At 47.2% G+C, this 231,883-nt stretch overlaps 6 protein-coding genes across 7 annotated transcripts; 3 read left to right on the top strand and 3 right to left on the bottom strand.

Moving 5' to 3' along the window:
* The first annotated feature begins 27,554 nt into the window (after nucleotides 1–27,554).
* Nucleotides 27,555–44,337, top strand: MRS2 (magnesium transporter MRS2). Its single transcript, XM_056132518.1, has 11 exons — nucleotides 27,555–27,789; nucleotides 30,530–30,603; nucleotides 32,025–32,061; nucleotides 32,783–32,895; nucleotides 34,073–34,246; nucleotides 36,247–36,377; nucleotides 36,533–36,649; nucleotides 38,064–38,216; nucleotides 38,722–38,839; nucleotides 41,192–41,305; nucleotides 41,959–44,337. The coding sequence occupies exons 1-11, from the start codon at nucleotides 27,627–27,629 to the stop codon at nucleotides 42,067–42,069; spliced, it is 1,305 nt and encodes a 434-aa protein (XP_055988493.1). The 5' UTR covers nucleotides 27,555–27,626; the 3' UTR covers nucleotides 42,070–44,337.
* Nucleotides 44,045–106,199, bottom strand: GPLD1 (glycosylphosphatidylinositol specific phospholipase D1). 2 transcript variants are annotated; one of them, XM_056132515.1, is made up of 26 exons: nucleotides 106,089–106,199; nucleotides 105,426–105,508; nucleotides 104,078–104,133; nucleotides 98,455–98,533; nucleotides 95,146–95,243; nucleotides 94,113–94,223; nucleotides 92,742–92,790; nucleotides 91,604–91,658; nucleotides 85,741–85,848; nucleotides 85,317–85,344; nucleotides 85,084–85,223; nucleotides 77,641–77,706; nucleotides 75,497–75,620; nucleotides 71,969–72,108; nucleotides 65,160–65,346; nucleotides 59,800–59,910; nucleotides 58,640–58,714; nucleotides 58,392–58,548; nucleotides 56,287–56,428; nucleotides 55,147–55,252; nucleotides 54,962–55,055; nucleotides 52,438–52,614; nucleotides 51,974–52,134; nucleotides 49,664–49,690; nucleotides 49,307–49,357; nucleotides 44,045–46,846 (listed from the first exon to the last, which is right to left on the bottom strand). In XM_056132515.1, exons 1-26 carry the CDS (start codon nucleotides 106,118–106,120, stop codon nucleotides 46,766–46,768), a joined length of 2,538 nt encoding a protein of 845 aa, XP_055988490.1. In that variant the 5' UTR covers nucleotides 106,121–106,199; the 3' UTR covers nucleotides 44,045–46,765. The 2 variants fall into 2 exon arrangements, with proteins under 2 accessions (XP_055988490.1, XP_055988491.1); XM_056132516.1 differs by having other exon boundaries at nucleotides 75,497–75,617.
* Nucleotides 106,200–109,636: 3,437 nt separating this feature from the next.
* Nucleotides 109,637–127,962, top strand: ALDH5A1 (aldehyde dehydrogenase 5 family member A1). Its single transcript, XM_056132133.1, has 10 exons — nucleotides 109,637–109,963; nucleotides 112,558–112,641; nucleotides 113,255–113,425; nucleotides 115,614–115,730; nucleotides 118,797–118,940; nucleotides 119,810–119,953; nucleotides 122,326–122,484; nucleotides 125,183–125,352; nucleotides 126,036–126,094; nucleotides 127,569–127,962. Exons 1-10 carry the CDS (start codon nucleotides 109,637–109,639, stop codon nucleotides 127,772–127,774), a joined length of 1,581 nt encoding a protein of 526 aa, XP_055988108.1. The 3' UTR covers nucleotides 127,775–127,962.
* Nucleotides 127,963–137,416: 9,454 nt separating this feature from the next.
* TDP2 (tyrosyl-DNA phosphodiesterase 2) lies at nucleotides 137,417–156,104 on the bottom strand. The gene is made up of 7 exons (XM_056132519.1): nucleotides 155,927–156,104; nucleotides 155,754–155,836; nucleotides 151,476–151,652; nucleotides 150,393–150,484; nucleotides 144,424–144,542; nucleotides 142,310–142,480; nucleotides 137,417–137,890 (listed from the first exon to the last, which is right to left on the bottom strand). The coding sequence occupies exons 1-7, from the start codon at nucleotides 156,089–156,091 to the stop codon at nucleotides 137,609–137,611; spliced, it is 1,089 nt and encodes a 362-aa protein (XP_055988494.1). The 5' UTR covers nucleotides 156,092–156,104; the 3' UTR covers nucleotides 137,417–137,608.
* Nucleotides 156,105–156,446: 342 nt separating this feature from the next.
* On the top strand, nucleotides 156,447–167,212 carry ACOT13 (acyl-CoA thioesterase 13). Its single transcript, XM_056132521.1, has 3 exons — nucleotides 156,447–156,628; nucleotides 165,500–165,684; nucleotides 166,491–167,212. The coding sequence occupies exons 1-3, from the start codon at nucleotides 156,515–156,517 to the stop codon at nucleotides 166,645–166,647; spliced, it is 456 nt and encodes a 151-aa protein (XP_055988496.1). The 5' UTR covers nucleotides 156,447–156,514; the 3' UTR covers nucleotides 166,648–167,212.
* Nucleotides 167,213–170,342: 3,130 nt separating this feature from the next.
* Nucleotides 170,343–179,952, bottom strand: CUNH6orf62 (chromosome unknown C6orf62 homolog). The gene is made up of 5 exons (XM_056132520.1): nucleotides 179,345–179,952; nucleotides 177,724–177,900; nucleotides 175,887–176,009; nucleotides 173,638–173,772; nucleotides 170,343–171,697 (listed from the first exon to the last, which is right to left on the bottom strand). Exons 1-5 carry the CDS (start codon nucleotides 179,471–179,473, stop codon nucleotides 171,572–171,574), a joined length of 690 nt encoding a protein of 229 aa, XP_055988495.1. The 5' UTR covers nucleotides 179,474–179,952; the 3' UTR covers nucleotides 170,343–171,571.
* Nucleotides 179,953–231,883: the final 51,931 nt, after the last annotated feature.

Below are 231,883 nucleotides of genomic sequence, written 5' to 3'. Positions count from 1 at the left end.
GTTTAAGTCTCGGTCATACAATGATCAAACACCTTTCCCTTCACCAGTACTCATTCTTCACCACCAAAAACCCCAGTATACCCCCCCTCCCATCCTTCCAAATGCCTGTGAGGCAGATGATTTCTACTTAACTCTTCTCTGCATTGATTACATTCATAATTTCAACAAAAGATGCACCATTATTGTTTAGAATTTCCCCCAAAATAATCAGAATTGCTGAAAAGGCATTGTGAGATATTTTGTTTTCTATAGCTGGTTATGAGAATCATATAATGTCACGTGGCCTCGATATTGGATTTCTGCAAAGAGCCAGATAATTACGAGATTGTAAACCTACAATTTTTAAAGAACCAATCATGAGACCAGCTTGAAGCTGAGAGAAGAGTCTTTCAGGGTCTCAAGAAGGGTAAATGGGGACATTTAGATTTTCTGTGATCAAACGCTCAATTCATACTACTTATGTTCATTGGAAAAGGAATGAGAGAGAGAGACAGAGAGAGAGAGAGAGAGAGAGTCAATTTACCTGTTGAACCAACTTTTGTTGTGTTGAACTCCTCTAAAGTTTACTCTTGTTTTCATTTATTTCTTTTGGGGGGGGGGCGAGGGGGCACATCCACCTGGGAATTCTCAGGGCTTACTCCTGGCTCTGTGTTCAAGAATTACACCTGATGGGGATCTGGGGACCATATGAGTTGCCATGGATGGAACTGGGGTCCAGCCATGCATGCAAAGCAAGAGCCTTGCCCTCTGCACTACCTCTCCAGGCAATATTCTTTCTTTTGTCATTTATTTCTTCTTCTTTCATGGGGCAGGGGACTATAGCTCAGTGGTAAAACCCACCTGAGTGTATGAGCCTGAGTTTGAGCCCCAATACCATTCCACATCATTGAGTGTATTCCCTGGGGCCACAACGATTGCATGCTCTGGAGGACCAGAGCCAATATGATGGTTATCAACCCATGTCACCCCAAGGTATAAAAACAAGAAAGAAGAAAGGGGGGAACTACTTTTCCTCCCATTCTTTGAGTTTCTTTCGCTATTGGATACACAACTTCTTTAGATAAATTTTTAAGCTTTCCTTTATCTCTGATCAGAGGCCAAGGTCTTCTTATTGTTCAATACTGTATATTCTTTTCTCTACATATCACATGTATTAAGACCATCCAATATTAATCCTCCTCCCTAAGTTACTTTGCTTAACATAATACTCTCCACTTCCACCCAAGTTGTAGCAAAGCACACGATTTCATCTTTTCCTACAGCTGCATAGGACCCTGTTGTGTGTATATATCACACTTTATCCATTCATGTGCCTTTGGACATTTGGGTTGTTTCCATATCCTGTCTATTGTGCTAAGTGCTTAGAAAGACATCTGAACAAGCATTTAACAAAGGAAGAAGCCTAAGTGACCAACAAGCAAATGAAATGAGTGATATTTGGTATCATAAAGTCAGAGAAAATCAAACTAAAATCGCTCAGATTTTTCCACCAAACTGGCAAAAATTAAGGTAGGACAAACTTTAGCTAGGTCATAAAGGATGAAGAGCTGCAGGGTCACATGCGCCACTGTTGAGACTATGGACTAGCCCAACCGCTATGGAAATCAGCTGCATTTTCTATAAATAACTAATAAATCATGGTTTCAGGATCCAAAGTTATATAAAGAAAATATAAGAGGTATAAAGAAAGAGGATAAAATGGCAATTAGGATGACGATGACAATAATAGTTAGAAATAATCACTCTGGACAAGAATTGAGTATTGAAAGTAGGTAAAGGGATATACATATATGTATATATATATATATGATAACATTTCTGTGTCTATATTGCAAAGCACAAGGCCTAAAGAGAGAGGGGGGGGTACCTGCCGTTGAGCTAGGTGGATGGTAGGAGGGTGAGGGGAGACTGGGGTCATTGGTGGTGGGAAACATATGTACACTGGTGAAGGAATGGGTTTTGGAACATTATATGACTAAGATCCAATCATGAACAACTTTAGAAAGAAAGAAAGAAAGAAAGAAAGAAAGAAAGAAAGGAAGGAAGGAAGAGAAAGAGGGAAGAGAAAGAGGGAAGAGAAAGAGGACAGAGCCCTCAGATAGCAGTTACCCATTAGGTGGGGTGGGGACAATATAAAAGGGCCTGGAATCTGACATGACCACCCTGAAATACAGAAGGAAAGTGGTACTGTCTCTAGTCTTTGGAAGGAATAATACAGCTTTGTGTTATTACTGTTTAATGCCTCTTACATAAATTATATATTTGTACCTCTAAATTATAATAAAACCTTTTTTCAAAAAGATTTTGGATAGGTAATTGAATTCTCACTAGAAAAAAAAGGAAGAAGGAAAGGAAGAGAGAGAAAGAAAAGAAGAGCAAGAAAGAGATAAGGGATGAAAGAGGTGAGTGACGAGACAGGAAGAGGGAAGAGAGGAACTCCTGAGAGCTTGTGAGGGAGAGCCAAGGCGCTTCCGGAACTTCAGCGAAGAGATTAATGGGAGCCTGAGTCAGCTGAGAGAACCATCCCAAGGAAGCAAGTCCTGAGGTGGCCTCAAAGAACTGATTAGCCCCAGCAAGTCAAGAGCAGGAGAAGATGAGCAAGGAAAATGGGCAAAATCCCAGGACACCCAGCTGTCTGGGTAGGCACGGCTGCAGTGCCAGGGAGAAGGCCTGTATCTGTGGTGGAGCAGAGAGGCCTTGAAAAGGAGCCCTGAAGGACAGGAAGCACCAGTGAGGCAGCTGACAGGAAGCCCCTAGTCCCCTCTGAAGCACAGAAAGGAAGACTCAGCCCTGACATGAGAATTGGAGGGTGGGGGTAGGGGGGCGCTGTGCCCTTTATCCATCTTGGGGCATCCTGGTTCTAACCTCCAGCTCTATCAGAGATGCCTCCCCCAGGAGAATGGGACCACAACCTGCTCTTTATCTCCTAGCGCTTAATTAGGTGGACTCTGGGGTTCCCTGAGAAAGGGGGGACCAGGTCCCCACTGCCATCCCCTTGCTAAGATTCTGCGTCTGGGCTGGGATTTCCCTGAAGCTCCCCTCCCAGAGGAACAAGGTGAGAAACCCTGAAAACCATATGCCCTGAGGCCCCATTAGAGTGTGTGGTGGGTTGGGAACATGACTGGGCCCCATGAGGGAGCTATGGAAGATCCCACAGCAGAGGGCCTGGGAGCTGGGCCACTCATATAGCGCCCTCTCCGGACAGGCACCTCTAGACAGCGGGAGGAACTAAGGGAGCATCCCAGTTCTGTCTCCCTCACTCACACACTCCCTTCCTCTCTTCCCCCTCACTCCCTTCCTCCCTTCCTTCCTTCCTCCCTCCCTACCTCCCTCACTTCCTCCCTCACTCCCTATCTTCTCCCTCCCTCCCTCCCTCCCTCCCACCCTCCCTTTCTTCCTCCATCCTTCTTCCATCTTTTCTTCTGCACTGCTCCCCACCTTCCTTCTCTGTATCTAAATAATTCTGCCAGAGCATTTCTGCTCCACCAGGAATGAGCTTGTGTGAGAGGCTGGAGTAAAGCACAGGGTAGTGAGAGATACAAACTGGGTCCCTGGAACAGGTCAGAAAGGAGGGAGAGAGGGGCCATCTTAAGGTGAACATTTCATGTGCCCCTTTACTCATGGTGCAGAATTAGACTTGGTGATCAGTCAAGCTGATAGATGGTTTCACCACCCTCTAAGGTGACACACATACACATGGCCCGTATTCTATGCTGCATGTGAAAGTATGAGGAAGAGGGGGGAGGGCTGCCTCCTTCCCTCACCCACCCCAGGTCTCTGATATGGCCTTCTGATGGGGAAGGGGGGTACCACGCAGAAGGCCGGGTGACCTGAGAGGGAGCGGACACCAGGCCTTCTTAGCACTGAAAGCAGCTGCATCAGAGATAGGGGTCCTGCCCAGACTGAGGAGCCTCTCCCTGGGAGCACTGAGAGTCACCCAGGGAGGAGGAGGGGAGGGGGGGAAAGGTATGCACATAGACTCTTCAGCAGAAGTTATGTTGTGTCTGATTCAATGATACCCCCTGCCTGACACAGCTTGGAAAATACAGGGTTTCAAGCCATGAGCAAGAGGGAGAGAGGTATAATGGGAAGGAAGGAAAGAAAGAAGGAAGGAGGGAGGGAGGAAGAGAGGGAGGGAGGGAGTACAACCTAGTCGAGTTGGAAAAACCACTCTGCACTACAGTTCCATTCAGAGAGACCTCATATCTCACATCCTTTGCCCCATTTCTTCACAAACAGCCTCCTGTGGAGATGGCAAGTGAACGGGTGCGATTAATGAGATCCTTTGACCAATAAGGAAGGCCTCTGATCAACTAGAGAAAATCTCAGAGGGATTCATCAATGTCCCGTGCCTTCTGGAGGCATTTAACTAGCTACCCAGAGGATTGCACCATCTCCCGACAATTATTTCACAGCAAGGAAGAAAAAAGTTGCCTGAGGTTTGCAATGACCATCAAATTCACTGGCGTTGATAAACACCTCAGATGGTACATGAAGCTCACCTGCCTGGCCCTGGAATGTTGGCTCTTTCCTCCCATGAAAAAGCATGTAGATGGGACTCAAAAATCTCCTCTTCCAGGCGACAGCAAATCTCACCTTTGAAACTGACTCACTCAATAGTCACTGGTAATGATCAACTTCTATGAGCTGAGAAAAATGAATAGAATTGCTGAGCAGGAAGATTTTGCATTCTCAATTACATATGCAATGCTCTGCAATCATCGAAGTATTTCCATCTCTTAACCTGGTAAAGACTGACCCCTGTTCCACTGGGATGGCCTCAAAATTGATATGACTTTGCTTCCCTAAAAATGGAACTTCCCTTCAAAGGAGCTTGGTTGTGTGGTCTTGGTTATACAAGATATTGGTGATCTGGCTTTGACTCCTGGCCGAGTCCTGTAATAGCTGTGTTACCATGGGTCTGTTACTTTGCTCTTCTAAGTCCTAGTTCCCTCACTGACAAAATGAGTAACAAAACCCTATCGAGAGAGGAGTAAGAGAGAATGCACAGTGCTTAGAGAAGTGTCTGGCTCATCACAGGTGCCCAATAAATATTGTTTCTGACTGTTAAAAAGTCTTTTTTAAGGCAGTTCAGATAGAGAAGGGAGCACCAAATAAAGGGTGTTGGGAGGTTCCCTCTGAGGTTGGGAAATGTGTGATGAGGGTGGACTATAGTCCGAACAAGATTGCCACTTAATGTCTATTTTGCAAACCACAGCACTCAAAAGGAGAGAGATAATCGAGGGGAATTCCCTGCCACAGTGGTAGAGTGGGATGGGGGGAAGGGGGGTGGGAGGGATGCTGGGACTGGTGGTGGTGGGAAATGGGCACTGGTGGAGGGATGGGTATTCAATCATTGTATAACTGAAACCCAAGCACAAAAATTTGTAAGTCTACAACTGCACCTCATGGTGTTTCACTAATAAAAATTTTAAAAAAAAGAAAACATATAAGCCTTGAACATTAGAATGAAATATTTATAAATAAGCAATATTTGAAATATATAAAATTATAAAAACAAAGTTAATTTATAATCGTTTTAATTTATATCATTATGTATGTAGATATATATATTTCCTTCCATTTCCTTGGAAAATAAAGATTAGATAGGTTCGATTTTATAACAGAATTAAGAATCCCTATTTATATTGCTGGTTTATAATGTGAAACCAAGCCAACTGAGATACTAACTTCTTGTTATTGTCCCCAACCACTAACCTCAGGAATCTAGAAAAATCTCTAAGGAAATGTAAGAAAAATATATGTTTTGCTATCATTTTAAAATAAATACAATAAAATTTAGAAGTAGACTATAAAAAAAACTTTTTTATTGTCCTGTGCAGGTGAATAGGACTTGCTCCAAACACTACTTAATCACTTAACTTTCTATTACTCATCGATTTGCTTGAGTGTGCGCCACTAACGTCTCCATTCATCCCTGTCATGTGCTAGTGTAGCCCAATGGAGTCTGTTCAGTCTAAGAACACAAAGAGCCTCAAACCGATCATTCAGGGTCTTGACAAAGAATTCTGACCATCGTGTAGGTGGGCGGCCACGCAGTCTTTTGACATCCCGTGAAATCCAGTCAGCAATGGCTCTAGTCCAGCGGTCATCTCCAAATCTCTTTATGTGACCAGCCCATCTGATTTTCGACACCTTGGCAAACGAGACAGCATCGCTGATTCTTAACCATCAATGAAGGTCGGAACTCCAGATTCTTTCTCTCATTTGAGTGAAACGTGATACTCCAAGCGTAGCTCTTTCGATTCCTCTTTGGATTCCTCTTTGGGAGAACCAAATAGCGTTCTCATCCTGTTTTCTTAGGGCCCAGGTCTCTGAGGCATATGTTAATGCAGGAAGAACAGTGGAATCGAAGAGATGTGCCCAGATGTGGAGGTTCTTCATCCTCTTAGCTATTTCTTCAACGCTCTTGAAGGCATTTCAAGCTGCTCTCTTCCTCCTGTGCAACTGGGGTGCCAGGTCATTCATCATGTTGACTTCTCGACCTAGGTACACAAAACTGTTGCATTCGGAGATGTTCGTTCCATTGAGAGAGAATGGAATGTCAGGAACAAGACTGTTTCTCATAAACACTGTCTTCGTGAGATTCAGCTGGAGTCCGACCTTTCCACACTCGCGGTCTAAATCAGCCAGCATTTGTGCTGTTTGGCTAATGTTTGGTGTGATTAGAATGATGTCATCAGCAAAGCGGACATGGTGTAGTTGCCGACCATCTATCTTCACTCCCATTCCTTCCCATTCCAGTCATCACATGATGTTCTCCAGGGTGGCACTGAAGAGTTTCGGTGAAATGATATCACCCTGTCGAACTCCTCCCTTGACATCGATGATCACTTCTTTGTAGAATGGTGAGATCCTGGTAGTGAATCTGTAATACAGCTCACGGAGAATCCTGATGTATTGAGTTTGAATGCCCTGACTGGCTAGGGCTTCGTAACCACTTATATCTCAACAGAATCAAAGGCCTTCTTTAAATAAATGAACGTTCGACAGAGTGGCATCTTGAACTCCCAAGAAACCTCAATGAGCTTGGTTATTGTGTGGATATGGTCGATCATGCTGAATCCTTTGTGGAACCTGGCTTGCTCTCATGGTTGTCCTTCATCTAGTGTTCTGCCAATCCTATTCAGGATGACTCGAGGGAACAGCCTGTAGACGACAGACAATAGGCAGATTGGTGATAGCTGCCAATGTCATGGGTGTCTCTCTTCTTGTACAGTAGTACAGTCCTGCTGTTTTTCCATTGGGATGGAACCTTGCATTCAGACAGGTAGCGTGTGAAGATCCGAGCGAGTGTACTGATAAGTACTGATGGCAGGTTCTTCAGGTGTTCAGGTCTGACCTTGTCTGAGCCGGGTGCTGTTTGTTTCGTTACCGACAAAATGGTGTGTTGGATTTTGGAAGAGAGAACGTTGGGAACGACATATCCAGCCTGTGGAATTTGGTATGTGGGCAGGTGGACGTGGCTATCAAAGAGATCTGAGTAGAAGTCATGGATAATCTTCTCCATTGCCCTTCTGGAAGATGTGATAGATCCATCAGGACATCAGAGGGCAGTCATCTTGGTCTTGTGGTTGGCGAAGGACGGCGGGCATTGTGAATGTTTTTCCCGGCTTCTGCAGCATCTATCAGCACTGCTGCTCTTCTCTCTTTGAGATCTTTCTTTATTGCATCTGTGCACTGCTTTGCTAGCTCAGATATTCGCTTGTGGTTGCCTGAGGCATGGGCCAAGCCATGTTGGCGAATAAGCTCAAGAGTTTTTGAAGACAGGCAGTTTTTTTGTAGCTATTGCTCTCTTGGCATTCCTCGCATAATCATGGAGGTGTTGAACCAATCGATCATATTCCTCATCAATGTTTCCAAACACTACATATTCAGTAACTGGTCAGATTCAATAGAATGCAGCGAAACAGAGAGAAAACACCTGCTTCGGACTTAGTCTTAAAGCTGGTTGTGTGTGTATGATCGAAGTAAAAAAGCAATATGCACAGATATATATATGTGTGTGTGTGTGTGTGTGTGTGTATACATACATGACAGTAATGTTCTGAGCACTAATACATTTAGCCCACAGATAAATAAAACACTATGCATGCATTCTCTGAAAACAGCAAAAAGCTCGGTTTTTATAAAAAGAAAAGACTTTATTGTTTGCATGCTTGTTCATTTTTGTGATGCAGAACCCAAGACAAGTGCTCTACAGATAAACTACAACCCAGTCCTAAAGTAAGAAGACTTTCAGGAACCTATGGAGAAGACATTCCCCTCGTACAGAGTATTTCTTTTTTTGTTTGTTTGGGGTTTTTTGTTTGTTTGTTTTTTAGTGAAACACCATGAGGTACAGTTGTAGCCTTACAAATTTTTGTGCTTAGGTTTCAGTTATACAATGATCAAGTACCCATCCCTCCACCAGTGCCCATTTTCTACCACCACAGGTCCCAGTATCCCTCCCACCCCCCATCCCACCCTGCCTCTGTGGCAGGGCATTCCCTTTTGTTCTCTCTCTCTCCTTTTGGGTCCTGTGGTTTGCAAGAGAGGCATTGAGTGGCAATCATGTTTGGTCTATAGTCTACTTTCAGCATGCTTCTCCCATCCTGGGAGGCATACAGAGTATTTTTATGCCCTTGGCATTCATTTGCAAAGGCTGTCATAAGGAAGGATGATGGATTGGCAGCTGAAATCAGTGGTTCTCACACTTCTCATGGTCCCTTCCTGACCACATTTCCTTCTATGGTCCCTAACCTAACAGCTGACCCCCTAGTCTCATGTTTTGCTCCCTTCCATTTATGCAATTTTTACTTGTGACCCCTTGAAATATCTTTGTCTCTGGCCAAGAAACAATTGCTTAAAACATAAAAATATATGACCTAACAGTGCCTGGGGTAAACATCCTCCATCAAGGTGTGGTTCTGGCACATTTGTTCAGTGAATTCTCTTGTTGCCTGTTCTTTGTCTTCCCTCTGAACGTGGCAACGTCCTAATTTCTTCATAAAGTGACACCAGTCACTCCCACTGAAAGAGAGCCCACCCTGATGAGCTCAATGTAACTTAACAACCTCTTTTTTTTTTTTCTGGCTTTTTGGATCACCTCCGGCGATGCACAGGGGTTACTCCTGGTTCATGCACTCAGGAATTATTCCTGGAGGTGCTCAGGGGGCCATATGAGATGCTGGAAATCACATATGGGATGCTGGGAATCGAACCTGGGTCGACCGCGTGCAAGGCAAACGCCCTACCCACTGTGCTATCACTCCAGCCCCAACAACCTCTTTAAAGAACTGTCTCCAGATGCAATCATGGGGGCAGAGCACTTCAACATATGGATTCTGAAAAGCCCAGGAGACTGATGGTTTGCAATTTCACAAGTGCTAATTCTAGCGAATTACCACCACCTCACAGTTTTATGTATTATTCCAAAGAGTATCTCCCTTGCATTTATTACTCCTGCCCATCTACCACCTTTCTGGGAAAGTAGACAGCACTACAGTGTGTAATCACCAGAGGACTAGGGAATCCCGCGGCTCTCTCTCACCACCTCTGTTCGGTGGTCTCACAACACTCCCCCACCTGGGACGGCCAATGCCATGGGCAGAAGGAGGACATGAGGGCCCAACTGGTTGGTGATCAATTGCCGTTTATTTCATTCTCCCCCCCCCCCCACGCACCTGTTCCAGTCTTAACTAAGCCCCTCACTCCCATTTCCTCCTGTCTCTCCACACTCTGACTTGCTGCCTTGGTCTCTTTCTAGTCTCTCTCCAACTCCCTGCATTGGGGTAGCGTTATCAACATATCAGAGCCCTTCCTGATCGCCAATCAGGCTCAAGGGCAAGATGCCAATTGGGGGGTTTTCTCCTTTCCTTAATCCAATAAGTTAATTAACATCTTAATTAACATCTTAATTCTACTTAATGTTAGTTATTTTGTATGGACACAGGAAGAGATATATTAAACTTGTAGTAGGGTAGCTCTCCTTGGGACATCTCTCTATAGATCTCAGACTACAGTGCTCAGGCCAGACTAATCTTTCCTAACCCTAGCAGGGTCCTAATCTAGTTGTTACTTTTTGGATCATGACAGAATTTGTCCATGACCATGCTCTTAACTTATAGTTAAGTATTATGGCACTTGGCCTGGCCCATTTTGATGCCAGGGTAGCTCACAGCTTGCCCTGGGTCCATCCAGTCCCTCATCGGGACCCTGCTTTTAGGATGCTAGGAAGTAAGGGCAACTGAGGCTTAAGTCGAGAGAACAGATGCCCAGGAGTGAATATCATTCGGAGTCAATTAACTCCCAAGTTACAAAAGCACAGCATTAACTGTCTTCTTGTGTCTATATAAAAAGGACATTGCTCTAAAGTAGCTATGCAAAGGTGACCGTGAAGTAATCAATCTAGTCACACAATTAATTCATTCATTCTCAGAGTTGTTCCAGTATATCTGTTAACCACATACATCATTTCTATTATGAGTGCAAAGGACTTAAGAAGAGAAAAGCAATATTTACAAGTTAACAGAGTCTGATTAGGAGATAAAGGTGATTGACTGGTTGGGGAAGCAGAGCACAAAGAAAGAGGTTACAGATACGCACAGAGGAATGGAAGCACTGTGATGGGAGTAACCCAATAAATCTAAGCTCCCTGTGGCAAAGCAGAAAAGACAAACCAATATTATCCTACACTACAGGACTCGGAGTCTGCTAAAACTGAATTTACTTGAATATTTCAGTTGTCTTGTGTTTTAGATAATGGGGTTCCAATATAACATTCATGAGTTTTGTGTAGAGTTACCACACCTACATCATCACCAATATGCCAAAGAGCCTTCGCCACTGCTCTAATCAGAGAGCTGGGGAGTAGCTCAAAGGGATAGAATGAATGTCTTGCTCGATGCCCAGCTGTATACCTGGTGGCCCCTAAGCATTGGTGGGCCATAAAAATATTCCTCCATTGCCATGGCCCCCAGACCCTGTAAACACCTCCAGGAAGATTTTCCCTCAAAAAAAAATTAAATTGGTGAAGAGAGACACTAACCATCAAACTTTCTGAGGAGTCTTTAAATGACAGATGCATGAGGTGCCAGATTAGGCTGCACTGGGGTCGAGTAACCATGAAATAATCAATCTAGTCACACCATTCATTCATTCTCAGAGTTGTTCCAGTATATCTGTTAACCGCATACATCATTTCTATCATCTTTCACAATTCATATCCCATCTTGGTACTGTTTCATTATATCTGCTGACCATATACATCATCGATATCATCTATTTTCTCTACCCCTAGATGCTCTAGTTTGGGGAAACCAAAGAATAAAATACCACTCTGTTCTAGAAAACTAGTCCACGCTCCTCACCCGCCATGAGAATGTCAGTTCTGACCGTTAGAACTCAAACAGAAAGGCTGGCTTTTTTAATGATCTCTGAAAATCTAAGAAGCTGCTGAGCTGACTTGATGCCTGCAGGACATCTGTTGAGGTGATACTGAAACTTGTCTGTGAATGGTTCCACCAACAGCACAATTTCCTGTCACGGGAGTTTGTCATGATACTTTGATTCTTAGACCAGAAAAACTATTGAAACAAAGTGTCCCCTGCATGTGATTAAAAGTCCAGCTGTGGAGAGATTTAAAAAAAAAAACTTTCAGGAAACTAGGCAACCTCAGCTCAAAATCCTTTCAACATTTCAGACATTCCCCTGCACTTATAATTAGGTTATTTGTGTCGCTTTCAATAGGGAAAAAAAACTTTAGAGGCCAAGGTAATAAACTTGATCATTTTTTTCTAGACTGACCTAACAAAGTGGCAATTTAGAAATAAATTGCTTTCTTATGCCAAACTAAGTTTTATGGCTCTATCATTCAGTTCTTAATTGTTCGGTTGTTAAGGAAAAAAGTAGGGCTAGATTTATATGAGTTCATGGTGATGTTTTTTAAAGCCAAAACTTGGTCACCAGTTAATGTGTTCCCTATTAAGTCCTCACTTAACATCACCTGTCACGTCCGGCAAAGTTCATCGACAAACCAGATAACCCAGTAGGAAAAGAGGTCTTCTAAATAATATCCTGGAGTTCAAGGCCAGACTGGACTGGTTTGCTTTGTTTTTCTTCTTTCTCAACATGATGCTGATGTTGGACAGAACTAGCCATTGTTTATAAGTCCTTTAATCAAAGAGTTGCTGTCTTCTCAAGGACTTAGCTGGCTGTTTCTTCAGGTTACTAACAGATTTCTTCCAAGGGAACACGCTGAGGGTTTCTCTTGTATGTTCACTCTTGCAACAGGTGACATTTCTCCACAAACCTTACTTCTATACAACCTCCAAATAAAATTGTCTTGTCTTGTCCTGTCCTTTTATAACTCTGAAATGAAACCACAAACCCTTAATATCAACAAGGATGCTTAAATGATCCCATTGTGGGTCCATCTTGGGATCCATCATCTAAAAGGTTGCCGCCAAGGTCATCTTAGCTGTCCAGTTTGGACTATCATTTTTCTACTAAGTGTCTTAAAGGGTTTTCCCTTGTTCCCAGACCATCTCTGAGGAGAAACTGTGCTGAGAGCAGAACCTGGGAGATTTTCTGCTTTGTTTTGCTTTAGGGTCAAATGTCTGAAGCCATAGTGAATTAAAATAAACAGAAGACTTCGATGAAAGAAAACTACCCCCTGCTGTGAACAACGGAGAGACAAGTTAACCATTACAAAATAGGCATTTTGCAGGAAACTGTCACAGATACAGAAGTTATTGGTTAACTGCAGTTTAGTGCCCAGATTAATAGAGAAAAAGGCTTTAGTAAACTAGGATAGTCGGATAGCATTCAAAGCTCCAAAAAGCTCATTATAAAAAAAAAAATGTCTATAATACCACTGTCTAGCCCTGGAGGCTGTACTGTTAAAACTGAATACCCAAAGATTTTCTACTCACACATATAGATTTCTAACACAATTATAAATTAACTACAGTCATTTCAGATATTGCTCAACATAGCATTTTCAAACTCTCTGTTTTATGACCTCTTTGATCATTTCCCAAAGACTTTCTCAAACAGGGTATAGCTTTAAATCACCGTTTTTAAAGAAAATTTTTAAGTATTTAGGTTCAGAGATGGTCCACCGTGGAATCACTCACATCTCATCCCAACTTTGGGTGTGTCATTCCATCCCTATATGTCCATGAGTTTACCCCCTTGTATCTTATGCTGCCTAAGGAAGATTGTTTTACTTCAAAAAATTAATATTTAAGTTTAAAAATGCAGAAAACCACACATACTGAGTATCTAGGATACCCTGAACCTTGCCCAACTGATTTTTCCATAACTTGCTAAATTTCTAGCTGAAAAAGACAAATGACAAAACAGAGATAGAATGAATCAACTCTCAGCTAGAGGAGCTGAGGACAAGAAGCAGCAAATCAAGGCCTTCCATTTACTCCAATATGGACCCTTTTATCATATCCTTAAGTCTCAGAAAACTGATGTGCTTTACCATCAAAGTCTTACACTTGCCTATGACCAAAGGACATACTTGCATGAACTAGTATCCAGCCGGCTCTGCCAACATCGCGACCACTTGAATTACCATATGGGTATGCAGAGGGTGCAGTGCCCACCTGGGCCCATGGGGTGAGTGCATCAGCAACATGGTGGTGCCTTCAGGCTTCCTGATACCCCCAAATTGCTGCTGCACCCCTGGCTGGACGTCAACAACTCAGAACCTAGATTCCCAAGAAATTCATGAATCACGGATCACGACCATCCTGTTATTCGTAGATTGCCTCGAGCAGGCCCCAGTAACATCTCCTTCATCCTAGCCCTGAGATTTTTAAGAAAGTGCTATATTCAAGGCTCTTTAGGAGAATGAGACCCATCATTGTTACTGGTATTTGGCATATTGGGTACGCCACAGGGAGTTTGCCAGACTCTGCCACATGGGCAGGTTACATTCGGTAGCCTGCCAGGTTGTCCAAAGTAGGAATGAGATAATAAGATGTCGGGAGTTGGGTTTTATAGTCTCTGAGTCTTGACTATTGATGGGATTACACGGCACCAGGGGGCCAGTTGGTGGGTGTGACCCCCGCCTACTGGAATTTGGAGGATCTGGGTGGAGGATGCTCAGCCCCGATCCGAGTAGGCTTGGAGATCTCAGCCCTGGGACCCGCATGCCTTTGTTCCTCTGCCGGTACCTTCATGTGTGCAGAGAGTGGTCTCAGCATGGTGGTGACTGGTTCTGGAGGTCTTCGGCTGCCGAAGCCCTGGTTGGGGCGGGGAGGCAATCTACGAATAACAGGACCCCTCCAAGGGGTCCCGGTGAGGACAGCCAGGCACAGGGGCAGGAGACTCTGCGCTGTTCTCTTCCAGAAGCTCGGTTTTATAGTCTCTGAGTCTTGACCATTGATGGGATTAAACAGTGCCAGGGGGCCAGTTGGTGGGTGTGACCCTCGCCTACTGGAATTTGGAGGATTTGGGTGGAGGATGCTCAGCCCCGATCCAAGTAGGCTTGGAGATCTCAGCCCCAGGACCCGCATGCCTTTGTTCCTCTGCCGGTACCTTCATGTGTGCGGAGAGTGGTCTCAGCATGGTGAACCAGCCACCATCCCAAGAAATTAAATGGTCAAATGTTAGGTACGTGGGCATCATGCCCACAAATCATCTCTAGCTCAGTTCAACCTCATTAATTGGCCTTGCTCCAGAGACCCATAAGTAAATCTCAAAAAAAGATCAAAAGCCGCAGTTAATCTCAAACCCACACATAGCTGAACATATAGGGATAAATCGGAGGGGGGCAGGTTAGCCTGGTGCCCGCCCAAGCAGAGCCCCTGGTAGCCACTTGTTCCCACAATTCAAAATCACCGCCATGTCCCCAGCCAGACTCCACCATCATGGGACAGATATAATCTGCTGAAGATATAATCTGCTGAAAATTTGATTATGAGGGGTTTGTGACTGAAATCTCCAGGCTTTCTCGGGGGTCACAATGGACCACCATCCTCAACCTGCCTGTACTTGAGGAAGACTCGACAATCACATCCACACCCCAAAGCTGCCGCCCAGTTAAAAAAGCTACTCCAGCCTTACCTTCCCAATAAAAATTCTGAATGACCTGAACAAACACAATGACCTCTTAGTATCTGTACTGCAAACCATAATTTCTCCAAAAGGAGAAATAGGGAAAAAAGGAACCCAACCATAAGCAGCTTTGTAATGGCCTATCTCACAGATATTGAATAAAAACTGTGAATTTTAAAAAACTATATATATGCTAAGGCCTTGTATGCTAAGCTTGACTAAAATAAATTTTTAAAATAAATTATGAACAAAAAAATTTTAATGCCTTTTCCGATATTTTGCTTGTATGATTCCATTTATGTACAAGAATGTTATGTGATAAAAAATAAAAAGTGTCTAAGTAAGTGAAGGCTAGGACTCTCTAATATGTTCAGGCTAGGCCTCCCCAAGATCACCTGGCATATTTATTATTTCCAGTGGAAGTCAACCAAAAACCCTACAGTCTCATAAGAAATGTATCACTTTTGGGCCAAAATGATAGTACAGCTAGCAGGTAGGGCACTTACCTTGCACGTGCACTTTGCACATATACCACTTGCCTTGCATCAAAAGTGGTCCCAAAGTATAGAGCCAGGAGTCAACCCTGAGCATCTCCATGTGTGCGCCCTCCCCCCTCCCTCCGGAAAGAAAAGAAAAGAAGGAAGGAAAAGAAAGGAAGGAAGGGATTGAGAAAGAAAGAAAGTGAGAGAGAAAGAAAGGAGGGAGGGAGGGAGGGAGGAAGGAAGGAGGAAGGAAGGAAGGAAGGAAGGAAGGAAGGAAGGAAGGAAGGAAGGAAGGAAGGAAGGGATTGAGAAAGAAAGAAAGCGAGAGAGAAAGAAAGGAGGGAGGGAGGGAGGAAGGAAGGAAGGAAGGAAGGAAGGAAGGAAGGAAGGAAGGAAGGGAGGGATTGAGAAAGAAAGAAAGAAAGAAAGAAAGAAAGAAAGAAAGAAAGAAAGAAAGAGAGAGAGAAAGAAGGGAGGGAGGGAGGGAGGGAAGGAGGGAGGGAGGGAGGGAAGAAGGAAGGAAGGAAGGAAGGAAGGAAGGAAGGAAGGAAGGAAGGAAGGAAGGAAATATGCCACACCTTTAACTACCTAGAATGAAAACTGGGTATCTTCCCCAGATTTAGGGTTATAATCAGAAACACCCTTTTTCTAGGAGAGCAACCTTTCCTTACATAGAAAAAACATCTAATTACAGAGCATCTGCTCCCCACCCCATCCCTCTCTCCTCCCCAGAAGCACCCTCCTCACTCTCTGAAGCACGGAGTCCCCAATCTATTCCGTAACTCAGGTTAGAGTTATATTTTGTGGTTCATATTTTGCCTATGTAGATTCACCAGATGTATGCAATTATATTTTATTTTATTCTCCTTTCATTATCTAAATCTTCACTCTAGACTTTAATTTTCTACTTGCTATTCTATCCACCCCCTTACAGAAAGTTAAAGATTTGTCTTTCTTTTTCTGGAATACCCAGAGCTTCCCACAGATCTTGGCAGAGGATAGATATTTAACACAAGTATATTAAGTTTTAATGGGAGAAGGGTGGTTTGTTTTTTTGTTTTCTTAAGAATCTGTTTTTTTTTTAAGAATCTGTTTTTTAAGAAAGCATAACATCATCGGATATTTTGAATAGTTTCCTTATTAGGCCAACCTAAAATAAAGGTGCACTTTGTAATCACCGATAGCTTAGATTGAAAGAAGTAGTACCATTCCAGGCTGGAGTGTTTGCACCCATAAATCTCTGTCAGCTCTACATGTGCGGTTGGAATTCCCCTGTGGCCTTCCCTGATGAGTCTATACCCTCATTGTCATCATCATTTTATCCACCCCCATGCAGAGCAAAGACTTTCCCACTAAAGAGAACAAGTCAAGCAGTTGTTTCATCTGGATCCAGACATCCTCTTTCACTCTCATGGGCCAAAATGTGATTGTAAAATATTTGGGGAAACAAAAGTAAGTGTGCCTGGTGTAAGGCCCACTGCTAGGATATTAATTGTAGAAAATTATAGTCAGGACCCATATTGCCAAAGATTTACTATTACATAAAAAAATCACATTATTTAGAAACGTCCCCAGTAGGAAGGTTTAAAACAAAAGTGGGTGTGAGTGCCCCAAGGAAACCCTGGAGCCTGGTCCCTGCAGTTCTCATCAGCCTACTGATCCCATTCTGCTTGATCCTTTCACTCTCAAGGAGACTTTTCCTTCGATATTGTACTTCATACTGTGCTCTATGTTTTATACCAAAACATACAGATGTATGTATCTCAGCAGTGTCATTCCATGTCCAATAATTTGATGATGGTCTAGAATTATTTCTACCCTTCCTGCAAATGTAAAGCTAAATTCTCAAACCTTCTTGTCTCACCATGGTTTCATACTATATTGGCAAAAAAAAAAGAATTAAAATTACAATAACATATCTTATGACACACTAGATTTTTTTTGCTTTTTCTTTGTGGGGGAAGGGTGTTTGGGACCACACCAGAAGGTGCTCAGGGACTACTCCTACTTCTGTGCTCAGGAGTGACTCTTAGAGGTGCCTAGGGGACCAAAAGTGGAGTTGGGGATTAAACCCATATGCAAGGCAAGTGCCTTATTCTTGTACTCTCTTTCTGGCACCTAACCACCTAGATTTTATAAAGACTAAAGATGGTAGAAATTTAATTTAATAAATGGCATAATATTTTACAGTATTTAATTCTATGTCTCCCCAATTTAAATTAATTTTCCATCTCATTTGCTATGTTATTCTTGCCTATTATCTAGAAACAATTCAAGCATGGCAGCACAGATCTGTACACATACATTAATTTTGTTCAGGGTACAAATGTACAATCGTTAAGACTTACTATCTTTACAAAGAAAAATATTCTTGTTTGTTTTGTTGGGGGGGGCACATCGGGCAGTACTTACGGCTTACTCTTAGCTCTGCAACTCAGTGAGCACTCCTAGTGGAGTTCTGGGGACCAGATGAGATGCTGGGGATCAAACCTGGGTCAGCCACAACAGGGCAAACACACTACCTGCTATGCTATCTCTCCAGTCACAAAAAGAAAAATCTTAAGCATTTTGATAGAAGCTAATCTTCATTTTTAAAAATGACACTTATGTTTAACACCTTCTCTATTCCTCTGCAAATAGTTTATCAAAGTGCAATCTATACCAATTAACAGATTTTTTCCCATTTAATACATGTTTTCATCTAAGTGAAGAACATTAGCTTTAACTCTTTTCTTTTCTTTTTGGGTCACACCCGGCTATGCACAGGGGTTACTCCTGGCTCTGCACTCAGGAATTCCTCCTGGCGGTGCTCAGGGATCATATGGGACACTGGGAATTGAACCCAGGTTGGCCACATGTAAGGCAAATGCCCTACCTGCTGTGCTATTGCTCCAGCACCAGCTTTAACACTTATCCTGAGAACTTCTTTTATATCATTGTGTGGTACAGCAATCTACAGATGTTCTTAAATTGTGATTTGTAAAAATTACAACTGAGTGAAGTTATAATTTTTAATTATATTATTATAATGAGACCCATTGTATTTACTCCACATCGGGACCCATGGACTTGGATGGAACGAACAGGGTGAGAGACTATCTGAGTTCATCATGTCGACCAAGACCATCCATGGTAACTCACAGTTCCAGAAAGCTGAATCTAAACATTGGACATGGGAGTCTCCCGGTGGACAGTTCCACAATGAAATTGACCACATCATATTCAATCAATGGTTTTGCCTGACTGGTGTCACTGTTGTCCCAAAATTCCAAATAGGATTGGACCACCGTCTCCTTCGTGCAAAATTCTACCTCATGGAGCGGGGAGAAAGGGCTGCAAAGTTTAAGAAGAGAACTCCCAGAACGACTATCAACTGGGAGCTCTTTAGCACTATTGCGGCAACATGGGAAGATTCTGTCACTGACAACATTGACGAAGAATACGATCGACTGGTTCAGCACCTCCATGATTGTGCGAGGAATGTCGAGAGAGATAGACACAAAAAGATGCCTGTCTTTGAAAATTCTTGAGCTCATTCACCAACGTGGCTTGGCACAAGCCTCAGGCACCTGCAAGCGAATGTCCGAGCTCACAAAGCAGCGCAGAGACACAATAAAGGAAGACCTCAAAGAGAGAAGAGCAGCAGTGCTGGCAGATGTGGTAGAAGCCTGGAAAAGCATTTGCAACGCCCACCTGTCCTTCGCCAACTACAAGACCAAGACGACTGCCCTCCAACATCCTGACAGATCTATCACACCTTCCAGAAGGGCAATGGAGAAGATTATCCATGACTTCTACTCAGATCTGTTTGATAGCCATGTCCACCTGCCCACATACCAAATTCCGCAGGATGGATGTCATTCCCAACATTCTCCCTTCCGAAATCCGACATGCCATCTCATCAGTAAAGAAGCAAACAGCACCCGGCCCAGACAAGGTCAGACCCAAACACCTGAAGAACCTGCCAGCAGTACTCATCAATACACTGGCTCGGCTCTTCACATGCTACCTGTCTGAATGCAAGGTTTTGTCCCAGTGGAAAACCAGAAGGACTGTACTACTGTATAAGAAGGGACACATCTATGACATTGGCAACTATCGCCCCATCTGCCTGTTGTCTGTCGTCTACAAGCTGTTCACTCAAGTCATCTTGAATAGGATTGGCAGAACACTAGATAAAGGACAACCATGCGAGCAATCCAAGTTCTGAAAAGGATTCAGCATGATTGAACACATCCACACAACAACCAAGCTCGGGAGTGCAAGATGCCACTCTGTATAATGTTCATTGATTTAAAGAAGGCCTTTGATTCTGTTGAGATGGAAGCGGTCATTGAAGCCCTAGCCAATCAGGGCATTCAAGCTCAATACATCAAGATCCTCCATGAGCTGTATTGCAGATTCACTACCAGGATCTCACCATTCTACAAAGAATTGATCATCGATGTCAAGAGAGGGGTTTGGCAGGGTGATACCATTTCACTGAAACTCTTCAGTGCCACCCTCAAGAACATCATGCGATGACTGGAATGGGAAGGAATGGGAGTGAAGATAGATGATTGGCAACTACACCACCTCCACTTCACTGATGACATCGTTCTAATAACACCAAACATCAACCAAGCGGCACAAATGCTGGCCGACTTCAACCGTGAGTGTGGAAAGGTCGGACTACAGCTGAATCTCATGAAGACAATGTTTATGAGAGACGGTCTCGTTCCTGATGTTCCATTTGCTCTCAACGGAATTAACATCTCCGAATGCAACAGTTATGTGTACCTAGGTCGAGAAGTCAACATGACGAATTACCTGGCACCTGAGTTGCACAGGAGGAAGAGAACGGCTTGAAACACCTTGAAGAGCATCAAAGAAATAGCTAAGAGGATGAATAACCTCCAGCTCTGGGCACATCTCTTTGATTACACTGTTCTTCCTGTATTAACATACGCCTCAGGACCTGGGCCTTATGAAAACAGGATAAGAACGCTATTCGGGTCTCCCAAAGAGGAATCGAAAGAGCTATTCTTGGAGTATCAAGCTTCACTTAAGTGAGAAAAAGAATCCAGAGTTTCGACCTCCATTGACGATCAAGAATCGGGGATGCTGTCTCATTTGCCAAGGCGTCGAAAATCAGATGGGCTGGACACATAATGAGATTTGGAGACAACTGCTGGACTAGAGCCGTTACAGACTTCTTCATCAAGACCCTGAATGATCGGTTTAAAGCTCTCCATGTTCCTAGAACAAGCAGACGCCATGGGCTACACTAGCACATGACAGGGACAAATGGAGACGTTACTGGTGCCAGCTCGAGCAACTCGATGAGTAACAGGATGTCAAGTGATCAAGTGATGTTATTATAATATCAATTATTTATAACAACATATTTTTCTAATAATTTATATAACATAAGTTATTGTAAATTAGAATTGAGTGAAGGACAGTGGCAGGTAGGTATGTACCTGAATGCTAAGAACAAACTTGGCTAGATTCTCCATGTATCATCTACTCGATCACTTCATCACTTGATATCTACTTATGGTGGTTAATGTTAATTTGACTGTTCTACAAAGGGCCCACTTTAAAGATAATTTCTGGGTGCTCCTAGAAAAAGTAGCCTTTGAATCTGTGGATTCAGTCAAGCGGCTAATTATCTGTGAGTGAGCATCATCTAAACCATTCCCTGGAAATCTACCTGCTCTACGCAAACAAATAGAAAGCAGCCCCGACAACTGCATCCAAGGCCACAGTCTCCTGGATCACTCCAGCATCCTGGGGGGATGATGGCACCCACGTTGGGAAACAATTCATGGAGGGCCTGATTCCAATAAAAGGCAGAGGAGTTCCCACTTGTTTTCTGCCACTTTGCATGACAGGGAGTAGCTCATCTCATCTCATCTTCAGCCTGTCTTTGGACTGCTCCTGCCTGCCCCTGACACACACACACACACACACACACACACACACACACTCACACACCTCACATTGGTGGTCCAGGTTCTCCAGTCTCCAACTTAGACTACACTGCACACCGGTTTCCTAATTATCCCATTTGCAGATAGCAAAGCGTGAACTTAACTTCCATAACTTCCAATCATCTGGGCCAATTCTAATCCATTTCTCATCCTGTCGGTGCCGTGCTCTTGAGAAGCCTGGCAAATACAGGGGTTGAGTGTCTGGTTGCTGAGTTAGGGTTTTACTACACCATTTAACTCTGCCTGTCCAACAGATTGTATTAAAATTGTTACCAAATAAATAAGCATAGGAATAGTGCTCCCTCCTGTGGCCAAACTCTTTGAAAATTCTCAAGTATGGTCAAATTCTCACTTGCAACAGGTGAGTAAATCACCCTCCAGGGCTCAGGGAAAACCACCTACATAAACCTTAGGTACTGCATGTACGTGGGATCAGAATTTTTAAAAGGTGGACTTCTGCTTAGAATGATGACCATAACTATATCAAGATATGCTTTGATTTCGGGGCCCACACCTGGTGGTATTTGATGGACCATGTAGTGCTAAGGATCGAAACTGAGGGTTTCTACATGCAAAGTATGTTCTCCAGTCTTCTGAATTATCTTCCCAATCCCTAAGTCTGCATTTTAATGACTGTCATGTGTTAAGGAAACACACTGTCACTGTCCTCCCATTGTTCATCGATTTGCTCAAGCGGGCCCAGGAACGTCTCCATTGTGAGACTTGTTGTTACTGTGTTTGGCATATCAAATAGCCACGGTGAGCATGCCAGGCTCTGCCGTGCGGGCAAGATACTCTCGATAGCTTGCCAGGCTCTCCAAGAGGGGCGGAGGAATCAAACCTGGGTAAGCCCAGTGGGTTGCATGCAAGGCAAACGTCCTACCCGGTGTGCTATCACTCCAGCCCAAGAAAACACAAATCAACATATAAAGGGGTCAATGGGATCTATCTTATAAGGGGGCATGGAGAGAAATGGCCTTGAGACCTTGATAGGAAATGCAGTGGTTCTCATTCGAGAACTATTTTGGTCTCCAGGAGAGTGGCCAGGTCTGGAACTAGTATTGGTTGTGAGACCTCAGGGAAGGGATGCTGCAGGGACCTAATAAGTAGAGTAAGGCATTCAGGAGAGGACACGGGCTTCTCCAAGGGAGAGAGTTGAGGGTATATCATAAAGTAAAAAAGAAAGAAAGAAAGAAAGAAAGAAAGAAAGAAAGAAAGAAAGAAATAAATCACACATCCCAAGTTGAGATGCAGGCAATGCCCAGAATGGGGAAGCATGCCACTTGTTTGTTGAGGGAAACAGTTCTAACCTAAAGCAACCCAAAGGTATAGGGAACTCTGACACAAAGGACCCATCTCAGGAGCCCAGAAAAACCACTGAAATGCATAATTCCAGGTGCAAGTAGGGGTGGGTCTCTGAGAGGAGAGACAGCAGGAATGCATGGAAAGCTGCAGTAGGAACTCAGAAATGGAACACCAAAGTTCAACGGTTTTCCCCAGGAAAACCTCATCAACTCCGACTTGCGTGAAAAATTTGAGTCAAAGGCATCTAGAAAAAATATCCATACTTAACCTTCCTCAGAACTCAGCTTTGGGCTCTCTGCAGTCTGGAGAAGTCCATGTTCTCTCTTGAGAGTATTTTTTTTCTTTAAACTTGAGGGCCATTAGAGCAGCCTGAAGTGAGCTCACACACAAAATAAAGCCCCCCCCCAATCTGTCTGGCAAGAAGATAAAAGGGACAACTGTAGGGTGAAGGACAGAATCGGACTTCTAGAGCTGAACTTATGTAGTTATATATACAAGTTGATTTCAACAACATACACCTGGAATTACGTGCTGTTATAATGCGATATCACTTGATTTAAATAAAGAGAAAGAAATGTGCCCTGCTGTAGAGCTCGTGATGCCTTCTTCCAAAATGTTTTTTCCAGTCCATGCTCTCTCTTGAACACGTATCTCTCTCTTACTCTCCTTTGCTTTTCCCCTCTAGAGACTCTGGAGACACCTTAGATCTCTCTCTCTCTCTCTCTCTCTCTCTCTCTCTCTCTCTCTCTCTCTCTCTCTCTCCTTCCCTCTTCTCAAAACTCTAATAAATCAAGAAAGCAAGTTTTCAATTTCCATAACAGCCAGGCCCTTATGCACTGCACTTCACCTATTAGCGACCCACTCCCCCCACAAAAAAATACTCCTCTCCTTTCCCTTTCCACAATGTCTTTCTCCTATTGATCTGTCTGATACTGATTTGATTACTTAACTAGCCCAGAAAGCACAGAAGAGATGTAGGAGAAATTTTCCTTCCTCCTGAAGATAGCCAACTTTAGCCTTCTCGTTAGCATCTGACGTAACTGATCATGTCACTGTTGAAGCACTGTTTTTAATTTGACTTCTCGGATCATACCCGCTCTGATATGACTCCTTCCTAACCACTCCTTAGCATGTTCCTCTGCTAGATCCCCTCCTCTTCATGAGCTTCAAATGCTGGAGGATCCAGAGCTCTGCCATCACACCTTTCCCTCTACTGTTTAACTTCCTAGGAGATCTTACCCAACAGTATATTTTACTATATTGGGGGTGGCTTGGGGTTACTACTGGCTTTATGCTCAGGGATCACTCTTGGCAGTGCTCACAGAACTCTATGCAGTGCCAAGAATTGAATCAGGGTTAGACACAAGCAAGGTTTAAGCTCTGAGCTCTCTCTCTCTCTCTCTCTCTCTCTCTCTCTCTCTCTCTCTCTCTCTCTCTCTCTCTCTCTCTCTCTCCCCCAGTGTACATGTTAAATTCTTCCTTATAGTCCTAAGTATATACATCAAGTTCTAAAGTTCTAACGTCTGCTCCATACTCTAGGCTGCTTACTTGACACCATCCTAAGATATAGAATAGATATCGAGTAGAGCTACCAGACACCATCCTAAGATATCGAGTAGAGCTACCAGATTTAGCATAAACATTTAGCACCAACTGCCAAGCAATAAGCTTTTTTCATCTAAACTTGCTCTTCCCCAAAATTCCTTGTTTCAGAAAGGGCACCAATCATTGCACAGATGTTTAATACAAAAATGGTGCAACATATGGCGCTGGAGCAATAACACAGTGGGTAGGGCATTTGCCATGGGCAGCCAAGCCAGGTTTGATTCCCCCGCATCCCCTGTGGTCCCCGAGCACCACCAGAAGAAATACCTGGTGATTAATATAAATGTTTGTATACATTTAATATAATTTTATTATATTAAAATAAATAACTTTAACAAAATTTTAATATAAATATTTATTAATAGAAAAATTAATAAGTAAAAGGAACTAGTGATCCTTTTTTTAAAAATGGTGCAATACAATTGAAGAACTGATTCCCAAGTTGGTAGGGGTAGGAAGTTGAGGTGGAGATTAAAAAGGAAGGGCATTAGGGATCTAGGAGGAGAGAGGTGGATACATGCATGATGAAATCATGTGCATGTGAAACCATCATTAACAGAATTGTAAATCACAGAACAGAATCTTAATCAATTTTTTAAAAACAGGTTTTTTAATGGTGTCATCTATTCCTATGCCTCTTTCTTAAATTCCTTCCACAAATACTGTCAACAGAGTTTCGTTATACAGCACCAAGCCAAATCTGCCGCCTCTTTTCCACCAACTCCTCAGTCCAAAGCATCACCACCATCTGTTGATTCTCTAGAACCTCTTCCCCACAAAAGAGTGATCTATTTAGACATAAATAAGAGAGGGAGCTCTTGGCTCTTATCTCCTGCTCAAAGTTCTCCAACAGCTCCCATCTTTTTCAATCAAACTCAAAGTCCTGGTTATGAATTTAAGTCCAAGTCTCAGCATGTGTAGAAAACTTTGTGAGGGTCATCCTGAGCAGACTCGTCTCATTGTTTGGAAGGTTGGGGGTCAACTTACAAAAAATTATTTCCCATAGACTCCCTCAAAGAAATATCTCTGAAGGGATGTACTATTTTTTAAAGATGTATTTGGCCTTTGAAGCCTCTAGTAAAGAAAAAAACCTACCAATCATAGTCTCTATGCCCGGGACTCCTCCCAGATTCCAAGCATCCAGGAAGCAATGTTGGAAGTCTTTCCTATTTCTTAGTGCTGACGGAAGTCATTCTCTCCTTTGAAGCCTTCAATCTACCACCTCCAATCCACTACCAATCCCAAGTACCCTACAGGAAAACAAAACAAACAAAATGGCTTTCTTATAGCTCTTTGTTCACACATGATCGGAAATCTGTGAAATCTTTTGGACCCCATATTATTAGTATAAAAAGACGTGTTTACTGAGAAAGAGACAGAGAGAGAGAGAGAGAGAGAGAGAGAGAGAGAAGTTAAGTGTCTGCCACAGAGGCAGGCTGGTGGGGGGGAGTTGTGAAGGAAACTGGGGACATTAGGGTGGGAAATGTACACTGATGAAGGAACCAGTATTGGAACTGAAACCCAATCATGAATAACTTTGTAACTGTATCACACCATCAATGCACATCGCATGTAGATCCAATAAAAAGATAATTTTTTAACTTCCAAAATTAATATTCCTACATGGGGGGGGGCTGGAAAGACAGTACAGCGGGTGAGGAAAGTGCTTGCCTTGCACTCAGAAGACCTGGGTTTTATCCCTAGCATCCCATATGTTACCTCAGCACCGCCAGAAGTCATTCCTAAATGCAAAGCCTGGAATAACTCCTGAGCAATATAGGATGTGGCACCCCCCAAAAAAACACACAAAAAGCCTGTATTTTGTCAATTTTAAGACCTTTTCATTTTTAAAATCACTGAACCTGCCTGGCACCATAAAGAGAGTACAGCAGATCCTCTAGGCTTATTATTAAAATATCAGAAATCCAAATTCATGTGGCTGTTATTGTGGCCACACGACATCATATGCTCTTCATAGTCAGCAATAGAAAACAAATTATCTAATGATGTCTTTTTGGCAGGTCTGAATGTTGGGGAAAATTCCAAATAATAATGTTGGTTTTTTGGTCAAAATATTGAATGTGATCAACGTAGAGAGAGTGAAGTGGAAATAGGCCATACAGGCGGGGGGTGGGGGGTTGGAGTCGGGTATACTGGGGTTCTTGGTGGTGGAAAATGTGCACTGGTGAAGGGATGGGTGCTTGATCATTGTATGACCAACCGAGACTTAAACTGAAAGGCTTTGTGACTGTTCTCACAGTGATCCAATAAATAATTGGATCACCACCAGAAGTGATTAAGAGAGAGAGAGAGAGAGAGAGAGAGAGAGAGAGAGAGAGAGAGAGAGTACAGCAGGTAGGACACTTGGGTTCAATCTCGGGAAAACCCCATATGGTCCCCTGAGCTGTGATGCCTGAACACAGGGGCAGGAGACAACCTTGAGCTCTGCTAGGGTGGCCCCAAAACATAAAGCAAAATAATAAAAAAAAAAAAACACTGAAACTGGGATGAATCTTCCGATATAATCAGAAAGCACATTTTGTCCACATTTTTTTTCTTGACACGAAAAATAACGGTACCTCGAAACACGCACTTACATTTGAGCACTGCGAAGGATAAACTAGGCATTCGTCACTAGCAAAAAAGTACATCATTCTTCCTGAGTCTATCTTTGCATCCTTGGGCTTGAACACAAACTGAGGTAAGGAAGGGGCACAACTATCCTCATCTTCCAAGAGATCGTTTTAGGAAAACGTTTCCAGAAACTGCAGAACGACAGACTCGTAGGTTGGGCCTCTTTTTTTTTTTTTTTTGACATTGAACTGGTTGGTTCACTGGGCCCTTGGCGGCTCGCCTACTGCAAGCTCCCAAGAGTCGAGTCTCGAGTGAACACACCCACCCCACGCACGGGCACCACCCGCTACCCGAGCGACCGCCGGGCACCTACGCCGGCCACCGGCTGCGACTGGCAGAGTGCGAGAACAGCGCGCCCCGGCGAGAGGCGGCGTCCGCGCATGCGCCGGCGGCACCGCGCCTGCGCGGTCCGCGCTCGCGCCTGCGCAGTCCGCCGCGAGCGCCCCGCCCCCCGCCCCTAGTGCCTCCGCGCCGGCTCGCGTAGCGCCGGTCGCCCTGTCACCGTCCGGCATGAGGCGCCGGGCCCGCGCTGCTGCCTCACCCGAGCGCCATGGAGTGCCTGCGGCGCCTCAGCCGCCCTCTGCCCCGCGCCGCGGCGCTCTCCCGCCGCACTCTCTTTGCCCTGTCCCTGACCTCCGGGGCTCGCCTTCCGGTCGCCGGCGGCCGCGCGGCCGAGCTCCTCAGGCGCGGGCCCCTCAGCCTGCGCGCGGCAGGTACGTCCCGGACGCCCGGGCGCCCCGTCGCCCCGAACCGAACCATGTCGAACCCTGGCCCTGATGGGGGGACTCCCCGGCCCCACATTGGATCCCCTCGCGCGCGTGCTCTCTCCAGAGTGCTCGTCTCTCGCCTCGCGCCTCACCGGGGTCGAGACGCTGGGGACCCCCCCGAGGTGCACCCAGTGGGCGGCGAGTGGGGACTGGGGGTCCGTCACCGGGGCGTGTGGGTTTGTATCCCACCTCCACTCCCGTCCCAAGGGGTAAGGAGGGTGAACGCGTGGCCTGGGCACCCAGGCGACCGCGTCGGGACGAGCAGGGCCCCCACCCTGGCGCCTCACTGGCGCCGCGCTGTCGTCCTCGCGCGAGCGGCCCCGAGCCCGACCCTGTCCGTCAGCGCCTGCTTGTCCCACTCCCGGCTGGAGGACCCATGTGGAGGGTCACAATCTCTCCCCCGAGTGGCGCCTGGGCTTGTCGCCGGCTGGGAAAGGCGCTGCCTTCCCTGACTCTAGATGGTTTGTTTTTTTTCCACCGTTGACACGAGTGTGTGCGTGTATTTGTGTGTGCGCGCTGGCTTCCGTGGCTCTAAATGTTTTTCTTTCAGCGTTGACACGTGTGTGTGTATTTGTGTGTGTGTGTGTGTGTGTGTGTGTGTGTGTGTGCTGTCTTCCGTGGCTCTGGATGTTTTTCTTTCAGCATTGACACGTGTGTATTTGTGTGTGTGCGCTGGCTTCTGTGGCTCTAGATGTTTTCTGTTCAGCGTTGACATGTGTGTGTACTGGCTTCCGTGGCTCTAGATGTTTTCCTTTCAGCGTTGACACCTGTGTGTGTGTGTATTTGTGTGTGTGCTGGCTTCCGTGGCTCAAGATGTTTTCCTTTCAGTGTTGACACGTGTGTGTATTTGTGTGTGTGTGTGTGTGTGCGCGCTGGCTTCCGTGGCTCTGGATGTTTTTCTTTCAGCATTGACACGTGTGTATTTGTGTGTGCGCTGGCTTCTGTGTCTCTAGATGTTTTCTGTTCAGCATTGATACGTGTGTGTATGTATGTGTGTGTGCTGGCTTCCTGGCTCTAGATGTTTTCCTTTCAACATTGACACGTGTGTGTGTGTGTGTGTGTATATTTGTGTGTGTGCTGGCTTCCGTGGCTCTAGATGTTTTCCTTTCAGCATTGACACGTGTGTGTGTATTTGTGTGTGTGCTGGCTTCCGTGGCTCTAGATATTTTCTGTTCAGCGTTGACACGTGTGTGTGCCCAACTTCAGAGGCTGATAAAAAGAATCATTAAAATGAGTGTGTATGCCCCCTCTCCCCCCAAGAAAAAGATCAGAAATGAGATAGATCTACACGTCTGTGGATTGGGGTGGTTTGCTTTGGAAGCAGACGGGAATTGCTGAGTTTTTTTTCCCCCCTTTCTTTGCCATGCCCTTAGCCAATGTTGCTTGTATTTTGGACAGCGTCCTTCATCGGTCCCGAAATCTACTTGCTTATACTTCCTCAGAGGTCTCTTCAACCCCATCTGTTGTTTTCAGCAGTTATTTTCAGAGAAGGATTTGAAAATCTTTATTCCAGGTCATTGTGTGCTGCATCCCAGTGTCGTGGGCTTTTTGAATCAGTCATCACTATAAAGTGTTATCTGGAAGAGATGCTAATACATAGAAAAGTAAAATCTGTAGCTTCACAATTTATGGTTCGGTCAGATCATATTGAAATGCTTGAAGGTCAAGTGGTACCTGGAATCTGGCTTCTAAAATGTGCCCACCAGTATCATTTGCATAAAAGCCTTGTGTTTATTTTCTTTTGGGGCCATACCCAGCAGTGCCCAAGGCTTTCTCCTGGCCCTGCACTCAGAGGTCACTCCTAGCAGGCTCAAGGACCATATCTGGTACCAGGAACCCAACCCAGGTTGACCTTGTGCAAGGCAAGCACTCCACCCACTATACTATTGCTCCATCCCTGAGGAGCCTTTTTAAATGATGCCTGGAAAATGGACATTTTCCTTAAATCTCAGAACATTGTGTTGTACTTTTTTCTTTTTGGGTCACACCCAGCGATGCACAGGGGTTACTCCTGGTTCATGCACTCAGGAATTACTCCCGGCCATGCTCAGGGGATCATATGGGATGCTGGGAATCGAACCCGGGTCGGGCCGCGTGCAGGCAAATGCCCTATCCACTGTACTATCACTCTAGCCCCAGATTGTGTTGTACATTAATTGTAACTCTGAGATACAAAAGTTGATCGGAAAAAGGGTGATTGGAATCTTTATTCGAATACCTCGTCACCTTCTTTTAAAGAAATCTTCTCCTGCCAAACCTATTCTTTGCAACTCTGAGATAAAAATTGATCAGAATATAAGTGATTGGAATTTTTAAATTATTTGAATGCCTCACGACCTTTTTTAAAGAAATCATTTCCTGCCAAACCTAACAATCATCTACTACTAACAATAGAAATTTTAGTTCTTGGGACCAAAGAGATGGTTTAAAGAGCTGGTATACATGTTTTGTTTGGGGAAGGCCTAGATTCAAATCAGTCCAGTGCATCATATGGTCTCCAATGCGAAGAGTGACCCTCAGCACCATAGGGTGTGCCCTCCTCAAAAAATAAAAGAGTTGTTTCTTTTTCCTTTAGGAATAAAGTTCAAAAATAATAAAACAGCTGAATGACCATTTGCTAAGAGAGTTGTCTTTGACCTTTGCATGAAAATGGCTTGGCTGGTAATTCTCTTAATTTCTTCTCCAGGTGAAGTGTACCGGTTTAGAACTGCTGATGTCTCTCAAGCCACTTTAGCCAGTGTGTCCCCAGTGTTTACCGTGGTGAGTGTGTGTGGTATATTTATAACTAATAGTATCTATTATGTCGACTGAATCGCACCATAGACCATGATATTACTTGGGTTTTTTTGTTTTTTACAAAAAATCATACTTACACATCATATCTGTATTACCTGTGTGCAGCCAAACCCAGTTCTGTCTTCTGAGTACTGAGAGCTAGGAGTAGCCCTCGGTGTGGCCACACACACCCCTAAAATCATAGTTTATATGATCTTTTTTGTTTATTCAGGGCCGTGCCTGGCAGTGCTAGGAGCTACTCTTAGCTTGGTGCTTGGGGGTCACCAAGCAGTGCTGGAATCAAATCCAAGCATCCTGAATGCAGAATAGACACTCCAGCCATTGCACTCTCTCCAGCCCTGATCTTATTTTTTTAAATAGAAAATTTCAGTAAATCAAAAGTGATTCAGATAAATACTAACCCCACCCCCAAAGAATCAGTGTATGTTGTAGAAAGTAGAGGAGCATCTACAAAGAAATATATGTAGTATGAGTAGTAAGTATGTGTTCTGTAAAATATTGGCATGATTTTCTCTAAAATTTGTTTTCTTTGAAATTTACTGCAAATTTTCTTTAATGTGTGGAATAAAGCTGGTATTGATAAAAATTTCCCTTTAACAGTGATGTTTTATGGAATATTTTATATAATCATCTTGAGCTTATGAGAAGCAAGCCAAAATGTATATTATTGGGGTTGTCATGTTATTAACATAAATTTTCATCTATAATTGTCTTACTCTTTCTGCGAATGCATAATCTATTGTAACTAGTATAGCCCAACTAAATGATTCATTAAATATTACTTGATCATCTTCATGCTTAGCTGTGAACAAATACTACAGAAAAATGTTCCCTCTGCTTAAAGAAATATATAAAGCATCAAATCTTCACTTGAAACTGTCATAAAAGACCTTTTCTCTGGCTTCAAGCCAGAGATTTGCGATTTCAGCATTATTTTCCTCTGCGCCCACCAGAGAGACTTCTTAGGATCAAGTAAAGACTTAACATTCCATTTGACTTAGAATTTCCAGCCCCCTCCAGCATCAGCAAATCCTCTGGATGCCAGGCTCCCAGTTAGTGAGAGCTACCACATTTAGGAAAATGCAGAGCTGCAGTTTGAATTGAGTATCTCATTCATCTCATTCACTCTTCTCAGTCCCTTGCCCACCATGAGGAGCACTTGTACCATCAGAGTGTTGCTCACTCACAAGACTTATACCTCTGTCAGATTTCCAGGGGAACAAAAGAAAATGTTCATTTTTCTCAGTTTTGCCCAAGCAACAGGAAAGGGATTTTTATTTTAACTCAAACTGAATTCAGTCTAAGGAAGACCTTATACCAGTGCCATCAATTTTGTATGCTAATTTGGGGACAATTAATATTTTGTTTTTATTATCTTACTTCAGACAAAATTTGACGAAGCGGGAAACGTTACTTCTTTTGGTGAGTATCTCATTTTCTCCAAAATCCCATCTTCCTGAATTGTTGAGTGAGTGGATCTGATGAAAGTTGAGTGATGGTGTTTTGTGAATTTCTTTGTGCAATATTTTTTGCATAGTTGGGTGTGCAAAAGGAAAGCTTCACATTTGCTCATCTATCCTAATTGAATAGACGTTGTCTGAACTAGACATATTCCCCCAGAACTGTATTCAGTTTGTCTTTTTTAAAAAAGACGACCTGTCTCTAAAGCTACCACAATTTTAAATGATGAAAAGCTGTGGTTTTCATATAGGTCCCAACAGCCTTCTTAGCCCAAAGGAATTTTATGAAATATGAATAAGACTAGAAAAGAATCAAGGGGCTGAAGAGGTCGTAAAGCAGGTAGGGTACTGCAGTGTGGCTCCCAAAAAAACCCAAAAGCTTGTTTTTGATAGTAATAGAAAATTATCTTGATGGTGGTAGTCGAGGTTCACTAAAAGTACAAGTTTATTTTATTGTGGGGTGGGGGAGCGGCCTCACCCAGCAGTGCTCCAGGCTTACTCCTTGCCCTGAGCTTAGGGATCACTCCTTGGGGGGCTCAGGGACCCCAATGGGATGCCAGGGATAGAAGCAGGTCTGCACATGCAAGACAAGCAAGATATGCCCACTATACTATCACTCCAGGACAAAAGTACAAGTTTCTTGACCATTCAATCCAATTGTAATTGACTCTGTTTCTTTCTAGAAAGGAAGAAAACTGATTTATATCAAGAGTTAGGGCTTCAAGCCAGAGATTTGAGATTTCAGCATTTAATGAGCATTACGACAAGGAACAATAGAATTATCATGAGAATGGAGGTAAAGTATTTTATTCCAGCTACATTTCTCCACTGCAGTCTCAGTAGCACATGACTCAGTAGCCACCTTGGTCAGTGTCTAGATCAGCTAGCCTGGTGGTGCTCAGGAGCTACTCCTGGCAGTGCTCCAGCGACCTTATGGTGCTGGGCATTGAGCCCAGGGCCTCCAGCATGCAAAGCATGTGCTTAGGAGTCGTCTCCTGGCCACTCCTCCCTGTTACTGTTAACATAAGTGATGCTAGTCTGGGACTATGGGTGAAGTTTAGTGACACAGCACTGGACTTAAGAAAGGAAAGCTGCAGGTTCAGTCCCCAGCACAGAGAAAAACAATAGTGACAAAAGATGCAAGGCTTTAGAATGCTGACGATTTCTTAGTGGTGTTAAGTACAGCCCTAGGCTATTTTTAGCTTCATAATCTCAAATTAGTTTAATACATGTTGGTGATACTTTAAAAAGAAAACTGTCCTATTTGAGCCAAACTAGTTGTGATTAAAACTAAAATTGTTTCCTGAAAGTTTATCCAAGGACTTTCAAGGCTTACTTTCTTTGTCCCGTTTATTTTATGCTCTTTTCCTTTGATCACCCTGGAAGTTCTTTGTGGGTTGTTGGGGGTTTTTTGGGGGGAGGTTGGTCCTACAGTGGGGTAGGGGTCCACTGGGGCTGCACCAGAGGTGCTCAGGGTGCTTTGCAGTGTCAGGATCAAACCCAGGGCCCTTTGTGTGTAAGTGTGAGGTGTCTCCTTCACCCTGGAAGTCTTGGAGGGCAGGGGTGGTATTTGGGCTATACCTGTCTGTGCTCAGGGCTTACTCCTGGCTCTGTACTTTGGGATTACTCAGGACAAGGAAACTGAAGGGATCAAGCCAGGGTCAGGCACGTGCCAGACTTGCACCTTAATCCCTGTGCTGTGTCTCTGGCCTCACCCTGGAAACCTTAAGGAATCAGTTTTCAGTTTCTTACTCTGTGAGAATGAGGAAGAAGTGTCAAGACTTACAGACATTTCAGTCTTCTTTTAATAAAGTCTTTGTTTTTGAAAAACCGTGACTTGGTAAGGGAGTAACCCAAAACTAGTAAGAGTATTAAACCATATGATGAGTGTTATTTTTTTCTACAGCCCTACAGCTTGCATGCATGTATACATGTGCACGGACATGCACTGACAATATGTTTGTTTCTTACAGTATTTGAAAGCTGTGATAACTCCAGAGTGTCTTCTGGTGTTAGATTATCGGAATTTAAATTTAGAGCAGTGGCTATTCCGAGAACTACCCTCACAGCTGGCTGGAGAGGGCCAGCTCGTCACATACCCTTTGCCCTTTGAGTTTAGAGCTATAGAAGCGCTCCTGCAGTACCGGGTAAGCCTCTGCCATTAACTCTGCTAGAATCTGCCCTGCTGTCCAAATGCTGCTAAGTAGAAAGATGAGTTTGTTGCCATATCTCAAGCCACACACACTACCCACACACAGACCTTTTAGAGTTTTATATGGAAAAAGTACTTGATTTTAAACCAAATCAAGTAGTCCCGAAGTTCCTTGGGACAGTATCAAGAAGTTGTAAAGACATCCAAGGAAGCACTCTTTGTGTTTGTTTTTTTTTGCACAAGTCTTAAATGTTTATGGGTGGTGATTCAATATCCTAAATATGATCCAGCGGAATATTTTTCCTTAAAAAGTCTTAAATGTTTACCACATTTGTTTCTAAATTAAATTATATGTGTATATGTATAGTTAAGCTACTTGCATGTGATAAAAATAACACACATCTTTCTAGTTTCTAATCCTCTGCATACAGGCCTTACAGTGAGGCAGATAAATGCTGCCTCTGTTTGAGACCAAAGGGGACATAGGGATTCTTCTAAGGACTTCCCGTAACATTAAAACCTTTCATGAGTCTCTGCAGATCCTCTCAGGCCCTTTGCAAGAATAGCTGTTGCTTCTTGGTGCTGCAAATACTTTATTATTTTCTCTTAATCCTGTGAGTCAGGATAGGCCCATTCAGGAACTGGTTGAGACTAAGGCATACAATGCTGAGTGGGAGGAGAAGAGGGGGGGTGAAGGGAACCTGAGGGCCTGCAGTCCCGCTCCCTTCCCATCTTGCACTACTGCAGTGGCAGCACAAGATCCCTCCCCTGATGGCACAGTTTAGACTAACCAGTGACTAGTAGGAGCATCATCACTGTCTGGGGGGAAGCAAGAGAGGGAGAGAAAGGAAAGTCATCAACTGTCAGGAGCAAGTTGCACTGACTGGGTAGGTTCTCGGGACCAAAGGGGACATATGCCGAAATAAACGTTGGGCTTGATATCAGTAATTAATTTTGCTGATTAGTTAGTGCTTTTTACCAGCTAGTGTAGAAGCATTTCAGCATTCTAGCTACTGGAATAGCGATCCTAGTGCATAATAGCTGACTGCCTGCCATGCTTATGCGAACCTTAGACAGCTTACCGTGCTACACAGGTAATTACTTTTTTAATGAGATACACATTTCCAGAGTTGTTCATGATTAGGTTTCAGTCATAAAATGTTTCACACCTGTCCCCTCCCCAGTGTATATTTCCCAACACCAATGTTCCCAGTTTCCTTCCCCTCCTCTCCATCCCCCCCCCCCCACCTCCCTCTATGACAGGCACTCTCCCACCCCCCTTTCTTTCTGCCTTTAGTTTGCAATACAGTTACTGAAAGGTTATCAGGTATATCTCTTTACCTACTTTGAATGTTCAGTTCCTGTCCAAAGTGATCCTGGGCCAGGAGGACTGGTCAGTATTTGCCACAGAGGGTGGGGGGTGGGGGACGTCAGGGGGCGGGTGAAGGGCACTTAGGATCAAGAAGGGACCGGTATAACCATAATAGTTGGAAATGATCATTTTGGATAATTGCGTTTTTATAAAACCCTCCACCAGCAAAAGATTTGCAAAGAGTTAAAGGCTCAACTGATAGTTAACCTTCTCAACAGTGACTTTTTTAATAAGATGTTATATTAGTCAATTGGTTTTTGTGATTTTTGCACACATATTTAACTATAGTCAAGCCCAAATATAACTTCATGTTCACTGGGAACCAAAAAGGTTGTGTCATTCCCCCACTGTAATCCTCACTTGTATGATGTTTTTAGGGGAAGACTCCTAGGAAAGAGCTCATTTGCTGTAGAGCCGGTAAGATTAGTAATAACTGTCGACATGATTATGGTGGAACCCAGAGCTCTAGTTTGAGACTCATATGGACTAGGCATCTCAACAGTGCCTGTTCTGAAAGTACTCGTAGCTGTTACAGGTTTCTGTGTTTAATCAGAGGATTCAATGACCCTGAGTATTCTAAAAAGATTGTTTTGATTCTTATGAAAGGTCATGTTGTTGTCTAGATCAACACCCTTCAGGGGAAACTTAACACTCTGCAGCCACTGATCCTTGAGACATTGGAAGCTTTAGTGGATCCCAAACATTCTTCTGTAGACAGAAGCAAACTGCACATCTTACTACAAAATGGGAAAAGGTAAGCATGGGTATTTTCTCCAAGAATTGATCCTTTGTGTGCGTGGTAAATTTGGAAGTATGTTTTCACGGGTTAGTGTTTTATCAACAACACTGTTCTTATTTTTTTTAATTTTCTATTTATATTAATCATGTTTATATAAAATATTATTGCAGCTTATCAGAATTAGAAACAGATATTAAGATTTTTAAAGAATCCATCTTGGAGATCTTAGATGAAGAAGAGTTGCTGGAAGAACTCTGTCTGACGAAGTGGAGCGATCCGCAAGTCTTGTGAGTGGATGATGCTTTGTTATTCCCTGGGTATCAGTCTCCTGACATCACCAGAATTCTCATAGATTCTATAATAAAAAGATTGACATTTTATATTCCTAGTGGCTTCACTATTTTCCTGGGCTGTGTTGATGTAACTCGGATTAATGAGGCCATATTGAGGTCATATTTTGCACACAATACAGCTGAACTGTGATGAGTCTAGCAACATTCCATTATCTGTCTTTGCAAAAAACCAACTGCCCAGATGTCACATATGCACACAGATCACTGGGAATATGGTATGTGGGGGGGGGGGGGGGGGGGGGGGCAGGGGAGGGTGGAACAGGAGTTCTCATGGATGAGGAAAAGGGGTGAAAGTACATGAGAAACAGGTCACCATAAGATCTGAAAGTTTTGGCTAACATAAAAATGCTCATCATACAAATATTTTGTTTCTTCAGAGTTTCAGTATTCAGGGATAGAGAGAGCTCTGTAGGCTGACCGAGTAAATCACATGGGGGGCTTCAGTCTGCTTCCCGGCATAGACCCAGGAATAACCCGAGCACTGCCAGGCGTGGCCCCAAAACAACAAATTGTTGAGACATTTACTGTTGTCCACACTCAAGTTGTATGTTTATTGAAAACGTTCCATTTTTCTAATTGGTACACAGTATCAGAAATTTATAGACACTTTGTTGTGTTTATAGTTTTAGTCTATATAGATTTTTTAAGCATTTTTCAAACATTAGTTATCTGTGGGCCAGAGCCATAGCATAGCGGGTAGGGCATCTGCCTTGCACGTGGCCAACCCGAGTTTGACTCCTCTGCCCCTCTCGGAGAGCCCGGCAAGCTACTGAGAGTATCCCGCCCACATGGCAAAGCCTGACAAGCTGCCCATGACATATTCAATATGCCAAAAACATTAACAACAAGTCTCACAATAGAGACGTTACTGGTGCCCACTCGAGCAAATCGATGAACAATAGGAGAACAGTGCTACAGTGCAGTGCAGTTATCTGTATTCAAATAAGCACAAAAATAAAACTATGATAGATATAGAAACAGAAAATTAAACACACTAAACTGGGTTTTTTGCCTTGCTTACATCTTCTTTTTAGTATCAACAATGTCCTCAGTTAGTCCCTAACTAACTAAAGAATAGATGCTTGTTAAGGACTAATTGAGGACATTGTTGGTACTAAAAAGAAGATGTACATACTGGGGACATGTTAATTTTGTCTTGATTTTTGGGTCATGCGTGGCCCTGCTCAGGAGCTTCAACTGGCTCTGCTCAGGGGTCATTCACAGCAGTGCTCAGGAACCCATGTAATTCTTGGATCAAACCCAGCCCTCCACCATGCAAAGTGTGCACCCAGCCCATTGAGTTACCTCTCCAACCCCAGATTAATTATTTTAGTGACTCTCATTGCAGTGAAAAGAGTAGCGCTGGAATTGACCATGCTGAGGAGATGGAATTGCTTTTGGAAAACTACTACCGATTAGCTGAGGATCTTTCCAATGCAACTCGGGAACTTAGGGCACTCATTGATGATTCACAAAGCATTATATTCATCAACCTGGACAGGTGAGAAAGAACTGTATTAAACAAGTATTTCCTTTGCAAAGGAATTACAAAATAACAAAGTTTCTAAGGAAGTATTGTGGGGGACTGGGAAGATAGTTTAGCAGTTAGGGGTACATGCTGATCATGAACTTTGACCCACATTTGAACCTCAGCATACCCTGACCCCCTAAACAACTGGCCCTGGCAGTCCCCAGCACCACAGAGCCCAGGCAGCCCCACATCCCGAGGCCCTAGCTTTGAGTCACTCCGCCTATTCAGCTGAGTATCTCTGGGATGGCGCAGATCCCCAATACACAAATGCACATACACATATGCGTATTTTTAACTACAAAAAAAAAAAAACCTCACTGTAGAGGTAAAGGAATTATACTATTCTTAGCATTTGTCATGCAGTGTGCCCTTTTTATTGTAAGGTATATACGTGGCCTTCCTTAGAGCATTTACTCTTGTGTGTGGGGTGTGATTAGAGGGCCCTTGGGATCTAAGCATATGCTCTTCTCTCCAGCCACCGGAATGTGATGATGAGGTTGAACCTGCAGTTGACCATGGGCACCTTCTCACTTTCACTCTTCGGACTCATGGGAGTTGCTTTTGGAATGAATTTGCAATCATCCCTTGAAGAGGTAAGAATGTATGATTTCAGCTATCTTGGAATCACCTTACTGTTTTGAAGATCCGTTTTTCAGTGGCATTTAAAAAGTCTTAACATACACACTCACACAAGGAAGTTAGATCTGTGTATCAAAATAGGCACGGTTTACCCTTATAAAATAGCCATGAGTGTAGCCTGGGGTCCCACAGGTTTTCCAAACCTGTGACTGACATGGTAAGGGTGCGATGAGCAGTCACACGCTCTGAGATGGTCTTACTGAAGTTTGCTTGTTTGTAATGTGGCAAGCAGTGTTTCTGGCAGTTGGCCTCGTTTTGGGCTCAACTCTGAAAATGGGTCTATTATACTTACTCTATGCGTAAGAAAATAGACCCCTCTGCTTTGGAGCAGGCATTAGGGTTCTGATGGAAATATCAAAAATACGGTGGTGGAAAGGTATGATGGTGGTGGGATTAGTGTTCGAGAATTAAATGTAATCAAATATTGTGAACTACTTTGTAAAAATTTTAAAAAAGAAAGAAAAAATAGACCCCTAAAAGTTTTAAATAACACCCAAGGACCTAGGGCTAGGAAAAAAGTTAGGATGCAGACCTACCAACTTAGACTTTGCATTTTACCATACTGTTTGTCTCTGTTAACACTGATGTCTCAGAGATTGTCTCATCATTCTGGCCCTGCATTTCTTACTGTAAGCTTCTAGAAATGCAGCTGAATATATGTTCAGTTCCAGTGGCCTCCATGCTGTGTCCCAGTTCACCCAACAGATCTGGTCTGTCTCTGGCTGTCACCTTCGTCTTTTCCACATCATCTCTGATCCACACCACTCTGTACTGCTCTAATTTTTAACTATGTCCAGTGATGCTTGGGCTACTCCCAGCTCTTCTCAGGACACCAGGTGGTGCTAGCGATCAAACCCTGGCCTCCTACCTGCAGAGCATACGCTCAGCCTGTTAAACAAGCATGCCCACAAGGTGCTCAGCTTTTGAAAAGCAGATTTTAAAACAAGCCAATCCGGGGTCACTGCTCACTGCCCTAAGATAAGACCCCAAGGGCCTTGGCCTTCCTGGCTGTCCTGGTATGTTGCCCCTTCCCTGTCCCTCCTCCAGCCTCTGTGCCCACCCTGTCAGTGGTTCCATCCGTATTTCCCTCCTGCTCTTCCCCTTTCTCCTTAAAGTCTCTTGTCTCCCCCTCTGAGTGCTACTTCTTTTGAGTGTGCCTCTGTCAGCAGGAATCTGTCACTGGGATGGGAACCTTCAACCCTGCTTTGTGCATTGTACTGGCTGCTGACCAGAGACACCTACATGGCTGCACATGTTTTTTGTTGTATTCCCATATTCGAGGTAGTAATTTTCCCAAGCCAGTAAATTTATTCATCATAGGTCAAAGAAGCTCACTCCTCATTAGTATAGTTGTAAGTATCCCTGCCTGCCACATGGTAGACCGGGGTTTGATACCCCGATGGGGAGGTCTGTCAACATTTATTTTCTTGGGCCAGAGCAATAGTGCAGTGGACATTTGCCTTGCACGCAGCAGACCTATGTTCGATCCCCAGCATCCTTTATCAGTTCCCTAAGCACTGCCAGGATTGATTCCTGACTGCAAAGCCAGGATTAACCCCTGAGCATTGCCAAGTGTGACCCAAAAAGAAAAAAAAAAAAATTCAAAAAGTCATAGGTCAAAGAGGATCTATAATGATCTATGGTTTCCCTAGGAAAAATTGTAAAAATTGTCCTTTTTTAAACTTAAGTGGAGGGGGGGGGAGCAGGCAGAGCAGTAATACAGCAGATCGGGTGCTTGCCTTGCATTCAGCTGACCCAAGTTCAGTCCCTGGCCGAGCTTGAGATAGAGCTGGGTTGGCTGCGGGCGAAGCAGGTGCCTCAGCCCCTGTCTTGTCTCAAGCCCACGGACATGTTCTGGGCTACCATATATACTGAGCACTGCTTCTAGGTGATCTGTGCCCTTTCAGATCTGTTACAATGGAGGAAGGACTTGAAGTAGCCAGTGTGTGATGAGTGCAGACATGGCTGTGGGTACCTCTTTGCATTGCTGAAATCTGTACCTGCAGCACCCCCATAAATCACACTTGGCAGTGAGGGGCTGCAGATGCTCTGCCCTGAGATACATCTCTAGCCCCTGTCCCTTCTTAGCATCAAACCCCATTGGAGATAGGATGTTGGTCTGTCCTATTCAATATGATGAATTTGGTCATTTACTTACCACCTTTCAACTTCCTTTTATAAAGGTCAGGTTTCTTGAACACACAATTCCCATACTATGATTGTCCCAGTTATGAAAAATCCTGCATCTGAATTACATGTTTTGTTTTGTTTTTTTCTAAAGAAATCTGTGTTACTTTTTCTTCCAGGACCACCGAGTGTTTTGGCTGATTACAGGGATCATGTTCATGGGTAGTGGCCTCATCTGGAGGCGTTTGCTGTCCTTTCTTGGGCGCCAGCTGGAAGCTCCTCTGCCCCCCATGGTAAGAAGGGCTCCGTTCACAGCCGATCAGTAGTAGAGGTCCTGGGGTCTATTTGTCACAGGCTTTGTTGCCCTGAGCAAACTGTTTGATTTCTGTAAATCTTCCTTAGTTTCCTGTCAACTTAGTATCATGTGAGTCTTGGTGGTAATGGGAAAATTAGACAGTACATGTTCAGGTGACTGGCAAAGAGAGAAATGCATTTTGGGGAGACTTTTTTTTTTGTTTTTGCCTGGCACCAGCAAAATCGAACCTGGGTCTGCTGCTGCAGGTTTACTCCTGGCCCTGCACTCAGGAATTACTCCTGAGGGACTAGAGGACCACGTGGGGTATCGGGGATTGTACCCAGGTTCTCCACATGCAAGACAACACCCTACCTGCTGTACTATTGCACCAGCCCCTAAACAGATATAATTCAGATGCAGGATTTTTCATAACTGAAATTGAAATAGAGAAAAAAAGAGTATAATGTTTTGACCATGATAAAAGCTTACCTCCTTTTCTTTACCATTCTATTGGTAGTTTGCACCACTGGAATAAGTACTTAGGACACTTTATTTCACCTCAGTCCTTCTGTCATTTAGAATATGAGTCATCATTTTGCTAGTTCTTTTAGGAAAGACGTAAACTAAAGTTCATTTCCCTGCTTTATCTAGATGGCCTCTTTACCTAAAAGACCCCGGCAGGCAGATCGAAGGACGGAACTGAAACACAGTTTAAGGCCAGATGGACTTGGATCAAACAGGAATGTCCTAACAAACCGTTAGGAACAGCCTAGCGAAACTCTTTTATGTTTTTTTGTGGTATTTGCAGGGAAGTTCAGTGCTCTCTTACGGTTTTCTCATATAGATGGAGACTTGAGAAAAGTCGGGTTATTTAAATTATGATGTCTGCTAAAAAATATTTTGAGTCACAGAACTTCATCGCAAAGTTCTTGCTCTCTAAAAGGCCAAGATTCTATATCCTACGGATGTACAAACATAAGAATTTTTATAAATGTGATGTGAGCCATGGAGAGATTGATGCAAGAATAGTTTTATATATTTTATATAATTTGTGCATATAAAGAAAAGTGCAATTTCCTGTCTAAAATCCTGGAAACTTGATGAGCCCACAGTTTTGAGATGATGTTCTTCAGCTCTTTTTCTTGCAAATAACTCAGGTTACTGAAAAGCTAGCAAAACATGAAACTTAAACCCCGGAGGTTTGTGTTTGAAATTAATTCTTAGCAAAGTTGTATTGTATTGTATGTCCCCACCCTCCTTTTATGGTGAAAAAAAAATGACCACTCCACTCCCAACTTGATAAGGCTTCTGGTTAATCAAGATGGCATTTTTTTCATCCCTGATTCTTTGCTCCGCTGTAGTGAAGGCCATTGGAAGCAAAGCAGAAAGGAAGTCTTTCCATTTTGTCTCTGTTTATAGCATCTCAGTCATTCCTGGTTTTGTGTCGCCCCAACCGCCCACACACAAGGAAAAGCTGTTCAGCACCTCGCTGCTCTGTGTACTCACACCTCAGAGGAAACAGATGGATTCCAGATTGGGGGTACAAGACAAGCTTTCGGCCGTGGGTGCCTTTTTGTTTTCATTGTCAGATTTGGGCCTAAGACAGATGCTATTTCTGAGACACATCATGACTGTTCTCCATGACATACCCACTCCTACCTTTTTAATATGTGTATTTTGGAGCTGAATGCAGCCGGGCAGTAGAATGTAGAGTCCTTTCTGCCTAGTGCCAGAAGAGCAGGGGAAGGTATGGCCCTCCCAGCACTCTGGGGCCCTCACTGAGCCTGCAAGGTTGATGGGACTCTCACTTCATCCATTTTTTTTTTAATTATTGTGATGGTTTTCTAAATACTCTGATAATACTGAGATTTCACAGGGCACTCTGCCATGCTCCAAGCGACTTTGCTGTTTTTGATCTTACATTATGATTATAAACTAGGTGTTATCTGTGATCTTGCTAGGCCTTGGGAGCCTAGCAAGATAATCTTTGCCAAGCTAATCAGGCCTAGCATAGAACAGGCTCATTTTTCCTTGTACTGTTTCTACTTAGTTTATGAGCTTGGGTGAAATAAATTTTTGTTTAAATGTCATGGCTCATCACTAAAAGAAATTCAGCTACCTCATTAAGTCAGATAAAGGGAAATTACCAATGATTCATAAAATCTTTGCAGGTGGTTGGATCCAGTGTGATTTTTAAGTGGCAGTTCTGCTTTGATGGTTTCAGGGAAGCTTCTTAAAGTTCTTTTAGTAACACAGCTTATACCAAAATATTTTACAAAGTTCATTAGTTTTAAAGTTTGAGTTAAGATATTAGGCTGAGCACATAAACTCTCTGACTCACAGTCAACAGAATATTAAATTCCCAGTTATGCAAGCAAGCAAATAATCGTATCACCTGTTTAACATGCACAACTGCCAAATATAATGTAGCTACTTTTCCCTGCAGTGCTCAGGGGTCATTATCTGTGAAGCATGCAGGATGTGGTTCCGCAAAGGCCCAGAATGCTTTGGTTGCCATTCAAGCCACTGGCAGTGGTGCCCAGGGTGCTGTGGAGCTGGGCTGCGTCTCCATCCCCAGCACTGTCTTCCCAGAGCAAGGTCTGATGCTCTTTTGTAACACTCCTTTGTCTGTAGGCCACTAAATGAATGTGGCAGAACAGATCTTTTTTAGGATGCTATTAACACTCATTTCATTCTCGATAAATAAACTGTGATAATTAACCATTGTACACTCTCATATTTAAAAGCTATTTATTCTTGGTGAGTTACTCCAGTATTGTTCACAGCTTTACTTGGAATTACAATGTTCAACTCACACTTTACAATTACTTAGTAATATCTACGGGGGGTGTACGGACAGTGGAATTCAGAGACCTGAGTTTATTTCATAGTCTCTTCCATCATTGAGACAAAGGCAGAAAACAGTTCTGGTCTTCAAACCTTGAAGAAAGTTGTTACATAGAGACAAGAAAAACTTCAAATGTTTTAATGTCTTCTGAGTTCTTGGAATAAAGCTAATTTTGAGTTACACTGTTGTATGCATTTGATTTGTGTTGAGATTAGAACCCTACAAAGTATTTCATTTCTCATTCAATGTTTTAGAATTATAAATAATGTTTTAGAGCTGTGAAAATTTACTTTTTAGTACAAATCATTTTTTAATGGTTTGTACTAAAAAGTTTAAATAAAACCCAGCTCCTGGAAGCACGCGGATGCGGCCGTGTGACATCTTATTATCTCATTCTTGCTTTGGACAACCTGGCAGGCTACTGAATGTAACCTGCCCACACGGCAGAGTCTGGCAAACTCCCCATAGCGTACCCAGTATGCCAAATACCAGTAACAATGATGGGTCTCATTCTCCTAACCCTGAAAGAGCCTTGAATGTGGCACTTTTTAGAATCTCAGGGCTAGGACGAAGGAGACGTTACTGGTGCCTGCTCAAGGCAATCAACGAACAACAGGATGATCGTGATCATACAAACCATCATACTAGTGATTCCCATCCAAGGTCCATATTACCCTCTTGGGACATCCAGAATATTTCAAGGTGAAAATTGCTTAAAAGGAGAGATTTGGCAGGACATTGGGAGTCCAGCTGGTAAGAGAGGACTGCAGGAAGAACACAGGGTCACCAGAAGGAAACCACGATCAGAAAAGGTTAGAGAAACATTGCATTAGTATATTAGGTATTTTTCTATATGCCAGGTTTTTACATATTTTATATATCTGCCATAGCAGGTTGATCCTTAGCAGGCCCTTACATCATTTCTAACTATGGAACAAGCATGATTAAATATCCAATATAAAATCCAATGTGAAGTTTCAAAGAGTTAACCTTTTCCAACATGGTGCTTAATACCCAGTCTTCTTAGGCATTGAGAGAAATATAGATTCTCTGATAAAAACAGGCCTGTCCTTTAGCGGTCGTTTCCAAAATGAAGGTTTACAAAGTGCAGCCTTCTAGTGCAAGACTCAGATGAGAAACACTTCCACTGAGTGCACTGTCATCAGTTTGTGCTTCACTTAGACATCTCATCTGGTAAGTGAACACAACTAATAATTCCTGCCCTTCTAAAAGCACGTTTCCTTTTATTAAAGCCATTCTTCATCTGCTGCATTTCCTATACACAGTTTATCATAGGTTCTTAGCTGGGTGCTTTTTGTAGTTCCATAAGAAACCCTGTGGCTAGCAGAACTCTTTGCCTTCCTGGTGCCTGGGGGCTATGCCTGTCTCTGTGCTCCAGGGTCACTCCTGGTAATGCTGGTGGGGGGGGGGGGGGGGGCGGGGGAGAACCAGGGTGAGCCACATGCAAAGCAAGTGTCTTATTTGCTTATTCTCAGGCCCTAGCAAAGCTCTTTAAATGGAGGCAGCTGTGGGATCCAGACCTTTCCAGGTTTGTGCCTGTTCAGCTTTCCAGCGCAGACTCAATTTACATCTAGTAGCTTTTCTGTGATTTCTAACTGAACTTGACCCTCCAGCTGGACTCCTGCCTTCCTTGACCGTGTCTATCTACCCCTGGAGAAGCCGAGCCAAGGACTCTCTGCCTGTGTTGTTTCCCCTAAGCATCAGAAGAAACAGGTTCTTCCTTGATGCAGAATCAACTCATTACTACATGTACAGGTGATGCCCATAAATTTTCTGCACAGGAGACCCTGTGGTCCGTGCATTTCTTTCCTTTTAATATGCCAGACCGGCAGACAAAACTTCTCACTGAAACCAGTCTGGGCAGAAGTGAAGCCAAGGTCTGCGTCTCCTTAGCAGAGGAAGAACCCTCTCGGGGTGCTGAAAACAACAAGCAACAAGTCTCTAGGTCCATCAGCTGCTAGAGCAGGGTCTCTATGAACGCATGTGAGCGCGGGCAGGTGGCAAGGTTTCAGTTCTGCCACTTCCCCTTCACCTCAGGAAATGCTGATAACACAGTAAAAAGCATTAAGAAACAGCGAGTTCAGTGATTCTGCGATCACCAGGTTTTTCTCCTGGCGCTACCATTTCTGTTCCTCTTCCAGTTTTCCTCTCTATACATGATGCTATTTCCCTTTCATCAGAATGGGTCAATTTTTTAAAAAGAACTTTAGGAGAAAGATTTCTATACAAAGATCTTAACCACGGGAAGGCCTGCTCAAGCTATCAGACCTAGACATACATTTACAGAGATCTCAGGCAGGTTATACAATAGATGGAAACATGGGCTGTAAGTTAGGAAAGGTTTACTTGGAAGGGCAGCAAGGTAAACCCTGAAAGGGAACGTGAGTAATGGCGATAAAATCACCATTTCCTGTATCACATTCCAGATGACCTGGCTGTCTTGTCCCAGGACCCCTGCCTCTCTGTCTAGGAGAACCTACTCATCACTCAATGTTCCACTTTGTCCACCAGAACACCCTCACCCAGGAGGTGACTGGCATGAGAGAGGGGAAAACCAGATGAGGAAAGCAGAGAGTGGAATCTCCCCATCTAAGCGAGGCTGTAGACGTGAAGTGCTCCAGAGAGCCGCGCTCCAAACGAACTCCTTCCCGAAGCAATGACAATCTGATTCTGTAGACGACAGAAAAGAGCAAGTTATTCATTCAAAAGCATCTGTGAGGTCAGTGTTAAGAGTCCAGGCACAGAGGATGATAAGACACTGACCACGTCCCGTGGCCTTTGTAATTACATCATTTTACCCTGGAAGAAGTACAGAGAGCTAGTACTGGAGACAAGGCTTTGCATCCCATTGACCCTGACACAAAACAGGGTCCTCCGAGTGCCCCCAGAGCTCACTCCTGAGCTTCGCTGAGTGTAGCCCAAAACCCCAAATTAAGGCCACTTTCCCATAGGTCAGTTTGGAAACCACAGCTGAGGAAGTTCACTCCCTCTCTGTACATAGTGTATGTTAATCCCGAATTTAGTTGTGCTATGATTTAGGTGGCAAATTAGAGATGAAAACAACCTTCCAAATGATCTGACATTGTAGCTCCTCCTGCCTCTAAAACATGTTCCAAGACACTCAGAAACTCCTTTCGGAGCCTACCACGGTCTGTACTGGTGGCCAAGATACTTATTTTGAAGTTGGATTTGTTCCTTGAACCCAAGGCTAGGAAGTGAGGTGCAAGGGATCTGACTGGCTGAGTCTTTTGGTCCAAACAGGGTGTGACCAAACCTTCCATAGGAACAGTTTTTCATAAATTTAATTTTTCAAAGAACAAATGGAATTCGGATATAATAATGGCCAAGTATCTTAAGAACCCGCACCTTGGGCCAGCAATATCACGCCTCGCTGGCTGCTTGCATTATCTGGCTTTTGCTATTTGGCACAATGGCTTCAGACTCACTCCAGTGTGTGTGATGCTCTCAGGCCGCCTCCTGGGAATCTTTTCCAGGGAACTTCCTCTTGGTGCCCAGGCCCAGGTCTGCACAACGATCTTTGACTTATATCTAGTTGGTGTTTCAATGAGCCCAACCTCGTGTGTGTGTTGAGATAGAGAACTGACTTTAACATTAACTCGTGAATGATAATGAAGAAAGTGAATTTACAGAATCATAACTAAAGGAATCATAATTTTGTGGATGATCTTTGTCATTTCAGTTGGTGTAAGTTTTTCTGTATTACATAGGTTCTTGATAAAAGTCTAATAGTAGGTAAAATGAATAAAATTCAAAGTATAGAGTCTTCCTATGATCAGACCTTTTGAGACTGTCCCATAAAGTTAAAACCTGTCCTTTTTTTTTTAAGGTTAAGCCTAAATTTGTTGCTATCAGCCTTACCTCTAAGTAAACATGTTAAAGCACACGCGACTAGAATTTTGGCCACTAGAGGACAGTGTCACCCCAGTTTTCTTAAACCAAGCCAACAGCTGCTCGGGGTAAAAGCAGTTTGCAGTCTGGAATCTGTGAGGGTTTCCCATCTCCTTCTCCCACAAGTCAATACACTCACCACCCCTGATGATGTTGTTTGTTTTGGGGTCACACCCAGCAGGAAGCTGGGGATTAAATTACCCTTTCAGGCATTTAAATCTATACTGATTGCATTTTTTGTTTTTGGTGGTAGGGCGGGCACACCTGAAGGTACTCAGGGCTTCCTCCTGGCAGTGCCCAGGGATACCAGGGATCAATCCTGGCTAGACCATGTGTAAGGCAAGATCCCTTCCCACTGTACTAGGAAGATACTTTAGACTTCGAAGGACATAAGTCTCTTAAGCAGCTGGCCGCTCTACCACTGTAACATAACAGCAACCATAAATGAATAAGCAGAGCTCTTTACAAGTTATTATTTCTGGGGCCGGAGCAATAGCACAGAGGGGAGAGCATTTGCCTTGCACCCAGCAGACCTGGGTTCGATCCTCAGGATCCCATATGGTCCCCCAAGTATACCACCAGAAGTGATTCCTGAGCACAGAGCCAGGAGTGACCCCTGACCATTTCTGGGTATGGCCCCAAAACTTATATATATATATATATATAATTTCTTTTTTTTTTCATCTCTACTGCCCCAATTTTGTTTTTAAACAGTGTCAGGAATTGATCCCCGGGCCTCACACATACAAGAGAAGTTTTCTGGGGCTGGAGCAATAGCGCAGCGCGTAGGGCATTTGTCTTGCACACAGCTGACCCAGGCTTGATTCCCAGCATCCCATATGGTCCCCCAAGCACCGCCAGGAGTGATACCTGAGTGTATGAACCAGGAGTCACTCCTGTGCATTGCTGGGTGTGACCCAAAACAAGCCAAAAAAAAAAAAAAATGAGAAGTTTTCAAACACTGAGCTACATCCCTGTCCCTTTGCAAACACTTCAAGCTGTAATAATCATTTTTAGTTCCCAGATGGGATGTAAAAAGGTGACCAGGTAGAGCTGGGCTGTAGGCCAAAATCTGAGGATGAAGATAAGGAAATTGATGAAATTCCTTGGGAACGTCCCTCTGCTCTTTTGTGTTTCCCTCAAACTAGAGACACAATGAGATCATTGCCAAGCCCCCGCCTCATCACAGATATATCCGGGATACAGGATGCTGGTACTCACCTTGCCTTTGGAGCGTACCGTGATCAGGGAGCTCCCGAATCTGGAGCTGGCCTGTAAAATACATTCTGTTACGGGCCTCTTAGAACACTCAGTGATTGTTTTCGGTTTGAAATAAGGGGAAAGCTGCTGGAGTGATAGCACAGCGGGTAGGGTGTTTGCCTTGCATGTGGCTGACCCGGGTTCGATTCCCAACATCCCTTATGGTCCCCCAAGCACCGCCGGGAGTAATTCCTGAGTGCAGAGCCAGGAGTAGCCCTTGTGCATTGCCGGGTGTGACCCAAAAATTTAAAAAAAAAAAAAAAAAAGGAGGGGGGAGGACATCTGTCGTTTTTCTTCATTGTTTTAGGAGGCACTTACTTCAGGAGAAATCAGGACATACTGGGCCTGAAAAACAAAATGACAAGAAAGAGAATTGATTAATGTTATGTATTTTATGGTGGGTTTGAAGTGAAGCTTAATTAGACTTGCATTCACATTTGTTTTCTTTTTTTCCTTTTTGGGTCACACCCAGCAATGCTCAGGGGTTACTTCTGACTCTGCACTCAGGAATTACTCCTGGCGGTGCTCGGGGCCCTTATGGGATACCAGGGATCGAACCTGAGTGGACCACGTGAAGACAAGCGCCCAACCCGCTGTGCTACCACTCCTGCCCACATTCACATTTCTATGTGTCTAGAGTAATCTCTAAACTATGCATGTTCCTGGGCTGGAGAGATAGTACAGCAGGGAGGGCGCTTGTCTTGCATGCTGTCGACTCAGGTTCCATCTCCCGCATCCCATATGGTCCCCCAAGCCTGCCTGCCAGGAGTGATTTTTGAATGCAGAACCAGGAATAACCCCTGAGCATCGCTGGGCGCTACCCAAAAAGAAAAAGGAAAAAAGTGTTTGATGATACATAACAAAAACAACAGGAATTATCTCAGTTGAATCATGATTTTTTTTTCAATTTCTCACGTAACTTGTTTTCAATGAGCGAATTCATTTTGAAATTTTCAAAAGAATTTTTTTAGGGGCCGTGTGGTCCAAGGAAACAGCCTGAACAAAAGAAAGAAAACAGGGGCAGGGGCCACGGCCCTTGAGTGGGCAGGTGGTGTAGAGAAGAGGTGTCGCTCTATCTCCAAACCACGGAGTCCACAACACTGAAGACCTGAGCTGCAGACCACAACCTGCAAACCTAAAGACGGGCCTTCTGAGGCAGCGGCTGGGGCGCAGAAGGGACTCTGGGGACGCAGCTGGAGGGATCGGAACATTGTATGTCTAAACCTCAGCTTTGTAAATCAGGGACTTTGTAAATCAGGGCTCTTTTATAATTTTTTTTTTTAACCACAACTCTCCTTTCAAAAACATGAATAAAATGGAGCCAGAAAAACGGAAATTAAAGCTGAAAGGCCAGCAGCTGTGGCCTGTCTGCTGATGTGGGCAGAGACCAAGGTGACATCGAATTCACCTGGACTTTAGCTCCAGGGTCAAATGCGGTAACGCTGCCTGCACAATTCTTGGCCTCCTAATCCTGGGCCTTTGCACTGAGACCAAACAGTCTAAGTTTAACCATGGACGTGCTGGAACACAGACTCAGGAAGTGGCCATTCTTTCTCTGAACAGTCCAGCATTTTTGGGGGGAGGAGGGTTTGGGGGGGCCACACCCGGCAGTGCTTAGAGTTTACTCCTGGACTCAGGGGGACCATATGGGATACTGGGAATTGAACCTGGGTCGGCCATGTGCGAGGCAAGCGCCCTCCCCACTGTGCTATCACTCCTGCCCCAAGTAGTTTCTTCGTTTTTTTGTTTGTTTGGGGCCATCCCATCAACGGTCGTGTAATCCAAGACCCAGAGACTATAAAACCCAGCTCCCGGAAGAGAACAGCGCAGAGTCTCCTGCCCCCACGCCTGGCTGTCCTCGCCAGGGCCTTGAAGGGGGGCGGGTTGAGTTTCCCTCCCCACCCCGAACAGAGCTCCGGCAGCCGAAGACCTCCAGAACCAGCCATCACCATGCTGAGACCACTCTCCACATGCATGAAGGTACCGGCAGAGGAACAAAGGCATGCGGGTCCCGGGGCTGAGATCTCCAAGCCTGCTCAGATCGGGGCTGAGCATCCTCCACCCAGATCCTTCATCTTCCAGTAGGCCAGGGTCACACCCACCAACTGGCCCCCTGCGCCGTGAATCCCATCAATGGCCAAAACCCAGAGACTATAAAACTCAGTTCCCAGAAGCGCGCGACATCTTATTATCTCATTCTTACTTTGGACAACCTGGCAATTTACCGAATGTTACCTGCCCACATGGCAGAGTCTGGCAAACTGCCCGTGGCGTATTCAATATGCCAAATACCAGTAACAATGATGGGTCTCATTCTCCTAACCCTGAAAGAGCCTTGAACATGGCACTTTTTAAAATCTTAGGGCTAGGACGAAGGAGACAATACTGGTGCCTGCTCGAGGCAATCGACGAACAATGGGATGATTGTGATCGTGACTGGGGCCATCCCCAGCTTGCTCCTGGGTCTGCACTCAGAGTATCCTCCTGGCAGTGCCGGTATCCTCCTGACAGACCATCTGAGGTGCTGGGGATCCAACCTGGGTGAACCTCATGCCCAGCAAGCACCCTAACCGACAATACTATCACTCCGGCCCCCCAAGTCCAGCGTTTTGTCCGTGAATGCTTTACCTTCTCTTCGGGACATGGGGAGGTCCAGGACTTGCATTTGCCCGTCATGTCCCCTAAGGTGGTCTGTCTGCCATTGTAGATGTAGACCCGGCCGTCTTCTCCGCCCATCAGGCCAGTGGTCACATCTGCTATCCTCAGCGGGGCGCCCAGGATGATTTCATCTGTCAACAGGGAAACGCACCAGGAGGAAGTGGCCCAGCTGTTCTCCTTCCCTCATCCCACTCCTGGGTCCTCCCCCAGTTCACAGCCACCTGGGACTCATCTGACTGTTTTCCCAGGCTGATTTCCCGCCTCAGCAATAACAACAGACGGACATGGTGACTCATGTTAACACCTTGGAGAAACACCACTCACTCCTGGTCATGGGCCTTATCTGCCTCCATCCGCCCCCCGCCCCCAAGGGCTGGCCTAGGATCCACTTAGGGGACTGGTGGGTTGCACAGAGGTCCCCGCTTCTTCCTCACCTAAGCCGTCATTATCCAGGTCACTCAGGTGCAGGACGCCCCCGAAGCGGCAGAAGCGGCGGTCCCCGCTGAAGGTGCTGAGCAGAGCGGGCTGAGAGTCCGGGCTCAGGGCGTACATCCGAGTGGTGCCCCCTTGATGCAAGGTCATGGTCAGGAAGACCACTTTAGACACGTCATCTGAAAGCAACCGCACCGTGTCAGCCAGCGTCCTGTAGGATACTCGGGTTTGAAATAGACTCCTAGGGGCTGGAGCGATAGTACAGTGGATGGGGCAATTGCCTTGCATGTGGCTGACCCGGGTTCAGTCCCTGGCATCCCATATGGTCCCTCGAGCACCGCCAGGAGTAATTCCTGAGTGCAAAGCCAGGAGGAACCCCTGAGCACTGCCGGATGTGACCCAAAAAGCCAAAAAAAAAAAAAGAAAAGTAATAGAATCCTATCCTTCTATCTTATCTTTGCAGAGGGAGCACCCAGAGGTGCTCAGGGCTCTGTGTGCTGTCAGAGATGGCTCCCGGCAGGGCTCAGAGAACCATGTGCAGTGCTGGGGATCGAACCCGGAACAAGCCATATGCAAGGTGCGCACCTTACCCACTGGACTATCTCTCTGGCCCCTAGAATCATACTCTTACTTCATGTGTCTACACAGCAGCACCCCTGGCTGAGTCATCTGGGGGCGTTTTGTTTAGTGTAGTCAACTCTGGGAGGAAGAGACTGAGATGCAGGCATGTGTCTCAGGTGCCCCCCGGACTTCAGAATCGGACTTCAGACTCGCCCTCCCGGGCCACTTCTCTACACACCTTCACTTCCTTCCCATCAAGCCGCCCCAGTCTCTGCACTCAGAGCCCTTTCCAGCACAGTTCAAAGTCTTCACCAAGTGGGTTGAGAGATGGTACAGGGGTACGGTGGACGCAGCCCACCCCAGTGGCTTCCCCAACACCACATATAGCTCCCTGATGACCGCCAGGGCGGATTCCTGATCAGAGTCAGGAATGACCCAACACCTCCTGCCCCCAACATACACGCCCCTCAAAAAAAAGGCTGTCAGGGGGCTGGAGCAATAGCACAGTGGGTAGGGCATTTGCCTTGCACATGGCCGACCCGGGTTCAATTCCCAGCATCCCATATGGTCCCCTGAGCACCACCAGGGGTAATTCCTGAGTGCAGAACCAGGAGTAGCCCCTGTGCATTGCCAGGTGTGACCCCCCCCCCCAAAAAAAAAAGGCTGTCAGGGTCCAGAGCGATAGTACAGTGAGATGGTACAGTTTGCCTTGAACAAGGCCAACCCAAGTTTAATTCCCGGCATCCCATACAGTCCCTGGAGCACCACCAGGAGTGACTCCTGAGGATGTAACCGGGAGTAACCTTTGAGCATCACCAGGTATGAGTCCCCCAAAAAAGCCAAAAGTAAAAGCTGTCTCAGTAGGATCTAAATCCTTCATCTGACAGCAATTTTAATCCATAAAAAATGCGATGTTAGGCTCAGAGAGACATACAGCAGGGTAAGGCTGAAACAGCCAACCCCAGTTCAATCTCCCGCATCCCAAAGGGTCCCAAATCACCTCTAGGAGTGACACCTGAGTGCAGAGCCAGGAGGAAAGCCCTGAGCACCGCCCCATCACAAAGCAAAGACGTCACAGGACCTAACAGATTCTGACTCCTACTTACAGTTCTATGATTGTGTGTGTGTGTGTGTGTGTGTGTGTGTGTGTGTTTTAAGAAAGACACTTAATTTTTTTACATTATATATGTGTGTGTGTGTTGTTGTTGTTGTTTGTTTGTTTGTTTTTTGGGTCACACCCAGCAATGCTCAGGGGTTACTCCTGGCTCTGCACTCAGGAATTACTCCTGGCAGTGCTTGGGGGAACCATATGGGATGCTGAGGATTGAACCCAGGTCGGCCTTATGCAAGGCAAACGCCCTCCCTACTTGCTGTACTATCACTCCAGCCCTGGGTTCTGTGTTCTTGGGGGCGGGGGAGGGCTTCCCCCTCTTCACCCCACACTTCATCTCTAACCTCAGCCCTGCCCATTAGATTCCCAAGCCCAGTTCTTTGCGAATCACAGTGCCGGCCTGAATTCTCTGTCCCTCCACCACCCCGCGACAGCTCTCCGGGGCTCCTCGGGTAAAAGGTGTCCTGGGGTCCCCCATGCGGCAGGGAAGCTGTTCCCTACTGCTGTGGTGGGTACTCACCCCCTACCCGCCACAGCACGCTCTTCCTGCTCCCTACGGGCTGGTGAACTGGTGCAGAGCCCTGCATGAGGGCCCAGCGTGAGGTCACCTTAGCTGAAGAGATTTTGCACCAACTCAAAGCAACCCCGGATTTGTGCCCCTGAGCAATGTTAGATCCCAGCTGGTTCAGAAACAAGGACCCTCCCCAGGGGGTAGGACCGCTGTGGGTGGGGGCAGATCTTGTCATCGTCATGCAGGTGACAGGTTCCAGGAGGTGCAGGAACTGCCCCCCCAGGCCTCCCAACTTGCCATAAGGAGGCCAGAAAGATCCTAAGCCCCAGCCCCGTGGACTGACCATTGGTGGGGGCCCCGACCAGCAGCACTTGTCTCCGGGTGCCGTTCAGCATCACGTGGCCGCTGGACAGCGCGGTCCCCAGCTTCCCCATTGCCTGTGGGACGCAGAAGCCCAGTGGAGGCTGGAGCGTGGTGTGGAGGCCGCGAGAGCCCCGGGGGCCGGTGGGGGTGTCGGGATGGTCCTACCTTGTCTCCGGAAATGGTGAAGCGGCTTTGGCCACCGGGCAGGAGGTAGCCGTCCACCCGGCCCACGCTCTGCTTCTCATCGCGAGGACGGAACAGCATGCCCAGGCTGCGGGGACACAGGCAGGGCAGAGCTGGCCAGGCCTGGGCCCAGGAAAGACCCGCGGGTCCGAGCCAGGGGACAGGACAGGAAGGGGGGGGGGGGAAGAGGGGAGAGAGGATGGGAGGGAAAGGGAAGAGGAGAGGGGAGGGGAGGGGAGGGGGTGGGGAAGAAGAGAGGAAAGGAGAGAAGAAGGGGGTGGGAGGGAGGAAGAGAGGAGTGGGAAGGGGGGAGGAAGAGGGGGAGAGGAAGGGAGGGGGAAAAGAGAAGGGAGGAGGAGAGGAGAGGGGAAGGGAAAGGAGGAGGGAGGAGGAGAGGGAAGGGGAGGGACGCAGGTGGCAGTACCTGGGCTCTGATTTCCCGCCTGCAGAGTCAGGAAACATGGGGACATTCCCTCCCCCTGTGCTGCCCCCCTCCCCCCAACACACACACACACACACACACACACACACACACACACACACACACACACACACACACCTAGTCCAGTCTGCAGCTTTGAGGTCTTACCTCCCAGTCTGAGGTGCAGCATACAGCACACACACACACACACACACACACACACACACACACACACACACACCTAGTCCAGTCTGCAGCTTTGAGGTCTTACCTCCCAGTCTGAGGTGCAGCATACAGCACACACACACACACACACACACACACACACACACACACACACTGCACACATGCACACTCACACCTCGTCCAGTCTGCAGCTCTGTGATCTTTCCTGCTGGCCACACACACACACACACACACACACACACACACACACAATGCACACATGCACACTCACACCTCGTCCAGTCTGCAGCTGTGATCTTTCCTGCCGTCCTGACATGCAGCATACAGCTCACACACATGCACACTCTCTCTCTCTCTCTCTCTCTCAAACACACACACACACACACACACACACACTAATCTACAGCCTTGTGGTCTTTCTCGCCAGCCTGAGCCACAGCAGACAGCTGCCTGAGCTTTGCTGGCGGCTGCGACCCTCCCCATCCCCTTCTCTGGGACCCCCGACCCGCGCTCACCTACTGGCGTTCTTCCAGGTGGGGCTCCCGACCAGCAGCAGCGTGGCGTTGCCCACGCGGGTCCCGTGCAGGGAGTAGCCGTGCCAGGCGAAGTCCTCCTCGCCCCGAGCCATCCAGTCGGCCTCCTCCACCGCCAGCTTGTCTGTGGGAGGCCACAGCCTGTCATGGGGACGCTGAGGGACCCAGGTCAGCCCCGCTCTGGGGCCCACCGGAAATGGGCGCACGGTGCTCAGCTTCTGCAGAACTCCTGCACCTTGTGGGGTGCCCCCGGTACCCCCTGGGCCTCGGACCCTCCTCTTCAGTTAGGAAGCTCATTTCCAAAGCTTGCAAGAAGATGCTGAAGGGCCAGCGGAGAAAGAGCCCCTGGGGACGCCTCTGTGACTCAGAGAAACAGGGTGAGGTGCAGGAGACAGAACCCAGGGCGTCACACACAAGGCAAGCAATAGGCCCGGAGGGGGGCAAATGAAGTGAGGAGGCCGAGGGAGGGGGTGGGGGGGGAGTGGAGGTAACAGAAGGTGGGTGAAGGGTTCTGGGCACTTTGGCGATGGTGGGGTGAAGGAGCTGTGTACCTCAAAACCAAAGGCTGCAACACTACAGTGAACACAAGACCCAAACTATAAAATTAATTGGGGTAGTGGGAGGAGGGCAGAGCAACAGCACAGTCAGTCGCTAGGACAACCTGGCTAAGATCCCTGGCACCCCATGTGGTCCTGAGCCCCGCCAGGAGTAAGTGCTGAGCACTGCTGGGTATGACCAACAAGCCAAATGATAATAATAATTTCGATTTATTTTTAAAAGCTTACCAAAGGGGGAGGGGCTTGGGCAATAGCACAGCGGGTAGGGTGTTTGCCTTGCATGCAGCCGACCCAGGTTTGATTCCCAGCATCCCATATGGTCCCCCGAGCACTGACAGGAATAATTCCTGAGTGCAGAGCCAGGAGTAACCCCTGAGCATCTCTGGGTGTGACCCAAAAAGCAAAAAAAAAAAAAAAAAAGTTGACCAAAGGGGAGTTGATGTGTGTGTGTGTGTGTGTGTGTGTGTGTGTGTGTGTGTGTGTGCAGTGCTGGGAACTGGACCCTGGCCTCTCACACACAAGGCTAGCCACAGGCCTGATGCAGTGGCATCGGATTGTTCACTGTTCCGAAGGGTTGGGAAGAAAGCATCAAGAGCTTGCGAGCACGCCCTCCACACACGAGGCCCCGGGTTTGACCCCAGCCTTGTATGTCCTCACCAAGCACTGCCAAGGTCATCTCAGTGACCTAGCCCTGCCTGAGCAGCCCGGCCAGAGCACCAAACCTTCAGACTGGGTTGGGGGAGTTTTGTGGGGAGCAGCTCCCCCCCCCCCAGTGCCCCCTTCAGAGTCCCCCGCAAAAGAAATGTCTTATCAATAGGAAAATTTCCTAAATCTTAGTGAGCCCAGCCCAGGAGAGCTGGGACGCCTCAGGGATGTCTTTGGAATGTGGCCCCAAGAAGAATAGCCCATGGACCCCCTGATTTCTCCACGAGAACTTGGCTCCTTTGTCCTGGATGTTCAGGGACTGTCCGTAACACTGGCCAGGACTTATGCACATACAAGAGACTATTAAAGATTGCCAGTGGGGACAGACAGCTGGCTCAAGCGGCTGACTGCATGCTTTGCTTGTGGGACATTATCACCAGAACCACAGGGTCCCCCAAGCACAGCCAGGAACAAACCCACCACACACACACAAACACACACACACACACACACACACACAACCACAGAGATATCCTGAATACACCTCGGGGTGCCCGCTCCAAAAACAGAAAAAAAGAAAAAAGAAAAAAAGCAGAAAGAAATCTTTTTTTTCTTTTGCTTTTTTGGGGTCACACCCAGGGATGCACAGGGATTACTCCTGGCTCACGCACTCAGGAGTTACTCCTGGCGGTGCTCAAGGGACCATATGGGATGCTGGGAATCGATCCCGGGTTGGCTGCGTGCAAGGTAAACGCTCTCCTCCATTGTGCTAACATTCCAGCCCCCAGAAAGCAATTTTAGATGCAACAAGGTTCAAAGGGCAGATGGCAGAGAGAGGTGTCCCGGGCAGGGGACAGGTCCCTGCACAGGCCCGGGGAGCCTTACCTCCGTGGCGGCGACGGGGCGCAGAGTGGAAGGCGGCCACGAGGCCCCGCTGCTTGCCCCCGGCAGGTGCAAACGGGGAGCCCATCACCAGGTCGGGCCGGCCATCTCCACTCACGTCGGCTGCCAGGAGCGTCCAGCCCAGGTTGCAGTAGACGTCCTGGGAGGGGAGCAGCAGGGACTGGGGTTTGCTCCTGGGGGGCGGCCAGCCGGGGTCCCTGAGCCCCCGCCCACTGAAGGTGGCACCCTACCTGACAGGAGATGGTGATGTCGGGCGTGGAGGGCAGCCCCTGCTTCCTGGACCCCAGGTACACATAGACGGCACCCTGGGCGAGACGGGAAGGCGGGAGGCACCCACGGTCAGCAAGCAGGATGGGACAGCGGACAGCGGAGCAGGTGGTGCCACCCCCGTGGGCCTCCAGATGCCCCGCCTGCCCCTCACTTCACTGCTGTGTCTCGCTCTGGGACCCGCTGGCCACGGTGGCCGGGATATCAGGTCCCGTCCGGTGTGTTTCTGGCTCTTCTAGGAAGCCGTGATTGATTGTTCTGTGGCCCACCCGAGCACCCCAGGGGCGGTCAAGCCCTCCTGGATGCTGGCCCGGTTCCTGTCTCAGGACCCGCCTGACTCCAGCCCTCTCCCGAGTGTCACACTCGCACACCATCGTGTCCCAGCAGACATCCCCCTGTCCCCCCTCGTACAGAGCTGGTGAGGCCACGTGGTGACACCAGGGTGCACGAGGTGCCAAGGAAAGGCTGCCCAGGGCTGGAGAGATAGCACAGCGGGTAGGGAGCGGGTAGGGCATTTGCCTTGCAGGCGGCAGACCCAGGTTCAATTCCCAGCATCTCATATGGTCCCCTGAGTACCGCCAGGGGTAATTTCTGAGTGCAGAGCCAGGAGTAACCCCTGTGCATTGCTGGGTGTGACCCAAAAAAATCAAAAAAAAAAAGAAGAAAGAAGAAAGGCTGCCCTGTGCAGACCACAATGCCCTCTAGAACCCTCTAGAAGGTTCTGCCGGGAGAGTTTCTAGAGGAGACCAGGGAGGGACGGTAGATGGGGTTAAGGCCCTAAAGCCCTTCACTGTTGCCAGAAGTCCCCGGGGACCATAGGGGCCACAGGAAGGGTCCTGCTTCAGGTGGGAAGTAGACCGGGGGGCCAGACAATTTCCCCCTGCTGTGAGGACCACACTGCCCGGGTGCACGGGCCTCACTGACTCCCCCCGGACAGCAAGCACCACAGCCGGGAACGCAGCAGTTGAGTCTCCCTGATGAAGTAGGGAAACTGAGGCATAGCAAGGGTCCAAGAGACAGGAGCAGGCACTGCCCAGCAGCCCCAGGAAACGTCAGGGGCTTGAACGGGGCCCAGCATCATCCACTGACAAATGCCCTCCCGGCCCCACCCCCACAATCTTACGTTATACGTGAGCTTCTCGGAGCCCACTGAGGGGGCCCCCACGGCCAGGTCAGGCACGCCATCCACGTTGAAGTCCACCACGGCCACGGCTGAGCCAAACCGACCTGAGGGCTGAGGAGATGCCAGTTACTTTCCCTAGTCTGAGCCGCCTCCCTCTGGAAGCCCTCCTGACTTCCAAGGATGGACAGGCCCAGTATCCCCAGCAGGGGCATGAGAACTGAGGAACAAAAGTACAGCAATACTGGAACACAGCCGAGATGCCGGGATTGGGGCTATCCATTTTTGGACAAGTCAGTGTGTGTGTGTGTGTGTGTGTGTGTGTGTGTGTGTGTGTGTGTCTATGTCTGTCTGTCTGTCTGTCTGGGGGCAGAGAAGTTGCTCGGTTCTCACAAGGTCTGGGTTTTTGAAAGAGTCTGGTGCCAATGACTCCCCACATCAAAGACAAAACTCCTCTTCGCAGAAGACCCCAAATCATTATCAAATAACAGTAGCCACCACAGCTTACCTCTGTGGACTCAGAAGGTTCTAGAACCAGCCTACCAGAGGGAGTGGCCACTAGCTAAATGTGGCTACTTTCTATAGACGGTAAATCACATCAAGCAAACAAAACAAATTCCGAAACTCCATGCTTGGGAGCATGTTTCAAATACCCCTAAGCCAGCGTGTAGTGGATAAGGTCCGTGCCTCACACCTCGTGGACCTCATTCAATCCCAGTACTGGGCACCAGAGCAGGGAGGGAGGTTGCATGCAGCCGACCCTTATTTGAGCCCCCCGGCATCCCAGGAGGCCCCCTGAGCACTTCCAGGAGTAATTCCTGAGGGAAGATCCAGGAGTACCCCTGAGCATCAGCGCACGTGGTACCAAAATAAACAAACAAAAAGCAAGCCCCTTATGGTCCTCCTCAGCCCCCCTCAGGGGTCACCCCTGAGCAGAGAACCAGGAGCAGCCCCTGAGTAGCGCCAGATGTGGCCCCAACTCTTCCCCCACACGGCCTCCGGAAAGCCAACGTGCTTATAGCCCATACTGGCCCCAGACCATTTGCACACCCACAGAAAGCTCCTCTGGTCCACACTGCCATGGACACTGTGGGCCCCATTTCAGATTCCACACGTGGAAAAAAACAAAGCCATTCAGGGGCCAATTTTCTTCGTCCCAAGTGGGGGTTCATGTTCCACCTTCTAGAGTCAGCCCTGACCTAAAAGTCACACTTTGGGTGCTCTTATTCTTTCACAACCCGTAGGAAGTGAAGAGTCTTGCACAAGGGGATCTTTGGCTGCACGGCACACATCCCACGCCAACCATTTCTTGCTCCACCTCTGAGCAATGGCATCTCTGGACTCTGCCCCTTTCTCCCAGGCAGGAACTTGATCGGCGAGAGAACATGCTGGGGAACACCAGCAGGGAGGGGTCCAGCTGCAGGGAAAATGCTGCCAATGGTTTATTTCATCACCACCAACCAACTACACGGTCGGGTCGCGCCTCTGGCAGGTGAACCGGTCGTTCCAGGCAAAGCACCGAATCTAAAGCAGCAAATGCCTGAGCGAGCCATGCCCTTGCCCCGTAGTTTGCAGACAAGAAAGGTTCATGGCCTTCCAGAGGATACAGCACACAGAGGCCTGTTTAATTTGTCCTCTTCCACATGATCGAAAGCCACTGCAGGGGACAGAGAGGTAGCCCAGAGGTGAAGGGGCTCATCCTGCATGCGGCTGAGCCCAGTTTGATCCCTGGCTTCACCAGAGGCCACAGCACCATCCCAAGGGGCACCAAGCACAGAGCCAAGAGTAGCCCCCTGAGCAACATTGAGAGTGCCCCCCAAATCTAACCCTCTCAAAAGAGTCACTGCACAATAGCTGGAAATGATCACTCTGGACATGAATTGAGTGTTGAAAGTAGGGAAAGGGCTATAAATGATAACCCTTCTGCATCTGTACCAAAACCATAATGCCTAAAAGGAGAGGGGTGTGTGTGTGGGGAGAGAGAGACAGAGAGAGAGAGAGAGAGAGAGAGAGAGAGAGAGAGAGAGAGAGTTGCCTGCCACAGAGGCAGGATGGAGTTGGGGGGAACTAGGGATTGTTGGAGGGGAACTGGGGATATCGATGCTAGGCAATTACACTGGTAGAGAGATGGGTGTTGGAACACTGTCTGACTGAAACCCAATCATGAACAACTTTGTAATAGTCTATCTCACAGTGACTCAATAAAATAAAAGAAAAAAAAGAAACAGAAGAAGAAAGGTGGGAGGGAGGGAGGGAAGGAAGGAAAGAAGGAAGAAAAAAGAAAAAAGAAAAGAAGAAAAGAAAAGAAAATCACAATGATTTACCCCAGTTTTGGTGACCATGTGGAGTAATCATCTCAATCACCTATTAGTGTGTAAATTAAAAATGGTAGCACTGTAGCACTGCCCTCCCATTTTTCATCGATTTGCTCGAGCGGGCACCAGTAACATCTCACAACAAATTGTGAGACTTGTTGTTACTGTGTTTGGCATATCAAATACGTCACAGGTAGTTTGCCAGGCTCTGCCGTGCGGGCGAGATGCTCTCGGTAGCTTGCCTGGCTCTCCGAGAGGGGCGGAGGAATCGAACTCGGGTCGGCCATGTTGGCTGCGTGCAAGGCAAACGCCCTACCGCTGTGCTATCGCTTCAGCCCTCAAAAAATAAATTAATAAAAATGAAAAGAGTCACTGCAAGGAGGCTTGGGGGAGTGTGGAACCACCACCTTCTTCATGCCAAGGGACTTTGAGAGTTTTTATTGTCCACAGGAAGCAGCTGCCTCTCTTAGATCACCTGCATGACCCCAAATGTTGTCTAACAGGGCAATGACTTTGGGAAGAAGGAACAAGGAAGGAGCAGAGATGGGGGAGGAGGATGATCTGGTACTTTCCAGAGGATCTAGAAAACACTTCCTCTAGAACCCATGGCCTCATGGACAGGCCCATAACTTGTTTTCCCTCTGAGGTTCAGACGGGGATCAAATTGAAGATACGAACTTTCCATTTTTCATGTACTACATACTTTCCTCTCTTTTATTATTTTTATTTTTGTTTTTGTTTGGAGGCCACACCCTGCTCTGCTCAGGGGTCACTCCTGGCTCCGCACTCAGGAATCACTCCTGGTGGACTCAGGAAACCATATGGGATGCCAGAGATCAAACCCAGTGTGAGGCCCCTCATCCTTTCCATTTTTAAGTACATTTTAAGCTACCTCTTTCAGAAGGCGGGAGTTGGGAGCCTTTCCTGGTGGCAGTGCTCAGGGCTTGCTCATGGGCCTGTGCTCAGGGCTTACTGACTCCTGGCTCTGCACCCAGGACCTCTCCTGGAGGTGCTCGGAGACCATAGGCGGTGCCAGGATTGAACCAGGAATGTGCCACATGCCCGGCCAGTGCTCTACCACAGGACTACCCCTCAGGCCCCAGGCAGACCTTTTCTCTTGTCTTCAGAGTCTTTGCTCTATAATCAAAGCTTCAGTGGCTTGCCCAGGGCAGACACGGCCACCCAACTGCAAGGCCAGAACTCTGTCCCCTAGTCACGTGTAACTGGAGCTCACAGACCACGTTCCCTATGCTGGAACCTCAACCCCTGAGCCTTGGGGCCAACACAAAGTCCAAGGGTGCTATGCTGTCCTGGATCCCGCAGACAGGAACCACTGGGACAAGTCCAAATTTCTTACCCAGTGAAAGATTTATAAGTCTGTGCACATTCTCCTGAAAATTATAGAGTACAGTAAGCCAATGGTAAAAGGAAAGTTCCATTTGGATAGTTAAAATTTTTTGTTTTCTTTCTACTGAGGGCCACGCCTTATGGTCTGGGGGACAGGGAGCAGGGGTCACTCCTAGAGGCCTTAGGGATTGAACCCAGGCCTCCCGCATGCAAAGTAGGCATTCGGCCCATTCAGCTATTTCTCCAATCCCTAAATTTAAAAAAAAAATTGTTTATATATGTGCCATACGCATAGCTTAGGGGACCATATGGCCTGCCAGGGATCAAACCCAGGTATCCTACCTGCTGTACTATTGCTACGTGCACCCTAAACAAACAGTTTAAAGGGAGCTTTTGTATTATTAAGAAATCACCACACAGCAGTGAAGCGTCCCAGGGGGCACCACAACACTGGAGAATTCTCTGGGCCCCATATCAAGCCAATATGGAAGTCCCAGATGGGGCAGGTACAGTCTCCGGGCCTTCTCCAGATCGAATCCAGGAGACCATGAGCTTCTACAAGCATGACCCCGATATGTGGCTATCAGGGCTATTCCTCTGAAGGACGCGGTCACTTATTCAGTGGCACGACCTTTCCTGATATGCAAAGTGAGCAATAGAAAATAAATGGTCTAGCATCTGCCCTTGGAAGGCAGGCTCGAGTGGTGGTGGGAATATCTGAACAAAATATAATCCGCAAAACTAGAGAGTATCTGAGCAACTGTCTGCCATAGAGGCAGGGTAAGGACTGGGATGGAAGTGGAGGGGATACTTGGTGGTGGAAAGTTTGTACCGGGGAGGGACGGGTGATCGATCATTGTATGGCTGAATATCAAACATGAAAGCTTTGTAACTGTATCTCACGGTGGCTCAATAAAAAATAAAAATAAATAAATAAATAAAAAAGAAAAGAAAAGAAATCACCTCCACACTGGCGACTCGACGCTGTTCTGAATAATAAGTGTCAGGTCAGAGAGACCCTTCAAAGGGCTGATGCACACTTTGCAGGCAGAAGACCCAAGTTCAATTCCCAGGGAGGAACAATCTGCTCCACTCACACCTTCAAACACCATGGGGAGTGACCCTTGAGCACAGAGCTGGGGGCAGCCTTGGGGGTCCACTGGTGGGGGGGGGGGGGGTCCAGCAACGCCCTCATTCATTACCTAAAGTGCTTTAAGTAACTGCCAGGTTCAACCCTCAAAAGGTAATAACAGAATGACTTAAATGAGACTAATGCTGGGCCTGGCCTATTCCTTCAAAGGAACAAGCAAATGCCACAAAAAATGTCACTGTGAATGCAAGAAAAGAATGCCACAAAAAAAGGTCACTGTGAATGCCACAAAAAAATTCACTGTCAAGATTCTTGCTCATAGTTCTTTGTGGTGGAGAATTTGCATAACACAAGGACACAGAGTTAGTGATTAGATGGTGTCTCCTTTTTTGTTGTTTGTTGGATTTTGAGTCATACCTGGCAGTGATGCTCAGGGGTTACTCCTGGCCCCCCCACACCCCTAAACCCCCATCCCCACCCCACACTCAGGAACCACTCCTGGTGTTGTTCGGGGGAACACAGGGGATGCTGGGGATCAAACTGGGTGGGCCACACGCCAGGCAAACGCCCTCCCCGCTGTCCTACCTCTTGGGCCCCTAGGGGTGCCTCACCTGGGAGCCCTCCAGGATGGTGTGGGCCTCCTTGTCTAGGTCCAGGTCAACGGGCGGCAGGCCCAGGCTGTTCCCATAGATGACATACACGCGCCCAATCTGGAGGTGGCCGGGGCGGCTGTACCCGGGGGCGCCCACCACCAGGTCCCCGTAGCCATCCAGGTTGAGGTCCGCTGAGGCGAGTGCCCTGCGGGGAGAGAGCACATCTCCAGATTTCGGAAATACAGTTGGAAAAAGAGTTTTTGGAGCATCCAGGCTGGTGATGGCCTCCGGTCAGTCCCTCAGTCTCTCTGCTTCCTGGTTCCAAGAAAGACGGTCCCGCTACCTCCGAGCAGTAGGTGGCTCTTCAGAAGCAGAGAGATTCACACCAAAGTTACAGATATCCAGGGAGATGCAGATCAAAACAACAATGAGATATCATTTCACACCACAGAGACTGGCCCACATCCAAAAGAACAAAAGCAACCAGTGCTGGCGCGGATGTGGTGAGAAAGGGACCCTCCTTCACTGCTGGTGGGAATGCCGGCTGGTTCAGCCCTTTTGGAAAACAGTATGGATGATTCTCAAAGAATTAGAAATTGAGCTCCCATTTGACCCAGCAATACCACTCCTGGGAATATATCCCAAAGAAGCAAAAAAATATAGTCAAAGTGACATCTGCAGTTGTTTGTTCATTGCAGCACTCTTTACAATAGCCAGAATCTGGAAAAAAACTGAGTGCCCGAGAACAGATGACTGGTTAAAGAAACTTGGGTACATTTACACAATGGAGTATTATGTAGTGGTTAGAAAAGATGAAGTCATGAAATTTACATACAAGTGGTACTACATGGAAAGTATCATGTTAAGTATCATGTATCTGATTCATCTGAAATGAATCAGAAAGAGAGGGATAGACATAGAAAGATTGCATTCATCTGGGGAACATAAAGTAACAAAATAGGAGACTAACACCCAAGAATGGCCGAGATTAGAACCAGGAGTTTTGCTCCGTGGCCTGGAGGCCAGCCACACATGCTAGGGGAAAAGGCAGCTCAGATAGAGAAGGGAGCACCAAATAAAGGGTGTTGGGAAGATCCGCCCGGGATGGGAGATGCATGCTGAAAGTAGACTATAGACCAAACATGATTGTCACCCATTGCCTCTTTTGCAAACCACAACACCCAATAAGAGAGAGAGAACAAAAGGGAATGCCCGGCCACAGAGGGGCAGGGTGGGATGGGGGGGTGGGAGGGATACTGGGATCCGTGGTGGTGGGAAATGGGCACTGGTGGGTACTCTATCATTGTATAACTGAAATCCAAGCACAAAAATTTGTAAGTCTACAAATGCACCTCATGGTGTTTCACTAATAAAAATTTTTAAAAATTACAGATATCAGCACCAAAATGCAAAGCACAAAAAACAAATGGAAAAGCTTCTATCTTGGCCCAAAAACACTTCTGCACACATTCCTGCCGAACGGGAGCTAATAGCTGCAAATCCTATATCTGATGAGAGGTAAGGATCCAATATACATTTTTAAAAATCCTTCAATGGGGCTGGAGCCATAGCACAGTGGGGAGGGCAGTTGTCTGCACGCAGCCAACCTGGGTTCAATTCCCAGCATCCCATATGGTCCCCCGAGCACTGCCAGGAGCGTGCAGAGCCAGGAGTAACCCCTGTGCATCACTGATGTGACCCAAAAAGCAAATAATGATGATGATGATGATGATGATAATAATAATAAATCCTTCAACAGGAAAGTGCCTGCCACAGGGGCGGGAGGTAGGATGGGGAGCTGGTGGCAGGAGGGATATTGAGGATATTGGTGGTTGGAAATCACAGAGGGATGAGTGTTGAATGATTCATCGTATGATTGAAACTCAATCAGGAAAGCTTTGTAACTATCTCACAGTGCTTCAATTAAAAAATTAAATTTAAAAAAACCCTTTAGCTCAGAACAATGATGATTGAAGCAGGCAGAAGAGAAGAGATACAAGACAGATGCATTCCACCTCACTCATCACCAGGGGAGCACCAAGCCAAGCCGTCACACACCTTCCGCCTGTTCTAACAGCGATTATGAAAGAGACGAGAAATAACATGTGGGTGAGGATGTGGAGAAGAGAGAAGCTTTCTGCCCTGTTGGTGGGAATAGAAGTCGGTACAACCACACTGCTAAGGAGGCACCTCAAAATGCTAAAAGCAGCACTTCTGAGGCTGAAGCAATAGCATAGCAGGGAGGGCGCTTGCCTTGCACGCAGCCAACCCGGGTTGAATTCCCAACATCCCATAGGGTCCCCTGAGCACCGCCAGGAGCAATTCCTAAGTGCAGAGCCAGGAGTAACCCTTGTGCATCGCCTGGTGTGACCCTCCCCGCCAAAAAAATAAAAAGAAGCAGAACTTCTATACATCTCAGCAATTTGCTTCTGGGTATTAATCCACAGAAACACCAGCCCCCAAAGACAACTGCATCCCTGTTCAATATAGCATTGTTTGTGATACAGCATTGTTTCCCAAGACAGGGAAGTAACTTAGAGCCCACTGATGGATGGTGAATGGATAAAGAAAATCTGGGATCTGCACACGGCCATGGGTCACTGGACAATGTGCCCATCAATGTCAGGCACACAGTGGCAGTCCTAGGAGCCAGAGCCTCCAGCCTTGGTCCAGCATGCGACCCCTTCAGCTCTGTGCAGTTCAGCTCCACGGCACCCACACAGCTGTGTAACAGCATCACACAGCTCTCAGCACACCTCATTTACAGAGAAAGGAAAACCCTGCCAGTTCCAGCAACACGGGTGGAACCCGAGAGCATGGGAATGAATGAAATAAGTCAAAGGAAAAATCAATCCCTTATGACTTCACCTAGATGTCAAGTCTGAAAAACTGAAACAACACTATACTGGTAATGCAGAGAAGAGACTGAACACTGGCAGAGCCAAAGCTGGTCAAGGTCACCATGTCTGAACATCCATTTAGAAGTCAGAATGCCCAGCCTGGGACTGTCGTAAATAATCCTGTGTTGCCTAGTGGAAAACGGCCAAGACGTCAGATCTTAAATGTCCTCATCAAATGGAAACACAAAAATGTCACTCAGTATGAAAGGATGTTAGCTAGACATAAATTGATCCTTTCAAAACAAATCTAGATAGGGTTTCATGTTAAGCGAATAAAGACAGAAAGAGAAGAACGAATGCTGGATGATCTCATTCATCTATGGACCACAGAGAAATAAAACAAGGAGATAGAACTGAACGGTGACAGATCAACAGTTTTGCCTTGGATCGCAAAACTCAGATTACCAAACAGTGGGGGAGGGTGGGGGAATGGAAGAGGCAGATTTCTTCATTAGAGGGGACACAGAGGCAGTGGTGGAGGGTCGTGGGCCTTTTGGTGGTGATGAGGTGTGGGAACTATACATCAAGATCATAAACTTGATTTTCACTGTCACAAGATCCTAAACATTATCCCTACTGTAAATATGTTACCTTAACTACAAAAGATATTAAAAAGTTAATAACAAATAAATTTAAAATAACCTCATAGAAGGTATTATATGACTGAAACTAATATAATATTTTCTATAAATTATATCTCAATTTGTGAAAAAAAAACAGGATTTGCTCCTTCTAGAAAGCTTCTGTATAGCAAAGAAAATATCAAAAATGAAAAAGACAAAAATATTTTTCAGGGAAGAAAACATTTGCAAACCATGTGTCTGGTATGGAGTTAATGTTGAAAATACACAGCAACTCATGGAGCTCAAGAAATCAAGGACGATAACCCAATTAAAAACTAGCCAAAGGGCCCAAATGGATAATTCCCTAAAGGAAACATACGAATGGCCAAGAGGGACACGAAAAGCTACTAAAGGTCGTTAATCATAAGGGGAAATGTCAATTAGAACCACAACAAGATATCATCAAGACCACCAGGGGTCCCTCCTGAGCACAGAGCCATGAACACCTCTGAGTGAGCCCCAAAACCCCCTCCAAAAAAAGATAAGACAAGTTGGTGAGGATGAAGGAAAAAGAAAGCCTTTGAGTGAGCAGAAACGCAAATTGGAGTAACCACTACCGAAAACAGCATAGAAATACCTCAGAGAATCAAAAAACAGGACTATCCAATAACCCAGCAAGTTCATCTCTAGTATCTCAGCAAAGGAACGGATGTTGAAAAGAAGCTCACACTCATTCAGTATTACTGACATTAGCCAATATAGGGAAAATGAACACCCGCGGAAGAATGCATTTGAAAATTGTCTATATATGCAACGGAATATTATTCAGTCTTTAAAAAGAGAGATCCTACCATCTGTAGCAACAAGGGTGGTTCAGGAGAGATTAGACAGAGTGAGATAAGCCAGGCTTGGACAGACAGATCTGGAATGATCTCACCAACATGTGGAATCGTGAGTAGCTCAACAATAAGTAGCAGAGAAGAGACTAACAGTTGCGGAGGCCAAGGGAAGTGACAGTTAAGAGAACTGGAGACCTACTCTAGACGGCTCGACGCTAGCAGCTAACCCGACTTCATTCTGCACTTGACGCACCCCAAGAGGGCAGCTATCAACATACACAGCAGATGACAACACCGACTCAAGGGGGTGTGAAGAGATATCAGGAGGCAATGGCCACATGACCCCACTGGGACGATGGACTCCTAGGGTGCACGGATTTCCCACCCCAGCAAGCTGTTCATGATGAATATTTACAGGCCGATCAACCATCCAAGAAGTAGCAAAGTGGGTAGTGCAATAGCACAGCAGGTAGGGCATTTGCCTTGCACATGGTCGACCCAGGTTCGATTCCCAGCATCCCATATGGTCCCCAGGAGTAATTCCTGAGTGCATGAGCCAGGAGTAAACCCTGTGCATCCCCAGGTGTGACACAAAAAGAAAAAAAAGAAGAAGAAAGAAGAAGGAGGAGGAGGAGGAAGAGGAAGGAGGAAGAGGAAGGAGGAGGAGGAGGAGGAGGAGGAGGAGGAGGAGGAGGAGGAGGAGGAGGAGGAGGAGGAGGAGGAGGACGCGGAGGCGGAGGCGGAGGAGGAGGCGGAGGCGGAGACGGAGGAGGAGGCGGAGGAGGAGGCAGAGGAGGAGGCAGAGGCAGAGGCAGAGGCAGAGGCAGAGGCAGAGGCAGAGGCAGAAGAGAAAACCGGAAAAAATAATAGACATTTCACCAAAACCCCCAGAAATTAGTCATTGGTGGACTAAAAGTCAACCTATTCCTTGGGCTCGATGTTAATTGTGGAGCAGCACTATCACCCTATTAAAATTTTTAGAATTCCAGGTCTGATAGCACAGCACGTGGGAAGTTTGCAGGTCTGATAGCACAGCACGTGGGAAGTTTGCCTTGCATGCAGCCAACCCAGGTTTGATTCCCAGCATCCCATATGGTCTCCTGAGCACCGCCAGGAGTGATTCCTGAGTGCAAAGCCAGGAGTAACCCCTGAGCATTGCTGGGTGTGACCCAAAAAGAAAAAAAAAATTAGAATTCCTGGAGAGTAGCCGCATTTGCAGTCACATGACACCTCATGCTCTACGTCACTGATATACCAAGAGGAGCACACCACATCTGAGGGGGTGTAAAGCAAAAGGCAACCAATCTTGACCAAATACTTAGCATACTATAGATAGATAGGTAAGATATTAGCACACAAGGCTTAACCTGTAACAACATGTTAGCAATCTCTCATACTTAATGGCTCCAAGGTGAGATACAACAATTTTCACACACTTTCCTCTAAGGAGAACTTTTTGGGGTCATTTTTAGTGACTTAGTCATAACAAGCCATACAAAATAAATTATTTAGGATCTGCCTTTTGGACAGGCTTGGGTGGAAAATTCAAAATTATAGAGGTGGGAAGGTGTCGTGGGGGGGTCGGATCAGTGTTGGAATATTGAATGTAATAAATTATTGTGAACGACTTTATAAAAACAAAATTTAAAATAAATTAGTAAAAGCATAAGAGTGCTCAGCATTGCCTTGCTAAGTCCCCATGCTGCGCTAGGCTTCTGTCATGGGAAAGTACTGCTCTAGGGACCTAGCCAGAGTGTCAGTCCTGGTGCTTCGAGGACCATGTGGTGGCAGGGATAGAACCCAGGCCTCCAGCAAGCACAGCACACATGCCAGCCTCAAGACTTGCCCTTTCCCAACACCCACGGCTGTAATGCTTCGGTGGGGTTACTTAGAAAGGTTGAAACTCCTTGTGTTCCAACAAAGATGTTTGGATCCATTTTAAAGAGAGAGTTTTTTCTTTACAATTATGCAGACCACTGAACTGATGAGAAGCTGACAGAAAAATGAGGTGCCATGGGCTGCTACTCTATTCATTTGAGAAGGACTTAGTATGTTTATCACTGCCCGCTTCCAGCAGGTGACATCTTGAGAAGGACTGAAATAAGGCTGAGGAGAGTGTTGATGAACGTAGAGAGAAGGTGATGGATGGATAGAGAAGGCAATAGATGGAGAGACAAGTCAATGATGGATAGACAAGGGGATGAAGGGATAGAGAAGGCAATGGATGAATAGAGAAGGGAATAAATGGATAAAGAAGCCGATGAGTGGAGAGGGAAGTCAATGATGCATAGAGAAGAAGATGAATGGATAGAGAAAGCAATGAATGGAGAGATAAGCTAATGACGGATAGAGAAGGGGATGAATGGATACAGAGGGCAATGGATGGATGGATGGATGGATGGATGGATGGATGAAGGACGGATGGGTGGATGGATGGACGGACGGATGGACAGATGGATGGATAGACAGATGGAGAGAGAAGGCAATGCATGAACAGAGAAGGCAACGAATGAGTAGATACCTACCAACCCAGCCTGGCATAGGGACTTGACAGGAAGTAAGAGGCTGAGGGGCTGGAAATGTGCTTCAGCGACTTCTGGGGGCTGCCTGTGAACACCGAGTAGAAATTCCTTTCCAAGGCTTGATACACAAAGGCGAGAGAATCCTGGAATAGGAAAACCATTATAGACCAGCCAAGGCAAAACACTTCATCAGGGAAAGAAAGTTTTTCTCAGGAATGAGGCATACCAGCACAGTGCCTATTACGGATACACCCTGAGGATGGCAATGAGAAGTTAGTCACCTCTCATCAGGTGCTAGGGATGCCCAGGGGTCGGGCCAACTTGGAAAGAGAATGAACTAGAACTCAGCTCAAACCCAAGTCAAAATATCTCATCTCCACCTTCAGAATGTAACGCAGCAAAGGGATTTCTATGGGCTAGGTAGGGAGAAAGCTAAACTCATTCAATCTAGGACTATACCTTTGTTTTGACGTTAAGTATGCTTTTCTATGTGCATGTGTGACTTTTAGGCCACAGCCGGCCATGCTTGGGGTTTACTCCTGGCTCTGTGCTCGGGAATCACTTCTAGAGGGGCTCGGAGGACCGTAGTAGTGACAGGGACTAAACCCAGGTGAGCCCTGTTTGAGGCCAGAGCCCTCCCCCACTGTACTATCTCTCCAGTCCCTCAACTTTATTTTTCAAACAAATAAGATAGCTCCAGATACCCGCCTGACCAGAGACAGCTGGCGATCCTGAGTTCAAGGAAGCCGCAATGTGAGAAGTTGTGGGCAGAAACACTTGGGCCGTGAAGCCCAATGCCAACTAACCCCACTCGATCCTGGCACCAGAGACCTCCAGATCGAGGGAGGCACAACTCTAAAGGCACCCAGCTGATGTGGGACCCCACAAGAGAGCCCAGGGCAGTCCCAGAACAGAGTAAAATGGCCCCAGAGTCCAGGGAGAAGGAGATGGTCTCACCTGGCCCCTTGGACTCCAGAAAAGCACCAGTTCTATAAACTGCTCGTGCAGACGAATGGGGCCATGTGCCCACACTCTCCCCCGTGTCCCCCCTCCCCCAGGGCCTAGTCCCGCCAGCTCTCTGGTCCAGGAGGCATTTCATCAGCTGCCACAGGCTTGGGGCTATTGGTCAACTCCTCCAACAAGACTCGTCCACAAGCCTCATCCACTGTGAAGCAGGCAGACGCACCAAGGAGACAGACCCGCTGATGGACATCTGCCCTGAGGCAGGTTCCAGGGCAAGGCCAGTTACAAAACCAATTTGCAGGGGCTGAAGCCAAACAAAAATGTGGAGGCTCTTGTGAAAGAGTTATGTGGTGTGAAGGCAAGGCAACTAAACATGAAGTCACGTGTGGGACCCTTGCCCAGGTGTGCACGGGACCTGGGGGGGGGGGGGTGATGCCCAGTGATGAGAGGCTCCTCCAAGTTCATGCTCAGGGCCACCCTCTGGTAGTGCACGGGGACCAGGCGGTGAAAGGGGCATGGAAGCCAAGTCTCCATCACACACAGCCTACCCATGAGCCCTTGCAGCTGTGCCCCACAGGCAGCTCAGGGCCACCCCCAGGAAACAGGCTGCCCATCCCCCTCGTGGGGTAAGAAACCCCCACAGCCCAATGTCCTCTTCTGTCATCTCCCCTAGTGCCTTCTCACCCCCAAGCTGTCCCCACCCACTAGCAGAAGTGCATGCTCATACAGCAGAAACGCTGACCACGGAAGGCCCCACTCCAACACCCCCTCCTCCAGGCAGCCTTCCCTGAGGGCCTTCACGGTCAAAATTAACCCTGCTAGCTTGAAGGGCTTGCTCGGGATGGGAGATGCGAGCTGAAAGTAGACTGTAGACCAAACATGATGGCCACTCAATACCTATATTGCAAACCACAACAGCCAAAAGGAGAGAGAGAGAGAGAGAGCAAAAGGGAATGCCCTGCCACAGAGGCAGGGTGAGGGTGGTGGAAGGGATACTGGGATCATTGGTGGTGGAGAATGGGCACTGGTGGAGGGATGGGTACTCGATCATTGTATGACTAAAATGTAAGCACAAAAGTTTGTAAGTCTGTAACTATACCTCACGGTGATTCATTTAAAAATAAAAATAAAAAATATTTTAAAAATAAATTTTCCTACTTTGGACAAACTTGCAGGCTATCAAATGTAGCCTGCCCACAGGGCAGAGTCTGGCAAACTCCCCGTGGCGTACCAAATATGCCAAATACCAGTAACAATGATGGGTCTCATTCTCCTAAAGAGCCTTGAATATAATCTCAGGGCTAGGATGAAAGAGACGTTACTGGGGCCTGCTCGAGGCAATCGACGAATAACAGGATGATGAAATGAAATGAAAATGAAAAAATAAATAAATTACAAAGCACTGTCCTCCATTGTTCATTGATTTGCTTGAGTGGGCCCAGTAACGTCTTCATTGTGAGACTTGTTGTTACTGTGTTTGGCATATCGAATATGTCACGGGGACCTTGCCAGGCCTTGCTGTGTGGGCGAGATACTCTTGGTAGCTTGCTGGGCTCTCTGAGTGGGGCGGAGGAATTGAACTCTGGTTGGCCTGGTCAGCTGCATACAAGGCAAATGCCCTACCCATTACAAAAAAATAAAAAATGAACCCTGCTGTCAAATTATTCCCCTCTGCTGCCAGAGTGTTTGATTTCTACTGCAACGTGGTTATCTTTGTGTTTCTCATCCCTGCAAGATGGGAATTTTCTAAAGATTCGTATGATGTCTATCAATAAAGCACCTGACACCTGAAGGATGTTATGGATGAATTTCATCTGCACGGTGGACCCTTGGCCGGAGCCACATGTGAACCCAATCTTGTCTATGCTTTGGCCAAGGACTGCCCTGGGGGAGACTGCCCCCAGGGCCACTGAGTTTCTCCCAGTTGGGAAGGGGAGGGCAGGGAGAGGGTGTCTCAAGCAATGCCCAGAAGTACCATGGTGACTGGAGCGATAATACAGCAGATAGGGCATTTGCCTTGCATGCAGCCAACCTGGGTTCGATCCCCAGCATCCCATATGGTCCTCCAGAGCACCACCAGGATTGATCCCTGAGTGCAAAGCCAGGAGTAACCCCTGAGCATCGCCACATGTGACCCAAAAAGAAAAAAAAAAGAGGGGCCACAGACTGCTCTCCGGTGGCACTTGGGTCAACAGGGATGGATAGTTCAATGATAGGACTCGGCAACATGGCACCATTCAGGCCCAGCAGTATTGGGGACCACCAGGACCACACCGAGCAATGCACAGGGGGCCATGCAATGCCGGGGTTAGAACTCGGGGACTTGAGCATGCACGTCATGTGCCCAACACCCGACCCATCTCCCGGCCCTCGGGTCTTGTCAAAGGCAACTGAGGTCCAGACTGAAGTTTCAGGAAGCGTCTGAACAAAACAAAATTAGAGGACAAGGCTCACAGCAGGCCTGGCCGAGGCCCAGAGCACTTGGCACGGATAAGGCAGCAGCCAGTGGGTGTTCAGGGCAAGAGCATAAGGAGCCGCAGCTGCGTGTCCCGTCAGCGCCGCGCTCACCGTGTCCCAGGAGTCCACACTGAAGACCACGCCTCGTTCCGTGTGCTTGATCAGGTTCCCGAGGTCTTTTGATCTGGATGCTGTCACGTTCCTGTGGAAACCGTTTTTCTGTTCTTTGAGGCTGCTGAAAAGAGAAGAGAGAGGAAGGAAGGAAGGAAGAAGGAAGGAAGGAAGGAAGGAAGGAAGGAAGGAAGGAAGGAAGGAAGGAAGGAAAACAGTGATGATCCTGAACAACTGAGCTGAAGAATAAAAAGTCCATTCAATTTTAATATCTGAAAATTGAAGGAACAGCATTTAAAAACAATTCTTTGGATAATTCAATTCTCTCTTGCCTGGGGTATTTCCTGGCTGTGTTCTCTTTTGGAGCCTCATCTTACTCGCCGCCCAGGCCTGTGATCAATGTTTCCCCCCCCTCCGCCCCCCAAGTACCTGTTTGAGTTCAATGAACTGCCCGCCGCCCCCTCCACAAACACAGAAACTACTTTGTTCACCCCAACGTCTCCAATGCACCTAAGAAAGGGAAAAAACCGGGACCGAAGTGATAGCACAGTGGGTAGGGCGTTTTCCGTGCACATAGCCAACCTGGGTTCGATTCCCAGCATCCCATATGGTTCCCCCGAGCACCTCCAGGAGTAATTCCTGAGTGCATGAGCCAGGAGTAACCACTGTGCATCGCCAGGTGTGACCCAAAAAGCAAAAAAAAAAAAAGGGGGGTAACTATTTTATTACATGTGCTACTGTATGAATAATTAGTACTGAAATATTAACTTAGTCATCAATGGTTTGTGCCTGATCACGTCTTACCATACACATGAGACCTCTGTCCCCCATCTCCAGAAATGACCAGGGAAGTCTTCACTCCCCCACAGTCCCGCTGATAAGCATACTCTCGGGGTGAAATTAGGGTAAAGTTTATGGGAAATAACAATAATAACGACCATAATCCTACCCTCCAGCATTTCCCATTTGGTGAGCAGTTCACTAAGGTGCTGCCTGATTCACACATAATCCAGGCCACAATTTCGAGTGCAGACATGTGTTTTTCACCTCATTTTGTCAAAGGAGGAAGTACAACAAAATCAAGCAACTTGTTTAAAAAAAAAATCTTATGTCTGAGGCTGGAGAGACAGTACTGAAGCGAAGGTACTGGCCCTGCACAAGGACAATTCTAGTTTGTGCACTGCACAATTCTAGTCGAGCACTGCAGGAATGACCCCTGAGTCAGGAGTAATTCCTGAGCATTGTTGTCACCAAGACCAATTTTTTTTTTTTGGCTTTTTAGGTCACACCCAGTGATGCTCAGGGGTTACTCCTCGCTCTGCACTCAGGAATTACTCCTGGTGCTCAGAGGACCATGTGAGATGCTGGGGATCAAACCCAGGTTGATGATATGCAAGGCAAATGCCCTACCTGCTGTACTATCTCTCTGCTCTGCCCCCTAATTTTTTTAATTAAAAAAAAATTTAACATACTTGCTTGTATTCAGGGCTGGAACGATAGCACAGAGGTAGGGCGTTTGCCTTGCGCACAGCCAGCCCAGTCGAGCTGGGTTTGATTCCTCTGCCCCTCTTGGAGAGCCCGGCAAGCTACCGAGAGTATCTCGCCCGCATGGCAAAGCCTGGCAAGCTACCCATGACGTATTCAATATGCCAAACAAGTCTCAAAAATGGAGATGTTACTGGGCCCGCTCAAGCAAATCAATGAACAACGGGAGGACAGTAGACAGTGGACAGTGCTTTTATTCTCTTATATACATTTTCCTTCCCTCTTGGAGAGCCTGGCAAGCTCCCGGTGGCATATTCGATATGCCAAAAACAGTAACGATAATGGGTCTCATTCCTCTGATACTGAAAAAGCCTTCAATACGGCACTGTTGGGAAGGACAAGTAAAGAGAGGCTGCTAAAATCTCAGGGCTGGGATGAATGTAGACATTACTGGAGCCCACTAGAACAAATCAATGAACAATGGAATGACAGTGATAGAGTGACACAGTGAAAAAAAAATTAAATCATACCACCTGCCATGAACGGCAGAGACAGACTCCAAACTGTCTGGCAATCCATCCCGTATGACTGAAATTGCTGAATCTGCTGCGGCTGAGAAGTCCTTCTGAAATGTGCTTCTAATTCCAGGATCCACTTACCTTGGGGGAGTGGCTTGCTTGGTGTCACATGCAATGAACAGGGGGTTCTCAGGGAGACTGCAGCCACTAGAGAAACAGTGAAATGAGGGAGGCATCTTTTGACCATCTTTTCCAACAGAAATTTCATAAAGACACAGTAACATGCCTTAAGCACTTCCCAAAGTCGTAGCCTTGAAATGTTCGGCACTTAGCCAGACGGACTGAGTAGAAGGTGTGAGTCCCTGGAGAGGGGAAAATGAATGACTACAGACACATCCCCGGGAGCCCCAGGAAGTCACAGGAAGGGCATCAGCTTTCCTTTTCCCTCCAAACTCCACTTGCTAACGCGACCATCTCAGCGTCTGAGACGCAAAGGAAGTTGGTTTCTGACTCTGCTTCCTTCAGTCCTGTCCACACTCTAATGCTAGATTCTGTCTCAAATTCTCAGTCGTGTACTTTCAGAAGGAGAAGTGCCTCAACTCAATCATGAAATGGATAGTGGAGTATTTACCAAAGGGGAGGGCAGTTGATAGAATGGCAGACCTGCGCTTTCCCCGTAACTGGACAGAAGCATTCAAGGACTGGGCACCCCATTACAAAAGAAAAAACAAAAATAAAAAACTGATCTCAGGGGTTGGAGAGATAGCACAGCAAGTAGGGCGTTTGCCTTGCACGCAGCTGACCCAGGTTCAATTCCCAGCATCCCATATGGTCCCCTGAGCACCGCCAGGAGTAACTCCTGAGTGAAGAGCCAGGAGTAACCCCTGTGCATCGCCAGGTGTGACCCAAAAAGAAAAAAAAACTGATCTCAGAGGCAGAGTCACGCTTTCCTGTGGAGGGAGAACGATTGATGATGCTATTAATGTATAGGTGCTGGGCAGGTAGTGCTACCACGCACACCCACCAGCCACTGCTGGTCCAAGATGCCTCGGAGAATCTTATCAGGAGACAATCACGGTGAGCAAGAAAGGTGCAACGGGGCTGGAGTGGTAGCATAGTGGGTAGGGCATTTGCCTTGCACGTGGTTGACCCAAGTTCGATTCCCAGCATCCCATATGGTTCCCTGAGCACCGCCAGGAGTAATTTCTGAGTGCAGAGCCAGGAGTAAGCCCTGTGCATTGCTGGTGTGACCCAAAAAGCAAAAGATAAATAAAGAAAAAAGAAAAAAAAGGAAAGGTGCGAGGGCAGGTGGGGAAATGGGAGTCTATGGCAAGGAGAAACCGTGGCCAGAAAAGGAATTCAAAACAGCTGGAGAGAGCACAGCGGGTAGAGCATTTGTCTTGTACATGGCCAACCCGGGCTCAATCCCCAGCACCCAATGTAGTGCTCTGAGAACAGCCAGGAGTGATTCCTGAGTGCAGAGCCAGGAGGAATCTCTGAGCATCATGAGGTGTGGCCCAAAAAAAGAAAACAAGACTTCTTTTTTTTTTTTTTTTAAAAAAAAAGGAAATCAGGAGCTGGAGCAATAGCACAGCGGGTAGGGCGTTTGCCTTGCTGGGGACCAACTTTAACAGCAATTTTTTAAATTAGTTTTTGTTGTTTTGGGACCGCATGTTCCCTGAGCACCGCCAGGAGTAATTCCTGAGTGCAGAACCAGTAATTCCTCAGTGCAGAGTACACAGAGTTTACTCCTGGCTCTGTGCTCAGGAATCACTTCTAGCGATGTCTGTGGGGCCTTACTGGGTGCCCACGATGGAACTGAGGTGGGCTACGTGCAAGGCAAGTACCTTACCCCTGTCCTATTTTTCCAGTGCCAATATTTTCTATCAAAGCCTTTCCTCAGGCCAGCGTGAAGTCAAGGAAAGGATTTTTCTGTTCTCCACCAGCAGACTCACAGGCATCTTTACAGCATTAGTATAACACAAAGAAATACTTCAGGGGTTAGGAACTTAATTAGCCGGCCAGAGAGATAGCTCAGGCTTTGCGTGCTGGAGGTCTCGGCTGCATCCTCAGTATCACAGAGCAAGACTGGAGAAAACCCTGAGCACTGAGCAGAGAGCACCTCTGAACACCATCTGGTTTTAGAAAAAAAAAATGCAACTCTCAGGCTGGGGTTTAGCTCAAGGCTGTGTAGCTTAGCACCCAAAAGAAAACTTTAAAAGTAGGTCTGAGGGGCTGGAGCAATAGCACAGCGGGTAGGGAGTTTGCCTTGCACACGGCCGACCCAAGTTTGATTCCCAGTATCCCATATGATCTCCTGAGCACCGCCAGGGGTAATTCCTGAGTGCAGAGCCAGGAGTAGCCCCTGCGCATTGCCAGGTATAACCCAAAAATATTTTTAAAAAATTAAAAAATTTTAAAAAGTAGGTCTGAGAGATAATGGAGTTTGCATTCAGCCAAGGATAAAAGCTGAACACCACGTGACGTGGCCCCAAAAAAGACAAAAATACCTTAGGTTTCAAGTACTACAAAATTTCCTTGGATAATGACCTACTATGAGTGAGTTGGGAAATGCCCATGATGCAAATATATTTCTATTTTTCTCTGTGTCATAAAGTTGTCATCTTTCTTTAGGGCATTCTCCGAAGCTCCCATAAATTTTCATACATTCTGATGAGTCTTTCTTGGAGTACGTATACAAAGATGCAATCAGCTCATGGAATTTTCTGCCTTGATCAATTAAGACAGAGATCAAGAAACAGGCCACCTAATGCTTCCTAATTGCTCTTCCCAGTGAAAGAATGAGGCCCAGCTACATATCTTGCCTTACCTATTTGGATAACCTGATTAAAATAAAGTTCAATGGGCCAGAGAGATAGTAAAGTGGGTAGGGCACTCGCCTTGCATGTCGCCAACCCAGGTTCAATTCCTGGCATCCCATGCCAGGAGTAATCCCTGAGTGCAGAGCCAGGAGTAAACCGAGCACAGCCAGGTGTGGCCCCAAAACAGGAACAATAAGTCAGGACTTTTTTTTTCCAGCTTAAGGATTAATTACGCAGACTTTATAAAACAGATAAATGCAGATCATCCACTCTAACAATGCCATGAGTAATGACTCCAATCTAAGCCTAATGTCTTTCTAATAATAAATTCTAGTATTTAGTAAGTGCTGACTACAGACAGACACAACCTCTGAAGTGAGTGATCTCTTTTCCTCACAACCACCCGATGGTAAAGATAAAAATTATTGTTGGTCTCTACTTATGAGTGAGCAATATTTATTTCTCACAACAACCCAATAATCACGATAAAAATTAGCATTGTAAAAAAAAATTAGTGTTGTCTCCATTTTACAGATGGGAAACAAGGCCTGAAGGGGGTTTAGTGACTTGCTTGCAATGACTCAGGAGCGCTGGGTCTCCTCATTCCAAAGCTGTTTTGCTCCACAACTCCTCTGCACAGGAAATCCTCCTGTCACAGCTTAGAGATTTTGCTGCAGGCTTTGTAAACCAAATTGTTCCCTACTGCGGCTTGCAAACCAGTGTCACCAGTGTCGCATTTACTGAGCTCAGGTAAACTTCGTCATCAAAGGGAACTTTGTTTTGAACCAACACAACAAGTAATTGTGGCCAATAGGATTGCAGTATCAGGAAGTGTTTCGAAGGGCAAAGGATTAGCCAATGTGGGGTGTTTCAGAGAGCACCTATCTAGCCACTGAACCAACCCTGCTCGGATTATTTCCTAGAAAAACCACCTGAGCATGCAACGCCAGAGAATTCTTTTTCCCCATTCTGTTCTTTTGGTTTGTTTATTTGTTTGTTTTGAGGGAGAGATCTTCTAAGCAGTGCTCGTGATGTAGGCAGGCAGACAGATAGGGAAGGTCCCTCCCTCATGGCAATGGCAATGAATTTCCTGGGAAATAATATCAATAGCAGCTAGAGAAATAGTACAGTGGGTAGGGTGTTTGCCTTGCACACGGCCAACCCAAGTTTGATCCCCAAGCATCCCATGTGGTCCCCCGAGCACCGCCAGGAGTAATTCCTGAGCGCAGAGCCAGGAGTAACCCCTGAGCATCGCCAGGTGTGACCCAAAAAGCAAAATAATAATAATAATAATAATAATAATAATATCAATAGCCCAGAAGTTGCAAAAAGCCAACTTTGCAGAAATCAGGAACTAAGGTTCGAAGAGACTTTTACCTGGGACCATCAGCAGATCCAGAGAAGGCTGGACCCGCCTCCGACAGAAGCTCCAGCACAAACAAAAGGCCAGAAAAGGAATTTCAAAGAAGACCATTGACTCCTCCTAGCCTGAAGTCCCTAGCAAGGACTTTCACCTAGGTAGAAGCCCCATGTGGGAAAGGTTAAAAAACTCCATAAAGGCCACCTTAAACAAAGGAAGGGCGTGTATATGCTGCCCAAGCCCATGTGCTGCTTGTGCCCACGTGGCCTAGCACATGTACTGCCTAAGCACATGTATTGCCCCATCACAAGTGTTGGAGTACAAGGAGCTTAGGTTTATCTGGTTACACCCACCACAGTGCTCCTGAGGCACTTCCATTCCATTGTGTTTATCTGTAAACAGTCTTCCCTATGCTCACCTCCCCACCCAGTTAATCAGCTTTCCCCCTAATCAGACTCTGTTAATTTGTAAGGTTAGATTTCTCAGAAATCTATGATTTTATATGTATGAGTGAAATATTGCCTTCCTCCTCTCCCTATGCCTTATGAACAGTTTACCTTAAAGCAATATCCTTTTGTACAGATACAGGAAGACCGTTAACATTATGCTTTGTAACTTAGGATTTGATTGGCTTTGAATATTATTCACTCCCAGGCATCTGCTTTCTCGACTTAAGCCTCAGTTGCCCTTAGTTCCTAACACCCCAAAAGCAGGGTCCCGATGAGGGACTGAATGGACCCAGAGCAAGCGGTGAGCTACCCTGGCATCGAAATGGGCCAGGCCAAAGTGCCACGATTCTTAACTATAAGTTAAGAGTTTGATCATAGATAAATGCTGTCATGATCCAAAGGTAATGACGAGACTAGGATCCTGCTAGGGGTGGGAAAGACTATCTGGCCTGACCACTGTAGTCTGAGATCGAGATGGCCCTAGGAGAGCAATTCTATAAGTTTAAGATATTTCTTACTGTATCCATACAAAATGATTTATGTTATATATGCTTATATGCTTGTCGGACAAGGAGAGGAGAGACACACCCATGGGATCCCTCCCTAGGATGGGTTGTCCTGCTGTGAAAGGATCTGTCCTAGGAATGGCTTTCCCTGAGGCTAAGAGTTCTACCCCTATTGATTGTGACCACACCTATGTGTAATTATTACCCCAACCCCTCATGCTTTGGGATTTAACTAGACTATATATATATATATATATATATATATATATATATATATATATGAGTGGGCTAGGGGTTCAGAAGGAAGAAGCAGAGGTCAGAAGGAAGGAGAAGGGGATCAGAAGGAAGAGAAGGAGGATGAAGTAGCATGGGGGAGGAAGAAGGGGAGCAGAGGCAGAGAAGGGAGACTGGTGTGGATGGAGAGAGGATTGGAATAAACTGCAACTAAGACCAACCAGTCTGGCCTCGTTTCTTCCTTTGCCTGCCCATCGTCATCGACCTCCCCGGGGTGGGAGAAGGATGAGACTACCAAATGCGGGCGGCGGGAGAGATAGAGCCACTGCAGCAGTGTGCTGTGCCTCCTTTTGTATGAGATTACACAGCAAGTGTTGCCCACTTCTCCCCTTTTGAGATGGGGACTTTCTGGGATGCTGGGATGTTTGTAGGGACTCTTAGAGATTCTTTTTTCTCTCTCTCTCTTTTTTTTTTTCTTTTTGGGTTATACGCAGCGATGCACAGAGGTTACTCCTGGCTCATGCACTCAGGAATAACTCCTGGCAGTGCTCTGGGGGGACCATATGGGATGCTGGGAATCGAACCCAGGTTGGCCGCATGCAAGGCAAACACCCTACCTGCTATGCTATTGCTCCAACCCTCCCATTCTCTCTTGAAAGCATTACTCTCGCTTTCTCTCCCTCCTTCCCCTTCCTAAAAAACCTCCAAATAAAATCAGCTTGACTTCACTGCTGTCTACTCCTGAAATTCTTTTCTATGAGGTGAGTCAAGAACCTTGAAACCTTGGGTCCCCTGTGTGATCAGAAGAGAGTGATCCATCTCTCTCCTTCCTGCCTCACAGAAGCCACCCGTGGGGTCCACCGACATCACCAGGGTCAGCGAGTTTGATGCAGGACCCAAGGAAGAAGTGGGGCTCAGCGCCGGGGGAGCTGGGGATTATCCGGCATCCCAGGGCCACAACCAGCAGAGCCAGGGGCCTCCAGGACTACACCTGGGGCACTGATGCTGGAGAATCAGGTGCGCCAGGGATCAAACAAGTGTCACCACCAGCAAGACCTGGGCCCTCAGCCCCATACCACGTCTCTGGCACCCTCTTCCCTGCTGTTCCAGCTGTGTCAACGTCCCTCTCCAGACCCCATCCTGAGGTGCTCCGCTCAGCCGTGAGGCAGGGGCTCTGTGCTCAGTGGCAAGGCTGAAAAATCACTCTCATAGGAACCCTGGTTCCCTCAGATTCTGGGCGGATTCTCCGAGAACTGGAAAGATCATGTACAGCTAAAAATGGGCTAGTCTACGTGCCATCCTAGTCTATGACAAATGCTGGTCCCCGGCGTGCCAGGGGGAGGGGGGAACAGGGAGAGGGCAGGAAAGGTAAGAGGTTAACCGGTGCAAGACGACATTCAATTCATGCCTGGAATCTCAACTCTTTACGTGTCTACTCAGTTGCCATTTCATTTTGGCACGGCAGCAAGGGTTCTAGGTAAACACTTTGAAGCCCGAGAAGCCTGGAAGGTGGTTGGGGGTGGGGAGGAGGCGCCCCCCATCCATTCTTGGAGTGTGCATGAAACTGGTACCACCCCAGTGCAGGGCATGGACACTCAGATGGAGCACAGCCAGTGAACTGCATGAACTGCAGCCAGTCTCCTAGGTGGGAGCTGGCTGTGTTTCTGTTCTTTGCCTCCTGATTTTGATCCGCCAGCACTTCACGGGGCTTTTTTCCTCCCTACAGATAACCAGGCTTTTGTTTGTTTATTTTGTTTTTCGGTTTGGAGCCACATTCAGCAATACTCAGGGGTTTCTCCTGGCTCTGCACTAAAGAATCACTCCTAGCAGTCCTGGGGGGACCATATGGGACCAGAGATTCAACCTGGGTTGGCCGCAAGCAAGGCAAGTGCCTCACCCCTATGCAATCGCTCCAGCCCCTATAAGCAGTTTTTTTTTTCTTTTTGGGTCACACCGGCAATGCACAAGGGTTACTCCTGGCTCATGCACTCAGGAATTACTCCTGGCCGTGCTCGGGAATTACTCCTGGCAGTGCTTGGGGGACCATATGGGATGCTGGGAATCGAACCTGGGTCAGCCGCATGTAAGGCAAATGGCCTGTCCGCTGTGCTATCGCTCCAGCCCGCCCCTATAAGCAGTTTTAAGACATGAAAGCTGTGTTGGGAAAGGGCAAGCAAGGCAGAAGTGATGGATAGAAGAAGGAAATAATTCACCTGGTTCCATTTTCTAACATGAAGCCGGTGAGACGATAAATATTAGTAGACCAAAACGCCATGTCATCCAGTCCTCCAAGGAAATAGTCTTGGAATTGTTCCACCAAAAATGGAGATTTTCTTGAATAAGTAGGATAAAGCTACGGTTGAGAGAAAGAAAAGAAATAAACGCAAGGTGTCTCTGTAAACCCCTTTGCATTGAAATCTTGAATCTTGAAAAGTGAAATCTTTACCTTGGAAATAGCTAATATTTCCCCATACCTGTAATATAAAATGAGAATTTTGATTAGTGAGTGTGGTTTCTTCCCCCAAAATGAAGCAAACAATAAATAAAAATATCCACCAGCCCACAATCACTGCCACACAAATTGCTTCGAATATGCAAAGTCCACAAATGCAAAATTTACTTCCAGAAAACAAAATCATGAAAGAAGCATGGTAAGGAAGTCACATTTGAATCAGGGGCTGAAGAGATACTACAGGGAGTCAGGCACTTGCCTTGCAACAGTCGACCCAGGTTCAATCCCCAGCACCCCAGAGGGTCTCCTGAGCCCACCAGGAGTGACCTCTGAGCAGAGCCGAGTATGGCCCAAATAAAAATAAATAAATAAAATTAAAAATTAAATCAGTCACATATCCTTTTTTGGTAATACTTACAGTTCCAGAAACTGAAGGTAAGAACAGTCAACAATTGCTTTTTGAGTGATAACTTCACGGCCATAGAGTTGCTTATAAATTTCCAGGAGGTCTTTCACAGGTACATACCTGAGCAAAATATGGATTATTTTGATTTTCAAGTTTGATTATGGCAGCGCCAGTTAATTGATAATTATTAGGTGCCAGACACCATGCAAAAAGCTCTTATTTATTTAATCCTATCAAAATCCCCAAGCAGTTCAAACGATCATATTACCTTTTTATATAAGAAGAAACCAAAGCACAGAAAAGTTCCTCTGTCTAGTGACACAGGATTAACAACCAGCACCTTGAGTAAATATTTATGAAGGTACATCCAAAGACGGAATACTATGTAGCATAAAGGAGACATTTTCTATTGAAAATTCAGAGTCCAAGGAGAGATTTAAGTAATTCTATTCTTTTCCATTGAACTATTCTCTAGTTATCATTCTGTATAAAACACCAAACACCACCTGTGGCAGTGGAAAAAAATTCTACAGTAAGCATGTAGTTCACAGATAATAATCATCTCGATTTTAAAAAAGACATCTTACGGGGCTGGAGCGATAGCACAGAGGGTAGGGCGTTTGCCTTGCACGCAGCCAACATGGCCGACCCAGGTTCGATTCCCAGCATCCCATATGGTCCCCGAGCACCGCCAGGAGTAATTCCTGAGTGCATGAGCCAGGAGTAACCCCTGAGCATTGCCGGGTGTGACCCAAAAAGCAAAAAAAAAAAAAAAAAAAAAAGACATCTTAAACATTTGCTTTATACTGAATCATCTTACATAATCATTACAAAATTCTTAAACTACATCAGCTAGGAGCCATTATGAATAAAAAGCTTATTTTTCTTAGAGTATCTCTATAAGAATCTATAGAAAAGACCATTTTTTATTTCATAAACACATCAAAAATTCAGGAGATTTTACAGGGTTAAGACACATGCCTAGCAGGGCCGGAGCAATAGTGGGTACAGCATTTCCCTTGCACGTGGCCAACCTGGGTTCAATCCCTGGCATCTCGGCATCTCAGCATTCCATAAGGTCCCCCAAGCACCACCAGGAGTAATTCCTAAGTGCAGAGCCAGGAGTAACTCCTGAGCATCGCTGGGTGTAACCCAAATAGCAAAAAGTAGATTAAAAAAAAAAAACAAAGACACACACACACACACACACACACACACACACAACAAAGACACATGCCTAGCATGGGCCTGATCGACTCAATAATCCCTCAGTACCACTGAGAGTGGCCTCGGAGGTCCCCAGCAATGCTGTGGGGCCCAGGTATCCCCAGCACTGAAGGGCCCACCATACAATCCGCAGGCCCTTACGTTGACCCCAACCCCCTGCTCAGCGGCCATGAGCAGAATCCCCATCGGGGCCTCCAGGACATCTGAGCACCACTTGGGATCCCCCCAACTGCCCACATACCCCAGTAGAGAGAGAGAGAGAGAGCACCAAAATGGGTCTCCCAATAAAAATAACTCAAAAGGAGAGACAAAAATATTTTTTCAGATGAATCACCAAGCTAGGCAGAAAGTGAAAATTTTCCAAACACCAAAAACAAATTGAGAGTGGAAACTCTGTGAGGTAAGCAAATGGGAAAGAGATTTTTGCCTTGACAGAATCTACCAAACTCTGTGGACTGTGAGGTTTAGCTTTATTTTGCTTTTTTGATTGTTTCTGTTTTTGTTTTTTGTCTTGGGGTCACACCAGGCGATGCTCAGGGATTACTCCTGGCTCTTCACTCAAGCAATACTCCTGGTCGTGCGTGGGGGGATCATATGGGATACCAGGGATCAGTTGAGTGAAAGGCAGGTGCCTTACTTGCTGTATTATCTCTCCAGCCCCTTAATTTTGCTTTTTGATGGCATGTGACTTATAGGAAATAGGAGAGAAGGCACAGGAATGGCAGCAGAGAGACCCCCAGACCAAAGGTCACATACGCCTTCTGCTTGAGTAGGACTTAGAAATAAAACCAACATACAAGGACCGCCAAGATACCTGCGTACATTCTCTTGGCAATTGATAAACGTAAAAAGACATCTTTCTCTAGAACTTGTCATTACTACCCATCCCCCCAAACATTTTGTCTTGTGAGCATGCTGGCACAACCAGTGAACAAGAACCCACAGGAGCAAGACCTACACTGCGAGGCAGAAAGTGGCACAGACCAGGAAGAGACAGCTATGAGCAACTCACACGAGGAACTTTCCAGATGTGAGGACCCTCAAGGTCTAAAAGCCCTCACTCAGGCAACCAAACTTAAAGGGAAATTTTTTTTACAGATACATATTATACACACACACACACACACACACACACACACACTTAAGCACACAAGGCTTAACCTTTAACAAAATGTTAATGATCTCTTATAGAAGGGCTTAATGGCACCTGGATGAAATACAACAATCTTCACACTCTTTCCTCTAATGGTGGTGGGATAGGTGTTCGAATATTAAATATAATCAAATATTGTAAACCACTTTATAAAATAAAAAAATAACAAAAATAAATGAATAAATAAAGAGCCCTCACTCAGAAGGACTGGTCAATGGCTGGAAAGCACCACAAGAGTGTGGGGGGTGGAGGGTTAAAATAGAGGAGGGTCCTGTAAGGCAACATCAGTTGGAAATGATCACTCTGGACAAGAACTGAGAGTTGATAGTTAGTGAAGGGATATACATGATAATCTTTCAGCATCTGTATTGCAAACCAGAGTGCCTAAAATGAGAAGGAGAAAGAGAGAGAAGAGAGGTGCCTGCTATAGAGGCAAGCAGAGGTGGGGGATGTTTTGGGAAGTGGGAGGGAAACTGGGGCCATTGGTGCTGGGAAATTGCACTGGTGGAGGGACGGGTGTTGGAACATTGGATGACTGAAATCCAATCATGAACAGCTTTATGATGCTCTATCTCATGGTAGTTCAATAAAATAAATTTTTTTTTAAAATAATAAAATAAAGGGCCCTCACAGACCCCTTGCTTCATTATCCTAAGAAAATCCCCACCTCTCCAAGGGCATAGATAAGCTGGCCCTTGAATATGCAATATACAAAGAAGCTGGATGATCATCTACAGGTGCAGAAAGACTGTCTCTATGACCTAGTTCATCCCGACTTTTCTATTCTTTTATTATGAAATATCCAGAGAGGGGCCAGAAAGATAGTGCAGAGGGTAGGGCACTAACCTTTCATGCAGACAACCTGGTTTTGGTCCCCAGCACCTCTCAATTCCCTCCAGGAGTTATCCCTGAGCCCAGAAGCAAAAGTAAATTCTGAGCACAGCCAGGTATGGACAAGAAACCAATAACAACATCAGAAAATCCAGTTAACACCTTTGTAGGACCAACCAGCTAGACTCTCTCCTTAGGCTGACTTCCTTTTGCTCCAGCATAGTTTTCAATAAAAGGCTCATTCTCTTTTGGGGAAAGGGGGTCACACCCAGCAGTGCTCAGGGGTTACTCCTGGCTCTGCACTCAGGAATTACTACGAGTGGTGCCTGGAGGACCATATGAGATGCCGGGGATCAAACCCCGGTTGGTTGCGGGTCAGTTGCAGGTCAGTTGCGGTCAGTTGCTGGTCTATCACTCTGACCCCCAAAAGGCTCATACTTAAACCCTGTCCCCTTCGTGATTTCGAACCTAGGAGAAAATGTGGGCCCCATTCTGCTATAATGCCATCACTCCAAGTCAGAAAAACTTCAGGTTGAACAGAACCTAGTGGGCCTGGGTTCCATTTTGCATATGACAATGTTGCCAAAAGTCCTAGTACAACTGCTCTCTAGATATCGTATAATTCTAATCCAAATCCCAAAGTCTTTCCTGGAACATGACAATTTTATGTGAAGGAGACAAAGCAATCTAATAGGCAAGCTGCCTTTAGAGAAAGAAGACAGACTGGATGAACTGTCCTGACAGAGGTTAAGAGCCTGTGTCATAGGAACATTTTGTGTCAAGTTAAACCATCACGACAAACATGTCCATTAACCACAGGCAGACGTGTTTATTCTGACATCCCCTTTCAATGAAGGACTATTTGCTACTCTATTCAATGATGAAAATGAATGACCTGCTGGTGAATATATCATCTGTATGACTACATTTCTGTATGAAGTCATATCTGTATGACATCATACTGTTTTTGTTTTGTTTTAGGGCCACATCTGACTATGCTCAGGGCTTACTCCTGGTGCTATGCTCAAAGGTCACTCCTGGCAGTGCTCAGGGGACCATATGCAATGTTGGGGCTCTAACCTGGGTCAAGCACATGAAAGGGAAGTGCCTTAACGCTTATACCATCTCTCCAGCCCCGCAGGAACATAATCTTTTTTTTTTTTTTGAGAAGGGAAATGTGCAGAACACCTTATGTATGATTCTATTGTCTACATTTTTATTTGCAATTTTTACTGATCATAATTTTCTCATAAATCTTTATCTCCGTGGGATTGGAGAGATAGTACAGCTGGTAAGGCACTTATCTTGCATGTGGCTGACCCCATTTGAATCCCCAGTCCTCCAAGAACCACCAGGAATGATCCCTGAGCACAGAGCCAAAACTTAGCCCTGTGCACTGGTGGGTATGACATCCCCTCCCCCCACCTCGCAAAACAAAAAATTCTTACACTCCATCTTATGTTTTCCTCTTTTTCAGTAAATTTTTACCCATATTTACAGAAACATACTTTGGATTTATAAAGGAGAATGAGTGGAGAGGACCATCCCACATATTGGACTTTATAAGAACAAACACTAGGGGCTGGAGCAATAGTACAGTGGGTAGGGCATTTGCCTTGCACGAGGCAGACCCGGGTTCGATTCCCAGCATCCCATATGGTCCCCCAAGCATCGCCAGGAGTAATTCCTGAGTGCAGAGCCAGGAGTAACCCCTGTGCACTGCCAGGTGTGACCCAAAAAGAAAAAAAAACACCAGCCAATGTCCTCAGCCTAGTATGGGAAGGATCTCTAAAGAGCTGGGGGGTAGGGTAGATTCAAGGGGTGCGACTCAATATATAAGAAGACAAGGGTTGGGGAGTTTGGACTATGGCTTGCTTTTTTTTCTGACTCTTCATAAGAAATAAGTCCATTGCATTTTATCATGTAGAGTGAAAACAACATAATATTCTGGATATGGGTTCAACCATGTGTCATAAGACTATGGAGAAAAGCAACAAAATGAGTAACAGGAAATACAGGTCGTGTTGTCCCCCGGTGGGGAGAGAAAGGGCTGCAGAAGAAAAAGTCAGGAGTTTCTGATGCCAATACAGCTATTTCCTAAGCAATGTGGTAGTTCCACAGCTGTTCATCACCTGATTTTTAAATAAATATAAATTAATATTCTTTTGTATGTTCACTGGCCATGGCAGAGCCTGGCAAGCTCCCCATGTGGTATTCAATATGTCAAAAACAGTAACAATAACGGGTCTCATTCCGCTGACCTTGAAAGAGCCTCCAATATGGCGCCATTGGGAAAGATGAGTAAGGAGAGGCTGCTAAAATCTCAGGGATGGGACAAATAAAGACACTACTGGTGCCCACTCAAGCAAATCGATGAACAATGGAATGACAGTGATACAGTGACAGTGATGTTCACTGGTGCTGGGCCAGAGACCATGTGCAGAACCGGGGATGGAATCAGGACTGGTCATGTGCAAGGCAAGTGCTTTACCCCTGCATTTTACCCCAACAATGAAATCTTTTCAAGAATTCCAACTTAAAGTCTCACTTTCCAAAATTTCCAAGTGCATTAAACTTTTGGTTATGGTCCTAAGTGACATTTTCTAAGTAAACCAAAGGAAACAAAGTGGCCAGCTCAGAGGTTTAAATAGACTTTGCTCTTACCAGTGCCTGGACAGGTAATTATGGTTAAATTCAGACTGACTCAGCACATCTCCTCCTAGGATATGAAAAAAAAAATTAAATTAAATTTGTACCAGGTGGATTCATGACCACACAAAGTGTTCTTCAAAACAAATTTACTTATTCCAGATGTTCTTTATATATATACTTAAAATTGGGGTGGGGGGAGAGGGGGACTACATCCAGTGGTGTTCAAGGTTTACTCCTGATTTACTCTGTGCTCAGAGATCACTCATGGCAGGGCTCAGGGGACCATATGTGGTGCTGAGGATAGAGCCCAGGTCTGCCGTGTGTAAAACAAGCATCTTAGCTGCTGTACTATCACTTCAGACCCTCATTCTTTATATTTTTGTATGTTGAATTGTTTTAGTCACAGACACATCGTTAAGAAAAAAATGATCATTTAAAGTTGATATTATAGTGGAGCAGTGCTCAGTGGTCCTTCTGCAGCCCTTTGTGCCATTTCTCTGGCCCCAAAAATGTGGTTTTTATTGTCTTTATGGAGCCGCACAACACGGGACCCATGTCCTCTATCACCTGAGCTATAGGTCCCGTCCAACAAATGATTTCCTACTTTAAGGAAAGATGGGCAATAAGGATCTTACAAATAAGTGTCTCTTGCCATCTAGTTTATATCCCTAAAGATCATTTACTACAGGGGGGGAAAAGGCAGGTATTACCAATTTAAAGGATTAGGAGAAACTCGGTAGCACTGATTTTAATCTGATATTAAAAGAAAGCATTTGTGGGGGCTGGAGAGATAGCACAGTGGGTAGGACGTTTGCTTTGCAAGTGGCTGACCCGGGTTCGATTCCCAGCATCCCATATGGTCCCCTGAGCACCACCAGGAGTAACTCCTGAGTGCAGAGCCAGGAGTAACCCCTGTGCATCACCAGGTGTAACCCAAAAAGCAAAAAAAAAAAAAAAAGAAAAAAAAAAGAAAGAAAAAGAAAGCATTTGTAACATTATGACAAGCTATATCAAAATGTGATATTTGGCAAAAACTACACATGCACCATCTTTTATCTTTATGACCAAATGAGTTTACCTGTATTGTAAACAAGATAGATACTAGAATAGAAGATAGGTAAGTATAAACTGACATAGAATAAAAAAATACCGAAGTCACCAGTTGAATGTGCCTCTGAATAGGAGCCGTGAAAATCAATCTGAGGAGAAAAAAATCAAATAAAAGAAAGTCAGCCTGAGAAAGAAAATCTTCTGAAATATATTTCACAGCAAAGCCCAAACTCCAACCCCACAATCAAACAAGCTTTGAGCTAGTAACTAACCCACCACGTTGCTGAGGATTCCTTCACAAATGAACTCAATATTTAGAGGTGCACTTCATATGATCATGATATCATTTCATTTGTGGAAGCTGCATATGTTGGCAGCTGAGGTGTACCCTTAATACGGGCAAACATTTGCCCCCAAAGTGACCCACATGGGGCTCCCAGCCTAATATTACTGAGTGATCACAGAAGACCCCCGGAACCAAATCACAGGTCTCAATGTTGAGAAACGGGCATTTTCATATGGAAAAGGAAAGCAAAATACACGAAACTACTCCTATTAAAATATGACCAAATAGGGGCCAGAGAGAGCACTCAGGGGAGAGAAAGGGCTGCAGAAGAAGAAAGGTCAGGAGTTCCAGATGCCAATATAACTATTTCCTAAGCAGTGGGGTAGCTCCACAGCTGTGCATCGTCTGATTTTTAAAGAAATATAAATTAATATGTTCACTGGTGCTGGGGTGAGGACTATGTTCAGTATCACGGCTGGCCATATGCAAGGCAAGTGCTTCACACCTGCACTCCCCCCTCCCCCAACAATGAAATCTTTAATTCCAACCTGCGGGGCTGGAGCGATAGCACAGCGGGGAGGGTGTTTGCCTTGCACGCGGCTGACCCAGGTTCAATCCCCGGCATCCCATATGGTACAAAGTAAGTGCTTTAGCCCAGGTTTTGCGTGAGCCAGCCACCAGCTCCATACGACCTCTAAATCCCACCTGGTATAGCCCTGGAGACCCCCAAACACTGCTGCACCCACATCACCAGGTCTAATTATGACACCATCTGGCCTAGTTGGCCAAGTTATTGCCGGGAGTACCCCCCGCCCCCCCCCCCCCCCACACACACACACGCCTTCCAGTCCACCATGTTCCGTGGAATAGCTTGGGAGGTACCTAGCAAAGACAAAGAAGTGAGTCACCTCAAGGAGGTCATTCAGAGGTTGAGCCGAGGTTTTGCATGCACAAGGCCAGAGGTTGGACTTCTAGGGTCCAGAATCTACCCAGGACTAAGGAGATTGATGGGAATGACAAAGAAAAGTGGGTACTCCCACAAATTTCGCTTCGCAACAAGAAATCTCATTTGTACACGACAGCAGGCAAGGCCCATGTTTTCATTTCCTTCCCAGGGGTTCGTTTTTTGAGGGAGTCTGTCCTCCGGCTCTCTGAAAGGCGGCGACCCGAACGGCAGACACTCACAGCACCCATGGTCTGGAGGAAGCCCTGCTCGATGCCCAGGCTGTGCCAGCTCACATCTGCTACCATGTGGGAGGTAATGCCGAACAGGAACGCCACCAGTTTCTCTGTGTTCTGCCAAGCAAAACAAATCAGATTCACGCTTGTTGGCATGTCTTTATACCAGTGATCCTAGCAGCTGAAGAGACAGCTCAGAGGACTTCATATGCAGGAGGCCCAGGTCTGATCCCTGGCCCCGTATGGTCCCCTAAGCACCCCTGGAAGGGATCCCTAAGCATCAACCCACACACACACCCAAATTAATAAATAAATAAATGTTAAAAAATATTTTTAACAGTTATGGATCCATTTCTGTTATTAAGACTTCACAAAAGGGGATGGAATGATAGTATAGCGAGGAGGGCATTTGCCTTGCATGCAGTCAACCCAGGTTCAATCTCCGGCAATCCCGTAGGGTCCCCTGAGGACCGCCAGGAATAATTCCTGAGTGCAGAGCCGGAAGTAACTCCTGAACATCTCTGGGCATGACCCAAAAAGAAAAAAAAAATATATATATATATATATTTGAATCAGGAGGGTATTTAACGGGTGCCCAGACACCACACACAACATAAGGAGTTTTAAAATGTTTCACAGAGCCTAGGGCCAGTACCAAAGTACAGCGGATACTTGTTTGGCACATGGTAGACCTGGGTTTGATCTCTGGTATCCCATATGGTTCCCCATGGCTGCCAGGTGTGATCCCTGAGTGCAGAGCCAGGAGTAACCCCTGAGCATTGCCAGGTGTAACCCCCAAACAAACAAACAAACAAACATTTTTCAGGGCCTGGGAAGTGCTTTCAGATTAATTTCTATTTAACCAAGTGACTTAGTCCAAACTTTAAAAAAATAACATATTCAAAAATCAATGTGCCAAGTTTACAATCAGAGGATATGAAGGTGAGCTGCCCTCTGAGTCTGGGATTGGGTGAGGGGTCCAGGTATGAAAGAAGGGCTGGAGATGGGTTCTCAGGTAGGCGCACAGGGTCATGCCTACCTTGTCCCAGGGCAGGGGGTAGTTTTCACGGATGTAATGAACACTGGCATTAAGAAATGGCGTCCAGTGTGTGCTCTCCGACACATCGTGGAATCTCCCTGGCAAAACAAAAACAGGCCTGAGGCACCTTTCCAGAGTGGTCCCTGCTCTCTCCTCCCTCCCTCCAGGATTCTTCAGACATTCAAATAAGTCCCTGAAACAGCAAAGGCAACAGCAGTGTACACAGAACACTTCCGGTTTTCTGGGCCGGACAGAGGATTGAAGGGTTTTCAATGTCTGCATCCAGAAACCAAGGATAAGGGGCAGTGTGTCTGTCTGTGTTTGAATCTCTCTCTCTATCTCTGTCTCTGACTATCTCTGTCTCTATCTCTCTCTCTGTGTGTTTTGTTTTATTTTGCTTTTTGGACCACACCTGGCATGCTCAGGGATTACCCCTGGCTCTGCACTCAAGAATCACTCCTGAAAGGGCTCAGGAGACCCTATGGAATGCTGGGAATCTAACCCAGATGGGCCACATGCAGGACAAACATCTTATCTGCTGTACTATCACTCAGGCCCCTGTGTTTGAATCTCTTTATCCATCAGCAACTAAGACCCATCAATGGATGAGTGGATAAAAAAGAAAGACATGTACAGTGGGATTGTTTTGTGTCTCCTCCCAGTTAGTATAAAAGAGAAAAGCAGATATTCCCAAGACTGATAAAAATCTCAGGAGAACATCAGCCAGCTACCTTGCAATCAGCACATGTCTACAGCTCTTCTGACTGAACTTTTGGGTTATCAGCGACAGCTGGTGCCAATCTTTATATCCAAAAAGAAGGTATTTGTTGCTTTATTAAAGACATAGAAGGGGTCAGAATGATAGTGCAGGAGTTAAGGCTCTTGTCCTGCATGGCTGACCTCAGTTCTGTCCCCAGCACCACGTGGTTCTTCAAGTACCATGAGTAACAATCCCCAGCACAGAGGTGGGCATGGTCTCAAAGCACGGGCGGGGGGGGGGGGGGGGGGGGGGGGGGGGAGGGGAGGGGTGGACCCAGAACCCTCCAAGAAATGACAAAACATTTGAAAACTAAATTCAACAGAAAATGTCAGATAGCTTGTAGCTTGAAGTCCTTCTCTACTCTTGCCAGAATCTTTGTCTACCTTTTGTTTTGTTAATGTCTTTAAAGATAACACATATTAAGCAATGTTTCTCAAGCCTGACTTCTTAAAAATCCCCCTTTTAAGATAAGATTAGGATCTGGAGCAATAGCACAGCAGGTAGGGTGTTTGCCTTGCAAATAGACCCGGGTTCGATTCCCAGCATCCCATATGGTCCCCTGAGCACCGCCAGGGGTGATTCCTGAGTGCAGAACCAGGAGTAACCCCTGTGCATCGCTGGGTGTGACCCAAAAAGCAAAAATAAATAAATAAATAAAAATAAGATAAGATTATCTCAGGGAATGATTGAAATGTCCAGAGCCGCCCTACATGTTTCTGGAAATAATGGCTGATGATTCTAAGACTCCATAAAGGGGCGCCATGATGCGCCAGTGTACTGGGGTCTTTCCTTGAACCCCCACTCCCCACCCAGGTCCTCTCTGGGTGCCCTCCACCTTGGACAATGTGTCTGGGCTGGGCTGGGAGAGGGTCCCCCTCCACCAGTTTCTTTGCCTTCTGACTTTGTTTGGGTTGAGTTTGGCCAATGGGGAAAACTAACAGGAAGTGTGAGCAAAGGAAGAGAGATTGGGGTTTTAATGTTTCAGTTCTGCTTGTGTGGGTGCCAGTGTGCCAGCATGTTCTGAGACTGAACCCAGCCCTCACCCGAAGGCCTTCCCTCCACCAAACTGCAATTCCAGTAGCTTCCTCCTCCCCATCCCTTGACCAAAGTTTTCCTGTGTCCTGGCGCTGGAGGAGGTGTGTAAGCTGCCCCCACAATGATTCAGTCTGGGTGTACCTTCTGGGTCCCCCTGGGGCCCTGATGGTACAGTCCCATAAACCTGGTTTACTAGTAACACGACAGCACAGACTTGCTCAACATTTGACAACAGAGTGGCATGTTAAGTGGCCCAATAAAGAAGTGGAGGAGCCATAGTATACAGCGGGCAGAGTGTTTGCCTTGCACACGGCCAACCAGGGTTCAATCCCTGGCATCCCATGTGGTCACCCCAGCACCGCCAGGAGTAATTCCTGAGTGCACAGCCAGGACTAACCCCTGAGCGTCATTGGTGTGACCCAAAAAGAAGTGAAACCACACTCAGCATGTAAGTGACATTTCCTGTTCCCACATGAACATGACAACATAAAGGGTATGTTTTCAAAACACACCTGTCAGTTGACTTTCTTTGGGTTTGAGTGGGGGGGGGGCGCACCTGGCAATGCTCAGGACTCCTGACTCTGTGTTCAGGGTTAATTTTAAAATGTGTTCTCCTGGGCTGAAGTGATAGCACAACGAGTAGAGCGTTTGCCTTGCACGCGGCCAACCTGGGTTCAATTCCCAGCATCCCATATGGTCCCCTGAGCACCGCCAGGAGTGATTCCTGAGTGCAAAGCCAGGAGTAACCCCTATGCATCGCCGAATGTGACCCAAAAAGCCAAAAATAAATAAATAAATAAAATAAAATGTGTTCTCTTGCCACAGAATAGTCAAATGAGTAAAGGTGCTTAGAATAAAGGTTTCAGGAACTGGAATGATAGCACAATGGGTAGGGCATTTGCCTTGCATGCGGCCAACCCTGGTTCAATTTCCAGCATGCCATATGGTCCCCCGAGCACTGCAAGGAGTAATTCCTAAGTGCAGAGCCAGGAATAAGCCCTGACCATCTCTGGGTGTGACCCAAAAAGAAAAAAAAAAGGTTTCAGAACTTTGAAAATTTTAATTAGATTTAAAGAGCAACTGTATGAACCAATTCGTTGGTCAGCGGTAGTAGAAATGTAATGTGCTGTACTACACATATACATATATACATATATACACATACGTATATACACAGATGTATAAATGACAGGTAAATTATTGACACAGACAGAGGTAGATATATAATCACTGAGTATAACCACAGCCCTTCCCCTGCAAAGTAATGCACCATATTTTTTGTTTTGTTTGGGGGGGTGTCATACCTGGAATGCTCAGGGGTTACTCCTCACTCTGCACTCAGAAATTACTCCTACCATAAGGAATGCTGGGGATTGAACCTGGGTTGGCCGTGTGCAAGGCAAATGCCCTTCCCACTGTACTACTCTCTGGCCCCAATAATTCACTATTTTTTTTTTAAGTGATAGCTATTCAAGTAAAAAATGGCATCATTTGGTTTGAAATGCTTGTCTTACCGGTTTCACAAATGCTGGGGTAAAACGAATCCGGAAATACTGTCCCGGCCTGGTACGCATCCTGATGTTCATGTAACAGCTGGGGGGGGGGGGGGGTGCAGAGAAATAGATTAGTGGGCTGAGATGGTCAGCAGACTGAGAAATTCAGACCCTGTCCACTTCCAACTGTAGGATTCCAGAACCACCGGGTATATGAACAGAGGCGGGATCTGTCAGGAGTGATCCCTGAGCAGAGTCAGGAATGATGCCTGATCACATCCAGGTGTGGCCCAACCCCCCCCTACACACACACACACACACACACACACACACACACACACCAAAAATTAATATTCACCAAGGCATCTCCTAGTGAAATTATATATAAAAGTATCATAAGTCACATTTCTATTTCATCATTTAAAAAGCATCATTTTTCAACAGTGGGAAAATAAAAAAAGTAACTCTGAACAAATTTTGGAAAGTACTCCTGTCGGTGGGCTGGAGCGATAGCACAGCGGTAGGGCATTTGCCTTGCGTGCAGCCAGCCCTGCCGAGCCAGGTTCGATTCCTCCGCCCCTTTCAGAGAGCCCGGCAAGCTACCGAGAGTATCTCGCCCGCACAGCAAAGCCTGACAAGCTCCCCATGACGTATTCAATATGCCAAACACAGTAACAACAAGTCTCAAAATAGAAACATTACTGGGCCCGCTCGAGCAAATCGATGAACAACAGGCGGACAGGGACAGTGACAGTGACGGTGGCCCTTGTCGCCAAAATAATCAGAAAACTTCCTGGGAAGGTGGGTAGGGGAAGGAGAGAAATACAGAGCAAAGCCATGTCCTTCAGATATAAAAATGTGTTAAGCTAAGAAAATCTCGTTCTTCCTTTGGACAACTTGGCAGGCTACCGAATGTAACCTGCCCACACGGCAGAGTCTGGCAAACTCCCCGTGGCATACCCAATATGCCAAATACCAGTAACAACGATGGGTCTCATTCTCCTAACCCCGAAAGAGCCTTGAATATGGCACTTTTTAAAATCTCAGGGCTAGGGCGAAGGAGACGTTATGGGTGCCTGCTTGAGGCAATCGACGAACAACAAGATGATCGTGATCATTATTGTGAGGCAAGGAAATAATAGTGTGATAGCAAAAGAAGACAGTAAGATAACAAGGAAATACAGACGCATGCATTCTTGATAACTCGATGGGTGATAGGAATAAAGGATGAAATTGGGGGCCTGGCGAGACAGTACAGTGGACAGGGTACTAACTTTGCATGCTGCCAAGCTGGGTTCGATCTCTGGCACCACCTATGGTCCCCACAGCCCCTCCAAGACTGACCTCTGAGCACACGGGAGTAAGCCCTTGGTATTGCCAGGAATTGCCCAATCCTCCCCCTGAATAAAGAAAGAAATAGTTTTTAAACCCTGAAGCAGATCTGTTTCAAAATCTGAAATACTTAAGAATTTTTAATGAAGTATATAAGCTCTTGGGATGGAGTGATAGCACAGCGGGTAGGGCGTTTGCCTTGCATGCAACCAACCCAGTTCAATTCCTCTGTCCCTCTTGGAGAGCCCAGCAAGCTACCGAGAGTATCTCACCTGCACGGCAAAGCCTGGCAAGCTACCTGTGATGTATTCAATATGCCAAACACAGTAACAAGTCTCACAATGGAGATGTTACTGGGCCGGCTCGAGCAAATCGATGAACAACGGGAGGACAGTACAGTACTATATAAGCTCTTAAGGGTATTCGCCCTCACTTAGCTATCCATGTTTTCTCTGGTTGGGGGGAGGAAGGTGCTTCTGGGTCACAGGGATCTAGTTGGTAGTGATGGGGATGGAGGGATGGGCCAAGCCTAGTCAGGAAACCTAGAGAAGAAAATCAATGGACTCTGAGAATTTAGGTGAAGTCCGGTGAAGATGGATTGTAATTGGAGATGTATGTGTGAAATCGTGGTTTTAAGTAGGTAACAGAAAAGCAGGAAAGCAGGAAGGCAGACAGATATATTTTGTTAGTGCCAACTGGAAACAAAAGTTAAGACAATTTGAGCATCAAGATAATGGACAGTAAGGGGCCAGAGCGATAGTATAGAGGACAGGGCATTTGCCTTTATGCAGCCAACCTGGGTTCAATCCCCGGCTTCCCATATGGTTTCCCAAGCACTGCCAGGGGTAATTCCTGAGTGCAGAACCAAGAGTAACCCCTGAGCATCTCTGGGTATGACCGAAAAAGAAAAATAAAAAAGATAATGACAGTAATGTATTATAAAATACTGAAGAAAATAGAAAGGCATGAATGTATTCTGATAAGATAATGCATTAATGAAGAAGGAAATGCCCTTTCAGCAGAATGTCAACTTATAAATATAGAAGGAATGACAGAAGCAGATCAACACATTTGGTAACATTACCATAATAATTACCCCAGGCAAGAACTACCACTTGGATGTTTAACTAGTGGTTCGAGTCTGAGGGGTCCAGGGATGTGGTTCAGGAGTAAAGGGCCTGGCTTGCAGGCAGGAGATTTAGGTTTGATCCTCAGCACCACACACAAGGAGTACATAGTGTCAATAGAGCTACCTACACATACACACTTCATTATGAACTGAAAACTTAATTTCCAGCGTGAAAATGCGGCAGGCACCTCCTGTATCACGAGTTAAAGAGTACCATCCACGGAACCTTGCAGTTGACTGCTCTTCCCTATTCTTCTTCCTCTGTACAACAAAAACCTTGAAGCAACCAGAGCTAATGAGGATGTGAAAAAGGAACAACCATCTTGTATGTGGGAATGGCCCCGGGTTCAGCCACGATGGAGAAATGGTGTGACAACTTCTCAATACGTTAAAAACAGAATGTCTATATGACTCAGTGACCCCACTCCTGGGCATCACCCTCGAGGACACAAAACCATTTATTCAGAAAGGTCCATGCGCGCCTAGTTCATTGCCATGCGAAGGACAAATTGCTAAGATCTGGAAATGCCCCAAATACCCAAGTTCAGAGGGATGAATGAAGAAATGATGGTAATTTCTATACCGTGGATTATTGCTTTGCTCTAAGGAAAGATGCGATCTTGCCTTTTCCTACAATCTGGCTAGAACCGGGTGGTGTCATGTTAAGTGAAGTAAGTCAGGGGAAGAAAGGAAAATACTGAATGATCTCATTCATCATGTGGGATCTGAAGAAACAAAGCACGAGAATGGACAGTGTCCAGTGAAAACAAACCTTTGGGCTCTGCCACCAGAACTGAGGCTTACCAAGGGGGTCAGAGAGATAGTACAGGGGGTACGGTATTTGCCTTGCACAGAGTCAACCCAGGTTCTATCCCCGTCACCACACGTGGTCCCCCAAACCCACCAGAGTGATCCCTGAGCACAGAGCCAGGAGTAAGGCCTGAGCACCACTGACATGGCCCCAAAACAGACAAAAAGACAGACAGACACTCGAAAGAAATAAGAATCTGCCTATTTAAAGGCAACCTGAGCATGTGCAGAGAGATTTACTAGTAAAGGTCAACTTGTATCCTCGACTTTAATTTTGGATGGTGGGGGTTGGGGCCATAATTGGCAGTGCGAGCAGGTACTCCTAGCTCTGTGCTCAAGAACAACCCCTGGTGGTACTGGGGGGAGGGGCACATGAGAGTGTATGGAGACTGAAATGGGGTGGGGGGCATGAAAGCAAGCATGTTCATCCCTGTGCCATCCTTCTGGTCCCTTCAACTTGACTTAGAACATGTTAAATGGACACACATGCTTCTCCTTGGCATTTGTCATAATGAAAGATTGATGTCATCCCAGAAGGCCACCAACACTTAGAATGCTCACGTGGGTCTAGAGAGATAACACAGTGGGTAGGGCGTTTGCCTTGAACACGGTCGACCTGGGGTTCTATTCCCAGCATCCCATATGGTCCCCTGAGCACCGCCAGGAGTAATTCCTGAGTGCAGAGCAAGGAGTAACCCCTGTGCATCGCTGGGTGTGACCCAAAAAACAAAACAAAAAAAATAAAATAAAATGTTCACATAACTCCTGTGTTAACTAAGGAAGACAGGAGGTACTTTGCCCTGCCTTTGCTCATCAAATCCCTTGTCTCTTCTACATCTCCGTGTGTCTGCAGTTTCTTTTGCTCCCACCACAACCTGGTCACCTTTGGGGTGACCTCTGAACTTGTCAGCCTGGCCACTGAAGTGGTCGCATAGGAAACAGCCTGACAGATGCTGACTGGCTGCATCGATCCCCACAGATGGGCAGAGTTTTTGTATGATCTGTGCAAGCCCGGCCAGAGTTCTGTGTTTCTAGCTTGATCCTCTGTTAATCCATCCGGAGCGTACATAAGACTTTGGCTTAAGAGGAGGAGAGAGAGAACAGGAAGGAACATGCCTCTCATAGAGGGAGGCTGGGGGTGGGGGGAGGGTGAAAGGTTAAAGGATGGTGAGAGGGAAATAGGGGACACTGGTGGTGGGAAATGTGCACTGGCGGAGAGATAGTGCTGGATCGTTGTATGACTGAAACTCAACTATGAATAGCTTTGTCAGGGTCTATCTCACGGATATCCAATTTAAAAAAAAATTTTAAACAAAAGTAACGTGGATTTTATGCCTGCTTCAATCAGCTTAATCAATGGCTGAATAAATAGTAGTACTCCTACATAAAAAAAAAAAAGACTTGGACTTAAGAAATGAATAATGGGGCTGGAGAGATAGCACAGCGGGTAGGGCGTTTGCCTTGCACGCGGCCGACCCGGGTTCGATTCCCAGCATCCCATATGGTCCCCTGAGCACTGCCAGGAGTAACTCCTGAGTGCCGAGCCAGGAGTAACCCCTGTGCATTGCCTGGTGTGACCCAAAAAGCAAAAAAAAAAAAAAAGAATAATAATACAAAGAGCTGAGGAGGAAATGGTGTATTGATTCATAAGGACGGTAAGAACCAAGCTGGCTCACATGGACGCTCCTTATTGCCATGATACTTTCTTTCCACAAGGTTAAACAGGAAGCGATGTGTTCACCATAAAATCATCAATGGTGGCTACCTGGTTGGTGGCTGTTTATTTTTCATTATAAATGGGGCAATCAAACATGAATACTGTTTTTTTTTTCCCCAGCAGGGTCTGTTAAACTGGCAGTCAAGGGAGTTAAAACAAATGAAGAAAGGGGGGGGGGGGGGTTGGAAATATAGCCGATTTTAGTTCTTTTACCATCTTGCCTCCATTCTAAATTATCAGGAGGTGAATCTGACCTGATTCTGAGGTGAGCAGAGAACATTAACCACTCTTACAAATATCAATATTTAAGAACCATCCTTGGGGCTGAAGCGATAGTACAGTGTGGAGGGTATTTGCCTTACCCATGCCCAACCCAGTTTCAATTCCCAACATCCCTCATGGTCCCCCGAGCACCACCAGGAGCGATTCCTGAGCACAGAGCCAGAAGTAACTTCTGAGCATCATTGGCTAATATAACCCAAAGAGCAAAAGAAAAAAATCCTTGTCTCACAAAGTCATTTAGCTGTAGAACCAGAAGAGTATATAAAGGGCCAGAATAGGGCCGAGTAATTTAGGAATGGGTAAATATATATGTTAGGATCTGTGGGAGATAGTTACAACACACAAGTGACTTTTTAAAATATCAAATTTCATACCTCCTTGTAGTTAACACGTCCGTTGTGAAGCTGAAGGAACTCTAGAGCCCTGTGTCCTGGAGGAATAAAAGCAGAAACCTAGCACGTTCAACTAAAAGGAAAACCACTCCCGAAAGATCACTTAACGGAAAAATGCGAACTTTTGAAACTTTGTTTTTTATCTTTTACAGTAGTATTAATAGACTTGTTTACCCCTTGCTGGTTCTGCTTTGCACCTCCTAGAGAGTTATGGTTTCTCACCCAACAAAAGAAAAGCCAGTACGCTGGCCGTATCTGCAATAGCCCTCACCCTCCGCCACACACCGCAATCCCATTGCACTGTTTATACTTTGCTTCACATTTTCCATGAGTCAAAAAAAAAAAAATCTACAAACACGCCTCATTCAAGAATCAAGTCTTTGTGCCCCGACTCACCTTCCTCCAAATCCCTCTGCCCTCACCCCGGGTTCACTGGCAACTGCCTGGTTCTGCCCCCCCCCCCACACACACACCTGTTTCCCACCCCATCACCCTTCTGGATCTTCTAACGCCAGTGATGATTCAAACTCCCCTTCCCAGAAACCAACTGTCACCAAAGCTACTTCGCCCCGGGGTCGCACATGCGGGCCTTGTACATTTCCAAGCATTGGAAAATGTTAAAGAACTGAAATGTCCTGTATTGCCAACCATAACACTCCAAAGGAGAGAGAGAGAGAGAGAGAGAGAGAGAGAGAGAGAAAGGGAATGGTTTCAGCCACAGAGGTGGGGGGCGGGGGGGGGGAGGAAGGGGGGAGGGATACTGGGAACATTAGTGGTGGAGAATGGGCACTGGTAGAGGGATGGCTCTTTGATCATTGTATGACTGAAACTTTGTAAGTATCACGAAAGTTTGTAAGTCTGTAACTGTATCTCACAGTGTTCATTAAAAAAAAAAAGAGGGGAGAGTTCTGGCGCGCGATTGCACAACGGGTAGGGCATTTGCCTTGCACATGGCCAATTCGGGTTCGATTCCCAGCATCCCATATCCCTGAGCACTTCCAGGGATAATTCCTGAGTGCAGAGCCAGGAGTGCATCACTGGGTATGACCCAAAAAAGAAAAAAAAGAAAAAAGAAAAAAAGTGAAATGCACCCTTCACTTCTGTCACAGTTCACCCCGAACCCCCTCCCCTGCCTGCCCTCTACTATTTACCTCTGCTTCATTAACTTCATTAACTCCAACTGCTTCCCCAGAGAAACACTTCAGACACCTCTGTTCTCTGGCTTCCTGTCCCTCTACTACTGCCCCCCACCCCCAAGCCCAGCACCCCAGCCCCAACACCCGCCAGCCTCTCTCATCTCTCTCATCTCCACGGCCCACGGCACACTCACCTATTTCGATGTGTGTGGAGATGCCGCACGGGGCCCCTCGGGGACAGAGCGCGCCCAGTCCCAGCAGCAGGCTGGCCCAGAAGCTGCAAGCAAACATGCTCTCATCACTCCTGCTTCACGCACTGCCTGCAACCCAGACCCAGAGCCCCAGCGATGCTGGGGGGCGGGTGAGTGACAGGAAACCCGGCCTGCTGCCCAAATAATATCACTTCCCCACAGAGTCAGCGGGCGTCTCCTCCCCACCGTTCAACTCCCCCAGAATAGCAAACACAGCGTCTACCCGGGAGAGCAGAGGGCCCCGGGATGAGTGACCCGGGCTCCAGGCCAACACTGAGCCAGACTTGCTCTGCATTTCTTTGGCAACAGGGATAAGGATTCGAGCAAAGCTGTCTCTAATTTTATTTTTTTAACTTTCTTGAGAGAGACAGCGACAGAGATAGAGAGAGATCCAGAGATATATACAGTACAGTGGGGAAGGCACTTGGCTTGCACTTGACCGACCCGTGTTTGGTCCCAGCTGAGTTCCACCCGGAGTTGGCCCTGAGCACAGAGCCAGGAGTCAGCCCTGAGCACCGCCAGATGTAGCTCCCAAACCAAAACAACAACAAACCCAGGAAACTTGCCCCCGCCGGGGCCCAGAGTCACCGTCTCCGGCCACCTCACCTTCCAAGCTCTGATCTGGGGCGCATCATCATCTTCGCACACAGGAACCCCCCCGGGGCTCCCTCAGCCCCGCAGCGCAGCCGCGAGAGCCAGACGGGCTGTGTCCGTGCCGAGGGCCTGCTGGAACCGGCTCCGCTCCTGGGGTTTGGCAACAGATACCAGCACGGGCCGCGGTTGCACAAGAGCAGCTGCTCTCGTCTCTCTGCCTCTGACCTATCGGCCCCACGGGGTCAGGTTCCTGCAGCCGGCGGCGCACGGAGGGAGGGCGGGAGTGCAGGCAGGAACAGGGGTGGGGGGACGGACGCAGAAATGACCAGATAAGAGGGCTTGGGCAGGCAGAGGTGGTAACTGCAGCTCCGGGGGAAGGAGGTGCACAGGAAATGGGATGTCATCAAGCCAGATTTCCTCTGGAACCCACAGCACAGTCAGCTGCCAACCCCCGGAGAGAAGAATCCTCGAGGAATCCACTTAATGATGACCAAGGGCTGGGGAGGGGCTGGAGCGATAGCACAGCGGGTAGGGCGTTTGCCTTGCACGCGGCCGACCCAGGTTTGATTCCCAGCATCCCATATGGTCCCCTGAGCACCGCCAGGAAGTAATTCCTGAGTGCAGAGCCAGGAGTGAGCCCTGTGCATCGCCAGTTGTGACCCAAAAAGCAAGAAAAATAAAGAAAGGGCTGGTGAGATCAGACAGCAGATAGGTGTTTGCCTTGCACAGGGCCGGCCTGGTTCAATCCCTAGCACCACACAGGGCCCCCTGAGCACCCCCACAAGTGACTCCCTGAGCACAGAGCCAGGACAAAGCCCTGGTCACCTGATCACCACCAGGTATGACCCAACCACTGGACCCCCTAATAATAATCCTGAGAGGCTGCAGAGGTAACGTAACAGGCTCAATTTACGCTTTGCTTGGAGGAAGCCCGGATTCAATCCTTCCACCGGCCCCACCAGGAAGCAACCCCCAAGCATAGAGCTAGAAATAGTCCCCCCAAAATACCTCTGGGCAGCCCCCAACAATAAACACCCCCCCCCCCAAAATCAAGGAAAAAATTCTCTCAGCTCGTCAGCAGGACATCTTGGATAATCATTAACCTATGTACATAAAGCAAATTTGGGTGGGGTTTTGAAGCAAAGGCGGAGTTCAGTGAGCTCAAGTTTTATTGTCCATAAGCTTCTAAGATTAATAAAAAACAACAATGTGAGCTCAGAGTGTGATATCTCTGTCTTCCAAGTGTCCTGAGGGGGTAGCTGAAGGGATTAGAATTCAGAGCAGGTGCCCAGAGAAGAGTGGGCTTAAGAGAAAGGAAGAAAAGGTCCCATTCATCCTTGCACCTCTGAGATCAGTACCCAGCTGGACTCTGGAGCCATCAGGACAACTGAGAGGGCAGACAGGAGCTTGGAGGGAACCGACCCCACTGCCAATGCCCTGCAGAGGACATTCAACAGCCTGACAATGAGGCTGGCATAAATTTCCAGGCCCTGAGCGTTTCTGCCCGGTGACAACTATCCTTCATATAAATTAATCACTTTCTCCATTTAATAAATACTTAACCATGTGGCCTAAACATTCCTTTTTTTTCCTCTTCTGGTTTTAGAAATGAAACTTTTTTCTTAAGGGTGGCATACCCAACAGTGCTCAGGGGGTTACTCTCGGCTCTGAGCTCAGGAATTACTCCTGGCAGTGCTCAGGGTACCATATGGGGTTCCAGGGATTGAACCCACAGTACAAGGCAAACATTTTACCTGCTGTACTAGCTCTCCAGCCCAAAATGAAACATTTTTTGTGCATGCCTATAAGTACATTTTTTGTGCTGTCCCGGGGTGCTGTTTTGCCTACACAGTCTAATGGTGAAGTCAGAAAAACGGCGGCGCGTGGAGGACCACTTGACACAGAACCTTAGAAAGATAAAGAGTGTCTTTTTGGATCAAGAGGAACAGCCACCGTTGACTTCACTTTTCTCGGCCTCAAATTCTTGCACAGAACCATTTTGCCCAGGACAGTTGAACTCGACTAGCACGTGTGGAGCGCTCTCTGCAGGCAGGAGGTGGAAACACACCCGTTTCTCGGTCCTGCGGTAAGACCATCAAGGCTTCCTGTCTCCCCAAGTTCCTTCAACAGACCCAGAAGGAAACATTGTCTCCATTCCCGCCCAGATTCACACGCATACACAAAGACTAAGTTCTGCACTTCCACTTCAGCCAGAGGTGAGTGACTCTGAGACAAAGTGGCCTCGGCTCAGCCAAAACAAAATTCAAAGTATCAAGTACCTGAACAGCTGTGGCCAGAGACTCAGCAAGAATCTAGAAAGGTCGATGCACCGGCCCGCGCGTCTCTGAGCCCGCCCCTCCCGGGCACGGGGCTGCGCATTCACTGTCCACCTTCACCAAGGCCACGCTCGCTGCCTTTTGTGAAGTTGGAATTTCAGACCGAAATGCCAGGGGGGGTGAAGAATGGGACCCAGCGGCGACCCGCCCACGGATGCTAATGACGCCCTGGTTGGTTTGATGTTTGACCCAGCTCCTGGGTGGCCTCGTTTTCATTTTTTGGGGTGGCTCGTTTTACTATCACTGTGAACGCTGCGATTTCCTGCTTTTAGCAGCATCTCACAACAGAACCACGGGGATGGGGGCGAGGGGAGGAGCCCCGAGGTGGTAGATTTTACAAAACCCTTTTACAAACACGCGTGGGCTGAGGTTAAGCAATTCCTCCAAGGTCGACCCAGCTTATTCTGAGCGGGGATCCAAGTCTTGTTTGCCTCCAAAGGCGCCTCCCTCCGGCCAATTAACAGAGAAAACTCCCAATCCCCCTACCCCAACCCCCCCCCCCCCACACACACACACCCACAAAATCACCCAGGCAGCAAAACGCCCGGGCGGAGCTCAGCGACTCAGGGAACCCACGCCCTCCCGCAAAGCTGGGCAGCGGCGATGAGCAAATGTGACCTTGCCCTTGGCGGCTGGCGCCCCGGGCACCCGCGCATCCCAGCCGGGAGTCCACTGCGGGGGTGATTTGATGGGGGAGGGGAGCGGTTGTGTAGAGCGCTCAGGCCACGGGATTGAGATCATCCCCGATGAAAGAGCAGCCGGGAGGGTAGCGCGGCGCGCAGGTGCCCGTCCCCGCGAGCCCCTCCAAGCTTCCTAGGTGCCCCCCCTGTCCCGGGCGTGGCGTTGCAAGGGGCAGAGAGGCCGACCCCAGCGCGCTACAGGCACGGGAGAGGGCCCGTTCCGGAGCGTTCCCAGAGCGTCCCGGGCGTCCCCGAGCGTTCCCGGCGCGTTCCGGACGTCCCCGAGAGTTCCCGAGCGCTCTTGGCGCGCCCCCGGGCGTTCCGGGCGCGTCCCCGCGAGTGCCCGAGCGTTCCCAGCGCGTCCCCGAGCGTTAGCGAGCGTTCCTGTGCGTTTCCGGCGCGTTCCCGAGCGTTCCCGAGCGTTTCCGAGCGTCCCCGCGCGTCCCCGGCGCCCGCTCGCTCCTCCCGCCGCCCCGACCCCGCGCCCGGGCGCGCGCCTTGCCTGCTCCCCGCCGCCGCCGCCGCCGCCGCCGAGTCTCGGGCCATGGCGATCTGCTTGCGGCTGCGGCGCTGCGGGGCCCCGCGCCTCCCGCCCGCGCCGCCCGCCCGCCGCCCGCGCCCGCACGCGCCCGGCCCGGCCCCGCGGCGCGGCTACGCCTCCGGGGGGCCCCCGGGCCGGTCGGCCGCGCTGCTGCGCTCCGACGGCTTCGTGGGCGGCCGCTGGCTGCCGGCCGCCGCCACCTTCCCCGTGCACGACCCGGCCAGCGGCGCCGAGCTGGGCCTGGTGGCCGACTGCGGGGTGCCCGAGGCCCGCGCCGCCGTGCGCGCCGCCTACGAGGCTTTCGGCAGCTGGAGGGGCGTCTCGGCCAAGGTGAGTGCCCCCCCCCGACGCCCGGCCGTGGCGGGGGCACGCTCGGACCCTGCCGCGGGGAGAAGCGCGCCTCCCGGGTTGGGGGCGGACGGCGCGCGGGGACGCAGAAGCAGGCGCGCTCCCCGCGGGCGGCCACGGGGCGTCGGGTCGGGGGTCCCCCCGCGCACTGCCCGGGGCCTCCGGCGGCAGAAAGTGGGCGAGTGGGGGCGGCAGAGCACAAGCTAAGAGCGCATGTGAGCAAAGGGGCGTGTGTGTGTGTGTGTGTGTGTGTGTGTGTGTGTGTGTGCAGGTGGAGCTTGAGATTATCTACCAGGAACCCGCTCGTGAGCAAGGAGAGAGAGTGTGTGTGTGTGTGTCTGTGTGTTAAGGAGTGTATCTGTGTGTTTGTGTGTGTCAATGTTAAGGAGTGTTGCATGTGTGTGTAGGTGGAGCTTGAGGGCATTTACCGGGAGCTTGCTTGTGAGCACGGAAAGAGTGTGTGTGTATGTGTGTGTGTGTGTTGTGTGTGTGTGTGTGTTGTGTAGGTGGAGCTTGAGAGCATCTACCAGGAACCCGCTTGTGAGCGACAGTGTGAGTGTGTGTCTGTATGTTTGTGTGTGCCTGTGTGTGTTAAGGAGTGTGCGTGCATGTGTGTGTGTGTGTGTGTGTGTGTGTAGGTGGAACTTGAGAGTATTTACCAGGAGCTTGCTTGTGAGCACGGAAAGAGTGTGTGTGTGTGTGTGTGTGTGTGTGTTAAGGAGTGTGTCTGTCTGTGTGTGTAGGTGGAGCTTGAGAGCATTTACCAGGAGCCTGCTTGTGAGCAAGGAGAGGGTGTGTGTGTGTGTGTGTGTGTGTGTTAAGGAGTGTGCATGCATGTGTGTGTTGGGGTGGAGCTTGAGAGCATTTACCAGGAGCCTGCTTGTGAGCACGGAGAGAGAGTTTTGTGTGTGTGTGAGTGTTAAAGAGTGTGTCTGTGTGTGTCTCTGTGAGGCCGTGTGTGTGTAGGTAGAGCTTGAGAACATTTACCAGGAGACCGCTTGTGAGCAAGGAGAGGGTGTGTGTGTGTGTGTGTGTGTGTCTGTGTGTGTGTGTCTGTGTGTGTTAAGGAGTGTGTGAGTGTGTCTGTGTGTGTTAAGGAGTGTGTGAGTGTGTCTGTGTGTGTTAAGGAGTGTGTGAGTGTGTCTGTGTGTGTCTATGTGTGTTAAGGAGTGTGTGTCTGTGTGTGCATGCGAGTGTGTGAAGGAGTGTGTGAGTGTGGGTGGGTGAAGCTTGGAGGCATCCACCAGGACACTCATGGACCTGCCCTGGGGTCCACAGGGCCGTGGGGGGTATCCAGGGTGCAAGCCCAGACTCTGCAGGTGCGGGAGAAGCACTGGACTGGGGGTTCTGAGGGCAGAGGGAAACCAGAGACTTTCTTCCCAGCCCAGTGAGTCATTTTCTGCCCAGAGGGGACCCCCCAGTGCCTTGCCTGCCTGGGGGCAGATTCCTGGGGGGTGTGAGTGGGGTGAGAGGGGAGAACTAAGCCCTAAAGTGGACACAGCGCAACTGTGTCACAAGTCCGGGATGGAGTGGGGCAAGTGGCAAGACTCCGGGGTGTGGGCCAAGGGGGCGGGCACGACCCAGTGTTAGGAGTCTGCTGCCTGTGTTTGCTTTGTAGGGGCCATAGGGCCACATCCTGCAGTGTCTGCAGTGCCAGGGATGGAACTCGGGGCCTTGAGCATGCTAGGCGCGCTCTGATCCTGCAGTGAGGGGGTTGGTCATTTTCTAGCACTGCCCTCAGGAGAAATAAAAGGTGCGCAGGTTGGTTTGGGGTTTTCCTTCCTCCGCCACAGGCATTAACAAGGCGACTCTTGTAGTTCTTGCAGTTTCCCATTCTCCTCTGGTCCTCGCGCTGTGTAAGTGTGGGGCTTCCTGCCCACGGGCCTTTGATCTTCCTTCTCTCCCCAAGCCAGCCTGCTCGAGATTTTCCCTTTTCATCTTTGACACACACAGCCCCAGTGACCAGGAGGCATCACGTTCTGGTCTCACACAGGGTGAGGGTTAGGAAGGGGAGGTGCAGGGAGCGTTGCTTGTAGGAGCTGACAGCGCATCTTCCCTGGGAGACTTGGTCTCCCTCATGCCCTCGAGAGAGAAGAGCCGGGACAGGGTGCGTGAGTCCATCGGAAATGACGGGCAGGGCCAGACCCGGGTCCAAGGGTCAGCTCAGGCTCTCAGCTCCAGGGGAACAGAATTCAAACCCGGAGCCCTGGGAAGGCACTGGCATGTCGATGTGAACTCGATTTGCTCGTGGCCAGGAAGAACCAAGATGCTTGTAGACGTCAGCTGCTTTTGCACAGATGCTGGAGCTGGAGTTCTGGGGCCCCTCGTACTCGAGGGCCCTTCTTAGGACCAGGATTCTTTGGATCCCCTTGGTTTTTGTGTTTTCTCGGGGGAGATCAAGCCCAGGGCCCCTCCATGCCAAGCACGTACTGTTTTGCTGCCGACCCACATTCCGGATCCCTTTCTGGCTTTGGAACAATGAGCTTCTTTCATTGTTTTAGAATGTCTCTTTTAGACGAAGAGACTCGGCATTTCATTCTTCCCATCCTTTTTTTTTTTTTTTTGCTTTTTTTCAGGAGAGGAGCTCTTTACTTCGGAAATGGTACGACTTAATGATACAAAATAAGGATGAGCTGGCCAAGATAATCACGGCAGAAAGCGTATGTTGTGGGCCCAAAAGCGTGACTGACCCTGAGAAATCGGCCGGGAATTCTTAGACTATCCTGGAACATCCTCTGATTTTGGTGCTGAAGCGACAGTGTCCATCCTTGCCCAGCCGTCAGATCTCAGTTACTGTGCCAGACACAGGGTTTTTCTCCTCCGGCCAGGTTCTCCCTGTCCCCCAGACAAAAAGTGCTCTCGAATTTAGTCTTTAATAAGATGCAAGAAATGGACTTTGGGGGCTGGAGCCATAGTACAGTGGGAAGGGCGTTTGCCTTGCATGCAACTGATCCGGGTTCAATCCCCAGCATCCCCTATGGTCCCCCAGGCATCGTCAGGAGTAATTCCTGAGTGCAGAGCCAGGAGTAAACCCCTGAGCATCACCAGATGTGGCCCCTTTCAAAGAAAGCAATAGACTTTGAGTGGAGCTGTGTGAATATTGCCTTTCCTTGGGGGTGACACATGTGTCTCATGTGTGGGCTCAACTCCCAGCACCCCAGGTGTGGTCCCTGGCACAGCGGCCACAGCCCAGCAAGCAGAGGAGGGGTGCTGCTCTGCCCGGTCTGCACCCTCTGTGAGTGACTCACCCCTGCTCTTTCCTGGCTTGCGCAGGGGAAGCCCCTGAAGGAGGCTCAAGGTGAAATCATCTACTCGGCCCTCTTCCTGGAGTGGTTCTCCGAGGAGGCCCGCCGCGTGTATGGGGACATCATCTACCCGCCCGCTAAGGACCGGCGTGCGCTAGTCTTCAAGCAGCCGCTGGGGGTGGCTGCCATCATCACCCCGGTAGGTGGGCGTAGGCGGGCGGTGCACCCAGGGCAGGGGACCGAGCCTGCAGGCACTCGCACACAGTTCCATCTTCCCTGTGAAGGGAGGAGCTCAGCCCCCTCAGTAAAGTCCCCTCATCCTTTTCTGGCTCCCTGATTGCATTGCTGGCTGCAGAGGTGCCTTTCCTGGGCCTCTGGTGTCCAGTGGCAGGGACAAGGGGTGGTGGAGGTGAGTGGGGATCCATGGGGGTGAGGGGTGGCAAGACTGAGTGCAGATAAGCATGAGAGAGGGGTGGCAGGAGTGAATGGGGAGAGCAGGGGTGAGGGGTGGCGGGAGTGAGTGAGAAGGGATGAACAGAGGTGAGGCATGGCAGGAGTGAGAGGAGGATGAGCAGGGACGAGGTGATGGGAGTGAGAGAATGTGCAGGGGCAAGAGGGGTGGTGGGAATGAGAGGGACTGAGCAGGGGTGAGGGTTGGTGGAAGTGAGAGGGGATGAGCAGGAGTGAGGGAATGAGCAGGGTTGAGGGGTGGCGGGAGTGAGAGGGGTTGAGCAGGGGTGGGGGTGGCAGGAGTGAATGGGGATGAGCAGGGGTGAGGAGTGGTGGGACAGGGGATGAGCAGGGGTGAGGGGATGAGCATGGATGAGGGGTGGTGGGAGTGAGAGGGGTTGAGCAGGGGTGAGGGTGGTGGGAGTGAGAGGGGATGAGCAGGGGTGAGGGGTGGCGGGAGTGAGAGGGGTTGAGCAGGGGTGGGGGTGGCAGGAGTGAATGAGGATGAGCAGGGGTGAGGAGTGGCGGGACGGGGTGAGCAGGGGTGAGCGGTGGTGGGAGTGAGGGGATGAGCAGGGATGAGGGGTGGTGGGAGTGAGAAGGGGTGAGCAGAGGCGAGGGGTGTTGGGAGTGAGAGGAAATGAGCAGGGGTGAGGAGTGGCGGGAGTGAGAGGGGTTGACTAGGGGTGGGGGTGGCAGGAGTGAGTGAGGATGAAGAGGGATGAGGAGTGGCGGGAGAGGGGGTGAGCAGGGGCAAGGGGTGGCAGAGGTCTGACTTGACCTAGGGCCTGGTGATGCTGGGTTCTGGGGCTCAAACCCCGGGCTTTGGGGCTTCTTGGCTTTGCCTGGCGCCTCAGAGAAGACCACACCCATCCCTCACAAAGAACTTGAGACAGGACACGGTTTTCCTGGGCACAGAAGTCACAGTAGTGTGTGCTTCCATGATGGTTGTTAGCAGTCCCGCACGCGGTGGCAGCAGGCCCCCGGCCAGGTGCGGGGTTTGAGAGTGTTGAAGTGGGAACCAGGGCCTTGCCGTGGGGGCAGTGGTCATCTGGTGGGTCCTGCACTGTCCCTCCTCTGTTCCAGCTGCTCTCAAGCTCACTGCCCCCTCCCTGCTCACCACGGTCACCCAAACAGCCCTGAGACTGACCCCGTGGACCCTCTGCATGACCACGGGCAAGTTACTAAACTTCTCTGCCTCAGTTTCTCCAGCTCTGCAGTAAGAGCAGTGAGGCCAACCTCTCTGAGTTGTAATGAGGATTGAGTCGGGCCTGACGTACGACTGTTTCCAGTTGTGCCTGCTCGCGCTGTCTGTTCTCAGTACTGAAAAAAAAGCAAAACTTGAAAGAAATATATCGATGTCTACAGGACCTTTAAGTAGTGGATGGAAAGAAATCAGGGCTGAAGTGATAGCACAGCGGATAGGGCATTTGCCTTATATGCAGCCAAACTGGGTTCGATTCCCAGCATCCCATATGGTCCCCCCTGAGCACCACCAGGAGTAATTCCTGAGTGCAGAGCAAGCATCAGGTGCTGAGCATCACCGGGTATGACTCAAAAAGAAAAAAAAAAAGAAAAGAAAAAAAAAAAGAAAGAAATCACCTGCCACTGTCAAACTCTCACCTTTGCCAATGCTTCCTCCCCAAAAGCCAATGAAATCCCGCTGCGCGTGTTTGTGAATCAAGTTTTAAATAAAGTTTTATCAAGACATGGCCAAGCCCATTGAGAGACCAACTTGGAGATCCTCCTTCCATCCTGCCACACCCAACTGGGAAAAGTCTGTCCCCATCATGCCTTATTTCCGAGTGTCAGCATCCTGCCTTGGGGAACCCCCATGTCTCAAGTCCAGTTTCTGGGGTTCCAGGGAAGATGTTCTCTCTGGTGGGGCAGTGAGATTCGACCCCTGCTCTCATGTACTCCCTCTGTTCTCTTGCCAGTGGAATTTCCCCAGCGCCATGATCACACGGAAGGTGGGGGCCGCGCTGGCCGCCGGCTGCACAGTGGTAGTGAAACCGGCCGAGGACACACCCTACTCCGCCCTGGCCCTGGCTGAGGTGAGCACTGTCCCCACGGGGGTCCCCGGGCACCAGCTCTGCCTGTACCACTGCTGCACCAAGGCAGAAACTAGACTTGCTCGTGTCTGTCTCGTCTATGTATTGCTTACACATGTTGGTTTCTTTTGGGTTTGGGGGGGCCACACCCTGCTGTGCTCAGGGCTGACTCCTGGCTCTGTGCTCAGAGATCACTCCTGGTGGAACTCGTCGGGAGGCCTTAGGCAGTGCTGGGGATCTAACCTGGGCCAGCCGTGGGCAAGGTGGGTGCCTTATTTGGCAATCTCTCTCATCCCCAGTGACATTTTCTTTTACAAGTCAAAGGCGCCTCCAGAAAGAATATTACTCCTTCTAGAAAAACCCGTGGCTGGGGACATTCCGACACCCAGGGCGGTGTGTATTTCAGCTCACCGTGAAGCTGTGCCAAGCAGAGCGATAGGACCAAAGCCTGGGCATTAAGTACCTGATACACATTCAGGGAACCCTTCTTCCCCTGGCCCTCCAGAGGTCAGAGGCCACCCACACAGTTCTTGTCTAACTCCCAGGTACATTCCTTTTTTTAAAAATTTTATTTATTTATTTATTCTTTTTTTGGTTTTTTGGGTCACACCCGGCGATGCACAGAAATTACTCCTGGCTCTGCACTCAGGAGTCACTCCTGGAGGTGCTTAGGGGACCATATGGGATGCTGGGAATCGAACCCGGGTTGGCCGCATGCAAGGCAAGTGCCCTACCCGCTGTGCTATTTCTCCAGACCCCCAGACACATTCTTGAGGCAGGGAGGTAGAACTGAGGTAAGACTTGTGCTCTGCGTGCACCTGACCAGGGTTTGACCCCCGGCACCACAAGTCCTCCCAAGCATGTGTGGCTACAGGGCTTGGCCCTGGTGGTCCCTGACATCACAGGGCCAGAGCGTCATCCCCTCCTCGGACCATTGACGCTGACCCGCTGGCCCACTCAGCCAGATGTCCTGCCGAGTGGCCACCAGATCCCCCACAGGCCACTGGTAAATTCTCTCCCCGCAGAAAATCAAACTGTTAGGGGCTGGTGAGAGAGTGTGAGGAGTGAGAGAGTGGTGAGGAGAACACTCTTCTTGCATGCAGCCAACCCGGGTTCGATCCCCGGCAGCCCCTATGGTCCTGAGCCTCGCCATGAGCAGATTCCCGAGTGCAGAGCCCAGAGTCAGCCCTGAGCACTGCTGGGTGTGGCCCCCAAAACCAAAACAAAACAAAAAAAACCCAAACAGTTATATTCTTCTCCTAAAGTATTTTATTAATTTTTATTAATGATTTTGATTTTATCGATTGATATCTAAGGCTCTCCGATTCACAGTCCTGTTAACGATGGGGTTTCACACGTCCAGGGTGCCCACACCACAGGCAGTGCTAGAATGTGGCCCCACTCAACCTGCACGCCGCCCCCTCAGACCCCCAAGCCTGAAGGGCAGGCCCATTCTGCAGACCAGCCCCCGGTTCTGTTGCCTTGGGCCATTGGCTGTTATTCCTTTACTGTGTTTATGACCCGCGTGGGAGGAAAATTCCTCTGTGTTGGTCCCTCTTCTGACTAACCTCTCAGCACGATGCTCTCCACATCTGGCTACATAGCAGCAAATTGCATGAGTTCTGTTTGTTTGTTTTTTAAGAGCCAAGTAGTATTCCACTGCGTGTGGCGATAGACAGATGGATAGATCTAGATGTAGATGTGTGTGGATGTGTGTGTACTAGTTTCTTGAGGAAGTCATCTGTTCTTGGATGGTTTCTAGATTCTTGCTACTGCAAATAGTGCTGTCTTGATCACAGCAGATGTCTTTTCAAGAACTGGAATTGGTGACTCCTAAGAAAGCTCAGTTCTTGGTTTTTTTTTTTTTTTTTTTTTTTTTTTTTTTTTTTGCTTTTTGGGTCACACCCAGCGATGCTCAGAGGTTACTCCTGGCTCTGCACTCAGGAGTTACTCCTGGCGGTGCTTGGGGGACCATATGGGATGCTGGGAATCGAACCCGGGTCGGCCACATGCAAGGCAAGCACCCTCCCCGCTGTGCTATCACTCCAGCTCCGGGTTTTTTTTTTTTTAAATTTTTATTTATAGCACAGCGGGTAGGGCGTTTGCCTTGTACTCCGCCAGCATGGCCGACCCGAGTTCGATTCCTCCTCCCCTCTTGGAGAGCCATGCAAGCTACCGAGAGTATCTCGCCCGCACGGCAAAGCCTGGCAAGCTCCCCATGCCGTACTCGATATGCCAAACACAGTAACAAGTCTCACAATTTGTTGTGAGATGTTACTGGTGCCCGCTTGAGCAAATCGATGAACAACGGGAGGACAGTGCTACAGTTATTTATTTATTTATTTATTTGCTTTTTGGGTCACACCTGGCAATGCACAGGGGTTACTCCTGGCTCATGCACTCAGGAATTACCCCTAGTGGTGCCCGGGGGACCATATGGGATGCTGGGAATCGAACCCGGGTCGGCTGCGTGCAAGGCAAACGCCCTACCTGCTGTGCTATCACTCCAGCCCCTGTTTTAATTTTTAAATGAAACACTGTGAGATAGAATTATAGACTTACACACTTTCATGATCACATTTCAGTCATACCATGGTCGAGTACCCATCCCTCCACCGGTGCCCATTCTCCACCACCAATGGTCCCGGTATCCCTCCTGCCATCCATACACCCCCCCCCCCCCCCCGCCTCTGTGGCAGGCACGTTCCCTTTTACTCTCTCTCCTTCTGGGTGTCATGGTTTGCAGTACAGGTAGTAAGTGGCCATCATGTTCGGTCTACCATCTACTTTCATCACGCGTCTCCCATTCCGAGCGAGCCCTGCAATCATCCAAGAATGAGTGCAGTCATTCTATGTCTGTCCTTCTTGGGTTTTTTTTTTCTTTTTAAAGTGTCCATGTTGTTTTCCCCAAAGGCCCAACCAGTGGGCCTTCCCACAAGCAGCGGATGCAACCCGGCCAGGTTGTTTTTGTTAACTGGTTTTGTTGCCCTTCCTCGTGTGATGAAGACCACGCTCTTTTCCGTTTTCTCGAACTGTCTGCTGCCCCCTGGTGGCTGCGTGTCCTTGTAGCTCGCGAACCAGGCCGGCATTCCTGCGGGCGTCTACAACGTCGTTCCCTGCTCTCAAAAGAAGGCCAAGGAAGTGGGGGAAGCGCTTTGCACCGATCCTCTCGTCTCCAAAATCTCCTTTACGGGCTCCACGGCTACTGGAAAGGTAAATACTTCATACTGAAGGCAACTTGTCATTCTAGTCATTCCATTGGGGGCTTGGTGAAGTTTTTTTTTTTTTTTCTTTTTCGTTGTTGATTTGGATCATACTGGTGGTGCTCAGGACTTCCGTGCTCAGGGATCCCTCCTGGCGGACTTAGGGGACCATACGGGATGCCAGGGATCAAACCCTGGTCAGCTGCATGCAAGGCAAGCACTTTACCCGCTGTAGTATCTCTGCAGCCCCCCCTCCTTTTTTTTCTTTTTTTTCTTTTTTTTCAAAAAATTTTGGGGGTTTGGAGTTCATGCCAATTTAACCAGCTAATCAGTGACTGAATAAATAGCAGTACTCCTACATAAAAAAAGAAAGAATTAGGATGTTAAAGACATCTTTAGATGCATAGTACAATATGTTTATTTGTTATGTGGATAATAAAAATAAAGTTGATCCTGGGGAAAAAATAATTGGGGGAGGAGGGGATTTTGCCTTACTTGGTAGTGCTCAGGGTTTGCTCCTGGACGTGCTCAGGGAACCATGGGGCCTTCTAGGATTGAACTGCAGTTGGCCACAGACAAAGCAGGTGCTCAGTTACCTGGTTACCTCGCTAGCCCCTCAACTCCCTGAGACACAGTGACACCCCATTATACTCTGGGATCACATCATCCCCACCTTTTCCATCATCCCCACCAGCGTCCCAGCCTTTTCGCACCATTGGGGAGCTTAATTTTTTTTATAAGGCCGCACCCAGAAGTCCTTGGAGCCACGAGGACAGGCCTGGCAGACGCCCCCTCTCAGCAGCACCCCCCCAGTCTGGGGGATCTTTCAGGTGCCAGGGGGTGGAGTCAGGTGCTTACGTGCTCCCGCCTCTGTTGCAGGTCCTACTGCACCATGCGGCCAACTCTGTGAAGAGGGTGTCCATGGAGCTAGGCGGCCACGCGCCCTTCATCGTCTTCGACAGTGCCAACGTGGAGCAGGCTGTGGCGGGGGCGATGGCCTCTAAATTCAGGAACTCCGGGCAGGTGAGGGCTGATGTGTGTGTGTGTGTGTGGTGGGGGGGCGTGGGCTAGCTGTGAGTGTGCAGAATCTCACCTCACCTCCCGGGAGGGAATTTGGGATCTTTCCACCATTCATTCTCTTGCGTGGGCTGGAGCGATAGCACAGCGGTAGGGCGTTGCCTTGCGCTCAGCCAGCCCAGCCAAGCCAGGTTTGATTCCTCCGCACGGCAAGCTACCCGTGACGTATTCAGAATGCCAAACACAGTAACATGTCTCAAAATGGAGACGTTACTGGGCCCGCTCGAGCAAATCGATGAACAATGGGAGGACAGTGCTACATTCTCTTGGTTGGCTCGGGGCCACACCCAGTGGTGCTCTGGGGTACTCGGTGCTCAGGGGTCACTCCTGGCAGTGCTCGGGGAACATGCAGTGCCAGGAATCGAACTGGGGTCGGCCACTTGCAAGGCAAATGTGCTGTCTGCCCCGCCCCATCATGCCATCTTACCTCACTGACTCTTTCCCAAGTATTTTGTGCCTCCTGTCCCTGGCGGCTGTGCTGGGTCAGAGAGGGGGGGCGGGTGTCACCTCTGGCTTCCCAGAATGTCGCAAGCAGCTGACAGGGTTGCATTATAGTGTTTCCCGGGCGCCTGAGAGCTAGGCCAAGAGGCGAGACCATTGCGTTACTTGCAGCTGACAGCGGTTTGAATCCCTGACATGGCATGTAGCCCCCCCCCCCCCACCGCCCCCCGACCTCTGCCAAGAGTCACTCTTGAACACAGAGCCAGGAATAATGCCCCTTGAACACTGCTGGGTATGACTACCCCACAAATCAAACTGCATCTGTGTTGCCAACCATAATGACCAAAAGGAAAAAAGAGAGAGAGAGAGACAGAGCCAGCCAGACAGACAGACAGAAAGAAAGAAGAAAAGTGCCTGCCATAGAGGCAGGCAGGGGGTGGTGGGAGGGAAACTGGGGACACTGGTGCTGGGAAATGTACTCCGGTGGAGGGATTGGTGTTAGAACAAAGTATGACTTAAGCCTAATCATGAACAGCTTTGGAAGGGTCTGTCTCACAGTGATTCAATAAAAATAATTTTAAAAAATTAAAAAAAAAAAAAACACTGTCCTCCCATTGTTCATCGAGTTGCTCGAGCGGGCCCAGTAACGTCTCCACTGGAGACTTTGTTGTTACTGTGTCTGGCATATCGAATACTCTCGGTAGCTTGCCGGGCTCTCCGAGAGGGGCGGAGGAATCGAACTCGGGTCGGCCATGTTGGCTGCGTGCAAGGCAAACGCCCTACCGCTGTGCTATTGCTCTAGCCAATTTTTAAAAAAATTTAAAAATTTAAATTTAAAAAAATTTAATTTTTTTTAAAAATAAAGGGATGAAAAAACTAAAGGGATTAAAAGGCATTAAAAAAATCAAACTGCCCCCAAAATACAAAGTACAGAAAATTATATTAAAAAATATATATCTTATACATCATATGTATTACATAATATATAATAAATGTGCATGTACATATGTAAGATTATTTGTACTAGAACGTACTTGTGTAAGATTATTTGTACCTGATGATGGGGCTGGAGAGATAGTACAGCGGGGAGGGCTGGGCTTGTACGCGACCAACCTGGGTTTGATTCCCAGCTTCCCATATGGTCCCCCGAGCACCACCAGGAGTGATTCCTGAGTGCAGAGCCAGGTAACCTCTGTGCATCTCTGGGTGTGACCTAAAAAGAAAAAAAAAAGTGTCAAGTCTAATTAGTAAAGCTCGTGTAAAGACCTGAGTCTAATTCCCCAGCATCACAAAAAAAGGGGGGGGGGGGGGATATAAAAATGTCAGTAGAAAAAAAAATCAGTAAAGCTCTTTTTTTCAAATGCACCCAGCACTGTTGGGGTGCCCTGGTCCTCCCTGGCACCACAGGGCAAAGCAGTATTGTGTCCGCAGGCTCTTGGTTTGACTCTTGGGCCCAGCTGGATGAGAATTGCTGGTGGGGGCCCCCAGTCCTCCTAAGCGCCCTTGAGGGACCCCCTGCACCTTCTCCGCCCCCCCCCCCCCCCCCCCCCCCCCCCCCCCGCCAAATAGAGCTGACTTGGAAGAAAGATCTTGTGTCCGTTTTCTCATGGAATCAGATGCTCCCACGTCCTTGGAAGCTATGTAAGCTGCAAGCACTAAGTCAGCCGTTGACTGGTCATTGCCCGGCTGCTGGCCCTGGGCCACCGAGCACTGTCTGGGGGGCTTCTTGAAGCCACTTGACCAGACTCAGCTTCCGTGGTCGCCTGCTCTCTGCGCTCAGCTGTCCACCCTTGTTCCTGCGGCAGAGCGGAGAGAAGGGGTCCCCGGGGACACGGCCACGCACTGGACACCAGGCCTCATCCCCTCTCTCCCTGCAGACGTGCGTTTGCTCCAACCGCTTCTTGGTGCAGCGAGGCATCCACGACGCCTTCGTGAAGAAGCTGGCCGAGGCCATGAAGCAGCACCTGCACGTGGGGAACGGGTTCGAGGAAAAGACCACGCAGGGGCCACTCATCAACAAAAGGGCCGTGGAGAAGGTGAGTTTCGTCCCTTTTGGGGAGAGAAGCCCGTTTCCTAGTGCTCCCGGCAGCCAAGCTAGGAGAGAGCTTGCTTTGCCCCTCAGCTGCCCAGCATGGCTACTTGGAAACAAAGAACTCACATCCATCAGTTGGTACGAATGAGGGGGTGCCCTCGTCGGGCTGAAGCCATTGAGTCCCATGACATCTGTCCCTTTCTGTCAGGGTGGGTAATCTTGTTTCTGCCAAGGGGTTTCCTGATCTGCTCCTAGTCACAGCTCACTCCAGATTTTTTTTTGGGGGGGGGCGCTACTTTTTGGGTCACACCTGGCAATGCCCAGGGATTACTCCTGATGGTGCTTAGGGCACCATATGGGATGCTGGGAATCGAACCCAGGTCGGCTGCATGCAAGGCAAACGCCCTACCTGCTATGCTATCACTCCAGCCCCTCACCCCTGGCTTTGACAAGTACAGACACCCGTGCACAGATATGGTTGAAGTACCTGCCTTTCATTCCCAGAGGCTGCAAAACCAAAGTCCTTTTTTTTTTCCCTTTTAATCCCCAAAGCCAAGTTGCAGGCGTCCCCTAGAGGGCGCTGTTTCCCCAGCGTTTTCTGCAAGGACAGTTGAAGGATTTCCTGGTGAGATTTCAGGGCGAAACATCCTCTTTGTAAACAAGGGGGTTGTGTAGCCTCTGTGCCACCAAAGGGGAATTTCAGGAAGGAAAATCGCACGACATATTTACTAGGACAAGGAAAGGGCCAGGGAGGTGGGTCTTTTAAACAGGCTGTTAAATATAATTAATAATTTAGCCGTTATTCATAGAAAGTGGGGCTGGAGCGATAGCACAGCAGTAGAGCGTTTGCCTTTTGCGCGGCCAGCCTGGCCAAGCCAGGTTCGATTCCTCCACCCCTTTCGGAGAGCCCGGCAAGCTACCGAGAGTATCTTGCCCACACAGCAAAGCCTGGCAAGCTCCCCGTGGCGTATTCAGTATGCCAAACACAGTAGCAACAAGTCTCACAATGGAGACGTTACTGGGCCCGCTCGAGCAAATCCATGAACAATGGGAAGACAGTGCTACAGTGCTCATAGAAAGTAAGGCAGCCTGGCGAATAGGATGGGCTGTGGGCTCTGCCATCACTCAACTGAGTCTGGGTAAGGGGGAGGACCCCGATGAAGCCGTGTGAGGTGGCAGATGCTAAGGACCGAAGTCTCGGCAGCCTGGCAGTGCCAGGGAAAGCCTCGTGGGGCAGAGCCTTCTACCGGGATAGCCAATGGATAAGGACGCCTTTGCATGTAGGAGGCCTGTTTGAATCCCAACACCACCTGGGCCCCAAGCACAAAGCCACAAGTAGCCCACGAGCACCACTGGATATGACCGCAAACCCCCAAATAATAATAATAAATAAATACTTTATTGCCTTAAAAATACTAACCCTAATCTGAGCCTTCAAGCAAGTTGTAATCTTTCAGCTGATGGGAGGTGTTAAAAAAAAAACTGAACCAGGAACTGGAGCAATAGCACAGCGGGTAGGGCGTTTGCCTTGCACGCGGCTGACCTGAGTTCGATTCCCAGCATCCCATATGGTCCCCTGAGCGCCGCCAGGGGTAATTCCTGAGTGCAGAGCCAGGAATAACCCCTGTGCATTGCCGGATGTGACCCCCCAAAAAAAAATAAGAAAAAACAAAAAACTGAACCGGGCCAGAGCCACAGTACAGCAGGTGGGTAGGGTGTTTGCCTTATCCCATAGGAGTACTCGTGTTTGATCCCCGATCACCACTGCCACTGCTACCGCCCTCCTGTTGTTCATCGATTTGCTTGAGTGGGCCCAGTAATGTCTCCATTTTGAGACTTGTTGTTACTGTGTTTGGCATATTGAATATACTCTTTGTAGCTTGCCGGCTCTCCGAGAGGGGCGGAAAGAATTGAACCCAGCTTGGCCAAGCTGGCTGCGTACAAGGCAAACGCCCTACCGCTGTGCTATCTCTCCAGCCCACCAAGAGTAATATCTGAGTGCAGAACCAGGAACAGCCCCTGAGTATTACCGGTGTGGCCCAGAAAGCCCCAACCCCTTCCCCCCCAAAAAAGAAAAAAACACAGTGAAACAGTGTCTGCCAATTGCAATGAAGCAAAGCCCAATAAAGCATAGTGTGGTTGGATCAGAGCAAATGAAAGCACAGTCTAGGAAAGGTGGACCCAGAACCTGGGACCGACCCAGGACTGAAAGAACAGCGAATCCAGGGGGTCGTGTCAGGGTGCGGGGTGCCCTTCCATAACCCAAAAGATGAAAACATGGGGAGATTAAGGAACAGGGCAAAGATAGTGAGCACCGGGCTGGACCCATCCCCCCCTTCAGTGTCTGTCTCTGCAGTCGGGGTGTGCCACCAGAGGACGCCTTAGCCTGTTGTTTTTAAATTTCATCTCACAGCAGGAAGCCAGGCCCGAGCAGTAGCACAGCCGGGAGGGCATTTGCCTTACACAGCCGACCCGTGTTCCATCTGGGCCATCTCCTAGGGCCCCTTCCCCCAAGCCCAGCAGGAGGGACTCCTCTGAGTGCAGAGCCAGGCATGACCCCTGAGCACCACCAGGTGTGGCCCCCAAACTCCCCCAGGATCAAAAAGGACAGGTGAGACGCCTGCGTGCAGTTTCCTGCAGCTTCCAGCTGCTCAGGACACGGCTCCCCCATCCCCAGCGCTCACCTCTCCTTCTGCACACAGGTGGAGAGCCACGTGAAGGACGCCGTGTCCAAGGGGGCCACCGTGGTGACGGGCGGAAAGCGCCACCCGCTGGGGCAGAACTTCTTTGAGCCCACGCTGCTGAGTAGCGTCACGCAAGACATGCTGTGCGCCCAGGAGGAGACCTTCGGGCCTCTGGCCCCCGTGATCAAGTAAGACCCCCCGGGGGACCAAGAGGGGATAGAACGGGAGGTGGGGTGCTGAGAGAGTACAGGGATCTGCGCTCACCCTGCCCGGTCCCCCAGCACCTCCGGGTGCAGCCCTGCGGGGACCCCACCTCCTCCAGGCCTGAACAGAGCTGCATCCTCGGCCCGTTCGTTCGTCCGTCCATCCATCTGTCCCTCTGCTTCTACAGCAGGCTGAGCACTGCGTGGGCTTGGTGGACCTCGGGCGGAAAGATCCTGGGGGCAGGGGGGAGGGGGTATCTCCCAAGGGCTGATCAGGGGACCCCCCCAGGGCAGTGCTGGGCTAACCCTGCCCTCCGATGTCACTGTCTCTGGGATTTCCCGGGGGCTACACCTGATGGAGCTCGGGGTCTACCACGTGCAGGCAGGCAGACACCTCAGCCTGCACAGGAACCCTGCACGTTTGCACCGTGGTGTGTGTGTGTGTGTGTGTGTGTGTGTGTGTGTGTGTGTGTGTGTGTGTCCCGGCTTTTCTTGCTCTCCTCCGGGCACTGTGCTGGTGGCTGTGGAGGGGGGCGGAGGGGACCTGACCCCTGTGTCCTGTGCCCTGGGGTCCCGGCTGGCCCTGGTGGCTGGGGGGCGAGGGACCTGTCAACTGTTTCCTGCCGCCCTCCCCGTGGAGCTGCCCACAGCCCTTCGTCCTTTTGCAGGTTCAACACCGAGGAGGAGGCCTTGGCCATCGCCAACGCGGCTGACGTGGGGCTGGCAGGTACGTGCCTCTCCCCTACCCCCCCTACCCCCCAGCAGTTCTCACCCTCCCCCTCCCCTGCAGCTGCCCTTCCAGCCCTGCCCCGGAGCCTGGGGTGGGAGGCAGGGAGGGTGGCAGAGGTGCATGTGTGCGTGGGGCCCTGTTCCCCTCGACTTCTCCATGCGAGCAGACGGCTCTCGGCAGAGTCACCCGCACGCTGGTGACCATGCCAGGGGCTTCAGGCGGGAGAGACCTTTTCTCCCACCGGTTCCTGGCTGCCTGCAGAGAAATGAGGCACCCATGGGCAGGGGTGGGAAAGGGAGGGAGGGAGGAGGGAGGGAGGGAGGGAGGGAGGGAGGGAGGCAGCAGGCAGGCGGCCCCGTGTTCTCCTACTTTCGGGATGCTCAGGGGTGAGGGACCATGTGGCCCATTTCCCTGACTTGGGAACGCGCTCGCTCGAGCACTGAGCACCCCAGTGAGGGGACAGAGACAGACAGAGACAGTCTCTGCTTGGCAGAAGCGTCTCTCCAGGTCACGACAGAAACATGACAGGGGCAGACAGGCACGCGTTGGCACTGCCGGGCTCGATCCCACCTGCCGTCAAGGGCCACGGAAGGGAGCAGTCTGTGCTCCGGCCGCGGGTGGGCATGAGGGGGCCCGCACCCCAAGCTCAGCCTCCAGGGAGGGCAGGATCCTCAGTGGGCCCAGGTGGGTGGCTGAGCAGAGGGACCTGAGTCGGTTAAGGGGCAGCGGCCAGGGGCTGGAGCGATAACACAGCAGGGAAGGCATTTGCCTTGAACGTGGCCAACCCGGGTTCGATTCCCAGCATCCCAGATGGTCCCCCAAGCACCGCCAGGAGGAATTCCTGAGTGCATGAGCCAGGAGTAATTAATCCCTGAGCATCGCCGGGTGTGACCCAAAAAGGAAAAAAAAGGGGGGGGATGGGGGTCAGCAAGAGGGCGAGGAGAATGTGGTTGTCTGGAGAACACAGGAGAGGTGAGGGTTCGGGGCCGGGAGGTGGCACATGGCAGCCCCTTTGCCTCGCACGCGTGGGTACAACCCAGTTCCATGCCACAGTCCCCCTCGGCATGACCCCCCCCATACACCACATGCGGGGGGAGTGCGACCCCCTCACCTCCCGGCCTCCCCTTGGGGTCGCCGCAGAACAGAAGGAAACAGGGAAAGGAAGGAAGAGGGAAAAGCTGCGTGTGGCGATGGAAACCACTCAGGGGCAGCGTTTGGAAGCCCACGAGGCATTGAAGCCCGTTTTCTAGCTCATCAGCGTCGCTGACAGGTTTGGGCCAAAGCGGTTTGGGCAGAGAATCTAAGAGCCGAGAGGATGGTGGAGGGGCTGAAGGCAGGAGCCAGCCCCGGGGAGCAGGGGAGGCGGACAGACAGACACACAGGACCCGGCCCGGGTGGTACCGTCCGTGCGGGGCGTCGTGACGAGCCCCGTGACGAGCCCCGGGCACTGTGCGCTTTGTCCCGGCCACAGGGTACTTCTACTCGCAAGACCCGGCGCAGATCTGGAGGGTGTCGGAGCGGCTGGAGGTGGGCATGGTGGGCGTGAACGAGGGCCTCATCTCCACGGTGGAGTGCCCGTTCGGTGGCGTGAAGCAGTCGGGCCTCGGGCGCGAGGGCTCCAAGTACGGCATCGACGAGTACCTGGAGATCAAGTACGTGTGCTTCGGGGGCCTGTAGGCGCACCCCGCACCCCTGCGGAGACAGGAAAGCAAAAGGAAGAAGGAACACGACAGCCAACGGACCTTTGTCCCCGGGACACGCCACCACTGTCGGTGATTCCCAGCCAACCTCAACGGGGGCGGCTGGGGGATCCTGTGACCCCCCCCCTTCCCACCCTGTCCTCTCCCCTGACCATCCAAGGGACCAATCATGCCCGAGGCAGCAGCATTGGAGTCGTAGAAGGGCCCCCTCCTCCTCCTCCTCCTCCTCCTCCTCCTCCTCCTCCTCCTCCTCCTCCGCCGCCGCTGCCACCGCCGCCGCCGCCGCGGTCCTATCTGCCTCCTGGCAAGCCTGTGGCAGGCAGCCAGGCTGTCCTCAAAGCCTGGAAGGCCCCAGCCGTGCCCTCACGCCTCAGGAGCAAAAAGCAGCAGGACCGTGGTGGTGGGGGGCCCGGGACCCCTCAGGGCCACACTCTGCGCCCGGGGTCCGGGCTGTGTGTTTGCAGGTGCGGCTGCCGAGCTCACGAGGATGGTCTTGGAGGCTTGGCTCGAGCCCCGGGTGGCGGATGAAGGGCACCTCGGCCCGGTGGGCAGGCAGGACCCCCGGTGGAGCCTGATGTTGGAGTCTGTGCTGCTTTCCGGTTGGGTTTCTCTCTCAGCCCAGGGTAGAGAGCAGACGCCCCCTTAAGCCCCCCAATGCCGGGACCCGTAGAGGAGACAGATGACACGGTGAATGTAAACCCCAATAAAAGCTTCCCTCTTCTCATCAAGAAACAATCTTGGCGGCCCTGGTGATTGTGACACGAAGCCCCTCGCCCCCCAACCCCCGTGCTCTGTGACTGTGCCATCCACGGCTGTCACTGGCGGTGTCCCTCCTCGCCCCCCCCCAAAGAAAAAGAACCAAATGATTAGGTTTTCCAGTTCAGACCAGGGATGTGACTCCAGTGGTCCAGCATTTGCCTTGCAGGGTCCAGAGTCGCATCCCTGGCACCGCCTGCCTGCCATCCCCAACTGCACTGCGGGTGCCCAGGGGACCCCCATTAAACAAAAATAAACCCCCATAACCAGTGAGTCTTCTCACTCCGAGTGAAGAAAAGCTGGGCCCAGGGCTGGAGCGATATAGTACAAGCGGGTTGGACCTTTATCTTGCACACGGCCGGCCCGGGTTCGATTCCCAGCATCCCATATGGTCCCCCGAGCATCGCCAGGAGTAATTCGTGAGTGCATGAGCCAGAAGTAACCCCTGCATATCCCCAGATGTGACCCAAGAAGAGGAAAAAAAAATGCTGTGCCTTCCCAGAGGATGGCCAAGCGTCCCTGCCACTCCTCCTTAGGGTCTTGTGGCCATGGCTGCAGTGGCCTATAGGACAGCCCTGACGTGGCCACATTGCACAGAGGTCACTCGAGAATGTCCTTTTCAGAACCAAGCCCCAGCGTTTGATGGCAAAGGCCGCTCCTGGAAGAGCCCACGGCCCTCCCCTCCCCTTCCTCCTCCCCCCCCCCCCCCCCCCCCCCCCCGCTTGCAGAGTTCCCAGAGGGTGTCTTTGAATATTCCCTGGGCTGGAAAGAGAGCGTGAAAGGACGTGTTGCTGGATGCAGTCACCCCTGAACTCGCGCCGTACTTAGCATTTTCTCAGTGGGCCCTGAGCGTGAAAAGACTGAGGGGCTAGAATGTTCCAGAATGCAGAGAAATGATGGCCAGTCCAGGAGCTGTGTTGCATTTGGCCTGAACAAGAGCCTTTGTGTCCGCCCAGGCCCGAAGGAGGAGTGAGCTGGTCAGTTCCCGAGTGATGTGATGACCCAGGACCTGTCCCAAGTCAGTGCTCAGCATATCGATAGCAGTTCATGCTTTGTATAGTCTTCAGATATTTTTATATGACATACTAGTGACTTAATACTTGGGTGTGTCCCTCTGTTTTCTATCAACCATTAAAAATGCCCCAGCGTTATTTTTTGTAGGAGTCTGAATACAGATGTTTGGAGGTGTTTGCAGTATGCCATGCAAAAAGTAGTTTTGTCAGCAGTGAATTCCTCAGCTGGTGGCATATTTTGAGTTTTGTTGAACATTTGGCTCACCAGATACATAAGTAGAGGGCCAAGGGACTCAATATAAGATTTCTCTTTCATTTTTAATTAAAAGAATTTTGGAGAGAAAATTGCATAGTGGTCGCTGAAATTGTCCTGAGTGGCGGGAAGGAAAAGCTGTGGTTTTAGTTGAGTGTTTCATATGGAGATTGTTTTCTTATAGTCAGTTCGCTGCTGGTGATGGATGAGCCTTTACCCAGAAATACACTTTTTGTCATGAAATAGGAAATGACCGCTAGAACAATGTGGACAAATCACAGGCCCGGTCACCTGCCACTTGGCTTTGTGAAACCCAGAGTGAAGAATGACTTTTTGGGTCCAGAGTGATTGTACAGAGAGGAGGGTACTTGGTTTGTTTGTGGCCAGCCCAAGTTTGATCCCTGGCATCCCAAATGCTCCCCCGAGCGTACCAGGAGTGATTCTTGAGTGCGGAACTGGGAATAGCCCCTGAGCACTGCCAGATGTAAGCGCCCCCCACCACACACACACACACACGGTTTTTTGGTTTCCAAATGGTAGATTGTCGGGGAGGGGGCCGTGGTGAGAATCAGAATAATCCCATTCATGGCACCTGCGAGTGATATGAAATTCAGATTTCTATGTCCATAAAGGCACGGAGACATCCCATCCGTTTGCACTGTGACCTGTAGAATGTAAAATATTTACACTTCGGCTCTTTGCCGGAAAATCTGTTATCCCTGGCTTAGGCCTTTATCAAACATTTCATTTCATTGACACCTGTGTAAAAAGCACTTTTCTAGACATTGCTTTAGTGAGTTGTCATCAAGAACTTTCTAGAGAATATATGTAACTCAAGTTACCTAGATTAAGAGAAACCCTTGGCCTGGAAAAAAAATGTCGATTTACTTTCTGTGATTGTTCAGGAAATCTCATTTAAGGAATTTAGATGCTGTTTCCCCTGCCTTTAATCTTACCATAAGACTCCATTGAAAATAAAGATCAGAAGCACAATACACATCAATATAATTTACTGTTAACCTATTAACTGAATTGTGCCACATGACTGCCTTCTCCGAGGACTGGAGCCCGGGGTTTTAACCTTCTACATGTAGCTGTTTCAGGTGGCATTTTACTTGAATAATATTTATGATTTTTCTCCTATTGTGGAAGAATGCAGGAAGAAGTGTAGCAGGATGTGTGAGTAATCCTTTTACTTTTTAAACATGAACACGAAACCCACATGCCAAGTTTTTGCTAATTGTGTATGTGAACCTGTGTTTTCGTCTGCAGAATGGTGTGTGTAATTAATAAATGTTCAAGTAACAGAACTTCCTGCTTCTGTGTTTCGCGGTTGTGTTTTTTTCCTTCCTGTTCATCATTTGAGTTGGTCATGGAAATTCTTCGACCAGTTCAGATATGTATGAAGTGTAGCGAAGCGACAGTGAGATACAGTTGTCAAGGGGTTAAGGATATGTCACCCCAAAATACACTGTTAGGCCTTGAGGGTTATAGTGTGTTGAAAATGTGAGAAGCAACAGGGAAGAAAAACCCCACATGCTCCTAAAAGCAGGACTTGGGTTTACAAAGGTGCCCCTCCGGCCCTCTCCCAGGAAGGACGAGTTCAGGGAGGCAGCCTTGCACGCGGCTGACATGGCCGACCCGGGTTCGATTCCTCTGCCCCTCTCGGAGAGCCTGGCAAGCTACCAAGAGTATTTCGCCCTCACAGCAAAGCCTGGCAAGTTACCCGTGACGTATTCGATATGCCAAACACGGTAACAAGTTTCACAATGTTACTGGGCCCGCTCAAGCAAATCGATGAACAATGGGAGGACAGTGACAGTGAAATGTAGGGGGAATCCAGGTTGGCATGTGGATCCAGGTTTGATTCTGGAACCACATAGAGTGTCTGCACACAACCAGAGCCAGAATGTGGCCCAGATCTCGCCCCGCTTCTGTGCTCTGTGAAAATAAGAAACTTGGCCACTCCTGAAACTTACCTCAAAAAGCATGCTTTGGGGCCAGAGCAATTGTATAGCGGGGAAGACATTTGCCTTGTATGCAGTTGACCGGGAGTTAGTCCCCAGAATCCCATGTGGTCCCCTAAGCACCACCGAGAGTCATTCCTGAGTGCGGAGCCAGGAGTAACCCCTGAGCATTGCTGGGTATGGCCCCAGAACAAAAAAAGTTGGAGAAATGGTATGGACTCGTGTGTGTGTGTGTGTGTGTGTGTGTGTGTTAACACACGTTAACTTGTCATTGATTTTAATTGAAGATTTTCAGTATGTCAATATTCAGCATGAGTCCGGCTGTTTACACTCAACATCTTTTTAAAAAAATTGTATTTATTGGGGCCAGAGTGATAGTACAGTAGGTAGAGCATTTGCCTGGCATGCGGCAAACCTGGGTTCAATCCCCAGCATCCCATACAGTCCCCCCAAGCACCTCCAGGAGTAATTCCTGAGTGCAGAACTAGGAGTAACCTCTGAGCATTGCTGGATGTGACACAAAAAGGAAAAAAAAAAATTTATTAAACTGAATCACAGTGAGATACCAGTTACAAAGTTGTTCATGACTGGGTTTCAGTCATATCACATTCCAACACCCGTTCTTTCACCAATGTACATTTCCCACCACCAGTCTCTCCAGTTCCTCTCCCATATTCACCCCTACCCCCACCCCACCCTCGCCCTCAACATTTTTTTAACCTTTTATTGTACCTATTTATTTTTGGTTTGGGGGCCATATATGGTGGTGCTCAGTGCTTACTCCTGGCTCTGTGATGAGGAATCACACTTGGAGGTGCTTGGGGACCATATGTGGTGCTGGGAGTCAAACCCGGGTTGGTAACCCTCCTACATTACCAGGCAAATACCAAATCCGGGAAATTGACGTGAGTTCAATACTACTAGTATGGGCCTTGTGCTAATTATGCCAACTTTTACATGCACTCCTGTGTGCACGCGTGTCTGTGTGTGCATGTGTGTGTGCGTATCTTGTGCATGTGTGTGTGTGTTCGTATGTGCGCCTGTGTGTGCATGTGTGCATGTCTGTGTGCGTGTGTGTGTGTGTGTGGTTTTGCTCCATCTTCCTCACCTCACTAAGTAGGTCTGTGGACCAACTACCATGATCTTGTGTAACTGTTACACAGGACCACACTTAGCACCATGGGTCCATTCTTAGAATCCTCAGCTTGAAGAGAAACAGTCTGTGATAAACCAGGTACTGGAATAACGCTGTTCACTTCAACATCAAGCAGTCTGAGGCCAAGGCAGACTTAGCTCAGAAATTTTCACACCTGTATTTGCAGAGACTAGGAAGATTAGAGGGTGGGAAAGGTGCCTTGCACGAGGCTCACCTGGGTTCAATCCCGGGCCCCACATAGGGTCCCTGGAGCCCCACTAGGAGTGATCACTGGGCACAGAGCCAGGAGCAAGTCCTAAGCACGGCTGGGGGTGGCCCAGAAAATTAAAAGAAAAAAAATACAAGTCTGCAGCTACAAACAGGCGATCATCTTTGTTTCATCAAAGCCAATACAATAACGCAGCCCCGGCCACCAACACTGAAGAGCTTCTCAGCATCAATGCAGCATTTTGCCCAGCCTTTATTCCTGCTAAGGAGCACCGTGCACAAGAGCAAGGAGCACTGGGCACAAGAGTGCTGTCTTTGTCTCTATGTCTCCAAACACAAAGAAAAAGAAATCGCCTACAGCAAGGGGAGCCACCAATGTGGACCATCCTGCAATGACCCTGGGGGCCCTGTCTTGAAATGTGGGGCCAGAGCAATAGTACAGTGGGGAGCGTACTTGCCTTCCGCACAGCCGACCCGGGTTCAATCTCTGGCATCCCATATGGTCTCCCAAGTACTGCCAGGAGTAATTCCTGAGCACAGAGCCAGGAGTAACCCCAATCTGAGCAGCCTCTGAGAGGTCTCTTCCTCTCGACGCAGTCTTTTTGGAGAAGAGTTTTTTAACTGAGTAATTATTTTTAAAAATTAATTTTATATTTTAAATGTTTAAATTTTAAATTAATTTTTTCATTATTTAAAATAAATGTTTAATCTATTTTTAAAATTACATTTTAATCCACTAACTAATATAATAATTGATTACATAATTATTGTATAAAAAGGCTCGAGCGGGCCCAGTAACATCTCCATTGGAGACTTTGTTGTTACTGTGTCTGGCATATCGAATACTCTCGGTAGCTTGCTGGGCTCTCCGAGAGGGGCGGAGGAATCGAACTCGGGTCGGCCATGTTGGCCGCTTGTAAGGCGAACGCCCTACCCGCTGTGCTATCGCTCCAGCCCAAATAATGATAAAAGTATCAGGCTTTCAGTATTCTCCATGGCAGTGGCAAAGATGATGCCAGGGACTGAAACCAGATCTATTGCACGGCATTGCCAGAGCCGTATCCTGGTTCTTATCAGCCTGCTGAAAGAGAACATTGTGAGTTTGACTCTTACCAGGAATGGAGGTCAAGTATAAAAAGCTACAATACTGGATTCATTCAGAACTTTTGCCCAGAAAAGGATATTAAAAAGTGATTTGGTTTCACTTCACTTGTAACTTTTTATCTATTTTTTGCTTTTTGTATTTAGTCTTTCCCTCAACTCATTTTCTGGTAATGTGGTAGGAGGGGGTTCTTATTCTTTTTAATGAATGTGTCCCCCGAAGTCCCTATTGCTTTTTCATTGGTGGGGAGTAGATGTATTGGGGCCATATGACAGGCACTGAGGGGCAACTCTTGGCAATGCTCAGAAACCATAAAGTGCTAAGGATCTAACCAGGTGAATGCACAAAGGGTGCCTTTAATGCCGGACTCTCTCTGGCCCGCCTTGCTTGTAAAACATTAGCATAGATTACTCCCCCCCCCCCACACACACACACCCCTTGTTGTCTTATCTGCATCGTCCCGGGCTCACACACTTGGTTGTGGTGCTCCCCAGGGAACACGCACTATCATGCCAGTGATCACAGGGAAACTGTAGAAACGAAACTTATGGCCTCGTATGTAAGGGGGGTATCTACCAGTCACATCTCTCAGGCCCTTATTTGATTCTTCCTTGGTTTGGGGTCACATTCAGCTGTGCTCAAGGCACACTCCTGACTCTGCACTCAGGCAACACATGGGATGCCAGAGATCAAACCCCAATCAGCTGTGTGCAAGGCAAGAGTCCTAACCTCTATACCGTTCTCCAGTCCCTTTATTTACTTTTAGTAATTAAAATTATGGCTAATATAAAAGCTTTCCATACAAAGGGACTAACTGTATAAATTCCAAGATATATAGTGTTTTAGCTCATTTCAGCAACCCAAGGAAAAATAGATGTGTCCTTTCACACTGTATTTAATCCACTGGCTTTCTTCCCTTTCTGGGGGATGTATGTGAGTGGGGGGGGAGAGGGAGTGTTCTTCTGTTTTCAACCAAGTCAGGACATTCTTGAGAGAGTTCATGGCAGGATAAGAAGCAAAGATGAAGTAGCAGCAATAAATCCAGAGACAGGAAGCAGGCACAAACTTCAGCTCCATCATGTGCATAAAAACACTAAAGCAAACTCCGAAGAAAATTCTTTATTAAAGAATATTTATCTTATGGAAAAGACAATTCCCCCTTCCCTTCCCTTCCCTTTGCCCTATGTGGCTGCGACTACGGGGAGTCTAATGCCACTTGGGAAGCAGTGCACATACTTTGGGTGCCTAACAGGAGTGGCACGGGTTTGATGCTCCCTGGGGTAGCGCCGCAGCTGCACACTTGTGTTTGTCAAGAGATGGCTCACTGTCATGCCTCATTCTGCAAGGCAGGAGTGCTACTATACACCAAGTTATCCCTGGCACCGGAAAAAAGTTGTTTATTTTTTATTTATTCTTTGTTGCTGTTTTGGGTCACACCCAGCAGTGCTCAGAGATTACTCCTGGTGGGCTTGGGTGATCATTATGTGGTGCCAGGGACCAAACCTAGGTTGGCTGTATGCAAGGCAACTGCCCTATTCGCTGAACTATCTGGCCCCCCACAAATGTCATTTTTTTAAAGTATACCGAGGACTGAAATAATAGTACAGCATTTAGGGTCTCTGCCTTGCACAAAGCACACCTGGGTTCGATCCTAGCTTCCCGTTTGGTCTCCCGAGCACTGCTAGGAATGATCCCTGAGTGGAGAGTGAGGAGTAACCCCTGAGTATCACTGGATGTGTTCCAAAACAAACAAAAAGAAACCAACAAACAAGTAACACTGGAAGTTCACTTTGTTTACTTATTCTAAAATAACTTCAGTTTTACAAGTAGCAAAACTAAATGTTAATGTTGCCCTCTTAGCAAAAAGTCCCATACAGTATGAAACTGACTTTAATCAAAATCAAAGCTTTCCCTCTACTGGCAACATAACTATAAACATGAATCTTTAGAAGTTATGAAGACTAAATCATTTTATTTATAGCTTACCAATTACATACTGTTTGCTAACAAAAATTAAGTCCGGTGATCTCTTTAAATGCTTATGATTACAGGGCCGGAGCGACAGTACAGCAGGTAGGGTGCTTGCCTTGCATGTGGCAGACCCAGGTTCAACGGCCGACATCCCATATGGTCCCTTGAGCCTACCAGGAGTGATCCCTAACACAGAGCCTGGAGTAAGGCCTGAGAACTGCTGGGTGTTGCCCAAATCCAAATCAAAACAAAAATGCTTATCACTAGGGTACTTCTTAACATTATCTGAATTTGTAAAGTATAATTAAAAGACCGAGATTCAAAGTCTTCTTTTGAAGACTTATTTTAAAATATTTTTTAAAAATTGGGCTGGAGGGGTTGGAGCGATAGCCCAGCAGGTAGGGCGTTTGCCTTGTATGTGGCCAACTCGGGTTCGATTCTCAGCATCCCATATGGTCCCCCGAGCACCACCAGGAGTAATTCCTGAGTGCATGAGTCAGAAGTAATCCCTGTGCATCACTGGGTGTCACCCAAAAAAGCAAAAAAAAAAAAAAATTGGGCTGGTGCAATAATACAGCGGGTAGAGCATTTGCCTTACATGTGACCGAAAAGGGGTTCAATTCCCAGCATCCCATATGGCCCCCCTCAAGCACCGACAGGATTAATTCCTGAATGCAAAGCCGGAGTAACCCCTGTGCATCGCCGGGTGTTGACCCAAAAAGAAAAAAAAATAATAGTTTTGGTGCCTGGTTTACTTTGTTTTTTTTTTATAAGGCCATCCCCAGTGGAGCTTGGTGGTGCTGAACTGAGTCCTAAGTGCTGGGGACCAAACCCAAGACTCTGGCATGCTAAAAGCATGTGTTCTTGAGCCATCTCCTGGGCCCCAGCTACGAGGACTAGTAAAGCTTTGAAAGTGCTGACAGAGGCTGGCGAGGTGGTTCTGCAGCACGTATTTTGCATGTATGACACCTGAGTTCGACCCTCGTGATTGCAAAAACAAAGACTAAAAACAACTCTGATAGGCCAGAGTTGTGGCTTAGCAGCAGAATACATGCTAGGCCCTGGCTTGATCCCTAGCCACACACACACACACACACACACACACACACACACACACACACACACACACTTAGTAATCTATGTTCATTCATTAGGAGGTCTCATCTTCTAAAATGGTTATGCTTTAATTTAAATAAACATTAATATTTGGTACTAAAGCTCTGATATAATCAATCCTCAAAATTACACCACAGCAGTTTTGTGTTACTATGATCCAGTATCCAATATTCCTCCATATTATACCCCCTTTTCAAATCGGAGAGAAATTTGTAAAAATCCAGTATAAAACAACTCAGAACATTTTACAATTCTTATCTACAAAGCATATTACAAGATCACATCAAAATTACACAGAATACCCCAGTGATCACTCGGAAATCGACCACATTCTAGTTTTTCCAACCCTAAGAGATCCATGCTTTGGGGAATAACATGGCCACTTTCTGAGGCTGCTCTAAAAAATATTCGATCAAAACGGAGCTTACAAGCAGCAGCAATTCCAAGATTATCGTTCATTTGTGTATCCCATGTATACTGACAATGCTTAGGTTTGCCCAAAAACTCCCAGATATCCAAAATGTTGTCAGGTAAACCACCACATTTGGCAACCTGAAAAGAAAAAAGAAAAAACTGTAAGATTCACCATTTTTCATGTTCTAAGCTAAAAAGGTATCTGTCTTTACTAGTATTGCCTCTCAGTGTAACATTTCAAATTAGAATGTCACAGTTTAACAAACACAAAAATGCCAACTAGATACTATAAGTAATCGAACTGTTCGGTATTTTATAAAACATGTTTTGCTGCACGATAATAGGTGATATAAACATACCACGATGGGGGGCCGGAGAGATAATATGGTGCGTAGGGCTCCTAAATTCAATCCTCAGCACACCATATGATCTCTTGATCCCCACCAGAAGTGATCCTTGAACACAAAGACAGGAGTAGCCCTGAGTGCGGTGAGAAGGCAGGGTGTGGCCTCGCCCCCTCAAAATATGACAGCTAAAGAATTCTGAAATTTGTCCCTTCTCTTCCTCCATAGACTAACTTTGAGTGTCAGATAAAATTCAGATGGTTACCCAGGTGCCATTTAAGTGTATCACTGGCCCTGATCCAGTGACTCAGCACTGAATCCCAGAAGACAGATGCTCACCGGAGATTTCTTCGGACTCCGTGCTGAGCTGATTTCACCAGGGCCCCTCAGATGGAGTGGGTGTCCTCTCTCTGCCCACTCCAAATGAACCCCGGGTGGCCACAAACTTCCAGAAGAAAAACCCAGGTACTTGGGACCAGGGAATGAAGACTCCAAGCCACATGGTGGGGACGGGCAGTCCCTTCCCGTCCCTCTGCCCCTTCAGGGTCCTGACTGTCATGCCCATGAACTGCCTCCGGGCACCATTTAAGCACATCATTGGCCTTGATCCAGAGACTCACAAATGAATCTTAGAATGGATTAGCTCTCTACAGGGATGTCTCCGGACCCCAACCATTTACAATTTTAGAATTCCAGAAGCACATGACCGCGAAAGCGGGCATGCGACCTCTCATGATATTCATAATAGGCAATAGAAAATAAATTATCTAGCATCTGCCTGTTATAGGCAGGGTTGAATGGTGGTGGGAAAATTCGAGATAACGGTGGAGGGAAGGTGTAATGATGGTGGAACTGGTGTTGAAATGTTGAATGTAATTAATGTGAACAACCTCATGAATATAATTTTTTTTTAAATTTTAGAAAGCTAAAAACCCATGTCCACAGTTATTGCCATCGATATCTTATTAAAAATGAACACGGGGCTGGAGCAATAGCACAGTGGGTAGGGCGTTGCCTTGCACGCGGCCGACTCAGGTTCAATTCCCAGCATCCCATATGGTCCCCTGAGCACTGCCAGGGGTAATTCCTGAGCACAGAGCCAGGAGTAACCCCTGTGCATCGCCGGGTGTGACCCAAAAAGAAAAAAAAAAAAACCCACTGTCACTGTCAATGTCCTCCCATTGTTCATCGATTTGCTCGAAATCGAGCCTGGGCCGGGCTGGCTGCGCACAAGGCAAACACTCTACCACTGTGCTATCGCTCCAACAACAACAAAAACAATGAACACAAAGGCCCACAAGGTTGCCCAATGGTAAAGCACTTGCCTATTTGTGTGAGGCCCTGACTTTGATCCCTGATATCACCACAAAAAAGAAAAAACACTGAGGCTGGAGAGACAGTCCAGCGAGGAGGACACATGCCTTACACATGGCCAACCCGGGCTTGATCCCCAGCATCCCGTATGATCCTCCAGGAGTTATTCCTGCGTGCAGAACCAGGAGGAATCCCCGAGCATTGATAGGATTGGCCCAAAAATTTACAAAAAAAAAAGGAGGAGGAGAGAGAGAAAACACAAATGAAAGATAGCAAAGTTGCAAAGTGTTACTCTAAGAATTTTGAAGCAAATTACTTATATCAATTGCCTTTTATTATTTTATATAAAATTAATGAGCAATATATTAATTCATTTTCCCATTCACATTCTAGGAGTTTAAAAAATATGGTAAAATATGCATAAATATGTAAAGTTTGTGGCAGTACCTGTATCTACATTATTGTGCAATCATCAATCTCTAAAATCCACTTTCCTACACTGAAATACTGTAGCCTTTAAAGACTAACTCTCCTTCCCCTAGCAATAACAAGCATAATTTAAGGAATCATAAGACATTTTTCTTTTATAACGGGCTTACTTCACTTTGCATGAATTAAGCGTTCTCTGTATTGTAGATGTTTCAGCATTTTCTTTCTTTTAAAGGTTTGATAATATTCTATGGAAGAGATGCACTACATTTTATTTATACATTTATCTGTCAATGGATAGACACTGGGTCACTCAAATAGTTTACCTACTGTGAATGAAACTGCTATATTGATGACTGCAAAAATATCTCCTCAAAAGTCAGTTTTTCTGATTTAGGGTGTAAACTCAAGTGGAATTGGAACATAGATCAAAAGGAAATTCTGTTTAACTTTTAGAGGTATCCTCACAATTTTTTATTTGTATTCCCATATTATGCTGCACCATTTTACAGTCCCAACAGCAATGCACAAGGATCATACGTTTTAAACATCTCTGCCGAACTTGTCATCTTAAAAAATTCGTTCTTTGTTTTTTGGGTTTGTTTGGTTTGATTTTGAGGCCGTATCTAGAAATGTTTAGGGATGACTCTTATCTCTGCACTCAGGAATCACTTCTGGCAGTGCTCTGGGATCATGGGATGCCAGGGATAGAACCTGGGTAAGCTGCATGCAAAGCAAACACCCTACCCAAGGTACAGGGCTCCAGCCATGCAAATAGATGTAAAGTGGGATCCCATTATGGTTCTGACATACAATTTAGAAATACTTAGTGATGTTAAGCAAATTTTATGTACTTATTGGCCATCTGTATATTATCTTCTTTAGAGAAATAATACACCCACCAACTGCCCCCGGGTGCTGTGTAATCCCATCAACGGCCCAGACCCAGAGATTATAAAACCCTGCTCTAGAAGAGAACAGCGCAGTCTCCTGCCTCCATGCCTGGCTGTCCTCACAGCCAAGGGGCCCCTTGGAAGAGGGTGGGCTGAGTTGCCCTCCCCACCCCAAGCAGAGCCCCGGCAGCTGAAGAACTCTGGTTCCAGCCACAGCCATGCTTAAGACCACTCTCCACACGTTCGGACGAACCTCACACATGAAGGAACTGGCAGAGGAACCCAGGTGTGCAGGACCCAGGGCGTAAATCTCCAAGCCTGCTCGGATTGGGACTGGGGCCTCCTCCACCCAGATCCCCCACCTTCCAGGTGAGGGTTACACCCACCAACTGCCCCCAGCGCCATGTAAGCCCATCAACGGCCAAGACCCAGAGACTATAAAACCCTGCTCCCGGAAGTGTGTGGCCCATTTGTGGCCATGTGACATCTTATTATCTAGGTCTTAATCTGTAGAACCTGGGAGGCTATCAAAGGTATCCTGCCCACACGGCAGAGTCTGGCAAACTCCCCATGGCATATTCAATATGCCAAAAACCAGTAACAATGATGGGTCTCATTCTTCTGACCCTGAAAGAGCCTCGAATGTGGCACGTTTTAAAATCTCAGGGCTAGGACAAAGGAGATGCTACAGGGGCCTGCTCGAGGCAACAGATGACCAACAGGATGATAGTGATACAGTGATCACAATCAGATCATTCAGTTTTTCGTCAAACAGCACAGAGTCTCCTGCCCCTGCACCTGGCTGTCCTCACCGGGGCCCCTTGAAAGGGGGTGGGTTGAGTTTCCCTCCCCGCCCCGACCAGGGCTCCGGCAGCTGAAGACCTCCAGAACCAGCCACAACCATGCTGAGACCACTCTCCACACGCATGAAGGTACCGGCAGAGGAACAAAGGCATGCGGGTCCCAGGGCTGAGATCTCCAAGCCGGCTCGGATCAGGGCTGAGCATCCTCCACTCAGATCCTGCATCTTCCAGTAGGCAGGGGTCACACCCACCAATGCCCCCCAGCACTGTGTAATCCCATCAACGGCCAAGACCCAGAGACTATAAAACCCAGCTCCCGGAAGACATTTTATTATCTCATGCTTGCTTTGGACAACTTGGCAGGCAGAATGTAACCTACCCACACGGCAGAGTCTGGCAAACTCCCCGTGGCGTACCCAATATGCCAAATACCAGTAACAATGATGGGCATATTATTTCTCTAAAGAAGATAATATACAGATGGCCAAATACCAGTATCATGATACAGTGATACAGAGAAATAATCAAATCTTTCTGCTCATTTCTTAATCAGGCTATTTTTACTATTGCTCTACTTCCTGGGTTCGAGGCATATAGCACAGGCGATTTGCTGAGGTGCATCTGCAAGGGCTTTTTAGACATTTTCAATAGAAAAAAAGGTTTTTGACAAATGAGCTTTAAAGTGATCTCCACAGCACATTCTACTATAAAGACTGAACTGACATTTCCACAGCAACATCTGTCTACAAAGATTAAACTAACCTTGTTACTCACCTCTTGATCCCTTAAATTTGTATCTCCTGCAAATATAACTGCAGATGCCTCTGGTGCCTCCTGAATTTTCTTTAAAACTATTTTAAACTGATTCATTCGCTCTGGTGCATGCCCTCTGGTGCTCTCCAAATGGGAAGTCATAAGGCAAAGTTCATTCCCCAAAATACTCACCTGCAACAGGATAAATTTAGTCAGAAAAATTATCCAGTCAGCACCAATGCTTAACTAGACAGTAGAATCAGCAATTATTTGATTATCATGGAGGAAAATCATATAATCACTATAGATCCAAGTATAAAGTGCTAACAGTGCTCCCACAGACAACTTAGCAAACACTAACTTAAATGTCACCTCTATTACGAGTACTTCCTCAGGTAACTAGTTAGCTCCCGCTTTATACTCCTACAGCACAACAGCCATTTTTCAAGTCCTCTAAGCTGAATTACAGCACAATTATTTCCCTCCTACAAACCGCTGAGTCAGCTGAAAACAAAAATGCTTTGCTTACTGATACATAATCAAAAGTCTGGCAATTAATAGTCAAAAAAATGCTAGTTAAATGAATAAAAAGCTAATTGATGCCCACATACGTGCCATTTGCACCTGTTAATGTTGACATCACCTTATTTTGCAGGGTCCAATATAATTTTCTTTGTGGATCTTTCCCTAAAAATCTAGCAAGGAGGGGCTGGAGCAATAGCACAGCGGGTAGGGCGTTTGCCTTACACGCAGCCGACTCGGGTTCGATTGCCAGCATCCCATATGGTCCCCTGAGCCCTGCCACAGGTGATTCCTGAGTGCAGAGCCAGGAGTAACCCCTGTACATCGCCAGGTGTGACACAAAAAGCAAAAAAAAAAAAAAAAAATCTAGCAAGGTTAATTGCCTTTTCTCTAACCTTCCATGGTACATTTATGCATTTTCTTTACTTTAGTGACAATACATGCAATCTTTTTCTTACTAACATTATGTGTGAAAGCAAGATCTATTTGACTCGTTTTGTAAGCCCCAGAGTCTAACACTTTACCATAAACAGCGCGCTTAGTCAATACCTACTTTACAGGGGACAAGGCAATAGCTCAATGGGCTGCAGAGCGTATTTTGCATTACCTACATGCGCAGACAAAACATTTCTCATCATTTGAACTCAGGGTTCAATCCCTGGTACCAAATGTTCCCTCTAGCAAAGGGTCCCTCAGAGCAATACCTAAACAACGAGCTAAGGATAGCACCTGAGCACTGCTGGATGTGGCCCCAAAACTAAAGGTAAAGGTAAAGGTAAAGGCCCTCCCGTTGATCGTCGATTTGCTCGAGCGGGCCCAGTAACGTCTCCATTGGAGACTTTGTTGTTACTGTGTCTGGCATATCGAATACTCTCGGTAGCTTGCCGGGCTCTCCGAGAGGGGCGGAGGAATCGAACTCGGGTCGGCCATGTTGGCCGCTTGTGGAGCAATAGCACAGCGGTAGGGCGTTTGCCTTGCACGCAGCCAACATGGCCGACCCAAAACTAAAACAAACTAAAAAATGTAGAAATGTGGAATGTTAGCAAACTGATACATTTAAGAAAGCAATAAAAGGATCAAATATTTCATTTCTTTAAGTTTGTCAGCATTTGTAACTTATGTAAAAAAGTAACTTGCAAAGTTCTGAAAGATCTCTTAAAGAATCTAACAAAGGAACATCTAGTTTCTCTAAAGGGTAGTTTTTATTTTAAAAGTATTTTACTAAAAATTTCATCATAACATTACGTAGGCTTTAGGTGTGCATCATTATATATCACACCTGTATAAATTACACCAAATCCAGATAATCACATTATCATGAATCACATACTGCTTTAAACTCATCACTAAAGAACAATTCCATGATTCGATAAATAAAATTATAAAAAATAAAGAAAAAAAGGTGGAGTTCATGCCCAATTCAATCAGCTAATCAGTGGCTGAATAAATAGCAGTACTCCTACATAAAAAAATAAATAAAATATTTATATCAACATATATGGATTCATTGTTATGCTTCAATAAATTAAATAATGCTTCAACTATTTTTTTTTTCAAAAAAAGAACTATTCCATCCTTCACCATACAAGTGACCCTTTGTAAAAATTACTTACGTGCACGCACAGAAGATTTCTCATCATTTGTGTATTTGGAAAATGAATAATCTCTTGGCTTTTAAATTTCACTCTTGATTTCTTCAACATTATGGCTGTGAAATATCCTTGTTCATTACCTTCAGATGTTTGTGGAAAAAAATTGGTTAAGATGTCAAGAGTATTTTCATGTATCACAAGTTCCCCTACTGAAGATTTTTTTTTTAAATAACAAATTTAAAAGGATACTGCAAGTGAACTATTCCAAAACAGTTGAAGATATAGGATTTCCCTGCCCCTGCCAAAATACTTCTGCAACTGGAAGTACATGCAAAATACAAAAATAAAAGTGGAGCGGGGGCCACAGATACTACAATAGGTAGGGTGACTGCCTTGCAGGTAGCCTACCCAAGTTTAAGCCTCAGCACTATCAGGAGTAATTCTGAGTACAGAGATAGGAGTAAGCCCTGAGCAGTGCGCCAGGTGTGTCCCGAAAACCAAAAAAGAAATCACTTTGCAAAAATGGAGAGGCCCAGCAACAATTCAGCAGCAGGCTCTGCCTTGCAAGCAAGAAGACAGTGAGACCACAAGTTCAATTCTTAGCACTGCATCACAGGCAAAGTGCAGTCCCCATAGCTATGCTGTTTGGGGTTCCTGGCACCACAACAAACGTGCAATCTCCAGTGTACCACAACCAAGTGTATGCAATCCCTGAGCATCATAAAAACAACAACAAAGGGGAAAAAAAGGGAAGGGGGAAATTAGAGGGCAATTTTTTAAAAAATGACACCATTTGCCAATATCAAACAAGAAAATTCTGAAAGGCAAAGAGACTGAAGCTGAGGTAAAGTGAAATGCATTTACTTCTTACTCTGGAAGCATCAGATAAAAAAAGAAAATCAGAAAGGGAAAACTTGCAAGAAAAAAAATAGTGGGCAGATTTTTAGAAAGCAAGCAAAACACTTTTAACAGATTTTTAGAAAACAAGTAAATGGTAACTAGTTTATTGGAAGAGAAGGAAGCACTGGGCTAGCCTACAGCAGAGGCCATGGAGTAAAAGCAAGTGGATTTGTTTCATCAAAATAATTGAACAACAAAAATTAGTAAACCAGATGCTGAACGAAGACTGGGAGGGCTAGTTTAAGGTCTATGTACAGGGGATAAACAGAAAGGCTCCCCCACCCACATCCGCAAGTCCTTGTAGTCAAGTGATGACTGCACTAAAATAAGATGTTCAAAGAGAATTTAGACTTTTACAGCCTCAAATGCTGGAAGGAAGGAGAGGGAAATGAGCTGACATTAGGACTGAAAATAGAGGAGTTGAGTAGAGTATATGCACCGAGTCACAAGAAAGTTCCTAGCAAGACGGTGTAACGAACACATGACCCCGTTTCCAACCCAGTATATTAGAATATAGAAGAAGGAACAGTAAAGAATACATTTTAGTCAAACTGAAAGGCCTTTTAAAATATGATATACTGACAACTGGTGGTGATGGGGGTTCCCCAAAGAACAGTTTATTCCACAATCAATTTATCACTAACCTCTGTGTGTGTGTTGGGGGGAGGGGGGAAGCAGAGGAGGAGTGGGTCCCTGTAGGGGCTTAAGTTGTATCTGGCCCTGTTCAGTAAGACAGAACTGTTATAAGCTTCTTAGTACCTGAAGAATATGTAAGAATAAAGGAAGAAGTGAACATGAAGACACCAAAGCAAAAGCAAAGAAATAAAAATGTTGGGCCAAAGAGACAGGTCAGTGGGAAGGTACCTGCCTCGCAAGTGGCCTTCCCGGGTCAATCCCATCAGCACCACTGGGGATTCATATTATTGTTATTTTTTTTCTTTTTTCTTTTTGGGTCACATCCGGTGATGCTCAGGGGTTACTCCTGGCTCTGCACTCAGGAATCACTCCTGGCAGTGCTTGGGGGATCATATGGGATGCTGGGAATCGAACCCGGGTCAGCCGCGTGCAAAGCAAACGCCCTACCCACTTTGCTATTGCTCCAGGGATTCATATTCTTTACCTTTCCTCCTGCTCTAGTCCCGGAGTCCCACCAGGAGTCATCCCTGAGCAAGAGCCAGGAGTAAGTTTTGAGCACCACCAGGTGTGGCCTCAAAACAAAAACAAAACCAAAAAAGAAACTATTAGGGAACGCCTCATCACTACCAGGCTGGCTCCACTGAGCATCCATCGTCGTGTCCATGAAAGGCCAGTATGACACTGTGGGAATGGACTGGACAGGCTATGCGTGACAGGAAGTCAATGACAAGGAGAGAATAACTGCCTCTACATTTTGGGGGCTTGAAGGTAGGGGAGGGAAAAGAGGGAGGCTGGTCACACCCATGGGTACTCAGGGCTGTTCCTAGCCCTATTCTCGGGAGTGACCCCCTAGTAGGACCAGGGATCAAACGGGGTCTGGGGATGAGAGGCAAGCACCTTAATCCCTATGCTCTCTCTGGCCCTACATTCTGAACATGGAACTTTTTTGCCTACAAGAATCATGGAAACAACCAGCAGGACCCAAAAAGGATGTAAGCAAAGAGAAATCAACACCCAGAGAATCCTCACTAAGAAATGCCTCAACATTTAGTGAAAAGACACAAATCAAACTAACTGGACTGGAAATAAACCTGGAGGGCCAACCCAACAACAACAAAAAAATTTTAAAACCAGCATCCAGGGACTGGAGCAATAGCACAGCGGGTGGGGCATTTGCCTTGCACATGGCCGACCTGGGCTCGATTCCCAGTATCCCATATGGTCCCCTGAGCACTGCCAGGAGTAATTCCTGAGTGCAGAGCCAGGAGTAACACCTGAGCATCAGCTGGGTGTGACCAAAAAAAAAAAAAAAAACCCGGCATCCAGCAACCTTGCAAAAAAAGCCAATTCTCTCCTAGGTTCTCTTTGCCCTGAAGCCCTCACTCACTCTTCAGGTCAGTCTACAAATCTATCTGAATGATCATTTATTTTTTTATGAGTTTGTTTAGTCTTGTTTAGGTTTGGGGTCAGTTCTGGTGACACACAGGGGTTACTCCTGGGTCTGTGCTCAGGAATCATTACTGGCTAGCTCCGGGGACCATGTGGGATGTTGGGGATCAAATCCGGGTCAGCTGTGTGCAAGGCAAAAGCCCTACCTAGCTATACTATTACTTTGGCTCCCTGAATAATCATTTAAATAAACTTTTTGAGGAGACCAGCACCCACCTTCAAGCTAGAGGCGATAGTCTATAACAAAAAATGACAGTTAAGAGATTAAAACCTAAGTCTCTGTTGGGGCTGGAGAGACAGTACCGCTGTACATGCAGGGCTTGCCTTGCATGATGGTATCCTGGGCACCTCATATGATCTCCTAAGCATTATAAGGAGTAAGTAAGCCCTAAGCACTGCTGGGTGTAATAGCTTAGGTTATGGTCTTACTACCAACCAACCAACCAAACAAGGAAAGGAGATTAAAACTTAACAGCCTAGAAAGCTAGTAAAGGAGGAAAGGTACTTTCTGTGCTCACAATCAACCCTGGTTTGTAGGATAACACTGTTCTGTCCTTCCTGCATAGCCTCAGGAATAGTTGATAGTTTATTGGACTGAGGAAAAGAGAAAAACACCTTAAGGAGGTATTTTGCCTGGGGCAGTCAGAAAGGGCTTTCTTAGGTTGATTTGGCTACCTGACTGGGTGGAATGTCAGCCCAAACTAGAAGGGAGCTGGAGAAAGAGAGAGCAAGGCTGAAGATGGACCACAGAGAGACTAGCAAGGAGAGTATGTGCTTGAGAGAACCTAGGCCCTCCATAACATAAATTTCTTCTATGGGATAAACTTCCTTGTAATAAACTGCTACAAAGATCAACTGGCCTGGCCCTCGTCTCTTCCTTCGTCTGCCCTTGGCCAACAGCCGTCCCAATCTAGGCCATACACAGCGGCTCTAGGGCACCGAACGCGGGCAGTGAGCAAGAGCCGTCCAGAGAGCCCACGAACACACAACCTTCTGCATGCATAGTTTTTTACGCTGGTTCAATCCAAAGCACTATGTATGGTCCCTTAAACACTATCAGATGCAGTGCCTGAGGGCATGGCCCTGCTGGACCCCTGTACCACAACGCTGACCTCGCCAGCCCAATCTGGGAGCGGACCTGACTCCTGCCTTCAGAAAAAATACCTTTCAAAATTCTGAGGGGAAATAACTTTACACCTAAAAATCTATGTCCAGCAAACTATGAGAACAGAACAGACATTTCCAAATATCCTAGAATTCAAAATTTTTACACCCCCATGCACTAGTACTAAATAAACCAAGGCTGAAAATCTAGGAATCAGAAAACAAGAAGTGCAGAGCAGTAAAAAGAATCTTCATGAAATTGCAAAAAGTGGTACCACAAAGCAGAAGAACTGGTGAGAGAGACCAATAGCATATTGTCTTCAGCAATTCTGGATTAAGATCAAAGTGAAAATCATGTAGTACATTGGGCTGGAGGAATAGTATAGCAGGGAGGGTGTTTGCCTAATAAATATGCAGCTGAGCTGGGTTCAACCCCAGCATCCGATCTAGTCCCCTGAGTACTGCCAGGGGTAGCCCAGAGCAGTGCCAGGTATGTCCAAAAAAAAAAAAACAAAGGAAGGAGAAATTTATGTACCATGTGAATATTAAGTTAAATAAAACATGAGATTTAGACAAAAATAGCACAGCGGTAGGGCGTTTGCCTTGCACGCGGCCAACATGGCCGACCCGAGTTTGATTCCTCCGCCCCTCTCGGGAGAGCCCGGCAAGCTACCGAGAGTATTCGATATGCCAGACACAGTAACAACAAAGTCTCCAATGGAGATGTTACTGGGCCCGCTTGAGCAAAGTGTACATTAAAAGCAAAAGAGAAATAAAGAGAAATAGAAAGTTAAACTAGTCAGTATTAAAACTGGAGAAAAAAAAAGAAATAAAATTAAAGAGAAAATGACGAGACGATAAAAAAAAAAGCATAGCCATGGGCAAGAGAGAAGGTGCAGCAACTAAGGTATTTGCATACATGTGCTGACCTTGGTTTGATTCCTGCCACTGTATAAGATCCTTAACAGAGTCAGGAGTAAACCCTGAGCAGAGCTAGGTGTGGTCCAGAATTTAAAAAACAAAACAAAACAAAACAAAAAAACACTACATAATTTCAATGTGGTTATTACTACTTAATATTATAACAATTTCACCAAAAGACCATACAGTATTCGGATTTGAGCAATATATATATATATGTGTGTGTGTGTGTGTGTATATATGTATTTATTATTGGGACACAACCTAAGTAATGCTCAAGGGTTACTCTTGGTTCTGCACTGCACTCAGGAATTACTCCTGACAGTGCCGGGGGGAGGGAGGACCATATGGTACGCTGGAGATCAAACCCAAGTCGGCTGCATGAAAAGCCAATAGCCTGCTCACTGTACTTACTAGCCCTATCACTGTAGCCCCTGTATTTTCTTGAAAAATCATTTCAACGCTTTTTGGAGGTGGGGGTGGTGGAGGCAATGAAGGTACACACAGAGAAGCTCAGATGTTCTTGGGGGACCATTCCATGCTGTAAATCAAACTAGGTTCACCACATGCAAGGCAAATATTTGTTTTTTGTTTTCGGTGGTTTTTTGGGTTTTTTCTTTTTCTTTTTTTTTTTTTTGAGGGGTGGAACATACTCGGTGAGGTTCAGGGGACCATACCAAGGACCAAACCTAGGTCAGTCACATGCCCAACCTGCTGTGCTATGGCTTCAGCCTGCAAGTGTCTTAACCCATTCTTTCTCTTCAGCTGTCAAGTATTTTTTAACCTATAATATTAAACTGAGTAACATTCTCATACTGTTAGTATATATAAATAAGCCAAACGCCAGATACTAACGTTGGCTTATTTTTCTCAAATTTACTATATTTTTACTTTTTCTTGTCTGTACTACAATAGGCTAATTTGATTTCTTTTTCATTGACTTTTTTTAAAGAAAAAGACAAGTAATAGAAAATTGTTACCTGTAATAATTTCATAATTTTTTGCTCTCTTCTTTAGGTAGCTAAAATATGGGGGAATAACTTCCTGTAGAAATACCACATCTGGGTTGTACCTAATTAGAAACATTAATTGATGATAAACCAGGTATACCAATTCATCTGCCACTACTTAGATTAAAAAATTTTCACAAGAAACAAAAAATTATCCCCTAGGACATCTAATATTCCTTTTTTTCCCCTTTGGTGGTGGTGAGGGAGGGGTGTCTTTGGCAACACCTGGCTGTGCTCAGGGTTTATTCCGGCTCTGTGCTCAGGGATCACTCCTGGTGGACTTGGGGACTGTACATGGTGCCAGGAATCAAATTCAGGTCAACCTCATACAAGGTAAGTGCCTTACACGCTGTAGGGGTTGAGGTGTATAGTGGAATACCTCCAGTCACTGGCTCTTAGTAAACTTAGTACTACTGATTCATTCCAAGCTACCATTTTGTTCTAAGGGCAGTTATTCTCAATTCTTGCAAGGCAAGCACCCTACCCTACTAACGCTCTGGCCGTACTCTCAATTCTTTTTTTTAATTACTTTTTTTAGTTGAATCACCATGAAAGACAGTTACAAAGCTTTCATGTTTGAGTTTCAAACAATGATAGAACACCCAACCCTCCACCAGTGCACATCTTCCACCACCAATATCCTCAGTATTCCCCCCACCCAATGCCTTCCCCTGCCTCTATGGCAGACAAGCTCCCCCATATTCTCTTCTGTATTGCTGATTATGAATAGCTAAGATGCTGCACAGCTGCTCTTGAGGTTGCGTGCTCCTGGAATTCTAAAATTTTAGATAATTAGGGTCTGGAGAAATTTCTGAGTTGCTTGGTTCGGAGATTCTTTTACGTGTTTCTGGATCATGGCCGTTAAGAAGCTTAAATAGCAGCCTGACGCAGTTTGTGGGCTGCAGGGTCCCATGAGGGGGTTGGGAGGAAAAAAGACTCTAAATTCTCTTGCATGTGTAAGAACTAGACTGAACTTTGGTCTGATTTAAATTTTATAAACCCTGAACTGCTGCCTACTTTGTATATGACTATCATAAAAGAAGTAATACTTACAAAGCTAAATATGAACAGACACCTCGAGCCCTCTCTTGCAGATTTTTTAAATCTAATCCATCAATATTCCAGGTGATGACAGAGAATGTGCTGCCATCTTCTTGCTGAGTCTTTTCAGACGAGCTGGCTTTAGAACTACTGGGTTCAGCTGTTTCTTCTTCAACGGTTAGGTCAACACTGGCAGATCGAAAATAAACACAATTTTCACAGTGATTCAGTAATTTTTTTTCTGGCCTTTTTGGGTCATACCCAGCAATGCTTAGGGGTTACTCCTGGCTCTGCACTCAGGAATTACTATTGGCGGTGCTCAGGGAACTATACGGGATGCTGAGGATTGAACCCTGGTCAACCCTATACAAGGCAAACACCCTACCGCTATCACTCCAGCCCCAACAATTTTTTTTAAGAAAGAAATACAACCTAGGAAGTAATCTATAAACTGAATTTTGTGCTGTTGGGTAGCATGGGAGAACTGGGTGCAACAAGCCAATACTGCCACCTATGGACTGATGATCAACAGACATAGATGACTGACTGATGGGTAACAATTTTATTCAGGGTATATGGCAATTAGAGGTACAGAGAATGCAGTACGAGCAGAATGAGGGAGACATGGTAAGTGGGAGACACAAAGGAAAGTTAACGGGTTGTGAGCAGTCGAGGGGGAGGGGAGCAGGTAGGGGAATGTGCTCAGAGACAAAGCTTATTTGCCTTGAAGACTCTACATGGTGATGCAAGTATCTCTAGCCATGTCAACAATTAACCACTGATTTATAAATACTGTTGGGGAATCACAGGTCCCCTGAGTCAGTCCTTCACTTCTCTGGGTTAGTACTTGGGAGCCTTTGCCTCTAAGATCCCTGGAGTGTCCTCACAGGTTAGCTATTCCAGACAGCTTGGGAACTGGGCTGGCAGTTTATGGGCATGACCTGCAGGGTCCCATGACGGGGAAGAATAACTCTCAATTCTCTTGCATGTTTAAGAACTAGACTCTGAACTTTGGTCTGATTCAAAATTTTATAACCATGAACTGCGACCCACTTTGTGTATGACAGAGAAGTCCAACAGTGATTTAATAATAAATATTAGAAAGAAATACAATTTTGGAAATAATATATAAGCTGACTTATAATTACTCTGTATTTGCAGCCCTCATTTTAAAGACAAATAAAAGAACCCTAAAGCAACTACCTGTAAAAAAAGCAGAAGTCACATGATTAAGCAAAAGATTATTCTTACCATACTGTCCAAATATATGCTCCCTTATATAAAACCAGCTTTATATTCTTCAGTGTCATCAAAATGCCTTTATCTGGGCCAGAGAGGCAAGTTGGTAGGGTACTTGCCTTGCATATGGACCAACCCCAATTCAATCCACAGTATCCCATCTGGTTCCCTGAGCACCACCTTGAGTTACTGCTAAGTGTAGAGGCAGGAATAACCCCTGAGCACTGCCAAGTGTGGCCCAAAAGGCTGCAGAGATATCCACCAACATGCTATGCGGTCCCCTGAATCCGTAAGACATGATCTCTTGAGCACAGAGCCAGAGTATGCCCTGAGCACCACAGGGTGTGGCCCTAAAACAAAATGAAACAAACAAAAAGACTCCTACATGCAAGACATGTTCTTTACCACTTAAACCATGCACCAGTATACCACTCAGCTGATCTGGGAGTGGTGAAAGGCCGGGCCTATAGTGCTGGAGGATACTGCTGGATCTGGGCTTGGGCTATGTTTCAAACTATCCTCAGTGCATTGCCGGGAATAAACATCCCCACTCCCCACTCCCACTGAAGAAATGAGCCACACAATTAAGCAATGGCACCATCATGACATATAGCAGATATGAGAAAAATCGGCTAGGCCTCAGGTTCAGTTCCTGGAACTGAAAGTTTCGGTTTCCCCAGAAATGAAACCATGCATAACTAGCCAACCTGACCCCACTTGGAAAATCCTTGGGCCCAGCAAGTGGGCTCAAGCACCATGTGCCATATCAACAATACTAGTGCCAGAAATAGTCTTTTGCTAACCACAAAGAATGAGTAGCTTATGTAACGATATATGATAAAATGTTGACAAAAATTAGAGTCTGGGTCCTTGTCTTGAAGCCACTAGGTTGGTGTAGACCTGGACACGAGCTCAAGCTTGTCTCCTTCCTTACCCTAAACCCTGGTATTACAATTTTACAGCACCACAGCACCTTGAGCTCTCTCTGGTCCTAGCTTATTATCATTATAGCTCTGAGGTTACAACAGCATTAACGTGTATGGTATTAAAATATAAGTTAATGTACCCCACCACCACCAAAAGTACCCAAGGCCCCACTGCCCGTAGTTGTAGGCAGATTACAGTCCTAGGCAGATTGCCAAAAAAGCTCTGAAAACAGAGATGTCCTTTTGTGTCTATTTGCAAGGTAAATCTCCATCAATTTCAGACTATTTCCCTCCATTGTTTTTTTTTTTAAGCCACACCCTGTGGTGTTCAGTGACCATTCCAGATGGTGGTAGGGATGAGGTGGGGCAGGAATCGTTATCAGTGCCAGGGATCAATCTGTGGTCTCCCCTGCTGTCCAAAGAATGTCCTTCCTCCCGTCTGGACTCACGGGCCACTTCCCCTTTCCTTGTCAGCTCATCGTGTCATCACATGACCCTACTCTCTGGCTGCCTGGGGTGCATCCATGATCTTTATGGAACTTCCAGTCAACCAGTTAAACCCACATTCTAATTCCAACCAAAAGTCATACTGGGAGAGATGGAGGGCAGAGCGAAAGAACAGCAGGTGCTTGCCTAACACCTGACCTACCCAGGTTCAACCTCCTGCACCCAACCTGGTCCCTAAGCACCGCCAGGTGTGATCCCTGAGAGCAAAGCCAGGAGGGAGCCCTGAGCACCACCTAATATGGACCTCGACCCCCCAAAAAGAGAAGTCACACTGCCGGGACTTCCAGTTACATAGGACAATTAGCACATCAGGAGAGAAGCTCTGGCTTGGGCACCACCCCGCCCGCCCAAGGTCCCTGCCTGGGACACGGACAGACACACAGACACAGACACACACACACACAGACACAGACACACACACACACCCGGCGATGCCCAACCCATCTACAGGTCCCTGATGCTCCCACACAGATACACACACACCATGATGCTCCCAACACAGATACACACACAGCTGGGACATCCCACCCATCCATAGGTCCGCGACGCCCCCACACAGACACACACACACCCGGGGACGCCTGATCTACCTGCAAGGACCCCCCCAATACTCCACAGACACACACACCCGGGGCACCCGACCCACTCACAGAACCCCCGATGTTTCCACATGTCACGAGAGAAGCTCCAGCACCACACATGCAAGCACACATATCCTCACTCCCACACATACTTCCTCACACACAATCACACACACATACATTCTCACACACAACCACACACATATACATCCTCACACAACCACACCCACACATCCTCGCACAACACATCCACACCCATACATCCTCTCACACACGCACACAATCACACACACATACATCCTCACACACATCTACACACCCATACATCCTCACACACACATCCTCACACACAAGCACACACACATACATCCTCACACAACCACAACCACACACCCATACATCCTCACACACTAAACCACACACATACATCCTCTCACACAATCACACACATACATCCTCACACACTAAACCACTCACACAGACATCCTCTCACACACACAATCACACACATACATCCTCACACACACCATCACACACGTACATCCTCACACACACACACATCCACACACCCATACATCCTCACACACACCTCCTCACACACTAAACCACACACCCATACATCTTCACACAGAAGCACACACACACATCCTCACACAACCACAACCACACACCCATACATCCTCACACACTAAACCACACACACATACATCCTCACACACACCATCACACACGTACATCCTCACACACACACATCCACACACCCATACATCCTCACACACACACCTCCTCACACACTAAACCACACACCCATACATCCTCACACAGAAACACACACACACACATCCTCACACAACCACAACCACACACCCATACATCCTCACACACTAAACCACACACATAGACATCCTCACACACTCACAACCATACCCATACGTCCTCGCACACACACTCACACACCCCCCGCAGATCACACCCTCACGTCCCCCCACCCCCGCGCCCCCCACATCCGACACTGCCGGGCTGCGCGCCGCACTCACGACTCGGGCTTAGGGGGGCTCCCGGGGGAGCCTTTCAGGATGCTCTCCTCCACCGGGGGCTCGAAGTAGGAGTTCAGCGCCCTCTGCAAAAGCGAACGGACAGGCCGTGAGGGGCGGCCCGCCCGCCCCCGCCGCCCCCGCCGCCCCCGCCAGCCGGCCGGCCCGAGCCGCACCTCCATCTCCCAGTCGTTCTCGGCCAGGTAGCACTGCGCGACGGCGGCGTCGCAGCTGGCCACGGCGGCGAACTCCGCACATTGCCGTCTCCGCTTCTTGGCTTCGGGCTCGCCCTCCGCCAGCTCCGCCTCCAGCCCAGCCTCCAGGAAGCTTCCGACGTCCATGGCCGCGCCGCAAACTCCGCTTATCACGGCCCCGACGGCGCGTCCGCCCGGCGGCGCCCGCCCGCGGCTCTGCGCAGGCGCCCGCTGGCCCGGGGGCCCCGCCCCCCCGAGGCCGGGAGCAGAAACGCAGCTCCGGACGGAACTGCGTCTGCGCGGGGTGGGTGGGTAGGTGAGGGGCGGGGCCTGGACTCAGGGGGCGGGGCCGGCTCCGAGCGGTCCGGCGAGGGCGCGCACGAGGGCGCGCGCGCGCGCTCTCCAACCGGGCGCGGGATGTCCGTGCACGAGCCTCGGGGGTGGAGGGGAGGGCGGGGGTGACGAGAGCGCGCAACGCCGGCGCCCGCTTGTGCCAGTGCCCTCGTGTCCTTGTTCCCCCGGGTGGCGACCCGCAGGGCTGCTCGATCCTCCTGCAAGAAGGCGCCTCGTATGCCCGGCCCGGAGGCCGGCGAAGGGGCCACGATGAGCGCCGTGACGCAGAACCTGCTGGAGGTGATCAAGGCCCTGAAGGGGGCCCGCGGCTTTGACCGCGTCTTGGAAAAGGTACCGGAGCGGAGGGGCTGGGAGGGGGCGCGCGGGGGTCGAGCCCGACAGAGGCAAGAGCGTCGGTCCCTGGGCACAGCGGTGGGCGCGATGGGAAGGACTTGCGTCTGGGAGGAGGGACAAGTGCCCGCTGGGGTCGCGCAGCCGAGTTCGAGCCTTTCCCATGCACAGGATCCAACTAGCCCGGACTCCTCTCGGTTCGGGTCTCCGGACGGGGTGGGGGTGGGGGGAAGCGTTTCTAAGGGAGAAAAATAACAAAAGCTCTTGCAATAAATTGGAACACTTTCCAATTTATAATATATATGTAATGACATGTTATATATAAAATGAGGACTTTCCAATTTTTTTATATAATGGGCTGGAGCGATAGCGCAGCAGGTAAGGCGTTGCACGCATCCGACCCCGGTTCGATTCCTCCACCCCTCTCGGAGAGCCCAGCAAGCCTACCGAGAGTATCCCGCCCGCACGGCAAGGCCTGGGAAGCTACCCGTGATGTATCCAATATGCCAAACACAGTAACAACAAGTTCTCACAATTTGTTGTGAGACCATACTGGTGCCCACTCGAGCAAATAGATGAACAGCGGGAGGACAGTGCTACAGTGCTAATTATATATAATATATTATGTAATATATACACTCCCCCCAGGCATTTAAATGCATGAATCCCTGAGTAGCACAGTGCGTATGGCGATTGCCTTGCACATGGCCAACCCTGGTTCAATCCCCAGCATCCCATATGGTCCTCCAAGCATTGCCAGGAGTGATTCCTGAACACAGAGCCAGGAGTAACCCCTGTGCCTCACCAGGTGCGACCCAAAAAGCAAAAATTAAATAAATAAATAAATAAATGCATGAACCGCTTGTTTTCCTTCTGATTAGGGTAAGGTGCTGGGAAATTTTGGAAGTGGATCAGCCTCAGTCGCTGGAAGGAAGAATGTAGGACTTTGGGTCAAGGTCGAGCTCCAGACCAGTTTCTGTGATATTTTTGTTTTTCTTCTGGTGTTTGGAACACACCAAGAAGTTCAGGGCTCACTTCTGACTGGGGACAGGGATTACTCCTAGCAGTTCTGAGGAGGATTATTCCCAGGCAAGTGCCTTAATTTCTGTACTACCTCTCCTGACCCCAGGGATCTTTTTTCTTTTTTGCAGTACTGGGGGTCAGATCCCAGGGTTTCACACATCTCTGTATTGTATGTTCTACTGCTGAGTCACTTCTCTGGCCCCTGAAGGCCTTAGTGAAAAATCAGAAATAACAGACAAGTGTATCTAATGTTCTGAAATAAAAATAAAATCCAAATATGCGCTATTTCAAAGTAACTTCTACAAAGATGGAAAGCAAAGTATTAACATAAGAGAAAGTTATGTTAATTCCTGTGGGGGGGGGGACCTGTGGGCATTTTCACTGTGAAACTTTCAGAAATCTTATGGATGGATGGACGGATGGATTTCTTGCTAGATAATCTGACCTTGGGTTGGAGTTGCCTCTTGTTTGTTTTGTTTCAGAACCCTGGGTGCTCAGAGCTCTTTCTGCCTCTGCTCAGGAAGCACTCCTGGTAGGGTTTAGGGGACCATGTGCAGTGCCAGGGATTGTCGAACTCATCCGAGTTCAATGCAGTTGCCTTTAGAGATGGAACAGATACGAGCACATGCATGCCTGACTTGACACTGGCGGTGACTCGATTTCCAAGAAGCCTGTTTAGCAGCCAACTGAAGCAGTTTGAAGTTGCACGCAAGCTACCTGTACGCACCATGTAAAACCTAAATTTTTACATATAAAGTTCATCCCAATTCAGACTAGCCATAATCTCTTCTGCCAGGGCCCTCCATGGCTTTCTATAATAGTTTTCACTGGTGGCCCCTTGGAATATCCTGGGGGCCCCTTTGAGGGCCAAAGGGCACCGGGTTGAGGATCACTGACTTAGACCATCCTCTTAACCCGGTGCTCAAATCCAAACTAACCCAACTGCTGCCACTTGCAGGATGCTGTGCACTGAACTTTGAGTTGGTTGTTCCATTCATAAAACTTCCACCTTGCTAAGCACGGAACAGAATGTGATCTTTCACTAAATCTCTGGTTAACAATTCTCTGTATTAAAGTCTCTTCATTAAGGTATGCATTTTGTGGCCTTGTTGGTCCTTGACTGACAAACTTAGCTTTATGTGAAGTCCTTGTTCCTTCGATTATAAAATGTAACACTAGAGGTTTTTCAAGACAACAAGTGCTCGTTTTAATTTTTTTATTTTTATTTTTTAGCTTTTGTGGGGTCTTTGGTAGGCCAGGGGATGGGGCCACACCTGGCAGTACTCAGGGAGCACGTCCGGCTCTGGGCTTAGGGAGAACTCCTGGCAGGCTCAGGGGGCCATTATGGGGTGCCAGGGATCAGCAAACACTCTGCCCACTGTATTAACACTCCAGCCCCACACCTGGTTCAGGGTTTACTCCTGGTCTGTAATCAGAAGTCACTCCTGGTAGTGTTATGGGGACCATCTGGGATGCCAGAGATCAAAGCCGCATGCAAGGTAAAGCACCTTAGTCGCTGTACTAACCCTTTGGCACTCAAAATGCTCGTTTTTAAATGCAAGAATATTATTAAAAGGTAAGTTGGGATGAGGATGTCCATAGTTTCTGAGATACAGCCATGCTGTTCATTGCTTTTGTAAAGAAGTAGATGGATAATGTTTCTGTGTGGCAGATGCAAGGAGTATGTTTGTGCTGTTGCTTCACATCTATGCCATTGCCCCTTCACCCATCTATTTAGTCACCTCGGCCAACAGAATGCCCTGATAAAATCCCGTCACCAAAACAGAGTTCTATTGAGTTCCAGCCTCTGGGTTTTATTTGTTTGTGTTTTTTTTTTAATTTATTTGGGGGGCTGGAGCAATAGCAACGGGTAGGGCATTTGCCTTGAACACAGCTGACCAGGCCAACCCGAGTTCGATTCCTCCACTTGGAGAGCCCGGCAAGCTACGAGAGTATCTCGCCCGCGCTGCAGAGCCTGGCAAGCATATTCGATATGCCAAACACAGTAACAACAAGTCTCACAATGTTACTGGACCCGCTCGAGCAAATTGATGAACAGCGAGAGGACAGTGACAGTGACAGTGACAGTGACATTTGGGGGTGCTCACCCACTAGTGCTCAGGGTATACTCCTTGCTCTGTATTCAGGGATAACACCTCATTCAGGAGACCGTGTGAGGTGCTGCGGAAAAAACCAGGGGCAGCTGTGTGCTAAAGCCTTACCTGCTGTGCTGTCTCTCCAGTCCCCTAGAAGATCACAGTGCCTACCTAGCCCCTGTCATTGTGAGTGAAACTCACAAACACCACATGTGTAACCATGAGGAGTCAGGTTGGCAAGAGTCAGCGACTGGTTGGCCTAAGGCTCCAGGTAAGCGGTGCCAATTAAGAGCCAGCAGAGGCCTGATTGGTGATGGGGGAGGAAGTTGTCTGCATGAGAGTTCAGGAAGGTCAGTAGAGAGAAGTCAAGTAAGGGAAGGGCTGAAAGGTATGTATTGAATTTAGTAATTAAGTCATTATTGACCTTGGCACTAAAAACTGTTCCCATTGTTAAGACTATCCTTGCCAAGATACACAAACCAACTTTCAGTTGGCTATTTATTTATTTATTTTAGTCTCCCTTTAATAAGGATGTTAAAATGATTTTGATCACCACTGATATATTTCACCATGTTCATGTTGCCGTAATTTGAATTTTACCTGTTTTTTAAGGGGGGGGGGGGGCTAGAGAGATAATACAGGGGTTAAAGTACTTTCTTTGCCTACTGTTCACCCTAGATTGATCCCTGGCACCACGTTTATACCCCTGAGCACTGCTGGATATGGCCCATGCCTACCCCCCATGTCCTCCAAGTGAAAAGAAAATAACAAAACACCAAAAGGGCAATGCTATTACTTCCATTTCACAGGTTAGGAAGTCTCACTTGAGGATTATTTTCTATGTCGGACTCAAACAGGTGCCGTTAGCCTCCAGCATAATGAAGCCACTGAAACACCAGGGCCAGAGAATTAGTACAAGGGAGTACAGATGGTTGCCCAAGCACCACCAGGAGTGATCCCTGAGCCAGGCTATGCCCTGAACACCACTGGGTGTAACCCCCACTCCACTCGGCACCCCAAAAGTGTGATATATCTATAAAGTATAGTAAGACTGTAGTATATGCCCTTTCCGGTCCCTTCAGACACTTTTATCTCTTCTCCTTTCTCCTCTCTTCACCAGAGGGGCTGCGTGTCCAATGACATCTTCCCCACAGGCCAAGCTCTGGGAGCTGCAGGCCATTCCGTCCGTGGGAGCTTTCATTGGCTCAGTTCTTCCATGTTACTTAGAGACGAGACTTGGCAGCACATGAAAGCACTTCCCTTGCCCTGTGAGAGGAACCAGCGCAAACCATCGCGATCTCAGTGTCTACTCTTGTGTATCCGTATGTCCTTGAACCTTTCGAGTCAGTAAAAAGTAGAAATGAAATGATTCGCTCCGCTTTGAATTACATAATCCCGAGGCTGACTGAAATAAGCCAGAGGGAAGAGAAGAGCTGCCTGATCCCACTCATCTGTAGAACTCAGGGCAGAGCAAAGAAACGGCCCAAGAAACAATGCCAGGACTTTAGCCTCAGATCACAAAAGGTATTTACAGTGAAAGGGGATGAAAATTGGAGTAGAGGTGACAGGAGGATGGTGGTAAGGGGTCATGGGCACTTCGTCAGTGGGGCAGTGCAGTAACCATGCTCATCAGGACAGTAAACTGTAGCCTCAGTACCCACACTATCACTGTATCACTGTCATCCCGGTATTCATCGATTTGCTCGAGCAGGTACCAGTAATGTCTCCATTCATCCCAGCCCTGAGATTTTAGCAGCCTCCTCTTACTCGCCCTTCCCAGTGGCGCCGTATTGGAGGCTCTTTCAGGGTCAGGGGAATGAGACCCGTTATTGTTACTGTTTTTGGCATATCGAAAGTCACGGGTAGCTTGCCAGGCTCTGCTGTATAGGCAGGATACTCTCGGTAGCTTGTTGGGCTCTCCGAGAGGGACACAGAATGTATATAAGAGAATACCAGCAAGTATGTTAAAACCAAACACATGAGTGCTGCTTTAGGTACATCAGTGGACTAGACTGTAAGAGGTCACTTTGTTTTATAATCTCTAGATCTTGGCCGTTGATGGGATTGCATGGCGCTGGGGGCAGTTTCTGGGTGTGACTGTGGAAAATGGGGGATCTGGGTGGAGGAGGCCCAGTCTCAATCCAAGCAGGCTTGGAGATCTCAGCCCCCGGTCCTGTGTACATGGGTTCTTCTGACGGTTCCTTCGTGCGTGAGGCTCGTCCGAGCGTGTGGAGAGTGACCTTGAGCATGGCTGTGGATGGATTCTGGAGGTTTTCAGCTGCCAGGGCTCTGCTCGGGGAGGGGAGGGAAACTCAACCCGCCCCCTCCTCCAAGGGGCCCTCGTGAAGACAGCCTGGCATCGCTCTCTTCCGGGAGCTTTGTTTTTTAGTCTCTGGATCTTGACCGTTGATGGGATTACGTGGCACCCGGGGACAATCTGTGGGTATGACCCACACTATCCTTTAAAATATTTAATGACATGAATCCAGTTTATTCTGTTTCCTAGACTGCTGGCCTTCCTGTCTTTTCCCCAGAAAGCCCTCCCTAATTTCTCTCCCCAGAAAACAATACTTTCTAGAAGTATTCGCGTGTGGTGCCCGAGCGTAATTATCAAGGGATGTCCCTCTTGAGATGTGGACTTTCATGCTTTCCTGTCATTGCTGGGATGTGTGCAGGGGCTCTCTCCACCTTTGGAGAAGCCCATGTTCTTTCTTGGGCCCATTTCTCTCGCGCGCGCTCTTTCTCTCACTCCCTCACTCTCGCTCTATCTCTCTCTCCTCAAAACATCCAAATAAAACTGTTTTTAACTTAAAAAAAAAAAAGCAAGACATCCTTGATTTTGGGATCAGACACAACTGTGCTCAGGGATCATCCTGGTGGGGCTCAGGAGACCATAGGGGTGCCGGGAATCGAACCAAGTAATCTACATGCAAAGCAAGCACATTTCTCACTAAGCTATCTCTCTGGTCCCAGGTGTGACTTCAGGCAGTCAGCTGCTGGTCACAATCATTTCCTCCGTGCAGATTTTTAAATGTCTCTTCATTTACACGAGTGTTAGCCTTTGTCTAACCTGGGCTGCCTGCCTGCAGCTGCCCTCCAAGTTGGCCCCTGCTGAGAATATCTTGGACTTTCAGGGGGCCATCTGGCCTTCCACTGAGAAACTGCTTTGGACTCAGGCCTTAGAGCAGGCTTTTGATTTGTTGATTTTATGTTGCCAATGCTTACACACTTGAATAAGGTGAATTTACACCTTAGTGTTGCTTAATATTAGTTTTTGAGAACATCCTGTGGTTAGGTAACTTCTAGAGAGAGAATTAATTCTGTCCTAACACTTTCAGACTGGTTTACCTTCTGAGAAGCCAGGGCATGCTATTGTTCATGCTTGTTTGTTTGACTGTGGGTCCTCCCAAGTTGCGGTTTTGTGAAACTCCAAATGTCCTCCTGGGAGGAGCCATAAAGGCTCTGAGTATATCTAGAAATGTCATAGTTAAGCAGGAGGCCTTGAGGATAGCCGGGCGGGCTGGAGCCTAAACTTAAATCTCAGTTCTGTCGCATCCTGGAGCCTTGAGAATTAAACTGCTCCCAATTTGTTATCTACAAAATAGAAGCCATCCCTTCCTTAGGAAATAATTCATAGTAATTTTTCTGCCATGTAGTTATGTAAAGAATCAGGCACAGTGATATAAAAGAGCTCAATAAATGGCAGTGAGCAGGACCAGAGGGAATAGTCTAGGGGTTATCATTTGCATTGCATGCAACTCAGCCCAGTTCCTGGCATCACATATGTTCCCCAAGCATCAGTAGGAAAGATCCCTGAGTGCCACTGGGTATGGCTTAACCCTCCCAATAATAAACTTAAAAATTAATTTAAGGGGCCAGAGTGATGGGATCGCAGGTAGGGTGTCTGCCTTGCATATGGTCGATCCGGGTTTGATCCTTGGCATCCATATGGTCCCTTAAGCACCATCAGGAATGATTCCTGAGTCCAGAGCCAGGAGTAAACCCTGAGCATTGCTGGCTATGGCCCAAAACCCAAACCAAACAAAAATTAATTTATAGTGGGTTGTTTTTATAGTGTTTTGTTGTTGTTGTTGTTGTTGTTTGGTGTGTGTGTGTGGGGGGGGTGTTTCACCCGGCAATGCTCAGGGGTTATTCCTGGCTCTGCACTCAGGAATTACTCCTGGCGGTGCTTGGGGGACCATATGGGATGCTGGGAATCGAACCTGGGTTGGCCACATGCAAGGCAAACGACCTACCTGCTGTGCTATTGCTCCAGCTCCAACAAAAATTAATTTAAAACATCAGTGTAGTTAGGTAGAATCCTACTAAACAAAACTTGAGACATTTCCCTACCTCAGATGTAACATACAGCTAGTATATATCCATGTACTTACCTGAACCCCACTAATGGTGGAAATAATTTTGCCAAAGACACTATATCATTCACAGCCCAGTTTCAGCTTGTAAATATTAAGCTACAATGGTTTATCACAGTGACTTGGGATGTGGGAAAGACTTTCTCATAGTTTGTCTTTCATATTTTTGTCGGGGCCTCCTTGGTAGGGCTCAAAGGACCTGGGGGCCACTTCTGGTGATGCTCGGCCAAGCATCCTTCCTACTGTACTGTCATCTCTCCAGAATGACTCTATTGTTAAACATTTTTTAATATTAAATTTGCAGGATAGGGCTGGATAGATGGCAGTAAATGCTTGCCTTGCATGAAGCTGGCCCTAGTTCGATCCTGGGACCTCATATGCTTCCCCAAAGCACCTCCAAGACTAAGAATCCTAAACACCACCAGCTGTTGCTCAAACCTCCCCCTGCCCCGCGCCCAGAAAAAAGTTTGTTATGCCAGAAGACAGTCTAATGGTTAGAGTACTAAGCATGCTCCCTACCTGAGTTTGATAGCTGGCACCACATGGTCTCCTAAGCATCACCGGGTGCAGTATTGGAGACCCCTTCACCCTATGGATGGCCCAGGTAATCCCAAGCACCCCAAGACCTGGGCAGGCCCTTGCATTGAACCACCAGCTAAGTAGCTGGGAATCACTAATAAGGGCCCCAGCCTCCTGAGCACCACTTGGAAGACCACCCCCTAAAAATTAGTTCACAATAAAAGCTTCTTAAATCTACTAACTGGTTAAATTCCTGATTTTCTCTTCATCTTCTATATGAGGACACTTAAAAATTACTGTCCAAAAATTAGGAAACACCAAAATTAAACCTCAAAACATCACAAAAAAGAGTTGTCTCTGTTGGTACAGAATTTCTAAGGACACATTAAGAGATACCAGGTCATCACGGAACATAGTGCTGAAAAGCTCACATGCAGCATTTGATTTCTATAGAGATTAATTAACAAAAACTATTTCTTCCCACCCTGAAATGGGCCATTTTCTTTAAAACAATTTAGATAAGGACTGATTTCCACCATAGACACATTGGTAACTTATTTGGATTTCTGTGTCTTTTTTAAGGTGCTTCAAGTATAATCCAATGATAGTTTTTGGTTTGTTTTTTGCGCCACACTCGGTGGTGGTCAGGACTTACACCTGACCCGGCGCTCATGGGTCACTGCTGGTGAGCTCAGGGGACCCGATGAGGTACCAGGGATTGATGCAAAGGCAAACACACTAGCCGCTGTGCTATCGATCCAGCCTGCCAACAACAGTTCTTGATGGCCTTTTGAACTCATACCAAAGAATGTCGAAAGGCCCTTTTTTGATTTTTGTTTGTTTTTTCTCTTCTTTAGGTGACTCTGGTCTCTGCTGCTCCTGGGAAGGTGGTTTGTGAACTGAAAGTCGAGGAGGAGCACACCAATAAAATGGGCACTCTCCATGGTGGTTTGACAGCCACCTTAGTGGACAACATATCAACTCTGGCTCTGCTCTGCACAGACCGGGGATTGCCTGGAGTGAGTGTGGATATGAACATAACGTATGTATCCACATGACACCCCAAATAACGTCTGTGCAGAGAAATTGCAGGTGCAACAAGCAGCCTTGAATGTGGAGGATCTAGGATCAATCTCTGGCACTGCTACTGCTCGGCATACTTTTAGCAGCAGGTTCAGACCAGCTCATAACTCTACTTTGCCTCAGGAGCCCTTATTCAGGCTGGAAAGATAGTACAGGGCAAGTTCACCTTACACGCTGCTGAGGGTTCGATCTCCACCATTTGAGGACCGCCAGCAAAAATTTCTGAGTGCAGAGCCAGGAGTTATCCTGAAACATCTCTGGATGTGACCAAAAAATAAAAATAAAAGCTCTTATTAAGAGCGGAGGGATGATGAGAGCCAGAGCAGCAGTACAGCAGATGCATGCGCCCACCTGAGTACAGTCCCAGCAGCCCCTGTGGTCTACAGAGCCAGGAGTAAGCCCCGAACACTTTCACAGGAACCCTAACAATAGGGTGCTTGCCTTGCATATGTCCAATTCAGCACATCATATGGTTTCCCCCTCCCCACCAGGAGTGACCCCTGAGTGCAGAGCCAGATACCCTAAGGACTGCTCGATGTGTCCCCAAAACCCAAAGATTAAAAAAAAAAAAAGAAATGCTGTGGGCCAGCGAGCTAGTGCAGGGGTTAAGGTGCCTGCCTTCCACACAGCTGACTGACCCCAGCTCAAGCCCTACCACGGCCTGGGCTGACCCTGGAATACAGAGCCCAAGTGAGCCCTGAGTATGCTAGGTATGGCCCCAAAACAAACAGATGTGCTAAGTACATTTCAATATTCCCTTCCCAGGTACATGTCTCCTGCTAAAATTGGAGAAGATGTAGTGATCACAGCACATATTCTGAAGCAAGGACGAACACTTGCATTCGCCTCTGTGGATCTGACCAACAAGTCCAACGGGAAACTGATCGCACAAGGAAGACATACAAAGCACCTGGGGAACTGAGACAAGCACCTCCAGCACCCAGTGGCCTGAGAAACCCACTGATGAATGCCAGAGTATGCACTTGAACAGATTTCATTTTTCAAAATAAATCAGGAGAACCATAAACAGCGAAGTACTTTCTTTGGGAAAAACATAGTGAACAAGTTGAGTGCATGGTGGTGGGTGTCTGACCATTGGAAGCCTCTTCAGACTTCACAATTCTGAAACAGCTCTCGGCTCTGGCTCTCCAAGCCCATGTTCTCCCCTGAAATCTTAATCTCTCACGTTTTTGTCTGCTTTTCCACCCTAGAGGAGTGTGTGTTCACGCAAACATGTACTTCCTCTTTTCTCCCCTCCTTTTTTAGTTGGTTTTGGTGGGAGAGCTGCATCCAGCAGGGTCAGGGGCTACTCGTGACTGGTCAGAAATCACTTCTCGCGGGGTTGGAGGACCATATGGGATGCCAGGAATTGAACCTGGATCGGCCACATGCAAGGCAGGTGCTACCCGCTGTACAGTACCATCTCGCTGGCCCATCACATCTGTTTAAGTTTCACTCAATAAAAACCATCTTGCTTCACTAGCTCACCTCTTCCTTAAATTCTTTTTTATGAGGGAAGGTGACAGACCCAAAATGTTTTCGCCAGAGTCAGTCCTGAGCCAAGCCAGACATTTCCCCGAGCATTGGTGGGTGGAGTTGATTAGGGGAAGCACTCTAGAGTCGACTTCTCACTCCCCGCTCTATAAAGCCATTGGCAACAATACATATTTGGGGGGGGGGAGGGTTTGCAGCCACACCTAGCAGTGCACGGTGTGGTCCCAAAACCTAAAAATAAAAAACTGGCCTTCTTGGAGAAGTAGCTGATTCCAAAACTGTGGCCTGAGATCAGGAGGCTCCAATAGTTAAGTACATTGTACCTCAAAGACAGAAAACAATGCTCAAGAAAATGAGAAATACACAAATTATTCATTTAAAAAAATGCTGAGTATGGGACTGGAGCAATAGCACAGCGGGTAGGGCGTTTGCTTTGCACACCGACCCGTTTCGATTCCCAGCCTCCCATATGGTCCCCTGAGTACCACCAGGGGTGATTCCGGAGTGCAGAGCCAGGAGTAACCCCTGTGCATTGCTGGGTATGACCCAAAAAGCAAAAAAAAAAAAAAAAAAAAAAAAACCCCAAAAATGCTGAGTATATAGTACCACTTATGTTGCTTAGTAAGAGCCCAAACTTTTGGAAAGCTTTCATGATAGAATTCTGATAAATGTGCTGAGTGGTAAATAAATGGCTAGTTGTAGCCTGGGTATAGAGATTGGTCATATGCCCAATAGTGTAAAGTTATCTCAAAAGGTTCAGCTTGTGCTTTGCTGAGAGGCCTGAATCTAATCCCCAGATCTCATATGGTCCTTTTGAACACAGCTGGCTAGGGCACAAACAACAAAAATTAAAAATAAAGCAGGCTACGTGCATGCCGCTGCCCGGTTGTCTATTACTGTTTTTGGTGGGGGGTAGTGGGGGACACAGCCAGTGATGCTCAGTAATTACTCCTGGTGGTGCTCAGGGGGACAATACGGGATGCTGAAAGCCAGATCAGCCATACGCAGAGCAAGCACCTACCTACAGAACTCTTTCCAGCCCGCACTTAAGTCTTAAAGGAAAAGTTAACAAAACAGAAATCACTTTACCCAGTCAAATTAACATCAACTGCAAATCACAGTATGCTTCTAGATCTTAGGAACGTATAACCCAAATCTAATCATGAATTAGTAGCCATGAGAAATAGGCATCACTTCATACTAAAAATTAGCCCATGGGACCAGAGGGCTAGAGCGCATGCTTTTGTGCGTAGGAAGCCTGAACGGTCAGAACAGTGTGGTTCCATCAGCACCAGCAGGGGTATTCTAGGGGTTGGGCTGATGCTAATACGGTGCAGCCAACTTGACACCAGAGTCAGTCCCCCAGCCCTGCCAGGATCCCAGGACAACCAGGTGTAGTCCCAAAACAAAAGCAACAAAAATTGGTCTGTACTCTTCAATATATATCTAGGTGATGACATGATGATGAAAAAATGGTGATGAAAAATGATGAACTATTCCAGATTCAAGGAGAGAAGAGAGAATTCCTATACCAAAAAGGAATTTTTGTTTTGGGGCATACCCAGAAACACTCAGAATTCACTCCTGGCAGTGCCCGGGGAACCATATGGGATGCCGGGATTCAAACCTGGGTGGGCCATGCACAAGTGCTTTCTAGCTGTACTATTGCTCCAGTCCCTAAAAGGGAATGGTTTTAAAAAATACCATCAAGCTAAGACAATTAACAAACCTTGAAAATGGTGGTGGATGTTATATGCAGTTTCTTTGTTTGCCTATAAAATATAAAATATTATCTTTGTAAATGAGTTACTAGGTACTGAATGATACAGAATCAAAATGTGTATGTGTGTATGTATATATACATAATATATATACCGCAAACTGCCAAATGACAGCAAAGTACTTTGGAAAAATATGTATATATGGAGACAATGAAAGCAAACAGAAAAATACTAAGACTAAACTGTAAAGGCTATACAACTTTCTGTATCCCTCTCACAAACTTTTTGAAATTATCCTAAAGTGGAAAGAAACTAATGGGCATAGAGCAAACAGTATTGCAGGTAGGACAATTTGCCTTGCATGCAGTTGAACAGGTTTGATCCTGGCATCCCATATGCTATACCTTGAAGACTGCCAGTGGTAATTCAGAGCCAGAAATAACCGGAGCATCTCAAGGTATGTCCTCCATCCCCAACCCCCCACCCCCCATAGGGCCTGGGGCTATAGAACTAAGACTGCCTGGTTTTATTTAAATCCTCCCCTACCCACAATATGAACTTGGGAAGGCAACTCACACCTCTGCATCCATACCCACTCAGGGATACCAAAGCAGAGTCTACAACAGTACCTAGAATAATCAACATTTCAAGTGTTCTTTCAAATAGATTTGAACTTTCAGTTGATTGGAAAATATGCAAAAGCATTTTCAATTAAAAAGTTACTGTTAAAAATCCGTCTCAGAGAGCCCAGCAAGCTCCCCGTGGTGTATTCAACATGCCAAGAACATTAACAAGTTTCACAATGGAGACATTACTGGTGCCCGCTTGAGCAAATCGATGAACAAGAGGACAGTGCTACTGTTAAAAAGCTAACGGAGGGGCTAGAGTGATAGCACAGCGGGTAGGGCGTTTGCCTTGCACGCGGACAACCCGGGTTCGAATCCCAGCATCCCATATTGTCCTCGGAGCACCGCCAGGAGTAATTCCTGAGTGCAAAGCCAGAAGTAACCTCTGAGCACCACCGGGTGTGACCCAAAAAAGCAAATAAATAAATAAAAAGCTGCCGGAGAGGCCAGAGCAATAGTACAGCGGGTAGGGAAATTGCTTTGCACATGGCCAACCCAGGTTTGATCCCCAGCAGAACCAGGAGTTCAGCAGAACCCCTGACCATCACCCAAAAATACAAAAAACAAAAAACCAACCAAAACCCTAAATGCTGACAGATATTCTTTATAACTTATTTCTGCTGAAAGAATAAACTCAACTGCTATTTTCTGTTGTGCCGTGGGCTATGAAAAATAACACCCCCACCCCCCGCAAGTCATCAATTTAACAACTAACCAGTGACTTAGGAAAAAAAAATTAACACTTCAAGTTTTGTGTATTCACCTGAATAGTCAGGGAACTTTCACCTATTTTATTTAGGTTTTCATTTTTTCAAATTCCAACCAGAAGCTAAATACAATTGGAAACTGATAAGCACTAAGTTTTACTCCAAAGGAGTCATTCAGATTTACTCCAATAAAAGTATGCAACCCTTAAGCAAAGCTTTTCTTCATTTCAAAGATAAAACAAAAAAAAACAACAAACCAAAAAAAAAAAAAAACTATACAGTAGTCTTTCCTCATGTTCATTGCACAAAATGAGTTGTTTTTCGACCTTCGACACTCATGGCTGTTTTTACAATTTAAGATTCCAACTTTTAATAACTTATCTACTCCAAAAACCCTTCAATACAGTTTCCTTTAGGTTGTGTAGAAATTAGTACTTCTGCACAATTTTTTCTTTGTAGCAAAAATCCCTTTTCTTTAAAACAAAGAACAAAACAAAAACCTAAAAGGAAAAGTCCTTTGCCTACCATGGTTTCTGCAGCTACGAATGTATTTCTCAGTTTTATAGCTGCTTTAGCTACTCCAGACTCCAGATCTGCTTTAATGTATATTACTGTATCCAAACTCAGCAGAATACTCTTTTAAACAGCAACTTTGGGGAAAGATTTGGAAATAAAATACATATTCATGAGTACCAGGAAACAAACATGGCCCAGTAAACTGAGGCAAGAATGCCTGCAATGAGATGCTTTTTTCATTTAAGATTTCTTTCCCGTGGTTGTATTTTCTTTTTAGAACAACCACTTCTGGTCATTAGAGTGAATCTGACAGTGTTCTGGATCAACAGTGATTATAGCAAAGCTATTGCATTTGTAAAAATTATTTATACTGTTACATGTACTTCTCACCCTCTAAATACTGATGACAGATGTCAAAGAGGCAAAAACCAGCGCCAATGGAAAGACCATCAAAAATGAGTATCACCTTGTGCTTTCAGATACATTTAAGCATTTCAGTGTACAATAGTCCTTTCATTTCACATTTTTAGTAAGATGCTGATGCAGTGCAGCAAATATGCAAAGCATCTTCTTTCACACAGTCCGTGCAGAAGACAGCTAATTTTTTTTAAGTTCTGAGATACAAATGATTAAAAAAATAATCCAGGATGAACAAGTTTCAAAATGCATAGTGTTCTGTGCATGAGTCCATTTTCTTTAATCTCTGAAAGAATAAAGTGGTAAGAAAACAAGACAAGATCTCCTGCTGCACTCTGATCTTCTCCACTGTGCTGGCCCAGACTCTATTCTGGCATGTAAGGATGAAGGTGATCCTCTACGGTGCCAACCGCCCAGTGGGTGAGCTGTTCCTGTGGCAGGTAGAGGCAGATGCTGCATAACTTGAAGATCGTAGCTTTATTTTTTGGAGTCTGGAAGGGGAAGAAGTTTAATATTCTCAATAAATACAACCTTAACTGAACAAAACTGTCACAGAAAAATCAATCCATCTCCATAATTCTTACCAGTAGACACAAGCCATACAGAGGAATCAAGACAAATTATGGCTTTACCCATAGTAACAATCTACTCACGAAAACAGAATCCTGCCACGCATACGTAAGGAATAAATGAAACAACATTACAAGCTAGATAAACTTCACGAATTCATATGGAATACCATTTAAATATCATTTATTTCATGGAGATAAATACAAAGTCACATTCCTATACACATATAAAAGCAACACGTGGTGAAATCAAAAGCTAGGGAGAAGATCAAAGACAAATTAGGCAAGGGCCAGAGAAACAGTACACAGGAAGGGTGCTTAGCCTCGGGAGAAGGAAAGGAGCCCACACCTGTGATAGATGTCTGCTAGCACAGAATTTAGTACATAATGTAGTGTTGGTTGTTTGTATCTCATTGATTGAGGGTGATTACTCAACAGAATGAGATTACATACATAAATGTACACATCTTAGCCCACCAGGGTTAAGATAGCAAAAATAGAGCCTGAGGTAGAAAGTGGACCAAGAACACCCAAGGCCAAACCAGCCACACCGAGGAGGATGGACATGTTAAGCCACCAGGTATGAGGCATTTCTGGGTCTCAGGACAGACTCCAACTGCTACTCACTTCATCTACAACTCAGATTTAGCTGAGGGCTCTTACAGATTCAAGCAGTCTGCTTCAAAAAACAAACTTTTTTCCCTATGAGTATCTACCACGAATAAATGCCTACCAAGTATCAAACTTCCCCCACAGACTCATATTCCATTTTGGGAGACCCCAAATTTCAGCATGAGTAACTGAAATTGATGTTAAGTGATGAGAAGGGGGAACCTACACAGTTGGTGTGAATTGAGACGATCTGACCAGGTAGCATCCCCACTGAGAAAAGTGACTGTAAGCAGACTTGGAAGTACTTAGAAGGGAGCAGGAGAGAGGGGATCGCAGGCAGGTACTGTATGCAGCTAAAAGGGGGTTGATCTCTGGCACCCCATATGATCTGCCAAGACTCTACAGGAGTGATCCCTGAGTGCAAAGCATGAACCTACAGCACTACCAGGGTGGCTTCAAAAGCCCAAAATATTTTTAACAATAAACTACTGGGTCGGAACACAGCACAATAGGATATTTGCTTTGCACACAGCCAACTGGGATTTGATCCCTAGCATCCCATATAGGCAAAAATATAAAGCACGGTTAGGCCAGGATTATGTTTCAGGCAGGATGCATGGCTTGGCTCAAGGTTTACACACACATAAGTAGGTTTGAGCAGGAAACAAAATTAAGTAACATGTAGAAAGCAGTCTGGGGAAATAGAAGAAACAAGGAACAGGCTGGGGGAGATCCCTCAGCAGAACATAGCTAGAACATCAGCACATGCTCCCCTTCTAACACCCTCCCATACACACAGCACTGCCAAGTGTGGCGCATCAGAGGGCCTGAGCAGTGGACAGACCCTAGCACTGACCCGCCTGGCGAGATACAGCCTGCAGAATATAGCTGGGAGTCGAGCCTCCCACAAGCCCTCTCCCAGCCCCATGAAGCACTGCTGGGGAGGGAATAAGGGCCAGTAAGCAAAGTGGTCCTGGTTTTAGTTTTTTTGGTTTTGGTACACAAGCAGTCGCAAGGGGACCAGAGTGCCACGGACAGAAGTCAAAGCTCCCCCAAAACGAAGAATGCCTTCAAGCCCTTTGAGACCGCCCCACCACACTCGTCAGTTTTCAATCTTGAGCCACAAGGGACCATGCAACGCTCGGGACAAACAAGGGCCTCCTGCACACCAAGCACGTATGTATGTGCACCTCTCTCCAGCTCCATTGAAATGCACCATTAAACAGTTTTCAAAGCCAAGTAAGGCTTACCTGCAAGTGCTGTCGGTCGATAAAGAGAAACACTGACTGGTTGGGATTGTTGACAACAATTCCAGTCTTATCCTTGCGGCTCAGTACATGCAGAAACTGTTTTTCATAGTCACCGTGATGAAATTCAAATTTGGCCTAATTAAGAAGTACAGACATTTATAAAGAACGAGGAGTACATTACTTTCTGAAGTACTACAGTACCCATATCGTCCTACCTAGCTATTCTAACACGTAGCTGACAGGAAGCAAATTTAAATTTATTCAATGCAATTTAGAGTTCAGTTCCCCAGTAACTTGAGCCACATTTCAAATACTCTGCAGCTAGCTGTCAGAAGTCTCCTGCGTGGTCATTTCCTTCATTACACAATACCCAATTATGTATCTTCAATAAAATTTCTGTACTGACTCAATACTAATACTCAATGATTTTAAGGAAAGTTTCAGAAAATCAACTTGAAAAACCTATGCATTTTCAGGCTTGGAGCAATAGTACAGAGGAGTAATTCCCAAGAGCTAGCAGAAGTACCCTCTAAGCATCTCTGGGTGTGGCCAAAAAAACCCTGGAAAATAAAAATAAAGAGACCTATGCGTTTCTCTCCCTGCATAGTGCCTGAAGTTCAATAACATAAGCAAGTCAACACTATTGAAAGGTCTAGGAAAGAGACTTATTGTGAATCTCAGCTACAATCCCACTCCTGTGAGGTCTAAAATAAATCCTGAAGCTTGCCAAACTTGAGACTCACCTATAAATTAAATGAATTCTTACCTTTTAAGACATTTAGACAGATCAAACAATGTAAAATCCCCACCAATTATAGTCCTCAAGCATATGGCCTCTGAGTGTAAAAGCCTTGAAGTTTCTAATGGGTCGAATACATGCATTGCATGAAGGAAGTTCAGGTTTCAACCCCAGCACCAAAAGATCCTAAGCACTGCCCTGGGGACCCCCAAACTGGATACTGCTAAGTCTGGTACAAATACAAATCAAAAATTTTATAACTGGGGCTGGTGATACAGTACATTCAAGTACGCTTGCCTTGCAATCAGCCGACCCAGATTCAATCCCCAAAATGTCAGGTGGTCCCCTGAGCCCACCAGAAGTGATCCAAAAGCAGAGCCTTGAGTAAGCCCTGAGCACTACCAGGTATGACACCAACCCCTCCGTCCCCCGACCCCTAAACACACACACACACACACACACACACACACACACACAAAACCCAACTTGGGAGGTCAGAGTAGTAGTAGACCAGGCACGGCGCTTGCCTTGCACTCAGCCAACACAGGTGTGATTCCTGGCTCTCCAAACCCTGCCTGGAGTGATCTCTGAGCACAGTCATGAGTAAACCCCAAGCACCACCAGGGATGCCCCCTTTCCCCCCAAAAGAACTCTTATGGAAGACAGGGCCAGGGAGGCAGCTCAAAGGGCTGGAGTGCATGTTTTCCATGCACAGGCCTGAGGTTCACGCTATCCCCCACCACCAGGAGACTGTCTGAAGAGCAATATGCCAGTCGAAATAAGTAGTCCCTAACCACCAGGGATGTAGCAATCAATCAATCATTAAGTCAATAAGTCTAAATACGTTCTTTTTTTATCAAAGTCATGAGGGAAGGCTACAGCAATAGTACAGCGCATAGGGCACTTGCCTCCCATGCAGCCAACCAGGGCTGGACTCCTGGCATGCCATATGGTCCCAGAGCCCGGCTGAAAATGATCCCGTAGTGCAGAGCCCAGGAGTCAATCCTAGCACAGGTGAGGGACTCCCCCAAGCCACCCCCAAAACCAAAAAATTAGGAACACCAACAAAAGGGGAAATGCTCTTAATATAAAAGCTTTAAAGCACATAAAATGACAAGTTGAAAATCCACAAGACATAGGGGCCAAAGAGGTAACATAATAGGTAAAGTGCTTGCCTTTGTATACGCCTGACTTGGGTTCAATCTCCGGAACCCATATGATCCCTTGAGCCCAACCAGAGTGATCTCTGAGAGAAGAGCCAAGAGTAGGTAAGCCCTGAGCACCACCAGTGTGGCCCAAAAACCAAAAAAAGAACCTCCCACCACTGAATTTACAAAATCAATTTAAAGAAACATACATCAGACTTCCTACAAACAGCAGAACATACCATTTCAGCAAAGAGACTAGAGAGACTTATGAAATAGAAGTTACTACAAATAACTGCCTACTTATACATTATTCCAATTAGACTTACACAAGTGCTTACCAAACTAATTTTAGAATAAAATACCTGAACGGGCCTAAAAGGCTCATCAGATTCCTTCCACCTAGAAAACAGGAGACAGACAATTTTTTCAATATCATTCCGAGGCCACAGAATGAAATCCATCTCCTGAGTACAGCCGATTACATCCTGGAAGATAGCAAAAAAAAAAAAAAAAAAACAAACATTTCTGACGTTCTAACAATGTCAGTTTACCTATTAACTATAGGAACATTCTCTAAATTGACAAATTCCAGTAATTACATAATGGGCATAGTAATAGGACTGTGTATCATCTAAACAGTGCAGAATCTAATACTAATTTTTATTTTAAGAACCCATGTGCACGAAGCACTATGGTCCATGCAATCCACTTGCCTTGCACACAAATAACCCAGATTACATACAGTCGTGGAGCCCCATACAGTCCCCTAAGCCTGCCAGGAGTGATCATGTACAGTCTCAAAAAAAAAAAAAAAAACATTTCTGACGTTCTAACAATGTCAGTTTACCTATTAACTATAGGAATATTCTCTAAATTGACAAATTCCAGTAATTACATAATGGGCATAGTAATAGGACTGTGTATCATCTAAACAGTGCAGAATCTAATACTAATTTTTATTTTAAGAACCCATGTGCACGAAGCACTATGGTCCATGCAATCCACTTGCCTTGCACACAAATAACCCAGATTATATACAGTCGTGGAGCCCCATACAGTCCCCTAAGCCTGCCAGGAGTGATCATGTACAGTCTCAATGCAATGTTTCTCACATCAAGTTCTTATTCTTGAGCTACTCCCAGCAACACTAGGGCTCAAATCCAGGGCTCCCACATGTAAAATATGTACTCTAGCCCTTTGAGCTATCACCTTAACCCCGTCTTTACAGCATTTTTATATTCTCAAGGGTGTGTGCTCTCATCTTAAAAAAAAAAAATCTGATACCTTTAATTCAACTCTTCAAAATCAAAACCAATTAATCAATCACCTAATATGAATCACTGCCTTCTTATGACACCAGCAATGCAATTTTTCTCATCTGTTGACGGTAAATTACCTCTACCTCTCCCATGCCGTAGTCTTAACGCCATAGTCTTAACACAGAGCTCACCTAGGTTTGACTTCCAAAAACCCAGAGAATTCTGTTTAAAAAATTGGCATCATATAGCACAGCGGTAGGTCGTTTGCCTTGCACGCAGCCAACATGGCCGACCCGAGTTCAATTCCTCCGCCCCTCTTGGAGAGCCCGGCAAGCTACAAGAGTATCTCGCCCGCGCGGCAAAGCCTGGCAAGCTCCCGGGGACGTATTTCATATGCCAAACACAGTAACAACTAGTCTCACGATGGAGACGTTACTGGGCCCGCTCGAGAAAATCGATGAACAATGGGAGGACAGCGGACAGTGATACTTTAAGCTGTTAATTTAGAAGGGACATAATCTATTAGCCCTCCTTCTGCCTAAATATTAATTAGCTCAATGAACAACTCTCTAGAACATTATTCACAAAATAATGTACACCATTTTATAGCACAATGCTATAAAATTTCTACATGGGTATCTTTTGGCATAGCCTTTAAAAGAAGCAACAGTAGGGGCCGAAGAGATAGTAGTCAGTGGGTAAGGCGCTCACCTATTACGAGGAAAACCTAGTTCGATCCCCAATATCTAATATAGTCCCCTGAACCCTGCTAGGAGTGATTCCTGAGTGCAGAGCCAGGAGTAAGCCCTGAGCACCACCCCCAGGTGTGGCCCCCTTCTCCCCCCCCAAAAAACAGAGGCAACAGTAATTATTCTTGGGGGGAGAAACGCTAGCTCATCTCATAAAAACTCAGCACATGAAGAATTTAAATGGAACTTACCCTTCTCATAGACTGGTATCGAGGAGCATGAAGCTGTACCACATCCTTCTGTAAAAGCTCTATGGAACTTTCCAAGGAATAGCTGGAATCTCGCACACCTTTCAGGATATTTTCTTCATAATTATTTGTCATGACTGGTATAACCTCAGACACTTCAAAAAGTGCTGATTTTTTCTTCTGGAAAAAAAAAAGCTATCATTAATCCAACGCCAACAATCTTAACACCCAGTTCATATTACAATGTAATGTACCTTTGTTCTAACTCAGCAAGATTCATAACCAAAAATAATCTTTTACTGAGCATTTTGAAAGATAACCTTCAATTCCGACCCCAAGCACACAACAGAAATGGCTAATATCAGAAATCTTAAATCGAAGATGGCAGGAAGCATTATGGTATCCATATCAACTTACTTATTTTTGGTTGTCCTAGAAGCTGTAAGGAAAAAATAGGAGGCACCCTTCTAAGGTTGAAAAATTAAAACTTAAAGGGATAGGGAAATAGCTCGGCCACATCCCCAGGCAGCACAGTACCATAAACAGGTAAGTAAGGCCTAAAAATGTAGCTCATTTGCAGACTACATGCTTTCAAGTGGGACCCTGTGTTTTAACCCCTCCACCACCAAAATTGCTGAGTTAGTCATTTACTCTAGATGTGCTTTCACTGGTCAGGTTCTATATAAAGGCTATCTTCCCTCCTCCCTCCCCCCCCCCCAACTTTTTTGGTTCACACCCAGCAATGCTCAGCTCTTACTTTTGGCTCTGCTTAGGGATCAGCCTGGCGGGCCTGGGAAACCATATCAGGGACCAGGGACTGAACCCAGGTTGGCCACATGCAAACACTCTACTAGCTGTGCTACTGCTCTAAACATTTTAAATACTAATAAGCCTTAAAAAAAAATCAAGTTAGTAGCCTGGGAGCACATTCAAATCTTAGCTATCATGCAATATATTTCTAATCTGAACTCACAATTAAAACAAATACATCAAAATTCTGTTTCCTTAAATTCAGAACCTAATCTGTCCATGATTAAGGTGCAAAAACTTCTTTTATCTTACTCTTCCTTTAAGTAAACCCTAAGTGACTTTAAATCTTAGAACAAACTGTCCTTTAAGCATAAATTAACCAGTATATAATGACTCCAAACTAAGTCCCAGTTTATTGAATGTACCAAAATTGACTAATTTTAACATAAATCATTTTAATTCTAATTTACCTTTCAAATATCCTGTTTATTCCTTCCTTAGGTAATCTTTACATTTAGTTTAAAAGTTCACACAGATGAAACTTACTGTCAAAGTTTTAGAATCTTGGCTACTGCACTTAATGAAAGGTGATTCTAAGCTTGGGAATTAAACATGTCTAAACCAACTAGTGCTGAAGCTTTCCATTCAGTTACATTCCAGCTACATTCAGAGAAACACAGGAGTCACAGCACACAATTCATATATAAATTTTTCACCGGGGTCCCAAATAAGCAAGGCAAGTACGACCAAGCTACACCCCCAGTCCTAAAAATTTATTTACAGCCAACTTAACCAAATACTGTTATTAAAAGGTGAACAATACACATTTAACAAAAACCACTCACGCTAATTTACATAAAGAACATGAAGTTACCTTCTCCTTGAATACAAAGGCAATATACATCTTGAAGTCAAACTGGTCAGCTAGAGATTCTTTTTTCTTTCTAAGCTGAGCACGTAGTCTGTTCAGAGCTTGTTTCTTCCGGGAGTTTGGGTCCCCCATTTTGAAATACAGGTGGTACTAAAGCCTTTGGAAATTGTCACTAAACTATGGGCACTTTTTCTTAAGACTCAAGTACAACAGAAACAAGTCATTTTTTTTTCCTGCTAATATGATTTGAATAGCTAAAAATCACAACTGTAACCCCAAAACTGCACCTTCTGGCAATATTAGCAGACTGTCATATTACAGGGTCAAGAAACAAAAGCTGCTGTCCACTCATGTTTGGACAATAACATTTGGGGTTCAATGGGCAAAAGGAGGAGACAGAAAGAAAAGGAGAAAGTTACATCTGAACTAATTTTTCGGAAAACACCTTTGGCTTAACTGCCAAAGTAAAGCTATTGGAGGGGGAATGGGAGGTGGAAAGCCTTATTATCAGGATTTAGGTGTGCAATACCACACAGCTGAGGCCAATCCGATCCTTCAAATCCACCCGAATACTTCCCCCTCTTTAAGAGGAATTGCGAAAAGGAAAGGGGTAGGAGTGGAGAAACTGTGATCCTTGCTTTCCAATTATCAGGAAAAAAAAAAAACCCCACAACCACCTCCCCTCCCAAAAGTTTAGGGAGGGGGTGAAAAAAAAAAAAAGAAAAAGAAAAATCAGGGTAGGTGAATGAAACTGAAATATCCAAATTGGATTTTACCCAGCCAGATCCATGGCTGTAGTACCTAATTAATCTTAGTTATATTTCAGATTTCACTATTGCTATTGTATCGTCAGTGCTTGTTATTGATTACCCTTGGTGGTGAGCAGAGAGAAAAGTGCAAAACCAGCCGAGAAGGAAGGGGAGAGGTACAGGGTTTCCCTGCAATCAACTACAGTGTAGACCGGGGGCGGGCAGCGGGTGCCCACGGCAGCCAGGAGGAAAAACCGCGGAGTCACTACCAGCTTCCCCATCACCCGCATTTTCACCCTCAGGCGGCTGCTGACGCTGCTGCCAAGGAGAATCATGATGGCACCGGGCAAGGAGGGTGTCCCTGGGAGCTTTTTTTTCCAGCGACGGTGGAAGGGGCTCGGGGCCCTGCGGTGGCAGGCCTGAAGGATGCCCGGAGGGGTCTCCTAGCAACCGCAGCACCGCTGGCGAGTCCTACATCCCCCCCCCCCCACCCCCAGGAGCCTCCGTGCGGATCTGCCGCGCTCCGAGACCTCCGAGGGGCAAGTGGGTTTTATCTGATCCTCGCGTCGGGCATGGCCGAGGCCAAAAAAGAAAGAAAAAAAGAGCGGCGGGGTCCTTCCTCTCCCGAGTCCTAGGCAGCGCCCGGGCGGGTGGGGGGGGGAACCGGACAGACCACCAGCCGGTGCCAAGGCGCAGCTCCCCAAACTCCGATCCTGCAAGGTCCGACTCACTCGTACCCCGGCAGGCACCGGCTCGCTCGGGTTCTCAACTCATTTGGCACGGTGGAGGAGGGAAAATAAAAAAAAAAAACCCTCAATTCCTGGTGGGAGGCGACGGGAAGGACCCAGTGGAGGGGATGGGTGGGTGGGGGGAAGGAAGCAAACAGTTGGGTTCCTAGTAATTGGGGGAGGGAGGGAAAGGGGGGGGAAGGCAGGCCCACAACCCCGGCCCACCCGCAAAATAGAACTTTTTTTTAAAATGGGGGTGGGGGGAGAAAAAGAAAAAAATAAATAAACCCAAGTTTCCCCGGCTTCCGGAGGGGAGCTCGCTCTCACGTGCAACAGACCATGTTTCCGCCCCAAGTTTGGCTGGCGCGGGAGGGGTGGGGTGGCCCGGCTTGGGGGTCCCGGAGAAGATGCTGGAGGGGGTGGGGTGGGGGGTGGGGGGCGGAGGTCAGAGAGGGAGGGTGGCCCCCAGGCGGCGGCGGCGGCGGCGGCCCTGCCGGTGCCCGCGGCTCTCGGACCGACGCGGCGGGGACCCTCTTAGCCGCAGCCGGCGGGCGGCGCGGTGGCGGCGGCGGCGGCGGCGGCGGCGGACGAGGCGGCGGCGGCGGCGGGGGCGCTGCTGGCGGCGCGGGCAGGAGCCATGTCAAGAGAAGAGCACCAGCCGGGCGCGCCCCTCCATCCCCGCTGCAGTGCGCACAGTGACCGGGCCGCCCGCGCTGCTGCCGCCGCTCGGCCCCCACCTGGGACCCATAGTCTGGCTCGGCGCCCCGGGCGGCGGCGGCGACGGCGGCGGCGGCGGCAGGACACGGAGGCGACGGCGAGGGGAGAAAAAAAAAATCAAGAAAAAGAAAACAGATCGATCGACCCGCGAGGGAGGGAGGGGGAAGGGAGGGAGGCGGAAGAGAGACCCGAAGCGCCGAGGCGGCGGGGAGAGGAGGGTGAGGGGGGGGAGGGAAAAGGGGAGAGCCCTGCGCTAGGAGAGAGGGGCTGTCGGCGAAGCCAAAACCCCCAGGCTTTTTTTTAAGGAAAAAAAAAAAGGAGGGAGGGGGAAAAGTTATTTCAGTTCAAGCATCTGCTCGCGAGTCTCTCGCTCTCCGGCTTCTCTCCCCCGCGGAGGGCTTCCGGCGCTCGGACGTGGCGGAGACGCGGAGGGTGAGCGCGGCCGCGGTGGCTGCGGAAGCGGCGGCGGCGGCGGCGGCGGCGGCCTCGGGCGCCTCCCGGGTCCGGGGAGGTAGAGTCGCGTTTGCGAGGAAGCCGACGAGAACAAACAACTTAAAATGGCAGCGACGGGCGCTGCGTCAGCCGGCACCGCCCCGCACGCTCTGCGGCTGCGCGCCGCGCGGGCTCCGCCCACCCGCGCGAGAGGACGCGGCCGGACTCTCGCGAGAGAGGGCGCACGCCCGGAGCTGACCAGCGAGGAGCTAGGAAGCGGCGAGAGCGGGCGGCTGGGCAGGGGGACCGTGGAGCTTGACCGAGGTCCCGCCTCCGAGGGGTGCTGGGGAAATGTGGGCGCCTCTCGTGGAGGCAGGACCGAGTGCCAGGAGGCGGGGAAAGGGGCAAACCGAACTTCCCCACCCCTAGCCCCCGCGCCATCCGGAAGTCCCAGGCTCCAGGACTGGGCAGGTCGCCCCGCCCCTCTGACGTCACGAAGCCACGCCTCTCGTCCCAGGCAGGTCGTCCCGCCCGCTCTGACGTCACGAAGCCACGCCCTCCCCGTCCCAGCCGCGACCCGCGAATGGGATCGACCTGGCCGCGGCTTTGGTCTTCGCGCTCGGCGCTCCGGCGGGGGCGCGTCTTGGGGTGAAACGGAGGGAAAGATGCAGGAAAGTTGGGGGAAAACGCTCCTTTAACTGCACGGCTTTCTGCTCCCCTTGCTCAAGGGTGAGTTAGGCCTCCTGGGGTTTTGCAGCGGTGCATTGGGGTTAGACAACCCCTCTCTACCCCCCCCGCCCCCCCCCCCCCCCCCCGCAAGCGATCGGCAGTGACTTTCTCTCCCAGGCCCTGGGATGTGAAACCCGGTGCCGGAGGCGGCGTTTCGACGCGGCACCCACGTGACTCGCTAGTCTCCGCCTCGCCACGTGCGCGGGTTGCAGGCTCTGAGCAAGGTCAAAGACGGGCGCCTGGGATTTAGGAAGATGCTAGCCGGTCCCGGACCCCATAATTTCCTCTCCTCTTCTCACCGGCCCCGGCTTAGGACACGGTTTTGTTTTATTTCCCATGATCCCTCACGACCTAAGACGTAGGTCCTGTCCCTTAAGTGATGGTCTCTCTTCCTGGACTTGGAGGGGACAGGGGACGGGGATGTTTGCTGCTGAATCAACTGCCCTTGGCACCCAAACGCTTTCAGCCTCATTTTTCAAATGCTCTAATGTTGATCATAAACGCTTCTGTATGTAAGTGAGAGGTTGGCAAATGCCAATACCCGGCAGAAGCGAAGCCTGTACCCTATTTACAAGCAACAGCAGTGAACTGGAGAAGTTTGTTGATTTCCTTAGTTACTATACTCATCGCTTGGGAAAATCAAACTAGGTCACCCGCAATTTTTTTTTTCAGCCATAAATCAAATAGAACATTGAGACCGCCCCTTCAGAAGAAATTGTTCAGGGGCCAGAGAGATAGTACAACGGGTAGGGCGTTTGCCTTGCACAAGGCCTACCCGGGTTCCATCTCCAGCATCCCATGTGGTCCCGCAAACATGCCAGCAGTAATTCCTGAACTCCTGAGCATCGCTGGGTGTGGCCCAAAAAGCAAAACAAATAAATTGTCCATAACTAAAGATTGGGATTCCTGTTATTTTCCAATTGTTGCTACCGTTTCGGGAAGTGCTTCCCTGGTTTATTTTCCCAAGTTTATTTTCACAATTAGATTTAACAATGATTGAGCAACTTAAAAAAGATAAAATGAAAATTTCAAGTAGCTTTATGATGCTGTTTATAATTCCAGTTTTAAGGATTTCAGAAAAATGATCACTGAATATGCCTCTTTGATCTTCATGTTGATTTGTCGATGGTCATCTCCATGAAAGAACTTTCTTTTAAATAATAAAATATAATTGGCCTATTTATTTTAAATCTTTTAAAAATTCTCAGGGTTGTACAACTAGAGCCACAGTTTAATTGATTTGGGGGTTTGCGGCCACACCTGGCAGTGCTTGAGGGCTGGGTCAGGCAATGGGGTTTGGAAAAAGTTGGCTTGGCTCAGGGCTTCAAACCTTGGAGCTGAGAGATAATACACCTTGAATGAATAGGGCACTTGCCTTCCATGGCGTATGTTCCCCCAGCACTGCCAGGCATGACTGCAGAGCACATATGAGTGTGGCACAAATAGAAAACAACAAAACAACGGGAGTCCCACATGCAAAGTGTGTGCTTCAGCCCTTCCAACCATCTGTTCTGCACAGCCACGATTTTAGAACATTTTCATCACCCAGACAAATCACTTCCTCTCTTCCCCTGCAGCCCCTAACCACCACTTGTCTGCTTCCTGTGATTTGCTTTTCTCTGGTCATTGCATATGAACAGAATCAACCGACTGGATCTTCTGTAACTGGATCTTCTGGTTTCTTCATTGTGCATAAGGTTTTTGTGTTTCATTCATGTTGTGGCTTGTTTCAGGATTTGACTCCTTTTCATTGACAAATAATACTCCTAGCATGGGTAGCCCATATTTTGTTCCGTCATCAGGTAATAGATATTTAGTTTGTTCTTTTTTTTCAGTTCTTATGAATAATGCTGAGGTGAGAATTTTTGTGTATGCTTCACTCTCGGGCATGAATGAACTTGAATGTAGGAGTGGAATTACTCCAGCAAAATGTTAGCTCTGTCTTAATCACTTTAAGGACTTTTCCAAAGTGGTAGCCTCATTTTACAGTATACATCGACACTACACTACAGTAGTGTAACTCGTGCTTTTATTTTTGTTGGGGCCACACTAGGGCAGGATTGTAGGGCTATGAGGTCCACAGTCTGTGATGCTGTGGGTCAGGAGGAAGAGAGAAGGCACAAGTGAGTAGGTAAATGTGTCTTGCTGGCTTCCAGTCCAAGGCTTCAAGCACACGAGGCATGGGGCTGGGCTGACCCATGTTCAATTCCCAGTATCCCATATGGTCTCCCGAGCACCGCCAGGAGTAAACCCTGAGCATCGCCGGTTGTGACCCAAAAAGCAAGCAAGCAAACAAACAAAAAACACAAAGGCATATGCTCTGACCCATCCCAGTCCCATGCTTCTATGTATTTTATTTCAGGGTTGCAACCGAGCTGTGCTCCCTGCTCTGACACCATTCTTTTATTTCTTTGTACAAAAGTTCAGAGGTGGGGCTGGAGCAGGTAAGCCTTTTACCTTGCATGCAGCCAACTCAGTTTTGATCCTTGGGACTCTATAGGGGCCCTTGAGCACGGAACCAGGAGTAAGCGCTGAGCACACAGAGTGTGGCCCAGAAACCAAAGTAAAAGGGAAATTCAAGGGGCTGGAGTGATAGTACAGAGGGCAGGGCGTTTGCCTTGCACTCGGCAGACCTGGGTTCGATCCCCAGCATCCCATATGGTCCCCCTAGCACCGCAGGAGTAATTCCTGAGTGCAGAGCCAGGAGAAACGCCTGTGCATCGCCGGGTATGACCCAAAAAGCAAAAACCAAAAAAACCAAAAAAAGGAAAATTCAAAGCCCTTTCTCAGTTTTTAGTTGTTTATTTGTCTTGTTATAGATATGGGCAAATGTTTTCACCCATTCTGTGTGTTGTCTGTTTACTTTCTTGGTATTCTTTGTAATACGGAAAGCTTTAATTTTGATCAATTTATTTTTGATCTTTTTTATTCTCGTGTGTGTTCTTGCTTTTGGTGTCTTCTCTGAAAAAACTATTGAAGATATCTTGCACTAATAATTATGAAAAACAAACAGGATGGAGCTTAGATGAGGTAAAAGAGCAAATTGTTCAACCCTAGCTACTATGAAACAAAAATTGGAGCTATGTGGAAACATGCTTAACAAATCCTGTGCCTCTGTGTGTTGTGGATGTGAGGCAGAGCTTAGAAGACCCAAGAAATAGCAACTAAAGAGACACCACAGTGGGTAAAGGCTACACACCCAGATTTGGCCCCCAACACCACATGTGGCCCCTCAGTCTTGCCAGGAGTGATTCATAAGCACCTCCGGGTTGGCCCAAAAACCAAAGCTGAGAAAGGAGGTAGAAATAGCAGCAATAATGCTGAAAGTAGACTATAGACCAAACATGATTGCCACTCAATGCCTCTTTTGCAAACCACAACACCCAAAAGGAGAGAGAGAACAAAAGGGAATGCCCTGCCACAGAGGCAGGGTGGGATGGGGGGTGGGGGGTGGGAGGGATATTGGGATCCATGGTGGTGGAGAATGGGCACTGGTGGAGGGATGGGTATTTGATCATTGTATAATTGAAACCCAAGCACAAAATATGTAAGTCTACAACTGTACCTCATGGTGTCTCACTAATAAAAATTTTTAAAAATAAAATTTTTAAAAAAAACTTAAAAAAGAAATAGCAGCAACAGATCCTGGAGGGAGAACGAAAAATAATACACTTCCAGCTTGGAGCCAGAGCAATGCTGTACCTGGGTTCAGTCCCCAGCACCCCATGTGGTTGCCTGCACCCCTCCAGGAGTGATCCCTGAGCACAGAGCCAGGAGTAACCCTGGGTACCATGATGTGTCGCCCCCCAAACAAAAAAATAAACTTCAGGGCTTAGTTTTCTTTATGTCTTGCAATGACTGTCAAATGGAAGAACTAATCAAAGGAAATTAAAATGTTCAAAACCACGACTGTCAGATTTAGTGGTGAATTCAGAGTGAAGTCAGGATTTCCAGGAGAATCTCCCAGTGGTACTAGAGCCGAATGCCTTAGAGCCTGGCTGCCTCCAGTGCCGGGAGGATTTGTGCAGTGACAGCATCCCAACAAAACCACCTGCTTCGGTGTGTGCTGTGCCTTCAGGTGGAAGACAGTTTCCTTGAAGAAATGGTTGCCATGCAGACACCACCGCAGCTCACGTTTCAAATGAATTTAACAGGAGTCTGTGGCAGTCTCTCCCTGAAGAACGCGCAAGGCCAGAGCTAGGCCCACAGTTCAGGGCTCCATGGCTAAGCCCTTGACCGCTAAACCAGACAACTCTTGGCATTCAGGAAATGAGTACCCAGGCTGGAGAGAGAGCACTGCGAGTAGGGAGCTTTCCCGGCATGCAGTCAACCAGGTTTCCATCCCCAGCAACCCACCGAGTCCTCTGACCCCACCAGGAGTGATCCCTGAGCGCAGAGCTAGGAGTAAACTCTGAGCACCACTGGGTGTGACTCTCCCCTCCCCCCCTCACTCGGGGGGGAAAAAAAAAGCACCTTTTTAAAAAAAAAACAAAGGACGGAGGTGGGGCTGGAGCGATAACAGAGTGTCGGGCATTTGCCTTGCCCGCAGCCAACCCGGGTTCGATTCCCAGCATTCCATATGGTCGTCCTGAGCACCTCCAGGAGTAATTCCTGAGTGCAGAGCCAGGAGTAAACCCTGAGCATCGCCGGGTGTGACCCCTCCCCCCAAAAAAGGATGGAGTGAAATCACAGAAGAAAAAGAAGCTCTGTTCTGACACTTAAACCTCCCAACCCAAAGGGAGTCGAGTGGTTAATAAAACAAAGTGTAATTAAAACGGAAGAACATTTGGGAGATCTTTGCGTGCCCTAATTGGGTGGATGTAGGGAGTTGTTTGTTCATCTCATCTCATCTGACCCTAATTTTGTACAGCCCAAACTTGGAGACTAGTAGCAGTTTGCAGGCTGATATTTACAGAGCATGTAAAGCAGGTTCGTTGGAGGCCTGGGAAGAAGCCTGGGGCTGGTAGCCAGCATTGCCTCCAGATGTGGAATGGTTCAGAACCAGAAGAATATGCCACTGAGTTCTTTCCAGCCCCCAGTTGGGTGGTCTTTATTTTCCTTCAATTTCCTCCAATCTCCTTTTCCTCCAGTTTCTTTCTGTCCTAACTTTTCTGTTTCTGAATTCACATGCCTATGCTTGCTCAAACTAGTTTTTGTTTGTTTCATTTTGTGGCCACACCCGGCAGTGCTCTGGGGTTACTCCTGGCTTTGCATTCAGGGATCACTCCTGGCAGGCTGGAGGAACCTTCTGGAGTGCTGGGGATCGAACCCAGGTCAGTTATGTGCGGGGCAAGCATCCTACCATGTGTGCTATCACTCCAGCCCTGTACCATAGTTTCTTTATCCACTCATCTGTACTCAAAATTTCTTATTTAAGCCCCTTTCTAGCTATATTTTGGGATAGAGATGTGGAAAAAAATTGTCCAAAAAAATTGAGAATGATTTTTACCCATTACCTTTGTCAATTATGATTTTAAAAAGGAAAATCAAATTGTACCAAAAAACATTTTTGGTGGGGCCAAAGGGCTATTACAGTGGGGAGGACGTTTGCCTTGCTTGTGGCCAAACTGAATTTGATTTCTGGCATCCCATATGGTCCCCTGAGCACTGTCAGGAGTGATTCCTGAGTGAAGAGCCAGGAATAACTCCTGAACATGGCTGAGTATGGCCCCAAAACCAAACCAAACAATCACCCCAAAACCCACATTTTTTGTTTATTTTGGGGGAGCCACCGCTGCAGTACTCAGAATTTACTATTCCTGGCTCTGCACTCAGGGATCACTCTTAGTCTCCACTATAGGGGGATCATATAGGGTACCAGGAATTAGCCTTGCGTCAGCTGCATGTAAGGCAAGCACCCTACCATCAGTACTATTGCTTTGGTCCTCAAAAACCATTTTTAATAGACTGAAGAGAGTTTAGCAGGTAAGGTTTTTTTTCAGGTTTGATTCTCAGTGTCACAAATGGTCCCTCAAGAAAGCCAGGAGTATGCCCTGTGACTGCAGGCTGTGACTTAATCCCACTCCCCACCCACTCCACCCCCTCGAGACCCCCCTCCCCCATTTTTCTTTGGTTTCCCTTGGTCATTGGTTCCCATTGACTTTTGCTTTTTGACTATTTGTTCTAGTTCCATTTAATGCTTCTAAGTGGTTTATAGTAGTCAGTTGAGGGAAATTACTTTCTTTTGATACTTGTTAGAGTTTTCTCACTATCATTAGAAATAAAATGTTGGGACCAGAGTGATAGTATAACAGTGAGGCATTTGCCTTGCCCACAGCTGACCCAGGGTTTGATCTCTGGCATCCCATATGGTCCCCCAAGCAACGCCAGGACTAATTCCTGAGTGCAGAGCCAGGAGTAATTCCTTTCTGTGAGGCAATAAAACTCGAACCTGCTCAAGAGAGAGCCCAGGCTTCTCTAAGAGCAGAGAGAGCCCCTACACACCCCAGCATTAGACATGAAAGCACACATCTCAAGAGGGGAGATGCGGGCAACACGTGCTCAAGCACCACATGTGCTCGGCCACATGGGCACAGTCAGCATATGTGGGAGCTTCCTTAGTTCAAGGTGGCCTTTTTTTTTTCTTTTCGGGTCACACCCGGTGATGCACAGGAGTTGCTGTTTCATGCACTCAGGAATTACTCCAGGCGGTGCTCGGGGGACCATATGGGATGCTGGGAATCAAACCTAGGTCGGCTGCATACAAGGCAAATGCCCTACCCGCTGTGCTATTGCTCCAGCCCCCAAGGTGGCCTTTATAGGGTTTCTCCAACCTGCCTCCAAGTGAGATTTCTACCTAGGTCAAAGTCCGTTGCTAGGGAGGTTACCAAGGAGGTTGGGAAGTGGTGACGGTCTTCTTTGAAATTCCTTTCCTGACTTTTGTTTCTGCAGGAGCTTCTGTGGGAGGAGGTTGGTCCAGCTTCCTCAGGTCTGTTACAGATTGGCACCAGTTCTCCACGAGGTCAGGGCTATTACTTCCCAGGAGATTTACTGCCATTGCCTTGGGAAGGGGCCTTCCGTATCTGCCTGCCTACATCAGTTCCATCGAAGTCCAAGTTCTGCATCGCCCACTGCATGGTCCCCCAGTGCCACGAGAAGTAAACCCTGAGTAATGAACTGGCACTTGCCACTGGAGGGGACAATTACAATTAGTATTACCCCCTCCAGTGTTCTAGAATCACAGGCCACAGGCATTAGGTCACTTATATAATACAAGGTATGAAGTTTATCTGTTAGGCAGAATTTTTAGTACAAAAGCCACTGTTTTGTTGTTGCAAGCATAAAATTGAAATGGTCTGCAAAGGCAAATGGTTAAAAGTTTTGGAGAGGATATTTGGCTGAACAAGATTCAACCTCTTTGTACTCTAGTCCTAAAAAAAAAAAACAAGTTTGCAGTAAAAATATATGAGTCACTCTGCAACTCATAACTGGCACTCACTGAGCAACTCAAAGTGTCAGCTCAGACACACACCCCTCTCTCCTGCTCTGCCACTCCTTTTTTTTTTTCACCATGTTATGTGTTCAAAATGCCTGCTACAGGACCAGAGCGATTATAGAGTGAGTAGTGCGTTTGCCTTGTACACAGCCACACAAGGTTCAATCCCTGGCATCCTATGTGATCCCCCGAGCACCACCAGATGTAATTCGCAAGTGCAGAGCCAGAAGTAACCTTTGGGTATCTCTGAAAGCCAAAACCCAAAACACCAAAATGACTGCTACAGTTCCCAACATCCCAGCTACACTCAAAAGTAAAGCAGTGAGGGCAAAAATTGTTATCCGTGGAACTGGAGAGATAGTACAGTGGGGAGGGCATTTGCCTTGCATGCAGTTGACCCGGGTTCAATCCACAGCATCCCGTATGGTCCCCCGAGCACTGCCAGCAGTAATTCCTGAATGCAGAGCCTGAAGTGACCCCCGAGCATCACCAGGTATCACCCGGAAAAAAAAAAGTTACCCGTGGGCCATTGTGGCCTATACGGGATTAAGACACTCACCTTGCATGTAGCCCACCTGAGTTTAATCCCAGCACTAGAGAATCCCCTGAGTACCACTGTGTGTAGCTCCCAGCTCTGGAAGGTGTGAACTAAAAGCCAGACCAAAACAAATAAACTTATCCTCCGGGGGCTACTCTTTGCAGGGAGAAAATGATCTTTCCATCCAACCCTGAAATAGATGTTTCAGCCAATCCCAAGGACCTAAAAACCGGATTTTACATCCCACTACAGTTCTATACAGGGAGGCTGACAAAAAGAACCCAGAATGCTTATGCCTGGGAATTGGGCCCACTGAACAGTGGGCAGGGCGCTTGCCAGGCATTCGGCCCACTGGGTTTGGTCCCTGGCATCACATGTGGTCCCCTGAGCCCTGAGCACAGTCAGGAATAGCCTCTGAATGCTAGGTGTGGTCCCAAACAAAACAAACAAAAAAGAATCTCCCTTAGCCAATGAGAGAGACTCACTCCCTAGGCTGGTACAAAATAGAACAGCAGGGAAAAGGCATAGGGGATAGGAAGTGAATTTTTTTTTTCTTTTTGGGTCACACCGGGGTTGCACAGAGGTTACTCCTGGCTCGTGCACTCAGAAATTACTCCTGGCAGTGCTCGGGGGATGCTGGGAATAGAACCTGGTTCAGCTGCGTGCAAGGCAAATGTTCTACCCGCTGTGCTATTGCTCCAGCTCCATGAAGTGAATTATGTGAAGGGAGTCTAGGCCATGGATGTCTGGTCTAAATTCTGCATCACATTTTTTATTTTATAACTTTTGTTTTCTTATGTTTTGGCTGTGCTCAGGAGTTACTCCTGGCTTTGCACCCAGGGAGCCGTATGCAGTGCCGAGGATCGAACCTGGGTCAGCCACATGCAAGCTAAGCAAGTGCCTTACCCACTGTACTATCTTACCAACCCCCATGTTCCCCATAATATATGCTTTGAAAAATATTTTACTGCTTAGACTGGATTTTCTCCTGTGCATAAGGTGTGGATATAATGTCTCTGGTATCTTTCCTAAAGCTTCATAAGGAGGTGAGAGTCTGTATTTGGTTCTCTATTTCCATAGACAGGAACAACGAATCCCATATTATAAGTATTGATAAAATTAGTATAGTATCACTTCTTGCATCTTTTTGATTTGTGTGTATTTTATCTTAATTTTAAAAAACCTCTAATTCTGTGGTGCGGGGACAGCTCGGTGACCAGAAGTACAGGCCCTGCCAGAGTGAGGAAATGATTTCTGTCCCCTGTGCAAATGGCAGCCCATCTGGACAGCGGATCCCTGAAGCTTGTTTTGCTTTTCGAATTAAGCACGCTGGAGAAAGGAACAAGATGAACAGCACTGCAGTGCACTGCACTGTCCTCCCGTTGTTCATCAATTTGCTCGAGCGGGCCCAGTAACATTGTGAGACTTGTTGGTACTGTGTTTGGCATGTCAAATACGTCACGGGTAGTTTGCCAGGCTTCGCCGTGCGGGCGGGATACTCTCGGTAGCTTGCCAGGCTCTCCGAGAGGGGTGGAGGAATCGAACTCGGGTCGATTGCGTGCAAGGCAAATGCTCTTACCTGCTGTGCTATCACTCCAGCCCGGACAAGATAAACATCATCTTTTATTATTTATGTATTTGTTTATTTTAATTATTTATTTATTTTGGGGGGAAACACCATGAGGTACAGTTGTAGACTTACAAACTTTCATGCTTGGGTTTCAGTTACACAATGATCAAGTACCCATCCCTCCACCAGTGCCCATTCTCTACCACCAATGATCCTAGTAGCCCTCCCACCCCCACACCCCATTCCCCCCACCCCAACACGCCTCTGTGGCAGGGCATTCCCTTTTGCTCACTCTTTCCATTAGGGTACTGTAGTTTGCAATAGAGATATTGAGTGGCCATCATGTTCCGTCTATAGTCTACTTTCAGCACGCATCTCTCATCACGAGCGAGTCCTCTAAACATCCTTTACTTGGTGTTCCCTTCTGTATCTGAGCTGCCTTCCCGCTACCCTTCACCCTATGTGCTGCCAGCTTCCAAGCCCTGGAGCAGAACTCCTGGTACTTATCTCAACTGTTCTTGGGTGTTCATCTCCCATTCTGTTACTTTATATTCCCCAGCAGAGTGCAGTCTTTCTATGTCTGTCCCTCTCTTTCTGGCTCATTTCACTTAGCATGATACTTTCCATGTAGAACCACTTGTATGTAAATTTCATGATTTCATCTTTTCTAACAGCTGCATAGTATTCCGTTGCATAGATGTACCAAAGTTTCTATAATCAGTCATCTGTTCTCGGGCACTCAGGTTTTTTCCAAATTTTGGCTATTGTGAACAGTGCAGCAATGAACATAGAAGTGCAGATGTCATTTTGACTGTATTTTTTTGCCTCTCCAGGATATATTCCCAGGAGAGGTATTGCTGGGTCAAAGGGAACTCAATTTCTAATTTTTGAGAATCATCCATACTGTTTTCCAAAAGGGCTGAACCAGTCGGCACTCCCACCAGCAGTGAAGGAGGGTCCCTCAGCAGTGAAGGAGGGTCCCTTTCTTGCCACATCCGCGCCAACACTGGTTGCTTTTGTTCTCTTGGATGTGGTGTTTGTTTATTTTTGGGTCATCCCAGGTGATGCCCAGGAGTTGCTCCTGGCTCTACACTTAGGTATTACTCCTGGTGGTGCTCAAGGGACCATATGGGATGCCGAAGATTGAACCTGGCTCAGCTGCACCCAAGGCAAACGTCCTACCCTCTGTGCTATAGCTCCGGCTCCTCTTTTATTTTTAAAATTTTATTTACTTACTTCTTGTTTTCGGTCACACTCAGCGATGCTCAGGAGTTACTCCTGATGGCGGTGCTTGGGGGACCATTTGGGATGCCGGGGATAGAATCCAGGTCAGTCGCATGCAAGGCAAACGCCCTCCCCACTGTACTATCGCTCAGTCTCCACTCTCTTTTATTTATTTTTATTTTTATTTTTTTTGCTTTTTGGGTCACAACTGGCGATGCACAGGGGTTCCTCCTGGCTCATGCAGTCAGGAGTCACTCCTGGCAGTGCTCAGGGGACCATATGGGATGCCCAGGATAGAACCCAGTTCATCCATGTGCAGAGAAAACGCCCTCCCCACTCTACTATCACTCAGGCTCCCCTCTCTTTTATTTTTAAACATCAACCAAAGACACTGCAGTTGAGACTTCCTAATAATATCAGTTGTTTCACTTCTGTTAAATCAGTAGCTGGCATAGTCTCACCAAGTTTGGAAAATAAAAGAAAATCAAAGAGGAAGCTACTTTGCTTTAAGCGCTTCTTTTTTACTTTTCTTTTTGATGAATAAAAAACACGTTGCTTATTCATTCTCATCTTACAGGCTAACTCATTCATTCTCTGAACTTTTGATTTAAATATCCAATCTCCTTACCCTCCACCTACTCACCAAAAAAAGAAAGAAAAAAAAGAAAAAAAAATCTTTCCTGAGAACTCAGCTCTAGGCTTCCTTCCTTCCCTGAGGCATTTGCTTTTGATTTTTTTTTTTTTACATTGGTTCTTTTTCGTCTGCCCTTGGGCAAGACCCACTTCTGCTCAGCTCAGGCATTTCCCCCAGGAACTCTGCAAGGGAACTTGTCCTTAGGACCCAGGTGACAATGAGAGTCACAGAATCACATAAGCTTTTCTCTTTTGGGTTCTATCTAGGGGATAGACCTGGGTTCTATCCTCCTTTAAAGGATTATGCACAGTCCTTTGAAACCCAACAGATTAAGTGCAAGAAGCCGTGTGTGTGTGTGTGTGTGTGTGTGTGTGTGTGTGTGTGTGTGGTGTGTGTGGGGGGGTGGGGGGCGGAATGGGGGGTGCGTCGTGCCGGGCGTCAGTGTACTGAGTGAGTCGAGTGAGTCTCCTCTGTTCTTGGAACTCTTGAACTCATCTGAGGGCCCTGGGGAGGGACGTTGTGAGGCATCAGTAGCACAACACAACTTTATAACTGAGTGATGAAGTGGATGGTTTCTCCTTCTCCATCTTATATTCTCCTTGGAGCCTTCAACAGGCACATATCACGTTTTGCCCGCATTCCTTGGTCTGAACAGCTTCTGAGGGTGGTGTTTGTCACCCTCTGAAAGTCAGCAGCAGGAATGTTAACAGGGGGATGGATGTGAACCAGTCTTGTGGGTTTGCCCTCACAGAGAAGTTCCTCTGCCTACTCACTGGGCCTGACCTTTTTATGAAGGACACAATGTTTTAGTCCTTCAATTGAAAAAAAAAAAGAATGAAACTAGAGTCATTTAGAACGGTAGTTTCAGGGTGATGTCGGTGGGCCTCACGGATGACTTATGTGAAGCGGGGAGGAGAAAGACGGTCACTTTCTCCCCAACTGCCTCTGACACCCAGGACGCAGGGTTACTGGGTTCTTGTCTCGCTCGCAGAAAGAAATTTCAGGAGTAGACAAGCAGTGAAGTAGAACAGATTTTATTTGGAGGTATTGAAGGGGAGAAAAGCGAGGTAGTGGGAGTGAGTGGAGAGAATTAAAGAGTGTAACGCGCTCAAGAGAGAACACGGACTCCTCCAAGAATGGAGAGAGCCTTGAATGGGCTTTTGGGCGGGGTTTTATAGGCTCTTGGGGTACTCTAGGTACAGAAGTTCTTGAGTCTTCTCTGGGCTGAACCACCAAAATTAATCGGATTAAAAGATGCAGATGTGTTTGATGGCTCACCTGATGAGGGATCAAATTTCTTCAGGGTCAGTTGAAGGGCAGATAAGGTCTTGTTTCCTCCCCAAATTTTGTTGATCTAAATTTCATTGCTCTAGTCCAGTGGTCATCTCCAAATCTCATTACGTGTCCAGCCCATCTGATTTTCGACCACTTGGCAAATGAGACAGCGTCCCTGATTCTTGACGGTCGACAGAGGTCGGAACTCCAGATTCTTTCTCTCATTTGAGTGAAACGTGATACTCCAAGCATAGCTAAGAAATAACTAAGAGGACAAAGAACCTCTGGCTCGGGGCACATCTCTTTGATTCCACTGTTTTCCTGCATTAACATACGCCTCAGAGACCTGGGCCCTACAACACAGGATGAGAACGCTATTCGGGTCTCCCAAAGAGGAATCGAAAGAGTTATGCTTGGAGTATCACGTTTTAACTTCATAAATATAAAATAAAATTTAATAAAATGATAATTCACACACAAAAAAATTTGTATACATGGCTTTAGAGAGAGTACAGCAGGTAAGGTGCTTGCCTTGCACATGGCAAACCCCAGTTTGGTCCCCAGCGTATGGTTCCACTGAGCACAGAGGCGGGAATGAGCCCTGAGCGCAACCATATGTCAACCCAACACTTGTATCACTTTCACTTGTCATCCTGATTTGCTCAAGTGGGCGCCAGTAACATCTCCATTCGCCCCATCCCATGCTAGTGTAGCCCAATGGCCTCTGCTCGCTCTAAGAATACGAAGAATATCAAACCGTTCAGGGTCTTGAGGAAGAAGACCGACTGACCATTTTGTACGTGGTCGGCCAGGCGTTCTTTTGACGTCCTGTGGAATCCAGTCAGTAATGGCTCTAGTCCAGTGGTTATCTCCAAATAGCATTACATGTCCGGCCCATCTGATTTTTGACGCCTTGGCAAACGAGACAGCATCCCTGATTCTCAATCGTCAATGGAGGTCAGAACTCCGGGTTCTTTCTCTCACTTGAGTGAAGTGTGATACTCCAACACATGTGTCAGTCCAACACAAAAACAGAAACCAGAGAGTCTAGTGAAGAAGGCGCAAGCCTTCACACAGCTGGCCTGGGTTCAATCTCTGGCACCTCCAGAAATGCTCCCTAAGAACAGAACCAGAAGTAGACCCTGAGCATAGCTAGATCTGACTCAAAAAACTAATAATAATACTATAATTAATTGCACTTGTGCCCAGGAGAAAAATAATTAAAGGAGAATTTTAGGGAGTATATCAAAACATGTTTGATTTGGCAGTTACACTTACATCTGGCGATGCTCAGGGCTTACTCCTGGCTCTACACTGTACTTGGGGGGGACCATAAGGGGTACCAGGATGAAACCTGGGTGCAAAGCAAACGCTTTCGCTATACTATGGCTCTGGTCCCCTTCATACACTTTTGCTTGTTGCCCTTAGTTTCCCTTTCTCCTGAGTTTATTGTTATTATTATTATTATTATCATCATCATCATCACTATAATGTGGGAAAACAAGCTTTCACATTGCTCTTTGATGGTAGAACACAGTTGCTAGGGTATCTTTCACAAGTCCCTCTCACATGACCTGTTAAGAGGGTTCCTTGGAAGAGGAAGGATTGAACTCAGGAAGGGTTTTTTGAGATGGATGCAGGGTCGAGGGAGACTTTGAAGGTCAGTGTAGGACAAGGGGAAGAGATTTCACTCAGCCGTGCCAGGCACGGGTGCCGTGGGGAGCAGGAATGCAGCCATCCACCTGCAGGCTGCCTCCCTCCTCCGCCTCGGCCTCTAGAGCAGGGCTCGGTGTCCCCTGGAGCTAGACTCTCAGTGGGTGGTGGGCAGACATTTCGGGTCAGTTTCCAGCTGCAGAAAGGCAGAGACAGCAAGAGGGAAGCAAAGACTGTCCAACACAGACAACATGTTGGAAATGGGTGCCCCCTTCATCCAGTTTATTATTCATTTACTTATTTGAAGGGTGGCTACCTCACTTGGCAGCACTCGGGGCTTACTCCTGGCTCTGCACTTCAGGAATCACTCCTGGAGGGGCTCAGGGGACCGTATATAGTGCCGTATATAGTGCCAGGGATGGAGCCAAGTGTGGTATGTTGCATGCAAGGCAAGCACCCTGCCCACTATGCTCTGGCCCTCTGGTCTACTCGGGTTTTTTTTGGTGGGGGATGGGGCAGGAGGAGGGGGGTCACACCCAGTGGGCTTCAGGACTTACTCCTGGCTCTGAGCTCAGGGATCACTCCTGGTGGTGCTCAGGGGACAATGCGAGGTGCTGGGAATTGAACCTCAGTCAGCCGCATGCAAGGCAAATATTTTACCCTCCACATTGTGACTCCAGCCCCTTCTAGTTTGTCCACTGTCCACTGTCCTCCCGTTGTTCATCGATTTGCTCAAGTGGGCACCAATAACGTATCCGTTGTGAGACTTGTTGTTGCTGTGTTTGGCATATTGAATATGCCACGGGGAGCTTGCCAGGCTCTGCTGTGCGGGTGGGATACTCACTGTAGCTTGCCAGGCTCTCAAGAGGGGGAGAGGAATCGAACCCGGCATCCAAGGCAAACGCCCTACCCACTGTGCTATCGCTCCAGCCCCCTTCTAGTCTACTCTTAAGAAAATAAAAGTGGGGCCAGGGAAGATAGCACATTGGGTTAAAAAAAAAAAAAGGTTGATCTGCTGGTTGTGATAGAAATCCAGTCTGTGGAGAGAGTTAGGACCAGTTTACTCGAGCCATTGGGTTCACGACTGCTCCCGTATTTGGATAATCCTTCAACTTGATCAACAGAATTCTCAATAAAGTTGGCCAACGGGACAGCCATGGGCAGATGGGAGCTGTTGATGCAGATGCATTAATTCATCAACACTATTTGGGTGGTTCCAACTGTGGCTTCATCTGTCACTATTGTTAGCTTGTCGCCAAGGACAGCATGATTGATATGACTCACCAATGCTGAAATTATTCCGTTTTTGTCCATCCATTTACCGCCATAACTCTACCACCCACCCCTTTTATTATTTAATTATTTTGCTGTGCCTGGGATCAAATCCAGGGCCTCCTGTGTGTCCTCTCACTCAGAGCCACACCCCCCAGGGCCCTTCCCATTTGAAAAGAAAGATTAGAGAACTGGCAGGCTGGAGAGAGAGCAGCAGCCCGGCACTTGCCTGGCATGTGGCTGCCCAGAGTTTGATTCCCTGCCCTCCATATAGTCCGTCAAGCCCTTCCAGGAATGATTCTGAGCACAGAGCCAGGAGCCAGCCCTGGGTACCACTGGGTATGGCCCCCAGAACAAAAGAAAACCAAACCATCCCCTCTCCCTCATAAAAGCCGAAAACAAGAAAGACAGCATATAGTATCATTTTTGCTGTTTGTAATGAGAGGCCCCACCTGACTGGGGTGTGTGGGGCGCTCCTGGCAGGGACTGAAGCCCGGACCCCTGCCTGAGAGCAGAAACTCAGCCCGTCGCGCAGTTCCGACAATATCACATCATTTCTTTTCTTTTCTTTTTGTGTTTGGACCACATTGGCTGTGTCCCGGGCCTACTCCTGGCTCTGCACTCAGGGATCACTCTTGGCAGTGCTTGGGGTCAATATGGGATACCAGAGATTGACCCCTAGTCAGCCATATGCAAACGCCCTAATGGCTTTACTATTGCTCCAGCCCTGACATCCCGTTATTTCTAAATGTCCTTTTATTTAAGAGCATCTACCTTAGTTATTTTCTTTCCTTTTTGACTTTTGCCTGTATTTTGTGATGCCAGGGATCAAATCCAGAGTTTGTACAAGCAAGGCAAACACCCTATCTGAACTACACCCTCAACTCTTTTTTTTTTCTTTTTGGGTCACACCCAGCGATGCTCAGGGGTTATTCCTGGTTCTGCACTCAAGAGTTAGTCCTGGCGGTGCTCAGGGGACCATATGGGATGCTGGGAATCGAACCCAGGTCGGCTGCATGCAAGGCAAATGCCCTACCCACTGTGCTCTTGCTCCAGTCCCCAAACTCTTTTTTAGTTGGGGGCGAAGTTGGGACCACTCTTTGGTGGTACTCAGGGATCTTTCCTGACAATGCTTGGGACCTATGTGTGCTGCCAGTGATCTCATTGGGATCAGCTGCATATAAGGCAAGCAACTTAATCTCTTTGACCTCTCTTTTATTTATTTACTTATTGTTTTTTGGGTCATACCTGGCGATGCTCAGGGGTTACTCCTGGCTGTGCACTCAGGAATTACTCCTGGCAGTATTTGGGGGATCATATGGGATGCCAGGGATTGAACCTGGGTTGGCAACGTGTAAGACAAACACCCTACCCTCTGTGCTATCACTCCGGCCCCTTATTTATTGCATTGTAGCACTGTTCTCCCGTTTTTCATCGATTTACTGGCACCAGTAACGTCTCCATTGTGAGATTTGTTGTTACTATGTTTGGCATATCGAATACAACTCAGGTAGCTTGCCAGGCTCTGCCGTGCGGGTGGGATACTCGAGGTAGTTTGCCGGGCTCTCAAGAGGGATGGAGGAATTGAACCCGGGTCGGCCGTGTGCAAGACAAACGCCCTACCCACTGTGCTATTGCTCCCGCTTCAAGAACATTTTTTTTTCTTTTTTGGTCACACCCAGTGATTCTCAGTGGTTATTCCTGGCTCTGCACAGGAATTACTCCTGGTGGTGCTTTGGGGACCATATGGGATGCCGGGGATCGAACCCAGGTCGGCTGCGTGCAAGGCAAACGCCCTACCTGCTGTGTTATCGCTCCGGCCCAAGAACCAGTTTTTAAGGATGGGCAGTGAGCATTAAATAGGGCTTGGGGTCATTCACTTTTTAAGTAAATGAGATTTTACTGAAAGAAACTTGGAGAAATGTGAGGGAGGGAGAGAGGGAGAAAGAGAGAGAGAAAAAGAAAGACGGAGATGTGTTCAAGGGAGAACAGAGAACACGGGCTTGGAAAAGAGCTTGGGGTGAGGCTGCTTTGTCCACCAGAGGCCTCAGCTCCAGCCTTGACACCACGCAGCCCGCCTCAGGACCAGGCCAGCCTCTGTTGTCCACTGCAGTGAGCTGGACCTCTATGCTGGTGACTTCGGAGGGAGACTAATGGGGGTTTTCTCTTTCCAGGACATCCCCTGTGTTTTCTCATGTGGCAGGCAAGAAGCCCTTCACTTCAAAATAAGTCGAGTTTAGAAATGCTTTCTTTTCTGCTCAGTTTATTTATGGTCGCTCCCGGCAGTGCTTGGAGCACCTTGCAGTGTGGTTTTCTGCCAGTGATTGAACCCGGGGCTCCTGCAAGCACTCAGGCCCTGGTTGCTCCTGGGTTTGATGTTTAAAGTCTTCAAATAACAGGTTTGCACAGGTGGAAAATAAAGCCATGGGCAGAAGTTGGCCAGAGGTTGAGAACTTTAGAGGTTCTTTGATTTCCCAATGTTCTGATGAGCATGGTCGCCTCTGAGCTGGGCGCGTGGCTCTGTGCTAGAGTGTACTTGTGGGCCTTGGAGCGGGTCCCCAGGACTAAAATAAAAAAGTAATATGTGGATTAAGGATACAAGGCTTTGGGGCTGGAGCAATAGCACAGCGGGTAGGGCGTTTGCCTTGCATGAGGCCAGCCTGGGTTCGAATCCCAGCATACCATATGGTTCCCTGAGCACCACCAGGAGTAAATCCTGAGTGCAGCCAGGAGTAACCCCTGTGCATTGCCGGGTGTGGCACGCACACACACACACACACACGGATACAGGGCATCGACCATCATGTAGCTCCATGTCTGCTCTGGAGGAATCTGGGTACCTTGAGATACAGTCAGAATCTGGTCACATGGTTCAATAACCTACAGTGTGTTACTTCTTGAAGTGTGAGGAAGTTTATAGGTCAGCCTTTTCCTGCCCAATAGGGTGACTGTGGGTCAGTGTAACTTAGAGGCTGGAGCACCCTGACATTGCTGTGAATAAGCCCATTTTCTGATACCAAGAGCGATGGGCTTATTCCTAGACGCATGATTGATTTATTTGTTATTATTATTTTTACTGAATCACCGTGAGATGGGCTGGAGCGATAGCACAGCAGGTAGGGCGTTTGCCTTGCAAGCCATTGGCCCGGCCGAGCCGGGTTAGATTCCTCCGCTCCTCTTGGAGAGCCCGACAAGCTACCGAGAGCATCTCGCCCGCACGGCAAAGCCTGGCAAGCTCCCCGTGACGTATTCGATATGCCAAACACAGTAACAACAAGACTCACAATGGAGACGTTACTGGGCCCGCTCGAGCAAATCGATGAGCAACGGGAGGGAGGACAGTGCTACAGTGCTACCGTGAGAGAGTTACAAAGCTTTCATATTTGAGTTTCAGTCATATAATGATCAAACACCCATCCCTCCACCAGTACACATTCTCTACCACCAATATCCCTAGTATCCTCCCCCACCACTCCAACCCTTCCCTGCCTCTTTGGCAGACAGTTTTCCCATACTCTCTCTCTACTTTGGGGCATTATGGTTTGCAATATAGACACTGAGAGGCTATCACATTTGGTCTTTTATCTATTTCAGGACACATCTCCCATCCTGAATGATCCCTCTAACCATCATTGACTTAGTGATCCCTTCTCTATTCCAGCTGCCTTCTCCCCCAGCTCATAAGGCAGGCTTCCAACTATGGAGCAGTATTCCTGGCCCTTGTGTCTACTGTCCTTGGGTGTCAGTCTCATATTATGTTATTTTATATTCCACAAATGAGTGCAGTCTTTCTATGTCTGTCCCTCTCTCTCTAAATCATTTCACTTAGCATGATACTCTCCATGACCATCCACTTATAAGCAAATTGCATGATTTATTTTTATGCACTTCTCTCTCATACCTCTAGTGGGGGGTGCTCCCCTTGTGGTAGTCAGGTCTGTGTTCTGGGGACCATGCCAGAAACCCCGTAAGGACATAACTCTAGCTCTTTGGGTTTCGTCCCTGGCAATATCCACTTCATTTTTAAACATGATTTTCAGAAGCATAAAATACCTGTTTTATAGGTTTTACTGTCAACTCACTGGAGCTGGAATGATAGCACAGTGGGTAAGGCTTTTGCCTTGCACGCGGACGACATGGTCGACCTGGGTTCGATTCCTCTGCCCCTCTCGGAGAGCCCAGCAAGCTACCGAGAGTATCTTGCCCGCCTGCACGGCAATGCCTGGCAAGCTACCCATATCGTATTCAATATGCCAAAGACAGTAACAACAAGTGTTGTGAGACGTTACTGGTGCCCGCTCGAGCAAATCGATGAACAACGGGAGGACAGTGCTACCGTGCTACTGTCTGTCAACTCATGAAGTTGCAACTGGACAATAATGGCCCTGTTGCATCCCCACCAGCTTGGTGGTAATTGCATGATACCAGATATTCATGTGTCGCTGCCCTGTCTCCTGGTCACTGTGAGGTCAAAGATTGCCTGAAGTGAAGGTACTGTCCTGAGGCAATTCATTCACAAATGCAAATGACATGCTTCTCAGGTGACATCACACATTTTTTTTTTGTGATCACCTAAGAAAGTTGTGTTTGTATTCTACTCTATTGACTATTTTTCTATTTTTAAAGTGGTTTATTCTAAGATTCATGATTTAGGTTTCTCATTTTCATACAGATGCAGTGTTATATGTAGTCAGCCATATGGGTACTGTTTAGATATATTTTGTTAAATTTCATTTTCATCACCCCAAGAACGCTACCATTTACACTATCAAGATTCAACACCTTTAAATTTTTTCTGCTGCTTAATTGGTATAGTTTAAAGTTTGCTGGTGCTCTGTTCAACATCTTGATATTTTTGATTTCTTGTTTGGACATACTGATATGTCTAAGATTAATATTTTAAAATTGTTATTATTATTATTATTTTGGTTTTGGGGCCACACCCAGTGATGCTCAGGGCTTACTCCTATCTCTGTACTCAGAGATCGCTCCTGGATGGTTCAGTCCATAATGGGTGCCCGTGATCGAACCTGGGTTGGCCATGTGCAAGGCCAGTGCCGTAACTGCTGTACTATCACTCCAGCCCCTATATTTAAGATTTTTTTTCTTTTTCAATCACCATGAACCCAGCAATGTTCAGGGGTTACTCCTGGCTCATGCACTCAGGAATTATCCCTGGCAGTGTTCAGGGGACCACATGGGATGCTGGGAATTGAACCCAGGTCAGCCATGTGCAAGGCAAATGCCCTACCTGCTGTGATATTGCTTCAGCCCCTGTATTTAAGATTATAAAAGCAGTTACCTGGCAGTGTTCAGGGGACCACATGGGATGCTGGGAATTGAACCCAGGTCAGCCATGTGCAAGGCAAATGCCCTACCTGCTGTGATATTGCTTCAGCCCCTGTATTTAAGATTATAAAAGCAGTTAACGTTAAAATATCACCACTGAGAACTTAGCTTGTCCAGTAGCCACCTCTGAGAGATTTTATTTCTATATTGATTCTTTGTTGATGCAAGGACATAAACCTAGGCCTCTCCTTAGGGTCTACCCCAGGTTGTGTTTGGCTTATCCTGACACGGTGGGTCTGAAGGTTGGGTGCTACTGGGGCCACTCAAGGTGCTGTTCAGGGACCACTGGGCTCGCACAGTGATCAAGCTCAGAATCTTGTAAGGGCAGAACTATGTCCCACTCCTTACTGAACTGTTTTATGTGTCTCTTTAAAATTCTTTTTAAAATCAGAGGCCAGAGCGATAGCACAGCGGGTAGGGAATTTGCCTTGCCTGTAGCTGACCTGGGTTTGATTCCTTGGCATCCCATATGATCCCCCAAGCACTACCAGGAGTAATTTCTGAGTGCCCAGGAGTAATCCCTGAGCATCGCTGGGTGTGATGCAAAAAAAAAAAATCTTTTTAAAATCAAATAAGTGAAGATCCAGAGAGTTCAATGGCTTGGGATATATGCTTTGCCTGCAGGAGGTGTTGGGGACACACCTAATTATTTTGCTAAGGAGACAGAGTTTGAACTCTGGTGCTTGTACAGGGAATCATCTTGTTTATAGTTGGTTTGCTTTCTGTCCAGTTGTTCACAGAAGAGGTGTTCTTCCCTTCCCATTTTGTAGGGTGGTTACATCATGGCATGGTGTCAAGTCTTATTCATGTGTTTTTGGAGGGACCAATTAGAGCTCCACAAAGCTAGGAATATCATCCCAACACTGCTGGGTGTTTTAACGGCAGGCATGTAGTATATTAACAGCTGACAGTAATATTTTAAACACAGTGGGCACCCTGGAAAGAGAAAAAACCCAGGATCTTATTATACTCAAAAAAATGCAAGGGGCTTCCCTGATCATCCCCGGTGACTTTTTCCTGGATTGGTTCGGTGGTTATCTCCTGAAGTGATGATTTATTCCAGGTCTTTTGTTTCAGCCCATGTTGTCTCCTGCGTTCAGACCTTTCATTCTTCAGACACCTCTGGAGCTTTGCTTACTCTTTGTTTCAGAGAGATCTTTTGGGCCGTTCTGGGTACTCACAGTTTATCAGGGTTTCCACTTAGAGCCAATGTCAGACACTTCCTACTGCTTCAGCTCCCCAGTCTGGTGCCAGTTGCTGGGGGCCATTGGAGGGTGAACAGGCTTTGAGGCAGTGACACCATGAGGATTAAGGAAAGAGACAGGGGCTGAAGCGATAGCACAGCGGGTAGGGCATTTGCCTTGCACGCGGCAACCCGGGTTCGATTCCCAGCATCCCATAGGGTTCCCCGAGTACTGCCAGGAGTGATTCCTGAGTACAGAGCGAGGAGTAACGCCTGGGCAGGGAGTAACCCCTGAGCATCTCCGGGTGTGGCCCAAAAAGCACCCCCCCCAAAAAAAAGAAGAAAAGAGACAGAAATTTCTGTCTGAGAGAAAAATCGTGGGGTCAACAGCCTAACAGCCTCATGGACTGAGAACACTGATGTGGATGAACACAAATGCTCTTAGATATTCATTCCTCACCTAATAAGGTGCAGTTACAGAAATCACCATTTGTCTAGCAGGCCGTTAGCCCCAGAACAAGTGACTACTTATTCACAAGTCACTACTTATTCTTGCATATATACGTTTCTCAAAAATGCATGGTCACACGCTCTGCAGCACTTACTTTGCGTGCTCGTGGTGCTGTGTTCCTCTGGTGGTGCTTGGTTGAATGTCACATCACAGTTGGCAAACGTGTTATTGTTATTGTTGTACAGAATTTGTTTTGCAGTCTGTTTCATTTAGATTCTGTGGCACACAACAAATGTTTTTATTTATTTATTTATTTATGCTTTTTGGGTCACAGCAGCGATGCTCAGGGGTTACTCCTGGCTCATGCACTCAGGGATTACTCCTGGCGGTGCTCGTGGAACCATATGGGATGCTGGGAATCGAACCTGTGTCGGTCATGTTGGCTGCGTGCAAGGCAAACGCCCTACCTGCTGTGCTATCGCTCCAGCCTCCACATCAAATGTTATAATGGCTTGATTTCTGACAGACACACGTAGAGCGTTACTACTTGTATACTGTATAGTTGCAGCGCTTCCCTCACGGCAGCTACATAGCCCACTTCTAGCTTCTGGATGTTCCACAGGACCAGAAACATGTTTGCACCCTCATCTCAGGCACTGTCACTTCATTTTTTATCTAATGCTTTGTTCCTGTATGTATAATCTTGTGCTCCATTTCTGTGTGACACATATGATTTACCAATCACACATATGCACACACTCCCACACAGAGACAAGGAGTTTTGTTTTGTGCCTTAGCTATTTGCATGTATACGTGTACGTATAATCCTGCATAGCTGTGTATGAGAGTAATAGCACATCAGTGGGGGTTTGCCTTGCACACGGCTGACCCGACCGATCCAGGTTCAATTCCTATCCTCCGCCCCTCTCAGAGAACCCGGCAAGCTACCGAGAGTATCTCGCCCACACGGCAAAGCCTGGCAAGCTACCTGTGATGTATTCAATAAGCCAAACACAGTAACAACAAGTCTCACAATGGAGACATTACTGGGCCCACTTGAGCAAATCGATGAACAACGGGAGGACAGTGACAGTGACAGTGACAGCTATGTATGATTGACATTGCTTTATGTCCTGACATTGCTTTATATCCTCTCAATAGACTCAGGCATGCCTGTTCATTCACATGCTTGTGTGTGCGTACTCACTGTGTGTTCTCTTTAATCATGCATGATTTTTTTTTTTTTTGCTTTTTGGGTCACACTCAGCGATGTTCAGGAGTTACTCCTGGCTCTGCACTCAGGAATTATTCCTGGCAGAGCTTGGGGGACCATATGTGATATCGGGGATCGAACCCGGGTTGGCGCGTGCAAGGCAAACACCCTACCTGCTGTACTATCGCTCTGGTCCCACATGCCTGCTTTTTGGAAGTCAAAGGCAAATACAGAAATGTACAGTCACCCAAATCTCTGCCTACTTTCTCTGTCCCAGGTGTGTGCATGCATGCACCTATACGTGCACTCAGACACATACATGTTGAGACCTTGGCAGTTTATTCCTCACTCATTAAACACAGGAGTATTTGCTCACTCAGCTAATCATGCACGCGCATCCTAACATGTACACACCTGCTTGCATTACTTTGCTTCTCACTTGGGTGTGCAAATTTGCTTTACCCTTAAGTTTGTCACATGTTTGCATTTGAGTCTCAATCCTGTGTTTGATTTTGGGGGATGCATCAATAGTTTAAGCATTCAGAAGCAGGTCTTGCTTCAGTGCACGTTTCACTGGTACCAACATCCTGGTATTGTGAGTATGCAAATACTCTCACAGACTCACACAAACTCACAGAATTAGGCATTTTATATTCTCCAACTAGTAAGCACTGCTGTTTTCCTCTGGGTTAACATTAGGACATACTGGCAAACATGTGCTGACTTTTCTTTGCTTCACATTCCGTTTTTTTTTTGGGGGGTCACATCTGGCGATGCACAGGGGTTACTCCTTGGCTCATGCACCTAGGAATTACCCCTGGTGGTGCTCAGGGGATGATATGGGATGCTGGGAATCAAACCTGGGTTGGTTGTGTGCAAGGCAAATGCCCTACCTGCTGTGCTATTGCTACGGCTCCACGGTCTGTTTCTTTTTTTTTTTTCATTTTTTTATAATTTTATTTATTGAATCACCGTGAGAGCAGTTACAAAGCTTTCAGGTTTAAGTCTCGCTCATACAATGAAACACCCATACCTTCACCAGTGCCCATTCTCCACCCTCAAAAACCCCAGTATACCCCATCCCAAACCCTCCCCCTACCTGTGGGCCAGATGATTTCCACATTACTCTCTCTACTTTGATTATATTCAATATTTTGACATCAGACCCACCGTTAACATTTGGGATTTTACCCCAATACTCAGATCTGCTGAAAAGGCAACAGTAGACAATTTGTTTTCTATTGCTGGTTATGAATAACATATGATGTCACATGGCTGCACTAGTGGCCACGCGATTTTGAAATTCTGAAATTTTAACAATTAAATCTGGAGGGATTTCTGCCACAACCTGCTGGATTCTGAGATTTGTTCCTGAGTCTCTTGGATCATGGCCGTTAACCAGCTTAATCAGGAGCCAGAAAGGCCATTCGTGGGCGGCGCACAGTCCGTTTCTCAACTGGGAGTTGTGACCAGATTTGAAAAAAAGGGTGTGCCGAATTCAGACTGTTCTTTCATTGAAAGAAAGGTTTTGTACTTTGGCCACAGAACGTTTTCTTGCTCACTAACCTTCTCTCCTTTTCTCTCTGCTCTCAAACACACATGCATCTCTTACCTTGTAAGATTTTTGGTGCTAATATGACTTGTCCCCTACTCCTACAAAGATGAGTGCACATTGCTATCTCCAGAATTCAATTGCTCTTTATTTATCTTCTCTACTTTGTGGCCTGAAATGCCAGTGTGGCGTGTAGAACGCTGCCTTGGTATGGATACAGGAAGTTTTCAGGGACTGGAGTGCTGATTTCTGTGTGTTACACAGCTGCCCTTGGACGGCTGCTCAGCCATTGGAAATTATTCATCTTCTCCCATAGGGAGTGTGAGGGCGAAACTGATGCCATGACAGGCTGCAGCTAACATTGAGTCTCAACGAGGCCTCAGTTTCCATTTCCCCAAAGCAGGACTTGCAGTTTCTGGTAAATTCCCAGTTGAGTAATTTGCCTAGATAAGGAACTGGGCAGTAGGGTCTGGCTGGTCATGAGGGGTCACTGTACTCTCCTTAGAAACTGTTACTGTTATTGAGGAACCATTGTCTAATTGCTGACCACTGTCGTAATAGGGCAGTGCTAAAAACAGACCAGTATATAAAGTGCTTCTTAACTCTGAACCCTACATAAACCATTTGTGATTTGGAGCCAGGGTCCTTGTCAAGACTCCACTGCATAGGATGAGACTTGGACCCTAGCTCGAACTAGCAATAAAGTTCCTTTGCTTTTGCATTCCCGGGTGTGGACTTGGTCTCTCTGTGACTGGGGATCTGAAATTCAGGCACAAGAGGAAAATCATGGGAAATAGCGTCTGTGCTTTGTGACAGTGATTTCTCTAAAGAACTTAGGTAAACATGACAAAGCATACCTTGACAGACTACTGTCACCATTGGCAAATTTCAACATGTGCTGCTTATATGCAATATTTGTGAAGGATTTCCACTTTCACATAGATGTGAAGTGAGTCCTTCGGCCTAATTCTCTTTTGGGCTGTCCAGACTAGTATACATTCACTTATGAATTTGCCACACTTGCTTGTGCTCAATGGCGTGCTATACTTTGTTTCCAGCTACAGTTCAAGTGCACGTCTTGTCTTATTCTGCTGAGACTTCATTAAGAGTTGCAGCAGTGCCATTGTTTTGGAATGTCTGCTACTGCATTCACCCTGAACGATGGCCAAATCTTATTGGATGGCTACCTGGAGTACGTACTTCTTAATGAGTGACTTTGCAAGTTCTCTCACTTTTCCTGTGCCTTAAAAAATGGATCAGAATGGAAGTCCTGGTGAGGGAAGGGCAAGAAGTAGAGTGAACTGGGGAACAGGGGAGGCCCATGTTTTTAGGGCATAAATTGATCCCTGAGAACTTGTGTTCATCATGACATTCTGTGAGATAGGCTTGTCATAAATTCGTGCGCAAATATTCACTGTCAGTAAGAACAGATGAGAGGCCTGTATTTCTTTTCTCATTTTACCCTGTGCCTTTTCTTGTTTTAGTGAAACCAGACACTTCGGTAGATTCCTCTGCAAGTTATCCGTGTATGGTCAAGTCTATGGTCTGTGGATGGACCTACAATCACTGTTGCTCTTTTTGTTTGGCGTTCCAGTAACTCAGGAACGCCATTGGTGAGTGAATGGAGGCATCTTAGCTGGTCTCCTATTTTGGCCTCAGGACTGCCTCCTGGACATTTGCATGTCTCTCATGATGTTGGCCATTGGCTTGTGTTCTGGACCTTATTGGAGAAGCTGGACTTTATTCCTGCTTTGTGTGGATGTTTCAACGGGTGTGGGGTGCTGTTGCAGTACCGTTTACCACCATCAGAGGGTGTCAGGTATCGAGTTTTCTTTACATGTTGGCTGTGGGCGCTCACCCCAGCTGGGACCACCTACTCGCCATTGCTGGGTGTGTTTTGAGGAGACTAGTGAAGGTCTACAAAACCTGTGCCTGGATCTTTTTAATTAATTCACTTATTTTCCTTTCGTAATGTTTGTGCTATTACCCTGGTGCTGATCCCGTACGTTTCTGTGATGTGTTTATGCTTTATGGTGCTGCTTCTCTGGCTGTTATGTTTTAAGTCACTGCTGACACGATTTAGTGTTTCTGAACATTGGTGTGGTTACATTAGAGTTCTGTTTCCATTCTTGTTCATTCTGTACCAGTAATGTGTTCCTGTTAAGATTGTTGTTACTGATAAAAATCTCACTAAAGGGGGTGGAGCAATCGCACAGCGGGTAGGGCATTTGCCTTGCACGTGGCCCACCCGGGTTCTATTCCCAGGAGCCCGTATGGTCCTCCGAGCACCACCAGGAGTAATTCCTGAGTGCATGAGCCAGGAGTAACCCCTGTGCATGCATCACTGGGTGTGACCCAAAAAGCAAAAATAAATAAATAAATAAATAAACCCAAAAACAAACACGTAAACAAAAAACTCACTAAAACTGGGATTATAGAATACAGGTGAACACAGATGCTCTCAATAATTCATCTCTCACAAAATAAGATGCATTTGCAGAAGTCACCTTTTATCTAGAACGTTGTTAAAAACAAGGTTCAAGTTATTACTCATTCTCTCCCAAATATGCTGCGTTTTTCATGCTCTGGCTTTGACAAACTGTGGCTTAACATGCAGTGCTAACCATTTTCTTATATCCTCCGTCTGACAAATTTTACTATTCTTCCATTTGCCTTGCACGCAGGCGACCCGGTCGGCCCAGGTTCGGTTCCTCCTCCCCTCTCAGAGAGCCCCGGCAAGCTACCGAGAGTATCTCGCTCACTCTGCAAAGCCTGGCAAGCTCCCCAAGGCGTATTCAATATGCCAAACACAGTAACAACAAGTCTCACAATGGAGTCTTTACTGAGCCCACTTGAGCAAATCGATTAACAATGGGAGGACAGTGCTACACTTCAGTTACTTTGTGTTCACATAGTCATGCATGCAACAGTTTGCTTTATTCTAATCTTAACTCTTTTATTTCATTTCCACCCAGCTGATCTCATCAAAGTTTTGTGCAACGCACACTTTGCACGTTCGTGGTGCTGTGTCCCTCTAGTGGTTCTTTGTCGTATGTCACATCAGACAGTCTGCAATGGCGTGTCTTATTATTGTTGCCCAGAATTCGTTTTGCTGTCTTTGTCATTTGGATTTTGTGGCACGCATGCAAAATTTTTAATGGCTTGATTTCTGACAGACACACACAGAACATTACTGTTCGTATGTCGTATAGTTATGGTGCTTTACCCACTGAGTTACACAGCCCACTTCTGTCATAGTGTCTGGATATTCTGGCAGGATCAGAAACATGATTGCTCCCCTGTCTCAGGCACTGTTAACTTCATTTTTTTTTCATTTTTGGGTCACATCCGGCAGTGCACAGGGGTTACTCCTGGCTCATGCACTCAGGAATTTTTCCTGGCGGTGCTCAGGGGACCACATGGGATGCTGGGAATCGAACCCAGGTCGGCTGCATGCAAGGCAAACGCCCTACCTGCTGTGCTATCTCTCCAGATCCATGTTACTTCATTTTTATCTAATGTGTAAACACACACACACAGAGGTACAGAGTATGCTTTACTTAGTTGCGGTACAAGCAGGTAAGTAAGTCTGCATAGCTCACCACCTTGGTGTGACTGCCTTTGCTTTTATTTCCTGATCCTTAGAGCAGACACAGGCATGCATGTTCATTCACATACCTGTGGAATCCCATCCATGTGTGTGCACCTTCACTGAATGTTTTCTTTAATCAGGCAGTTACTGGCAGATGCAAAATTCACTGTTGCCCAAATCCCTCCCTACTTTTTTCCATGTGCACACACGCACATCTACACATGCCCAGGCACATACATGCACGCACCTATGCACACAGGCACACACTCATTCCTACATGCATGCACATTATCAGACCATGACAATTTATTCTTTGCTTATGAAACAGGATTTTTTTCCCCCTTTTGAGTCACACCCAACGATGCTCAGGGGTTACTCCTGGCTCTGCACTCAGGAATTACTCCTGGCGGTGCTCAGGGGACCATATGGGATGCTGGGAATCGAACCCGGGTCGATTGTGTGCAAAGCAAACACCCTACAGGCTGTGCTATTGCTCCAGCCCAGAAACAGGAATTTTTTGCTAAGCTAATCAGGCCTGGGCATAGTAACAAGCACCTGCTTGCATTACTTTACTGCTCACTTGGGTGTGCAAATTTGTTTTATCCGTCTTTTTTTCATACTTAAATTTGATTCTAAGTACTGTGTACTTTTTCAGCGCAGAGATAGTTAAGCTTTCTCAAGCAGCTCTTGCTTCAGTGACATGTTAGTAATTTCAGCATAGTCTGGCTCACAGCACTTTACACAACTTTCCAGGCTACTACTGCTGTGTGCTTCTGGTGGCTCGTGCTGATATGTGACACTGGACAGACTGCAACAGGCATCATGTTTTCTGTCGTCAAACATCCCTCTTTTTAAGTTGGTATCAAGACAATTTCATTGCATGAATGTCAAAGATCGGAAGACTTATTACTTTGTCATACATGTACAGCATTAATACTAGGCAGCCACATAGTTGAGGCATGAACGTTTCAGCTAATGTTTCTCACACCCGTTCTAAAATCAAGTTCATGATGTTTTGGTTAGAGCAAGTTAATGTGTGCATCCTTCTTTGGGAATACTTTCTTTGACTACTGCTATGTGCCCGTGTGTGTATTCCTGCAATTTTATGTGAGTACGATTACTTTCTCGGTGCATAAAACGTTGAGTTGCTTCCTTTCTCACAGAATCACATACATTTATTTGTTCTATTGTGCCACCCCAGTATGCAACTGCTTTTTTTTTTATTTGCTAAGCAGTCATGTGCTGTTGCTGTTGCTGCATTTATTTCATTATATTTGCTGTAGGCAGACACATGTCTGTGTGTGCGTTAATATGCGTGCATATGTTTTCCTCAACTAAATGTCTTTAGGGTTACACAGTATTTTTCCAAGCTTCATATGCATGCTGACATTATGACAAATAATATCAGCTCATTATTCCCCTCCCTTTCTTCCTTCCTTTCTTTTCCTCTCTCTTTTTCTGCCAGTCTCCTACACAGATATGTGCACAATCACAAACCCATAGGCATACATATGCACAGACTTAGGCATATTCTATTCCATTAAATGTAAGATTTTTTTTTCATTTTTGGGTAACACCCGGCAATGCACAGGGGTTACTCCTGGCTCTGCACTCAGGAATCACTCTCAATGGTGCTCAGGGGACCATATGAGATGCTGGGAATCAAAGCCGGGTTGGCCGCATGCAAGGCAAATGCCCTACCCTCGGTGCTATCACTCCAGCCCCAAACTAAGAATTTTATTGCTCAGCTAATGATGCATGGGCATGCTAACATATATGTACCTCACTTGGGTGTGCAAAATTGCTTTACCCTTCAGTTTGTCACATGCTTGAATTTGATTCTCAGTACTGCATTTGGATTTGTGGGGTGCAGTGATAGCTTAAGCTTTCACAAGCAGGTCTGGCTTCAGCGCATGTTTTACTGTTTTCACTGTACCTGGTTTATAGCACTTTGCACTGCAGCTTTTCACTTCAACAAGCCATATCAGTAAGCAGTGACCAGTGGTCACTGCACGTTCCCTCACGGTTACCACCTGGACATACTGGAAAACATTTGACCGCTCTTTTTTTTTTTTTTTGGGTCACACCTGGCGATGCTCAAGGGTTACTCCTGGCTCATGCACTCAGGAATCACTCCTGGCGGTGCTCGGGGGACCATATGGGATGCTGGGAATCAAACCTGTGTTGGCCATGTTGGCTGCGTGCAAGGCAAACGCCCTACCTGCTATGCTATCGCTCCAGCCCCTTGACCACTCTTCTTTACTTCACAAAGTATGTCTCTTTACTGGCATTTGTGATCAGATTTGAAAAGAAGGCGTGCTTCACTTGTTCTTTCATCAAGTAAAAATTTTTGTGCTTTAGTACACGCATAGCCATCTTGTGCTATCTAACCTACTCTTTCTCCATCTCTCTCTGTCTTTCTCTCACACACATGCATGTCTTATCCTGTAACATTGTAGCACGAATACTACTTGTCTTCAACTCACACTAATGATGGTGTACCTTGTAGGTCCAGCATTGAATACCTTTTTGTTTATATTCCCGACTTTGTGGTCTGGACTGAGAGTCAGCATGTAGAGCATGTCCTTGGACTGGGCCAACTGGGGTTCAACCCAGGGACCCCCCACATGGACTCATGACTGCCAGGAGTTCTCACTTAACACAGAGTCAGGAATAACCCCCGCCTGAGTATTGCCATGTTTGGCCCCAGTAGTATTCATGAAAAGACAGGTTGTCTGGTCATGAGTGGTCATTTGGAGTACTTTCACATTCCCCTGATCACAGTTCTGCATTTTCTTTCTTTCTTTCTTTCTTTCTTTCTTTCTTTCTTTCTTTCTTTCTTTCTTTGTCACACCTAGTGATGCTCAGGGGTGACTCCTGGCTCTGCACCCAGGAATCACTCCTGGTGGTGTTCAGGGGACCATATGGGATGCCAGGGATTGAACCCAGGTTGGCACGTGTAAGGTAGATGCCCTCCTTGCTGTACTATTGCTCTGACCCGACATTTTCATTTCTCTAAAATTCACTTCTTTGCTCATTTGTTGCATCTGCCCAAAATGTGTCGGCATGACCGGGCATGCACTTAATGCATTCCTTATGGGCTTTCACTTTGAGTTTTATTTCTTGTTTAGCTGCAGTGCATTGCATCGTTTTCTGGCCATAGGAAGCATTTCCTTTTACAGTAATTCACTCCTGCCACATTCTCATGCCATAACAACTTCTTTGTGACTTTATATATTCCTTTCTAGATTGGCTACAAATACAACAGTAATTTTTTTTTCATATTTTACTCGCTGTGGGGGTTCTTCCAGTCACAACAATAGTTGTGTTTATCACATAGCTCATAGTCTTCTTATACAAAGCCATCCTTCTAGAGTGAGCATGCTGGCGTTCACTGTAAACCATGCAGCTGCCTGTCAGGTTTTTGTTTTTGTTTTTGTTTTTTTTTTGCTTTTCAGGCCACATCTGGCGATGCTCAGGGGTTACTCTTGGCTTTGCACTCAGGAATCACTCCTGGCAGTGCTCAGGGGACCATATGGGATGCTGGGAATCGAACCCGGGTTGGCCACGTGCAAGGCAAACGCCCTACCTGCTGTGCTATCATGCCAGCCCCCTGCTTGCCAGTTTTGATGCCCACCATGGACTGTTGTGTGCTTGTGGTGTGTCGTGCAATACTGAGTAAGTCAGCCCCATTGGCATCAAATAGGTGCTGTTCGATTGCAGGTGGATATCTTGCAGCACAGTGATTGAATGGTAAGTTTCAGGTGGGTGACTGGGTATTGGGTGTTTGGGGAGATGATTATGTTGGGGTGGTGGCAGTAGGTGGTAGAGAGCTATGGATGTTTTATGAAGTCGGGAATTTAAGTCTGTATGTGTGTGCAGTAAACAATAGGACTATCTTGAGTATGGCTTGCATTGGGCTTGGATTCATGTTATAGTGTTAGGGATTAGGGGGTTGGAGGCTAGGACTACCTCTATAGCAAGCGTTTTTCTTCTCTCTCTCTCACTCTTCTCTCTTCCTCTGTCTCCTCTTCTCTCCCCCTCTCTCTTCCTCTCTCTCTCTCCCTCTCTTTCCCTCTCTCTGATACAGATAAAGAATTTTCCTTTACCTACTTTTTTTAAATTTATTTTTTTATTAGTGAAACACCATGAGGTGCAATTGTAGACTTACAAATTTTTGTGCTTGGGTTTCAGTTATACAATGACCAAGTACCCATCCCTCCACCAGCGCCCATCCTCCACCACCACGGGTCCCAGCATCCCTCCCACCCCCCACCCCTCCATCCCACCCTGCCTCTGTGGCAGGGCATTCCCCCTTGTTCTCTCTCTCTACCTACTTTTAACAGCTCTTGTCCAGCGTGATCATTCCTTACTATTTTGTCACACTGGTTGTGGAGGCCTCCTCCCCTCCTGCCAGATTTAGCCTTGCTTAGCATCAGCAGAACCATTTTGGAGAAGCGCAGCTTTTGCCAGTAACTGTCAGTTGAACCAAGTAACACCCATTTATGGGAATCAGCCGAAAAGGCAGAACTACTCGCACACATTTACGGGGATCAGCTGAAAAAGCAGAATTATTACTTTTGCATGAAGTCAGTAGAAATACTACCGAACCAATGCGGGAAAAGGTCACCAGGGAGTGGCAAAAGATGGTCAGGGAAGCCCCTTGCATTTTGAAAGTTTAAAAGGACCCTGGAAACAAGAAGAGGGGTCGCTCTCCTACTAGGGGATGGCCCTGACCAGCGGCTTTCTAAACTCCGTACTTATTTGACATGTGCCAAATCAAATCTTTTACTGCAGAGCTTATTGCATTCTATGGTTTTTTGGACTTGATCACTTGATCACATGACTTCCTGTTAATCGTCCATTTGCTCGAGCGGGTGCCAGTAACGTCTCCATTTGTCCCTGTCGTGTGCTGGTGTAACCCAATGGTGTCTGTTCGTTCTAGGAACACGAAGAGCCTCAAACCGATCGTTCATGATCTTGATGAAGAAGTCTGACCATCTGGTAGGTGGGCGGCCACGCGGTCTTTTGACATCCCGTGGAATTCAGTCGGTAACAGCTCTAGTCCAGCGGTCGTCTTTAAATCTCATTACGTGACCAGCCCATCTGATTTTTGACACGTTGGCAAACGAGACAGCGTCCCTGATTCTTGATCGTCGACGGATGTCGGAACTCCGGATTCGTTCTCTCATTTGAGTGAAACGTGATATTCCAAGCATAGCTTTCAATTCCTCTTTGGGAGACCCGAGTAGAGTTCTCATCCTGTTTGCGTAGGGCCCAGGTCTCTGAGGCATATGTTAATGCGGGTTTTTTGGACACTGGACCTTAACAAGATCTCTTCTCTATCTTACCTACCCTCAGCCATACACACACTTGTGTTTAATTGCAATCATTGATCAACCAGTCCTCCTAGCCTCTGTTTTCCCTGGCAATGGATATTAGTCTTCTACTGTATATCTATTTTTATATCTCACAAATGAATGCAGTTATTCTATATCTGTCCCTCTCCTTTGGGCTCATTTCACTCAGCATGATATTCTCCATGTCCATCTATTTGTAGGCAAGTTTCATGACTTCATTTTTCCTGACAGCTGCATAATATTCCATTGCGTAACTTGCGTAACTGTGCCATAGTTTCTTTATCCGTTTGTCTGTTCTTGGGCACTCAGGTTGCTTCCAGATTCTGGCTATGATGAATAGTGCTGCAATGAACTTAGGAGTGCAGATAGTGTTTCTGCTGTGTGTTTTTGGGCCCCCAGGGTATATACCCAAGAGTGGTATTGCTGAACTAAATGGGATCTCAGTTTTAAGTTTTTGGAGAAACGTCCATATTGTTTTCCAAAAAGGCTGGACTAGTAGGCATTCCCACCAACAATGAAGGAGAGTCTCTTTCTCCCCACAACCACACCGGCACTGGTTGCTCTTGTTCTTTTGGATACATGCCAGTCTCTGTGGTGTAAGATGATATCTCACAGTGGTTTTGATCTGCATCTCCCTGATGATTAGTGAAGAAGAGTACTTTTTTTTCTTTTGCTTTTTGGGTCACACCCAGTGATGCTCAGTGGTTACTCCTGGCTCTGCACTCAGGAACTACCCCTTGCGGTGCTTGGGGGACCATATGAGATGCCGGGGGTTGAACCCCAGGTTGGCTGCGCATAAGGCTAACGCCTAACTGCTATACTATTGCTCTGACCCCGAGAAGAGCATTTTTTATGTGCCTTTTGGCCATTTGAATTTCTTCTTTGAGAAAATTTCTGTTTATTTCAAATGATGAATGACCTGGCACCTGAGTTGCGCAGGAGGAAGAGAGCGGCTTGGAACGCCTTCAAGAGCGTCGGAAGAAATAGCAAGAGGACGAAGAACCTCTGGCTCCGGGCACATCTCTTCAATTCCACTGTTCTTCCTGCATTAACATACGCCTCAGTTACCTGGGCCCTATGCAAACAGGATGAGAACGCTATTTGGGTCTCCTAAAGAGGAATTGAAAGAGATATTCTTGCTGAGTTCGATTCCTCCGCCCCTCTCGGAGAGCCCGGCAAGCTACCAAGAGTATCTTGCCCGCACGGCAGAGCCTGGCAAGCTCCCTGTGACGTATTAGATATGCCAAACATAGTAACAACAAAGTCTCCAATGGAGATGTTACTGGGCCCGCTCGAGCAAATCGACGAACAACGGGAGGGCCTTTACCTTTTACCTTTATGCTTGGAATATCACGTTTCACTCAAATGAGAGAAAGAATCCGGAGTTCTGACTCCGTCGACGGTCAAGAATCTGGGACTCTGTCTTGTTTGCCAAGGCGTAGAAATCAGATGGGCTGGACACGTAATGAGACGACCTCTGGACTAGAGCCATTATGGACTGGATTCCACGGGATGTCAAAAGACTGCGTGGCTGCCCACCTACAAGATGCTCAGACTTCTTCGTCAAGACCCTGAACGATTGGTTTGAGGCTCTTCGTGTTCCTAGAACGAACAGATGACCTTTGGCTACACTAGCACTCGACAGGAACAAATGGAGACGTTGCTGGCGCCCGCTAGAGCAACTCATGATTAACAGGAAGTCAAGTGATCAAGTGATCAAGTGATCTAATTTTCTGATTGGATTGGATTTTTTTTTCCTGTGAGTTCAACCAGTGCCTTGTATAATCTTGATATTAACCCCTTATCAGAAACGTGTTGGGTGAATATCCTTTCCCATTCTGTCGGTTGTCTTTGTGTCCTTGTCACTGTTTCTTTTGAGGTGTAGAAGCTCCTTAGTTTATGGATTTTTTTTCTTTTTGGGTCACACCTGGAGATGCACAGGGGTCACTCCTGGCTCATGCACTCAGGAATTACTCCTGGCGGTGCTCGGGGAACCGTATGGGATGCTGGGAATCGAACCCGGGTCGATCGTGTGCAAGGCAAACCCACTACTCGCTGTGCTATCACTGCAGCCCCTATGGATTTTTAAAAAAAATTTTATTAGTGAGACACCATGAGGTACAGTTGTAGACTTACAAATTTTTGTGATTGGCCCTATGGATTTTTATTTTTTTCTTTTTGGGTCACACCTGGCGGTGCACAGGGGTTACTCCTGGCTCTGCACTCAGGAATTACTCCTGGCGGTGCTCAGGGGACCCTATGGGATGCTGGGAATCGAACCTGGGTTGGCCGTGTGCAAGGCAAACGCCCTACCCGCTGTGCTATCGCTCCAGCCCCTGGATTATTTTTAAAGAAGGAAAAAATCAAACATACCTTATGTAAATTTACATAAGAATCTCCAGTAGACTCTGAGACAGAGAAATAAATTTATGATAGAAGATAAAGTAATGACTAAAATTTATATACGTGGTTTATGAATTTTTCTTTATATATTTCAACAAATATATATGAGCCTCACGCATAAAAGAACTGACAGAGGAACCCAGGTGTGTGGGACCCGGGGCTGAGATCTCCAAGCCTGTACAGTTTGGGACTGGACCTGCCAGTAACTAGACAGTTACACCCACCAACTGCCGTGTAACTCCAACAACGGCCAGGATCCAGAGATCATCACACTCAGCTCCTGGGAGAGAACAAGACAGAGTCTCCTACCCTATGCCTGACTGTCTCCACCAGGGCCCAACAGCTGAAGACCACCGAGGCCCAGCCAAGGCCTTGCTGAGAGCACTCTCCACACACTTGGATGAGCCTCACGCATAAAAGAACTGACAGAGGAACCCAGGTGTGTGGGACCCGGGGCTGAGATCTCCAAGCCTGCACAGTTTGGGACTGGACCTGCCAGTAACTAGACAGTTACACCCACCAACTGCCGTGTAACTCCAACAACGGCCAGGATCCAGAGATCATCACACTCAGCTCCTGGGAGAGAACAAGACAGAGTCTCCTACCCTATGCCTGACTGTCTCCACCAGGGCCCAACAGCTGAAGACCACCGAGGCCCAGCCAAGGCCTTGCTGAGAGCACTCTCCACACACTTGGATGAGCCTCACGCATAAAAGAACTGACAGAGGAACCCAGGTGTGTGGGACCCGGGGCTGAGATCTCCAAGCCTGTACAGTTTGGGACTGGACCTGCCAGTAACTAGACAGTTACACCCACCAACTGCCGTGTAACTCCAACAACGGCCAGGATCCAGAGATCATCACACTCAGCTCCTGGAAGCATTCGCGGCCGCGCGACATCTTATCATCTCATTCCTAATTCGGTCAAACTGACAGGCTACCAAATGTAACATGCCCACACGGCAGAGTCTGGCAAACTCCCCGTGGTATACCCAATATGCCAAATACCAGTAACAATGATGGGTCTCGTTCTCCTAACCCTGAAAAAGCCTTGAATATGGCACTTTTAAAAAAAAATATCAGGGCTAGGACGAAGAAGACGTTACTGGCACCTGCTCGAGGCAATCGACGAACAACAGGGTGGTCGTGATCGTGATATTTCAACAAATAGGGAAAAGCGACCCTTTTACATGACCCTCTTCACCTGCTCTTGGAGCACAGCTCTGGATTCCTGGGAGCAGAGCGCCCTCTGGTGGTCCCATGCGTCCCTGCAGCTCTCCTGTCCGTCTCCCTCAGCAAGTTTGTGTATGGACTCACAGGGTCTTTTTTTTTTTGCTTTTTTGGGGGGAGTGGGGGGAGCGGTCACACCCGGCAATGCTCAGTGGTTACTCCTGGCTCTGCATTTAGAAATTCACCTGGCGGTGCTCAAGGGACCATATGGAATGCTGGGAATCAAACCTGGGTTGGTCATGTGCAAGGCAAATGCCCTACCCGCTTTGCTATTGCTCCAACCCCCTCAATGGAATGCTTTGTATGTGAGTGTCCCAGGTTTATTTTCCAGTATCAGTAATCAATACCTGAGCACTACAAATGGAACCAGGATGAAGACAGAAAGTACTTCCAGGTAAGTTCTCCAAATCAAAGAAAAACATACATGGTCCATATTTGGATAAGATCATTTTAACATAATGATTAGATATTCAATTTTATATGAATTTATTCATTTGCCCTCTTGGGTGAAAGTGTGATTTCTAATAAGAAACACATATTCAATCATTGAACTTTTAAAACTCTGTTTTCTAAGCAAAGACCTGATGGTGTATTGGTGGTGTTGACCAGATGGATGGCTCCAGGAAGCCACCAAAACGAGAGTGGTGCTTCAGTGGGGTCACCGTGTGACGAGAGGAGGAATTTAGATTCTAATCCCTGGATTTCAGTGTCTTGGGACCGGAGACTGAAGAGTGAGATTGGTCCACAGACAAGTACAGGAAGAGTAATACGGGAAGTAGCTCTGAGAATTCAGTATGATGAGGATGATGGGCACTGAGTTGGTGACAGTGAGGAGACGAACATTGACACTCTGGTCCCTCTGAAGCATAAATGTACGTGTAGGTCTGTTTGTGTTAGCGTGTGTGTGTGTGTGTATGCGTATGTATATGTGAATGTGTGTGTGTGTGTGTGTGTGTGTGTGTGTGTGTGTGTGTGTAGATTGTGGGCCTGGGGAAATAGGTCCTTTTTTTTAAACTTCAATATTTTATTTATTTATTTTTATTTTTCTATTTTTTAAATTTTTATTAGTGAAACACCATGGGGTACAGTTGTAGACTTACAAATTTTTGTGCTTGGGTTTCAGTTATACAATGATCAAATACCCATCCCTCCATCAGTGCCCATTTTCCACCCCCACGGGTCCCAGTATCCCTCCCACCCCCATACCCCCCATCCCACCCTGCCTCTGTGGCAGGGCATTCCCTTTTGTTCTCTCTCTCCTTTTGGGTGTTGTGGTTTGCAAAAGAGGCATTGAGTGGCAATCATGTTTGGTCTGTAGTCTACTTTCAGCATGCTTCTCCCATCCTGGGAGGATCCTCCCAACACCCTTTATTTGGTGCTCCCTTCTCTATCTGAGCTCCCTTTCCAGGGAAATAGTTCTTGAGGGGTAATAAAGCCAAGATGGGACTTGCAGAAGTGACTCTGTCACTAGCACTAAACATCTCAAAGTCTTTGGTCTAACCCACTTTCTGGACACAGGAACTAAAGCCTGATAAGACCCTCTGGGAGGCCACAACTGCCTGAGGGAAGCCTGGACCCCTGCAGGGGAGGAGAGAGACTCCAACAGAAGCAAAAGACCACGATGAGCACATGACAGACCATAAACAGTCAAAGCCTCCCCCCATGACTATATCCCCATCAACGCTTTAGTGCACAGAAATCTCCAGTTCAAGGCACCCTGGGAAATATCCATATATAACTTGGACCTAAAAACCGCTCACGTCTATTTCTACCTTTGGAGAAGCACACAGTCTCCTTTGAGTGTATTGCTTCCTCATTCCTCCTTTATAATCTCTAATGAAACTGTTTTAATGTTAATACTAACCCATCACCAGTATAAGCACCTCCTTTTTCCAGATACCAGTGCCTCCCCCGGTTATTGTCCCCCTGACAACTAAATTGTGCAGATAAGTTCTCTTGTTGTTACAGAAAAATGTTTCCTAAGATCTGTGAGCAAGTCTAACTCAGTGATCTGACCAAGGATGAAACGGTGAGACCCCTGCCCAGTGGGGAGTTGGTCAGAAGGAGCCTGTGGGGTCTTCCTTCACTGGGATGGAGCCCGTGGGGGTGATGCTGTCTCCAGGGTGAGTTTCAGAATCGAGGACCTTTGCAGGGCACCAGGAAAGTGTCCAGGAATTGTGTGGGGCTGTGGGGATGAGCTCAGCCCTGGGTTTGGTTCTCACAGTGACTGTGACCTTACACATGGTGGCCGTAGAAGACAGATAGCAGAGTGGAGAGTGTGATGGGGAAGAAATATCAGGTCAGAGGGTCTCAAGCGATATTATAGCAGGTAAGACCCTTGCCTTATATGCGGCAACCTGGGTTTGATCCTTGGATTCCCATGCACTCCTCCATGCAACACTCGGAGTCATTCCCAAGTGCAGAGACAGGAATAACGCCTGAGCATCACCGGGTGTGATCCCCAAACTAAAACAGAATATCAAGTCAGGTAGTACTCAGACCGAGGAAGTCATAGCCTCAAGAAATATATGTGCCTTCACAATCAATCAGGCTTGGTTTTGAGTATCTACCATGTGAGTGTGGAAAACACAGTGGGAATCTGGGTTAAACACCAACCCGTCCATGCATAGAAGCCTCACTGGTGACCCAATTGCTCCAGAGAAAGTCATAATCACTTCTGAGCATCCCTTTCTCACGGCTGTGGTATAGACGAGGGTCCATGTGTGAGGGTGACGAGAGCATGTGACCACAGACATTTCCATGTCCCTCCACCATCATGGGTTCCACTCCAAGCTCCAAGTTCCACCTGTCAAGCATGGGGTTGAGGTGAGAAGACTTGGGTCACAGAGAAGGTTTTTTTTTTTCTTTTTAGATTTTAATTAGTGAAACACCATGAGGTACAGTTGTAGATTTACAAATTTTTGTGCTTGGGTTTAAGTTATACAATGATAGAGTACCCATCCCTCCACCAGTGCCCATTTCCCACCACCACAGATCCCAGTATCCCTCCCCCCCCGCCCCGCCCATCCCACCCTGCCTCTGTGGCAGGGCATTCCCCTTTGTTCTCTCTATCCTTTTGGGTGCTGTGGTTTGCAAAAGAGGCATTGAGTGACAATCATGTTCGGTCTAAAGTCTACTCTCAGCACGCATCTCCCATCCTGGGAGGATCCTCCCAACACCCTTTATTTGGTCCTCCCTTCTCTATCTGAGCTGCCTTTTCCCCTAGTGTGTGCAGCTGGCTTCCAAGCCATATATACAAGTGATACTACATGGAAAGTATCATGCTAAGCGAAATGAGTCAGAAAGAGAGGGATAGACATAAAAAGATTGCATTCATCTGGGGAACATAAATAACAAAATAAGAGACTAACACCCAAGACTAGCCGAGATAAGTACCAGGAGGTTTACTCCATGGCTTGGAGGCCAGCCGCACAGAGAAGGTCTTTTAAGGCTCTGTCACCTCTGCAGGTGCTATAGGGCCCAGGACAAGACAAAGAACTTAGGGACAAGGACCCCCAGGGGAGAGAGGTGGGGCCTTGGGACAGCTTTGGACCCAGGGGAAATGTTCTCCATGACAAGAACTAGTGACCCCTGCCTGTGGAGAGAACAGTAGTTAGTCACTTGGCGTAGCCCTACACAGCTACGGGACCTGGGATCTATCTAGAATGACAGACTGTTGTGGTGGTGGAGTGGCTTTGGACCCCAGGAGAATCATTCTTCTCTACAGGTACCAGTGAGTCAGGCCTGCGGAGAGAGGGGTGGTCCACTTCATTCCGTGGCTGTGCATTTCTTCATCTCTCCATAACTCACTGTAAACACACAAAGACGTACTAATATAAGCTCCTAACCAGACAAAAACATGCAAGAGACAACTCCGAACTGGAGTGATCACAATGGTAGAGCAACTCAGAAAACCACCAGGCTTAGCGAGCGAAGAAGCTAGCCTGTTTCACCCAAGCTATATAGCCTCTCTGATAAGGGATTTAGAATGGAACCATTAAGGATGCAGTAGGAGAGGCTGGAGGAATAGCATAGCGGGTAGGGCATTTGCCTTGCATGCAGCCAACCTAGGTTCGATTCCCAGCATCCCGTATGATCCCCCGAGCACCGCCAGGAGTAATTCCTGAGTGCAGAGCCAGGAGTGACCCCTGTGCATCTCTGGGTGTGACCCAAAAAGAAAAAAAAAAGGATGCAGTAGTAGAAAACTCGGGAGCGCCTCCCAGTATCTGTGACTCAAAGGAACTCCAGAGCGCCTCCCAGTGTCTGTATCTCTCTGTGACTCTGAGAGGCATAAGGCCACCTATGGGCACAGTCTACAGAGAACTGAGCAGTCTGAGGTTGACCTCATGGCTATGAGTGACTGTTGGAGACACAGCGTGAGGAACACAGTCCTGAGACTGTCAGATTCCCTGAGGAGAGGTAACTCGTCCCTTGGCTCAGGGATCTCTCCCTGTGGGGGCTGGAAGCCCATATCAGGGCTTGGTCAAAAGCTGTTGTGGTGGCCATAAGATTCACTGGGGGGCTGGAGTGATAGCACAGCGGATAGGGTGTTTGCCTTGCACTCAGCCGACCTGGGTTCGATTCCAGCATCCCATATGGTCCCTCGAGAACCGCCAGGAGTAATTCCAAAGTGCAGAGCCAGGAGTGACCCCTGTGCATCTCTGGGTGTGACCCAAAAAGCAAAAAAAAAAAAAGAGAGATTCATTGAGGGCCGGCCTGGGGTCACATGTGTCTCACCTCTTGTCTGATTGTGGAGGCTCAGAGCTGCACGTGTCACATGTCACAGAACCTGAGGGGTGCAGAGAGAATGGGAAATCTTAAATGTTCATCTCAAGAGTGGATGAGGTGTGGGAGCTCAGCCATCCCAGAGGGCAGAACTCCCAGGTCTAGTGTGACCAGGTAGCGGCTACCTGGGTGTGGGTCAGAGCATAAAGGTCAATGCCACAGAGGGTGTCTGTCTGAGAGCAGAAGGAAGGAGCCCAGCACATAGCTGAAATCCTGGCACATAGGTTGCCAGGATTTCTCTTTGTGAAGTGACTCATCCCAGGGGGACTATGAACATCTTCACAAGGTCATTTTAATTTCTACAAAAGGAGAACGTGCCCCTCTGGCCCCAGAGAAGTCAGGGTCCCATCACTGGACACTTCCATCAGGTGGCAGAGAGTGTGACACACTCTTTCCTGCCCACAGTGGGGATGGAGGACTTGAGAACCACAACCCACAGGACAAGGTGGCCATGGGGTCACCTGAGAGCTGGAGGGGTAGGTCAGTCTCTAACCATCACAGAAAAAGGATTCATCTAGCCATGAGCAATGTTTCCTCACGGGTAAGTCCTTGGAGCCTCTGGGGGTGGGGTGGGGTCCGTGTCTGGGCCCATGGGACCTTCCCCTCACTGTTTCTCTCCCACAGTAGTACAGGGCCATGACCTTCCCCACAGGCTGCTCATTTGCAGGTAGAGTGTGTCCTTGCTGTAGTCTCTGGAGATGGTGAATCGGCCCTTCAGAGTCAGTATCATAAATAATACCATTGCTAGAGACGTGTGGCACCCACTCGGGGCCCTTCCCTGAACCTGAGGACCAAGGTCAGCCCGGAGGCTGCACAGGAGAGTCTCAGGGACTCCAGCGCTGCACCGTCTCCCCCAGAATACACCAGCTACACCTCACACTGGACCCCTGCAAACACTGGACCCCTGGTCAGGAAACTCTATTCACACAGAGGATCTGCTACTCCCATTTCTCCCATCCTTCGTGTCTCCGTCACCCACAAACCACCTCCTAACACAACCACCAGGAGAAGCCGGCTCAGCCCACACACATGCCATGGTGGTTCCGTCTGAGCCAGGATGGAGCCCCTGGGAACCCCTGTCCTGACTCCTCCCCCAGAGCCGAGACTGGGCTGGGCTGTTTCCATCCTAGCAGGGAGAGGCTCATTTGCATATTTCCTCTCTCTAAAAAGTTCTGGTTTGAACATGAAGTGAGAGGATAGAACTCTAGCAAAGCCATGGGTGTGGGGGGTGCTTTGAGACCGGGGAAAGATTCAGAAAAAATGAACTTCCAGAATGTAATTATTTGGAGATCATTTAAATGAATTTCTTTCTTTCTTTCTTTCTTTCTTTCTTTCTTTCTTTCTTTCTTTCTTCTTTCTTTCTTTCTCTCTCTCTCTTTCTTTCTTTCTTTCTCTCTTTCTCTCTCTCTCTCTCTCTCTCTCTCTCTCTCTCTCTCTTTCTTTCTTTCTGTCTTTCTTTCTTTTTTGCTTTTTGGGTCACACCCGGCAATGCACAAGGGTTATTCCTGGCTCTGCACTCAGGAATTACTCCTGGCGGTACTCAGGGGACCATATGGGATACTGGGAATTGAACCCGGGTCGGCCGTGTGCAAGGCAAATGCCCTACCCGCTGTGCTATCGCTCCAGCTCCTAAACGATATTCTTTGACATATATTCTTAGATAACTCATGCAATTTATTTAATATCATGTGTATTTGACAGATGTAGATGCAGATGAACACAGAAGTCCTTAAATATTTGTACACTGTGCTGATAACAGATAACTGGTGAGAATGGGCTCTAGTATCCGGACTGGTGTGTTCTCTGAGCAACCCCAGTTAGCAGTGGACGTGGGTTGTAAAGGTCGTTCATGACTCATGTCCTTGCCTTGCACCTAGAAGCCTGTGTTTGATCCCAACACTGATAGTCTCCACCAAGTAATGCCAGGTGGGATTCCTGACCTCAAAGTCAGGATTAACTCTTCGTATTTCTAGGTGTGGCCCAAGTTATAACCTAAACTCAAATGCAAACAGTGGTCTGATGAGATGACAGGATGGGAACAATTTGTGCTTGTTGTGAATTCTGTGCTGGCCTGGAGCATGCCTGGAGTGTGACTCTTCCCAGCAGCCTGCTCCATCTCCTTTTCTCACCAGGTGAGAGTTGGGTTAGTCATGAAAATCACGTCAGGCTGCAGCCTACACAGAATACTCACTTTTGAACCATTTTCTTTTTCTTTTTTTTTTTAAGACCATTTTCTTTTTTGATCTTGGGGCCATACCTGGCGATGCTCAGGAGTTACTCTTGGCTCTGCACTCAAGAATCATTCCTGGTGGGACTCAGAGGAACATATTGGATGCTGGGAGTCAAATCTGGTCTGACTCTATGCAAGAGTAAGAGCCCTACACATTGTATATCTTCATGCAGGGGGTAGCTCTAGTAGGATTAATAAAATTCTCTTATATAAAGCCCGTGACTCATTGTGGCTCCCTTTCCCCAGGTTTCCTGTCCCCAAGCACCTGAAAGCCCAGGATGGTGAATCCTCATTGATCTAACCCCATTTCTCCTTTACATTCTATCCAATGGAGTTGCTGCTTCTGGTATATCAGTGGTGTAGAGTTTGAGTGTGATGTTTCCAGAGCAGCTGGACTCCCAGACCTCAAGAAAGCCAGTGGAGTAGATAGGGACACATAAAATGATGGGAACATTGCCTAAAATTACTTCACCAAGACTCACCAGATACTTTCTATTTCTTTTATAAAGTTGTTCACGACAATTTATTACATTCCATATTCCAACACCAATCCTACCACCATTACACCTTCAAACCACCTTATTTCCAATGTTCTCAATCACAACCCCATATAGCACCTAAATAATTTACTTAGTATTTATTTGTTATAAATAATTCATTAAAATGATCAAAAAAGATTTCCTTAGAAGAAAGTGTGTAAGATTGTTGTATTTCACACTAGAGACATTTAGCCTTTGACAAAGAGATTATTTACATGTTGTTCCAGGGTGAGCCTGGTGTATATTTTGTATTTTCTCATTGTTAGACACGGTGGAATAAAAGCAATACTTTTAAATTTCTGTAAAGAATGATAAAATCATGCAATTCGCTGCAAAATGGATGGAACTGGAAGATATCGTGTTAAATGAAGTAAGCCAGAAGAGAAGGACAAACATGGGGTGATATCACTTATATGTTACTTAAAGTAACCGGATGTGGAAATGCAATAGCTTAAAGGGCAGATGCCTAGAATACCCTTGGCCCTAGAGTTTGGGGCAGAGAAGGAAAGAAACTGAGTGAAGGGGGCTGGAGTGATAGCACAGTGGGTAGGGCGTTTGCCTTGCACACAGTCGACCAGGGGGTTGATTCCCAGCATCCCATATGGTCCCCTGAGCACCGCCAGGAGTAATTCCTGAGTGCAGAGCCAGGAGTAACCCCTGGGTATTGCCGGGTGTGACCCCAAAAGAAAAAAAAAACAAAAAAATAAATAGAGTGAAGGGGGAGGGGAGAGGAGAAAGATGAGTAGCAATGGCGGCAGGGACCAAAGGGACTCAGGAACCCGAAGGTCATCAAGGAATGATGAGCTGATATCCCAACCAGAGTAACAACACAGACCCCAGACCTGGGCGTGTTGTCCCTCCCCTGCTCTGCCCCTGAGCAAAGACTTTAGTTTCTGTCCTTTAATGCACAGGGAGCTGTGTGGAGGCACAATGGGGTCAGGTCCCAGGACAGGAAAGGGTCCTGTGGAAGGTCTGGAGTAGGACAGGCAATTGCAGCAAGAAACTGAGCTGAGAATGGGACATGGTCAGCAGACCACACAGTGGGTCAGCACATTCCTGATGGGGAATGGCCTCCATGGAACAGAGCTGAAGTTGGGTCATCACCAGGATTAGGAAAACAATACATGTAGGAAAGTGAAGCATGGGGTTGGGGGCTCATGGATGGAGGGTCCTGACTCATGCCTTTATCACTGCTTTACACCAATGGTCATCAGAAGTGCAGGGCAGCAAGTACATACATTCACCTACCAACCTACCCAGGGAAGCTGTTCCCTACCAAAGGGGCTCTTCACTGCAGGACTGAGGGGGGTGAACTCTCTAAATGGGTTTATCTCAAGGGGTATTTCCTCTGGGAGTAACAAGAGCGATAAAGCCTGTACAGGACTCGCACACCATCTCCTCACAGCTTTCTGAGTTGACCCTGTCTTGCCTCCTAGAAAGCACCCACAGGACTTAACCGTTTGTTCCCAACACAGACTCACATCTCCCTGGGGTGTCTGACAACACTGGGAAACTGTGTCTCCAAGATTATGGCAGGTGGGTACAAGCTGTGCTGGGCCGTGTGACTATGTATTCGGGCTCTGCACCCTTGGAGCGGTTGGAGGGGCTTGTGTGCAGCCCAGTGTGGGGACGCTGAACCCCAGGTCTGATGGAAGCTGGTATCAGATGGTCTCTGGGCCGACACAGCTTCTCTCAAGCCATAGATTGAGGCATTTTGGGATGGCAAGGATGAAAGGTATTGGGGGGCTATTGCTGAGATAGTTCCCCTGGTTTTCCAATGTGAACTACCATCAAAAAGGGCATTTTGTAGCACAAAGGAATCCATGGGAAGCAGAGTGGTACTTCAATTAACCATCACATATCACAAATACAAACTACATTCGAATGAAGATTCCCTACTAAATGGGGGTAAAATGCTTCCCACCAAGCATTAGATAGTGGCCAAATATCTAAGAGAATCATAGCACTCACAAAACGCCAACAACAGAGAACAGATCACCCATCTTACAATCATGTGCGGACATGAACAGATTCTTCACTGAGAGTGACATATCCATGTCTGTAGGCATATAGAAAGTGTTTATCAACACTTATTATCAGGGAAATGTCAATCAGAAGTATCAGTGGAAATGGTCTATATCAAAAAGGCTGGAACCAACCAGTGCTGGGGCGTTGTCAAAAGGGAACACTGATTCAGTGTTGGTTAGGAATGTGGTCTGATTCATGTCTACAGAAAACTCTAAGGAGATTTCTCTGAAAAGTAAAAATGGAGTTTCCATATAACCCTGTGATTCCACTCGTGGAAACCTTAATTTAAGAAGACATAAGTAAACATAGGTTCATTGCAGTATTTACTATAGTGGCCAGGACATGGAAACAATCCTAGTGCTTAATGAGAGTTTCATGGACAAGAAGTTCTGGTATATACACCCCATGAGGTATTATGCAGTTGTGAAAAAAGAGAAAACACCACAGTTTGCTCTAACATAGTTGGATCTTTAGAATATCAGACTAAGTGAAGTAAATTAAAGAGTCACAGTCCTCCCATTGTTCATCGATTTGCTCGAGGGGGCCCAATAACGTCTCCATCGTGAGACTTGTTGTTACTGTGTTTGGCATTTTCAATACGGTCATGGGGAGCTTGCCAGGCTTTGCCATGCGGGCGAGACACTCTTGGTAGCTTGCCGGGCTCTCCAAGAGGGGCAGAGGTATTGAACTTGGGTCGGCCATGTTGGTTGCGTGCAAGGCAAACGCTCTACCTGCTGTGCTATCGCTCCAGCCCAGCAGGTTGATGGATAAATTCAGATGATATCATTCAGCTGTGGTACAGAGAGAACACGCATCAGGATGAACAGGATCCAACGATAATAGCCCCTGCATCCTATCCACACTCGGGTTCCTGAGAGAAGTCGGGTGGGGCTTAGATCACTGTGAAGAAGAGGCCGAGCACTGGGGCCACAGCAGAGTGTGGGGGGTCTGTGGGATTTGGGGCTTGGAGAAGTACAGTGAGTTTGTGACCCACAAGCATCGACACTCAGACTATTATCATCGTATTCCCTCAATGACAATGAAAAGGAGAACGGGGCAAGCAACTTACTATCAGTGAAAAAAGTATCATTTTAGGATGGAAAACATAACTCATCAAAAGGAATAAAACATAAAGTTTCAGATAGGCCCTTGGAAAGAAAGAGAAATACATTTGTAGAGGTAGAGGAAGTACCATCATCCCCCTCACCACCCCCTTCCCAAAAGAGGAACCAAGGGGGAAAGTGTCTCTCAGGAAAAGTGTGTTTAAAAATATACCTTTTGTTATGGGGTTTTGTCCCATTTTTCTGTTGAAATTTGGTGTATTTGAGGAGTCAACATCCAAAAGGAGAGAGAGAACAAAAGGGAATGCTCTGCCACAGAGGCAGGGTGGGATGGGGAATGGGGGTGGGAGGGATACTAGGATCCATGATGGTGGAAAATGGGTATTTGATCATTGTATAATCGAAACCCAAGCACAAAAATCTGTAAGTCTACAACTGTACCTCATGGTGTTTCAATAATAAAAATTAATTAAAAAAAAGAAAAATATATACCTTTTTTCCAGGGCTGGAGTGATAGCGCAGGGGGTAGGGCATTTGCCTTGCATGCGGCCGACCCGGGTTCTATTCCCAGCATCCCATATGGTCCCTTGAGCACCACCAGGAGTAATTGC

Source organism: Sorex fumeus, unplaced genomic scaffold (genome assembly GCF_029834395.1).
Source record: "Sorex fumeus unplaced genomic scaffold, SorFum_2.1 ptg000094l, whole genome shotgun sequence".
NCBI classification, from domain to species: domain Eukaryota; kingdom Metazoa; phylum Chordata; class Mammalia; order Eulipotyphla; family Soricidae; genus Sorex; species Sorex fumeus.
This window is presented reverse-complemented; position numbering and strand designations above follow the sequence as displayed.

Bases quoted from the DNA above. Each gene is read 5' to 3' on its own strand.
- MRS2 (XM_056132518.1), top strand. From the start codon at position 27,627: ATGGAGTGCCTGCGGCGCCTCAGCCGCCCTCTGCCCCGCGCCGCGGCG. The intron at 32,062-32,782 runs GTGAGTATCTCA...GTTTCTTTCTAG, and splicing joins GGGAAACGTTACTTCTTTTG to AAAGGAAGAAAACTGATTTA. The intron at 38,217-38,721 runs GTGAGAAAGAAC...TCTTCTCTCCAG, and splicing joins ATATTCATCAACCTGGACAG to CCACCGGAATGTGATGATGA.
- GPLD1 (XM_056132515.1), bottom strand. From the start codon at position 106,120: ATGATGATGCGCCCCAGATCAGAGCTTGGAAG. The intron at 94,224-95,145 runs GTAGGCATGACC...TTTGCTTGGCAG, and splicing joins ACCCCCTGCCCTGGGACAAG to AACACAGAGAAACTGGTGGC. The intron at 55,253-56,286 runs GTGAGCGCGGGT...GTGTCCCCGCAG, and splicing joins ACCTGGAAGAACGCCAGTAG to CCTGGGCATGCTGTTCCGTC.
- ALDH5A1 (XM_056132133.1), top strand. From the start codon at position 109,637: ATGGCGATCTGCTTGCGGCTGCGGCGCTGCGGGGCCCCGCGCCTCCCG. The intron at 125,353-126,035 runs GTAAGACCCCCC...GTCCTTTTGCAG, and splicing joins CCTCTGGCCCCCGTGATCAA to GTTCAACACCGAGGAGGAGG. The intron at 126,095-127,568 runs GTACGTGCCTCT...TCCCGGCCACAG, and splicing joins GGCTGACGTGGGGCTGGCAG to GGTACTTCTACTCGCAAGAC.
- TDP2 (XM_056132519.1), bottom strand. From the start codon at position 156,091: ATGGACGTCGGAAGCTTCCTGGAGGCTGGGCTGGAGGCGGAGCTGGCG. The intron at 151,653-155,753 runs GTGAGTGCGGCG...TCGATCTGCCAG, and splicing joins AGCCCCCCTAAGCCCGAGTC to TGTTGACCTAACCGTTGAAG. The intron at 144,543-150,392 runs GTAACAATTTTC...AAACATCTGAAG, and splicing joins AAATTATGAAATTATTACAG to GTAATGAACAAGGATATTTC.
- ACOT13 (XM_056132521.1), top strand. From the start codon at position 156,515: ATGCCCGGCCCGGAGGCCGGCGAAGGGGCCACGATGAGCGCCGTGACG. The intron at 156,629-165,499 runs GTACCGGAGCGG...TCTCTTCTTTAG, and splicing joins TTGACCGCGTCTTGGAAAAG to GTGACTCTGGTCTCTGCTGC. The intron at 165,685-166,490 runs GTATGTATCCAC...TTCCCTTCCCAG, and splicing joins AGTGTGGATATGAACATAAC to GTACATGTCTCCTGCTAAAA.
- CUNH6orf62 (XM_056132520.1), bottom strand. From the start codon at position 179,473: ATGGGGGACCCAAACTCCCGGAAGAAACAAGCTCTGAACAGACTACGT. The intron at 177,901-179,344 runs GTAACTTCATGT...TTTTTTTTCCAG, and splicing joins CCTTTGTATTCAAGGAGAAG to AAGAAAAAATCAGCACTTTT. The intron at 176,010-177,723 runs GTAAGTTCCATT...GCTATCTTCCAG, and splicing joins GATACCAGTCTATGAGAAGG to GATGTAATCGGCTGTACTCA.